The sequence below is a fragment of the Theropithecus gelada genome, chromosome 1 (assembly GCF_003255815.1).
Source record: "Theropithecus gelada isolate Dixy chromosome 1, Tgel_1.0, whole genome shotgun sequence".
NCBI classification, from domain to species: Eukaryota; Metazoa; Chordata; class Mammalia; order Primates; family Cercopithecidae; genus Theropithecus; species Theropithecus gelada.
In genome coordinates this window covers 109,144,072-109,432,429 of record NC_037668.1, presented here as the reverse complement: position 1 = coordinate 109,432,429, position 288,358 = coordinate 109,144,072, and the positions used below count along the sequence as shown (strand labels likewise).

Below are 288,358 nucleotides of genomic sequence, written 5' to 3'. Positions count from 1 at the left end.
AGCACTTTGGGAGGCCAAAGCAGGTGAATCACGAGGTCAGGAGATGGAGAGAATCCTGGCTAACTCGATGAAACCCCATCTCTACTAAAAATACAAAAAAAAAAAAAATAGCCAGGCATGGTGGTGGGCGCCTGTAGTCCCAGCTACTCGGGAGGCTGAGGCAGAAGAATGAATGGTGTGAACCCGGGAGGTGGAGCTTGCAGTGAGCCAAGAGCCCGCCACTGCACTCCAGCCTGGGCGACAGAGAGACTCCATCTCAAAAAAAATAAAATAAATAAAATAAAATAAAAACATGGTTTGTATTCATGGTTGTCACAGAAAACTTCTTTTCCATAAGAAATCAACTTGTATTTCAAAATTCTGACAAATGCTGGGGTACATCTTATTTTTCTTCTTTGATTAGGCTTGTTTAATTCTGAATTATCTGCCTTTGCTTTGAGGCCAAACAAGATTAAAGTTTCAAGTATAGTATGCTACATTTATAATGTGAATTTAAAACAAAATTACTTATAAGAAACCAATATCAGCACCTAGGGACAAGGCTGAGCTATTAGCATAATTTATACCAGTGAAGATACTACCCTAATTATTTGTGGCCAATTATCAATTACTGGTCAATGCTAGAATCATTCTCCATAATTATTTCCCTGCGGTATCTTCCCTAGATATAATGGAGAACTTCATCATATTTTATTTTCCCTAGAAAAACAATACTTATTTGTTTCTATAGGATTTTCAATCTTCGAGAAAACCAAATCTAAACTTTTACTACTAAGAATTTCCCTAAAATTTTAAATCTTCAAATCTTAAATAGCTAAGTCAAAGAACTGAATATATCCATTGTCTACAAAGTATTTAGAAAAAAACATTTAACATTTTGCTGTTCCTATCCATATTATTTTTGACTAATTTCAATTCTGATTTTTTTGAGTTTGAAAAGATTAATTTATACTTCATAAGTTAACATTTTTAACGTTAATTCCTTTTCTTACATATATTGTTCCTTTCTATTAAAATCAATCTCAAAGCCTGCAAACACCAACCTTACATTTGAATTCCTAATGACTCTTCCTATTGTCTCATTTCTGTTTGAACCTGTCAATCAAGGGTGAAAAGTGCTAATCACTCCCAGAAACCCCAATCTTGCTCACAAAAGTACCAGTCACTGAAAAAATAATACCGATTGGTCATGGATGGGCAGGAAATCTCACTAGGGATCTAACTGCACAATGGAGTTTATTAAGTCCATTTTGCTCAAGTCCAGCTCTCCCTGCATGCAAGGGTTTGAGACTTTAATTTCAAAGTCAGCTAAAACCGGCTAAGGTAACTTATATTCATTAGCTAGGCTCTGACTGAAGCTCTTGGTTAGTGCGTTTGGCTTTCGATAATAGCAGTAGCATTTATTTTTACTCTTTATTTTCCTCCCCGTCTTTTTAAAGAGGGGGACGAGATTTAGTTGGATGCTAGTTGTTTTAAATTCTTAATTGGTCCATGTTCTTTTTTAGCTGCTTATTATTTTTGTACCTCATTCCTGTAAATGACTAAACATCCACAAGAAAGATATTTCTCATTAATTCTCCCTATGCAGCAGTGCCCCTTCTCAAAGCCATGGCTGCATTTATTACTGAAAAGCAGTTAGGATGTGTATATACAGCATGGGCCATAAAGTATTGTAGCCTCAGGTCACAGAAGGGGATGAAGTTCAGCAGCCTTATTGCCCACATTACGCAGGACACTAACTTTCTTCCAGTCGTGTTTCTTTCTTTTTTTTTTTTTTTTAACTGTAGCTTATTTGCTTTCTTAGAGGTGGCAGCTGCAAAGGGCTGGTGTGAAGGAAGAAAGGAAGACGGCACTATCATTAAAGAATAAACAGTAATTACCTTGTAGAAATCTCTAGAGTGATTGATTACCTCTTCAGTTTATAAGAACAGGCCTGGGAATATACAATAATTGATTTCTATTACTTATGTGTATTTTCCTTTTAACTTTCCAAAGAAACAATGTGGTTTAATTGACTTTAATTTCAGATTACACATTTTTATGACTTCTGGAGTTGGCTAGGAATTAAAATGAACAGACTTGCTAGCCCCATGAGCCATATTATCAATTGAAAACAAAAAGACATAGTGTGTATGTGTGTTTGTGTGTGTGTGTGAGATGTTATGTGTCATTACATGGCTTGTACTTATCACTGTATTGCTTTTGTCTTTTAATGTAGGTAGTTGCTAGGTTTAGATTGAGTCAGGGAAACTCCAGGTTTAATCAAAATGTGAGACCGAGAAGTAGTTATAACAAGGTCTGGCATAGGCACAATAAAGATGAAACCTCTTCAATGCAAACCTGACGGATATGTGCAGGGCAGTCACTTGAACAGGGTCAAGCTGAGCATAACGAGACCTCAAATTGTGCTGTCCCTGCAGTAATGCCATAGTCTAGTCAAAGTCCTGTAAAACTGCATGAAACCAAATTTATTTAACCTGTACCTTCAGCCTATACTTTGATATCATGAAAATCAGACATGTTTTTGAATAACTGTATACCTTTTGCTGGCTGGGAAATTGAGGCATGAATTGCCACATAATGCATCTGGGAGAAAAGGAATCGGAATCAAATTAAAACCAGACCCTTATACCTGACAACACTGACAGTGGACTTATGCCATGTAATATTTAGCCATCAGACAAAGCAGACACAATGGTCTTCTCTGAAGCATTCTATCTTCTGGCTTCTTGCAGATTACTTTACAATACTTCTCTGACACATTACACATGTACACATGTGGTACACTATATCTTTCTCATTTATAGTACCTTTCATATTATATTGTAAATATTGGTTAATTGATCTTTCCTCACTTTTTGAAATAATTACTCTGTTTTAAATTTTCATTTTCCTTGCTTAGCCCAGTGTCTGGCACATTTCAGGTGACCAAAGATGTGTGTACAACAAACTATAATGATGGATCTTTGCAGGATTGATGATTATCTTTCAGGCAGATGCTGAGATTTTCATTTTTCTTTGTTTGGACAAGTGATTAGTATATCTTTTATTCTTTGGTACTATAAACAAAGCAATGGTGCAAAATAACAAAAGATAGCAGAGCTAAACAGTGAGACAACATTTCTCTAAGTTCAGTGATACAAAGGCACTATAAATACCATTATAAGGATGTAAAACTCACTAGGAGTTAGTGTACCAACATTCGCGGGATCTAGAACATTTTTCATTTTTAATATACTACTTTGTACTATGATTTCAATAATGAAAAATCTACTAGATTAGCAAGAATGATATTCTTAACACTTACAGCTTAGAAACAAAATTTTTCTGAATGGAGAACATTTTTCCCCTTCTAAACATGGAACGAAATTAAATATTTAATGTAGCAAACAGATCCAAAATCCAAGTTTCTTTTACTTATTTATGTATTATAGTGACAAAATCATGTGTCACATATTCAAAATAGTAATTAATTTCTGATATCTAATTTATACAACTCCCTAAAAATAATACAAGCATTCTCAAAATCCAAATGTAAAAAGATCAGAACTCAGCAAATTGTCAATGACTTGACACCGCTGAATAGCTTTCTATTGAAAGAATTACTGCTTTTATGTTGTGTAAAATATTTGCAACTATAGGAAATCAAATTGTGATATTTGAAGTTGTCATCTTAATAGTGAATGATTTCACAAACAATACAGTAGATCCAAACAATGTAGCTGAAATATGTGACCACCGACAACACAGTATCACTTGGACAATGTCACCAACAGCTTGAGTGACACTTGATGGTGGAACAGTGGGTGACTGGTTCTTAGTGGTCTTGCGCTTTGTCAAGTATTCCTTTTTCTTTTCTTTTTTTTTTTTTCCTCCCTGGTGGCTATTTGTCATTCTCTGAAGACTACAGCCTTCTCCTCCCCTGGACCTTTTTGAACTCCGCTGTCTTTGAATATCATGGATATTGCAAAAGAAACTATTTACTAGGCAGTAATTATATGCCCACCCCTCATGTAAAGGTAAATGATAATGAGGTATGCGCAAAGAATAGGCAGTGCTGTCAAAAGGAAAAAGAGCGGCTTTTAAAACTTAGAGCCATACAAAATGCCTTATAGACTTGTTCTGGAGTAACTGTATCAATTAACCACGCTAAAAGCCCTAACTCGGATGGGCAGTGCACACAACATGTCTACCAGTGTTTTATTATCAAGTCCATTATGATGAGTTCTTGTCCTAGACAAAGGAAGAACAGAGAAAGAATTCAGGCTGACAAATTAGACTTGAAATCAGTTTCATTTACATAACGACTGGAAGTTCATTAATAACAGAGTTTTAATTATTCATGCTCTTGTTTCACTAGATACAGCAGTTTTCCCCCTGCTGTGTGGGATGTCTGGATTAGCTAAAATGAACCTAAGCAAACTGATAGGCTGCCCAGATACTCAGATGCTTTTCTATTTTCACACTACTAGAGACGGGTGGGGGTTGGAGAGACGGAGTGTGTGTACAAATTGGGGCTGGGTAATGAGGAGAGATAGGGAGAGGAAAAGGCAGGCAGTAAAGAGAGAGAAAGGAAGCTGGCCAGCATGATTTCTTTGGGGCTGTATTACATGTTTACAGAAAAGAAAGAGAAGGAAAAAATGCAACTGTTGTACATTTGTATTTGACGGGAGCTTCCACTTGAGACGGTAACACTTTAAATATCAATCATTTCAAGATTTCCTGCTGGGGCAGACTACTAATATGATGATGTATATGTATGCAATTCATTTCCTTTGGATATAGGAGCACTAGTGGGGTTTGTTTTTGTTTGCTTGTGTTTTTCAAAAAAAGGGAAAAGGAGAGGAAGTGGGAAAGAAACTTTTTTCCTTCCATATTATCTAGATAAACCTGAGAAACAAGTTTAAAGTAGGCTTTAAAACAATTTTCTTTTAATGAGAGTGGTGGTGATATTTTCATTCTTACTGGCAATAAATAATGACACCAAGGACACTTTTCTGCAAAGAATTTAAACTGTCTTTATACACATCAATCTCCTGACCCAGCCTTGAACACGACCTTGCGAAGTGAGTAGTTGACAGCCAATTGCTCAGGGGGTTATTGCGAGTCTGGTTCATTTGCTGTCTATATGTTTTACTAATTTAGGTAACTATCTCACAAAAAGAGAATCCACGACACATAAAACAAGGCCAAATTGTTCCCAACATCCTTAAAGTCCACTGAGGAGTGAAAGAGGCCAGAGGAAAACCTCTTCTCACTCTGAAATCCGACAATAGTTGCAGCCTTGGTGTTTTCAAAAGATGTCTCTGGAACAGTTTTGGAACAAAAGTTCTCAATTTGGGGAACAGTCATCTAAAACAAATACCAGAAGTACTTCGAAGAAAATAATTTTAGTAAGGAGAATTTATATTTACCAAGAGCTGACCGAGTACCGCTCAGTCTAGAAGAGGGTCTACACTCTTCTGCTTGCTTTAAATGTCACAAAAATTATGTCTATTTCACTGAGGAAGAATCTGAGCCTCAGAGAGACCAGAGGAGCATCTAGTAAAGGAGGAAGGAATCCAACCCACATCTGCCTGACACTAGCTCTCCCCACTACATACACATACACATTTGAAGACAATGACCATTTGCATTTCCTACAAAGTTTACACAAGTTTTTGTTTTGTTTTGTTTTGTTTTGATTTTTGGAGACAGGGTCTCACTCTATTGCCCAGGCCAGAATATAGTGGTGCAATCACAACTCACAGAAACCTCAACCTCCTAGGCTCAAGCTATCCTCCTGCCTCAGCCTCCTGGGTACCTGAGATTACAGGTGTGCACCACCCTTCAGAGCTAATTTTTGTATTTTTTGTAGAAATTGGGTTTTGCCAAGTTGCCCAGGGTGGTCTCAAACCCCTGGGCTCAAGCAATCCACTCACCTTGGCCTCCCAAAGGGCTGGGATTACAGGCATGAGCCACTGCCTAGCCAACTTATTTTTCAGTCCTAATTTTTTTACCCTTTTCCTGATAAATGATTTTCTACAAAATAAATATAATGACCCACTTTAAAGAATACGGATAGCTTTCTTAGGTCTTGAATGATCAAAAAGTGTTAAAAAGTCATATATCAAACAGTTAATAAAATACTTGGAAAATCTCAGGAGCAAGATGTTAATGAGAACAAGGGCCAAGTAACAATAACTGAGTAAAAATTAGACTACACTACCTGGTAACTTTACATCACTTGTATTGTTTGTAGGTCATGTAGGAAAAAAAAATTAATCACCAGAATCTGCCATTTCTTATCAAGTGTGCTTGTCTCCCTCCCTCCCTCCCTGATGTGTACAGAATTTGTTCCTCCTGGTGGGTTCTTGGTCTCACTGACTTCAAGAAGGAAGCCACAGACCCTCAGGGTGAGTGCTAGAGCTTTTTTTTTTTTTTTTTGAGATGGAGTCTTGCTCTGTCGCCCAGGCTGGAGTGCAGTGGTGTGATCTCGGCTCACTACAAGCTCCGCCCCTGGGTTCAGGCCATTCTCCTGCCTCAGCCTCCCGAGTAGCTGGGACTACAGGTCCTGGCCATCGCACCCGGCTAATTTTTTGTATTTTTTTTTAGTAGAGACGGGGTTTCACCATATTAGCCAGGATGGTCTCCATCTCCTGACCTCGTGATCCACCCGCCTCCACCTCCCAAAGTGCTGGGATACAGACGTGAGCCGCGGGCGCCCGGCCTACAGCTCTCACAGGTGGCACAGACCCAAAATGTGAGCAGTAGCAAGATTTATTAGGAAGAACAAAGAACAAACCTTGCACAACATGGAAGGGCACCCCAGTGGATTGTCGCTGTTGGCTCGGGTGGCTAGCTCTTATTCCCTTATTTGCCCCAGCTCATGTCCTGCCGAGTGATCCATTTTACAGAGTGCTGATTGGTCCATTTTACAGAGTGGTAATTGGTCCATTTTTACAGAATGCTGATTGGTGCATTTATAATCCTCCAGCGAGACACAGAGTGCTGACTGGTGCATTTACAATCCTCTAGCTAGACACAAAAGTTTTTCAAGTCCCCACCCTGACCAGAAGCCCAGCTGGCTACACCTCTTACTCTCTCCCTCTTTCCTTTCCTTCCTCTCTCTTTTTCCACCCCCCTTTCTTGTTTTCTTCCATCTTTGTAAGACTATCAGCTATTCTTTTCTGTTTAGAAGAATTCTTGCATACTGGCAGGTTTTAAATTTGTTTCATTCATGTCTTCATTCCTGGACAGTTTTCCCTGCCTTCCCACACCCCACTCTGCTTTTTGGTCTGTTTTACAAAGCTATCTTTATGTAGGAGATTTTGAATGATGAATTACTGCTTCAGAGTGATCAGAAAGTATCAACATATTTACAACATTGTATCCTCTTTATATCTCTCTGAAGTATATATAGATATTAAAGTACAAAGGGCTTGCATGACATGCCTAAGGGGGGAAAAGTGTTTTGAAAAGATAAAACAAGATCCTTTGCTAGTGAACTACCTACCCCAAGCAACAAGCTCAATTTGAGATTAAAATGCAATAAAGGGACCGTTAACACTATGTAAACGAATCAGTGCAGGCAACTGGGCATTACTGACACTCTGTGATATCTGAGATAGCACTTGCTCAAAAATTGCCCTAGTCAATAGGAAAATTAAGCTAAAAAAGACATTCTTCTAAATCTTTGACCAAGGATTACTACAAACATCTGATATGTTCTTGAAAAAAGATAATGAAAATAAAACCTCTTAAAAGGCTAAAACCAAAAAAAAAAAAAAAAAAAGGAAAAAAAAAAAAGCTTTTACTGCTCAGTGGGTAATATGTTTGTTCTGCTTTGAAAACATATTTAGTTATATTTTCTGGGCTTCATTTCTCCTTTAAAAACTTAGAAATATCGCCAAAGGACAGAGAAAACAATGGAAGGTTGCATGGGGAAGGAAGAGATGGAAAAGACATCTGGATTACGTGTGATCTGGCAGCTCTTTCCCTTACCCTGTTCATTGGATGCTGCCCTGGGCAAGCAGAGGGTTCTGCCTGTACTAATATTTGATTTCCAGGTGCAAGTATTCACTCATCTAAATCCTGACCATATGCTGTCATACATCTGCATAAGTACTGCTCTTTCCTTTAAACTAATATAAAATGTACACTTAACAGAGACGTGCAAGATAGATGATACTGAAAGAGGGAAAACTCCAGCAATTTTGCAAGGAAGACAGTCCACTGCAATATTTCTTATAGTCTGTGCCCTTGCATGCCTTTTGCCTAGTTAGAAACAGTATTCAGAGGGAATTTGGTAGGACCCAGGAGATCAAAAGTTTCTAGTCTTGTTTCTGACCATTTTACTCTTTGTTAATAAAGTAAAAGGGGTGGCCCTTCAAACTCCTAGGAGCATATCCAGTCAATGGGGAAACAGTAAATATACACAAATTCTGCAAGGCATGCTGCCCAAGATTCTGATACTTTATGTCTGAACTCAGGCCTAGGGAATCAGAAATTTTAAAGAAAGTTTTAAGAGATTGTAATATAACCTGTCAAAGACAGGTTTTAGGGATAACCATCCCTTTAAGGTAAAATTATGCATTTTTTTTTAACTTTGAAAAATTCATCAATTTGTAAGATTTTCTTAAGTTGGCTGAGGTCAAGCAGTTGTTGCAAATTTTGACTTTATAAAAGATAAAATGAAACAAATATCTACTTTAGTTATGTGGTATGTTGGATAATGGACACAAAATAATATTCTGGAGATACCAACACAATCACATCAAATACTATATATATAGTGTTATATAATTAATATAAATAATTAATATAACAAATTTATGTGACAAAAATAAAAATAGACAAGTGGGAGGACATCAAACTAAAAAGCATCTGTGTAGAAAAGAAAGTAATTAACAGAGTGAAAAAGCGACCTAAGAAATACAAATTGGCAACAGGTATATGAAGATATTCAGCATCACTAATCAGCAGGGAAATGCAAATTAAAACCACAGTGAGATATCACCTCACACCTCTTAGGCTTCTTATTACAAAAATAACAAAAGACAAAGTGTTGGTGAGACTCTGGAGAAATTGAAACCCTTGCAAACTGCTGGTAGGAGTGCAAAATGGTGCAGTCGCTATGAAAAACAGTATGGAGGGTCTTTAAAACCCTCCAAATTAAAAATAGAGCTACCACATGATGCAGCAATCTTGCTACTTAGTGTGTGTGTGTGTGTGTATATATATGTGTGTGTGTATATATATATGGGCATACATATATATATACACATATATATACACATGTATGTATGTAAAGGAAATAAAATCAGAATCTTAAAGTGATTATTACAACTCTCATGTTTGTTGCCACATTATTCACAATAACCAAGATGTGGAAACAAACTGAATGCTCATAGACAGATAAATGGGTAAAGAAAATGTGGTATGCACATACAATGAAATATTATTGCACGTTAAATAAAGAAGGAAATTCTGCAATATGTGACATAGATGAACCTTGAGAACATTATGTTATGTGAAATAAGCCAATTACAGAAGGACAAATACTTCATGATTCTACTTGAGGTATAATAAAACTCACAGATGCAGAGTACAACGGTGGTTGGCAGGGTGTGGAGGAAGGAGGAGTTGGAGAGTTGTAACAGCAACAGGAGACAGATTCCTAGGCAGACAGGGATGGGTCCCTGGTGAAACCTGACCTTCAAGCCAACGACAGTTCAAAGCCTGAAAACTGAGCTGCCAGTTCTGGGTGGAGTCCACAACCAGAGTGAGAACTTCCTTGTTGCCTTTTAACCAATTGAGTGGTGCTTTTTCCAAGACCACCCATAGACCAATCAGCACGCAGCACCCTATTCTGAGCCCATAAAAACCCTGGACTCAGTCACGCAGATGGCTATCCACTTTTGGGTCCCCTCTCACACAGAGGGTTACCCACTCTCAGGTCCCTTCTCCACTGAGAGCTTTCCTTCTGTCACTCAATAAAATTATTCTCTGCCTCATTCACTCTCCAGTGTCACCCCTCCTGGTGACAGGGCAAGAATCTGGAACTTGCTGAGCTGTGGGCAGTGGGAACGAATGAACTGTAACACGTTGCTGTTCACTGAGCTGCAGTCAGCAGGAATGAGAGAGAGCTATAGCATTTCCTGGGGGCTGAGACCTCAGGACTCCCTGAGCAAAAGCTGTAACACTCCTTGGGACTCCCTGGTTTCTGGCATCTCCCAGTTTTCAGGCGCCACCACATCCCCCTCGTCTAAACACAGGCGTCCAACACGGAAGCCACTTTGTGGCAAGCCCTGTTCAGCCACGGGCTGAGTATGCAGCCATGGCAGGCACAGGATCTGGGCCAGTAGTGCAAGCTGAGTGTAGCCTGCTGGACTGAAGCGGATGGCATGAGCCCAGAGGGCCTGAGTGAGGCCCTGGGCAGAGGTCTTGTGGCTGCAGAGATTTCCCACTGGGAAAGTGGCACCCTAGGGATCCTGTAACACTAACCCTCCCTCTGGCTGCAACAGAAGAGAAAAACGTGCCTGGCACCATTCCCTCCCACTCACCAAACTACAAAAGCCGCAACAGTTGCTAATCAACATATAGAGTTTCAGTGATGCAAGATGAATAAATTCTAAAGCTATGCCACACAACATTGTGCCTATAGGTAATAACATGTTATTGTACACTTAAAAATCTGTTAAGAAGGTGGATCTCATGGTAAGCTTACCACAATAAACAAAACATCACAAACAATATTTACCAACCATTGGTAAATTGCTATTTTTCAGGTCTATTTGGCAAACAGAACAGTCTATGTGGTATAACTACTGAGTTTGTGAATTTGGGCAACATTGCTTAATTTCCCTGATTCTCAATTTTATCATCTGTAAAGCAAAAATGATAATATTTTTCATATTGAGCCTTTGTAATAATTCAATACAAGTGAAAGCATCATAGTAGCTGAAAACATGGCAGCTAATATCTGATTGGAAGTTAGCATGCCAGTTTTGTCCACTGCTCATTCAATTCAAAATCCGAGGTTATGTAAATTCCACAGTGGCAAATTGAAGCACACATGTAATTTGCTCTCCAGAATGACATCAATAATGATTCTAAAGCTCCTACTATGGCTTCTACTATGAAATAATGTGGGGCCTCCATTTGAAGAGTGTTAACAGGTATGGAGATGACCAGAAGGAGCAATCCTGAAAATATCAAAACTTTCATATTTCACTTCTGGATCATTTTATATACAAACCCAAAATTTAAAAAAAATTCATTTGGCTGGAAATCTTGTCAGTTCCCCCTTTTGTAGTTTTAACAACTATTAAAGAGGAATTTAACAAAAAGGAAGAAAAAAAGTTTTTTTGCTAGTGACATTTTACTATATTTCAGTTCTTTGATTATTAGTCAATAATCAAATACTGTTTAATAGCATTGTTTTAATAATCAAAAGCTTAATTCTCTGAGAATGGTAAAGAATAGATAATACTACTAAAAAAGAAAAGAAAAATTGTCAGAAACAATAAGCTGATTAGTATGGAGTGTCTAAATTTTCCCAGCATACAAAAAAGAAAATTAATACATAAATTAATTTATTTATTAATTTCTTTTTTTAAGTATTTTGAAGTTTTTAAAAATAGGAAACAGAAAACTAATGTTCATGTTCCATATTAACTTCCTACTGAGCAAAGGTCTCTGTGGTCAAGACACCTTTTTATTATATTGTAGGGGAAAGAAAGGCAAAGGTTTAGGAAGAAAAGAAATTTTTCAGCACTTGGAAAATTATCTTCACTGTACTTTGTATTAGGCATTAGGCAGAATTTTTGTTTCCTTTCATATTTTACACCTTTCTTGTGAAAGATAGAAAATGAATTTAGCACTATATTGGGGGATGCGTTTGGGTATTATGTAAATATCCAAAGGATAAATAAAATTCGAGTTAAACTTACAACTCTGTGCATTGGGCTTCAGTTCAGGTAATAACATGACAAGGGAGAGAAGAAGAGAGCAAGGGAGAAGAGTCATGGAAATAAAGCAGAAACTTAGGAAGGAATGAAGTTACAAAAGAAAAAGAGAGGAAGAGAGCAAAGAGGAAGAAAACAAGACAAAAGGAAGAGCAGACAGGTGGGATAACAAGTTCTTTTATAAACTGCAGCAAAATCAAGAACGATTTTGTGGGAGGGCAGCTCAAAAGGTAGTTACACAATGATGGTCAAACCACCCATAATAAAACTGCCTGAAAAGGTTTTGCTCTCCTGGGTTGAAAACTGTAGCCTGTTTAGGAAAGGAGGATGTGATGAAAGTATAAATGAAAATTTCATAAGCAGATGGGGATTTATGGGGCCAAATACATGACTAAGTTTTATGATGCACATAATTATGCAACAGAAATAATGACTTGAGTAAAAAAAATAATTTGTTGGACCAGGAGTAATGGCTCATGCCTATAACCTTAGCACTTTGGGAGGCCAAGGCAGGAGGACAGCTTGAAGCCAGGACTTTGGTACTAGCCTGGGCAACAAAGCGAGATCCTGTCTCTACAAAATAATAATAATAATAATTTAAAAAATTAGCTGGATATGGTGGCACACACTTGTAGTCCCAGCTACTCAGAAGGCTGAGATGGATGCATCATTTGAGCCCAGGAGGTCGAGGCTACAATGAGGTATGATGGTGTCACTGCACTCCAGCCTAAGCAACAGAGACCCCATCTCTTAAAAAAGAGAAAGGAGAAAAGAAAAAGCATCGTACAATACAAGCATTTGCCATTTCCTTAAATACCATATTCTAGGTAAACTGAGGCCCACACTTGTGTTGTTATGTAACACTTTGAAGACAATTTCAGTAACAAATTCTAAGAGTTCATTGATACTTAAAATTAATTCCTAAGACCCTTCCACATTTATTAGGCTTTTGTTTATGAGGTTATTAAATCTCCTTTTTAAAATCAGAAAGTTTGAAACTTACAACTATAATTTCTGGTGATTTAAGAATTCATCCAATTTCTGGTGATCAAGGATTCACTCAAGATTCAAGAATCTAAATATCAAAAATTCACCACATCCTTTACAATATCTCACTATGACCTCATCCTTGATTCATCCTTTCCTATTTCCAGTCTTTCTAAAATCATCACTCTAACTCCAATGTCTTTCACATTTCAAATTCCTCTGAGTGTTTGATGCTGTATCTACAATAATGCTGAACAGCATATATGTTTAGTTCTTTGTTTCAAATCCTGCTAAGAAACAGAACATATACAAATTTTCTTGTATTACTTCCCCTTTTCCACCTTTCAAAAATGACTTCTTCAACTCCTAGAGAGAGAAAATAAAAAACAAATAAACAGAACACAGGGCTTCTTTCTTTATGGTCTTCTAATACGTAGCATACTTCTGTGTTGAAAACACTAGGTGTTTTTCAGTGAAACACAGACAACAAGCTCAGTACCGGGATTTCTGTGCATTGGCGCATTTTATTCTTATGAGAAGGAAAGTTTTCACGGTTGCCATTTTTTAGGGAGGCAGTGATCTGCCAAGTGCCACACAGCACAATGTTGGAGGTGGAATAGAATTCAGGTCTGGCCAGTTCCAAAGCCTACATCCTTGTGCATCCTGCCTTCTCCTTATCTTTCTAAGACGTCCTAGTTTCCTTTCCACATTCTGCCCACAGGCTTCTGAGAATAAGGTCCTCTAGGGAAGGTACCAGGTTATACTAATCTGTGCTTTGATACACTGACTGTCAGAGTAAGTTCACAAAATAACCTGGGAAAGAATAAAACGAGTCGAAGTTTCAAGTTCATGATCAAGTTCCTCTTGAGCATTACAGAAAGTACTTGTTTCTCTCCTGGTTAGGTTTCTAATTGCCTAAACCAGGTCTGTATGCTCTGAGAACTGGGCGCAAGAGGGAAGCAAGTTAGAGGATGAGAAACCTGGTCATCTAACGGGTCTTTGGGCTTGCTGGCCTTACACCTGTGGTCTTGAATTTGTTGTTTCGTCATTTCCACAAACAGGATGTTCACCCTGACTTTCTGCAAAGGAATCTCACCTATTGATCAAACCACAGAATGGCACAGACTTTAAAATTATGGGAACTTATCTTTGACAGTTTCTGTTCTAAAATGTATAAGCAAATCTGGCTTGGTGGAGCCAGAGGCCATAGAAAAGAAAAGGAAGGAGCATTCCAGATATGGAGGACCCGATGAGGAAAGGATCGCTCTTGATACCTAAATGTTTTGTGACATTTTCAAGTTTGTAGTCCATTGATTGTAATGTTCTTGCATTGCTCCCACCAGGTGTTTTTCAACGAAGTGCTAAATTTTTCCTGGCTGATTCCAAGAGGAAACCTTCAGGTAGGTTTAATACAGAAGATTAAGACTGCATTAAGACTAAGTCTGAAATGTTCTGCTACCAATTAGCCCTCTAGTATTTCTGTAAGCCTTGAATTTTTGATGCGATCAATGACACCAGTGGAGCCATCTTCTGTGGAGTGGTTATTAAAGATACAAAAATCAATACAAAGATGATACTTGGAAATCTATATCACAAGATAATGAATCACCATGAGAGCAGACTAAGAAGAATGTCAGCAAACCAAACAGAAGGTTTGTACATAACAATTTCATGCCAATAGAATTTAAGGTAAATTTTGCATGAGACAGAAATCTTCATGCTACACTTATGATACATTTGCATGACAAAGTTTTAATAAGGTTAAGTCACAAGCCTAATCAGACAAATACTTCTAGTGTATTCAAAAAGGAAGAAGAAAAAGAAAAAAAAAAAAAGAGTGAGGATTGAGATGTTCAAGACTGAGCCAATAATGCCATGGTTTAACTTTAACTAATGACAAAATAGCATCAAAACTTTCTCTGTCAGTAATCCTCATTCAGTTTCTTTTAAACGAAACATTATTTGCCAGCACCTTAAGTCCGTAAGTACTGATTGTTATTGGAGCTGTGTATTGGAGCTTCAGAGAATAGTCCAAATTTAATTTGAACTGAGGATTGATTTCGTTTCCTTCAAAGGAAGATTTTTTTTTTTTCCTTCCAAAATTGAGCTGGTGCATGACTTTGCAAGCTCATTTTGGTTTTCTCCTTGACACAATTGTAAGTGACATAACATTTATGTGTTTTGTCCTTAAGGGACATCACAACATTGCTAATGATGCCACAAATGACTGGGAGCTGCTTTTTGGCTTTAGAGATATGGATTCCCTAAGACGTTTTATCATTTGCTGCCAGGAAAAGCAAAAATCAGCAAGCCTGCTGTAGTCATAGTCACCAGTCCACTAAACCATTGTATATTTAATACAGACAGAGTTTTATGCTTGAGATTTCCCAGTTTACAACTATGTAAATAAAGTTTTATAGACAGAGATTAAGAGAGGGTGTGTTTTTGTGTATGTTGGGTGTGCAAAAGCCATAAATGTTTCTCTTTTCTTCTGTCTCTAGGCGCATATGTGAGTCTCCCCACCACTGGAACGCTTAAGTGGCTGCTGTTATGGAAGGTCAGGCTCATAATCACTGCATATTAAGTCCTTAACAGCAATGTCTGGTTCTCCATTAATCTGTAAACTTACTGATTTACCGAGAGATGTCTTTGTTTTTCTCCACGGTTTTTCATCTACTTCTCACCCTGGTGCCAATGCAATTTCCAGAAAATGAAACAATGATTAGTTTATGCTATTGCATATTAAGTTTGGTTTTCTCTGTATTTACATTGCATGTTTCAAAGGTTAACTTAATCAGCTGTGAGTTGTTATGCAGTTAGTCAGAGTGGAATTCCCACAGATTTTTTTCCGCAATGTATCACATAACAATAAGAGAGCTAGAGACACCTTGTGTAGTTTTAACAGGTCTTTGCAGTTTTACTTAATTTGTTTCCCTTCCCTTTTACCCCTGAGGCTCCCAAAGCAAATGAACCATTCAGGAGCATAAAACAAGGGGAATTAGTTTAGACTTCAATAAAACACAGACCTCTTGCTGGCAATATCTGCCTTGATGTAGAATGTCTGCATTTTAAAATATTGCTGTGTCTTGATTGTCCTGACACCTCATGATTGTCCTCTTGAATTTCCATTGCCTGGGGAACTTCAATACTCTCACCCTGTTCAGGTCTCATGCTCCTTCTCAATGGTGCTCATACTTCAGCTTCCATATCTTCATCTGCAAAATCTACTCAACTAATGCATGAATATACTTAGCAGTTTTCCAATAGTTCCAGAATTGGGATTTAACTTGGATAGTCTCTGATATCTCTTTTAGGTAGGGTGAAAAATATATAAAGTGCAGGAAATGCTATTCTCACAGGCAGGCGATTCAAAAGTGGTATTTAAAGAAATGTATTTTTGTAGAATGAAAGATTTTTACCTCTTATTGAAGCTATGAAAGTTTTTAGCCCTTACAAGTCAGTAGTCCTGCTTGTTTGGGGATGGATTTTCATATGTTGAATCATATTATTTATTCATTTACCAACAACTAATGATGACAAGCCATGTGCTGGATGCTGACGATACACTTTGTATCAGGGCAGTTGAGAGAAAGGTGTTCAGTAAAATCATGTAAAGCTGTTTCTCCCTTGAGAGTCACATTTTAATTGCTTTTGTGGGGAAAAATTGGTGTCTTTAAAAGTTTGGTTAGTAAACAAATCCAGACCAGATAAATGTCTAAACCTGGGTGGAATAATCAAACATTATTTTTAATAGGTGGAAGAAATGAGATGCATAGTAATTATTTAAGAGTAAAGTCTTTCCTAATGAGCTAAATGATAAAAACTTGAATCCCGTAATTGGACAGATAAGTCGTAAGGAGAAAGTTAGGTTTTCGCACAATGTATGTTCACTGGATAAAAACTGACAAAGTCTTGTTGAAATAAGCTGGGGTGGAGGTGGGGAGGGATGGGCTAGATCCCTTTAAAGGGAAAGCTGAACAAGAAAACAATCTTCCATACACTAACATGAACCAATGGAGAGAAGAGAGAACCCAGAGAAGGTGTATACTACATTACATGAATACAAAATAGTTTTTTAGATTTATAATTTAATTTACAAATCTGAAAGACAGATGTATTATTTTATAATGCCCTGTCTTTATAATGTAATATTCATATATTTTTCTAACTTCTATGAGATAAAATAGAGTGGTTTTAATTAACAAAAAATTAACACATGATGGAAGCAAAGAGAAGAATTATTCAAGAGTTGCACGTAAGACTGTATAGGATTTATATTTGTAAACAAGCCCAGAAATATAAATACTTCTAGGCTTCTATGAGTCAATGCTTGACCAGTCCTCTTAATGGCAAAATCTCCTACTGGTTACTTGGCTCTCATGAATCTAAGGAACTGGGTGAAACCAAATATTAGATGGTCCAATTTTAGAGAAAAGAAAGCAGAATAAAAATGTATTAAGGCAGAGAGAGTTTAAGTTTAAACATAACCACATGTGGTGAAAACAGAAAAGGGCTAGAAAGAAATACAAAAAAAAAAAAAAATGTTAGCAATGCTCTTCTCTGGCATAAACAATGGCTTTCATTTTCTTCTTCGTAAATTTTGATATTTACAAATTTTCTACGATAGTATTTCTATTATAACCAGACAAAAAGAAATCAATGAAAAGTGCAATCTAACTGTTGAAATTACTGCTATATACAAAATGAATACATTTCACTGTTGGTAATGCCTTTGACTCTAGAAGAAAGATGATTTCCATAGAAGGACTGTAGTATTTTATATCTAATTAATTGGGAAGGCTTTGAGCAAAGTCAGAACTTCAGATCCTAGAAGCTGAGTATAATAAAGATTTGAGGAACAAGAAAAAAGGTATGATCAATGGAAGATCTTCCAGACAGTGAGGGCTATCTGTTAGTGAGTGTGTAAGAACATGAAGTATGTGAAAACAAGGTGAGTCTTATATGAAAGTGAATAATAAATGAGAAGAGATTAAGAAGTAAACTGGCCTTAAATTTGAAAGTAAAGAGCCATGAACAGGATTCTGTATTGTGAATGTCAAAATTAAGAAGCTCCATTGAGAAATAAGTTTACAGAATGAACAAAATCAACCTAACTTACAGTCAGATTGATTTTTACTTTGGGGGGACTCTAAGTCATAAGCATTGGGTCTGTTTTATTAACACTATAGCTTTCCCTTTACTTCCCGGAAAAAACACATATAATGCTTTTACTTTTCATAATTCACTTGCTTGCTCAAATATTCATTGATTTTTCTGAATCTGTAGCCCATCTGCTTGCAAAACATTCACTGACTTCATGGGACTAAATAATAAGTATTGGTTGATGTTAATGTACATACATGCAATAAAACTGTCAACTCAGTCATCTTCCTGGTATCTGAGCATATAACAAAAGCATCACTAGACAGTGAGACAGCACTGTGAGAAAGGTAGTGTACATAATGGAAAGAGCACAGCCTTTGGCCTCAGAGAGATGTGGGTTCAAATCCTGGCTCTGCCGCTTGCTACTTGTTAATTTCATCAAAGTAAATTTCTCTGCCTATTTCTTTATCTTTAGACTGGGGTCAATACTTCCATCTAATATGAATTTTGTGAGAATTAAATGACATATAATAAATTGAAGCATATAATAGAATGGCAGGTACACAATAAACTCTCAGTACCTAATGGTAGTATGATTATTGTTATTGGCATACTCATGGGTTTTCAACACAATGCAAATTAACGTTTCAAAACCAATCTCAAATTTTGGTTTTCCTTCTGTGAGTCAAATTTTGGATTATTAATAAGAGAATGATCTCATTTCTTTCTCAGATGGCAAATGGTTTATTCTTAGACCTAGGTATGGACTCATCTATACTCTCCAGTCTCTCTCTGTTAAAGTCACTGATACCAGCTTTCTCAACTGGTTCACTTTGAGCCTGGTTAGAAACCAAAGGAAAGCAACTTGATGGATTAATAGGGAGAACTAGGGAAACTGAGCCATTGGAGGTGGAGTGCTTATTCTTGATAAGCCTCAGAGACTCTGGTTTTCTATTCAGAGAAATTGTATTACTCATATAGCTTTGCACACAAGACCAACATTTGGGTCTTAAAAGCCATAACTGAGCCAAGCACAGGGTCTCATGCCTGTAATCACAACACTTTGGGAGGCTGAAATGGGAGGATGGCTTCAGCCCAGGAGTTTGAGACCAGCCTGGGCAACATGGTGAAGCCTTGTCTCTACAAAAATACAAAAATGGTAGTACATGCCTGTAGTCCCAGCTACTCGGGAGGCTAAGGTGGCAGGATCACTTGACCCTGGAAGGTCAAGGCTGCAGTGACCTGTGATTGCATCACCTCCCTCCAGCCTGGGTGACAGAGTGAGACCCTGTCTCAATAATATACAAAAAAAGTAAAACAAATAAAGGCCATAATTCAACTGTTGTAATTGTAGTTCTCTCTGAAGTGAATGAATTTTTTCCACTCATCCTGGAATTCTCACTGTTGCTATATAAGAAGAAAGCTTCAGACTCTGGCCACACTGGGGATTTTGGTGGGATGCCTATTGGCACTTTCACTGAATGTGCAAGAGTGAAAGACTTCCTAGGATGCACCTGCCTTCATAGTGAATTACCCAGCCCTTTACGTTATCCCTTTGTCTTACTTTTAGCGATCAAACAGCATATTACACAGACCCTGGATAACATAAATCCATAGTATCACTGTTTATTTAGCCCCCAAAAGCACTATGTATCCAAAGCATTCATTATTAAAACCACATCTTTGATGCCACTTATTCCATCAGAATTCCTATAAAATTCATAATTTATTATACTGAAATGAACATATATGTATAGTTTTTCTGGTGCTAATATTTAGTTTTGTATATGTTAATTTTACTTCTATAAATAAACTGCAAAGTATAAGGGTCACACTTAATCTTCTTTTCATATTTCTTTGTTGTGGGAAAGTTTTGGGTGTAATACAGACCCTCCCCCAGTGAAATTAGTTAAATGACAAGAAAAAAAGTCTCCAAATATCTAGTGGGTAAGAATAAAAGTTAAACTTAGCTTAGACTTTTTTTGTGACTTAAAAACTTTTGTGGAATATGAGGAGGGTCCAATTTAAACTAACCCTTTCATTGTTTTTGTTTGTTTGTCTTTGTTTTTTTAATAGAGACAGAGTTTTGCCATGTTGCCCAGACATGTCTCTAACTCCTGGGGTCAAGTGATCCTCCTGCTTTGATATCCCAAAGTGCTAGATTATAGGAATGAGCCACCACACCTGGTCACGATTCCTAAAATGATGAGATCAGGGGGTGTAGAGGCTGTATTATTTCATTCTCACATTGCTATAAAGAAATATCTGAGACAGGGTAATTTATAAAGAAAAGATGTTTGGCCGGGTGTGGTGGCTCACGCCTGCAATCCCAGCACTTTGGGAGGCTGAAGTAGATGGATCACCTGAGGTCAGGAGTTCGAGATCAGCCTGTTCAAAATGGTGAAACCCTGTCTCTACTAAAAATACAAAAATTAGCTGGATGTGGTGGTGAATACCTGTAATCCCAGCTACACTGGAGGCTGAGACAGGAGAATCACTTGAACCCTGGAGGCAGAGGTTGCAGTATGTAGAGATTAAGCCACTGTACTCCAGCCTGGGCCACAGAGCAACACTCTGTCTCAAAAAAAAAAAAAAAAAAAAGGTTTAATTGGCTCATGGTTCCGCAGGCTGTATAGGAATCATGGCAGGATCTTCTTCTGGGGAGGCCTCAGGAAACTTACAATCATGGTGGAAGGTGACGGGAAAGCACGCCACCTTACATGGCCGGAGCAGGAGGAAGAGAGAGACAGGAGAGGTGCCACAGACTTTTAAACAACCAGATCTCTTGCGAATGGTATCAGGGGAACAGCACCAAAGAGAGGGTGCTACCCCCATGGTCAGATCACCTCCCACCAGGCCCCACCTCCAACATTGGGGATTACAATTGAACATGAGATTTGGATGGGGACACAGATACAAACCATATGAGAGGCATAGGCATACATGTAAGGAAAGACAAATAGCAGAATGTTAATTTGTGCATGTTAAAAACTGCTAACCATTTTTGTTGCTTGGAAGTTTTTTTCTAAAAATCAGCCTTTTTCTTTGAGGTCCCTTCATCCATTTCTTCAAGTTGTATATCAAAAATTTCAGTCAGAGAGATGCTAATTACTCAAGATGACTCAGGAAGTTCACATGCAGATTTGGGACTAGAGCCCAAAAATGCAATCCCCGCCATGGATTTTAAACAGTGACAGTTTCCTGAAATGCTAGTTACAGGTAGTAGACATTACCCATTTATGCTTCTTGCACTATCATAGCAAATAAAGTTTATTTATATCACAAAGATGCCAGAGAAATTATGCTGAAATATTTTAACATAAAACAATTCTGAATTTCTGAAGTATTACCCTGAAGCACTCTCTTAATATCTAATATTATCCCTTCCACAGTAACTGTTACTTGCCTTGCTCTCAATATATTATACACTTTTAAGATCTACTATGTTTACTGAATTATATTTTTAAAACAGGGAAAAGAAAAAAAATTCACATAGGAATCATCATAGGGAATGGTATCTATTATAACAACTTTTTTCTTTCAATAAATAACCAATTATTAATATATGCTCTTCACCATATCACTTCTACTTTGCCAACATTTTTCCCTTTAAATGATTTTAACAGTAAAATTTACTGTTGACTAATATAAAAATTATGATAGTATGGTTAATTGTAAAAAGATCTAACTTCAGTTTAGGTCTTATATCTCATTCTCATTAATAGTTTTTTAAGTAGCTCACCAGATAACTCATTTAAACTTTAACATGCCATTTTCCACATTTTAGTTATTAAAAGAAAATATAGCTATAATAAATTATAGCATTTTTAATAAATACCTAAATTACATATAATAAATGATATCTCTACTTATGTCAAAATATCAATTTCACATATTTTCATCTTTAATATTACCTTTGGAAATAGAAGAGTGATATATCACTATGTAAATGTAAATAGGATAGTGACTACGTTTTGAAGATGAGAAAACTAGGTCAGAGAATAGTTAATGACCAATTTTGGATTGAACCCAGGTGTTCCAGGGCTGTATAAGCCATCCCTGGGTGTTATTTTCGTTTCTCTAATTTGTTACCTTACTTCTGAAAGAAAACTAGGGGATGGTAGAATTGAGAAATATGTTTTTACTAGTGGAGGAGAGGGAAATCCCATGATTTAACAGCGTGGTAATGTTTCTTAGAAGAGAAGGATGAACATGAGTGGCAACATGGATTATTGGCAAAGCTACTGGGCAGATGAAGTCATTAGCCCTATATAGGCTCATTAAGTGCTAATGGTGATCATAATCATCCGTTTGTGATTTGGAAGAACTGTGCCTGCATCCCCCTGAAAGGCTTTTTGTTTTGTAGGTTCCTTTTTATTCTGCTTCCTGAAACTCTATGCCAATTGATGTTTGCATGTTTCTGAAATGGTGACAAGCCTTGTAATTGATTCTCCAACTACGCTGCGCTGTGCGCCGAGCTGGCAGGCACCCCACTTTCAGGTCACTTTACACGTCACACCACCTAGAGCGAGCCAGGAACCCATTCAAAGGGCAATGGGATGCCAATTATTTTCTTTCCTGGCATTTATGTGAAAATATAGGAGAGAGCCTGCTAAAATGGAATTGAGAGTTTGGTTCCCTTAATAATTCCTATAGCCTCCAAGTTGGTGGACTATGGAAGAATTCAGAACCTGAAGCAAGTAAGGTAAGGAGGTTGAAAATAGAGATTTAGCCAAACAATCCGTAAAGTGAGGAGATCAAAAAATAGAGCTTTGTGAAGTCAGCAAGTTTAGTGCTTACTAGGTGCCAGGCAATATTTTCAGCATTTTACATCTACTAATTTGTTTTTGCTATACCACAACTCTTGAAAGTAGGTATGACAATTTATCCCATTTTGCAAATAAGAAATGTGGAGCCAACAGCCACATAGCTGGTAAATGACAGAATCACACTTTGAATTTAGGTTGGCTCTGAAAGCTAGGCTTTTAATCATTTTGCTATAGGTGGAATTAAAGATTCTGTATGAGTCCAGTTTAATATAGAATTCATAGCTTCTAGGAATGTATAATTACTTAGTAATAACCAGGAAAGCAAATGATGACCATGATTCAGAGAAATAGAAATGTGAGGACATCCTCTCTAAATCCCTTCATCCCACACTTCCTCATCTAACACCGCCACAGGATATTCTGTACCTTATCCTACTTCTACAAAGGAATGCATCCTAATAATTTCTGGCTTCATTTATGAAAATAGCAACTTTAATTGATCTCTACTTGCCTATGTAATTTGTGATGTCCAAGAATACTCCAAGGCAGAAAAATGCCTAAGACCACTAGCATAATTTTGTAAGAAATCTAGATAGGTAGACAGCCAGTCTTAAGCAACATACAACGAATAACCCGACCCATGGAGAGAGGTAACCCATTCGTGTAGTTTCTTCTTCTCTCATCTCCACCCAGGATCATGATTTTATCTTCCACGTTTAGTAAAAGATCATCCAATATCAGAACTTAGAAAACCGCCAATAGATAAAGCAAATACATTTAGGCAGTGCTTGAATTCATAACATAATTGAAGCTATTATGTCTTATTTCGAAATTAATCATTTACCTTATGAGTCTACGTAGGCTCCATACTCTTCAGAACCATTTGTGAAGTTTAGAGTAAGTGGTCTGTAACCTAGAAGGGAGACAAACAAATCCACAGTTCAAATTCAGCATGAAAAGATTATCAATGAAATTGAAAATGCATTAGCGTGTGCATTTTTTTTTTATTAGATTCAAATGATGAAGGCATTTACCAATTTGCAGATACAGAGAGAACAGAATTTAGGTGAGATGGATATTAGCGCTTGTGTCCCTGTGTTTTAAGTATCAGCTCAGACAAAAAAGCGAAAAGATCTAAAATGATTCCTGGAACTGAACAATGTGACTGAACCCAGAGAGGGGAGCAGGCTGCCACCCACCTGGGGAGATGGGTTAATAAAAAGATCAATTGCACTCTTATCTTGTTAGTCATTAGACAGCCCATTGATGCCACCTGCTTACTTTAAATGTAAACGTGCAGGCCAACCATTGGAAAGCTGCCACCATTCTTTGGAACCCTGTTTCTTTCTGGTTTAGTGATGGGAGTGAAAAGGCCAAACTGACCATTAGGAACTGAGCATCTGTTCCTCCAGCAAACGCAGATGTGAGGGCAAATCAGAACGCAAATCTTTACAGGCAGAATAAATGAATAGACCAAAATATGAATAGTTTATAGAGTTAATATCAACACAAACTGAAAAAAACATTTTACATGTAAAAACATAAAATGACTCAGGGGATTTACTCTCCTGTTAGGTAATTACATCCCTTAGATCTGCAGTGGCCATATATTAAATATACATTTTGTTTGTTTGCTTTACTGGTCTTTGTGAACCACTGACTCTTTTTCAGTAGTCAATTGTTCTTTCCCAAAGTATAAGGAAAGATTTACCTGTCTCGCATTAGTATCAGTTGCCAGTGATTAAAAGGTTCAAAGGTTAATGTTACATATTTCCTAAGGCAAAGTAAATACCTGCTCACCATTGGTAAAAAGGGATTATTATACATTGGCAACCACTATTGTCTACTTCTCTCGGCTTCTGCAAACTCCAGCTACAAGTGGGTCTCCGGGCCTTTCCTTGTTCTCTGACACTGCCTACCTGGGCATCAGATAGATGCCTGATAAGAACACTCCAGATCATCCCACCTTTGTAGCAGATAAATACCTATGTTTTCTTTTAACAAAATGAGTATATTAATTTATCTCATTTATTTTTATAGTATACATATTTATTATTTATTGATTATTACTATCAAGCAATATTTGGCTAACAAGGAGTATCTTTCTACCTGCTTTGAGCATTCCTATTCTAGTAAAAAATATTTTGCAAGCAATAAAATACTAATTTAGGGTAGGAATGGTGAGATGCAGCAATCAGTTACAATTTCTCAAAGCAGTGAGATGGTGAAGCTAACTTGTGGCATGTTGACTCTTTACTACTCTCCTGCTCATTTTACATTCCAAAAGTCAAAATATTATATGTAGGTTCTGAATGCTTAGAATGTATTCCTAACTAAGCAGTGTGTAGGTGGCTGGATTTCTATTAGTGGGTTTCAAACCAGCAATAGAAAATTAGGCACTGTCTCTGACCTAAAATAGGAATAAGGTTAATCAAGATATGACTACCTATTGAAAATATCATTCAGTAACTTTTTTTGGTTGTTTGTTTTGAGGTGGAGTTTCACTCTTGTTGCCCAGGCTGGATTGTAATGGCATGATCTTGGCTCACTGCAACTTCCGCCTCCTGGGTTCAAGCGATTCTCCTGCCTCAGCCTCCTGAGTAGCTGGGATTACAGGTGCCTGTCACCATGACTTGCTAATTTTTTGTATTTTTAGTAGAAATGGGGTTTCACCATGTTGACCAGGCTACTCTCGAACTCTTGACCACAGGTGATCCACCCACCTTGTCCTCCCAAAGTGCTGGGATTACAGAAGTAAGCCACCATGCCCGACCACCATTCAGTAAACTTTTAAACAGCAGAATTCCCAGATAGGCTAACTATTTATACATTTATACATTTGAGAGTATAGATTAGTTATTAGTTATTTCTTGAATTCAAAGAGTTTGTAAAGAATATGCATTTCTTACACTTGGTTACATGTTTAAATTACTACTGAAAGAGCAAGAGAGTAGGTTTTTGGAGACCAGTAATTTTTAGTTTGTCAGCATACTGTAAGTTTGACATGAATTGAAACAGGGTAAAAAACTACCTTGTGAATGCAAGGAATAGCTTTTGCTATCTATCAGATTTGTGAGTGAGGCTGTGAAACCTGATCTTAAAATGGTAGATGGGAAATTGACGTATTTTCTTCTACAATGTGACCTTCCTGTCCTACTCTTCTGAGGGCTCATGGATAGGTCCTTGTTCTTGGCAAATCAGCATCAAAATGACAGTCATTGGATGCAGTCCAAAGCAAATCTGACTAATACTGAATTGTGCTCCTAAGTACCATGTTTTATTGTGAGGGTCCAACATAACTATAAAGGTTCTATGACAGGTAACAAACGAAAATTTCCTAGATAGACTCTTTTAGGTTTCACACCGCTCTTGGTTAATTAAGTACATTTATAGCTGGGGATAAAACCTTAGGCTATGGTTGAAAATGCTCAAAAAATAAAGTAGCCTTTCAGTTGTTTTCTTGCCAATTTCTTTATTTCATGATTAGGTAATAGATGTAATATTAACATTTCAAATAAATGGTGAACATTTTATTGTGTAATTTTGTGAAAGAGGGATATTTTCATTTGTAATAAAAAAGCTCATCTTTGTAGGAGGAATTAACACTGGCTATCTAACTATGTCCGTTTTAAGGAGACAAAGGTAATTGAGTAATAGTTGATTTTTGAAGTGGTGGTTATAGCTTTTGAACTGATAGCCAGACTTCTTTTAAAAAGGGCTTTATGTTTGAAAATGAAGCATTCGAAGAATTTTTAATATTTTCTAAAGAGCTTAGATACATTCGTAAGGTTCAATGAATAGCGTAATGAATAATTCCAGCATTTTTGGAAGTTGAGGAGGGAGGATTGCTTGAGCCCAGGAGTCAGAGAGTAGCCTGGGGAACATAGTGAGACTCCGTCTCTATAACAAATGTAAAAAATTAACCAGGCATGGTAGTGTGCATCTATAGTCTCAGCTACTCGAGGCCGAGGTGAGAAGATCACTTGAGCCCAGGAGGTCCTGCAGTGAGCTATGATCGCACTACCGCACGCCAGCCTGGGCAACACAGTGAGACCCTGTCTCAAAAAAAAAAATGGAATATTCTAGTCTGGGAGTGGTGGCTCATGCCTGTAATCCCAGCACTTTGGGAGGCCAAGGCAGGCGGATCACGAGGTCAGGAGTTTGAGACCAGCCTGGCCAACATAGTGAAACCCTGTCTCTACTAAAAATACAAAAAATTACCTGGGCATGGTGGCACATGCCTGTAATCCCAGCTACTCAGGAGGCTGAGGACTGAGGCAGGAGAATCACTTGAACCTGGGAGGTGGAGGTTGCAGTGAGCCAAGATTGCGACATTATACTCCATCCCGGGTGACAATGCGAGACTCTGTCTCAAAAAACAAACAAACAAAAAAGCCCCCAAACAAACAAACAAAAATTGAATATTCAGTGTGGGCTAGAACTTTCATAGAAGTAAGTTTGTACTCTTAATTGAGGCCTTGTATTCTGGGATGGGGATATTAGACATTAGGTAATCGATTAGGAACACTGATGATGTTTGAGCAGGGAGTAAATTAACCAGAAATCCAATTTAGGTAGATGAAGTATATGCACTATAGATCAAAACAAGGGCTGAAAATGGATTTATTCAATAATTAACCTAGCAAATAATTTTATCAATATTTAAAATTTAATAGTACTATTTTCAGTAGCAATAAGCCATATTAATAATATGCCATGTTCATACTATAATAATATTTAATAATAGTACTAAATTTACTAGTACCTAGTACTAAGTAGTACTATTAGGTGCTGAGGCTACAGAGGTGAACTAGTTGGTAAAAGTCTCTGATGTCATGGAGGGAAGACACAAAACATCACACAAACAGGGATTGAGAGAGGGGGGAGAAAAAAACATGTGTTATGAATGTCTAACTCTAGAAGAATGCTTCTTGTTATGTTTAAGCTTAGTCTAAAACTGTGAGGAAGATAGTAGGCTGTTGTTACAGTCCAGACAAGAAAAAGATTAATGAGAACCTAGGCTAGGCAGTAGCAGTGGGAATTAGAAGGAAGAAAAAGATGCAAGAGGTATTTCAGAGGCAATCAATAGGAATTGGCAATTGCTGAGACGTGCAGTAAGGGAGAAGGAAGAGACATAGATAAATTAGAAACTTGGAGCCTCACAAAAGAAATTGGGTTGCTATTAACAGAAATATGGATGTCAAAAGAAAGAACTAGTCTGACGGGTAATGAATTTGGGTGTGGTGCATTGTGTTTGATGTGTCAAGAAGTGTCTTGGAGATGGCAGTAAGTAGCTGGAACTGTAGGATTATAAATTAGGGGAGAAACTAGAGCTAGAAATTTTGGCATCCTTCCAATGGATAGGGTAGTTAAAATCTGTGGGATTGTCTAAATTCACCAAACATAAGGAAGCCTGAGAGTCTCCATAAAGGTGGGAATTCTGGGAAATGGCATAATTAGGAGAAAGCTCAACCAGAGTTAAGGCGAGTAGGAATAATGTCCAACAGTTAAGTACTGATTCCTACGCAATCATCCTGCACAGAGCACTTCACAGAAGCTAATTTACTTGATTTTCACAACGTCTAGGAAGTAGTGATAACTACAGGAGGCAGCCAAATGCTTAGGGGTGGGTACCCAGTGAAACCTCGTCTTCAAGCCGAAGACAGTTTAAAGCCTGAAAGCCAAGCTACAAGTTAAATCATCAGACTGTGTTAAGAACTTGTCTTCCTGTTTGGCGTGCTTTCTCCTGGTTGATCCTCACCCTTCACCTATTTTACATATACCTACCCTTTCCTAATTGGTTTTCTACACTGTCATGCCCACCTTTGAGTGGTATCTTCGCTTTAGGCTTTTTTGCATATTGACAAACCAGTCAGCATGCACTCCCCATCCTGTGCCTTTAAAGACCACAGACTCAGTTGGTAGAGGAGGAGACGGCCTGACTTTGGGAAAGAGACAGCCTTTTAGAACCATTTTCATTGCTCAACAAAATTCTCTGCCTTCCCCATCCCCATGTGACCTCATTCTTCTTGGACACCGGACAATAGCTCAGGACCCAATGAGTGCGGGTACCACGAAAGGCTGTCACACCATCAGCGGCAGAGGGCAGCCACCTCACATGATGAGGCAAGGGGCCAACTGAGTTGCTAACACACTGCTGTCTGTGAATGGCACAACTAAAGGAGCACCGTAAAACCTCCTCTGGGGCTTCGGAGTTGTGGGCAACCTCACATGGGTACTGCTGCATTCCCCTCAAGGCGACACACCTGACCTGGCCATGGGCCCTGCACAGAGTTTGCTCCTGTGTCGGCACCCGGAGCAGCCAGATTCTGCACTCACTTGTTCATGTACTCCCTCCTGCAAGGGGTTGACCTTGGCCTGCCTAATAGAGGGAGTATCCCTGCCGCGAGTGCAGTGAAGGGGCTGAGAAAATCCTGCATCAGTAGGTTTTGTTATTAACTCTACTTCCTAAATTAGGAATAAGAGGGACAGAAAGATTGCTAAGGTCACACAGCCCAGAAGTGGTGGAGTCAGGATTCAAACGTATAGCGCTCTGCCTCAGAGTTCCCATATTTACCAACCACGCTGTAATGCCTCTTGGGTAGAATGAGTGACTTTGAAAAATAGGAGTTTGTTGTTAATAAGACAGAAACCCTACAAATTAAAGTTAGTGGTTAGGCTTGCAAAGCGGTTTTCCATGGGCACAGAGTTAAACTTGGCAGTGATAACAACACATGAGAAAACATGAATGAAAAATGGGGTTTTGATATTAAGCAAACGACTATGTGCAATATAATTTTGTTACACTTGGACAAGTACAAAAGGTTCTCTGGGAGTTTTATGGGAGGTAAAGGGAGTTTCTATCAGCAAAGTCTACTTTGAGAAAGTGACATTTAAACAGAGACCTAAATAATGGGTAGGAGTTAGCAGGGCAAAGAGGGAAAAGAAGAACACTCCAGATTTGAGGGCCCTTAGGCAGATGGAACTTGGGGATTCAAGGAGTTTAAAGAAATCTGGGGCAATGATAAGGGAAAAAACACCCTAAGGATTTTGGACTTTATCCTAAAAGTAATAGAAATATATTGAAGTGTATTAAGCAGGAAAATGACAAATTATGCCTCAGAGAGTTTAAACTGCCCAAGTTCATATAGCTACTAATTGAGCCGAAAGGAAACCCAGGTCATTCTTGCTACAAAGTCCTTTCTCCACCAAACCATGTTACTGTCCAGGGCTGAGCTGCAAAATGTTTACTGATCAGCTCTCTGGGGAAAAAAAGCACTGATTTGTAGCATTTTCTGATATGGTGGTTTAAATACTATACCTAGTATTATTTACTGATATTCATCATATTAGGTGCTAATGTGAAGTCACAGAATGCAGAATCGGGAAGAGAAAGTCTGTATTGTACCGTTATGTGGTATTTCAAACGTGTTGATATAATGGATAAAAACACCCTCAGCAACACAGAAAATAATACAATGTGCTAGAATAATTAGGAAGTGATGAATGTGTGTATTTATTACCTTTGTTTTAAATGTAATTATTTAATTCTAAATTTATGTAATTATTAATAGTGGTTCTCTGGGGGAACAAACAGCTTGCCAAATTCCTGAAAATTTAATAATGGGATCTCCTGAGCAGGTATAAGTTGGAGCCAGAACTCCGTTGTTACCATCTCAAAGAGCGATTTTTGGGGTGTACGTTTTTATCATACTGCTTTGTTTTGGGAGATGGTTCCAGGAATCTTAGATAAAAGCTTGCTCGTGTCTTTCTACACATTTCATTGTGTTGATCATGGGGCATATTCAGTGAGAAGGAATGGATACAGCTTTTTTTTTTTTCTTTTTTTCCCCCCCAAACAGGCTGAGAATAAAGAGAGAGGGGAACTCCCGGGAGGCAACGCTATACAATGGCCCCCGTGGGGACATGGGTGACTAATAGCAGGCATTTGTGGCCGACTCCTCATCTTTGCACACAGTCGGGAGTGCAAGTTTCTGATTTCAAATACAAGTTTATAACTTGAATCAAAGCTAAATTTATATTCTCTGTACACATTAACTTTCAGTTCTATTATTGTCATGCAACCTCCTCTTTAGGAAAACCACTGGACCCTAAAATAAAATGTTCAGAAACATGCAAATGAAAACAGCTTAAGCTCTCAGACTTTGGCAGTGTTACTTGAGTTTTACTGTGGCCTCAGAAGGGACAGTCATAATATTTTTCTGGCTGTCTTGTCTTGAGTTATAATTTGAATCTCCATAAATGATAATAGAGAGGGCAATTATCAAAGAAATGGAAAGGGCAATTATCATTGAATTGAAAACACATCACACATCCAACAGGATGAATGACTGAGCTAAAAACAGATTTTGTGGATCTTGCAACTGCTCCAAAAGAACTTAATGGAAGCAACTTCATCTCCCCACCTCCTCCAATTAACCAGATGACTTTGGATCTATTTTTCTTTTTTTTTCCTGGGATGATAACACAAAGCCTGTTAATCTAATCTGCCTGAAGACTGACACTACTTAGGACATGTAAATTTATGAGACTAAACCAGTTGCTGTTTGCCTAGTGTGAAAAAAAGCTTTCCTTTTTTTTGTAAAAACAGTAGAGAAAAATTAGTTCTCTCGTTTGTACATTTGTGATTCCAGGAGACTGCAGACACCCGTCTCATCTGTTCTTAACCTTCATGATGAATCTTTTTAAGTGAGGCAGAAACAGCAATTTTGTTCATGAGGTTAAATAATAGACTGGATAGTGAAATTCCCCTAAAAGACTTTTGTCTTGGTTGGATAAATTGAACAAATTACAATCCAAACTGTAGGCATTAGTTATCATTACCACAAATATGAAAGAAAAAAGGTAAATGTTTATGAACACATTTTGTTGAGAATTCTTGCCGTCCGGATTTACTATTGTAAGGAGTGGAATTATAGACATTCTCTGGAAGGGGTAAGGTGTGGAAAGAAAAAAGGAAAACCCCAAATCACTTTTGTCAGCACCTCTGTATAGGAAAAATAGCTGTGGCATGAATGCCAATACCGTATCTGCTAAAGAGATGAAGCCCTATATAATTGGATCCAATCAGGTCCTGACAGGGGACAACAAGAGTTTCTCCTTTTCACATAAGTGAGGTTCACTGAGCAGACCAGTCCCTGGCATACTGATCTTCTTAAAATGGATCATGGATCATAAAGGAACTAGAAGTGGAAGGATGGAAAGGCTCAGATACATTTATTGTATATTGATTTCATCTGGGCCTCTGCTTTCCCCATATTGGTTCTTCATGCAGGCTATCACCTTCCATTGAGTAATACATAACCAGACTAGGCTTGTTTACTTGGGAACAAAGAGCCATCAAGTAATCCCAGCACTTATGGCTATATGCTTAGTCACAGAGCCCAGACATTATGGTAATGGACAAAAAAGCGAGGAAAAAAATAGTTCAAATGAAAGAAGGAAAAAAAACTAATATTTACTAACTACCTTTTGTCAAGTATGTTAAATAGATGTAATTTGAGTGTTGCTACCTATCTGGTATCAAACCTGTTAGTGAGTCTTATATTTGTAAGTTCCCTGTAGAACAAATTTTGCCATGCTGTACTGTGATGTCTTCGGCAAGTACATTCTCCTTCACGTTGGAGGACTGAGCTGTGCCTGTCCTGTGCTTCTTTGGTGTTTTGCTGATTGGAGAATTGAATATATGCTGTACTGTCTACCTGCCAGTAATATGCAACTTTAGTGCTGAATATTTTCCTTTTGAAGACATATGATTCTTTTATATTTTTTTGAGATGGAGTTTCACTCTTACTGCCCAGGTTGGAGTGCAATGGCGTGATCTCAGTTCACTGCAACCTTCGCCTCTGGGATTCAAGGGATTCTCCTGCCTCAGCCTCCTGAGTAGCTGAGATTACAGGCATCTACCACCATGCCCGGCTAATTTTGTATTTTTTAGTAGAGATGGGGTTTCTCCATGTTGGTCAGGCTGGTCTCGAACTCCCAACCTCAGGTGATCCGCCTGCCTCAGACTCCCAAAGTGCTGGGATTACAGGCATGAGCCACCGCGCCCTGTCTCAAGATGTATGATTTTTTATTCATCATCCTTTTTTCTAGCTTCCATATTTCCCAGGTTCCAGAGAAATGTTTCAGTGTAAGAAATATTATTCAACAGTTTTTGCAAAGCAAGGAAACAGACAAAATTTCTGTTCAATGTATCCACTATTAATTTATATAAATATGTGTGTCTACCTATAAATTAACCAACTTGAATTAAATGTATGTATTCCCAATGTTTTGAAAAAATGGATTGTTATATTTATTAGTTCATCTTCGCTTATAAGTTTATTTTAAAATACTAAACACTCCAAAAAACAAATAGTGGTTTCCCTTTTAAAATTTCTCAAACTTCCAGGTGTTTTGAATTCATTGAACTCTCGACAATCACCATCTGGTTGATTAAGTAATTTACATTTGGACATCCTCACAAAGAGATTGGGGGTGGGGGAATTCCCCTTGAATTCTGGGAAGTTGTTCTTTGGACATGATGTTTATTTCCTCTGATGTCACAATTTCTCTTGATAAACGTAAACATTTATTTTTAACATGGTTGTTAAAACTTAGTCAATATTCAGTTCCAATTCTTTTGCCAGTTACTGGTGAAGCGGAAAGGTCAGTTTATGGGTCATTATACTCACAGATTGAATGTTGAGTTAGTAAAAAGTAAATGTAATATTATTTTAATACTTTTTAATGTGTTTGGAAATGTAAGTGGAGTTTTCGAAAAATAAAAACTGGAAAGCTGTCTAACTTAATACAGAGTATAAGTAAAATAAAATTCATGTCAATAAAGTTTACCTATCATTAATATTTTTGGGGACTGGTACATTTTTATTAATTGTGTCCAGTACTTTTGTTGAAACCGTTTGTCACCTGTATTTAATTCTCGCAGGAGTCCTTTGCAGTGTGCCTTGTCTGATTTCACAGATTTTACAACTCAGAGAAGTTAAAACATTTTTCATGTCACACAGCAAGCAAACAGCAGAGCAGGGCCTTGAGCCCAGCCCTATCAGATTCGAAGGCCAGTGAATGACCACCTGCAGCTTCCCAATTTTGGTTGCAAGGTAGGGCTGGTCGTATATTTTGTGCTTTCCCAGACAGCTGCAGTTAAAACTGCTTCATATGAGAGATGATACTTATCCTAATTTTTTATATATTTAAATAAATCATAATATCAACATCTCTGCTTGTAATCCTCCCTCACTCCCAATTTCTATAACCAAACATCCAAGATGTTTGTTTCCTTCAGTTTTGTATTCACTGGGCTCATTCACTTAGTCACTAGTTCACTCATTAATTCAACACATATTTATGGTGCCCTCATCAAGTACCAGACACTCTTGTAGGCCTTAGAAAAGCAGTTCCTATGGTAAAGGAGTTTACATTTGGGTAGAAGAGAGAGACAATGAACACATACCAATAGACATATATAAAAACAAGCAAAGTTGGATGGTGATAAATGCAGTGAAGGAAAATAAAATAGAATAAGTACCCAGAAAATAATAACTAACTTTCACTGAAAATACATTACATGTGTGACACATTGGTCTAAGTACGTTACAAAGATTAATTTACTTAATTCTCACAAAACTCTATGTGGTTAATACTGTATTTGTGGTAGATCAGGAATGGCATCAAATTATTTACTACTCCTCTAATAGACATTGAAATGTGGAGTCTAATTCCTCTCCCTTTGAATCTGAGCTGACCTTATTGACTCGCTTGATGCATAGAGTGGGGTGGAAGAGATAGCATACTAGGTCCTAGCTTAGCCTTTAAATGGACTGGCAACATTGCCTTGTTCTCTGAGAACCCTGAGCTTCCATTAAAAAGTCAGACCGAGGCTTCCATGCTGTGGGAAAGCTCAGGCAACATGGAGAGACCAGGTGTCAACAGAGTCCCAACATAGCTTCTAGCCTACAACCAGCATGTGAATGAGTCATATTGTGGGGCCAGCCCCCTGAAGCCTTTATATGACTTCAGTTCCTGCTGCTATCTGACTGCTCCAGAATGATGAACCCTGAGTGAGAACAACCCAGGAGAGTCCAGTCAATCCACGGAAAAGTGAGAGATAATAATACATACTTCTTTCAAGCCATTAAATTTCAGGGTGTTTTGTTATACAGCAAAGAATAATTGGAACCATTATAATTTTCCTTTTACAAATGAGAAAACCAAGGGAAAGAAGGGTTAAATAATTTCCTTGCCAAAGGGTAGAATCTGAATTCCAACCCAGACAGGCTGTCCTGCAAGCATCATTTTAAACTCTCCCCCAAACAGCCTAACCCCTAGAGTGAGATCAGCTTTCACAGGGCACTCCTGACTAAACTTGGCAGTTGCTGACTAGTTCACATTTTATGTTCTTCATTGAATCACAGTGGTTAAAACTCAAGGCACACTTCTATTGGAATATAATCGCTTTCTCAAAGGGACCTTGTGGTGTCCTTGGTCCGGAAGTATTATGTTGTCTATGACCTTTTGTGGATTGGAATCTTAAGAAAAATAAGGAGGACATGGAGGAGATTGACCTGCACTAATCTATAATCCTTTCATTGTGTTGTAAAATTATGAGAATTATTCAAGTGAAATAGGAAATTGCATGGCATTTTGATTAAATAAAAGAAAAAGAGTACAAAGTAATTCTCTTAAATTAAGAGCAAATAATTGTCACAAAATCAAATTTCTTGGCATACAAATATGTTACATCCCTTGTCTAAGGCAGATAATTTATATTGGGATGGGAAAGGAGTGACCGGATGTCTGTAGCCTGATAGCATTAAGCAGTAAGTTGTTCAGCCAGATGTTCCTTCCTTAGCAAGGAAGGACACATAACTACAGGGTACCAGGCAAGCCCAAAGTACATATTTCCACAGACATTTTTTCCTCAGGGTATTTACAGTTCAGTTTAGCTCTTTCCACATTGAAACTCTGTATACAAAACCATAGAATGGCCCATGATAGCTCAAAGGAAAGACGTTTATAGATGCTGCACATTCCCCACACGGCCCCAAGTCTTCCAAGGGAAGCTCCTGGTACTCTTGAAACTTTCCTGTCAGACGATTATACAATCCAGTGCCTTTTCCAAGCAGGAAATATGATGTTCCAACGACAACTTGACCTCCTGTCTGAAAATGGGTCGGGGAGGGGAGCGGCGCCGAGGCGGGGGCAGGAAGATGAAACAGGCATGGTCTCAGTATACTTAATTCATAGACCCAATCACAAACACAAACAAGTTAATTTTGTTAAGAACACATGATAACATTTCACTTATGACAAAATCCCAATCATTTATTCTCCTCTGGAGTACTTCTTATGCATCCTTGAGTTTTTAAAAGTTCAAGTGTTGCATAAAAAAATCAACATAATTACAGAAAACAGTCCTTAAACAAGAATATCCTGTTTTGTTTCCTGCATACGCACTGGGGTGGCTCATCTGAATCCTTGACAACATCCAAGTCGAAGAAGAAGAAAACATCAAGACGGCTTGCTGATCAAGGATTTTACATCCAGCTCTTCAGCGGTCGGGTTGTTGGCCCCATGTGTAAGCCGACAATCGCCCTATTGTTTACTTTCCAGTCAGAAAAGCGATGCTGCCTTTCTTCACTGCGTATGGTCTCCATAATCCTAACAGTCATGTTCACTCAGCAGTAAGCCCAAATATATGTTTCCCAGAGGAGTTTCAAATACATGAGATAGATTAGCATCTCTGTGGCTTGATGCAATCTGTGACAGATTCAACAGCAATAAACATTTTAAAGTGTGGTCAGTACTAAATTATTTGTTGAAGAACAATTTTGTTCCCGAGGTAGACAAAAATTAGCGATAACTTTTGGGTAGTAAATACAGGGGCTGAGGGATAATACAACACCCCCGAACCTCTTGCCCTCCCGGCATTTCATTCTGTTTAAAGAGAGGAAAAAAGCCCAATTGTGTGCTGATGAATTAGAAAACTTCATGAACATTCAAGAAATACACATGCCACTACAAATTAACCATTAGCAGGGCAAGGTATTCATCCTTTCTGTCAGATTCTGTGGGAAGTATGCCTTATTAGCATTGAAGCCCAAAGAAGTAATCTATCAGTCCGCATTCACTTATGCTACAAAAAATAACAGCCTATTTCAGTTCTGGAAAAATAAATAGCATAGTTCTTCCCATCCTCATTTCAATCCTAAAATTGAAAATCACCAAATAAAATTCTATTTCCTCTCTGCTTCCAGTTTGTTTCTGTGTTTACAGCGGAATGTGGTTTTGCATTTTAAATCAGTTCCATCATAACCCTGAAAGTGATCACAGGGCTGCTAATTCTCTGTCTTCAGTTTCCACCCCTCCTCCACGCTACCACTTTGAATTTGAATGGGACCAGAAGATTCTCTAGGGGCCACGTTTGTGGCCCTTCAGCGACAGCCTCTCTACTTCTTTCAGCTTGTTTCCTGGTATGGTTCATGGGGATTTGTGGTGAGTGGCAGCTCTGGAATCACTTTTCATTCTGTCAGGTTGTGGTTAGGCTTAGTGGGGTTTCTTTGTTATACTGGCCACTAGTAGTCAATTCCCTTGAAAATATCTGGTTTTCTCCTTTTCTCTTAAAGAAAAAAAAAAAAAAAAAAAAAAAGCAGCTCCCAACTCCCCACCCTACCTCCAAAACACAAACAAAGCGAACACGGATATCCCTTGGAAATCTTAGGAGGAGACAGAGAACAGAGAGAGCCCTAGATGTTCTCAACGTCCCGGTTTAATTCTGATGTCAGACTATAAAAGAACTTTGGAGGGCTCCATTTCCCGTACCTGTTCTGCTGACATGCTGTTTTATTAAAGAATCAAGGATAAATTTTACTACTCCTTTTTCATGTTAAAATAAAATAAGCCAAATATATACAATGTGAATTTGGGGAGCACAGTGCTTCTTTTTCTTTCAAGACAAACTTGGAAAATATGTACGTGACAAAATTAGTAAAACAAATCAAATAAACACTTGGGAGTGCATTAAGATGGAGTTTTCCATGGACACAGAGGGAGGATTGGCACTTTCTGCACGTCTTAAGCCAGTGCTTAACAGAGTTTTGTATTTCAGGAATCAGTTTGGGAAAAAAGGTGAGAACAACATACTGCTGCCAACATTTTATATTGCCAAGTTAGGCTATTAAAAAACAACAACAACTAACTTGAAATCTTACATCATTTCTTAAAAGAAAGGACATATTAACATCAGTGGGGAGCTGGGGGAGAGAGGAAAGACATAATCTTGGAATACAAGACAGCCTTTTCAAAAATGAAGAGCTGGCAACTTTTACACCAACGTGCCACAAAAGCCTTCAGAAATAGCGGGTTCCTGAAACACACCAAGCCCCTTTTCACCTTATTGCCTTAGCACGGGGCCAATCCCATCCTCTAATTGGAAACAGATCCCCTGGGGCATTGACAGAGCTCTCCACTCACATCTAACCAGAAGAGGCAGGGCTTCTCTAGCCCTGTTGAAGCCCCCTCTTTACAGACCCCATGTGGACAAGCCTTCCCCTTCTGCACCTCCATTTGTCTCCATTCTTTAACCTTGCTTCATGTTTCATCAAGCACTTGCTACTACATTGCTATCTATCATTTATTTGCTTTTGTCTATTTCCCCCATTACAATATAAAGCTCATGACTGGGCGAGGTGGCTCACACCTGTAAACCCAGGACTTTGGGAGGCCCAAAGTTGGGTTAGGCTGGGAGACCAGCCCGACCAACACGGAGAACCCTCGTCTTTACCTAAAATACAAAATTAGCCAGGTATGGTGGTGCATGCCTGTAATCCCAGCTACTCGGGAGGCTGAGGCAGGAGAATCACTTGAACCCAGGAGGCAGAGGTTGCAGTGAGCCGAGATCGTGCCATTGCACTCCAGCCTGCGTGACAACAGTGAAACTCCATCTCAAAACAACAACAATAACAACAAAAAACAAAAACAAAAACAAAAAAACAACAATATAAAGCTCATGAGGTCATGGGTTTCCCATCTTTTGTTCACCTCTTTTCTTCCATGACCCAAAACGTTGCCTGGCATATGGGAGGCTCTCACTACAGACTTGTTCCATTTATATATGTGTATCATTTCAGACTGTTTATTTTTCTTCTTTTATTGTGGACAAGAGGAAATGTCCACAGAGACTGCACTGTTTGGTGTATGGAAACCATTGTTTTAAGAAAGAGATTGAAGAACCCCTAGCAGCATTCCTTCAGGGCAGAACTGAAGGAAGCAGGCATTTGCTTTGAGCATTCTTTACGGCAACCAGTTTCAAATATCAGGAGACTCATGTTTCTTAGGACAGGCAACCAATGGCTAGTGGGCTGAATCGTGCCTGCCTGATTTAGGAGTAAGAAATATTATTAAAACACAGGCAGGCTGTTTAGGAATATAGACCCTCCTCCCCGCTCAAATTACCTAATTAGAGATTAGGCATTGTTTCTTAGCCTGTGGCTCTTTTACACTGCAGGAATCATGTGTGAGAATGTTCACCTACCCTTGAGTACAAGTATCTGTTGGACATTTAAGTTTAAAAAAAAGGTAACAGTAGCCTCTAGATAACTGCACAAAGAACTGTTATCTCTCATAATTATTAACCAGGAAGTGGTAAAACTAGGAAGTCAAGTTCACGAACAAACCTTACTACTAACAAGAGTGGGTCATTGTGAAAAAAAAGCTGCTTCTGAAATGCCTCATGGATAGTTCACAAATATAGATAGTAGGTTTCAAAAGTGAGAATTTCAAATTTCTTATGCCATATGGGAATGTGAATAGGTGGTTCAGACTTCTTCCTGAAAAAGTACTACTTCTAGGCGTCAGGGCTCAGAACATCGTGGTGGCTCAGAAAACAGCACCTTAAAATATGGTGCTTTCACATGCTGAGTACCTTGAAATAAAGCAGCAGCCTCGGAAACAAGGTCTCTCCCTCTGACCTCCTACTCTCCCTGTCTCTCCCCTTTCCCTATCCTGAAGCACGGAGAGGTGCTTTATGTGAAGTTCCCTCATTTGACCAAGTGAAGTTCCACTAGAAGAAACACAGTTGTCTTGAGCCCCCTCCTTATAATCTCACCAAACAGAGCAGAATAACTTGCAGAAAAGACTAACATTGACACCACTCTCCCAGAGTCCAGATAAACTTTGCCTCAGGCTATGGTCTGTTCCTCAGGTCCATTCATCTCCCCTAAAAATCCTTTACTCATCCTCTAAAATTGCCTGCATCCCCCACTCCCCTCTCTCTTATGAATGGGGGCCTTTAAGCTTTAATCATCTGGCCCTTGTTTGAGCTTCATACTTGGTATGACTCCCATGTGTCTGCATGTTAATAGATGTGTACACCTTTTCTCCTGTTAATCTGTCTATTGTCAGTCTGTCTTATAGGCTGAAATTCTTGAACCTTCAGGGAGTGGAAGGAAAGTGCCTTTTGCACCTACAACATGATATCCTAAAATATAGCATCTTGGCATATTGAGGTATTCTTTTTTAATTTTGAGATTTTTTTTATTTGAAGGTAATCTTAATGCTATTAAATTCACAAATGCTAATTTAAATACCCAATCCTATTTATCTAAAACACACATTGCAAACACATAAGTATCTATTCTGTCCACATGTCAGCACCCATTCATGTTATAGTTTGGAAATGGGGATAATAGATTCCCCTTAAACTGCAAGTCAGTTGGTGTTTCTTTACAGTTAACTTTAGCAAAATTCATGCAAAACAGTAATTAACAATGATCTTCTTGTTAACGCACAAGGAATCACCTTCAAAACTGCATTTGTTAAAGTCTCTGTACTAAAATGTAGAAAAACTGAACTACACAAATATTGAAAAGCTAAAAATTCCTTAACTTTTTATTCCTGATACCACTACCACAATTTACAGGGCAATGTACCTGATGAAATGAAAAGAAAAATAAGAAGAAAAAGCTACCACAGATAAAGACCTCAGGAATGTACATCTAATTGACACTACATTGCATGAATCAATAGCTGAACTTTTTTTTTTCTTTCTTTCTTTTTTTTTTTTTTTGAGACAGAGTCTCACTCTGTCACCCAGACTGGAGTGCAGTGGCATGATCTTGGCTCACTGCAACCTCCGCCTCCCAGGTTCAGAGCACTCTCCTGACTCAGCCTCCTGAGTAGCTGGGACTACAGGCGCCCACCACCACACCAGGCTAATTTTTTATATTTTTAGTAGAGACGGGGTTTCACTGTGTTAGCCAGGATGGTCTCGATCTCTTGACCTCATGATCTGCCCACTTCGGCCTCCCAAAGTGCTGGGATTGCAGGCGTGAGCCACTATGCCCAGCCAATAGCTGAACATTTTGCAAACTGTGGCTATGACAGTCCTGAACGAGAAGGTTTCCTGTTTAAGCTGCGGTAACTTTTCTGACTGTGGATCATTGTTTCCACTGTGACAGATTTTTAAAGTTCCTTTAATGCATTCGGGATGACTGTCTCGAAGTAACCTCCAGCTTTCCTGACAACTCCTCCCTCTCTCTCCTGCTAAGAACTGCAGACCTTTTCTGCTGTTTTTAGAAACTTCTCCCATATCCACCATGTCCATCACCAGATCCATAACCACCAACATAGGGATGACTGAGCTTCTTCCACAAAAACTACCCCCTTACATAGGTGCATAATTTGATTACTGTTATCCACTATGATTTCCAAAATCATTATAGTTCCCACCACCACCATAGTTACCACCGCCAAATTTCCTCCTTCATTGTAACCATCATATCCTCCACCACCACCACCGTATCCACCACCTTGGGCCATATCCTGGTCCATCAACACCATAGCCCCCCTACTACTATAACCAGGACCACTGCCAGAGTTGTCACTATCACCTTCATATCCATTATATCCAACATCACCTCCTCCATAACTACCTCTGCTGCCACCACCTCCACCACCATAGCCTCCTCTTCCACCAAAGTTGCCACCACGGCCAAAATTACCTCCACCACCTCCAAAGTTTCCTCCGTAACCCACAAAATTGCTAGATCCACCTCCACAACCTCTCTGTGATCCAGCAGACTGCATCTCTTGTTCAGAAAGGGCCTTTTCACTTCACAATTATGCCCATTAATAGTGTGGTATTCCTGAACAACAATGTTATCAACTGTATCACGATCATCAAAAGTTGCAAAAGCAAATCCTCTCTTTATTCCACTCTGCCTGTCTTCCATAACTTCTATGGCTTCAATCTTGCCATACTTTTCAAAGTAGTCTCTCAAATTATATTCTTCTGTATCTTCTTTAATACCACCAACAAAATTTTTCTTCACTCTCAGATGAGCATCAGGCTTTATAGAATCCTCTCTAGAAACAGTTTTCTTTAGTTCCAATAGATGCCCACCAACCTGTGTGGTTGAGTACATGTTGCTGCATCCACCTCTTCAACACAAGAGTGAGTCATAAAACCAAACCCCTGGAACTTTTTGTTTGGGGGTATCTCATTACCACACAATCTGTGAGTGGGCCCCATTTTTCCAAATGTTCTCTTAAGCTATCATCTGTCGTTTCAAAGCTCAGACCACCAATAAACAGTTTCTCAACTACTCTGTTTCCTTTGGATCATGACCCCCTTCCCCCGGCGGTGATAGCCACAGCCAGAATTGGGCTTGGGGCCACCAGGCAGCAGTTTTACCTCCATTTTGAGACCGGACTCACCTCTTCCAACTTGAATTCACTATCTGCTGAATATTTTAACCTGAAGGAAATTGAGAAAACCATAGAAGAAAGAAGGGCCTCTCTAACTTTCTCTGTCCTTTCTCCCCGAAACATGGTTATAGGGAAGTTGTGTGACCTACCTCCCCTGTAAGTAGGTCATAAGACCCTCACATGATAGGTGTCCTGCCCTATACCTGGAGGCCAAGAAGAATCTAAGCAAACTCCCTTTGCTAAGCTCTGCCCAGTTTATCATTAGGTCAAACCTCCCTTTTGTCCAACCATACTTCCACATGACTGTCTATTCTTCATCAAACCTGTCCCTAGAAATACACAGTTTTCCTTGGGTCTTTGAGTCTTCATTTCTGAAGCCTTTCTGCCACATGAAACTTTGGTCAAATAAATTTGTTGTCTGGGTGTGGTGGTGCATGCCTGTAGTCCCAGCTACTTGGGAGGCTGAGGTGGGAGAATGACCTGAGCCCAGGAGTTCAAAGCTGCAGTGAGCTATGATTTGCACCTGTGCAGTTCAGCCTGGGCAATAGGGCAAGACTCTGTCTTAAATAAATAAATAAATAAATGCATAAATAAGTTTGTGTTTTCTTTTGTTAAGCTGTCTTTTGTTATATGGTTATCAGCCAAGAATCTTGCAATGGATGAGGTAAATGTATTATTTTTTTTCCCCTATAGTTTTTGGTACCCAACATGGGGTGACTCAGATCCCTGCCCCCCCCCCCCCCCCTTCCCTAAAACCCCCCGTTGAGATCTTGAAGCAATTGACAAAAGCCGGCAAAAAAGTAAGAATTTATTTTTTTTAACGAAGATCAGTTCTCCCGGATCTCTGCCTATAATGCCTGGTGGAGAATGGATGGTAAATTTTTTCCTTGTCCCTTGCTTTCTGAATTCAGATTAGTAGGACAAAAACATTTGTGTCTTTTGTTATAGGAGTTTCAGCTGTGAAGCTCGCCATGGGCCAGGCATAGGCATGTGGGGTTCGTTTTGGTACATAGTTTTTTCCCCTGAAAAGTAAGTATGAGCCCAAATGTACCTAATGCATGTTTAGCACAGATATTTTTAAAATTGGTTCTAATATCTGTTCTTGCTGCCACACTTCAGAGTAGTAGTAACTGTTAGCTACAAGACGGTACACAAATAAGTGCAAACTGGTAGTAAATGAAGAAAATGAGAGTTTAGAGTACGTAAGTGCCTGTGTGTGTACACATGCATGGGTATGTGATTGTGTTGTGTGTATATATGTGATAGGGTCAACATATATTATTATAATGATAATGATTAAAATAAATGAAAAGGAGGAAAATATAGATCTTTTGAAATTTCTTTCTTTTATTCTCTCTCTGTCTCCCTGTCATTCTTTTATGCTCCAGAATGGAATGGAGCTAGGGGATTTAGAAGACTCTGCTGATGAATCCATCATATTCTGACAACTGAATTCCCAGAAACAGAGTATTAGACTTTCACACAAGGTGACATTTTGACTGGAATCTTTTAAGTTGAAGCTTATAAAGTACCGAGAAGAGGACTGCTCCATAGCGGGTCTTCAAATAATGGTAGCTACTAGTGTTATTAGTTGCTCCTGTGAAGAAACCAAGGATTTCAATGTCTGACCAGCCAATTCCACCATCTCAATACCCTTGCAACTGCTATGTCAGAGAATGTTTTGAAAGAGGTAAAGTCGTATAGGAGCTGGGCAGACTTTTACACTGAAGGGTAAGAATAAAAACATTAAGTGGTTTTAAAAAAGTTAGGAGAGTGAGACTTTGGACCATCACCCACCCGATGAAGTGGTCTTATTTTAGGATTGTCTATCATGAAGATTAAAAATAAAGCGAAGAATTAACCTCATTGATATTTGAAATAAAAATGTTCATTTTCTTTTAAAAACTGCCCAGGCACAATGATAGAGGCAGTTATTTTTGGTAAAAGTGGATTGTGGACAGAGTAGCTGGCGAAATGCTCTTAAGTATTCACGTAAGACAAAAACCTTCCTGGCACTAAGAAGTCTCAATTGGCTTTTCAGCTGCACTGTGGTTTATTGTGTGCTTTAAATCAGCTCTAAGACTACACTACATACCATTGTGTCTGTTAGAAAATCATTATGGTGCAATTAAAAGCAATGTTGTTTCACAGACGAACATGGAATTTTCCTCTGTGTCTGATGGCTGTGCACTTCCTTCGTGCCTCCTGTGATTATCTGCACTGGTGATGGTCAAGAGATACAGCTGTCGGGAAAACACTCAACAGATGGCAGTTGCAGAGTCATGCATCATCCTTTTTGGGATGCTCTCTGACACCGGAGCTCGGGATTTCCTTAAACGTTGGTGTGTCACTGACTCCTTTCAAGCAACTCGTGCCTGGAATGTTCAGTGACAAAATTAATTTTCCTCCAGAAATGAAGAGAAATTGAAGTGTCCTTATGAAATGAAGTGTGCCATATAATGCTAAAATGTCATTTGTAGCTTCTTAACTATTATAGATAAGAACAACCAACTATATAGAAAGCTTGATATGTTGGTAGATTGACCACTTTTTCTTCAGGATGAGAGTGAGCAAGATCGGTCAGTTCTTTCATTTTTGTAAAGCTCTTTAAAGACTGGCTTTATGTTTTTTAAAAAGAGCAATTTAACCTTTGCTTCAGTAATGACATGGCTTGTTGAATGATGTTGTCTGTGATGGAATTTGTCTTAGTGGTGCACGGATTAATTACATGGTTCTTTTTTACATCTCAGTTAGCATTTTAACATGAAACACTGAAGCTTCTATCTTCATTATTTATACAGTACATATATGTGTATAATATTATTATGGAAATAAGAAAATAAGAGTAAACTGACAATGATGTCGAACAATGCGCTGAACAACATTGTATAATAGTTATGCTAGATTTTTATTCACTATTCAAAATCAGAGTTATAGAGTCCCTATGACTGACTCATTTTTATTCCTCTCAGTTACACAGATCCTTTCAAATTTTAGGGCCTCATTTAACCAGTGAACATTCTGGGCTGTCTCGATGTGTGTATTTTAATACAATGACAAGACAACATTGAATAGTAGGTATAGGTCCTGCATCTGTGTTCTAGAAAGTGTCCTGGGCATTCCTGCCTGCCAGCTCCATTCACCCTCTAATGCCACTAAATGACATTTGGCTATCTGTAGTTTGACCTGAATATGAGTACAGTCCTATATAATGTTAAAAGCAGGTAACGTGGGGATAACCATATCCCATAGGGTTAAGTTTAATTTTGTCAAAATTGTGGTCTTTCCTTTTCCATGTTAGCAAAATTGTGTCCTGCAGTACATGAAGATTTATATTTCTTCTAAACATGACACTCTGACATTTTCTGTTTGTCTATTCATGTCCCCAAAGAGGTAACCACATGCTATACATGTTTTCTGTTAATATATTTGCAGGTTGGTCTCAATGGTTGGTCTCTGAATTATTTCCAGTGGATAAAACACATGGAATGAGAAGTTGCAAAAGGAGCCTTTTCAGTAAGTGCATAAAGGGGCAGGGAACAGTGTGGAGGCTGTAGGAAACATGAAACACGACACAGCATAGGTTTGAAATACATTGTATATGTTTTGGGACAAAACTAAAAATTTTGCTTATTCTAAAAGCTTTAATATATTCCAGGCATTATGATAAGTACTTTGTATGTATTATTTGATTTGATTCTCACACGTACGTAAGGTAGGTATTATTATTTTCAGTATATTGATGAGAAAATGGTGGCACAGCTGATAATTTGCCCAAAGTCAAACAATAAGATGGTCTTCCAGACTCTTATACTTTCTTAAAAGAGTGTAATTGTTTCTTCCCTAAACAATAGTATGACTTTGTGCATATAAGGTTTTCTGTGATGTTATACTGGATATAGGTGCTAATTAATAAAGCAATGAAAAAATACATTTGGCCGGGCGTGGTGGCTCATGCCTGTAATCCCAGCACTTTGGGAAGCCGAAGTGGGCGGATCACGAGGTCAGGAGATCGAGACCATCCTGGCTAACACAGTGAAACCCCACCTCTACTAAAAAAACAAAAAATTAGCCGCGCGTGGTGGCAGGCGCCTGTAGTCCCAGCTACCCGGGAGGCTGAGGCAGGAGAATGGTGTGAACCCGGGATGCGGAGCTTGCAGTGAGTGGAGATCTCGCCACTGCACTCCAGCCTGGGCGACAGAGTGGGACTCCGTCTCAAAAAATAAATAAATAAATAAAAAATAAGCATGCCATAAAAATGATTGGTAGAACATAATACATGCAGTTAAACTCTGTGTTTTCTTCCCAAATTTTGAATGTAGTCTGTTGTATGCCAAAAGGAGGCAACTAATTGGAAACCTAAAAGTGAATTCCAGATTTCCATTTGCTTTTTATTGCAGGGCTATATATTCTGGGGAGGCAAAACCAATATGTCATTGAGATGTTGTGTGGTTACCTTCAGTATCTTGCCATGATAATGGCATCTAAAATGACACTGTCATGCGGCTCAAATACTTGCGTGGGCAAGACAAATCCACAGTGGAGGAAAGCACCATGAAAGCACATGCAGTATAAGGGTAAAGAAAGACCATTGTCTCATAGTAACTGCTTGCAGTTATGAGTATTCTACTATAAATCTAAGCCATGTAGGGTGTGGGATTTTATAGCTGTCATTGCCACTTGAGATTATTCTGCTGCCTAACGTAAGTCGATGAAAGGGTCTAATTTTTGTAACAGTCTTGAAACACTACCTTAGGCATCCATTATTGCACCATTTCAGTTTTGAATCAGTATGAGCTTTATCTCTGGTTATGATGTTCACATCCTCCATAAGTAAGAGGAGGATCAATAGTAAAAGAAACCCAGCAAACTGTAGGCTTTGCAATAAATCTGAGGTATTAGGTGGACGTAATTTAAACAGTTGTTTTTCTTTTCCCGAAGAATAAACACATAATAGGAGAAAAAAATGAGGCTCTAAAGGGATTGTGCATTCCTAAATATTTTATGGCTGTGTTAAATGCAATGTTGAGCTTTAGTTTCACTGTGGAATATTTGCTGATGATCATTTACTCGCCAACTGAAAACCCAAAAGATGCTATTTGAGGTTTTTTGTGTGGTTTCAGTCTTGGCCCTTCTGTCAGGGTTTCACTGCATGATTGTCAAGAGCAACTCTTTGCATGTGAGAAGACAGATGCTGGTGATTTAAGCAGGAAAATACACCACAGTGCTTTTACTCAGCTGATATTTAATGATTTACCATTTAATGTAGTTCATCTTTCATAACCCTGAGTTCAAACAGAAGCAGCTGCTATTAGGGAGGCAATAATATTGAACTTCCCACTGACGACCTAGGAGGGCTTCTTTTGTAGCTTTAGCTACTGGACCCATCTGGCCTTTAGACCCTAAGCACGACAACTGAAGGAAAGAAACAGTTTACTTCCCATCAATAGAGTACTGGGCGGAATGTATAATTATGCCAGATAAAGATTTTCAAAACAAAACTCCTTGTGTTAACATCACTCTGCAACTTTGAAGGACAAAACAATGCTCTTTACTCATTATCAAAAGAACCCTGAGAAAACTCAGAAAACATATGAAAAATCATGCTGAGCTGAAATCAATTCAAAGGGAAGAAGTGTTCCTGGTTTCAAACCTGAAAGATAAACTTATTTTCTTACATTTTCTATTTGCTTTCATTAGTGTGGGAGCTTTCTAGTAAGATATTTGTAAAGGCTTTTTCCCTCTAGTTTCAGAAGATATTTAGATAGATATAGATATTTAGATAGATGGATGAATAAATTACTTAAAACGAAAACAAGCCCTTCAGAAAACTAAAGTGTAAAAGACAGACATCAAACGAGATTGAAGTCTTTTGGAAGGAGGGTGGTATCCAATATGCTGATGAGAATTGGAATATTAATGTTATCAAATAGAATGCTGTAAAGGCAATTTTTCCTATCAAAATCCTTTCGTGGTTTAATAATCTATTTTCACTTTGGCATGATTGGTGAGGGATTGAAAAGCAGATTACAGCTTAGGTTGCCTCTATTTTTTTTCTGGTTTTCTTTTCCTTTTTTTTTTTTTTTTTGATTAAACTTCTAACATCTGTAAATTAGGATTTGCAAGGAAAAGAAAGGATTATCAACGTACAATTACAGGCCTGCTGGACAACAACTGCTGCCTAGTTATAATTATATCTAATCCCTTGACTGCTTACAGTAGGCCAAACATGTTTTTCTTTTCTAATAATATATTCCTAAAAGACAAAGAAGCCAGTAAGATCAGATGTTTCCACTGTGAGAAACATACTTAGAGGTGTTCAATCTGATGGGATTAGATGGACTAAAACCACTATGTGGGTCTCCCATCCTGCACTGTAGCATTTGTGGTTCTCAAAGCCAGGGCCAGAGTTTTCCCCAAGGAATTTTCGGATTTAAAGATCCATTTTTTGAAGCACTGCCCGTAGTACAAAAGCATGCGTATTTACTTCAATGCATCATTTGAAAATACTGTCCTAGAGATATTTATGCATTTTCCAAAGTTTGATGATGCTTGGTATTTTGGATTTGTCATTTGGCAAATAAGTAGATATTTGCATAATATTTACAATTAGGCAACTACGACATTTAAAAAGATAAAGAATGGCCAGGTGCAATGGCTCCTGCCTGTAATCCCAGTAGTTTGGGAAGCCAAGGCAGGGAGATTACTTGAGGTCAGGAGTTCGAGACCAGCCTGGGCAACATGGTAAAACCCTGTTTCCACTAAAAGAAAGCACAAAAAATGGCCAGGTGTGGTGGTGGACGCCTGTAATCACACCTACTAGGGAGGCTGAGGCAGGAAAATTGCTTGAACCCAGGAGGTGGTGGTTGTAGTGAGCTGAGATCATGCCATTGCACTCCAGACTGGGTGACAGAGCTAGACTGTCTCTAAATAAATAACTAATAATAATAAAAAAGATAAAGAAGATTTTCTGTATAAGGATGCTGAATAAAGAAACAGTTCAGAAGTATAAATATGCTCCACTTTATACTTCATTTTTGCAGTTATTGATAGAAAGTTCCTTCACCTACTTTTGAGCTTTAGTTCTGCTGCTTGGTCTGCTACCAGTCTAGTGCATCGCATTCCTGGATTCTTAGCCTCCTCATCATTTGTGGAAAAACCCTTTAAACTTTTATTTATTTGTAGCATCTATCAGAACTCCAGTGAGGAAATGGATACCTCAGTATAGAGAATCGTGTCAAAATTATCATGATTTCATTTAAAAAGGAATGATCAAAGTATAGATTCTGTTTTAACATGAATTTGTTTAGTTAAATCGCTACATATTTGAAATCAGATACTAATGTATCAACCTCAGCAACTTAGAAAGTTTGATTTGGAATCTTATTTATTTGTTTGCTTGTCTGTTTTTGTTTTTGGAGTTTCACTCTGTCACCCAGGCCGGAGTGCAGTGGCCCAATCTCGGCTCACTGCAAGCTCCGCCTCCTGGGTTCACGCCATTCTCCTGCCTCAGCCTCCCAAGTAGCTGGGACTACAGGCACCCACCACCACACCTGGCTAATTTTTTTTTTTCTGTATTTTTTGGGAGAGACAGGGTTTCACCGTGTTAGCCAGGATGGTTTTGATCTCCTGACCTCGTGATCTGCCCTCCTCAGCCTCCCAAAGTGCTGGGATTACAGACTTGAGGCACCACACCGGGCCTGGAATCTTATTTCAATTCATTGTTTAGGTCTGAATACAGACAGGTGAGATTTCTATTTTCCTGTTTGTTCAATTTCAAGATTTATAGGAGTTCTAATTTGAAACATGGCAGAAATGCCACCACAAAAACAGTGGAGGGTTTTTGCCACAAAATTTTATTATAATGATTTCCCGGCTCAAGGGCATATTATTATGTGGAAGTGTATATATTTTAAAATAGTGTTGCGATTTTTTTAGCCTTTTAAAACTTTAAAAATGAATAGCTATCCCTTTTTGTTTGTTTGTTTTGAGTGTGTAGATACTCTGGTTCATTCCATTTTGATGAGCCCTAGAATATATTTGTAGTTACCATTGGACACTATGTATTCAAAGTAGCTAGAATAGATTTCAGCCTTTGGAGAGCTGGATTATTCAGGTGAATGTGGTTAGAGCACTCAATGAAACTAAACATTTCACAATTGCCTATTATTATGAGTTATTTTCAAGTGAGCCCCTTAAAATACATTTTTTTTTAAAAAAGAAGAAATATAATAAAAGTGGGTGTGATATTGTCATGCAAAGGTGCCACATTTGACTGGAGGTGGCGATTGGGGTTAATTTAATATCAGCTGAAATCTCCTAATGCAGCTTGGGCACTACTGATATATTTTTAAAAAATCAGCAGATCACACTATGATAATATTCAAATTAGAAAAGATTAGAAATATATCAAATCTTGTTAAAGAAATGACCTACTAACCTTAGAAGCAAGAAAACCGAGTCTGGAACTCAAATTATGAAATAACAAGCCAATGTTTCTGTGAAAGAAAGGTGGACCCTAATACAACAAGTAGAGCCTAGTAATATATTTTCTCTGTACCCTGACCTTAAATAATGTCACTGTGTTCACCACCTATGACATGGTGCCATATTACTGAAAAGAACTTGTACAGAAAAATAATCCATTCCAAAAAGGTAGAAGTAAAGTATTACTAATACAAGAAGGAAAACATCACTTATATTACTATTCTCTAAAATCATATGAAAAACTCATTGTGAACTAATAAAATATTTTGAAGGAAAAATTATAAAGTATTAAAGAAAAAGCACCTTGCAGGAACTTTTGAATAATATTTTGTAAAGTTAATGAACCAAAATATAAATTATCATTGTAATGATTTACCAATTTAGAGTCACGTAATGGCAATCAAAGTATTTTTCTTATGATTAAAATGTGAGTTTTTTTTAAAAAAAATCATTTTTAGCATTCTTCATGTATTTCGACTCCATTTAGAGGGGCAAAGAATTGTATAGTAATCTGCATGGGTCACAACAGATTTTGTTGTAATTATAAAATGTAATTCAGGAAAGTTTAAATAGTATTTTACAGAAAAATAATAAAGGAAGATGCTTTTTGTATGTAGAATATAGCATGGCATGAAAAGAAAATTTTCTTTAAATTTTAAGGCAGTAATTCTTAAGCACGTTCTGAGAACTATGTGCCTGAGAGTTACCTGGGAAACTTGTTAGAAATGCTGCAAATTCTTGGGATCTATGCCAGGTCTACTGAGCCCAATTCTAAGATAATTAATTTCAGAACCTGTTTTACTACATACATAATCACAGATGCTTCTTAAGAATGGACAGCTTTTGGCCGGGCGCGGTGGCTCAAGCCTGTAATCCCAGCACTTTGGGAGGCCGAGGCGGGTGGATCACGAGGTCAGGAGATCGAGACCATCCTGGCTAACATGGTAAAACCCCGTCTCTACTACAAATACAAAAAACTAGCCGGGCGTGGTGGCGGGCGCCTGTAGTCCCAGCTACTCGGAGGCTGAGGCAGGAGAATGGCGTGAACCTGGGAGGCGGAGCTTGCAGTGAGCCAAGATTGCACCACTGCACTCCAGCCTGGGTGACACAGCGCGAGACTCCGTCTCAAAAAAAAAAAAAAAGAATGGACAGCTTTCAGTACCACCCTCCTAAAGGAAATATTTCACCTATCTGACTACTTGGCACCACTGACCAAATTAAAGTAAACCTGTAGTATTAGGGAACTCTGAATTTGGGGAATAAAGAGAAGTTGATTATTTTCTGGTGAATTTCTACATTTAGTAGGTTATCTTCCACATGATAGGCATTCAACCAATATATATATTAAATGAATGAATAAATGGAATTTTATCAATTATATGAAGACAAATACCATTTGGATGCAAAATGTGAATGTTAAACTAGGAAATCACAACTAAGAATATTCAAAGGAAACTGATTATTTAATCTACTACATGTACTCAATAATATTTGCAATCTGAGAAGATAAACAGATAATTTAAAGTCAAGTTACAGAGGAGGTAGCATACAGAGAACAAGTTGAAGTATAACCATAAAAACTCTTAGGCAAGTCTGTTAATGTAAGAGGCAGAGATGAATGTGTTTTGTGTTTTTTTTTTCTTTTCTTTTCTTTTTTTTTTTTTTGCAGGAAGGTTGTTCAGGGTACATAAAGTACAGTTTCTATATTTTAAAAAAGAAGAAATATGGGGGAGAAATATATTACACTTTAAAGATCAAGAATGTAACTGTTTTTACCCTTACATATTTGTCAAAAGTACCATTATATGGTACTTTAGAAAAAGGAGATACTGTTCTTCACATGTTTAGTCATGTATTTATCTGTTCAGCAGGTATTTATTGATTTCATACTATGTGCAGGAATGCTGCCTCTATTAGTATTCCAGGACTAGCACAGAAGGAACGACTCTCCTTTTTATCACAGATGGTCACCCATTGAAGTCAAATGCTCTGAGTTGGGTCATACTCACAGGGAGGATTTGTAAGTCAAAGACATTAGCATTTACAACTAATTCTTACTTTGTTGAACCAAGTTGTTACAGACTTAAAAACATGTACTCAACTGTTTACCAACCATCATTATGAACTGCAGTGATATTTCCCTTTCCTCTTATCATATCTTTTGTTAGGGACCCCTCTCTTCCCCACTATTGTTAAGCTGGGTGTGTCTACATCCTGCTTCTTTTGTAATAATCTTTTGAATCTCTCTAATAAATTAATGGACTAGTCTGTAACTACTTAGGCCACTACTGAGTAATTTTAACAAAGAGATTATAAAAACACACAGACACTGGTGTCTCTTAATTAAGAATGTGATGAGTAGATGAGGGTATTTGGCAATAGTTGAAATCAGCAAGTCATTAAAAATTCTTCGGTGATACTACTAATTTGTTTCTAATAGCCTTATAATTGCAAAATATAAACAAAGACAAATGTGGGTTGGATTCTATGTAAAAAGTATCAATCTTGTCTTTTCTGCTTAAAAGAGTTATAATTTCCACTTCTGGTGCAGTTGAAATAAGGAATAAAAGCTATATCCTGTGTGTTTGGTTGACAAGCTTTTAATGTTCAGGTTCCTTTTCTGAAAGGTGGCCTTTTTTTATACGTCTGTTGTCAGTTGGTAGCATTGTGTAGTCTAGGAGAAATCACAGAGATGCAGGTGTCTTATGAATAACCAGATGGGAAATGGAAGATGATCAAACTTCTTCCTAGACCCTATGAGTCAAACAGGAATGACAAAAGATTTTCCTTTGCAACTGGGAGGACAGCGAAATTGAATTATAAAAAGTCTTGTATACAAATGACAATAATGCCTAACATAAGCCTCCTCCTTAAAGACAGGAAATCTGTTTTCTAAAGCTTTTCCCATCACCAAAATACAGCCAGAGTCTGCTATGAGACTCAGCAGCTGTTAAACAGTGCCAGAAACACTGATGAACGTCCAAGACATTTCCTTCAAGCAAAATAATATCCTCCAAAGAGCACGTTTGGAGATCTTTCACACAGACTCAGAGGGGAGAGCGCCACCTATCGTATCACGGCTGCAGTGTCCAGGGCACCTGGCCATCCTTCCAACCTCCCTTCTACCACCCGCCAGCACATCCAGTTCTGCCCCAGAGAGCGGCGGATAGTAATGTTCTGAGGTGGTCTGAAGTTCACCTAAATGTGCTCATATCACGCTCTATAATGTGAAGAAAACACACGAATTTAAATCAGTTTTTAAAACAACCAGGCCTCTCTTCTCATTTACTAGAATGGAAAAAATTCACTTTTATTACCTCGAAGATGCCAAACAGTGCCATTTTATTACTGTGGGAAGCTGGAAGTCATTTCCGAACCCTTTTGGCAAGGGTGCTATGTAGAGCATCCAGTTCAGTCCTTTAAGTGTCTTCTGAGAACCACCACACAGACTGTGATTTACTGTCTTCAGGAGTTAAAGGGAGCCTTTCTACCCCGAAACTGAAGAAAGAAAGGTGAAGTGTGTTTACCAAGCATCCCAATGAGACTTGCAAGAATATGAGACAGCACAGAGTGGGGAGCCAGAGGTAAAGAATACTTTGGTAACCCACATTTTTCAGTATCTACTTTTACATTTGCTTTAAAAGATTATGTTGGCAGCCTTTAGCAGTTGTGACGATTTTTGTATATTGATCAATTGGTCTTTAGGAGACTTTCTCAGACATCTAGACATAGTGGCAATAGGACTGCTTTTCCCCTTCCTCTTTAATGTTTGCATCTTAAATAGGTTTTGGTACACTTGCACAGTGAATGCAGTGCCATATGGTAAATATGTAAGTGTAAATGTATGTGTGTATATATAGAGATGGATAATATACCACCGTGAAAAATAATTACATAGTCTATCACATAAAAAATGACAAGCTGTCTGATATTGCAAAAGGAAATCTAGTAAACTCCTTTTCTTGACAAAAATCAGTGAACTACTGACCTCAAGTAGAAAGACCAATCTTTATTTGCCTGTATATTTTTAAACCCTGATAAGTAATCATCCAAAACAACTCTCAGAGGAGGACATGACATTTTTTTTTTCTTGTAAACAACCCGACATCTTTCATGGAGCAATGTCTCTAGCAATTACATTCTTAATATAATATTGTATTTATAAGCTATATCATAAGGCATCCATAATGGTAGCCTACAGTTTCCATGCCTTTTTTTTTTAAGTGAAATTAACGTTTTCTTACAATACTTTGGTTATTGGTGACAAAAACATTTTTTTTCCCCTGCTCTGTCTAGTAAGTAAATATAACAAATACTCAAAGTGGATGAATTTATGACAATATTGGAAATATTATGTGGTCTGTTTCTTTTTAGGGCCAGGATGATATATCTGTTCTGAAGTAGAGGATTCACACTTGACAGTAGGTTTAGGATTTTATGCTGCTTTCATTGCTCAATCTAGTAGGGATACTAGAGGCCAAAACTTCAAGTAGCGCCTGCTAGGCAAATGGCTGAGGGGAGTGGAGGGCTACATCCAGGGAGTCAGGAATGCAGTGCATTCGATGCAGGATCTCGAAGGTAATTAGAGGAATAAAAGTCTCCTTTACTTAAGAGGAGTGAAATCAAGCCAAAAACTTTGATATATACATAACAAAAAAGTAGGGAAAACGTCCAAGAACAAATTTATCACCAGCTTGCTGGGTCATTATTAATGGCCATTAAAAGAAAACAATAGAAAAAAGAACAGTAATTAAAGATAAGGCAGAAAAGCGACTGAATTTTTTTTTTTTTAAAGTTCTTCTTTTTAGAAATGCACCCAGGAAGCTCTCTCTATTTAAAACTGGCACACACATTGGACGGACTCATATGTTTCCTATGTGTATGTCATTTATTCTTTTATATTTCCATCCATCCGTGTATTCATCCATCAATAAATCTAGCTATCCTTCACCCAATTATCCATCTATTGCAATCAAGTATTTTTCAATTATTTTCTTTCTTCCACTTGTAAATCCAACCTGTTTTAGGTGGCTGCTACATAGCAAGTAATATTACTAGTGATAGAATGACATGGAAGATGGAGTCTCTTCCCCCCGCGAGCTTAGCATCCAAGTGGAGAGAAAGTTAAGGATATCATTACTACACTATGTGATAGATGATATGCTAGCACTACACCATGAAGATAGAAAGGCTTCTAAGTTAGAGAGGTGGATCTGGGAAGGCTGACATTAAAGTTGAACTGTAGGAGAAGATGGTGAAGAGGAAAGATAATTCTAGACAAAAAGCACGGTATATGCAAAATGTGTCCTTAATTATTGGTATTCATTTATATTCACAAAATCATTTAACGAATCCTGGCTCTTACTCTGTCTACCTGATAACCTAAGGGAAATTACTCAACTTTTGTCTGCCTCGGTTTCCCTTTCTTCAACTGGGGATGGTAACCGTATATCTTATAGTGAGTATTATGTGAATCTATGCATGAAAAATTTAAGTATATTTGGTAGAAGTAATTTCTCAATACATGTTAGGTAGGATAATATTTTTCCCTTGGTTAAAATGATCTTACTGATGATCCTTTTTGAAGAGATGTGTGAGAGCTATCAGAATTTGAGACTTACTACATTCAGAAACCAAAGAGGCTTCACCTTTCTTAAAACTTTAAAACTGTTTCCAGTAGTAAGAAAAACCTCTAGAAATTCCCTCAGATTCCTGAGTTCAAATTCTGTCTTTGCTACCTTCTAAATTTGAGGTCTTTAGCAAGTTGCTTAATGCCTGCGCCTCAGTTTCTCATCACAAATGCAGACACCAATATCTCCCTCATGGGGCTGCTGCAAGGATTAAATGGGATGATGTGTAAATGTGACTGGCATCACCCAAAGGTTTGTTTCATCATCCAAAACAAACAAACAAAAACAAACAAACAAACAAAAACCTCCTTTAAATTGCTATAATGGCTAATCTAAGACTTGTGAAAAATATCTTTCCCAAAATACTTTCTATAGTTTGAGAGATGACATATAAATATTCTCATCTGCATTCGCCAACTCTGGAAAATACTCTTGAATGCTATTGCTGACTTCAATACGCTGCCTTTGCATCTTTGCCAGAACTTGCTCTGGGTTGCAGCTATTCATAGAATGCCCTTGGATAATGTGATAGGTTGAATTTGAATTGCTCCTCCAATCATTTTGGAGCCAGTAATAATGGCAACTAAAATGATCATCTGGAGAATGAACATTTTCCAGTATAATCTCTTTCTATTTTTTGTCCTTAAAATAACTCAAAAGAAGATAATATGCTGTTTGAGTAAGTAAGCATTAAACATGCTAACATAAAATTAATTTTCTGTGTACACTTAATATATGCTTTAAAAGACCACTAATCTCAGATGGAATACAAATACAAAGTGACTTTTAAAAACTCATAAATTATAGCAAACAGATATTGCACTAGATCTTTTCTCTTTTCCTGGAATTATTTTTAATTGCAATTGTTTTAAGGCTGAGCACCAAGCCCATCAGAGCACTATGTACAGACTGGCTTCAAATAAATTCAACATATCATCACGTTGCTAATACTATACAAATCTTTGGTCTCTCAAACATCTCTGCTTTTCTCCCACGTATCAATTACCTAAGACCAGGGCTTGTTAGTCTGCCTGAAGGAGTACAGAAGCTCCAGGCTGGCATAGCTTCTATTTTATTAAAATTTTTTTCTTGCCTGCAACCTGATTTCTTCTGGTCTGACCTAATTCCTTTGATGCCTGAGGCTTGGAGGCCAGTGCTAATCTGCATCACGGATGTGTGGAGGAAAGGTAAGACAACTGGAAGAAAAGTAAAAGACGGAAAGAATGGCACCTGGGTGAGAATGCTCTTCAAATCCAAAATAAGCATTTTGAAAGGAGGACATTTTTGTTTCACTGCATCCTTTAAAGAGGAACCTAAATTCAATGCAGGACCTAATACCAATTTCCCTTCTCTCTTAACTCTTTACTTTTTAAAGGTAGATAGTAAACCATTGTATGACTATGACAAAAAAGAATGGCAGAATGCTAATTGTAGCTTCGTAGGATAAATTCCAACGTAAGAAAAATATCTGTTTATGAAAAATAAGTCATGCTTTAGATGTCATAATGATAGAAAAGGTTTGCGCTGACTTGCAAGTAAAGATCACATGACATTCTAAGCTTTGTTACTAAGCTTTGGAACGTGCTGATATTCAGAGTTTCTTAGACCTGTCCACTAAGTTATTGTTTCTCTGGGTCTGTTCCCAGTTTCTTTTTCCCTTTGGGAAGCAGGTTCTTCTTACTGCTCAAATATGCATCCAACATCTTGTAGTCATTAATATACCAAAGGCAGGGGCTAAAGGGGCAGATTTTCAAAGTGTCTGTGCTCTCTTGATTTTGGATTACTATGAATCCTGGAGAAGTGGGAAGGTGAAATTTATCCTTTCTTGCTAACAAATTGCACACTTCTTCTTTTGAGATGTTAAAAAGTGTAATTTTGTTTGCATGGATTTACAAGAATAGGGGAGGGTGTCCATTTGTGATTTGATTAATGGAGATTCACAAAGTCACCCTTACACCTGCTCCCATGAGAAGAGTTGTACTTTATTTTAAGCAAGAAAATGATCAGTAACAGTAATTGTTTTCAACACAGTAGCACGCCTTGGTACAGGGATATTTTCACTTCACAGATGTTTGAAGTCACTTGGAGCTCAGCCTCCAAGCTTGTTATTCATTTGGCATCCAAATTCATGTTTCATAGCCATGTGACTATCTTCTGTGCCAAAAATAGAAGGGATCCTCTGAATTTTAGAGCTATATCGTAGCTGCCTAACCTACACAGCTTCTGTGTTTCAGGAAATATTTGCAGATTCAAAATATGTATTTCAGTCAATTGTTTAAAACTATTTATTCAACAGATATTTAGGGCTGCTAACTGGTACAAATGTGTGTGCTTTTTGTATTCCTCCCAGAGGTAGGAAGTGTCTCCTTTATATTCTCCTTTTATTTTCACTTGTATTTTAGTAGCGGATACACCAGTGAGCAGGAAAATGATCACTACACAGATACTGAGAAGGAAAGAAAAAGAACAGGGGTTTGTAGTCCAGATAATTCACAACACGCAAAGCTAATAGAGTCATATCCAACAATAGATAGGACATTAGATTCTTAGGTGTGTGTGTGCTGTATTTTAACACAAGCCCCACAGTCAGCATTTTTCACACTGAAGAAAAATGTTGGCAGTTTAGCCTGAACATTGCTTCTAACAGAACTGGAAAGGCCATTTGAAAACAGTTTAAGTCCACACATCACTTCCTATTTGATCTAAAGAAATAAAAAGTCATGCATTGGTACAAATTGTTGCTACTTTATTTCATTGGCCCCTCCCACGTAAGCAAATGAACACTTAAGAGCAGAAAATCCAGCTATAATTTAGGATCCCAAACTATGCATTATGGTTTTCTTTAGCAGAGATATCAAAAATTATCTCATGTTTAGTTTATATTGTTCAGTTCTGAAATCCATTATAGCTTGTGCGTTGGGCAGGTAAAGATTAATTTGCGTTTGTAAACGTGCACACCCTTGGGGGCAGTTGTATTTTATGCACGAGTGAACAAGGGTCTTTTAGCAGCAAATCTATGGAGCTGACATTTTTGTGCCTTCTATTTTTTTTTTAAGTACAAGTCTAAGCACACAAACAGCAGATTCCCAATTTTAAACTGCTTGTTGAACTCATCTTTTAGTTTAATGTTATAATTAATGTGGTTTGTACGCTAACATTAGGTGTAAACTTTATATGCATATATATACAAATATTTTCCTCAGACAACAAAAGTTTTTAGCAAGTACAGTAAGGAATGGTTTATATTTAATTAATACAGTAACCCATTTAATAAAGGATGCTACCTACTATGTGAAGAAATAAGAATAAAAATTTTTTAAATGAGCATTCCATCTTACAGTACATCTAGGAGAGACTGCTTATGTTTTTGCTGTAATTTTACAAAATGAAAAATTACAACAAATATCTATTAGATTAGCTTGTATAAAGTTGACTCCATCAAAATTCCTTTGCATCCTATTTTATTTAAACAGAATTCTGATGAGGAATGTGTGGTCCTGAATTCCTCAAGCAAGCTAGACCTAATGCTTATGATAATGATCACAGCAATTAGAAACACAATAGATGTACGTCGTCCCAAATGAGATCTGAACTCCTGATTAAAGAAAGACAGGGCCTCGTCCTTTTTCCTGTGTGTGTCTTGTGTAACAACCTCATTGTCTATAACTAATAGATAAAAATGCAATGAGGTGAGCCTGTAATACAACAGATAGTGAAACAAACAAAAAAATTGCTTACATTTCTGCTTGCTGTGCTAACCCCTTTCTCAGATGATCTTGGCAGCTTTACCTTTTTCTAATTTTGCTAACATCTCACAAACATGAAACAGCTCCCCTTCAACCCTCTGGCTCCTCCCTCTCCCTTCTTTTCTCCTTCCCGCTATTTCATTACATTTTCTTATGTGCATACCATCAAGTCCTCTTGGACACATAATCAGATTTGTGCCAGACTATGTTTCTTGGCTTTAATGATTAGTTAGCTTTCCAGAATACACATGCTGCTTTATACATGCTTTTATTACTGACATCATGAGAATGCATCTCTCCTGTGTTTACAATTGGGTGTTCACCCTTAAATAAAAGCCATGAGATCAGGTTTAAGAGAATCGTTGTTTAAGAGAATCTTTGAAAAGCAGAATAAAAACAGCTGTTATCTGCTTGAACCATTTCATTTTCTTTCATGATCTGAATGATAATGATGTGCAACAGTGGGCAGTCTCCAGCTTTCATTATACACCATACATCAGAGTCTCTTTCAGGATGGAATTGGGTCTCTGTCTCGGAGTTCCAACAGGATCTTTTTAACCTCACTTCTAACAGGTGTTGGTGTTTGAGGGAGGGGGTGAAGGCAGAATAAAACACCTTTGCTTGTTCCCCCACTGAACTCTGGATCCAGGAGGCTGGTTTTCATTGGCAATGTGGGTTTGAAAGTCAAACCAGGTCCTTGCTGAAATCTCTCTCGCCAGAAACAGATTACAAATATTTCCACATGTCAAACAAATGAACAATAGGGTGGTCCTTATTAATCAAAGCTCTTCTAAACCAAGTACAGATGGTAGCAATGAACTTCTCTTCCGTGAAGATTTCTGGAGACGGGAGGAAATATATCTCACAGAAATACACATTTCTTCCAGAGACACCAGACGAGGAATAAGGAGCTCAACCCAAATGTAACTCAAAATGAAATGAAACAGAACAATAACAAATAAATAAAAAATTTAAAACACCAGTATTCTCAATGATCCAAACCAGAAGGCTGATTGAGCTTATTTCCATTCAACACTCCCTCGTCACAAGCTGTTCCTGAGGATTCTGCAGTATTTGCCTAGAGACTGACAAGCTCAAGTTGGTTTTAACCTCCAGAGTCCCCTTTTCATATGGCAGATGTTGCTGATTTGGGGGCAGAGTTGTGCTTTCCCCAAAGTCTGTGACTTCCAGGCTCTGGTGACATCTACTACTGAGAGCATAACTCCTCTCAGACAACAATGTCATTTGTTATTTTTAATTAACAGAAAAATATCAATAGCAATGGTTGAAACTGCATTGTATTCAAAACTTGAGAGTGAAGAAAGTTCGGGAAGCAATTGTATTTAAAGAACAACCCAGAGGCTGGACGGATGGCTGCATTTCTCTGACCCTAGCTGTATTACCTAAGCCTCTTGGGTGGCAAAAAACTGAGTTGAGAAATCTCCTGGGAACAAAGACTCCTTGGGACGTTCTGTACCACCAGATGTTACTATTTAGGAAGAGTGTATTTCAGATGTTTTAGCAAAATTGGTTTCACTTCTTCACTCAAGATTGGTGCTATTATGGTCCCGTGTAGTCTGTCCTTCAAGGTGAAGGATCAAACGAAGCTAAGATGTCACTCAGTTCACGCCTTGTCTCAAAGCAGTGTTAAACCTAAATTGTATTTGAAAGGTGAAAATTCTATTGTGAAGCCCTTAACACAGAGGATCTGTGATTTGCACTGATAAAAAAAAAATTCCATGATGTAAAAACTTTACCAGAGGCCATTTTTCTCTTTAGCCTGAATCTTTCATATTGCAGCTAAGAGTGTACTTCCTCTTGGTCTGATCTCAGTAAAGAGAGCAATATTCAAAATACTTTAATGTATGGTTTAAGATTTTTCAAAGCCTCTTCTCAAAGTTTTTCAAGATAATTACAGTAAAGATGGGAAATTTTTCTACTAATAGATTAAGTATGTGCCTGAAACCTCAGATTAATTATAATCTTTTTCAAGAAGACTAAAATTATATAATTTTTTATGAGGAGATAACACTTTATTGGATTTTAAAAGGAAATGAAATATTCCTTTTAAAGAATATATAGGCATTATATATAAAAACAATTCCTTTACATGTCATAATTATGATTTCATAATGACTTTTTTGGGGGAGGTGTGGAGACTGTTCAACTGATTTTAAACTTGTTGGAAAATAAAAGGCCTTATGAAAATAATCCCTATTATTATTTTGAAAATGTGAGGTATGTTTTGTTCAATATATGAAATAGTATTTTTCTTTTTATTCCTTTTTTTTTTTTTGTCATGCAGGCTGGAGTGTGGTGGTACAATCACAGCTCACTGCAGCCTCCACCTCCCGGGCTCAGGTGATCCTCCCATCCTGAGTAGCTGAGACTGCAGGTGGGCAACACCTCCATGGCTAATTTTTTAATTATTCATAGAGACTGGATCTGGTCTTGAACTCCTGGGCTCATGTAACCCTCCCACCTTTGTCTCCCAAAGTATTGGGATTACAGGCATGAGCCACCACACCTGGCCTGAAATAGTACTTTCCAATATCACATTTGGGGTATTCAGTTCTCTGAATACGTGGCAGTACATCCAATTCTAAATTAATACAGAATCATTGCCAATGACAAAAAAGACTTCATTCTTCCCATTTTTTGTGTGTGATGTTGGATAAGGGATAGTATCTCAGTGAAATTGACTTTCCCCGAGAAAGTGAAAGCAAGCACGCTGCTCCTCAGAGTGGGCATTCCTCATGCTACACTTGCATATATTACAGCACCACCATAAAATTCAGGGTAGTATATGTACTCTGTTCCATAAGCCAACATAGTAACTTCCAAGTGGAGAAGACAATGAAAGACGAATTTATGTATTAGAACCTCAACACTCTTGAGGAATACCTGAAAAATTATTCTAGAATGTCAACATAGCTTTTAGAATTTTTGCTAAAAGCCATATTTATATTCAATTCAGATATTATACAAATCTATAAATATTAAGTCATCTTGATTTGTCTACTCTTTTATTGTAATTAAATTAAAGATAAGGAGATGCCACATATCTTTTAGGTGGAATTAATAAGAATGCACATGAGAGAAAACAATGATAAGTTTGATGGAAGAGGAAGAGGAAGAAATTAAGGAAAAGGAAGAGGAGATCTAAATCTCCACCTGGAGAAATGTATTAGTCTGAGGAAATTTGAAACGACTATTCACCAGAATATGGATTAAAAAGTTAGCTATATTGAAAGTAATTCACATTTTAAAATGCTTACAACCTATTAAACACTTTTTTCATTGCTTTATACTTATTCAAAGTTTCTGAGTGAAGTGACTGAGAGCTTAAGTTCTGGGTTTGAATCTGAGCTTTGCCTCTTACTAATTGTTTGCCTTAGCCCAGTAGCTTCCTTATGCCTCCATGTCCTCATATATAAAATGTGATTCAAAACTCATTAAAAAACCTTCTTCGTAGGTTTATTATGAAGATAAATTGATTAAATATTGGGAAGTTCTTGGAACAGTATCTGGGACGTAGTAAACACTACAAGGGTTTATTATGAAATATTCTTATTTAATTTTCACAGGAACTTTCCAAGATACAAACATTATTTTCCTTTTAAAGTAAAGATAACTGGGGCTTCAAGGTTGATTACCTTGCCTAAGATCAACAGCTAGTAGATGGTGGCAAGGGGGTTGGTATTTTGTATATCTGATTCTGGTGTCACAGCTTCACCATGCTGTAGAGTGAACTTATATTTAACTACAAGTAAGAAACTGTAATCAGATCTTCTGATAAAAATCAAAGACGCCCGGGTGAGGTGGCTCAAGCCTGTAATCCCAGCACTTTGAGAGGCAGAGGTGGGTGGATCATGAGGTCAAGAGTTCGAGACAAACCTGGCCAACATGGTGAAACCCTGTCTCTACTAAAAATACAAAAATTAACTGGGTGTGGTGGTACGCGCCTGCAGTCCCACCTACTCAGGAGGCTGAGGCAGAAGAATCACTTGAACCTGGGAGGTAGAGTCTGCAGTGAGCCAAGATCATGCCACTGCACTCCAGCCTGGACAACAGAGTGAGACTCTGTCTCAAAAAAAAAAAAAAAAAAAAAAAAGAAAATCAAAGACATTGGCTTTACTGACTACTATCGCTCTCTGTCATCCTAGAAAGAGTGGTAGATAACTGTACAAATATAGAAACATATACACTGCAGAATGTATGTAAATGTGCATTTTGGCATCTCTAAATTTTAAACTCATTTTCCTAAGAGTACCCACTTATTGAGTTATTTGATAATAACACTACTTTTGATATGCCAACCTAGAGGTATCATCATTAAAGAAAAAGTGTTATGGCCAGGCACAGTGACTCATGCTTGTAATCCCAGCACTTTGGGAAGTCGAAGTGGGCGGATCACCTGAGGTCAGGAGTTCGAGACCAACCTGGCCAACATTGTGAAACCCCATCTCTACTAAAAATACAAAAATTGTCTGGGAGTGGTGGTGCACGCCTGTAATCCCAGCTACTCTGGAGGTTGAGGTATGAGAATCACTTGAACCCGATAGGTGGAAGTTGCAGCGAGCTGAGATCATGCCACTGCATTCCAGTCTGGGCAACAGAGGGAGACTCTGTATCAAAAACAACAACAACAACAACAACAAAACAAACAAACACACAAAAAAACAAGGAAAAGTGTTATGTACATTCCAATAGCTCCCCTCCTTTTTTTTTAATTGTTACTATACTGGGATTAATTGTTGTTACCAAGGTTCTCATCAAGGACATCTTCCAAGATCTGTCTGAGTAAATAAAGACCTGTTGGTTAGGCTTTCTCTCAACTGAGTGAACCTTTCCATTCTATGCTTGTCACAGTTTTTATTACATATTTTAATAAAAAGTGGTTTGCAAAATGCGTGTCTTCTCCACTATACCGAAAGCTACGTGAATGTAATAATTATTTGTGGTTTGCTTATTCTTTTATCTCTGGCACCTAGAATGGTGTGCAGCATAAAATGAGACAGCTGCACAGTCAATGTTTGCCTTATTAATCAACAAAACTCTCTGGCCTCTGACGGGCTGTTTGGGGGTGATGGTGGGAGTTTGGATAAAGACTGGTACACATGCATGGCATGTTGGAGGCTGTGAGAACAAGAATGCTCCGTGGACAGTGCTGTTTCAGGGTTGTTTCAGATAGAAAATATAGACACAAGATAATACTAAGAAAATGGAAGACAATAGGAAAAACAAGGTCGACTTAAGAGAAACCTGAGTTATTTTGTTTCAGAGGAGGGTAGGAAGTTCAGGGCGAATTTTTGTTTTGTTTTGTTTTGTTTTTCACAGTAGTTGTAGCAGTTTTGAGTTGATTCTCTTTCTGAAATCTTATTAAAACCAGCTGGCTATGGTTAGAACCTATAGGCTAGAATAATGTATACCGAGAGGGTTGATGGCAGCAGTAATATCACCTTTATATGGTGGATTCTCTTGGTATATATCAAAGAATCATCACCCAGTGACCCCTGGGTGCAGGAGCTTGTATGTGATTAATCACGGAAGTACTTTCTCTGTTGAACTCTGGAGGGAAGTTTCTGTACCCAGCAGGTGAAATAACATACTAGGGAGCCTGGCAGGCAGAGTGGCATATTCCCTCCTGACCTCAATTTCCCAGCCATGGTGCTGTCTGTTTGTGCGTAAGAGCACTAGGCTAAGAAAAACAGCAAGGATCCTATCAGGACCCCACAGTATAGGGAGATAGTGATCTTCTCATTGAGTCAAGAGGCTAGATTTCAGTGGTATTTGAGAAAGCAGGAAGAGAGACTAATTTGGCTACCCATTTTAAAAGAAAGTATGCCAGCTGCTGAATCTTTCCTTACCAATTTATGTCCATTTAGTTTACATCTCTTGGAATTGCCAAACAAACGAACAAGCAAACAATTACTAATTTTTATCCTTTAGAGAGAAATATTCTCATTCTTTTCTTCTCTATGACTGAACAAGTTAGTAACTTAAAGGAGAGGAAGTTTTTAGGTATATAAACAGAATATATATATTTGGGCTTATTTTATTTTGAAGTTAAAAGTTAAAAATCGGACACACTTATGTGGGTTTTATACCTCTTAACAGGTAACCCCCTAATGCTCAGTGAATTTGAACAGGCATCTGGAAATGATGCTGCTTAGTGACTTCAGGGACAACTAAGGCATGTCCTGAGGTTGACTGGCTGAAAAAAATTTCCTGGAAATCAGGCACTCTCATAAACATGCAAAATGAGGAGGACAGAGCAAGATGGTCAACTAGAAGCTTCTAGCACTCATTTCCCCAACAAAGACAGCCAAAACAACAAGTAACTATATTTTAATACAATAACTAAAGCACAGTACCGACATACATTAAAGGAGCTACAGAGACCCTGGAGAGCACAGAAACTCAGCATGGCCACATAGAGAACAGAAGGAAGTACCTGGCCTCCCTCACATCTTCCCACAGCTAGAATCAATTGGAAACCCGGAGGAACTTCTCCCTACAGGGAACAGGTAAGCAAGAGGATCCCGGTTGCCCAAAGCAGCACCTTGGACCACTACAGTCTTCACCACTGGGGTCCCCTGCCTGTGTGAACTCCAGGCAGCTGAGGGAGCTGCCTGGGTATGAAGCAGCACCATGCATCCCAAAACAGTCTCATCCCTCTGTGCCTGAGCTGAAGTGGTACTGCCTCCTGGAGAAACAATACTCTGGCCACCCAGAGCACATACGTTGGCCACCACCTTCCTGGTGCCAAAGCTGAAGCAGTGCCCTGACACGAGGAAGCTACGCCTTGGCTGCCCAGAGTGGCCACAAATCCTAGCACCTAAGCTGAAGTAGCACCCTGCCTCCTAAAGAAATGGGACCTGAGCTATTTAGAACAGCCACACTCCTGGGCCTGAGTTGAAGAAGGCATATTGTTCCCTGAGAAAGTGTTGCCTTCCATGGCTGAACTGAACAGCTATGCACACTAGGGCTGAGCTGACACAGTACCTCGCATCCCTGGGAAACAGAGCGCTGGCTTAGCTAAGACATCTCACCCTAAAGGCAAAATAACTCTAGGACTCTACTTCCTTGGAGCTGGACCCGCTTCCTAGAGTCTGAACTGCTGAGATACCCTTCTTTCTAGGGAGTGGAATCATTGCTGTTCTGCTCCCTATCTCCCAGGACCCAAAAGACAGCTGTGTCCAGCCATTCTGGGGTACTTGCTGCTGCTGTACCTGGACTAACAGAGTCTAGGATACAGCTGAGCTTCACTATTTCAGGGTCTAGAGTCACCACTATGTAGCACCTCATCCCCTGTGACCCACATTGCCACTGAGACTTATTGGCTCAGGTTCCTCAACTACAGCCATACCCTGCTCCCCAGGCCCAAACCTCCAGAGCATACTTTCTTCCCTAGAGTTAGGCCAGTACTTTTCCCAGTCTCCCAGGGGTAAAATCACAGTTACAATCCAGCTCCTAGGGCGTGAGCTTCTAGGCAGTGCCTTAGAGTCAGAGATCCTGGCTCTATGGGCAACCTACATTCATCTCTGCCACAGAGAGCAAACTTGAATCCCAAAGTCCAGGTGCTACCGTAGGTTCACAGACTCTGAGTCTTGACATGGTCCCCAGAGATGTTCCTGGTGCCTGCATCTGGAACCCAGTGCTGCTGCAGCTGCTTCTAGGTCATGTCAGACTAGACAAGTGGCATACCCTAAGATAAGACTTTCCACTGGGAGGAAATGGGAACAGAAGGAACCCCCAAAGCCCTTACCACTGAGGAACTTAATCACCTATGCTACCAGCACCACTGCCACAGACTTCTATAGCCTAGACCATTGAGGCACACACAGTTATTGTTAATGTTGAATATAGCTTAAGAACACCATTCTGTCTACCTGGAAAAACACGACACCTTTCCCAACCAGCAACCTAAAACCTAACTGCAAGTGAATGTCATTTTCTACAAAAGTTGCTGTAGAAAGTTTGGAAGAAGTTATTACTCCACCAGATGCACAGACATCAACATCAAAACAGGGATACAGGAAACATGAAAAAGCAAGGAAATATAATACCACTAAAACCACACGACACTGTCTAGTTATAGATCCAATGAAAAGGAAACTATGAATTGCTGGAAAGGGAATTAAAGATAATAATCTTAAGGCAACTCAACAATATATAAGAAAATACAGATAGACAATTTATCAAAATCAAGAGAACACTTCATAATATGAACAAGAAATGTAGCAAAGAGATAGATATCAAAAGAACCAAACAGAAATTGTGCAGTTGAAGAATTTAATAAATGAGATAAAAAATATAGTAGAGATCTTCAGCAGCAAACTTAATTAAGAAGAAGAATGAATCTTTGAACTTGAAGATGGGTCATGTGAAATTACTCAATCAGAAAAAAAAAGTAGAAAGAAAAGTAGTGAAGAAAGCCCACAAGACGTATGCGATACCACTAAGTGAACAACTGTTTATTAGTATTAGGGAGTTCTAGAAGGAAAAGAGATGGAAAAAGGCATAGAAAACCTATTTAATAAAATTATAGCTGAAAAATCCCCAAATCTCAAGAGAGATATTGATATGGTTTGGATTTGTGTCCCCACCTAAATCTCATGTTGAATTGGAGGAGGAGTCTTGTAGGAGGTGATTGGATCATGGGGGTGGATTTCCCCCTTGTTGTCCTCATGATCGTGAGAGAGTAAATTTTCATGAGACCTGATAGTTTAAAAGTGTGTGTCACTTCCTCCATCACTCTCTCTCTTTTGCTATGCCATGGTAAGATGTGCTTGCTTCCCCTTCACCTTCCATCATGATCGTAAGCTTCCTGAGGCCTCCCAGTCATGCTTCCTGCTAAGCTTCAGGAACTGTGAGTCAACTAAACCTCTTTTTGTCCATAAATCAGTCAGTCTCAGACAGTTCTTGATAGTAGTTGAAAACAGACTAATACAGATATGGACATCCAGATTCAGGAAGCTCAAAGTTCCTCAAGTAGATTCAATCCCAAAGATTCTGTATAAGGCATATTTAGTCAAATTGTCAAAAGTAAAAGACAAAGAGAGAATTTTTTAAAACAGTGAGAAAAAAGTGTCAAGTCATGTGTAAGAAAATCTCCATTAGACTATCAGCAGATTTCTCAGAAGTCTTATAGACCAGGAGAGAATTGGGTGATATATTCAAGGTGCTGAAAGAAGAAGAAAAAGAAGGAAAAACCAACTGCTAACCAGGAAGTATACTCAGGTAAAACTACCCTTCAGAAATGAGAGAGAAATAAAGTCTTTCCCAGACAAGCAAAAACTGAGGGAATTCATCACCACCAGACCAGCCTTGCAAGTAATGCTTAAGGCAGTCCTACATATGGAAGGACAAAGATGATAATCACACCACAAAAACATGCAAAAGTATAAAATTGACTGGTAGAGCAGATCGGTAGAAGAAAAAAAGAAAAGAATCACACACTTTCACTACAGGAAACCACCAAACTGCAATGATAGAAATGGGAGAAAAAAAAAGAAATGAAAGATATAAAAACAACCAGGAAACAAAAAAATGACAGGAGTAAGTCCTCACCTATCAACAATAGTCTTAAATGTAAACAAATTAAATTCCTTACTTAAAAGTTATAAAGTGACTGAATGTATAAAAAAGTCATGACTCAGCTATACGCAAAAAAACTTATGTCACCCTGTAAAGACACAAATAGATTGAAAATGAAGGGATGGAAAAAGGTATTCCATGTAAACGGAAACCAAAAGTAAGCAGAAGTAGCTATACTTATATCAAGTGAAACAGATTTTAAGTAAAAAACTGTAAAAAGAGACAAGGTCATTATATAAAGGGATCCATTCAGCAAGAGGATATAACAATTACAAAAATATATGCACCCCCAAGCCAAGCACCCAGATATATAAAGCAAATGTTATTAGCCTAAAGGGAGAGACAGATTCCAGTACAATAATAGTTGGGGACTTCAACATCCAACTGTCATCAATGGACAGATTATCTAAACAAAATATCAACCAATAAACCTTGGATTTAAACTGCATTTTAGGCCAAATGTACCTACCAGATATTTACAGAACTTTTTATCCAACATCTGCAGAATACACATTCTTTTTATCAGCACATAAAACATTCTTCAGCATAGACCACATGTTAGGCTGTGAATGTCTCAATAAATTTAAAAGAATTGAAATAATAATAATTATCTAAAAAAGAAAAGACCCAAATAAATAAAATCAGAAACAAAAAAGGAGACATTATAACTAATATCACAGAAATACAAAGAATCATTGGAAACCATTATGAATATCTCTGTGCCAACATGTTGGGAAACCTAGTGGAAATGGGTAAATTCCTGGACACATACAACCTACCAAGACTGAACCAAGAAGAAATAGAAAACATGACCAAATTAATCACAAATAACAGGATTGAATCAGTAATAAAAACAAGAACCCATCAAAGAAAAGTGCAGGAACTGATGGCTTCACTGCTGAATTATACCAAAGATTTAAAGGAGAATGAATACCAATTGTTCTCAAACCTTTTCAGAAAACTGAAGAGGAAAGAATTCTTCCAAAATCAATCTATGAGGCTAACATTACCGTGATATCAAAATCAGACAAGAACACAACAATTGAAGAACACTAGAGGCCAATATCCCTGATAGACATAGATGCAAAAATTCTCAACAAAATATTGCAACTCAAATTCAGCAGCACATGAAAAAACTATGCAACATGATCATGTGGGATTTATCCCAGGGATGCAAGGATGGTTCAACATACACAAATCAATACATGTGATAAGTCACATAAACAGGATCAAGGATAAAAACTGTATGATGTCCTCAATAGATGCAGAGAAAGCATTTGATTAAATTCAGTATCCCTTCATTATAAAACCCCTCAACAGACTAGTTATAGAAGGAATGTACCTTAACACAATAAAGACCGTATATGATAAACCCACAGTTAACATCTGAACTGAGAAAAGCTGAAAGCTTTTTCTCTAAGAATTTGAACGTGACAAGGATGCCCACTCTCACCACTCTTGCTCAATATAGTACTGAAAGTCCTAGCCACAGGAACCTGGCAAAAGAAAGGAAACAAGTGCAACCAAAGAGGAAAAGACTAAGTAAAACTTTCCCTGTTTGTGGGAAGATGGTCATATACACAGAAAACCCTAAAAGCTCTAACAAAAACAGCCAATAACCAAATTTAGTAAAGTTGCAAGATACAAAAGTAACATGAAAAAATCAATAGCATTTGTATACACCAACAATGAACTAGTAAAAAAGAAATCAAGAAAGCAATCTCATATCCAATATCTACAAAATAATTACCTGGGAATACACTTAACCAAAGAGGTAAAAGATCTCTACAAGGAGAACTAAAACTATTGGTGAAAGAAATTGTAGAGGACACAAAAATGGAAAGACGTCCCATGCTCATGGATTAGAATTAACATTTTAAAAATGACCATACAGACAAAGGTGATCTATAGATTCAGTGGAACGCAATGACTTTGCATAGAAACAAAACCCTAAAATTAATATGGAACCACAAGAACTGTGAATAACCAAAGCAATCCTGAGCAGAAAGGATTGCCAGTCATCACACTATCTGACTTCAAAATATACTGCAAAGCTAAATAACATGGTACTAGCATAAAAACAGACAACAGAAGAATAGAACAGGCTAGAGAACCTAGAAATAAATTCACATATTTACAGCTAACTGATTTTTGACAAAGTTGCTAAGAACATTTATTAGACAAAAGTCAGTCTCTTCAATAAATAGTTCTGGGAAAGTGGATATTTGTATGCAGAAGAATGACACTAGACTCCCATCTTCCACTGTATACAAAAGCTAACTCAAAATGGATTAAATATTTAAATGTAAACACTGAACCTATAAAACTACTAGAGGAAAACATAAGGGAAACCACTTCAGGACATTGGCCTGGATAAAGATTTTATGGAGAAGACCTCAAAAACACAGCAAGAATAGACAAACGGGGTTATATCAAATTGAAATGCTACTGCACAGCAAAGAAAACAATCCACTGAGTGAAGAGACAACCAGCAGAATGGGAGAAAATATTTACAAAGTATTCATCTGACAAAGGATTACTAACCAGAATATGCAAGGATCTCGAACAACTCAATAGCAAAATTCTGACAGATCCCCAAATAATCTCATTTGATAATAGCAAATGAGTTGAATAACCATCTCTCTCAAAATAAGTAAGTAAATAAAGACTTACAAATGGCCAACCAGTATATGAAAAAAATGCTCAACATCACTAATCCTAAAGGAGATGCAAATCGAAATCACAATGAGATATCATCTCACCCCAGATAGAATGGCCATTATCAAAGAGAAAAAAAATAACTGACCGGGGCAGTGGCTCACACCTGTAATCCCAGCACTTTGGGAGGCCGAAGCGGGTGGATCACTTGAGGCCAGGAGTTCAAAACCAGCCTGGCCAACATGGTGAATACCCATCTCTACAAAAACATAAAATTAGCTGGGCATGGTGGCACACACCTGCAGTGCCAGCTACTCAGGAAGCTGAAGCATGAGAATTGCTTGAACCTGGGAGGTGGATGTTGCAGTGAGCTGAGATCATGCCACTGCACTCTAGCCTGGGTGACAGAGCAAGACTCATCTCAAAAAAAAAAAAAAAAAAAGAGAGAAAGAGACAAAAAGTACAAATGCTAGCAAGAATGCTAAGAACATAGAGAAAGGAGTACTCTTACATGCTGGTTGGTGGGAATGTAAGTTAGTGTAGCCATTATGGAAAATAGCATGAAGGTTCCTGAAAAAAAATTCAACTAGAAATACCATATGATCTGGCAATCCAACTACTGAGTATATATCCAAACAAAGGAAATCAGTATATTGATGAGATATCTGCACTCCAATGTTTGTGGCAGCACTATACACAATAGCCAAGATATGGAATCAACCTAACTGCCCAATGGCAGACAAATGGATAAAGAAAATGTGGTATATATACATGACAGAATAATATTCAACCATACAACACAGAATAAAACCCTGTAATTTGTGTCAACATATATAAGCTTGGAGGACATCACATTAAATAAAATAAGCCAGTCACAGAAAGACAGATACCATATGTTCTCACCCAGATGTAGAAGCCAAAAGAGTTGATCTCACAGAAGTAAAGATAGAATAGTGGTTATTAGAGGTTCGGAAGGATACAGGAGGAGGGGGATAGAGAAAGTTTGTTTAACGGATGCAAAATTACAGCTAAATAAGAAGAATGAGTTCTAGTGTTCTATAGCATCACTATTTATAGTGACTATAAATAACAACTGACTGTATATTTTCAAATAGAAGAGTGGATAAGAGGTTTGTCAATTAGTCAGAATCTATAATAAATAATAATACATATATATAAATGATAAATCATTAACAAAAAATCTATGGCATCCTTTATATTCAATAGGAGAAAGTATAGAGCCACTTAAACTTGCATTTTCTAAAAAACAGGCAACTACATATTGTAATTCCATTTTTAAAATAGAAAACAGACATCTATATATTGATGTATGCAGTAAAAGTCTAGAAAGAAATGAAAATGTTTTATAGTTTTCCATGAAAGGTGTTAGGATCATGGATGGTATCTTTTTTCTTGCTACCTTCAAATATCAGTAAATTCTACAATGAGCATGTTAATACTTTCATATTCAGAAAAACAATGAGTTACTTTCATTCTGGGAGAAAAAGGAAAAAAAAAAAAAAGCCAGACAATGATATTAGCATAGCAGATGTTCAACTATTATTTGGTTGTTTAAGGTTTATTTAATAAATGGTATAGATTCCTTGTTTATTATCTTTTCATGCATTTATTTGGCACAACCCTTCTTAGTATTAAACTTTGGCTTGGTGATTATATAAGGGTCTTATATGGTAGCATCCGCCTACCTCTTGATTCACATATGCCTTTCGTTGGCATTTCTTCCCTGCTGCTAAATTAAAACAAGACAACAATGCTTAAGTAATTAAACAGGGAACGGAAGATTGTAGAATCTTCTTTTCTTACCGAAAAGTTAAGCTGGCATAGGATTTATTTAGAGAACAATAAGAATAGGAACTGTTAGCTGTAGAGGGCCTCATATATGAGGTAATTGGTGTTTTACTTTATAAATGTTCTTGAATGCCTCTCATGAAATTCTACATATGTACAATGCTTTTTTTTCCTCACTGGGACATGGAGTTTTGTGTGTTATCTGAATCTTCTACATAACCAGGTTCTATTCACCAATCTCATCCCTACCCCAAAGAGATAGAGGCAACTGGGGATGTTTAAATATCTCTTGCTGAGAATTTCTGATTTCTAAAAAATATAATTGCTAACAGAATTTTTACCATCCAATTTATCTGCTCTCTAATGAGAGAGTAGGGATCTAGTTATATTTTCTTTTTTCCTCTTTTCCTTTGTAATGTTAGATCTCCATTGGAGAGAAAAGAACAAACAGCTGGAACTTATAACCATTAGGAAACATCAACAATGTTGAAATTTACACTCCCATGTTCAGATGTTATCAAACAATCAAAAAAGTGTGTACAAACAAGGAAAGGGGAAAGGAATTTTATGGAAGTATGGTTTGGTTGGATGGGGCACAAAAAGTTACAGTCATTATTTTTCAGAAAAACATTGTGAATCAGTAAGATGAGATGGATTATATTAGAGCAAGATTTTGCAGGAAATTTTGTAACGTAGTGATAGATACAGTCTATACTAGATGACTGACTTTATGAAATATGTATAGTTTTACCCACACTGCATTATATAAAAAAGAGAGGCTGAACTAATATAAAGAAACTTTGCCAGCTGGCACTCTATTTCCCATTGGATTTCAAGATCATAGTCAAACACATATCTCCCTAATACTATTGGGCATGGTCTCTTAATAATATGCTTCCAGCAGAGAGGTTAGGCCAAGTCTTCCATTGCTAATTTATTTCCTGCTTATCTAATGGAGATTGGTTAATCCAAGTATGGCATTTTGGGATGTGGGATTAGACTAATACTACTCTAATACAGATAATTTTTTTTCTTCCTTGGGGCTCTATCTGTCAAGCTGGCTCCTTTGTTAGCATTAGCATGCTCCTCCAGCATAATTTAGCAGAAATTGGTAAAAATAGATGAGACTTAGTATCCATAAAGATCCTAAGGCAGCAAAGTTACATGGAAGGCAGGTACAAAACTGAAATATTTCAAATATATTCAAAATCTTCCTCCTGAAATAAACTTTATTTTTATTCATGGCATCCAGGCAGGAGGTTTCTTTTCAAGCTCAAAAAATGTTGCTTCTTTTTTTTTTTTTTTTTTTTTTGTGGGGGTGGGGTAGGAGGAAGGGTGAGAGGCATATATTTGGTGCTTTTTTACACATGGTGTATGGATAGCAATACTATCCATATTTCAAAACACCCTTTACCTGTGGAGGCAGTACAGTATAATGGTTGACAGTGTGGACAATAGACAGATCTGGACTTAAATCGAGCTTATTAGTTGTAAGTTGTATGATTTTGTGACTTACCTTCTCCCATGCTTCATGCCTCTCATAAGTAAACTGGAGATAATGCTTGTTACAAAAACTAAATATGACAATACACATAAAGAACATAGTAGGTAAAGTACTTACAATGGTAAGGATTTAATAAATGGTAGTACTTAATATTTTTATTACATTCCATGTATGCATTTCAAAGCTTCATTGACCAGAGTGAAATACTTGTGCCTAGATAGTCTCCATTTCTTCTTTCCAGAAAAGAAAGCCAGATAGGCATGTCTTGATCAGAGAAAAGACACTAAGTAGCATTTAGTGAGGCACAGGTTTGGAGAGTGAAGTGTCAGTGGCTAAATTGTCAGATATTAGTCTGAAATTACCATAGACAGACATTTGCAAGGATAAACCTCTGCTATGTTCAAAGGGCACATAAAGATAAATAAAGGTGCACAGGACTTGCTAGAGAGGTAAGAATAGAAAGATAAATCCTTACTTTATTTTAGAGAAAAAAATATGTGAGCCGCAGATAGAAAATGATTGGAAAATATATAAAAACTGAAGTTTATTTGCCAAATTCTCTTTTTTTCCTTACAGAAAACAATTCTTGAAAATGCCTAGAGAAAGACTACATACATTGACAGAGAGAGCAGCAGCTCTAGTTCATATTTTCAGTGTTTACGTCACAATAGTAAAATCACAGGGAAGCTCTTCTATGCCAGCACCTGCTACAGTGGTGTTGCAATTGATGTTAGCATGGCAGTCTCTAGGCCTCCTGTAACACAAGTGCCACAAGCACAAACCACACGTCACTCCTATATTAACAGTCCGGAGCACAGAATAAGTGCTCAAAAAATGAGTTTGCTGCATCAATGAATCAATTTTGGTGAGTTTCAGATAAGGGCATTTATTTATCACATTTGTTAACAAACTTGATTGCCAGTTACACTTCAAACAGCATATGCTAAACTAAAGCTTAAAATGAATTTCTAACTCAGTAGTTACCAAACGGTTTTAATATGAGGATCTCCTTTAAGTGTCAAAAGTTTCTATGAGTGTTTGTATTTGAATTATCTTTTGATTGAGAAAATACATGACACAGCAGCTGCCAAAGCAGTTCCCACATATACTCAAAGCTGGTAATGTAACGGGTGTGTGTGGCAGCATCTTTGTAATAGAAAAACAATTGAAAACAGGTTATGAAAACATAATAAATGTCCATCCACAGTGGATTGGTGAAAGAAACTTTGTTGCATTCATATAATGAAATACTTTGCAGTACCAGAAAAGAAGATGGTAGATCAATATGTACTGATACAGAAACATGTCCAAGGTATATTAAGAGAGAAGATCAAATTGCCGTACAGAATGTACAGTATAATTCCCTTTCTGTATGAAAAACTACATAAATCTGTTAGGATAGGTATGGAAAAATTCTGGAAGAATATACAATAAATTGAAACAAATGATAGGAGGGAGGGCATTTACTGTTCACATTATTATCTATTATACTATTTGAGCTTTCCTGTCATAAGTATGAATCATTTGTATTTTAAAAATTAAAATTGCATATCTATGCATGTATTACGTCTCTCTCTCTATCCATATCTTCACTTTAATACCAGTATGTTGTACCAATGGCTAACATTTGGTTCATGCCTTTTTGGGCAGACCATTTGCAATTATTCTGCAGCTCTCCCGTTTCTTCAGTTAGTAGAATGAACATCAGTCTTACACAGTTGTCATAACTCTTTTACGTTTTTCAACAAAACCAACTAACCAATCAGTGGGTTTCAGATGTTTTTTAGATGCACCATTCTTTGCTCATGCTCATAAAATATTAATATTATAAGAAAGCTCAATATTAGAATGGATAAAAGTAGAACTCTTCTGGTTGGTTTAAGAATGAAGTTTCAGAATTTCTCTTCTTCCTTGTTTTGCTCACTGCCAGCCTACAGTGAGGTGTGTGGTAGAAAGGTAAGGAAGAGGAATCCATAGAATGTTAAGACCACTGCCTCAACCTGTATTATCAGATCGTTTGGTTAGGAGATTTATTCAAGCTCAAACAAGCTACAGAGTTGGGATTAAAAGTCAGATTAGCAGACATGGAATTTTGTATATATAGCTTCTTTCTCTCTTTCTTTCTTTTTTGTTTTTCAAATTAAATCTATGTTTCTATGATGTAGTTTCTTTTTAGCCTTATAGTATGTCCACATTGCAAGAAATGCAGGAACCATGTTTTAGGCTCATCTCTCTGACCACTCCCACCCAATGCCTAACAGAGTATTTCGTATTTTAGATAAACAACAAATGCGCAGTTAATTAGTGGTATTTGTGGTTGAATTATATTGAATAGGTTACATGACTTTTCCAAGATCATTCAGCAGGTGAATGATACATGGGACCCATTCTTGAAACTCCGTTCCCAATCCAGGCCTCTTTCAATAATACCCGAAATCATTTGTTGCCTATGTCATTTCCACCTGTCATTTAATTTAACTTTAATTTCTATATAACCTTAAATTTCTTCCTATGCTATTGTTAACTTTTTAAACTTCTTTGAAATTTAGGAAAAATACTAAGCTATTTTTCAATATTTCCCTTCTATGCATTCCTTCATTAATATCTCTTTCAGCTCATTTTCTAGAATTTTTTCATAGTTCTTATTATAACTCAAAATCATTTTGTGTTTTGATTTACTTTTTTTGGATATGACTCTGACTGGAATGTAATCTCTATTAGGAAAGAGACCTTGGGCCGGGCGCGGTGGCTCAAGCCTGTAATCCCAGCACTTTGGGAGGCCGAGACGGGTGGATCACGAGGTCAGGAGATCGAGATCATTCTGGCTAACACGGTGAAACCCCATCTCTATTAAAAAAAAAAATACAAAAAACTAGCCGGGCGAGGTGGCGGGCGCCTGTAGTCCCAGCTACTCGGGAGGCTGAGGCAGGAGAATGGCATGAACCCAGGAGGCAGAGCTTGCAGTGAGCCGAGATCTGGCCACTGCACTCGACAGAGCAAGACTCCGTCTCAAAAAAAAAAAAAAAAAAAAGGAAAGAGACCTTGTCTCCATTGTTTACATGACCTCTCTTTTTAATAATGGTTACATTGTTGAATGTTGAGTAGTTCAGTAAAGGTTATATTATTCAGAGAGATTTTCATGCTGAAAACAACTAAAAATAGTGTATTAAAAACGTTTTCTTAAGCACATCTAAGGGATGGTAAAATAGTACAGTCAACAGGACAAAATCAACGAAAAGGTGGGGATCCAGAGAAGCAAGTTGAGAACGTGGTGCTGAAGTTGCCTTTGCCACAAAGGTATTTTTGAATTCTGTCAGATTCAAGCTACGGTTTTGGCCGACTCTTTGGGGGTCTTCAAACAAGGGACTGTAAAAGACAATCTACCTACATTGAACTGGGGGCCCAAAAAGCCCCAATCCTCAAAAGATGAGGGAATCAGTAATAAGCATATCTCTACTCTTCTATCCTCTGCTTACAGAGGATTGCACTGAGTATTGCTTGGTTCGTTTGGGATGCTTTGAAAAATATCACAAAGTAGTGCCTTATAAACAATAGAAAATTGTTTGTCACAGTGATAGGTCTAGGAAGTCCAAGATCAAGGTGCCCGCAGATCTGATGTGAGGGCCCACTTCCTCATAGACGTTTCCCCTATCTGTGCCCTCTCATGTTGAAGGGGCAAATGCGCTCCTTTGGGCCTCTTTTACAAGGACACTCACTCTTCACCTCCCAAGGCTCCACTACCAAATTCATCACCTTGAAGTTAGAATTTCAACACATTTATTTCGAGGTGGGATGAGGGGTGAGAAGATAAACATTCAGACCATAGTCATTTGGCACATTGAAGAGCAAGAGAAAATCGAAGTTGTGGCTGGTATTTTTACTGATTTGCAGCCTTCACTATGCATTGTTTTGGTGGCCCAGGGATCTGTAATCTATGAACTTGATTTGAAAAGATTCCAGACTATTAGTGCTTCTAGGCATCTGGCAGAAATCAACATATATTCTCTCTGGAGGAAGGCACTTCCATGCTAGGCCTCAAGGAATCCTCCTGACTAAATACACACAAAGCACTCTGTGTGAAAACCAGGAGAATCATCGGTCAGAAGGGACAGGGCTACAGAGTTTGGATACTGGAATTACCAGTCAGGGAACTGAAACTATTACTGCTATAATTAAAGAATTAAAAGACAAGTTTGAAAATAGCTGCAAGAAACAGAAGCTATAAAAAGTGACAGAAGGCCGGGCGCGGTGGCTCAAGCCTGTAATCCCAGCACTTTGGGAGGCCGAGGCGGGTGGATCACGAGGTCAGGAGATCGAGACCATCCTGGCTAACATGGTGAAACCCCGTCTCTACTAAAAATACAAAAAACTAGCCGGGCGTGGTGGCGGGCGCCTGTAGTCCCAGCTACTCGGAGGCTGAGGCAGGAGAATGGCGTGAACCTGGGAGGCGGAGCTTGCAGTGAGCCGAGATCGCGCCACTGCACTCCAGCCTGGGCGGCAGAGCAAGACTCCGTCTCAAAAAAAAAAAAAAAAGTGACAGAACATTTGAAAAAAATACCACCTTACACATTTTTAGAAAACTTCAGAAAACCAAACTACAACCCAATGAACAGATTTAACAAGATATAAAATACTGATGATTGTAGTCAGAGAAATCATTCAGAAAAAGCATTGAGAACTAAAAAGATGGAAAGAAGGAAGGAAAAGGTAAAAATACAGAGCATAGAAGGAAGAATTCTAGTATGTGTTAGAGTCCCATAGGAGAGTTGAGAGAGGGTTAGACAGAGGTATTATTGGAAGAGAAAAGGACTGATAATTTTTTCAGTTGAAGAAAGTAATCCATAAACTCCAGAGGCCACCCCTATTCCCAGGCAGAATTAATCGAGAGAAAGCCATACTACCTACATCATTATGAAACTCCAGACAACCAAAACCACAGTGCCTATCATCTAACAATTGGTTGGTGAATAACTTCAGATATATGGTAATTAAAATTGAGAGCTCTGAGGGTAAACTCCCTTGTTTAATTACATGACATAGGCCAAGTGACTTTAAGTCTCTAACCTTTAGTTTCTTCTTCTATAAAAGAGGACAATAACAGTACTTACCTCATACAATTATGGAAAGAAATAAGTATTTAAAGCATGCGAACAGTGCCTTCTATGGAAAACAAATCATAAATACAATTTACCTTTTTGGTTATTATATAGAAAATAAGATGATTATTTGGGCAATTTGGAATTTATATATGAAACTTAAGATTTTCCTAATTTTCTAAAAGTTTATGACAGAAGTACTTTGCTGGCATAATCTGCTTCTCTGTGATCTGGAATTATTTTAGAAAAATTTTGGTAAATGAAATATCCTGCAAGGTTTGGTGCACAGTCCAAAAGGCAATAATGATAACAATTAATATTGGTATTTTGTTTTACAAGTCCAAGTGTTTTCACGTAACATTCCTTGACTGGCTTTGCCAATACTACCGTCTTCTGAAGAGTAGGCAACTTTCTGCAGGATCTCAAATAGAAAGCAATACTAGCTAATGTTAATTCCAAAATGAATACCAACTCCAATTAAAGTTAGAACTATACTAACATTTTCTTTTAAAAAGCCATGATTGTCTAGTATTTGTGACATATTGCCTAACCATTCCTCAAAGTAATGGCAAAACCTTGGTCTCAGTTGTCCTCATACAATGTAAAGATGATACTGATAGACAAAGGGTGGAAGAGGACAGCATTGAAAACAGGTAGAGATGAGGAGAGAGAAATACTTTTGAACTGAGGCGTCTCCTGTGTGATGGGTACAGCATATGTTAATGCATTTCTGCTGGCAGAAAAAGAAAGAATAGTAGAGATGATGTAAGATTTAATAGGGTGCAATTTGAAAGTATGTTCTATTCATGAGAATGGCAGCAAGAGCTATATTTTATAATGACCATTAATTCAATGAACATGTATTTAGCACCAATTGTTTGTATCAGATTAGTAAAGGATGTTTTAAAGTTAGTAATACAGTACATATCACACTATTTATTTTAATGTTTTCTAGCTTGGTAATAAATTCTTTTGTAAGGCCTGGCCACCAAAAATACAAGGTCCCAGGACAAAGGCAATGCATGCTTCTAGACTGCTGCAGAGAAAATCACTGTGAGTAACAGTATACTCATCTGGTATTGGACACACATCTGTTACCATGTGACTAACAAACGGGAGGAAAAAGAAGCCTGAGGATGTATTGGTGCACAATACAAAAACACTGCAAGAGAAAGCATTATGGAGGCTAGCAAACAAAACCAATTCAATTGTTACCTTACCACACACCAAGGAATGCTGGTCACCTTTAAAACCAAGGCCAAATCAACTACTCTAAATGGTTTCCTGCTTACTAGGTTTATTCTATTAGGTCCTTTATAAAAGAGACTGTGTCTGTTTTATTTCATTTAGATAGAGGAACAGTCAGACATGTCATTAGATTACCTTTGAATTTGACCTTGTACTTGTCATTTTTTATGGTAAAGAATAGAACTTTTTTCAGGAAAAAGAAATAAAATTCTTTCAAGTTAGAGACATTGAAACCTAATAGATTGCGCTATTTAAACAGAAAACAAATGAGAATTGCTCTGAAGCCATTTTTTTTTTAATTAGCCACAAGTTCCTAAAGGACATTAGACAATTATAGAGACATATCGAGCTATGTGGTCTCAGACTTCAAGTTAACACTTATTTTCCTGGTTTCTAAAGATCTTTCATTTTCTTTAGGAATTATTTCAGGGATCTTCTTGGGTAAATCTTTATGTTTACTTAGCAGCAACTCTAGATTTGAAAACTAGAATTGTTTCCTTAGTTTTTCTTCCAAGGATTCTTCTTGGTTTGAATATTGCAGAGTGTCTTTAGTTTTTATGTTAGTTCTTAATGAAATATATAGCACATAGTTAGTTATCAAAGAATGTTTTTAAAATCTGTTCTCCGAAGTGATCACGATAGCTTTCTCTTATTCCAGGGCAGGGATTACAGTTTCATTAAGTATTATCTAGGACTTTTTTTTTTTTTTTTGCCACTCTCCCCAAAACAATGTTTACTAGCCCTGTGTATTAGGAAATGTTTCTATGTGCTTTACCTAAGTTACCCTCAGGTCTATTCTTTCCCGTTAATATATCACATGATCTGCCTTTCTCCTTTGATTTCATTTACTTGACAGTAAACAGAAATTGTGATAGATCAAATTTTCACAAATTTTCATGTTTCACAAATGTAGTAATATGAACATCTTTCTATCCCTCATTTCATGCAGCCTTTTGAATATATTACAACTTTGGAAAATACAGCCAGCTGAAAAAATGTATTTTCATGCTAGGCTTATATTCACATGGCTTTATGATTTTTCAGTACTCACCAAGCCCCCAAAACTGTATCTTACTAAAGAAAAATACTGGGTTTTGAATAAATTTATAAGATCATCACTTTTATGTGACCATATAATCAAAGACTATGTGGAAATAGTATTGATAAAATTTAAGTATTCTTTCCAGGTGTGCAGAAGAACAAAGGAATGGAATACTATGTCCCCTTTTTATATATTTATCAAAGACTACCTGACTACAGGCAACATATGTAGAACTGACTACAACTTGATGTCTGGTTGGACAACTGTGAAGGTTATGGTGGCAATTAGGCAATGGTGTTCAAAGTGAATAGGAGGAAGATAAAGTCATTGTTTCATAAGCATTAACAATCGATACAGAAGGTAATTTGTCTGAAAATTATTTTTAAAACCTTCTGTACTTAAAATGAGTGGGTAAAATTGATAACCTGGCTGTTCCTTGTACCCTAATCTATTACCAGGTACATAATGAAATGGCCTGTCTCAGTCATACTTTCAAGCATATATTAGTAATTGCGGATACGTTATTACTTAGAGTGTTCTAAATGATCAGAAGGCATTCAAATGTTTCAGGTCATATACCAGTAAAACTTCCTTAAAACACATAATGTCTAAAATTATTGTGAGAGTGGCTGAAATAGTACATTCTGATTTCATGTCTATTATAAACCTGCTATTTTACACAATTCAAAGAAAAATGATTCATTTTTTAAAGATAAATTTAAAATGGTGAAAAGTCAAATGATAGGTAAAAGCACAAAGGGAAAAGTAAAAATATTTTTTCCTGCCTTCACACATCCACTCCTTTCTATCACCCTCCCCAACCAGGTAATGAGTTTTAAGATTTTTTTCCTCCATATCTTTCTGGCAATTTTCTAGTCACACACATGCGTGCACACACACCCACAAATGTACACCTTTTTTCTATGTAAATGAGATTGTACTATACTTCAGCAACCTACTTTTTAATTACCTAAAAACATACTTCCTCATGTACAGGACAGATAGATCGCTCTCATTTTTAAGGGCTGCATAACATGCCATTATATGAGTATACTCTAGTTTCTCTAACAAGTTCCTAATGGACAGGTATTCAGATTGTTTCCAATTGTTTTCTATGATAAAGCCACAATGTACAGTTTGACGTATATCTTTGCACATCTACAGAAAAGAATTCCTAAAAAGGAAAATGGAGTGGAGTTTGTGCATTTTTTAGTTTTGATAGACCTTGTTAAGTTTGTCTCCAAACATGTACCAAATTTCTTCCGCTTTTCTTTTCTTTTTTTTTTTGAGACAGAGTCTCGCTCTGTCGCCCAGGCTGGAGTGCAGTTGCATGATCTTGGCTCACTGCAGCCTCCACCTCCTAGGTTCGAGTGATTCTCCTGCCTCAGCCTCCTGAGTAGCTGGGATTACAGGCGCCTGCCACCAGGCCCTGCTCTTTTTTATTTTTTAATTTTTAATTTTTAGTAGAGACGGGGTTTCACCGTGTTAGCCAGGATGGTCTCAATCTCCTGACCTTGTGATCCGCCCACCACCTCGGCTGGGATTACAGGTGTGAGCCACCGCACCCAGCCTTCTTTTTTTTTTTTTTTTTTTTTTTTTTTTTAAAAAAAAACTAGTAGTTTAGGAGAGAGCTTGTTTTCCTAAGACTTGGTCAAGAGTGAGTAATATAAAGGCCTTTACAATTTTGCAGAGTGTATCCATTTTTTAAAATTATCCGAGAAGTTGAGTGTTTTTGACAAACTCTTTTCTAGAGAAGTTTTTGTTGTTAAGTAAAGAGGAATATATAATCACCCATGGTGGCTCAAATAATGACTCTCTCTCTCTCCATCTATTCCTCATTCCATTCCTGCCTCCCATTTTATGGAATAGTTACAACCTGAAAGCCTTTTTTACCTGTTCAATCTATCAATGTGAGTGCTAATTTAAAGCAAATCTTGTATATTTTAAGTGAGATGTTTCAGTGGAACCAGCTCAGGTCAATCACTTTGATACACAGGAAAAATCAGTTTAAAAGAAATATGAAGAGAGTTGAGTTTTCCATTTAAAATAGCGTTAAAGGGAAAAGTTATTTTCCTTTATCTAGGCTTTCCTGTAATGTGGCTCAACAAAGACCATTGGAGTAGTAAATGGAAAGAGCACATGATGTATATATGAGAACAATAGTGCAAACTTGTGAACTTGTCTACCCTGGGGTATCCCCAAAGACTAAGGCAGTGCCTGACTTGTATGTGCATAACACATACAGGCTGAATGAACGCATGGACAATTGTAAATGCTAGGCATACAAGTAAAACAATTAGGGAGATCTTGCAGGAAGCATCTTGGAAGTTTTCTTTGATAAATAGAAACATTCCCGAATGTTAGTTGAAATCCTCATGGAAACACTCAACTTTTGTAACTGTCAGACCTGCAAGATGGAGTGTCTCCCTACACACTTAATAAAAATCTTCCATATTTTCTATTACTCCTAGTAATTCTGAGATCTGAAGATAAGAACAATTGTATCAATCAAAGTTTCTCTTCATCTGTCACTATTTATTTTTGGCTGACTTTCAGCTCAGGCAGTGGAACCAGGGTCTTTAAATGCAGTTTTGTCTCTGATCAAACTCATTTCTTAGTTTACGTTCTTTATTTGCCTCTGCTTCCCCTACCCCTCCATGCTTCATAACTTTCTCTTAGTCATAAATTAAATGTTAAAGTTGCTTTTAATAAAGCAAAGAACCTACACATTGGCACGCAATTGAAAATAGTTCATTTTTATCTCTGGCATGTGTGGGTCACCAGGCACACAGTATGCCTAACAAGTAGTTGGCTCACAGCAGCTACCCCTATTGTGTGTTAGTTCTTACTTAATGGACATTCAGATTGCTATTATTTTAAACTCAAATAGCAATAGTAGTCTCAAGAATAATACTGAAAAATCCCATATGTTCGATCTGGGTGATTTTTAAATTTTAATCAGGCAGAGGAGAACAAAACCTACATTATAGCTATGAATGTTGATGTGAGTTGCTGTGAGGGCTGACGTATTGCTAACTGTTAGTGAACAACAGACTAACTCCCCTGGAAAAATACTATATAATTATGATTATATGCCATGCTATGCTTAAAATCATTTAGAACCTTGAAGCACAGAAGGGTTCAGTTAGTCCAACAATTGGAAAGAATATCTACAAGATTCTTGCATGTTGATAATTAGTGAAACATTGGAACAAATATTCAGGGAGAAAACTAAACTACTGTTGAACAAAGGAATCGCAAACAAGGAAGGGCGTGACCTCCTTCAGCAAAAATCAGGCCAGGCAAGCTTAAGAAAGGTGAGTGGGGTTATGGAACAGGACTTTAGGGAAATGTTTGATACAACAATTATTATGTTTAAATTCTTGGATTATAAGTCCATCCTCAGAGTCTTATGAAAAATAATTTACCATAATCACATAAGGTTTAATTTAAGGAGAGAAAACATGATGCAATATTATAAAATCTATTCATCAAAAATGGCAAATCAATATATTAGAAGAACATAAATAACATATTTGTGTCAAAAGTTACTAAATAGACAAAATTTCTGCAGACATTCTTCATGAAAATATTAAAAGGAATAGAAGGCTATTTTGCTACTTTTTTCCTTTGAGGCAAAATCTTGCTGTGTCCCCCAGGCTGGAGTGCAGTGGATCACAGATGACTGCATCCTCAAACTCCTGGGCTCCAGTGATCCTTGCCGCCTCTGTCCCTTGAGTAACTGGGACTACAGGTGTGCCACCATGCCTTGCTAATTGAAGAGGCTATTTCTTAAACAAGGGGAAGAGTTTCTAGTTTGAACCAACAGCCATTATTTAATGACGAAAATGAGGAATAAGATTAAGATCCCTACTATCATCACTAATTTTTACTATTATTTAGGGATTTCTGATCAACCAATGTAACATGAAACCAAATATAGGGTATAAATTTTGGGAAAAGTTATCCCTGAAGAGTTTTATAAAGTAAAAGATCATGAATTTGACTGACAATATAATCATATCTAATATAAAGTTAGCAATATAATTAAAAGAAGAGATTTCAGTCAAAGTACCAACAAAAGGTAAGCAAGGAATAATCTGAAAAGGAAATTCTAAATCATATATAAAGAAAAATCACAAATACAGTTCCAATCTATACAAGTAACATACATAAAGAAAATTTAAAATTTTATTGAAATCTATAACATAAGATGTTTGAGGACAAAACATAATTGTAAAGGAGATGATTGAACTTCACTTATTTATATATTTCATGTAGTTTCCACATGTATTTATGTGTTTCATGTAATTGAAATAAAATAAGAATTTGGGGGAAATTTCAATTTTTTTCCCCTACTATTCATTTAAAAAGAATAAACAGTTAAGATTATCAAAGTAAATTTGAAAGCACTAACACCACCACCACCAAACACATTATAAGCTTATAATACATAAATCTGCGGTTTTGGAATAAAAATAGACAGCTGAATGAAAAATAATAAATAACCTAGAAATGCATGTTATTATTTGTAAAAATTCCATGTATGTTAAAGTCATTGTAAGTCAGGAAAATAGAGAGGAGAAGGCTTAGTCAAAAATGGTATTGGATAAATGGTTAGCAATTTGGAAAAAATCCATGTATTACCTGACCTCATATTATATTCCAAAATAAGTTCCAGATGGATTAATGTTAAAATAAAATAAAATAAAAATCAAACCACTGTTAAACAACAACAAAAAACAAGTAAATAGCTAGATCTTTGGTTAGAAGACAAATATAAATTTGCAAAAGATTAAAAAGTAATCATAAAAATGCCAGTAAATTTGGCTTTATAAATATAAAATATCCTTATTTCAAAAAGACTATCCCCTTCTACGTTTAATAAGTTGTTAAGAACTCTGTGATTTTAAAAAGCCCATACACACTCAAAAGTGATAGGCACAGGACACGAACTGAAAATTCACAAAAGAGGAAATACAACTAGTAAACAAACATATGGGAAAACGTTCACGTCATTAGCAGTCAAAGAAATGCAAATAAAATTTAGATTGGAGAAAAAAAGTTAGAGTTTGTAGCTCAGGCTTCTGAAAGAAGGAGGGGAATAGAAAGAGTTTGAGTCCTAGAATTTTTTGCGTGTGAGGGAAAGTGAGAGATGAATTCACCAGAGAAGGACAGGTTTTTACTGATAAGAGAGTGCTGGGAAGGGAAAGGCGAGGTCCGTTTAAATGATACGGAAGGGCGGAAGGGCAGAAGGGAAGTGTTGGGTAGAGGAGGGCGTGGTCCTTGGCTAGGGCTCCACCCCCACGGACCTAGGTGAGGACAGGCACTTCTGCCTTTGCGCCTAAATGTGGTATTTTCCAAGACCACCCTGGTCCACCATGTCCTCATCCTGGGCCTATAAAAACCCGAGATCCTAGCAAGGCACAGACAGAAGCTGCTGGACAGCAAAGGGAGCACATTAACCAAAGAAGACAAGCAGCTGGAAGTGTAGAGAACATTGAGAGGATGTCGAGGGGAGCACGCTGACAAGAGCACACCGACAGACGCCAGCATGCAGGCAGGCCATCGCCCGGGAGGAGGTGGAGTTTGGCCAGGGCAGTCGGAGCAGAGCCCTGGCCTCCAAGCAGTCTGACTCCAGGTGAAAACCGTTTCCCTTCTGGCTCCCCCATCTGCTGAAAGCTACTTCTACTCAAAAAAACCTTGCACTCATTCCCTAAGCCCATGTGTGACCCCTTTCTTCCGGTAACCAAGGCAAGAAACCCCGGGATACAGAAATCTCTCTCTCCTTATGGAAAGAAAGGGGGTCTCATTGAGCTAACACAGCTGCATACAGACGGCTAAATTAAAAGAGCACCCTGTAACATACGCCCACTGGGGCCTCAGGAGCTGTAAACATTCACCCCTAGACACTGCCATGGGGTCGGAGCCCCACAGCCTGCCCGTCTGTATGCTCCCCTAGGGGTTTGAGCCGCTGGGCACTGAAGAAGTGAGCCACACTCCTATCACCAGCCCTTCAAGGAGAACAAGGGAACCTTTCCCGTTTCAATATGGACCTGCTGTGTTCTGTAGTTCTCTCGCGTGAAGTTGCCCTGTGCACAGGTGGCTTGGTGGTGGGGAAGGAGGTAGAGAATGAGGAGCTTAGATAAAGAAGAAATCTGGCAAAAGTGATAGATTTCCTCTAGTTAAGTTCAAGTAAGAATGCTAATAAACAGCTAAGAGAAGTATTAACAAATATGGCAATCAAGCATAATCGTTCAATGATCACTTCAGCAAAAATTTTTTAAAAATAGTAATAACATCTCTTGATAGGGTGTTATGAAACTGAAAGTTTGCTATCTATAGCATCATTTATAATATTGTGTTATTGGATGTTAACTATGGTTAAAGAGGGTTAAAAGATTAGGGACTACTCTCAACCATTAAAATGTTATAATATTTATTGAGTACTATGTCCTGAGCATTTCAGAAAGCACTTTACATGGATTCTTAAATTAGTTTTCTTAATGAGATACATGTTGTTGTTGTTGTCCTTATTTTTACGTAAAGGGAGATTAAGTCTTGGGGAGGTTACGTTGCTAGTAGACAACAGAGCTACAGTTTGAACCTGGGCATTTTTGTTTGTTTGTGTGTTTTGTTCTTTTTGAGATACAAGATCTCATTCTGTTGTTCAGGCTGGAGTGCAGTGCAGTGGTATAATCACAGCTCACTGCAGTCTGGAACTGCTGGGTTCAGGTGATCCTCCCATCTCAGCCTCCAAGTAGCTGGGACTACAGGCACACACAGCCACACCCAGCTAATTATTTTTTATATTTTAATTTTTTTGTAGAGACAGGGTCTAGTTATGTTGCCTAGGCCAGTCTTGAACTCTTGAGCTCAAGCCATCCTCCTGCCTCAGCCCCCAAGTATCTGGGATTACAGTCATGAGCTACCATACCTGGTGAACTTGGACATCTTGATTACAAAACCTGCTCTTTATCACTGCAATGCGTGTAGGTATTGTGAACCATTGTGGCATTCCTTTTTTTTTGACAGAGTCTCTCTCTGTTGCCAGGCTGGAGTGCAGTGGCATGATCTCGGCTTGCTGCAACCTCCACCTCCTGGGTTCAAGCGATTCTTCTGCCTCAGCCTCCTGAGTAGCTGGGACTACAGGTGTGTACCACCATGCCCAGCTAATTTTTGTATTTTTAGTAGAGACAGGGTTTCACCATGTTGGCCAGGATGGTCTCCATCTCTTGACCTTGTGATCCGCCTGCCTCAGCCTCCCAGTGTGTGGATTACAGGTGTGAGCCACTGTGCCTGGTATCACCATGGTATTCTATATGCACATTATTTTTGTGATTTTTAAAAGAGCATAAAATTCAAAATTAGGTACAAAATGGTGAGAGATGTGGTGTTAAGGTGGTAGGATAGGTAATATACTGTTTTACTTTTTTTGAGGTGTTTAAAAGTTAGAGCATAACATTTTAAAAAAATTTTTAAGTGAAGAATAATTCTCTAGCAATTAAATACATTCTCACTAATTATCCAATCATAACATGTCACACAAAGAGGAAACCTAACAATCAACCTGGATGTAGACTGGTGATGTGTAACATGACCCCTGCAGGAATCTCAGAGGTAGTATAAGCCTCGATGAATCTGAGGGTTTTTAACCGTACACTGCTGCTGGGATAATACCTTTCCTGCCTTCTTAGTTTGAGTATGTACCAAAGAGCAACCAGCCACTAACTGGATATGATTTTTACCAACACAGGTCTGAAGTTAAGATTTTGCTAATTTTGTTACAGACAATAACTAAAGAATGAGGAGGGTAATAATGATCATGATAGGACCGTTTACGGAGAATTGATTAAATGCCAGACAGTATACTGAATACTTCACTTGCATTTTTTGGAATATTCAACTTTAGAGTAATCTCACAATATTACGGTTATCTTTATTTCATATACTTGCTGATGATTGATGTTTTTTGCTAGAAATACTATTTGGTTCTTTGCTTTAGTTTGGTGGTTTTATTTTACTTTCTTCAGACAGAGTCTTTCTTTGTCACATAGGCTGGAGTGCAGTGGCCTCAAACTCCTGGGCCCAAGTGATCCTTCCACCTCAGTCTCCTGAGTAGTTTAGGACTATACAGGTGCTTGCCACCATGCCCAGCTAATTAAAAAAAAATTTTTTTTGGAGAGATGGCATGTCACTTTTTTTGCTCAGTGTGGTCTCAAAACTCCTGGACTCAAGTGATCCTCCCTCCTCGGTTTCTCAAAGTGCTGGGATTATAGGTGTGAGCAACTGCATCAAGCCTGGTTGTTTTTGATAAATATAAAAAGTCATGAATTTATCTTCTTGACCCATGCACTCTGCTATTAGTGTTGACAACCCCTGCCTGAACACACTAGCTTCCAACAGTCTTGGCCCGTATTCACTCTGGTTGTGTCTCAATGAAGACGCTGATCAACCCCTGGGGTGTGTGTCTTCTTCCGTCATGCATGAGTTAAGTGGACCTCATGCCAAATCACAAAATATTGATGGGTAGATAATTGACAAGAGATATGGGAGGGAGAGAGTGAGGAAAGAAGAGAAAGGGAGAGAGGGATGGGAGGAAAGAAGCAAGGAAAGAAGGAAGGAAGGAGGGAAGGGAGGGAGGAAGGAAGGGAGGGAGGGAGAAAGGAAGGAAGGAAGGAAAGAAGGAAAGAAGGAAGGAGGGAAAAAAGGACATGGTGAGACTCATTCTGTTAACCAGGTTATATCACCATTGTGTGGAATTACTTTGGGTTTAGTCAACCCAGTTAGGCATTTTAGAAACATTATGGCGTTTGGGCCGCCTCCACAAAGCAGGCTGGAAAAGTGCCCAAAATACCAGGCCACTTGGCAATGTTTATTTGGTTGGCAGCACTCTGCTGTTCCCTTCTCAGCTCTGGAAAAGTGTGAAAAGTAAAAGTTACCCCACAGGCAGCTGGGAAAGTGTCTAATGGTTCTCTGGAACAGGTTAGCAATAACTAGTATGTCCAGCTTTGGATTTTACAGTTTTGAATTGAACAAATAAGCTTTTTCTCAAAGTTTGACAATTGACATGTGATGAAAGGCTACGTATATCTGTATTATTCAGCCCAGTAAGGGGAAGAGCCAACAGGGCCCATGCCAGGAGTGGCAGGGGCCAGCTCACCTGAGGGTAGATGCTGGTATATATTGCTATCTTGGTAATGATGCTGGAGTTGTATTTTAAAAATTGAATTAATTTATTTTATTGAAGTTAGTAAGTATAAGAACCAATATGGGTGCTTTGTTCTAATTAACAAAATGTCAAAGGATGTATTCTTGCTTTTAAAAATAGCATCAAGCATTTTGAAAGAAAAGAATCATTAAATGTAAGCGATGATCCAGAGCTGAATTTATCCCTGAGGCCGCCGCTACGTTATAGCTTGAATCTAGTGCAAGGTCCTATGGAGGGGGAGTCCAAAAATTCCATTTACTAAGGGGATACCTTTGAACATAGTCAAGGAATCGTCCAAAATAAGATACTGGTAAATAACGTAAGATGATTCCAAGTACTGATATCCTTGCAGTATTCCACTTCAAAATTCCCTAATCCTAGAGCCAATAGTAGAATGCTAGAAACACCTAATGTTTGTGTCCAGTGGTAATTGGAACATTGGTAATGTTTCCAATGTTTGTAAGCAGTAATATGGTACTCACATTTGTATAAATGTGTTGAAAACACGAATGTTCACTTGATATTTCTTGCTACAATTAATTCATTCATAGCTTCTTAATTGATAAAATCCCTCTTCTTATTTATAACTATTTATTATTGTAAATGATCCATCTTGCTGCTGTTTGCTATCTTAAATACCTTTCCATGAACTTCATGGCCCTTCATAATTTGGTCCTGCTTTACCACTCCACTTCCTCTTCTGGCTTTTGAATGGCAAACTTTTCCAGCAAACAACTACTTATCCTTTAATTTTGGGCTATACTAATACTTCCTCTATGAAGTTTCCTTGACTCCTTGAGCTGGACTTAAGTGGTCTATGTTGCTGCCATTGCTCTTTGTATACACTTATTAAGACAGATATTAAGCTAAGCTTGCTCACAGGTGCTCACATCTTTTTATTTGACTGAGGACAGGCATGATGTGTTGCTATTTCTGTGGGCCAGAAAACTAGCATGTTGTCTGGAACAACACTCCATGATAACTGCCTCCCATGGAAGCCCTAAAGCAGACCAGCAAGATTGGTGCTGGGCACGGTATCCTACCCACTTGTGGTCTCAAATGAGAGCCATCTGGACAAAGGAGGGACATCCTGGACTCAGGAAGTCAGGAGGCAAAGATTGAATCTCTGTGTCTTCAGTACTGTCTTGCATCATCTTCCTGGATAGGGCCAATGAAATGAGTGCCAACTAATTAGAAGATGCTTGAAATAGCTGTCACTGTGCTGGAATTTTCAGTAAATCCCAGGAACCTAAATTGTTCTGATGGATATGTGAGCCACAGTGGACAACTGCTACCACAGCCAGGAAGTACACACAGTTTAATTGTCCAGGAGCCCCAGAATTGTCAGTGGATTAGCTAGGCAGACTTGACCTACTCATTTCACTAGTCTCCTAGCAAGGCAACTTGTTTTTTGTTTTGTTTTGTTTTGTTTTTCTTTTTTGAGATGGAGTCTCACTCTGTTGCCCAGGCTGGAGTGCAGTGGCACGATCTCAGCTCACTGCAACCTCCGCCTCCCATGTTCAAGTGATTCTCCTGCCTCAGCCTCCTGAGTAGCTGGGATTACAGGTGCCTGCCACCATGTCCAGCTAATTTTTGTAGTTTTAGTAGAGATGGAGTTTTGCCATGTTGGCCAGGCTGGTCTCGAACTCCTGACCTCAGGTGATCCACCCGCCTTGACCTCCCAAAGTGCTGGAATTACAGGCATGAGTCACCGCGACTGGCTGGCAGCTTGTATTTTATGGGATTAAATATTTTTGCCCCACTTATTGTGTCATGTTGGGGCTATGTTGTGTGCTTTAATGGTTTTGAGTCAATAACTGGATAAATGGATGGAATACATACGTACCACATGTCTGCACATATATCTATAGCTAAGCTTACATGTTCGTATATTCTTATATATATTAATATGTGTGTTTGTGTATGTTTGTGTGTGTGCACGTGTGTATTTAAAGGTGGCCACAACATATTGTTGACTTCTGTTAAATCTATTGCTGCTTATCCGCTTTTCTTATCCACGGTATCCTTGAATCTAAGATTTATGTGATATGATTAATTTTTGGACCTACTACATTTTTACATGATCACATTTATTAAATGTAATTTTTGCTTCAGTTCATTGCTTCATGTTGTCCAGATACTGCCAGATTCAGATTATGTCTCCTAAATCACTTGCTTTTTTCCCAGTTTTGAATCATCTGCAATTTCGGTAGCCCATCCTCCATGTCATCATTCAAACTCTTGGTGAAAACACACATTTAAGGTTAAGCAATGAAGTGTCACACTTAGGCCGCACCACTAGAGATGTCTTTCAGGCTGACTTCTGTATATTCATTCATTCATCTTTATTAATCTATGTACTTTTCTAGACATTGAACTTATTTTTTTTTTTACATATTTTACAAGAGAAGTGAGGCTGTTTTGTGGTCCCAGATACTTTATGTTAGTTATATTTCCCTGATGAACCCTAAGTAACATCACTAAGGGAAAAATGCTGCCAGTCAGGCTCTGTTTGTTCTTGATGAACTCACAGGAGTTTTGTAATTACTCCTTCTCGTTCTCAGTTTTCATAACCCATCTTGTTATTAAGCTTATTTGAATCTTCCGAAGAATATATGTGGAACTCATTGGGAAAATTGAAGATGGAAATGTTTGACATTTCCCGTCCAGGTTTTCAGCTGTAAGTATGGTTTTGCCCCAGGCTCATCCTGCTTAGGGTTTTTCATAGGCTAACATTTTGAGAAGTGGGATCAGGAGTTATTAATTATCTCCATCTTAGAGGACTAAATCAGGAACAATCATTCACTCATTTATTCAATGTTATCAACATTTATCGAACACTTTCTAAAAGGTTCTGTACAGAAGTAAGACTGAATTGCCACCAACTAGATATTTACCAGATATTGGATAAGACAGAGGTCCTCCGCATGCGACCCCCAAATTAGCAGCATTAGCATGACTATGGCATTTGTTGAAAGGGAAAGTTTGGGGGCTGCACCCAGACATACTGAATCAGACTATTGGAAGCTCTGTTTTAACAAGCTCTCTCCCTTTGAATAAATGTGATGATGTACATTAAAATTTGAGAACCATTGGAATAGACATTTATGTAAAGAAATAATTACAGTGCTATACCAAGTTGTTGCCAACACACTTCTGGAGAATAGAGGAATGATTAAGCAAAATAATATGGGAGTACATCATCAATCTGTGTGCCTGGGTCAGACATATAAGTAGACAGGTATAGTTTCATTTCAAGGGCTTCCCTACAGAAAGAAAAAGTCTCTCTAACTGCTTATTTATGTACATTGTTGTAACAGAGGGCAAAGTTAATTACTAAACCAGTAGAAAATTCGTACTTCAACATGTTTTTGGAATGAGATGGAGTAACAGAGAAAATAAACTAATCAACTAATTAATTAATCAAGAGTCATAAGCAAAGGAAACCAACATCTGATGAGGTAACACTGTGAAACTTATACTGAATTATAATCAATCGATCCAGCAACAGATAAGCTTTCCAGGTTGTACAGGTGCTAGCAAATGGAGGCATGAGGGTACAAACGAGAACAGCAATCTTGGCTGCACTGATATTTTCCCCTCGTGTTTGCCATCTCTGTCCTCCTTACATAATGTGCGATTATTTGGCATTGCTTAACATTTTTATATCTTAGAAGTAGCATGGGTACCTGGGCTCTAAGATGCACCAATATTCTTTGAATGATTTATGAAGACTTTTGTTCACTTTTTTTTTCAGCAAGATTTGACTTTATCTTTATTTTCAGATGATTCATTAAAGTACTACTGTAATAGTTTCCCATTTAAAAAAAGTTGATTGATGCAGAATTTGTAAGGTTCTACTGACATTGCAGATTTGAGAATGACCTCCTATTTCACCTGAACAATGGACAGGTTGTTTGTTTCACATTGACATGTGATATCTAAGATCTTTCTGCGACAGCTTACTAGTCTCGGGACAGAGATCTCAGTGTTCTAAGCCTCCTACACTGACCCTTCTCACATGACTGCCTGTCAGCTGTACCTAAAACAGACCTCCATTTTAGCACTTATTCCTTTTTTCTTTGTTTGTTACTACATCTGTTACTTTCATTGTAATTTAAGCATGCTAGATTTTCTGTTTAGTTCAATATTCCCAGCAGTTATCACAATACTCAAGACATGATTTGTTCAATAGGAGTTTATTGAATGATGAATGAGTGGTTAGATGGATGGATGGGTGAATCAAATAACCCATGATGAAGTGCATAATTTTTCTTGTTCAAAAACATGGCATACTTTCTGAAAAATGGCCTGTCTTTCCCAGGAAACAATTAAGATAAAAACAATCACAGGGATTTAAGGCTATACCTTTACACTATATTTCAGGTTACTTCTTGTAGGTAATGCAAAGTTTCACTTATAAGGAAGAAAAATGATTAATTATGGAACATTTGTCCTATGATGCGCCAACCGCTTTACATTTCTTATTTTATATTCACAGCAAGCAAGTATTTACAATTGTCAATATTAATAGAAATGTGTAAGATTTTTAATGGGAAACATTAGTTTTGGAAACCCAGATGTCATTCCACAAACTCATCTTTTTTGTTGATACTTTTCTTTCCTTATCATCCTACTCCCCATCTTTTAGTTGTCTTTTTCCAGTTCCCATTTGTTTCTCTGCCTTATGCTATTTCAACCTTACTTGGTATATAAAAATAGAGTTGGCGGAAATATGTACCCTAATTTGCACAGAACACTGAGGTTTTATTCCTATGGCTGTAGTTCAAAGTTCAAACAGGCATTAAGAGGGTGAGGTGGTTGGTTCTAGTTGCCTTGGCTCATGTAATGGTTCTGTGGATGGTGGAGACCCTAAAGATGCTGCTGCCTTTTCCACTAAAAGCTGCTATTAATGAACTACAGAAAATGAGAACTTATTCCCCTTTTCAGTAATGTCTGCCTCACTCGGGTACACATGGCCTAAATAGATAGATTTTTAAAAGCATTTTATTAGCACACTGAAAATTCCCATTAAACGCTAGACTAGAGAACTCACTAAGTCACACACGATATTGAAAACTGTCCTTCATGAGACTTCAAAAGATAAGCCTAATATGTTTGTCTCATCTCTAATATCAATGATTCTGTTATACTTAGTGTAACTTAATTCTTTTGGTATCTCCAAAATGAAAATTTATTACATACAAGTGAAGATTTTTTAAAGCACATGGGGCAAAAATCATATTTAATGAGGGATGAGATGATTTTAAGTGCTGCAGTGTGTTCCTAAAAGGATTCGAGTCATTCAAAATTTCTGAAGTAGTCTGTCCTAGGCATTTTGATGGCAAGATAAGTTTTAACTGTCTTCAGGTCTTAATACCTGAAAACTTTTTTTGTAGGGTAGGGGGTCTTCTGAGAATGAAATGCACAAGGATTTTTAGGATGCCTATATTTAACTATAAAAAGTATATTATGGGCATAATTTTCATGTAGGAACAATAGCACTTATTTCAGTTCCTTTGGTATATAATATGGTTTTAATGTATCACCTTATTTAGAATTTTGTCTGAGATAAAACAGACAAAAGCATTCCCCTAGATAAAATTAGGATGATTTTCTGTTAGCAATAAGCACTGTACTATTTCGTGAAAGCCAACAAGGAAAAAATCTCTCCAACAATGATTTAATCGTTTTGAATTTTATAAAGTTTTATATCTTTTCTTTACATTTCTGGGTCAATGCCAAAGTTCAATTTCTACTATACCAGTTGTATTCCATAAAAAAAGGTAAAAAAATCAATTAAAGTTATATATTCTAGAAGAGCACCTAAATGTATGGAAACATTATTAAGTTAGAGACTTTTTTTTTTTGTTTTTTCTGGCAGTTCCCCTCCAAATTGTGTCCAAACCACTTTGTTTCACTGTGGAATAAAGGAAGCTGTGTGTTTTCATTTCTTGGCAGGTGAGGTAGAACTAATACAGAGAGGAACTTCTTTGGTAGGGTATGGGGCACTATGGAAACTTACTAACTGATGACATCACTCTGTAAGGAAGAAACTCTCAAGGCTGTTCCACTGGCTTTGGAAATCAGTACAAGCTGCTCTCCAGTTTGCAGTACCTCAATTCTAAAAAACTTAGTGATAATAAAAAATAAATAAGTAAAAATACCTAATTCCAATGCCAAATGTCGTCTAGTGCTTCCTGTAAGATTACAAGTGCTTCATGCAAATTAATGCTCAAATTCAATGATGCCTTGTTTTATGTAACATGTTTTTCTGCCATGGCTTTTCTGAGCCAAAGGGATTTTTTTTTCATGTTCATGAGGAAATATAAATTGATTTAGTCTAGCTTTCTTTTGCACATGGAAAAAAGCATACATGGCCTTTCAAATGAGCCAATCGCTTTAGAATAAGGTCATCCATTCGGCTGAAGCAAGATTGCTTTCAGAAACAGAACAATAGACCCCGTATAGAGCGGCATGCATTTTGCCAGTAGACTACATCTGAATGTTTTGTACAAACTCCTTTAACCCTAACTCAAACAAAAACAACTCTGGAAATACTGCATGGTAGGAGGTTGCTACTAGTATCAAGTAAGAAGTATATGTATTTACATATAGACTATAGACTTGAAAAGAAGTCACAAAATTTCATTAGGGAGTTTAAAAAATGATGTATGTATAGATTGTATTTTTTCAAGTATATAAGTTTTGAAAAACTCCCAACTGCTGGATTCTATGCTGTGAATCACTAAATATATGCTTGTGCATTTTCTCTTTCTGTCCTCATTTATCTTGTCTTCTCTATGTATCACTATCTCTCTCTCTGCCTGTGTGTGTCTCTGTCTCTGCCTCAATGTATCTTTCACTCTCCCAAGCCTCCCACACCCACATGCATCCCTACAAACATTTATTTTCTTTTATTATTCCTTTTCACTTTTTTCAAAAGTGAATATTCAGAAGGTCAACCACTTGTCACTTTGGATTCTTGAATAATACATATATTAGATGCAATAATGGAAATATATAGAAGATTCTGATTTTTTAGAGAAGGAGGAGGAAATTGTCTTGCAGGATATTTTATGGTGATAGAGGGGATTTTTTAAGGGAATTATGTAAAAAAAAAAGATGAGAAATAAGAGCTAGCTCAAGTGTATGAGTATGTGGAGATGTGAGTGAACACATTTATGCATCAGGAAAGTATGCGTCAGGAAATGGGATGGAGGGATGCAAAACAATGGTGTGATGGGGAAGTGTGGGCACAGAGGTATTGGGACAGTCAGCCAGCATAGAGGTAGTGGGACAGTCAGTGAGCAGTTAAGAACTGTAGCAATGTAAAATGTGAAGAACAGACATTAAAGGTAGATGTTGAAATCATTAAAGATTGGAAGGTACTGGGCTTTGTATGCCATTTGTGGAGTTTTGGCTTTATCTCATACATGGCACAGAATAATTTAAAGATTCTCAACAATAGATTGACATGTCCATATGTGCATTTAAATCAATTATTCCATCAGATATGTGGCAAGTGTGAATGAGCCCAGGAGAAATATGGAGGCCTTAACTAAGGAAGTGGCCAGTGGAGGTGGAGATGGCTAACATTTTTGAAAGACATTAAAGGGACAAGTTGACAAGACTTAGAAAGTGATTAAAGAAAAAGGAAAGCCAGTTAAGAGTTACTGCCTGGTACATGAACAGACACTTCTCAAAAGAAGACATTTATGCAGCCGACAAATATATGATAAAAAGCTCAACATCACTGATCATTAGCAAATCAAAACCACAGTGAGATACCATCTCACGCCAGTCAGAATGGTGATTATTAAAAAGTCAAGAAACATCAGATGCTGGTGAGGTTGTGGAGGAAAAGGAACAGTTCTATATGTTGGTGGGAATGCAAATTATTCCAACCATTGTGGAAGACAGTGTGGCAATTCCTCAAAGATCTGGAAGCAGAAATACCATTTTATCCAGCAATCCTGTTAGTGGGTATACACTCAAGGGAATAGAAATCATTCTATTATAAAGATACATGCATGTGTATGTTCACTGTGGCACTGTTCACAATAGCAAAGTCATGGAACCAATCCAAATGCCCATCAATGATAGACTGGATAAAGAAAATGTGGTACAGGTACACCATGGAATACTATGCAGCCATAAAAAGGAATGAGATCAGGCCAGTCATGGTGGCTCACACTTGTAATCTCAGCACTTTGGGAGGCCAAGGCGGGCAGATCACCTGAGGTCAGGAGTTTGAGACCAGCATGACCAACATGGTGAAACCCCATCTCTACTAAAAATAAAAATTAGCTGGGTGTGGTGGCACATGCCTGTAATCCCAGCTACTTGGGATGCTGAGGCAGGAGAATTGCTTGAACCCAGGAGGCAGAAGTTGCAGTGAGCCAAGATCACACCATTGCCCTCCAGCCTGGGCAACAAAAGTGAAACTCCCTCTCAAAAAAAAAAAAAAAAAAGAAAAAAAGAAAAGAAAACAAAGGAACAAGGTGATGTCCTTTGCAGGGACACAGATGGAGCTGGAAATGGTTATCCTCAGCAAACTAACCCAGGAACAGAAAACCAAACACCACATGTTCTCATTTATAAGTGGGAGCTGAATGATGAGAACACATGGACATATAGTGTGGAACAACAGAAACCTGGGCCCGTTTGGGGGTCAGGGAAAGGGAGAGCATCAGGAGGAACAGCTAATGGGTGCTGGGCTTAATACCTGGGTGATGGGTTGATCCCTGCAGCACAGCACCATTGCACACTTTACCTATGTATGTAACAAACCTGCACATTCTGCATATGTACTCTGGAACTTAAAATAAAAGTTGATAAAACAAAACAAAACAAAACAAAGTTACTGCCTGGAAACAGGCTTGTTCAAGTACATAGAAACTTGTGACACTGACTGAGATATATGTGAGGAAGAACAGGGCTAGCAAGAAAGTTGCTGAATACTTTACATTTGTGTGACTGTGAAATATCCAGGTGGAACTGTTCTGTAACCAGTGGATTATACGGGTCTTGAGCTTGAGAGAAAGTTAATGGTACTAGAATTCATAAATTGTTAAGGATTCAGAGGGTGATTAAGATCATCCCAGGCAAGTATGTAGCATAAAAAGAGAATGTAGAACTCATGATAATCTGCTGGGGATACAGCAATGCTTAAAGAGACAGGAGAAGAGGAGAGGTAGAAATGATCAAAGAAGCAGAAAAATGAAGAGAGTCTCATCACATAGAATCCAGCAATTGGGAGGTTTTCAAAAATCATAGACCTGAAAAGAAGTAACTAAAATTCATTAGAGAATGTAAAAAGGTACATAGACTAAACTTGAAATATGGAGGCATTTCATGCTATTTTATTTCAAAGGAGGATTAGCTAAATTCACAGCCTACATGTGAAATTCTGGTCAAGACAAGTTATTTCTATGTTAAAGCAAGGGCAGGAGAGTTTAAGAGATTAACAGGGAAATATCACTTTGGTGTATATTAAACAGTACGTGATCCTGGGTCAGTAAAAAGCATAAAGATAGCAAGAGTAAAGCTAGAAAACTAGGTAGAAATCTACCATTTGTACCAAATAAGTTCTGCGTTTAATTTTACAATTCTGTTTTACTACTCTCTGGCTACAGTGGTTTTGTAGAGTTTCTGGCATGTTGCTATAAATATTTGTGCACTGAGCCTGCTTCTTTGAATAAAGAAGACTTTTTAAAAGGACATATCTTACCAAATTAGAATTACTTTTTTTTTTTTTCTGGAGCCAAATGTATCATATCTTGGTGAGTTCCTTAGTAAAGAGCTCATGAAGTGTTGGAGGTGCCTAAGATTCCTTCTCCTTGCACAGCTTACTCTTAAACATTACTGTAGTAAACAATTTAGTAGAGAAACAGGAAATTAATGATTGAAAGAGCTACTCTCTAAAGATTTTCAGAGACATTTTCAAGAGGAAGGTATAAAAAGAATGATAGTCTGTGAGAACCAACAGACTATCTCTAATATTGTCTCCCTTATTCAGCAGAAGAGAAGGAAAATCACTGGACTAGCAGAGAATGGAAATAAACCATTATTAAAAACCTGTGAGGAGTCACACCCTCTGCTAATACTGTTCATATATGTTAATGGGCACATCTAGCCTTTAAAACAACACTGAGATACTTTATCCCATTTTTTCATTAAAGAAATTAAGCCTTGGGAAAATTGGGTAATGTGTTGAAAAATCAGATCGCTAGTCAGTAAAAGAGATGTCACTTAAGGTTGAGGGACCCAATGTCAATGGTATTAACATCCAGTAGACTTCAACTAAGGTTGAACGAGTGCTAATGTTGAATCAGGGCAGTAAAATATAGTTTCCATCCCAATCATGCTTGTGGGGATCGTGGTTGTTAAGTGATGATCCTCCATTACACTTCCCAACCAATATTATTAGATAATTCAGTGCGGTGAAGAGAGATGCCCTTTCTGTCACAAAACTGTAGTTTCACTTATTTTGATTTCAGAAGGAAGAAACACACTTTATTTTTTAAAGTCTTGATAGAAATAAGCATAACAGAAGTGGAGATAACCATGACCTAAGGAGGGAGGATGGCATATAAGACCTCTGTTTATATCTGACTTGAAGGACAATGTGGGATGTGTATTATACTGTATATGAATGAAAGTGCAATACAAGATTAGGTTTCCATAAGTTCTACCCAGTACTTTCCCTACACTTTGGCAACTTTTCACCTTATGTCTCCTTTCTATTCTAACAGTGTTCACTTTGGTTTCTACCTTGGTTCAGTATGACTGACTGTCTCAATCACCATTTCATCTTCCAATTCCTGACTTCTAGCCTCCCTTTTGGCTTGACTTTGTTGGACTGACATGACAGAAATTGACTTTTGGTTAAGATTTGGATCCCTCTTTGATGGAACGTCCTGACATGAAGCCTAGTTAGTCTTGGCCCAGTATACTCCCACTTGAGCTTCAGCCTCAGGGGGTCAGCTGTCAGGCAGGTTGGAGAAGCAAATGAAAGCAAATAAATGCAGGGGACGGTTGGTTATCTCAATACAAGACTCAAATAAGTGACAGATTTGAAATATTAAAAACCGGCCAGAGGCAGTGGCTCACACCTATAATCCCAGCACTTTGGGAGGCCAAGGTGGGTGGATCGTTTGAGCTCAGGAGTTCAAGACCAGCCTGGCCAACGTGGTAAAATCCTATCTCTACTAAAAATATAAAAATTCCCTGGGAGGCTGAAGCAGGAGAATCTCTTGAACCCGGGAGGTGTAGATTGTAGTGAGCTGAGATTGCGCCACTGCACTCTAGTCTGGGCAACAGAGCAAGACTCTGTCTCAAAAACAAAAAATAAAAATTAATTAATTAATTACCAATATCCCATTGTTCCTGACTCCTCAAAGATACTACTGGTTGTGAAGAATTCTGGTGGCTGACTACAAATATACTGCTTACAATTTTTCAGTTCTTGCTAATTATTTTACATCCTCCCTCTTTTTCACAGTAATTTTCATAGTAACGTGTGCAGTTTTAAACTTTCAAGTTCTCAAAGAACTGTTTTTACCACATTTCATCTTAGGAATGGTTGGGTTCAGACAACAGAGTTAACCTTCCGTACCTACCCAATTGAATTGTTCTATACCTGGGTCTATCACATTAAAAATAATCAGTGTTTTCACTCTTTCTCTGTCTTTACTTATGAAGTGATTATATAGGTTGAAATCTTAATTGCAGAAAATACCTATGAAGAACTGTATTTTGAACAGGAAATTGGTCATAACACAAATGGTGGGCTTTGACTCAGACTTAAATGAAAGAAACGATCCTAGAGCAAGGCAAAACCATAAAAAAAAGAAAAAAAAAATGAAAACTTTCAAGGCTCAACCTTCCTCTGTCTTGCTCAAAAATTCCTCTCCCAATTTTTTTAGTCTGACTTTCTATTGAATTTTAGAGTGGGGGTAAGGGAGAATGGGGCAAATGCAAGTGTTGGGAAATGACTTAAGTCCTTTACTATTACAGAATGTAAAAATTTATTCTTCCTCACAAAGAAATACAGAAGCATTTCAGCAATATTAAATGCCCATAGAAAAGTCATTTGCAGTGTAGTTCACTTGAAGAATTTCTTCATTTCAAAGTAGAGAAAGGAACACATTAATACAGTAGATATTTACAGAAGGGCCTACAGAAAATACTATGGTATAAGTATGTACAGCCTTCCATTTTTAAATTGTTGTTTTCCAAGTACAATGTATAGAAGCAGAAATTTATCTCCCAATGAGATTATACAGGTTTCAGGTATTTTCTGCAATCTTTTGACTTGGCAACTAAGAAAGTTCCCTCTCTTTATTGGGGGAAAAAAAAAATCAACAAAACACAATCTTTTATGATGATTTTGTTACACAGAGATGCTATTTTAAATGAATTGATTAGTTAGCAGTATAGTGGAGGACACTTGTCATTTATTTGATGGTTAGCAGCATAGTGGAGGACATTTGTCATTTATTTGACAAATTAGTCAATTTTTTAGACCTAGGGCTAATATAACTTTGAATTCTCTGGTGACTACTCCTATGCGATAATTCTACCCAGTGGATAGTCCTGCAGTCCCACAAAGGGAGGATAATTCTGTACTAGAACACATTGGTTTTTTTTTTTTAATTGTCAAACTGTATGGAAAATTCGTTCAATGTATAGACACCTCTAGAGAAGAAATTATTCAGCTGGATTACCATAGGATTGACTCATTAATTGCCTAATTTGAATAATGACTAAGTTACCCTTTCGTACGCTTGATTGTAGCTAGGGAATTGTTGAAATATCACAGAAAGCCTCTTTCTCAAAGATTAAATCAATGTTCCCTACTCTTAATTTTTAAGACTATCAAGAATACTACACATTACTAAATTTTAAGTCTTCTTATTGTCACTTTTTTATGTGAATAATTACATCCAAATACTTAAATAATTTAAGATATTCATTTTGGTTAATAAATATCTACCAGTATTTAAACATAGCTAGTAAGTGCACACATACATATATATGTATATACATACATACATATACATATATACATACACATACATACACATATATACATATATATGTGTACACATACATATATGTATGTAAATTCTGATAAGTAAAATAATCTATTTATGGTGAATACAGTATGATGATATATGTGTGCATCTGTCATAATCCAACAGAAAAAGTGCTAGAAGGTCCCATAGTCTGATAATCCCAAAGCACAAGAGGCTTACAATTATTAAAACGCAGAAAACAACCTGCATATTTAAGATGTTGGGATTGGTTAAGTAAATCATGGGCTAACCACTGAACAAAATAGTACTTGATTATTTTAGAAGAGATTTTAATAACACGGAAAAGGTTTCATGTTTAAACAGAATATAAGGAAATGTAACAAAACATTAACTATATGTGATCGTTTTAGTGGTAAAATGGTGAGCATTTCTTTCAGTTAAAAAACAGTAAGGACCAATACAAGGAATATTAATTCTATGCAGACACATTCTTTTTAGTCTGCACTGATCACTGCTATATTTCCTACAAAAAGTGAAAAAATATACCTTATATTTTTGAAATTAACTTCAGTTGTTAAAAATTTTACACATAAATTTGGAGGGTCTTATTTTCTCATTTCTTGTGGAGGAATTAGCGTAATGATAGAAGGGCAATGTAATCCCATGTAATGACTAAAGTTTCTTTGCATTTCCAACTATGAGCTTTCTGATAGTCAAAGAAAAAAAATCAAAAGGCAGCTGCAAAAGTTATAAGATTAACCTTGAACATAATGAAAAGAGTTCTTTGGGAGAAACAAGGATTTAACCAGCTCTTAGTTTTGAAAAATCTTCTCATGTGACACTTCATAGGGAGAGGGGACGCAGAGGCATATAATGGGAAAAAAAAGTCCTCAAAAAAATTTCCTACATTAAATGTCAAGGTGAGATTCCTATGGTGTTTTACCATAGGAATGCTTAATGAAAGCCTAGAACATCATACCGAAGTGTCTTGGAGGAAGCAATCCCATGGAGGGCCAAAGAAATGGTGTCTAATATTTAGCACCTTGGGATGTCTTAATATAGGCATAGTGTCTATTAAAGTTGAAAAATATACTCTAAATACTTAAAAAAACACAAACCAAGAGTACCAAGGGCTTTCCAGGAATGGAGGGCAGCACTAACCAGGAATTTGTTTCTAAAAAAAAACATAGTGTATACTACTGGAACAGAGGTTTAGTCAATGGGTGAGGAAAAAATTCTATAGATAGCTATGAGGTTTCATGGGGTTCTCTCTGAATAGATTTTTTTTGAGGACAGATTTCAAAAATTGCTCTTGTTCATTCCAATACCCTGTATATAATAGGTACTTAATAAGCATTTCTTGCATAAAAAATTCAGGGAAAAGAAAGTGTTTATCCCTTTTGTACTTTAAGGAAAGTTTCTATTTCACTCTCTTTTGCTTAAAGTGGAAGCATCAGATTGGCAAAGCAGATTGCTTATTTTTCTAAGCAGTTGAGAAAGAAATTAAAAATTAACATATTTTCACTTATTTATTCATTCACTTATTCATCTATTCATTCAACAAATATTTGTTGAGTGTCCTTTGTGATACCGGGATTTATAGCATAGTGTTCCCATCCTTAAGGAGCACTTACTCAAGGACTTCCTCAAGGCTTTGACCACCCTGCTTAGAATAATTGAAGTTCTGGGCAAGAACTCTGATAGAATTTGTTAATTTAAAAGTGCTAAAAATAAAGCATAAGAGCAAGCAGAGCCATCTTTTCTCAGCAACAACGTAGCCCAAACCCCAATCAGGATAAGTTTGACTATTGCTAAGAAACTACTTTTCTAAAAAGCACATTAGAGTATCCCAAATGGCGTTATAATATTTGCACTCAGCAGTCTCCAAAATGGCAGCTTAGAGACTTGGAAATCAGTGGATCTCTACTCAGAGGGAATAATACATATTGTGAGAATGTAGCCCAGTGAATTGTCTAACGAATGATGCCCAACAGAATAAACATGCATTTGAGTTGTAATTGTGGTTTGTTGTCTTCCTTTTTTCTGCTTCTTTTAAAATATAAGACTAAATGGAAAAGAAGATAATGCAACTAACATTGCCCAACAGTGCAAGATTAGGGGCTTTCTTCTTATGGGGGTGGGGAGAGGGGAGTTTCCTCTTATCATTTTCATTTCTCTGTTATCTACAGATTTACTATTCAAATTTTCCACATAGATACAAGGTCGGAAGAAAGTCTTCTTTCCAGGATGCATTAAAGCGTATTTGAAATGCTTCATACAAAATATTTTTTCTTACACTATTTCAAGTTTAAGAAAGAATATAAAAAGATAAAGAATGCCAACTTGTTTTTGTTGGACAAACCGCTGTGTATTTTCTTTTTCTTCATTCCTCTCTTCCTTTTTTCCCTCCTTCCTTCTTTCCTTCCCTTCCCTTTTTCCTTTAATAAATATTTATAGATCACATCCCTAGGTCCTGGAAATACAGACATGACAAAAAGATGATTATGATGCCTGTTCTCATTAGATTTATATTTTACTTGGCATAGACAGAAAGTAAGCACATTTTTAAAAAGATAGTAAAAACAATGCATAAATGAAACTGAATAAAACTGTAGAGAATGATTTGGATGAGTAAGATATTCATAATGTGAGTTCCAGTAGCATACAATCTCTGTTCCAGGAGCATACACATTATTTTTTCAGAAACACATTCCCTGTTGGTGCTGCCCTTCATTCCTGGAAAGCCTTTGGTCCTCTTGGCTTGTGTTTTCTTAAGTATATAGAGTATATTCTTTATTTTTATGGCTGGAAAAAGTCTCTTTGATGGAATAATATTAGAATTGAGAACTGGATGACAGAAGAAAACAGTCAACGAAAGATCTGGGGACAAAGAATTCTAAGCAGAGGAAACAGCAGCAAGTTCAAAGGCTGTGCTTGATTTGTTTAAGGAATATTAAAATAGGCAGAGTGAAGCTTTTAACACAAAATGGAAACTTTTCCAATACCATGAAATGAAGTGAGAGAACTGGGTAAAGAGTAGATCATGTACAGTCTTGAAGGCCTGGTTGGATATCCAGTTTCCATTCAAATGGGAAGTAATTGGAGCATTTTAAGTTAAGGACTGACATAACTCGGTTGTTATAGAATGATCACCCTGGCTACTGTGTAAGAATAGATTATTGTCTATTATAGCAGGTGAGAAAGGCTGTGAAGATAAATATCGGAGATATTTTGAAGGTAGGCCTAAAAGGACTTGCTGATGGATTGGATGTGGGAAGGATGAGGGAAAGAGAAGAATCAAGGTTAGCTCATAAGTATTTCTGGCTTCAGAAAGTGAATGGTGGTTTCTTTCACTGAATGTGGACTAAGAGAAACAGGTTGAGGGTAAGTGCATTTATGTAGGTAGATGTAAAGTTCTGCTTTGAGGTATGTTAAATTTGAGATGTCTATTAGCTATTTAGGTAGAGATGGTAAGTATGTAGTTACTATATAATACTGGAGCTCACGGGCAAGATCAAGGTAAAAATAAAAACTTAATTGTATTGTAATCATGTTAGCAATGCCTATTATGTGAGTAAGATTTACTCATGTTGACTAAGAAAATGAGTTAAATATTAATGCTATATACTGAATACCAAGTAAGTACCAAGTTGGCATTACTTACATGTAGTTGTTAAGGCACAGATTTCAAATAAAGCTAGTTTTGCCTCCTGTTCCCATATACCTCTAGGGATAGTGATGCATATTGAAGACTATAGGTACCCAAAGATGGACTAGAAGTATAGGCTGTAAGCTCTACATGGACAGTGGTCTGTATTATTCACCACTCTGTCTCCAATTGACCATGTAGCATAATGCTTCACAAAGGCAGATGTTCAATAAACATATCAGAATGAAGTAATCAAATATACCTATTAGGCTAACACTGTCTTTTTTTTTTTTTTTTTTTGAGACGGAGTCTTGCTCTGTCGCCCAGGCTGGAGTGCAGTGGCGCGATCTCAGCCCACTGCAAGCTCCGCCTTCCTGGTTCACGCCCATTCTCCTGCCTCAGCCAGCCGTCACAACCAGCTAATTTTTTGTATTTTTAGTAGAGACAGGGTTTCACTCTGTTAGCCAGGATGGTCTCTATCTCCTGACCTCGTGATCCTCCCGCCTTGGCCTCCCAAAGTGCTGGGATTACAGGAACACTGTCGTTTTTAAGGCCTGCTCATTTATTGTTCTTACTCAAGGATATGTCTATGCTCAAGCATGATCTGGCCTCCATTTGCATAGTTCATGCTTCCATACCACCTCCCAACTACACAGATTTTCTTTTCTTTTCTTTTTTTCTTTAAACCTCTTTGGCAGAACCCAAGGCCTTTCCACAGCAGGACTTTTAAATACACTATTTTCCTTTCCCTGGATTTGCTTCTCTCTTCCACCTCCTCTGTCCTCTTTCTCTAATTAACTTCTGGCCATTTTCCAGATTTTAACTCAAACCACTTCTTTAGGGAACTTTCCTCCATTCTACAGAGTAGATCTCTCTCTGCCACCAGGTAATTCTTCTGCATAGAACTGATGAAAATTTCTAATTTTAAATTTGTGTAATTGATTAATTACTATCCTGCTTTCTTATTATAACTCAAACTCATCTGTTTCACTTACTGTTGTATCTAGGTGAGGACAGCAGTAGGTACTTAATATAAATCACAAATTTTCATGATTTCCGAAATGACAAGAATTTTGGAATCTCTAAAATGCAAGATGAAAAAACAAAGATGTCCTATTCAGGTTGATTTTTAACTGTACCAATGGAAGTTAATCAAACTATAAATGAAATGTATACTAGAAAGAAAATTTCATATATGCTGTATCTCTGAAGAAATGGAAGAATACAAAAGTGGGGTTTCTCCTGCACACATATCTATTTTTGAAATGGGATTATTCAGGGGCTCAGACTGAATTTAATATAGCAAAAATCTAGGACACTATTAACTTCTGGAAAATCTGGATTCAAACTTGTACTTTACCCTGAGCACACAGGGCATACAATGGCATCTTCAACTTAGTCGTCAAGGCACATATATTACAAGAGAGCCGAGGTCACATCTTTTCTTCACTACACCTTATTCAGATGATGTGGGAAAAATATTCTCATATATGCTTATGAAAAACCCATCTTTCCCCACATTGCCTTGGAAATTCACCTTCTGTCACACAGTTTAAAAAGTCTAAAATCTACCTTGTTTCCATAAATTAGCTTTTGTAATTTTTAAAACAAATTATGTTGACAAGGGAATTAGAGGTCTAATTTTCACGCTAGGGGCTTGATTCTTGTAATAAAAAAGGCTACTATTAATAAGTGTCTTTTAGTTTAATGTGTATAATGACTTATAGGAAAATGATTGTTATTCAGCATTTGCTAATTTACTTTATTATTACCCCATATTCTCATAACATTTGAATGTTTATCAAGCACTTTCACTTATTTGATTTCCATAAGAGCATTCTGAGCTATGCAGAGATTAATATCCTCATTTTGTAAATGAATAAATTTAAGCTTAAGGAGTTTAAGTAACTTCAGAGGCACAATAGTTTAGTGAAAATGGCATGCACATTAGAGCCAGGAGACCTGGGTTTATATACAGATTTTATTAGTTATTGGCTGTGAGACCTTAGGCAACGTATTCACCTTCCTACCTTCTTCCCCAACCCTGCCTGCTCCGGCCAAGCTTTCTTTATTCTACCTGTAAAATGGTGGTGTTAATATTATTTATATCATATCATTATAGTAAAGATTAAATAATAAGGAATTTCTGAAATTTGAAAAATTATCCAAAATGGTGCTAGGATTTTAACTGTTTAATTAATTTTTCCCATGATATCACACTACAAAAAAGTAAAGAGGTAAAAAAATTGAGTTATATCCTAATAAATATGCTGAACACTTTGAAAGAAATGGCTGGTAAAAGAGTGAAGATGAATGACTTTAGTGGATATAGAGGGCTTGGTAAAGCTATCAACTGACTGTAAAGGAGCCTAGAATGAAAACTTATGGGTTTGGGAGGCAGGTGTTATATACCCAGGTGTAGGATATTTACCCTGTAAACACTGAAGAGAGAGGGAATCTGGGAGCCTAATCACAAAATATTAGTTTTTCATAGCCTATGAACATAAATCATGGGGCAAAGAGTAAGCAAGGCCTGAGAAAGTCCAAAGACTCACAGTGTTCTTCCTTCAACATTTGCTCCTTCAAAGAAGCAGGAGGAAGAGGAGGAGAGGCCCAGGATGATGTGTCTTGCTGTGTTTATGCTCTGTCTCATAAGGCCTTTGGATGTTAGCAGCCATTATCTAGCTATCCCTTGGACAGATAAGCTTTAAGTACCTAGTATCTTAGATGAAGGGAAATGTGTGATTCTTAATGAGTTTTAAAAGGAAACTTCTTAATGTTCTCCTGAAGATAGACAGAAACATCCCACTGAGAAGATGTTTAGAAGGTTTCTGTCAGAAGTCTTGAGTACATACCGCTTCATAATGCAGAGAAAATAATCAGAGATTCCTTCACAAAGAAGAGGATGAGAGCTTCTCACTTCTTTTTTCTTAATCTTTCTTGCTTTCTAATTTTCTGAGTTCTCCCTCTCTTACAAAAAATAAAAAAATAATAGTTTCAGACTTAGTAATGTGACCAGCATCATATAGTAATCAGAAGAGACAGAAGTTGATTCCATGTCTGGTGAAAAGCTCATATTGTTTCCGTTGATCCACACCTTTTTGATGTGAATTGAGAATCTTGGCTTCCCTGAAAGGAATTAGCATTTTGCAAGGTATAACCTAAGCCTCAGTGAAATTTTATGTGGGATTTAGCATCTTTAATTTTTTAACATTCCTGTTAGAGATAAAACCATGTCTCTTAGCTCATTTTAAATCTAATTGAGGAGAGAAATTGTATAAATATTAGAGGTGGGAGTCAGAGAAACATTTGAGAATTGTCCTCCGGGCCATCTCAGGTTTTTCTTATTTCTACCCACTGGCAAATCATTACCCGATAGGGTAATTTCATGTCAATTGGTAAGCATTTGGTTGGGGTTTCTGAAGCTAACATTTTTCATACCCTGAGATAAAAAGAATAATACCAGGAGGAAAAAAATATGTAACAATGGGAGTAAGAACACATTTTTTCTTAATTTGGCACAGGATGAGGGTCTTAGGCAGATGTCAGTGTTATCTGTATAAATGCAGAGCAATGGTCTAATCCAGGGGTTACAAAGACAGAGATAAGGTCAGGTCTGGCTGGAAGGGAGTAGGTCACCATTCTCCTGGCAGTGGCACATAAAAAGAGGCTTTTGTTGCCTACAGAACACCTGTGGGATTTCAGAAGCTGCAGGCCCAGGGTGAACCTGCTTCCAATAGTCTCTTGTCTTCCCATGCAGGGTTCTGCATGTTGGCCTCTGTAGTACACTTCTTGTGCTGTAATGCTTTCTTTTCCAAATGGCAGCAGACAATGTGCTTCTTTTATGGATGACTATACACCTTCACTTTTATCCAGCTAAGCACCTCAGATACTTGGTCACTGACTTTTTGTGCCATTAATCCAAAGAAGTCTATAGATTAAGAAACTTTTTTTGGATTGACACAAGTAAATATATAGAATGTGTATACACACATATATGTGTATATGTATCTGTATGGAAATATTTGAAACTCTAAAAATTGTATGCCAACTAACTTTCTTTTCTTTCTTTCTTTCTTTCTTTCTTTCTTTCTTTCTTTCTTTCTTTCTTTCTTTCTTTCTTTCTTTCTTTCTTTCTTTTCTTTCTTTCTTCTTTCTTTCTTTCTTTCTTTCTTTCTTTCTTTCTTTCTTTCTTTCTCTCTCTCTCTCTCTCTCTCCTTCCTTCCTTCCTTCCTTCCTTCCTTCCTTCCTTCCTTCCTTCCTTCCTTCCTTCCTTTTCTTTCCTTTCTTTCTTTCTTTCTTTTTGAGACTGAGTCTTACTCTTTCACCCAGACTGGAGTGCAGTGGTGCAATCTCGGCTCACTGCAGTCTCCATCTCCTAAGTTCAAGTGATTCTCATGCCTCAGCCAAGTAGCTAGGACTACAGGCATGTGCCACCAAACCCAGCCAATTTTTTTAATTTTTTTTTTTTTTTTTTTTTTTTTTTTTTTTTTTAGTAGAGTCGGGGTTTCACCATGTTGGCCAGGCTAGAGTATGCCAAGTTTCAACCAAATATAACTTGAAATTCATAAGACATAAAAGCTATGAAAATTGGGATTTATTAAAACATGGAAAAAGCCTGTCTATTGTAATGGTAAGTAGCAAAGAGCTTTACAGAGAGAGTAACTGAATGCCTGGCATGTATTTTTTTTTCCTATACAGTTGCTTTTCTTAAAGTCTATTTTTTACATCCTTTGAAATATGTCTGGAAAAGATGAAGGGCAGAACGTTGTATTTGCGATGCAGCCATGGGTTAAATGTCATTTTATATTCCCTGATTTTAATTAGTTAAATCAATCAGCAAACAATTACTAAGACCTATCTGGTAAAATGCATGGGACTAGTTGACAGCGAGGAATACAGGCATATATTTCTGTCCTTGCAAGATTGCTGCCTTCTTGTGAAGCAAAATATAAGAATCCCAAAAGGGAAGTAGTGATACAAGACAAGATAGAAAACATTCTATGAAAGCGGCACTCATGAATGCATGGGTACAGGAAAACGAGGCCTGTCTTTGGATGGGGTTTTCAGGGTAGGCTTTATGATATGGATGAGAGATGAGTGATGTGCTGGTTTCAAATAAGTTTAGAGGGAAGGCATTTTGGGAGGGGATAACATGATGAGAAGAAACATGCACAGTTATCCTTCAACTCTTGTTCTTTCTTTCATTCAATAAACGCTTATTGAAAAACTAATCTGGTTCTGGTTGTGTGCTAGGTACAAGAAAATACAATGTTCAACAAGATACACATGTTTTTGCATTTGAAGTATGAATTTACTGAGGAAGTTTAGAACCTGATTAGGAATTTTGGCTGTAGGGAAAGAAACAGAATATTAGTTTCATCATTAACTAGTTAAGTGTCCTTGAGCAAGTTCCTAAACTTCTCTAAGATTTATTTGCCCTATTAGCGAGAGGAGACTGGTAATTGTAGTTTTCTTGTAGGGTTATTTGTGAGGATTAAATAAAATGATGCGTATATAATACTCTTGAATGCCTAGCTTATAGGAACTACCCATTAAATTAGATTCCAAGTCTGCTGGACTCCAAAGTCTATGCTGTTTATTGCCACTCTTTCTTACTTCCAAATTCTCATATCAGAGTTCCTTGGTGCTGTTACTTTCCCTTTTCAGCCCTCCAGTTTCTGTGACACTCTGCAGATTTGTCATTTGATAGTCACCTATTAAATGCTACACTTCTCAAAGATTCATGCCTGAGTCTTTCTCTTACACTACTCGTTTTACCTGGGACACTCTCGCCCTTTCACATGATTTCACTTACCTTTAGCTCGCTGGTGACTGCCAACAGCTAGGCTGTCAAGGCTTCTCTTGTGAGATCCAGAGCCATAGCATCCTTGACACATTCACACTGTCATCCCAGGGCCACTTGAAATGTGGCATACTCACCCTTTTCTCCCCCTTCAATTTTCTAAGTCTGTGAAGACATTGCTCTTCACTGAGCTTCCACGTGCCAACCTTGGAATCAATCTTGATTTTTTTTCTCTTCTTCACCTTTCTACAATCAATCAATCATCATATCCTGTAAAATCTTTACAAATTTGTCTTCGAATCTATTTTCCTTTTTCTAACTTCCTTGTTTTGGTCTTTAAAGCTCTCATCATCCTTGAAATTCTCATTTGCAGGTGTAGTGGAGCCCCCGAATCTGCATCTTTTCTAGGTTCCAGTGTGCTCTGAGGTCCAGCCATCAGAACTCTCTCCTACACTCTTGTTCCTCTCCTCCAAGGCTTGTCTCTCATCATTCTGTCCTTGATTCAGGTAACAAGCAAATCTGTTGTGGCCTTTACCTGCTCAAACATCTTCAGAGGCTCCCTAATATTTATAGAATAAAAGGACCCAATCTGAACTGTTTGTCTGTCAAGCGAGGATCCTATTCTCTTACCTTTCCTGGCAATGCAGTCTCGTTTATAACACTCAGGCAGTATAGGAGGTGCCTACATGTATGGGTCTGGAAGAGAGACTGCCTGGATGCAAATCTTGAGATGTAAGGTGAGGTTAATCATAACACCCATTTATCAGGTTCTTGTGATGATTAACTTACATACATATGCAGAATATTGCCCAATATGTAGTAAGCAAGCATTCATTATACATTAGCTATTGTTACCTCCAACCTTTTTTCACCCCCAACACTCAATTTATATTCCAACACTACCATCTCTTTGAATATTCAAAAAATTTGTTTTGTTTTTCTATCCCATTCCTGAATCCCTGCTTGACCTGACCTAATTAACCCCTTCAATAGAGTTAATTGACTCGCTGAGTTAATTGACTCTACTAGTCAGACTTAAACACTCTTTTCCCTTTGATTCCATTGCTACTGCTTTAACTTTACCTGATTGCTTATGTATATGTTTCCCTTCTACACCAAAAGTGTTTACACGACTAAAAAGAATGGCTGTGAACTAAACAGGTGCATAAAATTTACCAAGGGAGCTTTGAAAGCCACTTTCCTCTCTCACATGAACTATCTTAAGTTGACAGAAAGGCCAAATAACACTAATCCTTATTTAATCGCCATTGTCTTAAAGAATTGAAGCTAGAATTTTGAGGTATAACAGAATTTTTCATTTTCCACGATTATCTTGCTTATCTAATCTAGTATCCTCCAGAACCCCCAGAACTAGCATACTGCCTGACCTAAGACTTAAACTAAACTTTATGCAATTTCAGGCTGTTTAAATTCAAGATTTCACAGCTAGAGTTTAAGCTGGTTGTGTAAGTTTATATTTCCAATACATCAGGTGGGTGTATTTTGCTGGGTTTTGTGTCATTCTCATTGATGCATCAGAGGTAAATAAACAGCAAGATTTCAGAAACTAAAACTTAGGTGTGGCCCATCAGAACGTCCACTGCTATGTTGAGGCTTTGTCCATCAGATATATGGCATGATACAAATTCTGTTCCGTCACCCTCAACTCTTTAACTTGGGCATCCGGGCTCAAGAGTTAAGTGACAGAATCACAAGCATTGTGGGTGAGTCGGGGCATGCTAGAACCCAGCACACGTGTGTGCACCTAGTGCAGATCTTTGCTGTGACTCTTTTGTCTGTGCAACCTATTGAGGCTGTGCCTTTGAGGTTAGAAGCAGTACAAACCTTTGGAAAACATCTGTGTATGCCGGTATGACATCTTTGCTGCCATTCTCTGGCTTTTGTGTTTTGGCTACCTGCCACTGAAATGAATGGCTTTCAAATTGCTTGAAAAGTGAAATGGCACTTTTGTATAATTTTAGAACAAGGGAGCCACTCTTAATCTTTTTAAACTGACTTAGACACTTGTCAGCTCTTTGAAGGGGTTTATAACTTTGTCACCTATGTAGTCATTCAGGTTCTTAAAAAGCAAGCACAGTCGCTAACAGGAATGCTTTTTTGACAGAAAATGTAAGCATTAAAAACATTATTTAATTTGAACTTGATTCTGAGTATTCAGTACCTTCCCTCTAGGATTCAAACCTCCTTCCCCATACTTGCTGGTTTGACGTGCTGGGTAAAATACATCAAGGACTTTTTTTTTTTTCTTTTAAAACAATTAATCTGGAATCATTTTTTTCTTTGTACATTTGCCAAATAACTTGTCCATTTAATAGGGTTTCTTCAATTTGGTTTAGTATCTTCAGATTTCTATTTCTTGTTGACTTTACAATTTATTTTATTTATCATCCTTGTCATAATACATGTAAGAGATTCTAGAATCAAATTGGATTGACTTATTTTCATCACGGGGTGGGAAGTAAGTGTAATTCCCTACACCTTATATTTCAAAATCAAAGTATTTATGGCTCTGGTGCAGAACAAAAGCTTAAAGCTTTTAATTTTTGTGTGCTTTAGAAGTTACCAGCAGTTTTAAAAACACTTTCAGTGAAACAAAAAAGAGACGGTTAAAAAAAAAAGAAGAAGAAAAGAAACAATCTCACACAAATAAATAAAAAACATCTGGACTGACAACTTGTATAAGTTCCAGGCTCCTGGAACTTTAAACTGCCAAGCGTTAAACCTCTGAAAGTCAAGATTTGTAATGGAAATGCTAAGTGACCCTTAAAAGGCTTATGGAGACATTGTCAAATAATTTAGGGTCGAATTTTGATCAAGTTTTAAATCTTCATAATCTGGTGGGGTGGGAAATATGTTTCAGATTTTAAATATTTTTTTATTTCTGTAACTTTGCATTTATTCATGAAAATCAATAGAAACATAATGAGCATTGCCTATTTAGAACCATCTCTTTGAGTCATAAGTCAATAAAAATGAGCAAAATTCTTCTTTTCATGATCAAAGATATGCTCATCTAAAACCAATGCTATTGCAATAATGTTAACATGTAAGTCACACTGTCTAATGCCTCATCACAGTCAAGTTCTCCAAATGCATGCATAAACAAATGCCTACATGTAAAAAAACTGAAAAATATTAAATTGCCGAATGTGAGGCATAAAACCTGTCAAGTATCACAACCCTGCTTTATTGTCATTAAATTTTGCTACTGAAAGACATTACGTTGGTAGACTGTTTCTACGTGCTTTCTTTGTATTTCTGTGAAATCTGGCCCCAAGTTCTGAAGGAATTCTATCTTTAAATCTTTTCATCTGATTTCTCTTCAATATCAGTTGTCATTACATTGGCTTGTTCACCAATTATTCTTTAGATTCAAATCTTAGCAATTATTTTCAAATTGCCTCCAAAATGATTTTGGAAAATTTTTACTAAAATCCTTGAAGATCTAATTTAATCTTAGCTTATAGAACACAACTCTTTTACAAATGTTCATTGGGTCAATCATAAACCTCACTCTACAGTGTTATGAGCAGATTTCTCACAACAGTAAGCGGATAAATTATTGTCTGAACATTCTCAGGTAGAATGAATCACTGTATCATTTAATACAATGCATCCTATGATAAAGTCATATGAGGCAAAGTTATAGCTATGCACTTAGGAAATCAAAGCTAGTTATTTGTCGCAGAGTGTATTTTTTGTTTTATTCCCTAAAAATTCATTCCTAAAATCACAATCAACGTTTAAACACAGGTAAATCTCAAAACAAGAGGAATAAAGAAAAGTGAACAATAAATTGTTAGATTGCCAAATATTTTATGGAACACTCAGATGACATTTGCAGTCATTATGTTAAATTTGATATGACTTGGGAAGGTGCACAGGAGAAAAAAATGATGAAAGAGCATGAGAATTGAAGATTGTAAAGTGCTTTCTTGACTGAGGAATGCGTGTCTAAAGCATGCTTATAGAACGTATTTTGTTGTTGTTTGATTTTTTTCCCTCCCACCTTCCTAATGAAACATTACCTCCTGGTCACTCCTAGAGGCAATGTACAGAAATAGATAAATATGGGGTCTGATCTGATACGGCAAATTTGCTGTTCCTATATTTTTCTTGTATCTGCTTCCAGTAAAGCATGGACGTGCTGGTGAGAGAATGCTTGGTCTTAGCGATTCCAAAGAATGAATGCTGGTGTGTGTGTGTGTGTGTGTGTGTGTGTGTGCAGCTCACAACACAGGTCTTTAACATCTCTACCTTTGACTTTTAAAAGAGATTGGTGCAAGGTAGGTGGGGGTGGGGTAGAAGGAAAAAACTTTTTGAAAGAGCTCGAAATTCAGAGCACCAAGATCATCCCTACATTCCTGCCATTCCTGTGATCACTTAGTCTTCAGTTTCCATTTTCCCTTCTCAGATTTGCCTGTGTGGCAAGGTTTACTGGCTCCCAGGTTAAAACAAAATGAAAGCAAACAAAGTTTACACCACAAGACAACATGAATAGAAGGATCAGCTTGTGACTGAACACCATATAAACAAAGAAATTCCCTGATAACAATGGCCACCTATCACTCAGCATTTGTCCAGCAGCACCTGGTTACAAGCAGACACCTCTTCAGTGCTGTAGAGTGAGACATGCAGACGGCCCTGGTGCCAATATCCCCAACACGGTTTAATGGCTTTGCTTGCATTGATTTAAGCCTAACCTTAGCTCTTGGGAGGCAATTTTGCTTGGGTTCCATGATTCCTTCCAAAACAATCAATAGTTATGAATATACAGTCATAAAACTTTTTCAGTGAAGTAAAAATATATATGGTTTAAGTGTAATCAAAAATCAGTGTGACTGAATCTCCTGGAGTATTACTGCAGATTACTTCCACTGGTGCCGCAAAAGGTCATGCAGTTATATATTGTCTCTTAAAATCAGTGAATGCATAATAGCTTTTGCTACTCTGAACAGGAATCATTAAACAAATTCATAAATCAATGAAGCATGCAGATGCATTACTTTAATTATCATTTCTTCTCAGATGGTTGGTTTATATAATGTAATTGTTTACTGTGTCCCAGTATTACACTGGAAAGGCTTGGTCAGCCATCTCATATTTTATATCATCCTAATTTTAAAACATTTTTATTTTGTAATGACAGCAAGAAAGAGTAGTCCTCGAAAGCTGTTCATTGTTAGACCTTTCTTTGTTGTTGTTGGTGGTGGTGCTATTTATTCTTGGTTTTGTTTTCTTTCTTTTTTTAACATTTCTAAAGTCTGGCTCTCAAACTCAAGTATTTTCATCTCAATTCATGTTTACTTTTAGCCAAGTTCAGAGAAATCATCTGAAGCGTTTAATAAAATTGTTTTCAACAACGCCCTCCCCATGTCACCACTCCTTTTCTGGAACTAAAATACGAATTGTATCTTTTATGGTCAGAGAAGTGGAGCAGATGGGAAGGAGAAGGGCTATTGTCAAGAAATAGATTCTGATTACAAAAGGGTAAGTTTGTCGTTGCCTTGTTTTATAACACCAGGAACATCTGAATTAAACCAGGGATGTGTGTTTGTATATAAGTGTGTGTGTGTATGTGTGTGTCTGTTGGGGAGGTGCATTTTAGAGACTCTTAGCTACAGGAGAACTAAGATCCATTAGATGTTAAGGCTTGGGAGTAATCCTCTTTAATTTGAGGCTTTACTTTCCAGGCCTATGGGGTGTCAACATCACCCCATGGCTCTGCAGTGCAGCTCTGCTTCTTCAGCTCTGTGGGGTGGCCCTACTCACTTGGCCTCTGTGGTGGCTACCTGGTTTGCTGAAACAAAGGAGGAAGTACCCTTGCCCTCTGGGCCTGTGGTGGGAGCGACATGTTGATGATTTTTGTTTCATCTTCAGTTTCATTCTTCCCTTTTCTGAGAAATGCACATTCCCAGCTGAATAGCTTTATGGTCTAAGGCCTGTAGAATCCAAGAAGCCCAATAGGCTTCTTGCATTTGTTCTGCTTTCTCTGCCCTTTTTAGTTAAAACTGTCAATGTCTCTGCTGGTTTAATCTCATCTGTATTCCTGGCTTTTGCAGAGATGCCTGATTAAGTCCGTGAAATGCATCCATGATCTTTTTATCAACTCGCTGTTCAGCCACGCCCTTAGTATTTTCTTTAAAACAAGCTTTCTCATTTTTTGCAATATGAGGAATTTTCTAAACATCCAAGTTCTGATTCCTTTTTGTGTAACAATTCCTTCTTCACATGTTATTATATGCATAAGAAGGACCCATGCGGCATCTTCCATACTTTGCTTAGAAATTTGCTCAGCTAAATATCCAATTGCGTTGCTTGCAAGTTCTACCACAAAATACTAGGAAACAATTCAGTCCAGCTCCTTGGTATTTTATAAGTATTACCTTTTCTCTGGTTTACAATAAACTGTTCCTCATTTCTATCTAAGACCTTGCCAGAAACTTTTTTTTTTTTTTTTTTTTTGAGACAGTCTGGCTCTGTCATCCAGGGTGGAGTGCAGTGGCATGATCTAGGCTCACTGCAACCTCTACTTCCCGGGTTCAAGCGATTCTCTTGCCTCAGCCTCCTGAGTAGCTGGGATTACAGGCACACACCACCACACCCGGCTATTTTTTGTGTTTTTTTTTTAGTAGAGACGGGGTTTTGCCATGTGGGACAGGCTGGTCTCAAACTCCTGACTTCAGGTGATCTGTCTGCCTCAGCCTCCCAAAGTGCTGCGATTACAGGCATGAGCCACTGCACCCAACCCAGAATGGGTTTTAATGTTCACATTTCTACCAACATTCTATTCGTGACTATATCTTCACTTAAGAAGATGAACACTTTCTCTTCAGCTCTCCTTTTTCCTTCTGAACCCTCAGCAGGATTGTGTTAAGGTCTGTATATCTACCAATAGTCGCATCAGGGAAATCTAGGCTTTTCTTGCATGCACCTCAAAACTCTTTTAGCCTCCACCCATCACCAAGTTCCAAAGCCACTTTCACATTTTTAGGTATTTGTTACAGCAGCACCCCACTTCTTGGTATCAAAATCTTAGTCACTTAAGACTGCCATAGCAAAATGCATGAACTGCTTGGCTCAAACAATAGAAATTTATTTCTCATAGTTCTAGAGGCAGGAAAGTCCAAGATCAAGGTACCAGCTGCTTCAGTTTCTGATCTTTGTCTGAGTATAAGCTCTCATCTTGTCTTTATAGATGGCTATCTTCTCATTGTGCCATCATGTGGTGGGGTAGGAAGTGGGGAGAGAAAGTGAGAGATCTCTTTCTCTACTTATAAAGCCACAGTCTTATTGAAATAGGACTCCACTTTTATCACCTTAATTAATGTTAATTACTCACTAAAGTCCCTATCTCCAGGTACAGGCACATAGGGGGTTAGGGCTCCAATATATAAATTTTGAGGAGACACAAGTTAATAGTAGCCTCTGATGCTGACATGATCAAATTTGGGATGTGGACTATACTGAGCTTGAAGATCCTATTCTTGTGATAAAGATGGTTTAACAAATTATTCCTTCTGATTATGAGATTTTAATGTCATAGATGTGGAGTGGGTATTCACAGCAGCCAAAAGGATTATAGCAATTGCAAAAATGTGACTCTGACCTATTTTTACATAAGCATAATGGATAATTTTCATTTTGCAAACACGTTGCAAGCCTTTATAGAAAGTATTTTATTCTCATGTGAATGTCTCCACCTCTTTCCCCTTTTACCTCATCCTCCGCTCCCCAAATACCTGTCAACATTTCTCAGTGTGCAACTTAGCTTTGGGTTAACAGACAGTACTTTTACAAACTCGCTGTGGAAACTGTTATGGAAAAGCAAAGTACTGCTATTGCTGTCTTATATCTTGTCGTAGAAAATCAAATGTGATACAATAGAGGCTAGAAATATTAAATAATAATTTTTTGATAAAATTCAGAATCCAGAATAGATCCAACAAAAGCTCAAATCTTTTGAAATGGTACTTAGTTAAGTGAATATAATACATCATGAATATTTCAAACTTCATAATAGTTGAATATCTATATTTTTACTAATGAATTTTAAAGTATGAATGAAAAATATTTTAAGTATTTTTACATTTTTACATATAGTTTCTTCCTTTCCACTTTCTTTCTTGCCTTTCTCTTTCTCTTTTTCTCTCATTCTTTCACAAAATAATTCTGAATCTAGGACAGTTATGATTAGTTGACTAAAAGCAGTTGGCCTGAGTTTTCTAGGTGCTGTACAGATTATGTTGCATTAATATTTACAAAGTGAAAATTATTTTCTATATCTCTATTTTTTAGTTTTGTATTAATGGATAATTTATCACTTGTCTTTCTTATATTTTAACAAAAATGTGGTTAATCTTCCAGTTACTTTGAGGAAGGGATGGATTTTGTGGTGATAAGAATAGATGAGACAATGTAGCAGAATGCATGGCTATCAAAAGTTATTTGGCCAGAGAGGTTCTTTAAAATGCATATGTGTCAATGGCACACTGGCAGCTGTTCTTGAGATGCAATGACAATGTATCATCTCAGATAAGTGCAGCGTGGGGAGGGGGAGAGAGAGAGAGACAGAGAGAGAGAGCGAGAGAGAGGATACAGCCTATTCTTGGAGGTGGCCCAGGCTTAGTGACTTGCATCTATTGATAACCAACCATTCTTTGAGAGCTACCCTATATTTGGGTTTGTTTCATGAAGAAAGACGCTATGTGAGTTCTAAGGCTGGGTCATAAAAAGCATGTCGTTTCCTCTGGTTCTTCCTCTCTTGGATCACTTAGAAACCAGATGCCGTGTAGCATTAACTTTATTGATAATAAAAAATATAATATTATTGATTATAAATTTTATATACCTATACTTCAATATGGCTATTTCTTTCAAAAATTCATTGCCAGTTTTTATAATTTTTCAACAGTGTCACGAAATCAGATTTTGAGTAAAGTTTATTTACTAGTCAATTTGGCAAAGAAGTCTGATGAATGAATGAATTTATTATTGATGAATGAATACAGTTCTGATGAAAATGCTGGTTAATATTTTTGTTTACCTTAATGAATAACACAAAGTTGAATAAACAAAGATGTATGCTGGAACTTCACTTGATCAATAGCATTCGCTGTTTCTTTGCCAAATTAGAAAATAGTTTTTAAATATGAGAAAAATATTTCCTTGATTATTTATGTTACTGATGTTGTAACAACTCTGGACAAAACACACTTTTAAATATAATCTGCTTTTTTTTTTTTTTTTGAGACAGAGTTTCACTCTTGTCACTCAGACTGGAGTGCAATGACATGATCTCAGCTCACTACAACCTCCGCCTCCCGGGTTCAAGCGATTCTCCTGCCTCAGCCTCCTGAGTAGTTGGGATTACAGGCATGCCTAGCTAATTTTGTATTTTTAGTAAAGATGAGGTTTCTCCATGTTGGTCAGGCTGGTCTCGAACTCCCGACCTCAGATCATCTGCAAGCCTCGGCCTCCCAAAGCGCTGGGATTACAGGCATGAGCCACTGTGCCCGGTCTACAATCTGCTGTATTAACATTTTCTGTGTCACTTTCTTAAGTCCAGACAATTAACAGAACAATAAATTAAACCTGATTTATAACATTTGCCATTTCTGTGTATAAATACTTACATCATGGCCAATCTCAGGCTACCAATGTGCTATCATAGAACATCGAATTAGGGCGTGGTGACATGTGCCTGTAATCCAAGCTATTTGGGAGGCTCAGGCATGAGAATTGCTTAAACCTGGGAGGTGGGGGTTGCAGTGAGCTGAGACTGGGCCACTGCATTCTGGCCGGGAAACAGAGGGAGACACTGTCTCAAAAAAAAAAAAAAAAAAAAAAAATTTTTTTTTTTGGTAATATAATGACCACATGTCAATCTATCACAAAATCCATAAACCAGATTATTGACAATAACTTACAGTTTTTTGTGTTTTACTCCCTTAAACTACCACATAATTATTTGCCACCTTAGCTGTTATGGATTGAATGTTTGTATCTCCTCAAAACTTATATGTTGAAGTCCCACTCCCAAATGTATTAGGTGTATGGTATTAGGAGGTGGGGCCTTTGAGAGGTAATTAGGTTCAGATGAGGTCCTAAAGGTGGACCCCCAGCAATTGGATTTAGTTTCCTTAGAAGAAGAGGAAGCACCAGTGCACACTCTCTCTCTCTCTCTCTCTCTCTCTGTGTGTGTGTCACACTCTTTCTTTCTCTCTCTCTCCGTCTTGTGAGGATACAGTGAAAAGGCAGCCATGTGCCTTGGAAGGGAACCTCACCAAAACTGAGTATGCTGGCACCCTGATCTTGGAATTCCCAGGCTACCCCACTATCAGAAATAAGTGTCAGTTGTTTAAACCACTTAGCATGTGGTATTTTGTTATAGTAGCCTAAGCTCAGACACAAGGAAATGATAGTTCTGAATTTTGTGCTAATCTTTCATTGGTCCTCAAAACATGTTTTTATTATACACACAATTATAAATATAACAATTTATTGTTAAAGAAAGATTGTTGGCCAGACCTGGTGGCTCATGCCTGTAATCCCAGTACTTTGGATGGCCGAGGTAGGGGGATTGCTTGAATTCAGTAGTTCAAGACCAGCCTGGCCAATATGGTAAAACTCCATCTCTACTAAAAATACAAAAATTATCTGGGCATGGTGGCACATGCCTGTAATCCCAGCAACTGAGATTCTGTCTCAAAAAAAAAAAAAAAAAAGAAAAAAAGATTGTTGTATAATAATAGTAAGCATGTATTTATTATCTTATTTACGTATACATTAAAAATATTTATTTTAGAAAAAAAGTTACTTGCATACTTTTTTCTCAGAGTATCTATTGACAGACATTTCTAGAAAAACACAGAGTGCAATTTGGAAAAACTGGTGTTGGGATAAACAGCTGAACTTTGCAAACAGAAAGAATTGATCCCAAATCTAAATCCCACAACCTATTAGCAGTGTGTCAGAGGAAAAGTTGGCTAAATTTATGAGTCTTGATTTTTTCACCTATCAGGTGAGGAAATATTTACCTCACCATGCTGTTGAAAGATAAAAGAACATATTAAGTGTAAGATACGTAATATGTGTATCAAGAACTACATTAAGAAAAATAAATTACTCAATGGAAAATTGAAATTTATCAGATTACTTTGATTTTTTTAAAACTATTAGAATGACCAAAGTAAATTTGAATTCCACTGATACTTGGTTAAAATTATCACTAAATTGCCAGATGGAATATTTTTCCAGCTATCGTTTGCTATAAAATAGTAGACTGACCCAGGAATCATAGTGATGGCACAGATTCATATCATTTAGTGGCACAGCAAAATTCAGACAAGATCAATTGATTTCTTTCAAGATCATAAAAAATGCACAGAAAATTGTCAAAGGTACACGATACAATTGGAATGGAGATTTAATTTGATTTGATTAATTCCACCGTAACTCTAATTCCTCAGTATTTGTTGTAATTTCTATGGACTCAACATAGGATCTAAAACATATGGACATTTAAGTAATATTTTAGTAGATTAATTTGGGCATTTATTACAATAATCTTACCAAGGGGAAATATTCAGGCGGGAAATTTTGGTTGTTCTTAAAATGGTTATCTGTTGTTAAATACCTATGCTTGGTACATTATAATTCTAGCCCTATAGCAGGATCCAAAAAAATCTTTGTTTCACGGGTTCAGTGTTCTGGAAATCTGACTGTCACTAACTCTAAGTCTAGTTCCACTCATAGACACAGTCAGTTTCACAGTCTGCGTTGAATACATTTGCCTGAAAAACAGTAACAACTACCCATCTTCTATTAGTTTCTCAGGAAATAAATAGTTTTCATTAGAATTCACACTTCCTAAAGGAAAATATAAAAACCTAGAATTTGAATTTGTATTTGTTTAGTTCAAATGTTGATCTACAATAAGTGCAGTTACTAGCATTTACTAGAGTGATTGATACTAATTCTTCATTAGTGTTGATGAGCTTTAGCAGGCAGGTACATCATAGATATACAAATATATGTAACTCCCAGTGAGCTCTACAAACATGTTTTTATAGAACTGTAGAACCATCTAGTAGTATGGTCACATGAGAGTGGTGTAAGTATCCTTCCATTAAAATGCTTAAGAATCAGAATGAAATAAATAGTAAACTGTTACTTCAAATTTGAAAAGAGCTTGCTTTTATAAGGCTAATATAAATGCTTACTAGGTTGAGAAAACTGATGTTTGAAGAAAAACATTCTTAAGTGCTTAAGTGCCAGGCAATAAAATAAAAGTATAAAAATAGGCCTACATAAAAAACAAATCACAGTTTTCTAAAAGGTAAATGGCCCTGCTGATAAATCATTTTTGTTTTGTCTGCCCTTTGTGAAGAGGCCACGGAGATGACATGTCTTTAAATAAATCTAGAGGCCTTTCTCTTTTAAACTATCTTTGTGGCTATATTTATTCCAGAAACTAAAATAGTTCCATGGCCTTTCAAAAAATATATTTTTACTTCTAATAATCAATATTGAGTTTCCTTTTAAATCTAACATTTTAATTTTATTTCCTGTACAGACAAAGGATTCAGCACAGTTTTAAAGCCAGGCTGCCTAATTTTTAAATGTCTTAAAGGATACATTTTGACCTCAACTCCATGTTATTTCAGGGATATGTTATCAAGAAATTATGTTTTCCACCATTCCTTGTAACCACCAATTACCTTAGACATGTGATAGGTTTCAGACATATGATTGGGACTATGGCAAAAAAAAAAAAAAAATGAGAACAGTGCGTGTCCATTGACGATGTGGAAAATGGTCCTGTTTTAGAGAAGTTTTCTCCTTTAAGATCTTTAAAGCTCCATTAAAAAAAAAAAAAAAAAAAAAAAAAAAGCCCTTTGCTTCCTAACAACTTTCCATGAGAGAATGTCTGGGTGACTTGAATTTATTGGCCATCAACCTAAATAAGGTTTGTTCTAGAAGTAAGTTCTGTATAGACTAACTCACACTGGAGCATACATTTCCTCTCCTGTCTCACTGGGTATGCCTCTCAATTCTAAAACACCACTGAGAAAACCACTTTCTTATCTGGTGTGCCACAGACCAGCACCATCGATTTAATTTGGTCCTCACATTTTTATTTTCACAGAAGTGCTGCCAAACTGCCTCTTCTTTCTTACTTTTAATTTTAATCATAAATGAGTGTCAGAGATGGTTTTGGCCATAGATAATGTGTGAATGCTTCTTAGAATGAGTAATTTCCTTTGACACTGCAATTTAATTCCCTTCCTATTCAGCCAGGACCATGGAAAGTCCAATCAGATGACCCTGCTACCCTAGTAAAGAGAAAAAATTGCTTCTGTACCAGAAGCATTGATGTGGACTCGTGACCTGGGGCAAGCACAAGTTGGGCAAAGGATTTTGACTCTTCAAAAAGCAGAAGCTTGGATATTAGTGATAAGGTTAATGTGTCCTCCTATTGTTAATTACACATTGAAAAGGCATAAAAAGACAGAATAAAATATTAATCTCCTTACATTAAATCTATATTTGAAGTAGAGATAACACACTGTTTGTTTATGCTATCTTTAAATTACTTTCATTATAAAATGACGGAATGTTAACACATAGCTTCCCAATAAAAAGCACCCTCTTGCAAATGTAGTATCACCAAAAATGTATTCTTCAGATTTCTTATTCATTCATTTATTAAAGAATTTTCTGAGCACATTTTCTGTGATACACTCTTCCAGGAACCAGGACATCAAAATGAATATAGCATAGCTGTTTTTGATAATCTCCTAAGGTCGAGAGATACAGGTAAACATAATTGTAATATGATGCAATTCACAAGATATGCTACCTAAGATACGTAGATAAGAACTAAAAAGGAAGGAACATATGAACTTAACAGAACTCATGGCTGAGCTGAATCCAGAAGAAAAGTTGGGAGTTTTTATGTCAGAGAAAGGAAGAAAGAAATTCCAGGTAGAAGGTTCAGAATGCACAAAGGTATGGAGAAGGATAAATTCCAAGAGAGTACAGGTATTTGAATTTGGAAAGCATGTGTATAACAGGTGGGAGCTAATGCCATAGTAATCAATCTTGAGAGACTGAAAAGGCTAAGGTTTCAAGTCCTGGGAAACAACATAAAACAAATATCAGGTGAAGGACTAAAGGCAAAACAAACAAACAAACAAACAAAAAACCCAAGGGACCAATAAGGTACAATAAGAAAGATTAACAGAAGTTAAGATTTTATGCTGTATTATTTGCTAGGCACTGTGGTAGGAACTGGGAATACAAAATAAAATAAGCCATGGCTGACTCTCAACGTGCTTTCAGTAAAGGTGAGACGCTCAATGAAGCAAGTACTGTGATTGTAATTTTGTGTGTGTGTGCACATGTATGCAACACACATATGGGTATGATGCTTAAGAGCAAGGCATTGGGAATCAGATTGTCTGAGTTGGAATCCTGACATTGTCAGTTACCATTAATTAATTAATTCTAACCTTAAGCCATTTCCTTAATTATGATGATGTCCTAATACTCTTTCAGTGAAATGGAGTGACTTCCCTATAGGGTTGTTGGAAAGATGGAACAAAATAATCCATAGGAAGCCCTTATATCTTAATATATATCAATGCTCAACAAATATTAGTTGTACACATACATATTCACAAGATACTATGGGAATCTAGAGGTTCTCTAAATCAGACTAAAGATTCAAGAGAGAGAGTAAACCATGAAGTGAGTTTTGTATGCTGAGTAAGAGTGAGTGTCACAAGGCAGATGAAAGAAGAGCATTCCAGGCAATTATAATAGTGTAACGAGATAGGAGAATAAGAAAGGTGTAAAACTTTCAAAACAGGCGGAAGAAGAGGGCAGTCGAAGACCCAGTGGTCAAGAGCAGAGTTTAGTGAGAGGCTGTACCATGAACTTGTTAGGATGTTGGACATTGAAGCCAAACTGCCTGGGTTCAGTTTCTGCGTTGTCTGGAATTACTCCAGTGGCATTATCTCTCTGTGTCTCAATTTCCTCATTTGCAAAAGAGGAATAGCAATGTTTTCTAGGGATAAAGAATCACTTAGAACATATCTGGTACATTGTGAATGTTACGCAATTATTAACAATTGTTATTAAATTTCCAAGTTTATGATAAAGTTAGCACAAAGTAACTTCTACAGTTGTAAAGGACCTTCTTGGATCCTGTATTTTCTTGATTGTTTTTGCGTTAACTCACTTAATTTACATTACTGTGATCTCAAAGTTAGACACCATGTAATCATTGATCCTTGTGGTATCGGTTAATATCCTAGTGCCTGAGCCAGACTAGATACCAAGAAAATGTTAACTGCGTGTATATTAAGAGTACTTTTTTTTTTTTTTTTGAGACAGTCTTGCTTTGTCACCCAGGCTGGAGTGCAGTGGTGGTGCCATCTTGGTTCACTGCAACCTCTGCCTCCCAGGTTTAAGAGATTCTCGGGCCTCAGCTTCCCAGGTAGCTGGAATTACAAGCTTGTGCCACCAAGTCCAGCTAATTTTTGTATTTTTAGTAAAGACGGGATTTTGCCATGTTGGCCAGGCTGGTCGCGAACTCCTAACCTCAGGTGATCCGCCACCCTAGGCCTCCCAAAGTGCTGGGATTATAGGTGTGAGCCACTGCACCTGGCCAAGAGTAGCCTGAATTGTAATAAGTCAATACCACTTTTAGCTTAGACAATTTCTAAAATAATTGTATAAAATAAACGTGTATATCATTGTTCTACTTAGCGAAAGTTATTGGAAAAAATGGGAATTGAAACTTGAGAGTAATATTTTTCAGACCTAAAGAATCTGACCCTATTTGTACCCCTGTCTTCAAATTATTTGACTGAAGGCTTCAGCAAATTCACAGAATTCAAAGTGCATTTAACAGAACCTCAAAGGGCTGGAACTGGTTATTTGATACAATCCAATGCTTAAGAATCACTTTTGAAAAAAAGAGTCTGCCAGTGTATAAGATAAATGGCAACTCTCTTTAGCAATTTTTTGGTTGGCTACAAATCCTGTAGACTAATGGATGTCTTCAAAAATGTTGATCTGGACAGTGAGATGAACTTGGTGATGAACTTGAAAGAAGACCATATACTAGCAACCATGAAAACACAGGGAAGACTGGTCTCCTTTGCTATAAAGCAAATGATGATTTCTGTGAGACCTCTCATAATGCTAGAACTGAAACAGGCAATTTTTGTCTGATGCTTTCATGGTATTCATAAAGGGGGTGGCTTGTTTACTCAGCCCATGGCTCTCCATCCCTCAAGGGACAGGGAGCATGCAGGTGAGCGAGTGCAGGGGCTGGGATGAGCGCTTCGGGGCACCAGCAGGAGCAGAACTCTGTGCCACACCATGGCAGCATCTAGGGGGACACCTACAATCTCTGGAGCCCCAGAGGGTGTGTGTTCCAGTGCGCTCTTTTAGCTTCATCATCCGTGGATGGCTTACGTGTTTAACAGCCCAGTGTGACAGCCCTCTGTATCCCAAGCTCTTGTTCGGCATCTAGGAAGAATCAGGTTGCACAAGCAAATTGAAGATGATAAATGCCAGGGATTTTATTGCTGTTGGAAGCGGCTCTCGGTGGGAAGGGTTGGAGAGCTGGAAAGTGGATGGAGTGGGAAGCTAGTCTTCCCCTGGACATCGACTATCCCCACCTGAACTCTTCTTTGAGGTCCTGCTGTCAAGCTGTTCCTGTGAAGTCAAGGCTGCTTTTCGCTGTTGTCAAGCTCCTTCTTCTCTTTTTCCTTCTCTCCTGCTCCTCTGCCAGTGAAGCCTGGGGTTTTCATGGGTACAAGATGGGAGACAGGGCAGGCCAGGGTGGTTTTTGAAAAGGTAACGTTCGAGTGGGAAAATGGGGAGGTAAAGTTCTCACTTTGGGCCACTTGTCCAGACTTGAGGATGGGGCCCTCACCGGGACTGCCCTCTTCTACCCAGTATTTCCCTGCCTCCTGTCCATATCAGAATGACACATGAAAAAGTTTATGAACTCTTTCCAGAGGAGGATTAGGCCATCCAGACACCCTAGCTGAGTTAGAGTGCTCTCTCTGCTCCTTTGGATTATGGTATCAACTAGAAACTTTGTGCACTGACAACCATACATATATAGGTCTAGTGCACTTCACATCAGCAATCCTCAGGGACCTGGGCAATCAGCACAAGAATATTACAAACGCAGTTAAGAAACAGTCCAAACTCAGATGGAAGATCAAGGAAATGGACACAGTTAACTGGCTCCGCCAAGACTTACAGTCTCACTTGGTTCTACACCTGGCTAATATTTGAAATTAGAAAACTATTCCTCATCAACATGAGTGAAATAGAGGGTTAAAATGGGCTACTGTGGAACCACTCCCTTTTCTAATCCTTGATTAGTGTCATAATCAGTCGCATTCATATTTTTATCAGTATATTTAGAAGAAGAAGCATTATTATAGCTTGCACAAAAGGTTTCCAGAAATCCTATTCTGAGTGGTGCAGGCAAAGAAGGGAGGTGAAACATATCTGGAAGTGGCAGGCTGGCATAGTAGAGGAGAATCTCCAACAAGGCCACTGAACGTTAATCAGGAATGAAAAGAATGGTAACGTGAAGGTCATCACAATGGGAGTATGATCATAATCTCCCTTGTCTTACAAACAGCTACACTTAAAGCAGCCTTGCACTTAAAACAGGGAATTGCTGAAGAGAAGAAAGTGTTAGGAAATTTTTGGAATCTAGGTTCCAACTAATGTTGCTATCGATTGAAGTAGAAGTTTTCCACTAAGCACTGCAAGTGTTGGTAAACTCCATGAAGGAAAGAGCGTGCTTTTATTTATTTATTTATTCATTCATTCATTCATTCATTCATTTATTTTACACTATAGCCCTATTGCATGTTACACAGGAGCCTGGCTACTAGTAGGATTTAATACGTGTAGAATAACTAAAGGAAGGGATGAATCCCTAAAACTGTGAAAACTGAGAGATGGTGAAAGAAATGCATACATTATGTTCCTCCTTCCAAAACTGTTTTAGATATTAGGGAAAATGGAGTTGTGGGGAATGTTTGAGGGGCAGTTGGAATCATACATACAAATTATGTTTAATCCTGTATTCGTTCGTCTGTACTCTGAAAGGGGTTAGTTCTTTTGTGAATGCATATTTTATTTCTCACACTAAGTTATGTGTTTTTGTGAACAAGAATCACAGTTTTGGTTTGGGGGTGAGGGTTTGGCTTGTGTAGACTTCATTTCGATACCTTGTATGTGTAATCAACTAATGAATGAAAATAGTGTGGGACACTGGAAAGACACTGGACCGAATCAGAATTTATGGATTTAAGATACAGCTCTGGCAATATGATTTTAAATTGATTGCACACCCCCAGATTTCCAATTTCATCTGTAAAATGGGATAATGATATTCAACAGGAATTTTTGTGTGTGTATGTGTGGGGATTAGGTGAAATCCTTCACAAAAAATATTTTTAACTGCAGAAACATATGCAAATATTTAAAAACACATATTTATCTTATTATTATAAGATCATTCATAAGGCCTTGGAAGAATTGCAAGATTCAAACCCATTTGATTTTATATTTTGGCTCTTTCATAGATGCAACCTTGGGCAAGTTACTTAACCTCATTTTTAAAAGGAGGAATTTGTGATGGTTAGTTTCAAGTAAGGAAGGCTCATTTTTGGTAATAGAAAATATACTGCAACAAAGGAACATGTGAAGCCCTTGACATAGCCCACTGTATTTAATCAACACCAAAGACACCTTTACACCTTTATTTCTTTTTTCCTGAAAACACTTTTCCCTGCTTTTCAGCTTCTGCTGTCCTTCAAATATCTATCCTGTGAGGATTCTTAGTGTCCCTGACTGGCAACTAATTCCTCTAAGGTACTGACTGATAATCAATGTGCGATAATGACTTCAGGCAGAGGTGAGCAACTATTTTTTACAAGTGCCAATTCTGAGAAAATAAAAGTGTTAATAGGTCATACACAAAGAAAGAATATAGGAAAAGTTACCAGAAATCTCGCCACTCATAGGTGGCCCTATGTAAATGTTAACAAACCTTTTTCATTGCTTTTTGTTTACTGTTTTATTAAGACCTTTGAAGAAATATATATTTATGTAACATCAATTTTAATGGCTGGAAAATCATAACAGTAAAATTGGCATTTTTAAAGCCACTAAAATGGTAATATCCTGATATATTTGGGAAAGTTGCGACACAGAAATCATTTTCTAACCTTTCATCCTGAAATTGGAAAAATGTTTAAAAGAAATGAAACGAATATGACAGAAAGACTGGATCATAGGTTATAATGGTAGTTAATAATAGCTAACCCTTTTGAGAATGTATTTATCTGAAAAAAATGTAGTATACGCATTATTGAATTGATGTTCGCATGATGGCTAAGATGTAAGTATCATTTTTATAGAAGAGGAAACCAAGATACGGGGAGGATGAGCAGCCTATGTAGGCTCACAGATGGCAAGTGGTAGAACCAGATGAAACCCAGGCTAGCTGGTTTCAGAGCTTGTGCTATTAACCATTATGCTATGCTGAAACTATCAGGAGAAATCTTGTGTTGGTCTATTTGAACTGCTGTAACAAAATGCCATAAACTGGATTATTTGTTTTATTTCTTAAAGTTATGGAGACTAGGAAGTCTAAGATCAAGGGACCAGCAGATTTGGTGTCTGGTGAGGGCTTTTTCTTTAGTTCAAAGATGACACCTTCTAGCTGTGTCTTCACATAGTAGAAGGGGTAAACAGGCTCCCTCAGGCATCTTTTATAGGAGGTACTAATCTCATTCATGAAGGTGGAGTTCCCATGACCTAAGCTAAGTCCCGATCATCTCCCAAAGGCCCACCTCTTGGGGGTTAGGTTTCAACACTCAGATTGTAGTAGGTCCTCTACCTGCTGCTCCCTTCAAGTCTGTCAAAAAAGCTGCAACTGGAGGCTGAGATTGAAAGCAAACTCTCATCTAAGTAAATTGAATGAAGTTACCAATAATGCATTTTGTATTTTCCTAGTGACCAGACTCTTGTAAATGTCATCATCACCACAACCATGCCACCATCACTGCATCATAGCAATCTCATCACAGTAATAATTGTGGACTACCACAGAACAATATCCTATCTATAGCTTTCCAGTAAATTTGTAAGTAAGGATTTTTTTTTTTTTTTTTTTTTTGGCTTAGGGAACCCCCAGCACTGAAAGGCTAAAAAGAAAGTCAAGGAGGCCAGGTGCTGTGGCTCATGCCTGTAATCCCAGCACTTTGGGAGGCCAAGGCGGGTGGATCAAGGTCAGGAGTTCAAGATCAGCCTGGCCAACATGGTGAAACCCCCGTCTCTACTAAAAATACAAAAAGTTAGCTGGGCGTGGTGGCAGGTGTCTGTAATCCCAGCTACTCGGGAGGCTGCGGCAGGAGAATCGCTTGAACTTGGAGGGCGGAGGTTGCAGTAAGCCGAGATGGAGCCACTGCACTCCAGCCTGGGCAACAGAGTGAGATTCCGTCTCAAAAAAAAAAAAAAAACAAAAAAAACAAAAAAAAAACCACACACACAAAAAAAGTGAAGGATGTGTCCAGGGTAAATGCAGCTAAAGGGCTGTGTCCTCTGGTTGGATGCTTAGGCTCTAAGAAGGGACCATAAAAGGTGTCTCTGGTAATTCTACGTTGTTTTCAGTCCACTTTTTAAAGTAGAAGAGCAGATTTAGGATAGAAGCCCAGGTTGTCAATAAAAAGTCCAGGTCCGGGTATTTCCCTTTGGGTCCCTCTGTGTAGTGGTTACACTCTGGTAGATGCTAAGGAAAGCCTTAACATAAACACCTTTTAAATGATTTATTCCAATAGCCTCACTTTACAGCATTGTGAACAACATCTACAAGGTCTAGAGAGGTTTCATGATTTGCCCAAAGTTACACGACCAGATGGTGGTACAGCTTATTTCAGAAACGAGTTTCCTAATTCCCAGGTCGCTGAACTTCCTAGTGTATAAACTGTAAACTCAATTCGGTGTAAAAGATCACAATCTTATGATGATACATCTTTGTCCAAGGGGAAAAAAATAAAACAAAGGTAGAGAAAAACATACTTTTAAAACACAAAACGACAACACAAAAACTGAACTAATGCTTTCAAATTTCATATGAAATTCTACATCCCTCTCTCTTTTTAAAACTTTCTTGCTTTGATGTATTACTAGAGAAAATAAGGCGAAAGGCACATATGTTATGGGTGTTTGGTTCAATTTCAAATAAAAGTATTATCGTTATACATTGCTATACATGTTTTCTCAGAGGAGTCCAACATTTTGGGTACATTTCAAGCTTGTGTAACTTTCAAAGGCCATGTAATCATTCAGGTAATGGCAAACAAGAACATCTACCTGGGGTTAAATTGCATTTCAGGTTTGAATTTAATGTTTCCAAAGCTCTTGGAACATAGATACTGCTAAATTTGATTAATATAAATCAGTTTGTCCCCATGAGGTATTTACACAACTTGATTGGCATATAAAATATTTTATGAAAGTTCTATAAAGATTCTTAAGCTTTTTTGATTTCTAAGCTCTGCTAAAATATTTTATTTACTGATCAAATATACTACTAATAAAATAGGAGACTCCAGAATTAAGGGCGGAAATTGTGTTGTCTATCAGGAAAAAAAAAAAAATGAAGTTGTGAGTACATATTCTAGAACCTTGAGTACATGTACTTATTTTGATTACTCCTGTGATATTTCTGAATATAAAACTTATGCTGTGATTTTACACTTCAATGAAAGGCATGGAGTTGGACAAAAAATGTTTTTTGTTTTTCTCCTCATTTCATCTGGAAACCTTCTACCATGACATCTATAGCACAAGCATCCATGTGAGTTGCAGAATCCATTTGTCACATCCAAACATCAAAATACAACTTGGGCTCATGGAAAGAGTTTGTGTTGATGTGTGTAAGTGGGTGTGATATTGATTTAACTTGTCCCCTAGGTCAACAGATACAACTTAACCGACATAAGTGACTTAATTTTTTGTGCTTTCTAAAATTAAACACCTTTGTTTAAGCTATATTCCAATCTGATGTCCAAAGAATTGGTTAATTTACCCTGGTTAAAATGCTCTCATATAATCTTCAAGGGTGTGATACTACATTTTACACCATAATGCATACTAACTACTCACAGTTTTAACTTTTAAAAATATTATTAAATGTCAATAAATCTATGGCATGTAAAATGGCACTGCTAACATGGTAGTTATTTGATTTCTATACTTTGTCAAATATCTGTACCTCTTAATTCAATAATCCTTAAAGGCAATGCACATTGTGGTTTCCCACTCATAATACCTGACCTTTCCTTAATGTCAAACACCGTTTTCCAGTAGCGAGGGAATAAAGTATATTATTTGTATATAGCTAATAATTATTTGAGGAAAGCAAATATAATACCAAAACAGTATGGCAGTAATTATGCAAAAGATGAGCACTTATTTATTGCTGTATCATGCCTGTGACTTGATGTATCATTGTCTATATTTCTACTGCCTGGATGCCATGGTCCCAAAATAGAAAGAAAACGTAACATACCCCCAAGGAGTCAAACTTACCTAATCATTATTTCAGAGCCTAAGTAATAACATAAAATATTTCCAAAACTTTCCTCTTTACTTGCAAATGTGGTACCTCTCTCTCTATCGTCTTTTGCATTCTTGCATATTTCTTTTTAGTTAGAAAGTTTCACACTGTCTGATTTTTAAAAAGCAATTACATAGGGTATGAGTATAAGGGAGTAAAGGAATCTAAAAGTGAAAAATTCCCTTTCCGTCAGTTTGATGTTTTGGTTTGATGTAGATGTAAAATAGAATTCTCATTATCATCAAATATTTATTGAGAGCATTCAATTTACCAGGCACTGTGCCAGGCACTGTGGGGCATGCAAATATGTTTAAGACATGGTTCCAGCACTTGCGGAATTCATGATTCAGTCACATATGTACTTATCACCCAAATTAATCTGTTGTTAAACTTTAAAACGTTAATAGTGATAGTTATTAATATGTGTTCTGTGTTCTTCAAAACATCCTTTGAGCAACGTTCATGTTTTCTCAAATGCACCTATCAGGTACCAATTAATGTGGACCTTAAACACTTTTTTGCACTTCTGCCTGGTGCAGATGTCAACCTCCAAAGGCGTGAAACACTTCTTTCCAGGACATGATTAGAATAGATTTGTTGACTGATGCATCTGTTGGCAGCTTGTGGTAATGGTGATTAAGTATGCCATGTGTTAACAGCTTTTGTGTACTTAGATGATAATGCCATGGTATAATAGGAAAGATCCATTCGTTTGGCTGAATTATAAAGATATTCCAGTTTAAAAGAATAATTCCTGACCCAAGGACATACAAATTCTCCAGATAACTGACCCCTGAAGCACACTTTGACTCTGAGTAAGATACATTAGATATTTTTGGATTGTAGTTAGAGAAATTAAAGTTTTGTTCTCTGTAGTTTCCCCAGCAGTAGAACATTCCCCAAGGAAGTGTGCATGCAAGTTGATATAGAAATGTGTGACCTTGCTTTTCTTTAATCAGATATGACCTGCAGATGTCATGGGCCATGCACTGTATCACATGTGTTTCATTCAGTGACATGTGAGAGTTTTAGAAATCTGTTTGAATTAATCCTCATTGGGTCAGTATTTGAGATTATCTTCTGACCCCATTTTTCTGTACAATATCCACATATTTCAGATATTTTTGGTCATCCTCATCACGATGATGAGATGCTAACCATGGTGAGGAAAACTCATATTTTAATAGACATTAATCTTGTGATGTTCTAGTTTATTAGCATATGACAAATACCAGCTAGAAATGAAAAAGCCTCTCGGATGACCAAAAATATTGTGATTTACTTAAGAGCAATTTAATCAAAATAACAGTTTTCTTTCTATTTCACCTTTACTGAAATTAAAATCTGATCATCAGAAATGTGCAAAGCAAAAGAAGTAAATCTACACGAGCAGAGCTGTCAGAAAATTAATCTATAAAGATTGCAATTCTAGAGCAATATATTAATGTACTGGTAACTATAATGTTTCAGTTGAGGCAGAATAGGGACATTTTATAGTGTGAAACCAGCAGTTTTCCTCTCTGATTCTTTTAAGCTTTGGAAATAACAGTTGCTGAAACGTTAGACGCCTATCATCTCAAAGTTTCACAAGTGAAAAATAAATTGGCATCTAAAAAACAGTTGGTGGTTTGGGCAGTTTTGATGTAATCAAATTATTTTAAAATTGTACTTTATATTTAGAGCTTTCTCTTCTAAAGTATGATGCTGCTCAGGCAGACATATGAAGCTAAAAGGTCTTAGCTAACAGAATCCCCGTTTAGCTGTTGGAGAAATATTTTCATTAGATTTTGGGTCACAAGTCTGCAAAATAAGACACCTCAGAAGCATATTAAGGAGTAAATATAAAGACTGTGGGACAGAGACTATTAATTGTTCACCTAATAATTATTCTTCTCCTCTTCCTATGTAGCAGCTTTCCTATATTGTCAGAAACAGCAATATGTCTGTCTGCATTAAACTGTCTCTCAGCCTCCTTTCAAAATAGGGGTGGATAATGAGACAGAACGATGAGTCTTTGGATTGGTCGGTGGGGTTGGGGGTGGGGTGTTCTGGGAATAATGCAGTAGGATGACTCCACAGGCCTTTACTCCCTTGCCCTTCCTATTGTTTGGGAAAGTGAACATAATGACTAGAGCTTTAGTGTTATCTTGCAAGCACTCACAAAAAATGGAGGCTATGCATGCAGAGTGGCAGAGCAGACAGACAGCGGGAATGTAGATGGCTCGTAATTGTGAAACCTCTGGACTTCTTTTGCGTCAGAGAAGAATTCACTAATTGAATTAAGTTACTACTGTTAATTGGATTTTGCACTAAAAGCAGCTAAACTCTATCCTAAATAAATTGATAGTTTTTTTTTTTTTTTTTTTTTTTTTTTTTTGCAGATCATGTAAAATATCCTTTACCAGCTAATAACAAAGGAAATGAAAATCTCTCTTAAACAGTCCAGTTAAAGGGCAGACTATAAAATGATGATTAAGCACTTCTGTGCCCTTTGATGTTTTGATTCAATTGTGTGTCAAATAGCACTTTTCTGTGTGTAGGAGGAAGAGTGGGGTGGCTAGAGCTAGCTTATTTGCTGTATTAGGTGAATAAAGATATTGGAATTGAGGTGATCCTTACCACAGGGCACTTTAACATAGGTAACTATGTTAAAGTATCTGAACGTTCTCTCCAATCTTCTTTATCTGAGTGGAAAGACGCACTGTTTATCTCAGCTAATTAAATTATCTTTTTAAGGTATGACTCCCAGTAAAGTTCTGTTTCAATATTATGAATTCACTTTATAATAAGTTTTCCAAGATACTATCACTGGAGTAGGGGTAAAGACAGAAAAAAGGAGACCTAATGAATAAACTTCTAACCTAGTACTGAGGCTTATATTTTAGGGATGGGGGTTGACTTGACCTTTACTTTTACAAATGTCTGACATTAAAACAGGTTTTATTTTTAGTGGGTAACACAATTCGATGTTGCCTCTATGCTTTACGGATGGAACTCTTCTGGTGTCAAGGAAGATCTTAAACTATGGTTTCCTCAAAATTCTTTTTCCAATGAAAATTATAAATTTACTGCTCTCTGGATTAAGATTATAGCCACCTACCAACAAACCGCTGAGTATGTAGTTGGTAGGAATTCTTCCCTTTTGAAGATTACTGTAAAGAAATGTTGACACTCAGTCTCTTCTGAAAGGAAAAAGGTTTCAAATTTGTGGTATCCTATCAATGCTCCTTATGTCACTTTGAATGAAATGCAGCGTAGTCATGTTCTTCTCTGGGACACTACTTTCTAAAAGCCTTTTTGTTTTTTGTTCCCTGAGCCTGTAGGTTATTTCAAAGAAGTGATTTTAGCCACCATGGTGCGGGGTTGGCTGGGGGCTGTCGAATGACTTCTGCGGGTTATTCAAATCTAACACTGAGCAAGATAATAGCTCAAGAAGCAACTAATGGGCCTTGTCCACGGTACTGAGATCATGTATCAGGATGACCTATACATTTTAAATGGTATTTAGTATTGATTCACAACTCTTTCGAAGTTTAAAAGTGGGCTAAGTTGTATACAAGAGCAAAGTCATAGAACAATGATCATTTAACATACAGAGGGCAGGACATTTGATTATATCTAAGCTTCTTCAAATGCCAAGAAGAATCTGAAGAAAGATATTTGATATTGACTTTTTAAAGGCCCACATAGATAAAATTAATAAATCTTATTAAAGTTTATTTTAGGGATATTGATTTTAAAGTAGAAATGCACCCACAAAGAAAGTCCCGTGATAAAGGCTAATGTGTAAATTCTTTTAAAACCCGTAGTTACTGTAATTATATGGAGCATTTTACAAGCAACCAGGGACTGCTTTGGATAGATGACTGAAATTTAATCAGTTTCTGGCACAGACTGCCTTTCTTTCCACCTCGAATTTCCAAAGCACTATTTCTAGGGCAGGCCTGTTCAGATAGTGAACCTTTATTATCACATTTGATCTGTCTTTGAGCACTTTCCAAAGGAAAGGCTTCCGCAGATCTCCTAGAAGATAAAGGAATGGGATGATTTTTCTCAATAGCACATGTCCTTCCTCCCGTCCCATTCCATTCTCAGCAAACTTAATTCCGCTCTGCAGTCTGCATTTTATAATCACATGGAGCATTATGTATGAAATGCATAAAACATCGATGTGCTAATGTTGCCACCGGAGACTATCAGATAAAGAAGTAGGCATATCCTTTTGTACTCTTAGGACATAAGTGTATGTCCTGAACCTCTTTAAAAAACAACTCATTTCATTTCTAAGCATTTTGGGCTTTATTTGTATTAAGTGGCTTAGGCCTGCCAGTCCGCTGCAGGGAAATGTGAGTTTGATGTAGTTTTTAAAGCAAAGAGGAACTGGAAAAATAATCACAAATGATGAATGTGAAAATTAAGCTACCTCTAGAGTTTATGTTTTACAAGGATGAAATCGATCAGTTTATCTCCTGGCTGATTTAAAACATATCTGATTATTTCTGATGGTTCAAGATGTAATGGTCTGAAAGTCTAAACAGAATTCTTAGACTTATCTTTATTAAAACCTGAGGAACTGAAGATATAACTGTCTGGATTGATTACAGTATTTCTGCTGTGGAGAAAAATAACAGCCCTGAGTCACTTCTTGTTGTTCACATCTTCATTAATGTGCTTTATATACTTCTGTCCCTAGAGCAAATTAATGTGTTTTTTCTTCTTTTGTATTGTAGTTCACTTAAACTTAGATTCTTTGAACATAGCTGGATTGCAGTGTGACATTTGAGTCCTAGAGATCAATTGATGGTTGTTAAAGATCATGAAGAATGGCCCATTAAAACAGTTAGTATATGACAAATAACAACGTTTATGTTTAGTGTGGAAATTTATCAACTAGACAGAGCACTTATTACTGAGACCTGAATGAAAGTCTACTTGAACCAACTTATTAATCAGTCAGTGCCCTAGTCTTAACAGACTGTCTTATTAAAGAACTCTAGATATATTAAAATTGAACTCTAATGTGATAGGTACTATTCCTGAGCTACAATCACAAAGTACACAATTATTACTGAAGACTAAGGTCTATGGAAAAGAAAATAAAAGCCTTTTTTATTTCTGGAGGACTGGGATACTTTGCCTCAAATCTCTGGGTCTGATTAAACACAGTATCTAACATGGGAAGGTTAGTTATGTGGTTAATTCTTTCTCCCACTCTCCATATGTAATCACACATCGAGATATGACAAACTTAAACTTTCCACCTGCGTGTATTTATATAGTCCACACTAAAGAATCTTCTTAAATTTCTGAAGAATTTTTTTTTTTTTTTTTTTGAAAAATTGAAGCACTACCGATGGGAAAAAAAAAAAAAAAATCATTGCTCTGGCTGGCAAGTGGTATGAATGCTTAGTGAGATCCTCTGGGCCTCTGGGCCTAGAAGAAATCATCACCATTTCTCATCCTCCACGGAGTTATTGGGGGTAGAGCCCTTCGGTACTGTGAGCCTTGGGGATGAGCAGGGATGACAACAGAGTTGAATGTCATCTCAAATGACTATACGTCTGTGGGTATTGATTGTCTGGGAGTGCTGGGTTGAGAGGGATGCTTGAAGCTAAGTTTAAGCACAACATGAAAGCAAACCATTATAAATTAAAGACTTTTGCATGAGGCAAGTTTAGAGTTATATTGGAAGAGAATTCTTGGCTTCTAACCTCTGTGACTCATTTGGGTGTGGGGCTGGCTGACCTTCATTTACCTGGGAGAGAAAGTGTGCATGTTTTGGTAAATAGCCAATAGCTGCTGGATGCAATCAATCGCCCTTCTGGTAGAAAGGTGTAAGGGATGTGCCCAGTAGCAATCAACAATTAAATGACTTACCAAACACCTGCAGTGACCTAAGAGAGAATCTTCTTTGTTTTCTCCATGTCTTAAAACTTGATAGCTGAAATTCAACACAATAGCGTTGAAAAAGACTGCAGACATCTTTTAAATACAGGTGGGGTAGACTTCTGACTCTGCCGGAAGAGGTACTGTGAGGGGAAACTTACCCTCTTCTAAAGCAGGTTTCTGGACAGTCTAGTTTTTTTAAAAATAGTTCTTTCGTGAACTGGTTGAAGTGGACCTCTGTGTAAACTTGACATTTGTGGCTGTGGATCTGCTCTTCTACAGAACACAAAGCAATTCTGGTCTCTTCTACTGGACAATTTACTAAATATTCACTCAAATAAAAAAAACCCAACTGATCCAGTTTCTTAAACTTACTATAGCCAAAACAGGGCATTTAAACTTCTAGCTTAAAGTTTCCGGCTGGGCGTGGTGGCTCACTCCTGTAATCCCAGCACTTTGGGAGGTCGGGGTGGGTGGATCACCTGAGGCCAGGAGTTCGAGACCAGCCTAGCCAACACTGTGAAACCCTGTCTCTACTAAAACTACAAAATTAGCTGAGCGTGCTGGTGGGTGCCTGTAATCCCAGCTACCTGGGAGACTGAGGCAGGGCAATTGCTTGAACCCAGGAGGCAGAGGTTGCAGTGAGCGGAGACTGAGACACTGCATTCTAACTTGAGTGACAGAACAAGACTCTGCCTCAAAAAAAAAAAAAAAAAGAAGTTTCCTCACCACCCCCTTAGCTCAGGGAGGTTACTCAGACCAGAAAAAGTGGGTCTTGGTTGGCATCTTATTTTCTTTTCCTGATGCATCATCACATTCTCTTGATACTACTTCTAAATTGTATGTGTGTGTATATAATTTTTAACATATATAACTTAAATATATATAACGTTTTAATATATATAATTTAAAAAATTTTATATATATATATATGGTTTTTTTTTTTTTTTTTTGGAGACAGGATCTCATTCTGTCACCCAGGCTGAAGTTGAGTAGTGCAATCATGGCTCAATTCAGCCTTGACTTCCTGGGCTCAAGCCATCCTCCTGCCTCAGCTTTCCAAATAGCTGGGACTACAGGCACATGCCACCACACCCAGCGATTTTTGTTTTTGTTTTTTGTATAGACAGGGTTTTGCCATATTGCCTGGACTGGTCTTGAACTCCTGGGCTCACGTGATTTCCCTGCCTTGGCTTCCCAAATGCTGGGATTACAGGCATGACCTACTGTGTCCAGCCCTAAAAAAATATTTTTAATCTGTCTTTCTTATTCAGTCTCCATCTCCTCCACTTGAAGCCTAATGACCTTCATCTCTGTCTTTCCTACTACAGTAGCCTCTTAAAGGGCTCCCTCACTACCTCTTCCCTCCTTCCAATACATTAGCCAGCCAAAACCAGAGGTATCTTTGCAAAAGCGAGTCTCCCTGCCTCACTCTGCTTAAATTCTTCAGTAGTTTCTCCTGGCACTTTCAACAGTAGTCTGAACATAGCTTCAAAGAGCTACAACAATCTGGCCTCATTTTCTTCTCACAATGTTCTCTCTTGATTCTTTGTGATGTTCCTCTTTTCTGTTCTCTTTGTCCTCAATTTTACCAAGCTCTTTTCTACTTTAAGGGCTTCTTAATTATGAGGATTGCATATGCTATTCTCATTGCTTGGAATGACCACTCTCCCTATATCCATCTTTATTAATTTGATTTAAATGTCACTTCTTCAGAGAAACCTTCCTTGACTATATGCTCCATTCCAATTAAGTCCAATCAGCTTATTTATTTCTTCATTGCAGCTCTTCCTCCTTATCACTATTTGTTATCAAATGTTTCTTTGTGTGATTATTTAAAGCCTATCTTCTCCTCTTGAGTATAAAGTCCATTTACAAAAGGATAAAAGACCAATTTCTTGACTGGATATGGTGGCTCATGCTTGTAATCCCAGAATTTTGGGAGTCTGAGGTGGGAGGACTGTTTGAGTCCAGGAGTTCAAGACCAGCCTGGGTAACATAGTGAGACCCTATTCTCAACAACAACAACAAAAAAGATTAAATTAACCTAGTGCAGTGGCTCCCACCTGTGGTCTCAGCTACTCTGGGGTCTAAGGTAGGAGGGTTGTGTGAGCCCAGGAGGTTTAGGCTGATGAACCTTGATTACACCACCACATTCCAGCCTGAGTGACAGTGCAAGACCCTGATTCAAAACAAAAACACAAAAACAAAAAAAACCAGAAGAATTTTCTTTTCTATTTTCTGTGTTTATGTCATACATAAGCACAGTGCTTGCCAAAATGTCAATTAATATTTGTTGAAAGATATGCATAGGCCAGGCACGGTGGCTCACACCTGTAATCCCAGCCCTTTGGGAAGCCAAGGTGGGTAGATCATTTGAGATCAGGAGTTTCAGACCAGCCTGGGCAAGACAGCAAAACTCCGTCTCTACTAAAAATACAAAAATTAACTGGGTGTGGTGGCATGCGCCTGTAGTCCCAGCTGTTCAGGGGGCTGAGGCAGGAGAATTTCTTGAACCCAAGGATGGGAGGTTGCAGTGAGCTGAGTTCACCCCACTGCACTCCAGCCTGGGCAATAGAGTGAGACCCTGTCTCAACAAACAAACAAACAAAAAACAGCAAAAGAAAGATATCCATAGTGATCCATATCCATTGTTTATGATATCTCCCATTAGTCTTCTTTTTTCTAGGTCAACCACTTGGTTATTTTACTATTCCCCATATGACATGCTTTTTAAAACTTTCTTCAACTTGGCCCCTTATTTTTGATATACTGTGTTTTTCAATGTTCTCCCTTAAATGTATAGAACTAATTATAATATGCCAGACATGATCTAATAATTGTAGAATATAATGAGATCATTCTTTCTACTGTCCTTTTTACAATGTCTATTAATTTAGCCTAAGGTGGTGGTATTCTTTTTTAGCAGTCCTATCACCATTGGTGCATATTAAACTTATGATTAATTGAAGACCATAAATCTTTTTCTCCCTAACTAAAGTTCCTTGCTAGAAAACCTCCTTTAAAATTGTATATTTCATGTTTTTAACTGATGTACATCATTATGCACTTACCACATCCTGTTACCTTTATTCCTAAATATCATATATGGTATCTTTTTGAGGTTTGTTTCACGTGTAATTTGGCTAAGCATATTTACTTTGTTCACATTCAATGTACAAAATGCAAGGGCCAAAGGTAGAAATTTGTGTTTCACCCCCAGGTAGGGTCAAAAATTCACACATTTTTGTTTATACCGTGTGTGTGTGTATATATATGTGAATTAGTCCTGTACATTCAAGGAAGAACATTGAAAAAATAATATGTCAAAAATATCTAAAGAATATGTATTTAAGTAAACTTGTTTTTTAAATTTCAGTGTTTACTTGTAAAAATGTTAGTAAGAGTGGTGGTCTAAAAAACGTAGGCATGCCTCATTTTATTGCACTTTGCAGCTACTGTGTTTTTTTACAAACTGAAGGTTTGTGGTAAACTTTGGTCCAGCAAGTCTATCGGAATCATTTTTTCTTTTTTTTTCAACAGCATGTAATCACTTCATGTCTTTGTGTCACATTTTGGTAATTCTCACAGTATTTCATGCTTTTTCATTGTTATGAAATCTGTGACAGTGATCTGTGATCAGTGATCTTTGATATCACTATTATAATCATTGAGGAATGCCATGAACCACACCCGTGTAAGACCGTGAATTTAATGGATAAATATGTGTGTTCCGACTGCTCTACTGACCGGGTATTCTCCGGCTGCTCATCCACTGGTCTCCCTCCCTCTCCCCTCGACCCAGGTCTCCCTATTTTCTGAGTCACAACAATATTGAAATTAGGCCAATTAATAATCGTACAATGGCCTCTAAGTGAAAGGAAGGGTTGCCTCTCTCTAACTTTAAATCAAAAGCTAGAAATGATGAAGCTTAGTGAGGAAGGCATGATAAAAGCTCAGACACGTTGAAAGATAGGCCTCTTGCACCAGTTAGACAACTTGGGAATGCAAAGGAAAAGTTTTTGAAGGAAATTAAAACTACTACTCTTGTGAGCACATGAATGGTAAGAAAGCAAAATAGCTTTATTGCTGATACAGTTTTAGTGGTCAGGATAGAAGACCAAAACAGCCCCAAAATTGCCCTAAGTAAGCTAAAACCTAATCCAGAGCAAGACCTTAACTCTCTTCAATTTTATAAAGCTTCAGAAGAAAAGTTTGAAACTATCAGAGGTTGGCTTATGAGGTTTATAGAAAGAAGCCATCTCCATAACATAAAACTGCAAAGTGAAGCAAGTGCTGATCTAAAAGCTACAGCACGTTATCCAGAAGATCTAGCTAAGATAATTGATGAAGGTGGCTATACTAAGAAGATATTCAACATATTGAAAACAGCCTTATATTGGAAAAAGATGTCATCTAGGACTTAACTAGCTAGAGAGGAGAAGTCGATGCCTGGCTTCAAAGCTTCAGAGGACAGGATGACTTTGTTTGAGGCTAAAGCACCTAATGACTTTAAGTTGAAGCCAATGCTCATTTACCACTCTGGAAACATTAGGACCCTTAAGAATTATGCTAAATGTACTCTAGAATTATGCTAAATCTACTCTGTGCTCTATAAATGGAATGACAAAGCCTGGATGACAGCATGTCTGTTTACAACATGGTTTACTGAATATTTTAAGCCCGTTATGAAGACCCACTGCTCAGGAAAAAAAGCTTTCTTTCAAAATATTGCTATCATTACAATGTACCTGGTCAGTTGAGAGCTCTGATGAAGATGCACAAAGAGAAGAATGCTGTTTTTCTGTTGCGAACACAACATCCATTCTTCAGCCTGTAAATCAAGGAGGAATTTTGACCTTCAAGTCTTATTATCTAAGAAGTACATTTAATGAGGCTGTGGCTGCCATAGATAGAGTTTCTTCTGAGGGAATTTGAGGAAAGTAATTTGAAAACCTTTTGGCAAGGATTCAACATTCTAGATGTTGTTAAGGCATTCATGATTGATAGGAGGAGTCAAAGTGGCAACATTAACAGGACTTTGGAAGAAGTTGACTTCTACTGTCATAGATGACTTTGAGAGATTTAAGACTTCAGTGGAGAAAGTAACTGTAGATGTGGTGGAACTATCAAATTGAACTAACTGGAGCCTGAAGATGTCACTGAATTGCTACAGGCTCATGACAAAATTTGAATGGATGAGAAGTTACTTCTTATGGATGAGCAAATAAATTGGTTTCTTGAGATGGAAACTACTCTTGGTGAAGATGCTGTGAACATTGTTGAAATGACAACAAAGGATTTGGAATATTATGTAAGCTTACTTGATAAAGCAGCAGCAGGGTTTGAGAGGATTGACTCCAATTCTGAAAGAAGTTCTGCAGATAAAATGCTATCAAACAACTCTGTATAATAGAGGGAAATCTTACATGAAAGGAAAAGTCAATCAATGCAGCAAACTTCTTTGCTGCCTTATTTTAAGAAATTGCTACAGCCACCACAGCCTTCAGCAACCACCATCCTGATAAGTCAGCAGTCACCAATGTTGAGGCAAGACCCTCTACCAGCAAAAAGAATATGACTGCTGAAAGCTCGGATGATTGACCTAGAAGGCTTAGAAGACGAAATGATTCATAGGTCTTATTTTCCTCTACAATTATTGCCTTGTTCTAAGAAGTGAAATTAATGAATGCAACAGAAACTCACGATAATTTGACTTAAGATTATTTTAGCCTTTATAGAACCATTCACTAGAAACATTCATAATTCCAGTTCCACTGAAAAAAACATTTGTTGAGGCCCGCCTCTATGATCAGCTTTGTAGAAATGCTATTCTCAAAGACAAGTTTGACCCATTAGCCTATTGGGATCACCGGGAGAGAAAGTTAGGGAATTCTCTTAGTTTTGTGAGAAATTTGCATATTTCACAGCCTTTCTTGTCTATGATACACCCTGTTGAAAAGAATCTGGGTTTGTATGTAAGATTATGTTGCTCTGTTGAGCCAGAGCAGGACATAGAAGAGTAGGAAAAATGCTGTTGGATATATTAAAGAAGTATAACTCTGGAATTTGCTCTAAAATTCTTTCAAACAGACAAGTATCACCATAGAATTGATGGAGGATAAAATGACTGTTACATGCAATGAAAAAATGAAAGTAGAAAAAAGAAGACAGAGATGATTAAAGTAGTTGAAGAAAGGATTCATTAAGAGAGGTGAGTTTGCTCATAAGAATCAGAAATGCTGAATTTTATGACTCCAGTAGGGAAAAAAAAATACAAGAAGATCTTTTTTTTATAAAACATTTTCCAAAATAAATTTAATTTTAAGTTACAGAAATATTATTAGGTATATTTTCCAGATTACTAAAGAATCCCTGGATTCATGCTGTCTTATCACTGCTATTATTACTATCATGTTTACTTTTGCAGCTAGTACTATACTAGTAATAGTCACCGTTATTCAACTAATTTTTGTGCCTGTAGGCTGAATTCTTTTAAAATATCATTTCATTTGTCTATGAAACAACCATGTAAGGTTGCTATTAGTAGATATCAGTATTGCCCCCATTTTACAGATAAACATGAGGCTTAAGGAATTAAATAACTTGTTTATGGTCTCACAGCTTCTAAATGGCACAGCCTGACTTTAGACTTCACTTCCTCTTTATGGAATAACAAAGGGGAATAATATTGTCAAAATGCAGTTATAAATACTACTCTTAAAAGTGTAACAATTGATGTAGAATGTAATCTTGGCCTCATTGACTAGTATCAATAAACTAAATTATTTACTTATTCGATTGTACAGATGTATTTTTATAATTTGATACTGTTATTGATCACATTCATAACATAAAATACAGAAATCAGGAAAGCATAAAACAGAAATGACAGTGATTTTATTAAAGGTATAGTGTCTATGTTCTTTAAAGTTGGAGAGTGCATTTTTCTATTTTATTGCAAATATAATATTTGGTATATTAAATATAAACAGTGAAAAATTTCATGATGTAAATATAAAAATGCTTCCTTTGGTTATGTGTATGCATTTATGATACAATCATGGAATGTCATCATTAAAATGTATACCTATTGAAATTATGTGCATATGTACACACACACATCTACACATACATCTACACACACAATCATGCCATGTTTCATAAACATATAATTACATTTTGAAACATATTCAGCTATATAGATATACATAAATATGCAGACAGACCTCCTACTTACAAATGATTGTTTCAAAAATTTCAAGAATAGTTGTATTTTCATTCCACCAACTATGATTTACTTATTTAATCCTCAATTCCTGAGATAGCATTTTAAGTATAATTTAAGCTAAACCCTAACACTCTGTACTATACTGTTTCTAGAGACAAACTTGGCTTTATTCAACAACAAATCTTAATAGAGGAGTTACTATGTTCCACAAACTATGCAGATGTTAGCGATACAACATACAATTCTCAAAATATGTATAGTCTAGAATGGGATATAGAAAAGTCAGTCAACAGAACTCAGAGGGATACAGTGGGATGGTAACACTACGGAATGGCATCACAATCAGATGGGTCAGTGGCACTTTCTTGAATGAAGTGATGAGTGCCTGGAGAGTTCTGAGGGATGAAAAGCATTGAGGCAGATGCAGTATGGAATTATGTGGGGTTGAGGGTTGGAGAGAGAGACACAACAGAGTCGAGACATAGAGTGAAGAAATATCTCCTGGCCCGGCGCGGTGGCTCAAGCCTGTAATCCTAGCACTTTGGGAGGCCGAGACGGGCGGATCACGAGGTCAGGAGATCGAGACCATCCTGGCTAACACGGTGAAACCCCGTCTCTACTAAAAATACAAAAAAAAAAAAAAAAAAAACTAGCTGGGCGAGGTGGCAGGCGCCTGTAGTCCCAGCTACTCGGGAGGCTGAGGCAGGAGAATGGCGTAAAAACCCAGGAGGTGGAGCTTGCAGTGAGCTGAGATCCGGCCACTGCACTCCAGCCCGGGCGACACAGCGAGACTCCATCTCAAAAAATAAATAAACCAATAAATAAATAAATAAATAAATAAATATCTCCTTCTGTGCTACAGGAGAGGGTTTTTATCCTTGGCATCACTGACATTTTGGGAAGAATTAGTCATTGTTGTGGGGGTTATGTATTCTAGAATGTTTAGCAGCATATGTAGCCTCTACCCCACTAGATACTCATAGTACCAGTACCTAACACCCCCAACCTGAACCAAAAATGCCTCTCAACATTACCAAATGTTCACCAGGGAAGCAAAATCATCCCTAGTTGAGAACCACTGTTGTAAGGAAAAAGACAGACAGGATAGCATTGGACACTAGGATAACTTGCTAACTTTACATTGACAAAGAAAGGTCAAATTCCATTTGCACTTTCCCAACACTGCTCTCTAGACGCCCTAAATTGGGGTGGATGAGAGATAGTTATGTATGCTTTTTAATGTATCCTTCAACTACCTGGGATCTGGATGTTTACAATTCAGAGATTTCTTTCTAGGCATGAATATAGGTACATACACACACATATATATATACACTGCAAAGACTAAATCAGAACATCTCTGTTTGGCCACAATGTTTACTGATCATCTATCTTTCATTTCTATATATTGCCAGCAAAAATTTTTATAAACTTTCCAGAATATAATACATGCCTTCTGGCAGAAATAAGGGTTGAATCAACCTTGCAAATCCCATGTTAGTGTATAAATTCCAAGAGTCTCCTTAAAGGGGGAACATCTGTTTAGTGAAGTTTCATTATTTTCCTCTTTAAAGAAAGAAAAAGCTATGAAAATGATAAAATATGATTGACCTAAAACACAATATATCCAACTTTAATCATTTTCTAAATCCAAAGATATTTTTAGATGAAAGCAAAGGAGGTCATTTTCAAATCATTTTGTGAAACTTAAGCCTACCCAGAGGAAAGGTAATTTTGTTTGATCCTGAACATCAAGTGAATTTGTTCACCAAACCATTTATTCCAAAAGGTAATTAAAATAATGTAAAATTGATCCAATATATGTTTAACAAAATTAACTAATTATAATCTGCTTAAACCATTTAACCTTTATAGTTCCTTTAAAAGTGTTTGATTTTCTTTGGAAAAATAAACAATGTACTTTAAAAAGGTGGTGCCTCCTTGTCTACCTTTCTTCTTCTTTTTTTGTTTTTTTTTGTTTTTGTAGATGATCCTATGCTAAGATGCCAATATAACAAATAGAATAGACAAACAGCTAAGAGAAGAAAGGAAGATTTCTCCTTAAGTCAAGGACACACATGAGAAGGAAAATATTATAAGATAAGGACATAAATATGAGTTCTTTTACAGTAAGTATTGATGTTAATGTCTCAGAACTTATGCCAAATTTCCAAGTGAAATGTGTATCAATTATCTTCCTTCAGGTATTCAAGTTGACTTACAGACAAAATATATACTGCAACTTAGCGTTTGTTTATTTTCATTTGCTTTCCATTTATTCAAGTCACTGTCAAACAGACATATTTTGAAAAGTTCAACAAATCAAAAAAAAGCCTAACTGCCAATCACTAGCTACATTTATTTTGAACTTACCTATTCTAATACTGAGTAGATGTCAAAATTCCAGAGGGTTTGCATGGGCTCTTAGTGTCCGGGAGAGGTAGAAAATAGTGACGTAAGAGAAGAAATGTGCTGTGACAGCTCCATCCTTTAAAAAGAGTGGAAGAACTAGGAACTACCTCAGGGAAAAAATGGTAGAAGTAACCATGAGCCCTGAGGGACTTTCTAATCCATATCTATTATTAATTCATTATAATTTACTATTTTATTTTGGAGATAAAATTGTCATCATGTCATTTCTAAAACCAAATGACATTATAAAAGACACCCAATGGTAAGAGTATTAACTGAAGTAACTGTCACTGCTCCATAGAGTAAAACAAGTTATACATTGGGAAAGAAGCACTCTGAATGTGATTTTTTGATGGCACAGAATCAGGTCACCCCTCATACTGAGGTTAATTTGTTGACTCATATTTCCACTTTCCAATGATATTGTATCACATGAACAAATCTCTACCTCTAATCAATTTTTTTTATTGAATTGTGACCTTTAATCCACCTTCTTTTTTTGATTATGAATGACAGTGACCTTTGCGTAATTTAAAGCAGACACTCTGATGCAAAATTATGCAAACTACACATGTAAATTCTGAATCAAACTAAAGATGTGCATAATCTACTGGTGAGAAATTATTTCAGAAGACATTTGTATTAAGGCTGAATGAGGTATCTGAGGGTAAGTGAATTAGTCAGCATACAAATGGTCGGTTGGAAGAGTTGCAAAGACCAAATGCTGTTTATATTTTCTCAGCTTCTATTTAGGAAACTGAAATGTCAATATACATATCAATTTTTATTATTTTACTCAGCATTTTATGGCATTCAGGAAATGATCACAATGTAATAAAGTCAGACAAGATTATTTTTTCAGAGGAGTTGGCAAACTGTGCCTGAATATTCAATTCATTGTCATTTCTATTCATTTTCTGCTGCACAAAAGCCTGGTGAAATTCTGCCACAGCATGTGTAACATGTTGACTTCCTGACACTGTTTTATCTCGTTACAGAAGAACTTTATGTCCAATAGCATCTGGCAGTCAGTAGTGTTTCTAGGATATATTTAGAAACTACTATCTCAAGGAAAAAAGTTAAAGAATAAAGGAAGCATGTTTGTGTTGAGAATCAGATGAATATCCTGTTCCAGACCTACCTCCTGATTCTCCTTTTTTCTACTGGCTCTTTCTTTTTTTCTGTGGATTAATACAAATGGTTCTGAGCTGATATTACTGAGGGCAAACCCAGCTTTGGGTACAAACTAAAATGCAGCCTAATCCTATAATCCACTCTCACTCAAGCCATTCTATTTTACACAGTGCCGTTAATGCAAACTGCACATTGTTGCTTCTCAAATTATACTTTGTTTTCCATACATACAAAAAAATATGTAAGTGCATCACACATGCTTAAAACACATAATCCACAATCTGCACTTTATGACATAGATACACATGTATATGGGTTTATATATGATGAAGATTATGTCACAGCAGTAAGCCATTGAGTGCATTTCGCTGTCAGAACCGCACCAAACAGTACCTGGCACAAGCATGTACTTTCATGATTAGCACCAGGGGGTTGTCAGATTGCTATATCTGAAATAAACAGATTTACCCTGACAGATAATCAGCATTTTGCACTGCCTAATACATGTTTATCTTTCACTATCGACATAATTACACTAAAAGTGCACTTAATATAATCTTTCATAGGAAATTAAATGGGTTTGAATGATATACTTATAATGGATTGGGGACAAAGTATGAAGGAGAGAAATATCAATACTAGATGTTTTGGGAGAACACATACATGAAGCAATGACGAGGGAATCAATGAACACCAGAAAAAGATCAATGGCAGTCTGTGTTTAAGGAATTCATTTACATAGTTTCCAAAGAAATCAGAAAAATCCTACAAAGCTGTGAAATACCCTCTTGATTTTTTCATGTCCTGATGCTTCTTTTCTTCTGACATGTGCTATGTGCTCTCCTCTCACACACAAAAAGCTAAGAAGGAGAGTCCTCTTAGGGGAGTTTTATATTTGTCTGATTCATAGTCAACTCTTTCAAAAGTTTGCAATCTGGCTTTTGAACTTTGGGACTGGAAACTCATAGTGGCCTGCACAGATACCACTTTCAGAAGGAAATTCAGCAAGCTCTGAATTAGCACCTATCACCCGAGAGGCTAAGAGCACAGACAGGCATGCCATTTTAAGAGCCGTAGAAATTAACACGTGCTGATCCATCGGCATCAGGCCTTAAGGATATTAAATTAGGACCTGAGAAGCAGAATTAGGTGAAAATATTAATTTAAATCAACATTATAAATGTGACCCCCAGCATAGGAAGCATCTTTCTTTAAGGATATGCTAATTTACAACTGTGGTCTGCTCACTGCCTATGAGAAGACCTAAGAATTTTAAGCCTCACTTTGTTAGTAACAGCACTTTGATGTCCCATAAATCTCTTTTCTTTTCTTAGCTACAAAATAAAATGAAGTCATGAAACATTTAAATACCCATGTCTGTGAGTGGGATCCAGGGTGCTATAAATTTGATTTTGAACAGAAAACAAAATGAGGACAAAGAGGTACTTCAAATGTCTTCAGTGAACTTAGCATTGTTTTGGGCATGTAGCAGACATTATTTTATTTCTTTACTATAAAGCTGAGAAATGGGTACTTTTTCCATCTAAGGAAGCTGAAGCTCAGAGAGATTCAATAATACTCCCCATGTATTGTGTTCCAACCAAGGTCTGTCTGTCTGAAACTAGTACTCTTTCTGCTTCATTATGTTTTCTCTGTAAATTCAGTTTACATGATTTTTAAATGTCTTTGGCTTTTGTTTTCCAATGAGGAATGTAGAATTTTAAATCAAGGTCCTACATCTCTCTCATCAATTAGAAATACATATCCACAGTCACCTGTAGGCTGCTCCATCCCTCTCTGAAACTGATAACACCCCGGAAGCCAGTATACAATGGCTTTTCACTTGCTAGTCAAAAGGATTTCACAAATACTCTAACATCTCAATGGCTAAAGGCTGAAAAATGGAATGACTAAGAGCTGAGAAACAAAATGCGTCTAGCATGTGGTTAGAGTACCTCAATGGGTAGAAAATCCATATGTTTAGTTCCTTTACCTACTCCGAATCTTTGGAGGAACTGGAACCTTTCCCCTGGACCTTGGCACCCAGAAAGGGAAAGGAAGTTCTGCTTTCTATCCACATTGGTGGACCCCAAACTGCTTTTTCTGTTTTGCTCCTGCCAGCACTGCCTCCTGAGGTCCACGTCTCATTGTTCCAGGAGCATGCTGGCTGGCGATCATTGTACCTTGGAAGCTGCCCTGAAACCCACTTCTCTGACAGGCTCTGTCTCCACATTGGTTGGGTGATGGTGTCTGCCTGGGTAAAACTGGATTTGCAAAATTCCTTTTAGAACCTGATTTATGGTTGTAAACTCTTTCTGTAGATTTCTTATTGGATTGACTATTCCATAGTTTGCCTTAAAAGCCACCTTACATTCTCTTTGCTTTCATCGTTGCTTAGGAGCCTAACTCCTCTTAACATATTCATTCCTGGAAAGTCAAAGCTTTAAGATGAAGAATAATTTCTCTTTAAGATTAATTATTATTTCTATTTCATTTATAGTATCTGAAGATTTAGTGACAGAGGTTTAAAGAGCTGAAAACTGAAGTTAATAAAAAAAATGCCAAAGTCCGAATTCTTTAAAATCTCCTAAACCCTCCTCTCCTCATCTTTCTTCCCCATTCCCCCACTATATTCTATATTTCTCTATTTTTCTCTTTGTCTTTCGGTCTCCTTCTTTTCTTAACTTTTCACCTTGGTTCTTTTGCCAGTTGCCTCTCCTTTTAACTTCCAAAAAGAGAAATCATAGTATATATTTTTTATCCATTGGAATAATTTCCTTTCTTGTCACAATTTTTAAAATTAAGCATGTGTAAATTTTAATACGCTGTCAGAGAGCATAGGCTCAGTATTTGGAATATAGCTAAGTCTCAAGAAATGTGTTGGATGGATAGATGTTCCTCTCATTGCTCCGGAAACAAGTTTTAAAAATATATAACCTAAGCTAACTCAATTTTTACAAAATTCAATCAACCATTCAAATATTAATCAAGAGTAGGCTCTAGTCTCAGTGCTGAGGCTAGGACTGTGAAGGACACAGATTAAGTATGATTTTCACTCTCAAGTAGTTTACAAACTACTGGGAGTACAAGAATATGACCCATGAAACAACCTGGGAAATATGAAAAAAGAACACACTTAGAGGCTGACTTGCGTGATATAAACTGCAGGCATTGTGAATGCACAGAAAAGAGGTCTCAATGCAAAAAGGGCGCTTGATTAATTTTTCTGGGAGAAAATAGAAGGAACTATATATAACAACAACCATAAAACAACAACAGTAACAAATGGACCTTCTAATCCTGGTACATCTTATCTAATGAAGTTTTGCTTACCAAAATGTACGTCTTATCTAATGAAGTTTTAGTTTTCAGCTTGAATATGTTAACTGTCCAGTCTGAACTGACTGCTGGTACATTTCAGAGTTAAGTTGTTTAAGTATTTTTGCACACCTTCCTCAGCAAGAAAAGTCCCTTGGTTTTATATTTAATTGCAGGAAGTTGACATCTTTTTAGATAGGGAGTTCAGTATTGCAGCCAAAGAATTTAGTAATGAGGGACACGTTCTTCAAATGGTTGTAGGGCAGTTTTAACTCCATTAAATGTTTCTATCAGCACAGACTCAAAGTCACCATCCTCTGTTCTCTTCTCACCACTCTTCTCTTCACTCTCCTTTCTTTTTTTTTTTTTTCTTCCTTCCAAGGAGAGAGTATCAACCAAGTAATGGAGAAATCAAATCTGAAAAGAATGTCTCACAGGCTAAGGGACTCACTCAGCAAGAGATGATGACGAGGTTAGCTCAAATTTAAATTAATTCCCAACCTTTCCCATACCAATGGTCGACATCTAACTTGGCTAATCCGAGCAAAACTGATATATTAAAATAACTTTAAAGGTAGGTTCTTGGGCTTTTTGCCTGCCAGCAAATAGAGGTTGTGAATATACAGGGCAGTCCGTCTGCCTGATACTTCAGAGAAGATCTAAAAAGAATGCTGGTATCACAGAAGACCATCAAAATTGTTTTCCATTTGTTACTTGAGAAATGTGTAGCTTGCTTAATTGCTACTGACCCATGTTCTGCAAACTACTGCCACTTGATTATGTGTTGATGCTGTTTGGGTTTTGGTTTGTATTAGATATCTGATATCCACAGGTCAAATAAACACCGTCTTTGAATCACATCCCTATGAGTTACATACATAATAGTTCATCTTTTCACAGTGGGAGGAAAGAAAGTGGGAGACAATTCAAAGGCTATCCCAAATAAACAGACAGAAGTAAGGCCACAAATGCTACCCTGTGCAGACCTGTTCTTACTCAGTTCTCCTTAAGGAGATAACAACTACTGACACAAGAAGAGATAAATTATGTTCAGTGTTTCACCGTCAGACCGTTTCAACATGCATTGTTACTTCGTTTTCTTTATCTCCTTTTCTAATGTGCTGGTGTATTTTGGCTGGGGAAATTTTCATTCAGATGCATCCAGTGCAGTGAAAAGTGAGGAAAAGAGCCACTACTACCCAGAATATTTTGAAGAAAGGTATGACAAGACAGAAAAAAAATATTTCTTTTTCTGATGTGAACAGTTGTTTGCATCAAAATTTTAATTGTTATCAGATCTTCAATGGAGTTGCTAGGAAAGGTAGTCAGATAAAGCCTCAGGTTAATTTCCATCATTACTGAGCACTTTACACCACTGACAAATTTTAAACATATAAAGAGATGTCAATCTTGCTCTGTAGACAGAAAAACAAGGTGGGGAGTGGTGGCTCTTCAAAGGCTGTCAGTAGACAAGTCAGTCAATTACAGATCTGATTTAGTTCTTAACTCCTTGAGGTAAAAGACAAATGTTCTGCAAGAGTAACCATTCCTGACATGCATTAAATGAAACAACTTTTAAAAACTGTGTGATCATGATAATGCAGATTGAGGTGAAGAGCTTTGAAAAGAGTTGAAAAATCAGGGTCAGATATATGAATCCAGATGACAAATGGGTAAATTGAAGCACTTTTGCTATTTGTGGAGAGTGGAATGTCCCTACTATTAGTCATCAGAGATTTAGGAAAGCATTATTGTGTGATTTTTCAAAGCCAGGAACAGACTAAATGAGTTCACATCCCAGTTCTACCCCGACTGTGTGGCCTTGGCTAAGTTACTTAACCTCTCTGTACCTCTCTTTATCTTTGAAATGGGGATGATGGTTTCACTGACCCCTTAGTGATGGTGTTCAAATTTAAGTTATTACCTATAAAGCAAAATCTGTAGGGTTTTCGCTCAATATCATAATTAATCCATATGCAGCAATAACTTCCATGATTTAGGAAATATATGTGGCATTATAGAATCCTTCCTGAAATTTAAAATATTTACAGATGATATTGGCAGTGAATGTCTGCTGATGACGCACATCATTTCCCTTTAAGCAGGGTTGCAAGTTTCTATGGCCCCAGTGAACACTCCTGAAGTTAGATAGAACTTATTAACACCTTCCATAGCATCCTTTTAAGATGATAATTTATCTTTTTAACTGTATTCAGTAAACGCAGCAGAAAAGAGCCAGGTGGGAATAACAACCTGGTATTATATATAGCCATAAAGTTTACCAGTTCTATAGATTCTGCTGCAAGGCACACTAAAATGGAGTAAAATGTAACTTATCTTGAACAGTTGCTTGAATGAGTTACTAGAGGAATGGCAAGTTTACAGATGAAGCAAAAGAAACCCAAGGGAGTTGAAGGTTGTGACCATTTTATTTAGGATGCATAGTTGTAAAACCTAACTTAAGGCATACAAGTTAGGTCTTTGGAGAGTTTTCTCGGAGGTTTGCAAACAAATGTGAAAGTCTATAAAATATGTGCTTTTGAAATAACTCTCTATGAAACGATGGTTTGAGGGTCCATGGGGAGTGCCTTTATACCTGTCAAACCCTACTAATTTGGTTGAAAAGAGAATGCCTGGTTGTTTGCATTTTCCCTGTCCCCAAAAGATCTCCTTGGCCACTTTTTGTATCTATCCTCAGCTTGACTGCTGACAGAGTATTCCATGGCATTCCTTTGTTCTGAAAGGGCATCCTTTAGTTTCACACTAGTCTCAAGTTCACATAACCAGGCAATCTCATACACCTTTCCATCTGTTAAGGTTTTCCTGTGTAGGGTGCTGTTCTCAAACTCGTTTTAAATATGAAATTATCATCCTTTACTGTTAGTAAAGGATCCTTTTCTTTCCCTGTAATGCTGAAGGTGTGAATGGAATTCTCCAGGGACAGTGTCTGTGAAGAAGATATTCATGGACAACTACATGGCTCAAATAGATAAATTCAATTAGCCCTTCCTGGAAAGCCTCAGTTTACTTTACAACTCAGTATTTTAAAGAATTTTAAAGAAATTCTAATTACTGCGTAAGAAATAAGTCAAATTCCTCTTCTCTCACTGTGAAGGGCTTTTATTACCCACTGCTATAAAACATATATCTTTTTTTTTTTTCTGTTGCTATCCTAGCTGAGTAGCTTGCATACCAATAGGATCACTAAAATGCCACGAAGCAGAACATATTTATCTGTTAAATTCTACGTACAGTAACCTAACAAATGCCAGAGACAGAAAGATTGCCCTCTGCACAGTAATACTTGTGTAGATGTCTTCTTTATGCTAACAATGACAGGGCTTCATGCCCTGTACTGTACTCAAAAATCAGGGTGCATTTTTTTTTTCAATAGAAGACTCCATATCAAAAAGAAAAAGAACTGCACATTTTTGGCATTGAGATATTTTATGTGGATAATAAATTTTTTTCCCTCGAACTCCACTAACAAGTATCTACCTAGAAGATGAAATGTAAGATTTATGTCATCAGAACTATTCAGTATACCAGAGGATAATTTTTTCTTCTTTTCAGGACTGTCAACTTTGTTTACTGTTTATGTTCAATTGTATCCTATATAAGAGATTAAATTGCCTTGTCATAGCCACATGTCAAAGCCTTCTTAGAAAAATAAGGTAATAAATGCAAAATTATATTAATAAGGAGTACTTTCAAAGACATATTACATTTATTGAAATCTAAACTATAACTGGAATGTTCTAATTATATTTGTACTAGTCAAAAAGAGATTTTTTAAGTATATAATGTTATGACACCTTAGTATGTTTTAAAATTGATGTGACTAAAGAATGATTAAAATATTATAAGTAACTTCAAGGAGACACATATGAAGTAATGTAAGCCCAGGAATTGCTTACATAAATCACCATGTATGTTGTCAAATCTGCTAGCCTCTTACATGCATTTTTAGTCCAAACTTAATCATTTGGCTATTGAAATCATTCTTAAAAATTGATCTCAAACAGTGTTATACAAACATCAGGGTTTTTAAAAGCCTTGCTACATTTAAACTTTTTCATAATACAATTTCAATCTCAAAACAATAAATAATCACATGGATAATGACAGTAACTGAATCCTAACTAATTGTAATACTTCTGCATAGCCTAGTAACAATTTAAAAATGGTGAAGAATAAATCTATTTGACAGGCCTGTTAGCAATAAGGCCTTCAGGTTTTTGCTTTGCAGCAAAATGAAGTAAAATCTATTCTTTTATTGCTGTTGTTAGAAACGTTTCAACAGTTAGTTATTTTTCACAGAAAATGCTGCAGGAGGACTCTCCAGGTTGGGAAAAAAAAAAAAAAAATCTTAACACGGTTGAATTTTACACTTGGCTATTATTGGCCAGCATACATAATAAGTTAAAACATACTGAGAAATTAATATTTTTCTAGGAGGGAAAACTTGATAGAGGATTATATTTCTACATTACAGAGTGGATACTCTAATCTTTCTGGCATTGTAAAACTGAAGCTGGCTGCAGGGAAAATAAACATTATAATAACCGGCACTTAAACAATTGTACCTATATGGTTAAGTAACAAAAGCGTGAGGCACCTGGAATCACAGTATTTGTGCCTAATGCCAGCAACAATATAAAGCATTCAAGTGACATTTGATAATGAGCAGACAGTGGAGGCATTACACACGTCTTTAGAAGAATCAGACTTCCTACCTTGAAAAGACAGATGGAGGTAAGTTCCTTTATAAAAAAAAAGTTGTAAGTAAAGCCAGGCAGCAGTTGCAGTAAATTGAGTCCTTTCAGTCACTGTATACATACAGCAGTTCTGCAATAAGGGGAAAAATATAATGGGAGGAGCGGCTGTGAACGAGTGACCTCCTCAAGCTGAGTCCTCTCTGTGAACCAGGCATTGAGAGCCACGGCTCCTGATTTGCATGGATTATCTCCACTTGAACAGATACAGAGCAGATACATTTAAATTGAGCTGGCACAATGGCAAAAAGATGGAAGAGTGCATGAATGAGGGACAGCGCAAGAGAGGGAGAGAGAAAGAGAAACAGACACGAGATCGGAGAGCGTGGATAAGCTGGTTCTTGCAGAACTGTGTCTCAGAAGAGCTACAGCTCCCTCTTCATGTCACAGTTGTAAGATAAGAAATGTTGTCATTAAGAACTGGTTAATCATAGAGCAAAATATACTCAAATTAGCTGATGTTCGGTCCGATCCGATTTTTACGAACATGTTATGATTCTCCCTATTTTGTCATTAGGATTTTAGACAGCATACCCAAAATCTTTTTTTAGTGGCCAGGTAAACACGTTTGGATGAAATTCTGAGTTTTGAATGAGATCAGTGTTTTGGCTTGAATGGCGTAGACAGCAGTGAAAGAACACAGACAATTAGTTAAGTGGAATATTTATTTTGAAAGAAAATTAATCCCTGTTAACTTTCAAAGAGCCAGTGATACGTACTGCAATGTAAATAGAAAATAGTACTTAAATATTTCTTAATGATTATCTGAAAAGAACCCAACTGTACTACTGAATGGGAGCTTTTCAAAAATCTCTTTAAGTTGCTATTTTTGTTTTTCATATTGCTTCTTATTGGCATTTCAGGGTAAAAGAAATCCCTCTCTTTGAACAATACAGATGTATCTTTAAATAAACAATGATTATTAACTTATTCATTTAGCATCTTTAGAGTTTTCTGGGTTGTTTTATATTCATATTCTTGTTTTAAAAATGGGAAAGAGGAGAGGGCAAATACGATGATAACTCTTGCCAACAACCACTCAGTATAGGTCCATAGCAGATCTCAGAAGAAAATAATAACCCTCTTTTAGCAAGCTAATGTGAAGCCTGCCTTCTCTTTGTGTAAAGGTGTCTGCAGATACTTAAACAGCCTGGCAATTAGGTGAATTCAAAGGAAAAATCAGTCAAACCAACTAGTTGGCTGCATTGCTCATAGTCTCGTAGGAGCTGGCATTAATGTGGTGTGAACCAAGTGGTATAGGTTAAATATATTTCAACAAATGGCATTAAAACTCTCAACATAAACATATGAGCATATTTGCAGAGAGTAGTAGGAGTTCAGTTAGATTTTTGCTGCTATTGGGACTCTACAGACTGTCAGGAAAGATAAAAAAAATTTAAATACACTACACTTGTAAGAACTCTGACTTGATGGACAGAAGTGATACTTTAAAAGAAATCTCAAGGAAAATGCCAACACACACTTCCATGAGATTTACTGAAGATCTGGAGTTTATGAAGTAAGCAAACTTAGTGACTTTAACAGTGTTTAGGAAACAATTGCCTGAAAGTAAGAGGGTGGAGACAATAGTTATTTTATGTCTCTGATATCCAATAGTCTGATTGCTCTCTAAGTGGATGGGTGACTTCTCAGGCTTTTTTCTATCTATTTGGATACAGCTTGTACGCAGGTTGGACTTGTAATATTACTGAGGTCTTAATATTACTTTTCAGGTTGTAAACACTTTTGAATCAGGGACCATATGATTTCCTCTAAAATATCTCCCTAAATATTTTGAAATTGTCCTTTACCTATTGTAGATATTTCATAAATTTTTGCTGAAAAAATATTGAAAATAACAGCAAAGTGTTTATATTTCCTATACCTGTCATTTAAGGTAAAAATTGGATTCAGAAATTATGATGTCTTCTGTACTCTCATGAATAGAAAAGGAAAGGTAAATATAAATATCTTGTCATATAAAGCAAGTGATAATAGTACCTGTAGTGCTAGATTGTATATCGACATGTAACCATAATTTAGGCGCCCCTTCTTTAAACCAGGGGATGCCTTCCAGATGGCATATTTAGTGGTATGAGTCACAACTTTCTGGGCACCAGTTTTGTGACTCAGACATTTATCTGTTCGACCCTGGGCAAGTTAAGTAACTTCCTTATAAAATGTGGATAATAAAATAACCTTACTTATATGGTTGGTGTAAGAAATAAAGGAAAAGGCTTAGCATAGCACCTGGGTAAACACTTAATCAATGTAAGGTATAATTATAATTATTACAAATCTGTTTCCATTGAACTTCATTGTCTATCTCTAAACTGGGAAGTGTTATTATGGTGTCTACTGAATGTAGAAAAAAGATGACTGCTTTTTATTGGCTTTTTCTGGTCACTACATGAGAGGGGGCTCCTTCCTGTTCACTGACAACCAGAAAGACAGGTGTTTTTACCTTTTCAGAAAAGACAAAAATAGAAATACTGTTCCCAGGAGAACCAGAGAGTGTCGTAGCAGCAGATCCAACCTTCTGTACAGGAATGGAAATGGCTTGTGTGGTACATGTGAAGGGCACCCAGAAGCACTCTGGTCCAGAAATATCTTCCCATCTGTCTTCTCCTATTTCCTGAAATGCCACCATTAGGGGTTCATTTCTATGTTTTACTGGCTTCCCAGTCTCTTTTTCAATTCACTCACTACTGGCAAAATTAACACATGAACGAATTTACACTTAGAGTGACACATGAATTCACAGTAGTTCTAATAATTCTATCAGAGATACTTTTTTGTAGTAACAAGGTTGAAGATCAGCATGCCAAGGAAAGGTCAGATTTCAGTTAAGGTAGAGAGAAAGCTCCTTTGGCGTATGTGGCACTGTGTAGGGGTAATGAGGATGGTGCCCCACCTGTGCTGCTAGTGTGGGAGGGACCCTGCAGCAGGAACTCAGAGGGTGACTGTGAAGGAGGTGGCCTCCTGGTTCACTAGAATGAAGAGGAGGGATTCATTCATTCATTCATTCAATAAAAATGCGGTGTTTTGTCAGCAAGTACCTAGGGTATATATATGAAAATGTATGATACTTGCCTTCAGTTTTTGGCAAAAGTGATGGAAACAGGTATGTAAACAGATTGATACTAATATTGAACAACTGTACAAAGACAAAACAAACAGAGAAAAGAAAGCAAAGAAGGCAAAACACGGTTGGGGGTAATTAAGGAGTTCTCTATAAGCTAGATGATGCGTTATGTGACTCTTGATGACAGAGTAGAAGCTGTTTGGGCAAGTAAGGGATGCAGGAGGAGAAGGCCAGGGTGAATGAACACGAGGACAGAGACAGGGCAGCAGGAGAGAGTGCCACGAGCTGGGGCAATCAGTGGCATATGCTCAGAGCATAGAGTAGAGGATCAGTGGGAAATGGAGACAGACCAACTGGAATGTTAGGGCACGACTGGGGAGCAGGTCACAGAAAGGAGAAACACTGGGCATAAGCATGATGGATCATTTGTACCTCCTGGGCCTCAGCCTTCGGCTTGCACATGTGTTCTTCCAGGCTCCCAGACCTGGGAACACACACATAGAGAAATGTTTAAATGACAAGGAGTGCTGTCTACCGTGACAAAAAGGGGGATATGGTGCCAATTAGATTAGAGATCTAAGTATTTAGGGAGTGGAAATGTGCCAAAATTGTTTGTGAGTATCTGCCACTCCATTTCCTAACCCAAAATGGGTATATTCTTATATGAATTAAAATTAATTGTATTTGGAGACTTTGGGTGCAGCAAATCAAGGTGGGAATTGCTGCTGGAGTCCTGGAACTCATTTAGCTTAGAAAAAATATCGCACTTTGAAATCCTTAGTGAGACAGATTACCAGCATTAATGCCATTAATACTAATGATGGGTAATAATTGGAAAATTATATTTATAAAACAATGATAACAGAGTCAAACCAAATAGCAAACCTCCCAAGTCTAATATAAGACACTATATTATAAGCTTCCCATTCTCTTCTATTGCTTGAATTTTAGTTATTTTGACATATTTATCCAGAAAATATTGAAGTTTCTATACTTAACCCAGGAATGACAAATTGCTTCTTGTAAATATTACGCTTACAGTAAAATTCACTCTAAGATAAATGATTACATAGATATTGGACCCAGTAGTGGGAAATACATTTGAATTCTAATAAGGACTGGTTCAAGCTTAAAAACAATTAATAACTGTCAATTTCCCATAAACACAATGACAAGTAAAACCTCCTTTTTTTTAGGCACCCAAACCACAAATGATTAAAAAAGTATGCTGATTAACAGAATGACTGAATATATTAGGATTATTTTAAATTATCTTTCGATTGTAGCCCTCCCTCCTCACCCCCACTGGCTACAATGAAGGTTGAAAGAGAGGTTTCATTCAACATTCCATTCTTTCCCAAATATTTTAAAACTATTTAAAGTTCCATAGCAGCCAGGGAGGTGTGCTATTTGAGTTTCCCTTCAATAAAAAACCTTGTGGTTCTCCGGCAAGGAATGAAGTTAGCTAACAGACTCCACCTTCAGAATTCACCTTATCAGGTAGTTCTTAGATAGTGACTAAGATTAATGGGGTTCTTTCGGCCTGTCTGTTTCCGCCCAGTGCAGGATTCCTCTCATGGGCAGCTTTTATTCCTAGTTCCCTTTGGGTTGGTCAAGACTCTCAGAGTTAGCATTGTGGTCTGAGGCTTACCTGCTCAACCCCTGACTGTTTTCCTGTTTTGATTTTCAGAGGTCTGGGTCCCTGATCCAACTCTTAAGACTCTTACATCCCTGTTCCCTTTCAGTGTTTGCTTCCCCGCAGACACAAGTTCCTAACGATTAACAATTTTTTATGTGATGCAGAACCAACCCTTTTTTCTCATTCCTTCACTTCAATGTTCACAGAACTGGGTTCTTGCTCTCGTGTATCCGTAGGACTCCTAGACAGCTCCACAGCCATGTCTACTTCCCAGATATTCTTAATTCTGAAACAATATTCTTTGCAGAGGTAAAAGTTCTTCAGGACTTGCTCCCACTGAATGGGTTCTCAGATTACTTCTTTGTTTCCACACCTCTGATGTACTGAGTACAAAACATAGTCACTCTACCAAACGCAGAATTGAATACCCCAACAGACTTATTAGACTAACTGCAACAGACAGACAGGCAGCACAAACAACAGGTTGATATACTTAGATCAATAAGGCTCTGGAAGACATTCAGGTTCAGTGCTGAAAGAAGTTCACATTAAGGAGGGTTTGAAAGATGTAAGAGAATCTAAAAGGATCTTGCTGGTAGGTAGTGTGAATTCTTTGTGATATAAAGAGTGACAGAGAAAATGGATGAAGCTTTAGGAATGAAGTTGTTAGTGAAAATGATTGGGCACTGGGATTTTAAATTCAATTCCTAGCTCTACTACCAAGCTACTTACGTGTTTCCATCGCAAAAAGGATAATAACTTGCCGTTGTATTCTGTTTGTAAAGCACTACCTGTTTCCCAGACAATGACACTGCTTAACAATAAAGGCATATCACTATTACAGAATCCCTTGCATTTTAGATTCTAAGATGAACGTCAATAAGGAGGAAAATAATCCTTTTGAAAAACTTTGGCGTCTGCAAGCCATTCCTAAAGAAAGCTAGAAAGCCAAGTGACTTATGCGAAGAAGGTATCTACCTGAACTCTGAACCCTAAAAAATGGGTCTCCATAACACCTGCTATCACTCAAGAAGTAAGCATATTATTAACTTGTATATACAGATATAGCTATCCCAAGTAAAATTGCAATAATTTGTTGTTCCAGGTTAAGTAAATAAGAATCCAACACCCTTAAAAAGTTACCCCAAATATTTATAATGTTCAAAAAATTTTAAAAATAATGCTCATTTTGACAATGTCTTGCATATGCCCATCCTAATTCTAATCTTTGATTTGAAGCCATAGTTTGCTCCACCTGCAAATGCAGGTTACAGACACTAAGTGTGTAAGGATTCTGATTCATTTGTTAAGAGAATGGAGGAAGACCAAGAGATCACGGCATTTTCTGACTGAGCTGTATTTTAGTTTCTCTTCCAATCAATTCTTTCATTCATTTATTTCTTTAGTAAATATGTATTCAATATCTACTGTCTGGGGATACAGTGGTGAACAAAGAGAGACTTGTTTCCTTTCCTTGTGGGGTTTATTAGCTAGCAAGGAATAAGTAACTATATTAAATAATATGCTAGATTGCAAAACCTGCAACAATAATTGATAACTTCCATAGAGGAGTGGAGTCTATTTTCTCATCCCTTGATTCTGGACTGGTTTTGTGACTTATTTTGACCAAAAGAATTTGACAGAAGTTAAATTGTACCTGTCTTCCCAGGGTCTTGCAACGTCTGCTCACTCCCTTGGAACAATTTGGCTGCTACGTAAACAATCTCAAGCCAGCCTGTGAAGGATGAGAGACAACATGGTGAAAGACCCCAGTCATCTCAGAAATCTCAGATTGGGGCATCATAAATTATTCAGTTCCTGCTGACCCCCCCTAGCAAATTGCAGATGCATGAGCTTGCCCAACCTAGTGGCCAGTCAAAGCCAGTCATCAATCTGCAAAATCATGAACTAAATACATGTTTTTGTTTGTTTGTTTGTTTGTTTTAAGTTTGGTTTGGTGTTAAGTCACTAACTTTTGGGGGCATCTACAAAAGCAAACTACCACAAATGACAAAAAGAGCTATGATAGGAATAAACTTAGGGCACAGAGCACAGAGATATGTTAATCCAATCTATTGATGTCAGGGAAGTCTGCCAGAAGGAAATGACATTCAACCTGAGATGGATGGAGCCAGAGTGTCAGCTAGCTAATGACCTTGACCTCAGTGATGTAAAAGCTTTATAGGAAAGAAGGCATTCCTACCACATACATCAGGAATAACTGCAGATACTCAAGCCAAAAACCTTGAAATTGCCCTTGACTCTACTTTTACTTCTCACATAAAATCCTCTGTAAATTCTGTCATTTTTATCTACAAATATATCTAAGATCCAGCCATTTTTCACTATCCCCACTACTACTTTTCAGATACAGAACACATACTCACCTGAATCAGCTCCTTATGTCCTGTGGTCTCTGAGATAAGAAAGACTTCCTGCTTCCCTGTAGTCTACTTCCACCACAGAAACTAGAAAAAGCCAGCTAAACAACAAGTTAGATGTCATTCTTCTGCTGAAAACCCTCTGTAGTGAGTTGAATTGTCCCGACCACCCCAGAAGATATCCAGATCCCCTGGAATCTGTGAATGTGACCTTATTTGGAAAAAAAAAAAATCTTTGAAGATGTAATTAAGGATCTTAAGATGAGATCATCTTGTATTACCCAGATGGGCTCTAAATCCAGTGACAAGTGTCCTTATAAGGTACAGAAGGAGAGGATGCAGTGACACTGAGGAGAAGGCCACCAGAACACAGAGGCAGAGATTGGAGTGACATAGTCCCAAGCCAAGAAATGCCTGGAGCCATGGGAAGCCAATTGAGGTAAGGAGGAATTCTCCCTTAGAGCCCTTGGAGGGAGCACAGGTCTACTAACGTCTTGAGTTTGGACTTCTGCCCTCCAGAAGAACTATGGGAGAATACATTTCAGTGGTTTTGAGCCATTTACTTTGTAAGAATCTGTTATGGCAGCTCCAGGAAACGAATACATCTTCCAAAAGTTTCTTATCTCTTTCAGAGTAAAACACAACCACTGAAGTCCTAACGTTGGCTCACAAGGCCATGCCTGGACTCCCTGCCCCTACATCTGACCTCTCTGACACCATATGGAGCCCTCTCCCTACTCTCAGCGTGTGAGCCTCTCTGATCTTCTTACTGTTCCTCCATCACATAAGGTACACTGCCTTCTCAGGGCCTTTGTGTTTATTGTTCCTTCTGCCTAGCATGGTCTTCCCCTGGATATTCTACCTGTCTGACTCTTTCAGAATTTTCCCCAAAAATGTCTTTCATGTAGTGAAGACCTCCCTGAACACCCCATTAAAATTCCACCCATTGCCCACTAATTTCCATCCTTTGCCCAGCCCTCTCCATCTTCTCTGCCTTACTTCTCTTTACAAACCTCATCACCTTTGACCCAATACATGTTCTATTTATTCATTTATTTGTTTAGTGTCTTCCCAACTAAAATCTGAGCTCCATGAGAGAGATATCTTTGACTTTTCCTCACTGCTTTATATGCAGCATTTAGGATAGATGCCCAGTGAATAACTGTTCAATTTAATAAGTAATATGTTTACAATGTAAGGAAATTATTTATATGGAGAATCTGGAAACTCTTGACTTTCTCTACTTCTTCTGGGAAACATTTCCAAATCTCTCTAGAATTCCCATTAATGACTGAATCGAACTCATGCTGCTAATTCTCTGGAGTAAAAGAGCACAGATGCTCTAATTTTACAGGACAATGTCACTATTCTGTTATGGCAAGAGGATCATATACAATTTGTACTTTGAAGCCCCTTGGTTTTAACTTGTCACTTTACATTTGACTTCATGCTAGGTTCCAGAACTCTGAGTGAAATAGTAATGAGGGAATAGCAGCAGCACTAGCAACAGGTAATGCAAGTTGAAATTTAGGAGCTTTTTAGAAGGTTCGAAGGGAACAGGATGAAAAGGTGGATACACATGTAAAGTGGACTTGGGATGAGGGACAGAGAACCTGTGTCCTTTGCTGATTTTCTTTGATGGGATTTCAAAGAATTTAGGGCATATTCTTAGAGATTGATAGCTTCTAAGCCTCCATTACATATATGCGTGGAGTATAAACACACAGAGTTTGCACTAACCTTTACAGTTCATGCTTTCTATATAGGGGACTATGAACCAAAAGCCCAACATCAAATGTATTTGGCAATTAAAATAGCTATATAGATATAGATATAGAGTATGCATATATATATATGTACCTATTTCTCCAAAATAGACGAGACAATATAAATAAAGCATTATAAGGCATCTTTTGCCCCATCCTCAGTCATCAGAAGAGGAAAATGGATAAAACAGAAAGCTTCAGAAGCTCCTGTCACCATATCCAGGCTATTTGGCTTTAGTATGCAACTTCAGAGATGTCTGCGTAGCAACAAAAACTGGGACAATACTTCTGTCCTTTGAAAAGCAAGAGGAGAGCTGAAATGAAATTATAAGCAATGAGCAGGAACATAAATGAGAGGCTGTATTCCAGAAGTGGAATTAGTTCAACTAAACTGAAGTCTAACATAGTAAAGGAGTTTACAATGTTGTGGTATTTTAATTAGGGCTGGAGTTTGGGTTAGATTCAGATAAAAATCCTCAACTGCTTATCCCTGGCATATCAGCACTGCCCAAACATCTTGGTTTGCAAAATTAGGCTGGGAATAGCGCCCAAACAGGATTTCTGAAAAGATTCTTGTGACTTTCTTTTTTGACTAAGGCTTGAAATTCTGCAAAGATTGCAAGAAACCCCCCACTTTTTTTTTTAATGTTTTGGCTAGAAGCTGGGAGTGAAATAACATAAAATGTTTATGCGTACTTGCAATAAAAGTTACCTACACTAGTTTATGTATTAAAACAAGGTTTGAGTGAATTTTTTTATTTTCTCAAGACATATACTACAGAAAAGCAGACTTATCTATATGCTTCAGTTTGATGACAAAAGGTAATAAATAAATAAGCATTTAAATAAAAATTCCAGTAAATCTGGAAATTGGTCATACATGAGAATATGAAGAATCCAATGAGAATTAAAAAACACATTGTAGCATTAAAAAATTTCCTGCAGTATTGTTCTCTTAGTGCTTTGCAGTGAAAAAAAAGGGGGTTGAAATGCCTCTTCCACGCTTTTCTCACCTAGTAGAAAGTGGTCTGGGCAGGGGGATTTTAGACTTTTAAGTAAAATAACTTGGAAATATACGCAAATTTGTTACATAATTTCAAGGAAATGTTGCGACAAAAAGAGAAAAGTATACGGCATTCATTAAAAATGTGTTGAGCACTTTGATTTTGAAAATACAATGGACAAAACAAATCCCAGAGAGATTGCAGTGAAATGGTCTAATAGGGGATGCAGACATTAAAACGGAAAACAGTCATCAGTCTGCATATCTATCTATGTATCTATGTATCTATGTATCTATCTATCTATCTATCATCTATCTATCATTACCATCTATCTAATTATAGTCTGCAATATGTTTTATGATGAATTCAACTTGGGTACTCTGATATAAATGAGTTGGGGGCTGGAGCATATCACAGAGAGTGGCCAAGGAAGATTTAAGATTGAAGCAGGAAACAGAAGAGTAAGAAAAAGTCACCGTATGTGGTATGAGGAAAATAACATTGCAGGAAGGGGAAACATCATGTGTGATACCTTGGTTTGGGAAAATATTTGGCACACTTAGGAACAAAAAGAGGGCTGGGGCTGGAACTTAGAGAGGGAGGAAGGAAGTGGAGGGAGGTGTAGTTGGAGAGGCAAGACTGTGGGAGCACTCAAGCATCCAGAGGCACAATAAAGATTCTGAAGAGAATATAAAGACTTTAGAGGGGTTTGCACATTGCTCCAGGATGGGGCAGGGATAAGGTGCTGCAACTTTGTCTCATTTCCATTTTTAGATTCCTCTCAGCTGCTGCAGAGGATGGCCTGGACTGAGGCACTAGTGAGAGTGGGGAAACCAATGAGGAGGTCACCACCATCAGAAAGATGGAGTACAAAGCGGGGTAGTAAGGGAAACAAACAGGAGTGGTAGAAGGTAGAAAAATAAAAGGACATGGTGATGGGCCATGAGGAAAAAGAAAGACTCAAAAATGACTTCTAAGTTTCTGGCTTTAGCAATGGGTAAATGATGTAACTTTCAGAGATAGGAAAGGATAGGCAAAGAACTGGATTGGAAGGAAATGAGAAATTTTGTACACATTATGCTTGCGAGACTCATGGTTACCTCCAAGGGGAGATGTAAGGAACATAAGTCGTTGGATACAGGAATCAGGTACTTAGAGTAGCCTGGCCTAGCAATATAAATGAAGAAATGTGATTATAATGAAGTACCCTCTCTGCTTAAACACCCTCAGTGGATTCCCACTGCTACAGCATGCAGTTCAAGGTCTTAAAATTGTTGTTGAAGCCCTTCTATGATCTTACCTTTACAAACTTATATGATTTGTTACACATACAATTATTTTCTGGATTCTAGTACAAGTTAAAATATAAAGTGACAAATAAAATGCAAGATGCTCAGTTCTGTATGTGATCCTCTCTCTTCTACATGATAGTGTCCCCTGTGCATTCACACTTTGTTTTTACCTCAGTAATAACACTTAATAGATGGCAACACCATTTGTCTGTTTATAGTTCTGTCTACTCTACTGGAAAGTGCATTCGTCAAGGACAGAATAGTTCTTATTAATCTCATTATACTCAAGGCCTAATAGTCAGGGCCCAAAGTGCTTGACACATAGTACATGCTTAATAAATCTAACTGGTAATGCATATTAAACAGAGCAAATAATAATTAAATGTGCTTGGGGAGTGTTATGGACATTGTGAGCTCAATTCTGGAGTACTGTTGAGTAGGGACTGGGAATTCCATAAGAGAGTAAAGTATCTGCCCAGATATGACGTACTTGATCTTCTGTGCAGTGTTAAATGGGGGTATGTAGTAGATTCTGTGTTTGGTAGTGATAGTTTTAAACTCTCCTGCCATGCTTGGTACTCAAGGGGGCAACTGAAGGGAGGAGATGTTATAAGGAAAAGAAACCCAACGTCCTTTTCTCCCCCTCGTAACTTAACCCTCACAATGCTGCCATTAATAGAACAAATAGATGCTGTTTTCTTTCCACTTCTAAACATATTTAGGCTGCTCCTCAGAGATTTCTTGCCCTCTTCAAGTCTGCCTTGGAAGTGAATTTTCAACTGATTTTATTTCTATAGCAATACACTTTGGAGCCAAAGAGTACATTTTATGACATGTCGTGGCTGGACTCCTCATTCTGTAGGGATGACCTGGCCTAGCTGTGAGTACTCTTCCAGTACAGCCTGGTTCTTCTTCAGGAGAAATTAAAAAGATCTCCAGAACCAATGTGGTCTTTCGTTGGCAACAAGCTCAAGAACTTTGCAGGGTCTGGTTTGTTAGGTCTAAACTTTTGAATGGCATAGTAAGCCCCAGAAAACTCGGAGGTTTTAGAACTGCTTTATAATTCAGAATGTGAACAAGGCAATGTCTGGGAAGACCTGTGCATCAAAAGAAAAAAGGAAATGTGAAGGATGGCAGCTTGAGCTTATACTTTAAGAGGGTTTTCCTATTGTGTGGCAAAAGACAGAAACTGTAAGAGCCTGGAATAAAGGTTACAAATTCAAGTGCCATCAGAAGCCAAGAAAGCAAAGTGCAAGAGTGAAGTAGGCCTGGTATTAGACAGTGGAGCCAGCATAGTGAGCCATGGCCAACTGAAGAGTGCATGCCTGCCCTGCTCAAACCAAAAATAGACACAGTAATTAACAAAACAAAACAAAACAAAAAACATGAGAGAGTGAGCCTTTAGACATATACGTCAGATCATGCTACTCTTCTGCGTACAACCCTTCAATGCCCTCCCGTATCTCCCGGACTAGAATGTAAGGCTCTTCCATTGCCTTGGAGGCCCTCCTTGGACTGGTACTTCTCTGATCATACCCTTACTACCCTTTTCTGCTTCTAGCCACTCCAGCCCTTTGCCCTCCTCACTGCTCCTTGAATACAATCAGCATGTCCTGGTCTCAGGTTTCTCTACTTCTTGCATCCTCTGCCTGGAATAATCTTCCTCCAAACTGAACATACATTCCATCGGTTTTGGCAAGTGTCTACTAAAATGGTGCCTTGTTATAGACACTTTCTCTGATAGCAATCTGCCTTCATCACTCTCAAGCTCCCTTACTCTGTGTTATTTTTATTATATTTATCACAATCAGACATTTTATATTTCTGAAAACATCTGAAGCGAATATACAGTATTATTTCCATGACCACATTTTCTTAAATATGAGTTTGTGTTTGTGTGTGTGTATTTTACCAGTGCACCTTGGTTTATTCCTGATTAGATATTTCAATGTATGTTACATTGAAAAAGCTGGACATTGTGGGGTTTTAAGTTGCAATTTTATTATTTTCCTCAATTTTGTTTTAAACAGCCTCTTCTGAATTGCTTCTCCTTCCCACTGTATGAACTCTTGGACATATCTCCTTATATTCCAGCCCACTGTCTTTAAATAACACAATTATTTCCAGATTTTAAAGTCTAACTTAGTTTACTCTCAAAGTTTCATTTGCTGCTCTATCTTAAACCTTCTTCTGAACCACCAGTTTGGGGCCGATTCGGCTGAGTCAATGGCAATGTGGAGAGGGTTATGGCTGGCTTCTTCATGCTTTCTCTGTCTTATCATTCTACGTCTTCTTTTCCTCCCCAGCAGCATTCTGTGCTGGCTCTTTAGGTGCCACTGTAAACTGAAAAAGGAGCCCTCTGGGTGTGGCTGATGCCCACGTATTAACTATTTCAAAGAGAACTTCTGTAGATTCTTCAGAAATGCTCCATCTGAGGGTTTCCTACTAGGCTATTCCTTAGCTCTGAATGAATGCCTAAAATGCCTCATTAGCTTCTGCATGCAGTGGTACTTTCTCTCTGGATTTCCCTTTAGGTCCTTAAATTGACTCAAGACCAGCTTTCCTTTGCAGGTCTACTTGGCCCAGAAGAACATGTCTTTATTCTTGCCCTACACCCACCCTTTCCCTCGACTCCTTCGGTGGAAGAGCAGCCATCTCTCTCCAAAGGCACTACTACTCTTCCTGCTCTGCTAAGCCAACCTCTTTCCTTTAGACGTTTCCTCAAGCCTGTTCTCAATGTCCAGAAGAAACATGCCAGGTGTTTTGGACAGCTATTGAGAGCTTCCTTCATTTGGCCCATCTGCAACTGTCTTCAAAGAAATAGTTTCCCTATAAATTTCTTGACTTATATCTGCCCTCAAGGTGTAGTCACTAAACCATTTTAAAATATCCTGCATAGATGTTCTAGCATCTGCTAATCTTAGCCTTTGGAGCAGTGAACAAAACTCTAGAAAAAAAGAGAATGTCATACTTAATATTCCACTGCACATACATTAAATGCATAATTTATATATTATATTTGCATCACATTAAAGAGGTAGGCCTTTTTTATGGCATGGCAAAAGCCCCACAAGTCAAAGAAATGCAAAATGGATCATTAATCCTTAAAAATATCCCATAGAAATGAGTAGAATCCTGTGAAATATAAATGTGTATATATTTTAATGGTGTTCATATATTTTGTTTATACAAATGCAACACATAGATTTAATAGTTATTTAACATGAAGAAAGATCAATGGCAATATCTGCTAATATATTTGAAATTCCATTAGAGTTAGGGCATTATTCTAAGGGAAAAATACAGTGGAATGAGTTTAAGGCAATTCAGACAAGATTATCTGCAAATCTTTTCAACAATTTGTCTGTAATGACACAGAATTTGTGAACAATATCAAAGAGAATAAAGGAGCCTTTATATTTTTGCAATAAATAACCTTTTATTCCCACCTCCCTTTAAAAACAAAGAGAAACAATTTTAGGGAGAATGTTGGTGAAGCATTACGAAAGTAATGGAAAATGCGAAGGAGCTATTTCTGTGCCTTATTATACATCTTAAATTGCTGTTCCAGTATCCTAGATTTGCTTAAACAGTTAACTACTGCCAAACATAGCAGTAGTTGACTCTCTGAAAAAGAAAAAGCTGATTGTACTGTCTGCTTGTGCAATGTGGAACAAACCAAGGTTGATGGATTCCCAAACAACATGGAGGCCCTGTCCAGACTGAGCCACATGCTTAGGGATGGGGCCACTGGAGAAACGGGGCTGTGGACAAGTTGAAGTTTGAATTTGCCAAACTTGGCAATGGAGTTAAACTGCCACCTTTATACAAAGCCTAGGACAAAGAAAATCAGGGCACCAAAATGCACAAATGTAAGCTGTAAGATAATATACAATTTTTATTATCCTTTGAATGTCACTTCTACATAAGAAAGTAGCATTGTTCAGAAATGTGGGCCTATCTGAATCATCCAGGCCTTCTTCATCTTTTCCAGTTTTATTTGGGTTTTTAGAAGAGAATGTTGGGTATTGACATGGTTTGGCTGTGTCCCCACCCAAACCTCATCTTGAATGTAACTCTCACAATTCCCACGTGTCATGGGAGGAACCTGGTGGGAGGTAATTGAATCATAGGGACGGGTCTTTCTTGTGCTGTTCTTGTGATAGTGAAGAAGTCTCATGAGATCTGATCTACCCGCACAAACTCTCTTGTTTGCTGCCATGTGAGACGTGCCTTTTACCTTCTACCATGATTGTGAGTCCTCCCCAGCCACATGGAACTGTAAGTCTATTAAGCCTCTTTCTTTTGTAAATTGCTCAGTCTCTGGTATCTCTGTCAGCAGTGCAAAGATGGACTAATACTGGTATAAATCCCACAACACCTCATTTTTTGAATAATTGTTTACCTAGCTGCTGGAAGAGTGGGGCAGAGGGCCAGCTTTGCCATCCAGGGTTTTGTTTATGAGATTGAGGCATTATAATGGGCTGAAGCCATTAGCGACTTAATTATTTGAAACAGATTTAAATCTCAGAATATGAAGTGATTCTACAGGGAAGAAGCACATGCATATTCAAATATCATGGCAATTAATACTAAATAAATAAATAAATATTTTCTGTTTTTTTTCTTGGATGGTCCTTATAAATTTAAAATTAGCAAATTGGCTGAAAAAATGAATTTCATGTTGACTCATAGTCACTAGATGTTTATATATCCCATACCCTGAAAAATGCAATACTAACATCAAATCTCTGAAATCAAAGTGAATTATCCAACAATTAAAGAAATGTATGAAGAAATGAAGATAAATATTACCTTGGCTTTAGTTATCTCGATAGCTCTAACCACAGACAGTATTGTGTACTCTACACCAACCTGGAGACATAGCGGGAGCTCATGAGACCTCGAGGACAGAGATTATTGAATATTTAGACCTATGGGAACTGTAGCTCAGAAGCTTTAAGGAGAGAAGGCTATGTGCTTAGGGTTGCATACATAATGAGGTGAGGTCATCTCTATTTCTATCTGCTTCTCTGTCTTTTTCTCTCTCCTCCAATTCCCACAATAGATCCCCAGTTTTATAGCTAAATAGTCAAGAGGAGTCCAGCAGAACTGAGCTTCAGTTCTCTCTTCATTTCACATCTATATGATGGGGGGAATTTAATTCATCTTTCCAAATTTCAGATTTTTTTTCATCAATTTTGTCTGGATAATAGCAGTATCTACCAACAGTGTTAATGGTATGAGGTTTAAAATACATAGTGGATACTGTTTGACATAGAGTCAATATTCAACATATGTTAGCCATTGTTACTTTTACTTTTATGACACTCATGTTGGTCTATAAAGTAAACCATCTGCAATAAACCAGCCGTGGAGATTATAGAACTTTTAGGCTTAGCTTTCCATAACTAACTAACTCAGTATTTTAGTTGCTCAATTCCAAATTCCCAAAGAAGGATATTTTGGGGGGTTACGCCACAAGTCCTAAGCCACTGCCATGTCCATGGAGTGACTGCCTTTTCATCAGGTATCCATCCCTGGCAGAGAGAGTTACACCTGGGGGAACATAAGAAGAAATTTGGAATCAAGTGGTCCACTTTTCACACAGCAGGAGTTGTGGAAAGGCAGTTTCCTTTAGGATGTATGTGTAGGTAGAGGAGGCAATGATAAATGTTCCTAGTAAACTGATTCCCTGCTTTACTGATATAATATAGATGCAGTCTCAGTCAGTATTGACGGATCATGTAAGTGATTTAGATCTCCAAATCTAGTTTAAGGATTTTCTGAATTTTCAGAGTTTTCTACTATTGTCTAAATATATTGAATAATTTTCAACTCTCCCCTTCCTTCCTTCTGATGACATGAAGTAGAGTCTGTATCTAAACATGAGAAATAGCTGGTTGTCAACATGACTGAATTGGTCAGTATTGTTTGTCACGGCAGGTCCTCACAATCAATCCAGAAGTGCCACGATCCTTCTGCAATCAGGATTGATTATTATGAAAGCCAGCTGTGGCTCATCTGTTTTATTGCAGATGGCCACAGCCTTTGATTCTATTGAGAAAAGTAATTTGTCACCAAAAACTCAAATGCTGCCTTCACAGTATTTTACTTTCAAAGACATAGGGAGGATAAATGACCATATGGAACTAAATGTGGATTTGTCAAACCTGTTACTGAGAGTCTTTTCTGTGTTGCAAGTGGAGAAATGGGGGCTCTTGGTTTCCAGTTCTAAAGCTTCTTTGCATAAACAAATGTCTGTGGATTTAACTGGACATAATTTTTGCTCCTTTGCCTTGCACACACATGACTTATGTCTGGGTTTGCAGCTTAAGAAGTTCATGTAACTCCCTATGAAAAGACAAATGTATCACTCCAGCCATAATAATATAATATAATAATATATGAAGCTTCTAACAAATGATTTTATTGTTGCACTTATTACTTTCCAATTTTGATAAGCATTTACGTTTCCATGCAAAATTACTTTATTCATTTCAGTAATAAAGAAAGAAATAGATGAAATAGAAGTTTGATTTGAAAGTCTCTGTTTTGCTCAAGATAAGCTGGTAAAAGGACATTTGTTGAAGTTACTAAGGACCATGTTTTTAAAAGCTCCCTGTTAATTTGAACCCTATCAAAGGAATACACATATGTGCACCCACTTTTCCACATAAATCAGGAAAGATGAATAATTAAAGTGCTTTTGTGTTTTAAATTTTCATTAAATGTAACTCTAAGGCTCATCCTAGGCCCCAGTCTTGTATCGAGTTTACTTTCGCAAAATGAATTAAAGATATAATGAACTAAATAAAGCTTCCCACCAGGAAACCTATACAAACTGAGTAAAAAAAAAAAAAAAAAAAGTTTAAGAAAAGTAATGGATTTCTTAGACTCCTCTAAATGTATTCTTTTATAATTTTTATGGGTATATTATTTTGGTCATCCCAAGAGCTGATCTTCATGACCTAAATGAAATCATATTGATATTTGGTGTAACGGACTCCCAAAAGAATGAAAAGACCCATTTCTTGGGAAGAATTCAGGAACTCTTGCCTAACAAATTGCTGCTGCCAAAACTTGAAAAAGAAAACAGAAAAGAAAATAAATGGCAGTAGATTTTTGTGAAACAAACCAAGTACTGAATTTTTAGTATGTTATTTGATAATTTACAAAGCATATGTAAGTCACAAGTCACAATAGTGGGTAAATTATATATATGGTGTTATTGTATTCATTCTACATTTTAATTTAAAAGGAAACATATCAGTTTGGATTTTATGGGTAGGCTAGAATGTTAGCCTCCAGGGAAGCTTGAGGAATTTATGTGGTTAGACAACCTTGGATTCTGAATCTTTCTACAACCATGTCCAGTCATCAAATAACTAGAAATTTCCTAAAAGCAATAAGCTTTGTCCTTCACTTATAAAAAAAAGGGAAGCGATGATGTTTATCAGAAACTTCTGTAGCAGATGAAAGAGCAGCAAAGTTCAATAGGTTAATATTTATAAACCACAATTGAGATGATAAAAAAGTCTGTGAATGCATAAAATATACATTATACTAATGATAAACTCTTGACCATAAAAAATTACTTTGCTCCAGGATAATACCTTTCATTTGTTCTGCAGGTTGCATACATGTTAGTCTCAGCTAGATACTAAGTAATAGTAATAATGACCATTTAATAACCCCAAGACTGATGTGGAGAGCAGAGGTCTCAGTACACTTTCTAAAGAAATTTGTTTATTATTGTTAAAGTTTTGCACCTGAGACATGAAAAGATGAAAACTTTTATAATGCTGTCCTAAAGCTAAGCATTCGCTGAGACAGCATAATGTACTCTCCTGTTCTAGCTTTGCACTTAGAAATTTTTAAATAAAAATTTGAAAATAATTTACATTTTGTTGAGCATTTTTAACTTTTTCAAAGGATTTTCTATATTTATTTATCATTTGCTACTTATGACAACCGAATGAAATATGTGAATATACAGATGCTTCTTAACCTACAACAGGATTATGTCCCAACAAACTCATTGTAAAGTCATAGTGGATTGATCCCAAATTGAGGATAGGAAGTTCAGAGAAGAATTCCTGAACATCTGTATAGGAAGTTCAGAGAATAATTACTATTCCTCATTTTAATTGATGATATTAACATTCTTCTAGTCATCTAGATTCATAACCTCAGTTTAATCTACTTTTACCTCCTAACTCACTGCCTTGAAATCAATTTTCAGTCTCATATATTTCTAGATCAAAATATCTCTTGCACTTGTCCTTCTATTTGCCTACTACCTGACTTAGGTCTCACTTTTAAGAAATCTATATCATTGTCCTAATCCTCCAATTGGCCTTCACACCACTGTCTCTGTCCTTCTTAATCCATTCTTCATTTTATTTTATTTTATTTTATTTTATTTATTTATTTATTTATGTATTTATTTTTGAGACAGGGTCTCACTCTGTTGCCCAGGATGGAGTGCAGTGGTGCTGTCATGGCTCACTGCACCCTCGACCTCCCAGGCTCAGGCAATCCTCCTGCCTCAGCCTCCCAAGTAGCTGGGACTACACACACATGCCACCATGCCTGGCTATTTTTTAAAATTTAATTTTAATTTTTTTGTAGAGATGGGATTTCACTTTGTTGCCCAGGATGGTCTCGAACTTCTAGGTTCGAGACCCAGAAGTTTTATATATATATATATATATACTTATTTTTTTGAGGCAGTCTCACTTTGTCACCCAGGCTGGAATGCAGTGGTATGATCTTGGCTCACTGCAACCTCCACCTCCTAGGTTCAAGCTATTCTCTTGCCTCAACCTCAGTGAGTAGCTGGGATTACATGTGTGTGCCACCATACCCAGCTAATTTTTGTGTTTTTAGTAGAGGTGAGGTTTCACCACGTTGACCAGGCTGGTCTCTAACTCCTGACCTCAAGAGATCCTCCCACGTTGGCCTCCGAAACTGTTGGGATTACAGGCATGAGCCACTGCACCCAGCCTGATACATATATTTTTAAAATAGCAAGAGTATATACATAATTTTGCATTATATTATCACAATATTTTTAATTATTAGCCACATACCATAACCTAGAGCTGATCTGGGTTACCAACCCAATCATGTTCCAAGATCCTCAGACTCTGGCTCATATTAATGTTCTCTTTGCAGGCATGTTTCTAGTATTTCTCTTTGTCAGAGTTCTATTCAGTCTCAAGATCCATCTCAAACATTACCACTTTTAGGAAATTTTTTCCAATCCTTCTGTCTGGGATGCATTCTTTCTCATGTGTGATAGCTTGGGGGAAATGACTATGTAGAAATATAGGATTCGGAATTGGATGGGCTTATGTTTGAATCTAGTCTTCTCCAAATTATTAGGTTACTCTGAGTCTGAGTTCTTTTTTTTTTTTTTTTTTTTTTTTTTTTTGAGACGGAGTCTCGCTCTGCCGCCCAGGCTGGAGTGCAATGGCCGGATCTCAGCTCACTGCAAGCTCCGCCTCCCGGGTTCACGCCATTCTCCTGCCTCAGCCTCCCAAGTAGCTGGGACTACAGGCGCCCGCCACCACGCCCGGCTAGTTTTTTGTATTTTTTTAGTAGAGACGGGGTTTCACCGTGTTAGCCAGGATGGTCTCGATCTCCTGACCTCGTGATCCACCCGTCTCGGCCTCCCAAAGTGCTGGGATTACAGGCTTGAGCCACCGCGCCCGGCCGAGTCTGAGTTCTTTATATGCAAAATATTTTGTTACCTTATGAGGTTGCCTTCTGGGATACATTAGAAGATAAATAAACACTATACAGAATAAATTCTTTACAATTTTGTGATGACATTTACCCAATCCTTCCTTTGATAATAAGTGTTAATATTTTCATATACTTAAAATTTCATCTAGCACCTATTACGTGTAAGTGCTTTCTCAAATGCTAAGGGTAAGAATAGGAGGTCCAAAGAAGAAAAAGGTTATGATGGAGTCCCTGCATTCCAAGGAGCTTTTACTTGGGTGAGAGACGAGGCATGTACACATATATTACAAAAGAGTAAATGCAAGAAGGAGAAACCTGCAGAACATGGGTTGAGAGTGGAAAGGAGCATCCCCAAGTTTCCAAATGGAACACTGATATAGGTATTTACATCTGTGCTACCATCAAAAGCCATCTGGAATTACTGTCTCTCCCCTGCATAATTCCTTAATTGTAGTGAGGGCTCAATAAATGTTAATTGAAATTCCTAACTTTATAAATGAGGACACAGGCACAGATTGTTATGATGTGGCACGTCCAGACTCGTAACGCCACCTGGAAAAGCTGGGCTAGGAAGTAGCTTTGCTGAGGCCTGGCCTGTGCGTTCCACTCAATTCTTCTGTCAGAAAGTCAAAGGGCTCCCTATGGTGGCAAAGTTACTCAGAAGATTCCCTTAGCAGGAACTTAATCAGACCTGTGGGCTGTAAGAACTTCTTCATAAATAAATGACATAAAAATATAGATAATATGACTATGAGAAAACTCCAACTGGGCCAGGTGCAGTGGCTTATGCCTGTGATTCCTGTGCCTTAGGGGGATCACTCGAGGCCAGGAGTTCAAGACCAGCCTGGAAAACATAGCAAGACCCTGTCTCTAAACAAAACAAAACAAAACAAAAAATTTAAGAAATTAAAAAAAAAAAAAACAAACCTAAAACTACGTCTGAATATATAGTTTGACTGGGAAAATAACTAGCCAGTTATTTTCCTAAATCTTGATACACAGTGTAAAAATTAGGCAAGGTAAGTAACATCTGATAATGACCCAGCTTTATAACAACCGAAAATTTCTCCTAAATTTTTGCCTGATCTTCATGAACATCAACCGGTTAGCAGTCAAATATTGAGTGCCTTTGCTAGCACATGCTAATATAAGGTGCTTCCTTCTGAAGCACATTTGTTGAACAAAATAATCATGTAAGTTATTATGATATTTTTACCTGCCTCAAATAAACTGTCAACAGAAGGAAGCTCACCACCATGGCATAAATGCCTGACAAAGTCCTGTATTGAGAATGGCCTGTCACTGTCATAGCTAATCATGGAGGTGGGGATTTACCACATACAAAGAGCTTTTGTATTGACTTCTTAATTTGTTCTTTACAATAACACTGAGGCAGCTTTTTCTGTTATTTTTTTTGTTTTAAAGATGGGGAAACTTAGGCTGGGCGCGGTGGCTCAACCCTGTAATCCCAGCACTTTGGGAGGCCAAAACGGGCGGATCACGAGGTCAGGAGATCGAGACCATCCTGGCTAACACGGTGAAACCCCGTCTCTACTAAAAAATACGAAAAAAAACTAGCGGGCGCCTGTAGTCCCAGCTACGCGGGAAGCTGAGGCAGGAGAATGGCGTAAACCCGGGAGGCGGAGCTTGCAGTGAGTTGAGATCCGGTCACTGCACCCCAGCCTGGGTGACAGAGCGAGACATCGTCTCGAAAAAAAAAAAAAAAAAGGGGAAACTGAGGCCAATTGATTTTTTGAAGATAGCTGATTGGACAGGATTTGAACTTATATAACCTAATGCCAAAGAACTTTTATTCTAGCAGTGGAAGCCTATTAAATAACTACTTTTGTGACAAATTAAATGTAATTGTAATTAATGTAATGATAGACAAGTACAAGGTGTTATGAGCATGTATAATCTTCCTGAGTCTAGGGGTTTAGAAAAGGTTTCTGGAAGAAATGATTTGTAAGCTGAGATCTGAAGATGAATAGAAATTTGTAAGATAAAACAATTATTGATTACACAATGAGAAAGAACAGAAACAGACTTAGTAAGGAACTTGAAGATAAATTACAAAGTCTGCACCCAAGGAATTTTAAATATAAAAGGAAAGATTAGATTTATCTATAAATGTAGTTGAAGACAGCATTATGAGAAAAGTATAACAAAGTTTTATGGGAGTTCAGAGGGAAAATGAGGTTATTTTCAGCTTGGAAGTACAAAGGTGGAATTTGATGTAGGCTTTAAGTGATAGTGTAGTGGATACCGTGTTGTACCACACAAATCTCCTTTTGAGTATGATTGAGATATTCATTCTCTGAGATCCTGTGAGCATAAGATGCTAAGGGCTCCATAAAGGCTTTTTTTTTTTTTTTTGACATAAAGGAACATGCCACCTCCAAGTTTGTGCCTCCTCCCAGAGGTAGCCCTCATCCAGTGAGTAGTTAATGTGGCAATACAAAGATCTGGTCCTTTGTCTTTATTTAGGTTACCTCTGAAGGATCATCTCAGCTTCAGAGCTTCCAATGGGATGAGCTAAGGCTACACTTACAATTATATCACATTTTAATTTCCTCCAATCCTTCTCCCCTTGCTTTTTTCAGAGTTGTTCCCAAGAGCACTACCCAATAAACCTCTGCACACAAATCTCAATCTCAGTATCTGTTTATTGGGAGAGCCCAACTTGAACTAGATGGTACTGGGAGTGGTGCTAGGAAGAAGACCATAAAATAGAATTTTGGGGCTGGACCAATCAGCTGACTATGACCATCACTGGTAGTGGTTGGAATGTGGCTAGCTCTTGACACGCCATAGCAAGGCAATGATAAAACTTCTACCAGTGGGGAATTGGACTTAGAATAGGATGCTGATGGAAGGAATGTACTGCTGGGAACAGTGTCTCAGATGTTTGAAATGTTTGAGGAAAATTGTAATTATGAGTCATAGTGTGCCAGGTGTGGTGGCTCATGCCTGTAATCCCAGCACTTGGGGAGGACAAGGTGGGAGGATCACTTGAGGTCAGGAGTTCGAGACCAGCCTGGGCAACACGTTGAAACCCCCTCTCTACCAAAAAATACAAAAATTAGCTGGACGTGGTGGTGCCCACCTGTAATCCTAACTACCCAGGAGGCTGAGGTGGGAGAATCTCTTGAACTTAGGAGGTGGAGGTTGCAGTGAACCGAGATTGCACCACCACATTCCAGCCTAGGTGACAGAGTGAGACCCTGTCTCAAAACAAAACAAAACAAAAAAGTCATGTCATTGGATGGCTATTGCCAAAGGGGAACCTATATACACTGGAGAAAGTCAATGGAAGGCTGAGATTAATCACCAATAACAAGCAAAGTGTGAAAGCCAGAGGGCCTACTGGATAACATAAAAAGGATTTTTGTCTTTTGTGGTTGGAAAGCAGACATCAACCCAGCGCTTAGTCATACGAGTAATAAATTTCCAGAGGAAGTTGCATTTTCCAACTTAGCAAACCTACCACGTCCAGGTGAGAAATGGGTTAAGGACATCTAAGTTTATGTGTTAAAATTCTCAAATCTTTAGATACTCCGAACTTACTGGGATTGCAGAAGTGGCCTACCCTTCCTGGTTAAAGGCTACTGCTTAAAGATGATGCAGAGGTCTCTGTTCTGCAAGAGACCATACAGAATATCTGTATTGTCTATTAAATACAGAACATCTGTATTTAATCCTACATTCCCCCTCATCACCAGATGACAAAATAGGTTAAATCACAACAAGAAATCAGGCAGATAAGTGCCAAACCTGCTAAGAGGGGACAATAACTGTGCCCTACCAACAGTTGGCATAGTAGGATCCCAATGTAGTAGGCACTTTAGAAGCAAGGTAAGATGTGATGGAGGAGAGTTTGGAGTGGCAATCAGGATGCGGGGAAATGTTGATTTGCTGAGAACAATGGAGATAATTAATAGAATATCTTATTTCTAGGTAAATGAGGAACCATCAAGTGTATTGCTTATCTATATAATTTTTAAAAAACAGGAGGCCAAGAGTGACTACCACAAATAAATAATATTTGCATTTCTGTAACTGAGACTATGTTCATATCTGAATTCATTATTGACTAAAGAAGAAGTTCCAGGACTTAAGACCTTGCAACATTACAGCAAGAAAATACACCAACTGTTACCCTAGTTCTTCCCACTAAGGTACTTCTGGGCCATTCTAAATTGGGAAAAGGGATTGCTCAGACCTTTTTGAGGGCTGTTGGATACAGGATTTCAGTTGGTCTTGGTATCAAGGATAGTGTATTAGAGTGGACATGTATACAGTCCAAGAAGAGACATATTTGGTATCTGGTAAAATCCTTACGTTGGTTTCTTCACCCAGTGAGAAAGAACTATCAGGAAAAGCCTAGCAGAAGCCTTTGAAACTGCTCCCCTCAAAATTCAGCCAAGATAGTTAATCAAGAACAATACTGCATCCTGAAAAAAAAAGATAAATATTAGTACCATTATTAAATACTGGAAGGATGCAGGAAAGATGGTCCCCATAATATCTTCTGCTTAATTCTCCAGCCTATAGAAACACAGATGGTGCCTAGATGATTACAGCAGACTTCTGCTGACTCAACCAAGGGGTAGTACCAGTTGAAGCTGTAATGCCGAACACGCTGTCTTCACTTAAAAGATTAATGAGGCTTCACGCATATGGCATGTTACCACTGAGTTGAAGCATGCACTCTTTTCCATCTTCATCAAGAAGGAAGAATCTTAAAAAGTGAGTTATTATAAGGTAGAAAAGAGTGTACATTTATTGTCTTGATCCATATCTTGTGCTATCAAAAGATAATCGGAAGGTATCTGGACCTTATATACATGCCACATATATCTCATTGGACCACTATATTGATGAAGTTTTTAATCAGACCAGCTGAGCAAAAAGTAGCATGTACACTGAAGGCCTTAGTACGTATGTGTACTCCAAAGAGGTGAAGATAAAAATCTTCGAAGATTCAAGGACCTGCCTAATCAGTGACATTTTTAGGAGTCTAGTGCATGCCAGAACATCACTTTCAAAGTAAAGGACAAGTCATTGCAACTCATACTTCTACAACTAAGAAGTAAATATAGTGTTCGGTAGGCTTCTTCAGGTTCTGGAGGCATCATATTCCACATTAAGAATTACTGTCCTGGCTGGGCGTGGTGGCTCATGCTTGTAATCCAAGCACTTTGGAAGGCCGAGGCAGGCAGATCACCTGCGAACAGCCTGACCAATATGGAGAAACCCCGTCTCTACTAACAATACAAAATTAGCTGGGTGAGGTGGCCCATGCCTGTAATCCTAGCTACTTGGGAGGCTGAGGCAGGAGAATTGCTTGAACCTGGGAGGCAGAGATTGCGGTGAGCCAAGATCATGACATTGCGCTCCACCCTGGGCAACAAGGGTGAGACTCCGTCTCAAAAACAACAACAAAAAAAAAAAAAAAAAACAAAGGATTATTGCTCCAACCCATTCCCTGACTGGCACAGAACAGAAGGCTGTCACCTTTAAGAAATATGTTCTTGTATAATCCAGGGTACAATTCCAGGCATCTTGCCACTTGGGTTATATAATACTTTATGGTATTACTGGTATCTATGGTGGGTAAAACCCTAAAAAGAGTATTTGCAACATAGATATGGGATCAGTCATGCCCTTGGCAGCACAGAGGTATACAATATTGAAATAAACAGCTTCTTTATTATATTCTTTATCTCAGTATGTTACTGAGTTCTGGTAGAGGTGGAGAATCTGATTGTGAAACATCAAATGTCGTGGGGTCTGAGACGCCCACTGTGACTTGTGTTCTGGCAGACCCACTGAATCATAAGACTGGGCCGGCCCAGCCACAGACCATCATGAGATAGAAATGGTTCATCTGAGATGGAGTGTGAGGTGAACCACAGAGTATGAGGAAGAGGCTTGAGCAGGTTTCTCAGGACACCATGCTCTGGCATATCAGTGTTGCACTGGAATCTTTCCCTTAGCTCACACCTATGGCCACAGAAAGGAGTGTCCCTTATGATTAGGTGATGGAAGAGTAAAAATGTTGAATGTGTTTTACAGGTGGGTTAGCTTGGAACGTGGGTATAGATGCACTAGAGCTCAGGAATTGTCTCAACAAAGTGTAATACCGATAAATTCCTCCATTAAGCATAGTTTTGTTTAGTACACCTAGTAAGCCCTTTGTGTGGAAAGAGAAGTGGCCCAAACTAAGAACATATATGGGCTCCTGGACACTGTCAAGTGGTTACACTTGTTGGTTAGGTGAATAAAAATGACAAAGAACAAAATATGCAGATAAGGATGCCTAGAGAAGAGGCACGTGAATAGACCTATGGGAGTGTGCACAGAGTGGGGCAAACTTTGCTTTGCATGTTAATTTCCACCAGAGAGCACTCATTGTGGGAAAGTTACTAAACACTCAAGTAGACAGATCACTTATAGAGTTGACATCAGTCAGCCTTTGTTTTCAACCACTTGAATTCTGGCAAAACGGGCTTGTGAACGGAGTAGTTATGATGGAGTGTAGGAGCTCCAATGTATGACTATTTCCTTACCAAGACCGATCTTGCTAGTGTTGTTACCTAATGTTCATCATGTCAGCATACAAACCAATGATGAGCCCCTGATATGTCATCAGCTCTTGAGGAGACCAGCCACCAACTTGGTGGCAAGCTGTTTTCACTGGATTCCTCCTACTCTGGAAAGGGCAGTGATTGATTTTAATGGAAATCATCATATATTCCTGGTACGAGTTTCCACTTCTGGCTTATAGAGCCTCAGCTAGAACCGCTGCCTGACAGTGTTTGATCCACCAGCATAGAATCTTCTCTAGCATTTTCTTGGATTAAAGAAGCCACTTTACAACCATGGAGATATGACGGCAGGTGCGTGATAATGGGATACACTGGTTCTGTCACATACTGCACCCCCCAGTGGTTGTTGGTTGAAGAGTCTCTTGAAGGTACAACTGAGGTGCTAATTTGTGAGGATAGGTGCCAGCCCATGGAATGCAATACTCAAATAAATGACTATAGTAGGATGCTATATCCCTAGTGGGTAGATTTCATGAGTCTAGAAATACGGGGTAGAAACAGAGGAGGCCTCACTCACCTTCATTTGCAGTGACCCACTTGGGGAATTTGTGCTTCCTACATTTGTAACTCTAGGTTTTGTATGTCTAGAAATGTTCTTAGATGAGGAATGGTGACCCCAAGGGATATATCCTGAGTTCCATTAAACTATGTTATGGATCCCATCCAGTTATATCAGATTCTTTTGACAAGAGACCAATAGGCAAGGAGAGCAATAGTGACCCTGGTAGGCTAATTGAACCTTATAAGCAGGAAAAGATAGGGTTGCTGTTACACACTGGGGGCACAGAAGAACACAGTGGGCACCCAGGTGAGACACTGGAGTATTTCTTGGCACTGTCTTGTACAATTTGATAGTAAAAGGAAACAGAGCAGTCATGATCTGAGAAATTGATGGTGACCCGGGGATCAGAATCCTCAGAAATTAGGATCTAATTTGCTGTACATTATAAACTACTTACAACGGCAGAGGTGTTAGACTAGGGTTAGGGGAATCAAAAATGGATAGCAGAGGAAAGACAATGAGTATCAGCTGTAGTCTTCAGCTGTACTTTGTCCCACAACTTTCCTTTTCTGAGAGACCCCAGGGAAAGAGACCAACCAGAATTCTGGAATTTCTCCAATGTGGGTGAACCTACTTTATGAAACAAGTGGTTTGAGTGGCACAAGGGATTGGCTGAAGCGGATGTGTTGTACTGTGCAGGTCTGCTTTCAGAACCTGCCTGATTTGAACTACTTGTGACTGTTCATAGCTTTCTTCATCTGTCTCCTACCTCCAGTTGAAGAAAGATGTCTTGTCAAAAGTTATATCCCATTTCCAGGGCAGCCAGCCTCCAATGACTGGTCAATACAGAGGTACACAGACCTGTCTGACTGCTTTACCTGGATTGGAGGCATCTCTGAGAAGTTTTCTCAGCTTCAGAGCTCTCAACATAATCAGTAGAGTCCACTGTTGCAATTTTATCTGAGTTCAACTTTAATGCCTTCCCAAACAATCCCGTTTTGTTCAGTCTTTGGGGCTCACTGTCTCTTATGGTATGAAAGTTTGTGTCCCCTCCAAATTCGTGTGTTGAGATCCTAACCCCCAAGGTAAGGGTATTACAAGGTAGGGTCTTTTAGGGGTGATTACATCATGAAAGCAGATCTGCTCTGCCCTTCCTACCAAGTGAGAATACGGCTAGAAGGCTTCATCTACAAACCGGGAAAAGGGCCCTCACCAGACACTGTGCCTGCTGGCACCTCGATCTTAACCTTTTCAGCTTCCAGGACCGTGAGGAATAAATTTCTGTTGTTTATAAAAGCTATCCAGATTTTAACATTTTGTTATAGCAGCCTGAGAAGACTAATACACTCTCTCAGTACCACTCTAGAGAGCACTACCCAATTAAACCCTGTGTACATGCTTCAGAGTCTAGGAGTCTTAGGAAACCTGTCATATGACACCTGAGTAGGAGGCACATATATTTTCTGTTAAGAGAACAGCTTGTGTAAAGTCACAGAGGCAGAAAGTGATAGGTACGAACATCTAGTAACATTGTTGAAGTTTAGAAAGTGTTGGGGAGCATGCTCTGAAGAATGATTGAAGCCAGATAAGAAAACATCATTAAGGTCAGGATGATTGCCTTGAATGCCTAATTTAATAGACAATGTTGAACCTTCATGGCTTTTAGAGCAGGCAACAAAAAACGATCCAAACTTTCCTGTAGGAATATTGAACAAGGTGTAAAATGCATTGAAATGGAAAGAGTTCACATTGAAGAACCACTGAAAGAATTACCTCAAGTTCCCTAAGGGAGGAATCATATCATTGTTTCTGGCAACAGTGGCAAAAATCCAATAAGGACAGTTCTGAGTCAAGAAGAGTATGGAAGTTAAAAAAAAAAAAAAAAAAAAGCACACAAAACAAATAAAAATTAGCAAAATTTCTGGAAGTTTGAGGGAGATATTTTGTGGCCATTACAGAATTCTTTAGAAGAACCAGAAAGTTCCAGTTGCCTGGGTTTCCCAGCAAGTATTATTCTAGAACTCTTCAAAAGGCAGGAGGAAGCTTTTTGGTAAGCAGTTTCCTATTATAATCTTTTCAGCTGACTGCAGAAATGTCTCCTAATCTCTTTCCCGATCACTGTGTACCTGTTTTCTCCTCAGATTCATCCTGTCCCATTCATTTATGATTTTGTTCTCTTGGGGATTAACCAGGCCAAAGAGGTGCTTCTCAATGCCACAAACTAGAGCACTCATTATATAGGCTCCGTTTAAGAGCAAAGTTTCTTAATGACCCTAAGCTTTGACTTAATTATTCTTATTATAGTATTACTTAAACACGTTTAAACATAATAGGTATAAACTGTGTGCTTATTGGCTTTATATAATTATGTATAAGAAAAACCATTTTACAAGTTCAAGTCAATAAAAACTACAAAACTAATAAAATTTAAATTAGGATCATTAATTTAATGGACAGATGAAGTTGTTTTGTCTAAATCAAATTGCTGTTCACCACATAAATGGCAATCAGGCTCTTTTCAGTTTGTAATGCCAAAGCTATCTTGTCACTTGCTATGACAATTCTCTCAGAATTTTCTACCGTCAAACTATAGAGAAATCTTCATCAGGATTTCAAATGATATTGGTTAGCCTTTACTTATCAGGTACACTCATTTATCTAAGAAATATACTTCTCATTAGCCTTAGACAATAAAGGGGTACAGCTTGATCCAGTGATAACCTGAACATAGATGTGTATTGTGAGCCAGAAGTGAGTTATAGATAGTATTTGGTTCGTGAGTTGTTATTCAGATAATCTGCAATGTGATTATTGACAAACTTTTAGGCTACCATACCAAACATACATCTAATTTTTTAAGAGCTCAGTACTGAAGCACACGTTTGAAAAATTGTCCCTTGGCCCAGCGATGGGCTGTGAACGCCACAGTGGTGCTAAATTCTTTCTTTGGTTCTTTAGGAGCAATGACATGTAATTCCACAGGATATTATCTTCGTATACAATTAAAGTCTGGTTGCTAGCAAAATGCTATGTAATTTATTCACAGTTACAATGATTTAATGTTTATAAGGCAAATTTTGTTAATCCTAGGTTTGTAGGATTTTCTTTCTTCCTTTCTTTGCACTTGCTCCCACAGGGTGCTTGGTGATGCTGAGAAGCTTGCAGACGTGAGTGGCACTTCCACCATCCTCAGGAAGGCTGCTTGAATATTCTGAAGCTGATTTTCAATTGTTACTATCCTTGGCTTTTATTTATAATTTTCTTCTCATTTAGTCTCATCATAATCCATTTTGTCTTGTGTTGTTTAACTCTATAGTAGGTAGCAATGCTTAATTTTACCACTAATTTTTTTTTTTTTTTTTTTTTTTTTTTTTTTTTTTTTTTTTTTTTTTTAGAGACAGGGTCTCCCTCTGTTACTCAAGCTAGATGCAGTGGCACACTCATAGATCACTGCACAATCAACTTACTGGGCTCAAGTGATGCTTTCACCTCAGCCTCCCAGGTAGCTGGGATTACAGGTGTGTGCCAGCACATTCAGCTAATTCAAAACAAATTTTTCGTGTGTGTGTGTATGGAGATGGAGGTCTTGCTATGTTGCCTAGGCTGGTCTCAAACACTTGGGTTCAAGTGACCCTTTGCTTCAGCCTCACTAGTGGTGGGATTACAGATCTATACCACTGGGTCTGGCCCACCCTCTAATTTTATCATTGATGTCTCAGATGTGTATCGTGAATCAAATGTGAATCATCTATATCATCTATCTCTAGCCTCCTCTCCCAAATTTATTCATACAATGAGTGATGTTTCATTGCTATTATGAAATAATACTTCCAATGGAAATTGAGACTATTCCTAGTGATTTTTAGGGTTATTTGCCATGTTTACATGGATATTAGTTAAAATAGTTTGAGAGCTACCATTCTAATTAGCAGGGGATCCCAAATCTGGCTATTTGTCTTTGTCTCTGGCTCACTCTTAAGAAAGTCACACCTGAAAATGTGTACTTTAACTGAATTATCCTTATGTAAACTTAGTTTTCATAGTTTGTTGCTTAAAATCCTAGGATGACAGTTCACAATTTTAATAAGAAAGGACTTAGAATGGAACCTTAATGTAATTCTAGCCATAATAGGTCAGATTTGGTATAAAACTAGTGTATGTTGGATCAAATCCAGATGGGTTCATTACCAAATGACCCAGAAGGATCTAATTATAGCACTTTCACATAGAACATGGTCCCATAGAATGGATTTCAAGGATAGCATGGTGAGAATGTAGTACAAATGAAAAACGAGATGGATAGTTCTTTTGATAGATGAGAAATGCAGGCAGAGTAAGGGCTAGAAGAAATATCCTGGGGAACACAGATGAGGAAAATATAGAGAACCTGAATCTGGAGTTATTTTAAGTATTGTCCTTGGGGTATGAAAGGCAAAAGAAACAAGAAGCCAAGTCTATCAAATTTAGTTGAATGTCAGAGAAGTCCCTGGCTAAAATCATTTGAAACTGTTATTCTAAAAAGTCAGTTCAATATGTTCAATATTATTATTATTTTTTAAACTAAGTTATTTATTTTAATACTATTGAATATTATAGTAAACCACACCTCTCGGAATTTTTTCTAGTGTTTTCAGGAATAGTCCCATGTATTTTCTGCTCTCTGGGTTATTTAAGGCCTTCAGTTGTCTACTCTACTAATTCCTCTAGGTGTATAAGTACAAAAATATGATTTTAAGAAAATAAGGGAAAAGCTTAAGTTTTTTGTTTTTTTTGTTTTTTTGTTTTTTTTTTTTGAGAAAGCCACTGAGGATAATGGGCAGCCTAATAGAACTTTGTTATATTTTATTTTATTCATATTTCCAATGTGTTTCTTTATTATTTGCGTACAATTAAAGGCCTTGCCCATGAGATATATAATAGACTTTGGTAAGTACAAATCAGTGGCAATACTTTTGAAGAAAAAGCTTAATGGTTAGTTGTGGCAGGATTTGCAGCAACGCTGGCTTTTAAAAGATTTCTTCAGAGTGAAACAGACAATGTGGACAGTAACATATATAATGGCAACACTCTTCCTTGAAAAAACAGGAATTGCCAGGATGGTCTGTGTATTCAAATCTATTTCTGAATCTAATTTCTTAAATTCTCTTAAAGACACAACTAAAGAGTTGCTTTTTCCCTAGTTATTTTTCTGTGGAAATATACGTGTGTGTAAAAATTACAGGGTGAATAACTGAGGTTGTATTACAACAGTTTTTTGACCCTGTAGTATCTTATTCAAAACCTTACCTTTTCATTTTAGCCTCCACCTAAAATGTGCATCTGAAGTGATGTTTTCTTAAACTCTTAATGGCAGTTGTTTAGGAAAAAACTTTTGATTAACTCAGTGAATGTTAACTCACACTGCATTAGCTCGCTGCACTTTTTTAAAGCAGCATGGTAACAGCTATGTCTGGAGTATTGAAATTCCAGGGCATCAGGACAGGTGAATGTGTGGATTTTAGATTCAGGAACTAGAAGTGGTCAGTTTCAGCACAATTTTGTCTTCTCCAAGTTTGTATACTCCCCATATGCCCCTTCATCCATGACTAGCTGTTCCCATACAATTTTTGCCTCTGGGATCTTTTCTGTTTATGCCCCGTCAACCATCTCCTCTCTCGCTTGCCAACTATGTCCTCCCATTGCCCTATTTTTCCACTAGGAGACATTTTCTGGTCTCTCTCAGTGACTATGCATATTGAAAAAAAGGAGATCATTTTTGAACAAAAATATGTTTACACATTTATCTCCTGAAAATCAGAAAACGTTTCATCTCTCCTAGACTTAACATTCTTCACATGTAATAACAAGGTGATATACAACTGCATTGTCTTTGTGCATATAAAAAACTTCCGAGAATTTATCCAGGCGTTGTAAAAGTACAGTAATTCATTGGTTCTGTCTACATAATGCACAAACATCCTGCTAGAGAATTTAGTCAGTCATTCAGTTATTTGGTTGTTATGACACAAAACATTTAGATATGTTTAATTGGAAGGTAACAAACAACTGTTTCTTAATATCTGTATAAACGGGCATTGTTTGGGTAATAATACAGATATCTTTTTTTTTTCCATTTAGCAATTTGGGTGTCAGCAGATGTAGCTTTGTGAGTGCAATTAACACCCAGAGAATAATTTATGTACTCTAAGCTCATTACTGATATTTTTTATATAATCAGATTATAGAAAATAAAAATATTAGTTGCAGTTTAGCACACAAGTTCATTTTTGTACTGTTTCCAGAATTAACAAACCTTTAATTATGTGTACATATACACACACATACTGTGTATATAGAGTTATACAGATAATTCACGATTCAGTTTTTACAAACTAAAAAAAATTTATTTTATTATGCAGTAATAGACCAAGATAGTAATTAAAAAATTCATGTTTTATTCTCTCAAAAAATGTGCAAAGTAATGGATTTAGATAAGAAAGGGGAGGGGCAAAAGAAATATTTACCTAACTTATACTTGAAAAGTTGCTATTTATTATGTTGTTAGTATCAACACACCTTTTTTTTTTTTTTTTTTTTTTTTGAGACAGGGTCACCCAGGCTGGAGTGCAGTGGTGCCATCTTGGCTCACTGTAACTTCTGCCTCCTGGGTTCAAGAGATCCTTCCACCTCAGCTTCGCAAGTAGCTGGGACCACAGGCATGGGCCACCATGCCTGGCTAATTTTTGTATTTTTAGTAGAGATGGAGTTTCACCATGTTTCCCAGACTGGTCTCAGACTCCTGAGCTCAAACGATCCACCTGTCTCAGCCTCCCAAAGTGCTTCGATTACAGATGTGAGCCACCAAGCTCAGCCAACACACTATTTTTGATAAATGAATACTTATTTATTTGTTTAATCAATTTTTAAATTCCTTCCTTCCTTCACTCCTTCCTTCCTTCTTTCCACCTAGGAAGGCTTCATTCTGAAGGCTCCCCTGTACAAGATGTATATGCTTTAAATAAATTTGAATGCTTGGGCCCACACGTACATCCAAGTCCTTAACTTAACTAGGCATTTTGCACTAAATTAACCTGGAAATTAATTTTCACTAAATTAACCTGGAAATATATCCATATTTTGTTGTAGATTTTATTTTAGATTTCAATGTATTTTTGATACTAAGTTTTCTAAGATTTTCCATTGTAACTCCATTATGTTTGAATTAAAAAATAACGATGGAATCAAACAATTCATTTGGTTAATTGACCAGTTTATCCTGTCATAGTTACAGAATTTCTTGGTCACTACAAGTTGAGTCACTTATTGACTCTTTTTCTCCTTAATTTAATTTAATAAGCATTCATTCAGTACCTGTTTTATACTTGAAAAGATAAGTGCTTATAATAGTTGGTTGACTGAACTAGGTTCAGTGTAGTCAAAACAGATCTATTAATTTAAAAAATACAGAAATAACATGTATTCTTTTGGTTTTTGTGATCTTGTACTTTGCCACCTATCATTACCCCTATGCTTTCTAAAATGTACTTTTAACGCAAAATGTCTTATTTGTAAAAAGTAATTTAAAAATACTTATTGGTTAGTAGCTATTATCTGAATAGCATACAGCTTAAAATTGTGATATAGGTAAAATAATTAGGATTTAAAATAAGTTGATATGCTAAAAGCCAGAAAATTTTATACATTAAAATCTCCACTGTACAAATTAAAGAAAATTATTTTAATTCAGTATAACATAACCAAATAGTTTGGAAGTTGATATTCTTTTTGAAAATTCTCTTTAGTTTCTATTCATTGCCCATGTTATGTGCATATTGGAATATTTGATAATTACTTCATTAAAGTCTATACTAAATTGTTATAATGACTTCAATGTTTATTTACTTTAAATTGTTTCTTCCTTCACAGAGATAGCAACATTTATAAAGTACCAGAAATACAGTTGCTTCAACTGTGTGTAATTTGTGCAGTATTATTGACTCCAATTGTGACAAGTCTTTGAAGATAGAGGAAATTGTATATAGAATCTAGAAGAACAATAATTAATTCACAATACATTTATTTAAGAGGTAGATTTATCTTTGTCTCTGAAACTAGGTGTCAAAATATTTGTAGATACTATTTACACATACATACGTATACACACATATACATACATGAGCACTTACATTTATGTGATTACAATTGGTTAAACAACAACAAAATGGAAAAATACTTCCCCAAATTATATGAGTATAATTTCCTGAATATTTCCAACATAACACCAATAACAAGAACAACAGATTACTGTGCTTAATCAACACTGTTAAGTTTCCTCTTTTTTTAGCAAAAATAATAAGATGCTCATTTGTTCATGAAAGGAGAAAGAGACAAATAGTGTGAAATGCTTAACCAAAGCAAGTGGCTTAAATGAGCACATATTCATTAATGAAAATAAAATGAAGATTTTACCAAAATAAAAATTCACCCTTGCTGAGAAGGAACATTCCATGTCCTTCCATCTTTAGGACTTCAGTCAGAAGGAGCTTGAGCTTGGCTTCCCACTGTCAGTGCTAAAGAGATTAGTGATGTAATTGTCATTGAATCTGATGTCCTTCTGGAAAAAGAGCTGAATTTGAAATGCAAATCAGAATTTATTGAATCTTTTATGACACAGTGAAAGAATTAAAGGACTCTGGTTTATGATGAGAAGAAATGAATGATAACTAGATAAGAGCTATGATTTTAGCAAAGTAACAAAATGAAATAAGCAATGAAATCAGATTCTTTGAGGCTTCATTTTAATATGCAAACAGATTGTTTTTACTAATATGAGGCAATTAAAAAATTTAAAGATCATTTTCTAGACATGTAATAATTCAGACAACTATTTCTCTTTTTCCAAGCCACTTACTTAGTGAGCTCAAATGAAATCCATACGCAAATATTAAATATTTGAAATTCCCATTGTTAACAATAAGAATTGCATGTATATAAATGCCATGCCTAATAATTGTAACTCTTAATTGTGCCAATAATAGTAGACATATTTGTTTTGGCTTCAGGGAATTGAAAGAGCCTGACAGACATTTTCAAGAATCTGTGTGTATATTCTGCAATGCGACATTAAGATATAAAACCTGTTTTGGAAAGGCTGCAGTATAGAGGAAAACACTATATAATCCTGGAGTTTGTTGGACTCAATCCAAAGAATTTTAGTGAGTAAAAATGTGTTTTGTAATCCAAAGGCAGAATTATATAAAGTCACCTTTAAAGGAACATCAATTGTTGTGTTTAAGCAAAAATAACACAAAAACAAACAAACAAAAATTCAAAGAAACAAAGTAGGTTTCTGTTGAAACAATGTAGTTCTCTAACTTGACCAGGAAAAATAAAGGATGTCATAAGCTCTGGCTCGTTAACTCTTTGGATTCTGTGAGTTAATTGTGACGTGGTTGCAGCGTGCATCACATGCCAAATCTAGACTCAAGAAATGTAGCAAGCTGTCCTCCTCTTCAAGCAACTTGTACTTTTTTTGTGTGTGGAAGTAAGAAATCTTTGGAGAATATACACATGTCTCAAACTATGATTTGGGAAAAAAGGTCAATATGAGTTGAGAGAAAAGAGAGATCACCTTGGGCTGGTGTTCAGCTGAACTATGAAGAAAGTATTGAATTTACAAAGGCAACACAGAAAGAGAAGGTTATTTCAGGCAAGTGGCATAACATGTTAAAAGTGAAAAATCTGAATATCAATATTAGGTTGAATGACAATAATAATAATAGCAAACATTTATTGATTACTTGAGAAAGATTCTGTTCTAAGCACTTTATATCTACTACCTCATTTCATCATCAGTCTTTGTCTTACAGATGAGGAAATGGAGTTACAAAGAAGTATGTGACTTGCCTATGGAGGCGCTGAGATCCAGGCCAAGGTCACCTTGCAGCCAGGCTACTTTCTGCGGTGCAATGATAGAATGTAAAACTTGTTGATTGTGGGAAAGAATCAACTTACTGCTGATCCAGTATAGACATCTTAGTCGGTTTTATTAACTAATGTCAGGCATGACAATACTTTATTTTCAAATAGGATTCTGAGACTTCTCTGGCTTCAGCCACTGGAAACTCCTATTCTAATATTTGTGAAAATAAAATTCTGGTCATATGGCCAAAAGTGAACAGTAAATAGACAAAGTGAAACATTATTTTGTAGTCACTTTTAGTTTGTCTATTATACTGTGTTTCTTTATTGCCCCTGAGCAAATTAAATTGGTCAATTCAGTGGAGAAAAATAATCAACACGAAGCTTTGAAATGACCAGTTGTTTAACTAGAAAAATGGAAAAGTCTCAATTTGTAGACACAGTCTAAATGTGGAAAAATCATTAAACACTAAAACTCGAGGCAAACTTTACAAGTTCTCTTTCTAAATTAAAATCACAATTAATATTATGAGTCATTACACTATAGAGCTAGATATAAATGTAATTAATTGATGTTAGAAATATCATACAATTTAATAGAATTATTTTACTAATAGACTTGCAATTGAGACTCCTTACTATAAAATAAGTCATTTTGATGGACTTTTTAGGGGGGGAATCGTAATAGACAGAGTTAATATGTATTATTTATTCCCAGCAATGTTTTTTATTATGCACATGGGCCCAAAGGCTGAAGCAATGGACAAGAATTTTTAAAAATAAATTGAAAGAATAAATAAATGAAATAAAATTAAAGCCACATGTCACTTTTTTTTGTTGTTCTTTTTTTTTTTTTTTTTTATTGCGTAGGGGGTTGCATTTTGACTGTTTGCTACTCCAAGCTCGTTGGGTCTGGTTTCTGGTAATCTTGCAATTAAAGGCCTATTCCTCAAATAGTCTAGGGAAGTCCCTAGTGGCATGCAGAGAAAGCAAAAAATGAAGACTCAACTTCAGCAGATCCCCAAGAATCTTAAACACAGTCCACACAGCCCCTGATAGCTGTGAGGCATCCTGGCAGTTTAAAGGGATACTTTCCCCTGAATAGGTAATTTTGAAGAGGTTCAGTACAATATTAGACACTTTGTATCATCAGACATAGATTTATGTAAAGTTCTTGACAATCACAAAACATGAAAAAAAATGCGGACCAATAGAATTCTCATTTGTTAAGAAATTGTCCAGAACAGAAATCAGGAGACAATTCTATCTACCTTTCTCTTGATCATTCAATCTAAGGGAAGAAGGAAGAAAGAAGATGTCTGGAATGCAATGTGAAATTTGTTTTTAAAAAATGCTCTTATGAATTTACTTCTAATCATTCCTTGCCTGTATGATTATGTATTATAATGATGTCATCACATCAGTTTTTTGATGGAATGTCAGAAACATTTCACAAGTCTATGACTCCCTGAAAACTCAAGTGCTTTTATAACTCCTTAAGCTGACTATAATAGGCGTTATTCTTTCTTTTAAATGATTGTCAGAGGGACCTACTATTATCTTGATGCTTATATTTGAGAAACTTTTGCTCGAGCTCTTGTACACCTTCATGGCAACACTCAATTTCCAGTCTCTTTTGTGGCTTCCTCTTTCTGCTTCTCATTATGTTGAACCAGTTGAATGTTTTGTCTGTTTTGATCAGCAAGGTTAGAAGTGAGCTGAATTCTGAACATTTTTCATACTGTTTTTTAGTTCTGCTTAAGAAATATTTACTGAAGCTCTGGACCCATAAAAATGAAGTGGATTTTGAGGTTTTTATTGATGTACTCGAAGAGGAAGTGTTGTCCATTGTTACTATATCCAAAACATTTCAGAAGTACAAGTAGAGAAATATGTCTCTATCATCAGAATTTAATATGAAATCATGTTCTTCTTTTGTCATACAGAAAATTTGCCATAGATTTTATCTGCAATGAAAGCTATGTCAGTGGTGCCACATAATACATTTGTAAAGGTTAGAGATATTTTAACCCTCATCTGTGACCAGAATTATAATGGTAAGCAACCCACTGAAGCACCAATGGCAGATTAAGTGTAAAATTTTTCTGCACACATTAATGCAAAACAGCACAGGAATCCAAACATTGTAATGCAGTGTGGTCATTTTGAATAATGTCCTTGAAATTACTAATTTATTACATAAGTAAAAATATATGATTACGAATTCCATCAATCTTATGTCCTTGTCACGGATTTGTGTTTTTAGAGTCCAGGGAGATTATTCTGTTGTACTGGTTAAACTCTCAAAAAGGCCTGTGAAAACATAACAGCCACATTATTTTAATGACTTCCTTTTTGAAATGTGTATTGTTATAAATCATGCCTAAGAAACAGCGAATTCTCAGAAATACAGGTTTTACTTATATGGATTTTAATTTCCAAAGTTTATGTAATTCTCTATTTTTGAGTTCTGTTTCTAAACAGAATTTACTTTCTCCTTTAATTGCACATTATATTTCATATTATATTATATTAAGAGCTAAATTTCAGATCTAAAACTTTTCCATCAGGCAGTTCAGCAATTACTGAGCAGCCACAGAGCATACATTTTAGTCACTATATCAAAATCAGTTCACAAGAGAACTACAATTCAGAACTGGTAGAATAATGAAATATATATTTAGATATTTTTTCCCACTGGGTGTGCACAAGAATCAAATACAAGTTTTGTTTAGGAAAATCCAAATAAACACTCTTTTGTTTGAATAGCTCAGACAGTGGAATTGCCTCACCCTGGCTTCTGGTCATTTTATTCTAAAGTGCCGAATGTATTTTGAATACACAATGGTTTAATTTAGTTGGTTTAATCCACAGTTTCAACTTTTGCCTTTTCTTTGAAAACAAGTTTCATAAAAGTATCTGCAGAAGCCTTGTTTTGATTACCCCTTATCCTTCAGCCTTAGATCAGTATCAGTTTTTTTCCCCTTGCTCATAATCCATTATAGAAAATACTGTAGATTTCTACGGCACAACCAAAACTCCACATTATGCTTGCAATGTTCCGTAATATTTGTATAGTATGAAGTAAAAATGTTTGCTTTAAGAGACATCTGCTATAAATAAAACGACAGTGTAAATTTTCAAGAGAGCTGCACAATTGCCATAAAGGCTCAAAACATGAACCTTTTAGAGTCGGTTCCAGCACTTAGTGATTTTCCAGTGGGTCAACCATGTTCACCTCGATGCTCTTGAACCCCCACCCAACTCCTGGTTCTCCTCACCTCCCTCTCAGACCCCGACATTGCAATGAAATTAGCCTGTAATGCTTTCAACGCCCTTGCAGATCAGCTTTCGTTATCAGGGAAACATGTGAATGGCATTAAAATATGCTTCCCATTCTCACAAAATATTTCCTCAAAATACTTTAGAAACTCAAACCAGTTCCTTCAGATTCTGATATTATCTTTATTGAAAAGCATTGGCCAGCTTGAAATGGTTGACCATCCAGGTCAGTGATATATATGTATATTGTTTAAGAAGTTTCCGGAACTACTCACTGAAGCTCTGCCTCAAGTGAGATTTATTAGGGAGAACAGAGACAGACTTGCATTTCTTTATCCAAATTTTCTTGTCAGTCTTCTTTAAAAACAAGTAACTAGAGTTCCCATAATATGCTCTTTTTGCATGACAAAATGTTTTCAGTTTCCTGAAATGAAGAGTTTCGTAGTGGTTGTTGTCGGAGACTGAATTGAGACATCAATGATTAAGAATGACAATGCCAGGCCAAAGATGTATTGAAGTTCAGAGGAAATCAGGGACAGTTTATTTAAAATGGTCACTGAAGAATATGAGGAAATTCATTTAAAAAGTCTTCATTGGTTTCATTTATATATTTTTTAATATAGAAAGTGAAATCAGAGCACTAAATAGTACTTTAAACTTCAAAATATAAAATTCTGTAGAATAACAAATATATTCAAGCTTTGACCTTAATAAGGGCTTAAGGGGTTGATGGAGAAATATGTAAATTAAGGCTCATTATTTTTTTGATAACAAGAAAGGAAGTGCAACTCATGTGAATATTTCTTCATTTATTTACTGCATATCTAGCATGAAAGTACTTTTCAGTAGTTATAGAAATATATTTTAAATTGTTTTTTCATTATAATACCCCAAAGGCAAAATTATTTTATTGGAAAATTGATTTGCTATCAAATAAAATAAAAATGAGAGTTTAAAAGATCTAAACTAAACAAATGATAGAAATTTATTTGGCTCACAAATATTACCAGATGTCTTACTATGTGTATAGTTTATGACACGCACACACACACACACACACACATGCACACACAAATATATATATTTTAAACCTTCTCATATTTATTGTTCTCAAAAATGACTTTTTGTAATAATGGAGAAAAATGTTAGCTTGCCACTTTTTCAGACAGCAAGTCCCCAACGCACATAGAAATTACATAAATTGTTATGACTATCAAAACCAATTGCCAAATTTTCTTTTACAAAATACTTCCCCCTCTATAAATAGTTTAATTTCCCCTATCTCTTTGGGTCTTTTCTTTTTTTAAATCTTTTCCAGTGTCCTACCCTGCAATATGTGTGAAGTTTTATCAAAAGCTTTCTGATATTACCATAAATTACTGTGTAAGCAGAGTTATTGCTTTTCTGTCAAGGGGGCTTTTTTTCCTTTCTTTAGCAATTTTCTCTATTTCGGGATGTGTGAAAGGTTTTCCCTGACTTTTTTTTATGTGTGTGTGTGAGGACTGTACCTTAAAAGTTTTGACCTTTAGTGAGGGTCTACAATAGAAACCTGTTTATAGAATAACCTCATGACACAACAGAGTCCAAAGAAAAACGTTTCTTTTTTTAAAACAAGTGTTTAAAGAAACTAATTTCTGTATAGTAGGCCATATCCCTATGTTGAATAAGCAAATTTATTGTGTTAATGTATTTTTCTACCATTTTAAAGTTCATTTTGGTTCCATATTTTACATGCAATGAATGTTTATTATTTTTCCAACTATTTATTTTTAAATCTCTTACAATTATGTTCCATTAGTAGTACATGGTAAATGTTAATCTTTTTATAAGAATTATCTTATGAGGCTCTCCCGTATCTTGTTAGTCATAATTTTTGACAACCATGCAATTATCTTTTTTATTGTGTGCATTCTTAAAACATATCCAAGTTTAATTGGATGAATATTCTGCTTTGGAAAGAAGTTATGATGATATTCTATTATGGACTGTGTAATCTGGGAAGAGACTGAATATTGGGTTTGCTTTATTCCTGCCACAGGCAGGCAGGGATGAACTGAAATTTCTATTTTGGGCAGTGCAGGTAACTTTGAGGATCCAGACTTGGAAAAACTGTCATGATAACGGAATATCTAGAAACTACTTTAAAGAAGAAAATTATAAAGCCCTCTGTGTTGTGCCTGGGGGGCTCATCAGTTGACTGGAATTTTCTGTTTCACACTCAATGGCTTGTCCTGCCATATCTCTAACTTTACATAAATGGCACTTCAGATATATTTTAAAATCCTTTACAGAAATTAGACAATCAATTCTTCCCTCTACAGCAAACATATAGCCTTACAAATAGACTAAAAAGCAAAATAAAAAAGACATGCTTTTGTACCTATCCTTATTGAAATCTGCGCAGCAGTTTTAAAAGTTCATGTTTGTCACCAAAAGACCACGTAGGTCAACAGCGATTAAATTGTCCTCAAAGGCAACAACAAAAATAGTAAACAATGACAGCAAACAAAACCCTGAGACTCACTTCATTCTTGAATGGTAATTTTCTTTTTAGCACAACTACTCATATAGATGCATTCACTCTCTCACCATATATCATAAAAAGAAGCTCTCTTCTTTTTTTTTTTTTTTTTGTTTTAAGACAGAGCCTTGCTCTGTCCAGACTGGCATGCAGTGGCCTGATTTCGGCTCACTGCAACCTCCGTCCCCCAGGTTTAAGCAATTCTCCTGCCTCAGCCTCCCAGGTAGCTGGGATTACAGGCATGCGCCACCATACCTGGCTAATTTTTGTATGTTTAGTAGAGACGTGGTTTCACCATGTTGTCCAGGCAGGTCTTGAACTCCTGACCTCAGGTGATCTGCCTGCCTTGGCCTCCCAAAGTGCTAGGATTACAGGCATGAGCCACCGTGCCCCACCAGAAGCTCTTCTTTTATCAACCTATATCCCTTGTACATTTAATGTCTTTGGAGTGTGTAACATGGCATAATAATTGGGAGTGCTGCTTCTGGAGATGATCCATTCTGGGTTCCACACCTGCAGCTCTCAAGTAGTAGCTGTGTGAGCTTAGAAAAGTCACCCAACATGGATGGGTCAGTTTCCCCATCTTCAAAATGAAGATAATGATAGAAATTACATCAAAGTGCTTTTATGGGATTCAAAGGCTAATATTTTACCTGTACCAAATTAGTAGCTAAACATATTTACTTATTTAAATGAATAGATTACTTTTTTGAGCAGTTGTAAGTTACAGAAAATTTACTTCAGAAGTAGAGTTTTTTGTTACACCCACAGGCCCCAAACAGACACATAATTTCTCTCATTATTAACGTCTAGTATGGCACATTTATTAAAGCTGACAAACCAATATTGATACATTATTGTTGACTAAAGTCCATAATTTACATTAAGGTTCATCTTTTGTGTTGTAGAGTTCTATGGGTTTTGACAAATGGACAATGTCATGTACTCCCTAGTATATTATCACACAGAATAGTTTCACTGCCTAAAAATCTTCTGTGTTCCATCTATTCATCCCTTTCTCTTCCCCTGCAAACTCCTGGCAACCACTGATCTTTTTACTCTCTCCATAATTTTGTCTTTTTCAGCGTGTCACATAGTTGGAATCATAGAGTTTTTAGCCTTTTCAGACTGGCATTTTTTTTTTCACTTAGCAATGTGTGTGTGTGTGTGTGTGTGTGTGTGTATTTAAGTTTCCTCTATGCGTTTTCATGCCTTTTCATGGCTTGTTAGCTCATTTCTTTTTATCACTGAATAGTATTCCATTGCATAGATATACCACAGTTTGTTAGTCCATTCACCTATTGAAGGACATCTTGGTTGCATGCAGTTTTTAGCAATTATGAATAAAGCTGCTATAAACATTTATGAGCAGGGTTTTGTGTGGACATAAGTTTTCAACTCATTTGGGGAAATTTCTCAGAATGTAATTGCTGGATCATATGGTAGGATTATGTGTAGCTTTGTAAGAAAGTGCCAAAGTCTCTTCCAAAGTGGCTGTGCTGTGTGCATTCCCATAGCTGTGAATGAGAGTTCCTGTTGCTCCACATTCTCACCAGTACTGGGTGTTGACAGTGTTTTTGATTTTAGTCACTGATGGATATGTAATGTTATCTCACTGTTTGACTGGTATCTTGTTTAATAAACAAATATTTATCAGCTTTTATGTACCAGGCAATGTTCTCAGGACTGGGATTGCAACAGTGAACGAAACAGTCAAAAATGCCTTCCATGAAGCTTGTATTCTAATGAGGTGGAATCTGGAAATAAACAAATTAGTGAGTAAATATATATAATATATCAGATGGTGATATGTTATTATGGAAGAAAATGGAGGAAAGAAGACGGTTGGGGTGGGGCTAGAATTTTAAATTTTGTAGTCAGAGAAGCTTCATTGAGAAGACAACATCTGAGGAAAGGTTGAAGGAGGAAAGAAAGAAGTCATGGAAACATCTGATGGAAGTGTTGCAGGTAGAGGAAATATCAGGTGCAGGCCAGACACAGTGGCTCACACATGTAATCCCAGCACTTTGGGAGGACAAGGCAGGTGGATCACCTGAGGTCAGGAGTTCAAGACCTGCCTGGCTAACATGGCAAAACTCCATCTCTACTAAAAATACAAAAATTAGCCTGACGTGGTGGTAGGCACCTGTAATCCCAGCTACTGGGGAGGAGGCTGAGGCAGGGGAATCTCTTGAACCTGGGAGGCGGAGGTTGCAGTGAGCCATTACACTACAGCCTGGGCGACAGAGTGAGACTCTGTCTAAAAAAAAACCAAAAAATCAGGCCCAAAGGCCCAGCAGAAGGACTGTCCCTGCCTGGAATGTATAAAGAACAGCAGGGAAACCAGTGTGAGCAAGTCGGAGGTATTATGAGAGAGGTCATTGGAGCTTCTTTATGGAGGGCCTGGCAGGACATGGTTAGATCTTTGCAGTTTACTCTAAGACAGAGGGAAAGCTATCCAAAGGTGTTGATCAAGAAAGTGATAGGGCATATCCTATCTTTTTAACCACAATTGAGCAGTTGTACTGAAAATAGGTTGTAAGAGGTGAAGGGCAGAAACAGATAGACCAGGTAGGAAGTACTGTAATAATCCAGGCAAGATTTTATGTTGCTTGGATTAGGGTTGAAGGCAGCAATTTCTACATATAAAGTGCTTGAAACATTGCCTGTCACATAGTATTATAATTATTATTTTTATCACTAATACAAAAAATACAAGATATCCTTATTTTCTACATCATGTTTCCAACAATTATGACATCATAGTCTGATGTTAATTATTCACTATGTTCAGTAATATTATAGCTGAGTTATGGCTTCTAAAAATATTCAACTTCTTCTATTTTGAAAAGTTAAAAAAGTTCTTATTGCGACTAGATTTTCACAATGTTGCCAGGATATATCTTTTAAATAATTTTCCCCTTATTGGAATGTATTTAGTTCATTTAAAATATAATTAGGTTCCAACTTGCAATCCTTCTAACTAGGAAGTCTGACGTACGAAATAAAGGGAGAGGCTTGTTAAAGTTTTGGGCTCTTAAACATTTTTTCCCTTCCCTGGGAGTGCAAAATTAGGAGGCAGAGTGTGGTTGCAATAGTTGTAGAATTATGAATAGCAGGCACTTTGGTTGAAGGTTTAGATCTCTCTGAAAGTGGGACTAGGGTGGGAAGATTGTGAGAAGATAACTCTTTTTTAGAAACAAGAGATTAAATATGGAATGTTAAATGTTCAGCCAGCTGTGAGTGGGAGAAATTGAAATCAATCCTGTCATTCTTCTGCTTTTGCCTAAATCAGAATACTGTCACTGGGTCTTAGGATGCCTACGAAAGCATTAGGAGTACTTCGAATGAGTAAGACGAATTCTAGAGAAGCTCTCCAGTAGTTGACCACCTGGTTGTGGCATTAGGCAGTCCTCTCAACGGGTCCCAAAGATGACCTAAGTGTAGATGCAAATGTAGACATTCATTCACTTTAGAAATATTTGTGAGCATGATCTATATACTAGGAGTTCTGATAGGGACTGGGGGATTCCAAAATAAATAAAAGTTTCTATCTCATAGAACTTACATTGCAGTGGTGAAGATAGCCAATAAACATTTAAGCAACTGAAAATGTAATATAGTGCTACACAGCGATAACTGTGAGGCAGAAAAACACAAAGGGTAAAAGAATGCAGAGTGACAGAATGTGCATTTTGGAAACGCTGTTTAGGGATGAGATCTCTGATGAATTGGCACGAGAACAAGACAAAAATGCAGCAAAGATGTAAGCCGCCATGTATGTATTCCTGAGGAAAGCGTTCCAGGGGAAGAAAATTCCAAGTGTAAAGTCCATGAGGTGGGAACATTTCTGATGTGTTCTCAAAAGAGCAAAGAAGGCCAGGTGACTACCCCGAGGGCGGGAGGAGAGAACCAGAGGGAGAGGAGACTGAGAGGCAGTTAGTGGACAGGCTGGGAAGAATGTTGGGTTTCTGTGTCATGGGAAGCCAGTGATAGCTGAGACGATCAAAGTGTTATGATCTGATTTGCATTCTGGAAAGATTATGTTGCAGAGTAGTGAGGGGAGGGAAGCACAAGAGGAAATAGAAAGCCCAATCAGGTAGCCATTGCAGAAACCCAGGGGAGACCAGGACATGGACTAACTTCCCAGTGACCGACTTTGAGATGTATTTTTGTAGGTAGAGGTGACAGTGTTTGTTCATGAATTGGATGTGAGATGTGGGATTAAAAGAGAGAGAGAGAGAGGACTGGTGCAAAACTAGCTGTGTGAATGGTGATGCCATTTTACCAAATGAGGAATGCAGAATTGAAAGAAAGAAGTTGGAGTGCAGGGAAGATTTTCTCAGAGTGAGAAAGAGATGTGATCTTCTCAAGTTCCCCATAAAGTCTGCAAGTTCTGAGAAATTAAAAATAATTTCTATTGTAAACAGCATACTTGAGATAAAATAGATTTTATTCCCTTTGAGATGAGCATGATATTTTCTATAGCAGTGATTCTCAAAAATTGTCCTGTGACTTGTTAATGGGTTTTAAGCAATCCCCTGAAGAATCTCAAATTGATTCAAATATACAGATGTTCCCCTTTATTCTTAAGGAAAAGTTGGGTTTTATTCCACTGACTTGTCTTATTCTTATCTTTATCTATAACTAAGATTTTTTTTTTTTTTTTTTTTGTCAGAGACCGGGTCTTGCATGTTGCCCAGGCTGGAGCGTGGTAGCTATTCACAGGCACCCATCATAGGGCACCACAGCTTTGAACTTCTGGCTTACAAGCAATCCTCCCCTGCCTCAGTCTTCCTAGAAAATGGCACTACAGGTGCACTCCACCACATCCAACTAACTACTAAGAGAGTTTTGTTTTGTTTTACTAGTAACCTAGGACATTAACATTTGTTATATATATACCCAAATTAACAAGCTTCTAGAGCATACTGAAGACTAATTCAGTTTTGCACCCAGAAATATTTCACAAAGCTTGACAATATTCCTTCAGTTTTAGGGGAGGACAATTTGTTATTAGTGAATCAGAAACGTCTGTGTTGGTGAGGAATTTTAATTGCTGTTATTCTTGCTTGTTAATTATAAATTACTTTTAGGTTAGCTTAATTATTACCATTTTATTTTCTTATGGGATGTATCACTAAGCTTACAGTGTGTAGCCATGTATATTTGGTCCAATATTATTTCTGGATTGTAATATCCCCAAAGCATTGAATCCCAGTGTACTAAATTTGAATATGAATTATCCATCCCCCCTATTGCTAAAACAGATGTCAACATAATTTCCTTTCTTCATTCCTCAACTTGCTTAAGCAGTGCCACTTTATCATATTACTGAATTCCTTTTCCACTGGAAGAAGTGATCAAGTAGAATAGGTAGATTATGAAGTCTTTGCTATAATATGATCAAATAATTGAAAAGCTATTGGTATATATTCAAATATTCATTTCTTCTAATTTTTCCTCATTGTCAGGAGGCACATTACTGACAAGTTTTACTTTTTCTTCTTCTGCAATTAACCAGATGTACAGGCAGCATAATAGAAAGACATTCAAAATTTGGGGAATCGTCCATATCCTTCATTTAGAGTTAACTAGGTTTGCAATTAAGTTTTGACTGCCCCAATCACTAGCTGTTTAATCATTGACAAGTTACCTAACTTCATAGCCTCAATTTTTTCATCTGTAAATTGGGATCTTAATATTTTCTAATTTATTAGTCTACTGTGATGCCTGAATCAGATGATAATAATAGTGATGGAATAAATGAACTTTATGACAAGTCAGGGACTATTTAAAGTACCTTACAAATATATCAATGAGAAGATGATAATAACAATGTTAGCCAGTATTTATGGTGCAAAGATTGGAATTATAGATGATTTAAAAATCATTCTTGTTGGGCCAGACACAGTGACTCATGCCTGTAATACCAGCACTTTGGGAGACAGAGGCGGGTAGATTGCTTGAGACCACGAGTACAAGAACAGACTGGGCAACATGGTAAAACCTCGTCTCCACAGAAAATACAAAAATGAGCCAGGCGTGGTGGCATGTACCTGCAGTCCCAGCTCCTTGGAAAGCTGAGGTGGGAGGATGGCTTGGGCTCAGGAGAGGGTTGCAGTGAGCTGGGATGGTGCCACTACACTCCAGCCTTGGCGACAGAGCCAGAGATATCCCCCCCCCAAAAAAATCGTTCTTGTCAATGCTAATAGAATAATTTTAGTGAGACTGACAGTTTGAACCTTGTTATCAAAAGCATCACTTTTGGTTGTAAAGAATGAAGAATTGATCTGGTGTAGAAAAACATGAATTGTAGACTGTCTTTCCATTATATGTGATAAGACTAATTACAGAGACTTCTTTGATATGAGAGACCGTACTAATGACCAAAGATGAAACTTTGCATTAAGAATTTATCTTTTTAAGTGGAGTAAAAGCCATTTACTTCTGGAGATATAAATGGTTAAGGCTAAATGAATCTATAAGTATATCCTAGTTAGACACTGACTTGAAAGGTTATTTTCTCCCTGTTTAAGCAAAAGAAACTATAATTAATTTTGACAGATGTGGCAATTATCTGATAACTGCCAGCTTATTTTCATACAAATTACCTGATGTGGTTTGTCTGTGTCCCCACCCAAATCTCATCTTGAAGTGTAGCTCCCATAATCCCCACATGTTGTGAGTGGGACCAGGTGTGAGGTAATTGAATCATGGGAGTGGGTTTTCCTGTGCTGTTCTTGAGATAGTGAATAAATTTCACAAGATCTGACAGTTTGATAAAGGGCAGTTCCCCTGCACACCCTCCCTTGCCTGCCACCATGTAAGACATGACTTTGCTCCTCTTTCACTTTCCACCGTGATTGTGAGACTTCACCAGCCATGTGAAACTGTGAGTCCATTAAACCTTTTCTCTTTATAAATTACCCAGTCTCAGGCATGTCTTTATTAGCAGGATGAGAATGGACTAATACATTACCCAAGAGCAAGATTGTTTTTCATGATCAGAAGTCTTGTCTGAAAAGAAAAAAACATACATCAAGTACTAAGGGGAATGTGATGCTAATCTGGGAACCATATTTGCCCTAAGAATGGAAGGACTGTGAACAACTGTCTGTGAAGAAATGCAGCACCAAGGTGAAAAAAATGCCAGGCAAGGTAAGGAGAGTCTGGGAAAGTGCATAGAAGGGAAAGAAAACGAAGAAATGGGAACATGGATTGTTTGTCCCTGAGTCCTGGTACGTAAAGACATTATTATTAACATTTCCACAATACTTTCACTTTTTATTAGGCACTTACAATGTGACAATGAATTTCAAGATGGGACCAGGAGGGCAGAGATGAGTGGAAAGGTCCAAGTTGGCAAAGAGGGTTCCAGATTGCCTTGACTCTTCTTATTGCCAAGTCCAGTTTTTCCTCTAACTCCCACAACTCTCCTAAGTCCTCTTGGAAAGGAAACAAGACCATGATTTTTGCCTAACGTTGTTTCTTCTTATTCTCTGCTCCCCTGGATTGTCAAATACAGTGCTTGTCCTCAGCTTGGTCACTAATGTCAGTATAAGGGTAGAAAGGGATGCTGATAGGAAATCCCAATGTTTATCCCTAAGCAGCGGGTTCACTAACTAGAAAGCCTCCAAAATGTGGACAAGGTTTTAAACAGGGCACACAATATTAACTCAGCTTGGTGCATGAGTCAATAGTTGTAAAGTGATGTAGAATTCAATATGTCACTTGGTGTTATTCTAATGTGGGGCTCACATATTTGTCAGTGAAACTTCGCTCTTTGTGGTAAAAATCAGGTAGTCATTTTCTAATATTAGTGTCTTACCTTAATAAGTCTAAAAAATGCTCAACGTATTATAGAACTTCAATGACAAAGATAAATTTTGAGGTTTTTAGAAGTGATTATGTTAGGAACCAGTGCTAGGAGATGTGAGACTAGTTGTAAAATGCATTTCTGAAACTATAAATTGAAAGTAATAGGTGAAACCCAGCCCAAAGACGAAAGGATTGGGCTCTGTTGGTTTTAGGACACCTGGTCATTCATATTAAAAAGGCCATTTTCACCGGGCGCGGTGGCTCACGCTTGTAATCCCAGAACTTGGGATGCCGAGGCGGGCGGATCACGAGGTCAGGAGATCAAGACCATCCTAGCTAACACGGTGAAACCCCGTCTCTACTAAAAATACAAAAAATTAGCCGGGCGAGGTGGCGGGCACCTGTAGTCCCAGCTACTCGGGAGGCTGAGGCAGGGGAACGGCGTGAACCCGGGAGGCGGAGCTTGCAGTGAGCTGAGATTGTGCCATTGCACTTCAGCCTGGGCGACAGCGAGACTCCGTCTCAAAAAAAAAAAACAAAAAACAAAAACAGAGGCCATTTTCTTTCTTTTGGCCCCTTACTTCAGCTAAGACTTGCAAGAAACTTAGGATGTTCTCTTCACACAGCTGTGAGTAAATGTAGCCACACTTACGTAAAATGAAGTGCAACAGTACCAGAATTGGTTGGTTTTGTGATGCCCCATGGGCCCAGGTATTATCGGCTTGAGGGTTAGGCAATAGTCCATGTCCTAACTGTGTTGGTCATGTGGTTGGAACAGGCATTGCTGGAGCCCTGCTGGTATATTTCTGAATTGCTACCTGATTCCTGAGTCTCCTGATTTGTAGCCTCGGAATGCTGCTGTCTTGAAGGACTCTGGGAGGATATTTAGGAAGGAGTCAAGTCTGTGTAGTTCACTGTCTTTGATCCATCAGAGATCATTCCTATGAATTTTTCATAGAAAGTATTTACATTACTATTTATAGTAATGGTTTCATATACCGCCTTTCCCTCCCACAATGTCTCTTTTGAAAAGACAACGTAAAAGGTATCATAAACGTATATACTTTACCTAGGGGGCAGCTACACACAAATAAAACCTTTTGTAATAAAGGCTAAAATTTTTTCTGCAAAGTCATGTGATCACGAAGTTCTGAAAATGGGAAGGGTCTCAGGACAATGAAGTCCCTATGTCAGAGAGGGGGGCAGTGCCACCACCGTTAGTGCCACTAGAAATCCCAGTGTACTACAGGTACTGCAGAAAGGGAAGCAAAGCAAAAAGATTCCTGTGACATCTAATTTGTTTTACTATTTACAAATTAAAGCTTTGAGAATCAGAATTATCAGAATCATTTAATTAGATCAGTCAGGTCAGCTTTGAGCCATTTAAGCTGCAGAACTTGCATCTAAGATGAAGCCTCATGAAGCAGACTCCAGAGCTAGAATGTCTGCATTTGAATCTCCACTGCTCTCTACTAGCTGTGTGACCTTTGGCAACTTATTTTATCACTCTGTGTCTCAGTTTCCTCATCAGTAAAATGAAGACGATAATGGAATCAACCAAATGAGGTAGATTATAAGAGTTAATATATGGAAAGTACTTAGAAAAGTGCCCAGTGCCTCAGCATGGTAAATACTATGTGAGGGTTAGCTATTATTATAATTGACCAGTTCTTTAAGACTAAATCTTAAGTTCTACCACGTCTATCGCCCCCAAATTGCTGACTTGCCTACTAGTCTAAGGCAAGCCTTCTATAAAATAAGAGGAAAATAGAGCTTCAATTTTAAGTTTAGTGTCACAGTTACATATAAAATATATGTATCAAACCCAAATAAGTACTTGTTACTATTTTCATCATTATGATTTTGTTACAATCTCAAATTATGCGACATAGTGTTTTTTTTTTCCTTTTGGCATATGAAAGTAGGACTATTTTCATTCTTTAGTATCATTTAAAGAATTCACACATTTGCTTACTCTGGAAAACCTGCAATTGTGTTTACTAAAACATATGGATGTTTACTATAAATGCTTCATTCCTAGGATTTGCTTCCACATGTGCTATCAGGCATAATGGTGATATTTTAACTCCAGTAAAGTAATGCATGCTATAGAAATGTGTATAATGTGCTTCACAAGATAATTTTCATCCTCATGTTAATTATTTGAATAAAATGCAAATATTTAATTAAATGTAAAAATTGATCCTATACATATTTATTTGCTCTATTTTCAGGGTAAATTCAATATGATTACTACGAGCATAATTTCAAGTGACTTCTATGAAGAAGATTTCACAGTCACCTGAAGCAACAGCCTGCAGCTGTCATTATGGAAAGTCCCCAAAGGGAGCTTGGAAAATCTTGGGAGGATTTCTTAAATCTTATGAAAAAAGGGAAAAAAATAAAGTAAAAAGAAATTTCTTCTCAAAAAGAAATCTGAAAATGTAGCATTAGAAACCAAGGAGGGCTTAATCTATTGACATTTTAAAGTCTTACCACCCAGATTTCTCATTCATTGTTCATTTTACATTCTTATGAGCTTCGTTTCAACAGTGCTTAAAAATTGCTGCATATTCTTAAGCCACTAAAACAGATGCAAATTGAGATGTGGGATTTCTGGGCTTTAGAAGTAGTTGCAAACTGTGTTTTTAGAAATGGGTCCCATACTAACAAGGGATAAACATCAATGCATCAAGAGAAAATGGTGTAGCTCACAATTAGAAAATATGAGTTTACTTCATTTTGTTTCCATCAGAATGAATCCTGAAAACTTCACTGATTGTATGTCTCTCTTCTGTTCAATGTATCACTTAAAGGACAGACACAATGATGGAAAATAAATGGACCAAGACGGGCTTTGTGAATCCCAGATCTTACTGTTGGTATGTTTATGAACACTAGTATGTGAAGGTTACAGTCTAGCATTTATTTTTGCCCTCTTTAGGATACTGTGAGTCAAAATATTTTACATAAAATGTACTTTCTTGCTCCGGTTTTCTATATTGTTACCTTTACATTATACTGTACTTTTGGTATTATAGCAACTCAGTGTTTGCACCATTAAATCTGACTATAAAGTGCCTCTGATACCATACTTTGTTATATTTATGTTTTTAAAATATAAAAACAATATACTCTTGAGGATAAATAGAAACTCAGAATTGCACAATTTCAACTCATTGGCAATGTGACTTTTCAACATTTCATATAGTGCACTTACATCACTCATAAAACAGAATGTTTACAATTCTTATACTACTTAAAGAATCTCAAAAATGCTTAACATTTGCATTTCATGACATCTTAACAAAATATGGAGTCTTAATGACCACCCCAGCTAGCCTAGGATTTTCATGTAATTTTTAAAATTTTAGACAAAGACAAGAGAAATAAAATGAATGAACCTGGAGTCCTTTATGTTATAGACTTTTATTTATTTATTTATCTATCTATTTATTTTGAGCTGTTTGCAGGTTCTTGCAGGGGAGCACAGCTACTCTTGACAAGAATAATGGTCTTCCTCTATCTGGGAATGTCATCCTCTTTGACCAAACATGCAGCTTCAGGAGGGATGCATGGGACATGGTAGGGAGGAAAGGGATGCCCGCCTAGCCAGCCACATCAATCCAAATCAAAGTTGGTGATCAATGGGGTGACAGATGTCACAGCCAGATCGCCTTCATATCTGGTTTTTGATTTCCTGAAGAGTGCTCAATGAATACTTACCTAGCCTCGATTTTCACACACAAAAAATCAATTTTTAAATCATTATCCTTGTATCCTCTTCTGGACCTCCTTGAATGGGTTGCAGTTACTCTTGCATTCAATATCAAATGACTCATATACCCTCACACACATACATACACACACACACACAAACAGCACTAACTGAGAAACACGGGAAAATTAATATGAGTTGCTGCATTTTCTGAAAATACCTGAAAGATAAAGAAAACCAGAGAAATATTTCATCCAGCTGTGGAAAATCTCTATATTTTCCATGAGTTCTGCTATCCATCAATATTCAGCGAAAGTTGGAAATAATCATCCCAAAATATCTTCTCAAAGAAAAGCAATCATTTAATACAATCTCCTTATCCCAGGTATGTCATTTGTCTCATTTTAATCTCAACAGTACTTTCTGTCTCCCTTTTGCACTCAGAAGGTGAGTTCAGCTTATGGTCATATCTAACTACCTGTATAATTTTAGACAAGCCACTTAACCTCTCTGAACTATTGTTCATTAATTTCTAAAATTTGTATAAAAATATCTGGCTTTATCTATCTTACTGGGCTCTAGTGAGGATCAACATGAAAATCTTGAAAGTGAAAGTGTCAAGCACTATTAACATAAACTATAAACATTTATGTTTAGTATATACAAACAATCTTTTTTTAATTATTATACTTTAAGTTCTGGGATACATGTGCAGAACGTGCAGGTTTGCTACATAGGTATACACGTGCCACAGTTGTTGCTGCATCCATCAACCTGTCATCTACATTATGTATTTCTCCTAATGCTATCCCTCCCCTAGCCTCCCACCCCGCAACAGGCCCTGGTGTGTGATGTTCCCCTCCCTGTGTCCACGTGTTTTCATTGTTCAGCTGCCACTCATGAGTGAGAACATGCAGTGTTTGGTTTTCTGTTCCTGTGTTTGCTGAGAATGATGGTTTTCAGCTTCACCCATGTCCCTGCAAAGGACATGAACTCATCCTTTTTTATGGCTGCTTAGTATTCCATGCTGTATATGTGCCACATTTTCTTTATCCCTCTATCATTGATGAACATTTGGGTTGGTTCCAAGTCTTTGCTATTGTGAACGTGATGCAGTAAATATACGTGTGCAAGTGTCTTCATAGTAGAATGATTTATAATCCTTTGGGTATATATCCAGTAATGGGATGGCTGGGTCAAATGTTATTTCTGGTTCTAGATCCTTGAGGAATCACCACACTGTCTTCCACAAAGTTTGAACTAATTTACACTCTCACCAATAGTGTAACAGTGTTCCTATTTCTCCACATCCTCTCCAGCATCTGTTGTTTCCTGACTTTTTAATGATCACCATTCTAACTAGCATGAGATGGTATCTCATTGTGGTTTGCATTTCTCTAATGACCACTGGTGATTTGCATTTCTCTAATGACCAGTGATGATGAGCTGTTTTTCATATGTTTGTTGGCCACATAAATGGGATCTAATTAAACTAAAGAGCTTCTGCACAGCAAAAGAAACTATCATCAGAGTGAACAGGCAACCTACAGAATGGGATAAATTTTTTTCAATTTATCCATCTGACAAAGGGCTAATATCCAGAATCTACAAGGAACTTAAACAAATTTACAAGAAAAAAAAAAAGCAAAAAAAACATCAAAAAGTGGGCAAAGGATATGAACAGACACTATACAAGCAATCTTTAGCTAGACAGAAAGAATTAAATCTGAATATTCTTCCATTCTGAGAGTTATGTGTGTCTCTTTAGCTTTTATAGAGATCTTTTCCTATTTTATTTATTTGTTCAGTAAACCTTTTTGAATATTACCATTCTGAGTGATGAGTTCACAGTCAAGGTGTGTGCAGGGAAACAGGTGTAGCGTCTGAAAAAAAGAGGAATATGGGTCTCACTTTCTATACCTGCCCTTGCTGTTGAGCTTCCTGAGATCTAGGCAGGAGTGGCATGAAATGGCTCTGCATGGGGGTGCTGGTACAGTGCTCCTGGTGGCTGGAGGGATGACATCCAGCCTCCACTCTGCTTCTTGGCCCATGTACCCTGGTCAGAGAGGTGCTGTGTCTACTTGGAACTAATCACTCTTTCTCAATCTTCAAAAGTCAAAGTGTGGGTTAACCCTGTGTCTCTCTTCCTTTGGGATCCCTACTTATCTCTTCAGGCTGAAGAGGATCATTCTTAACCTTCTAGGAAATGCCAGCTTCTTCAGGTCATACGTTACACAGTTTTTCTCTATGTTCTAGCCATTTCTCAGACTATTATACAGGAAATTTGCCTGATTATATTTTTCTAACACCCCCACAAATTCCACCATATAAGAACTACTATAGAGATAAAGCTACATCAACACGATAGAGTGTATTACCTGTAGATAATATGACATGTCATTTATGCCTTTGACGTCCCTGTCCCTAAGCTCTTGGGGTCAAAAGATAACACACATTTCCTAGACTTTCCTACCCTCATTTTTGCAGTTTTACTGCATAATATTTGGGTTGATATTCTCTGTCATTTCTTCATACTTCAATATAATTAGTGTTCTGAAAGTATGCTATTGATATAATTTGGAAAGTTTTAAATCTTGAATGGTACACAGAGAAAAGTTAAAATTTTAAGTAGGAATGTCCAATTAATCTACAAAGTGAACTTTAAATATTCCCATATATTTTGTCCTCAAAAATCCTTATTTTTCATTCATGCATAATCATTACACAATCCAAGAATATAGAATTATTAAAGCATACAAATTCTAAAACTTGTGGCTTGTTCCTGGAAATAATTACATTGATTGAGGCACTGCATATTTGAAGTAGAATGTTTTTGTGAGTTGCTGCAGGAGAAAACTCTTAGGCTTCATAAATCTAAATTGAGTGACTGAGAAAAAAAGAAAAGGTCTATAAAACTATGAATACCTATTCTAGTAAAGGATGCAAAAATTTCAATAAAGAAATAATTGGTAATCTTGAATTCAGTGACAGAAAATTATAAATCTGTCTCTTTTATGAAGTCTCTTGTGTGAAATATGGATGAGTTGAGGTTATAAAAAAGCATGTTTACCAGCAGGAGCCTAAATCAACATCTTTGCACATGATAGTTCAGAAAGTAGCAGGGAGCCGCTGTTCCTGACATAGGCAACTCTGACATTTATTTATTTAATTTTTAACTTTCCCACTGCAGCCATCCCTTCTCCTGCCCTGTCCCTTCCTACTTTTGCTCTTGATTAAAATAAACCATTATAGCATTAAATCTGTCTACCACAGTTAATTACTTTAGTCATGTGCCAAAGCATTTAGTTCCAGCACCTTCTCTCTATGGGTTTTGAAGACACAGCTTAATATTAGGTTGTTTGGTGGTTGCTGCACATCTTCAAACCATAAAGACCACGTCAAGTGCTCCAAGGAATAATGAAATATTAATTTCCAGACAAAAAATTAAGTGGCTTAAAGAAGAAGCTGTTGTCTATCCCAGGAGTGGCTTTTAAGACATTGATATCTGTGCTTTGAACACATCTATTCTTAGCCATTCAAACCACACGTAATGTTCCCTAAGTAACTGTCTGCCTTTAATCGAGTAGCACACAGATTGAAACCACCAATCCCTTCTGTTAGGGTATCACTACGAAAAAAGGCTCCCTTTTTCTTTTCCACAGTATTTTATTGTTTGATAACATTACGCCAAGATAAAAAACCTGTTACTGTTTTGTAAACACTGGAAGAAAAAAAAATTCAACGCTTAAAGGAATAGCAACACCCAAATATGTTGTGCATATGGATTTGGTCATGCTGCTCCCTCCTCATTTCATTAAATACTTTATTTGTGAAGAGAAAACCACAAATGCCAAAAGGAAACCTTTTCCTCATTCACCCACACACCAAATATTTATAAAGTAATTTTTGTGTGTCAGGATTGAAATGTGAACATTCCTATCCAAAATTTAAAAAAAGATTAAGACAAAAATGGATAGAAATAAATTGTTGTAAAATTGACTTCAATAACACTAGTGCTCAATAAATATTGAACAATGATGAAGTAGTTTCAAGAAGTACAAAAAGTAACAACTTATTCTCAGCTCTATATTGTTGGCCTTGAAATGGAAAACTCCATTCAGAAGTGTGTTATAATATTTGATGATGGCCTCAGCTTTTCTACTTTACTGCCGATTTTCCTGCAAAGCAAGAGCATGATGAATGCTTAACTGACTCTTAAACAACCATTATTTGTAAACAGTTTGTGGGGGTAGGCTGCCGAGGGCTATACTGGCAAAAGCGACGAGGCAATCACAATAAGAACTGGCTTTGGAAAGTATTCTTGAAGCAGAGAAGATGCTTGCAGAGAAAGGCAGAGTAGATACACCACCAGCAACCACTTAGAGAAGCCTCAGAGCAGCAAGATAAGAGAATGGCGGAGAAACATCATTTAATGAGCAAAGGCTTAAAGGGATCCCTTTTCTCATCAATAATTGTATAAAATATACATGGTCCACATGGATTATACATAAACATTACACTGAGGGACATGATGTCATAAGAAATCTCTTTTCTGTTAATGTTCCCAGAACTCTTTGATAGAATCATTACTCATAGTCCTGATTCGTTAAAAGAAATACATCTGTCTCTAATACAATGAAGGCTTGCGGAACCCAGGTTTTGAAGGCTTTTGTATTTACTATTCAAGAGCTGGATGGCCAAATAGGATAGAAATCTTACTGATTCATGAGCTTAGCAAGTGTCTGCAACACACTGCATTTAATACTGAGAATTGGTATTCATACTGGAATTGTTACTAGAAAGATCCACCATTTGACTTTACAGAATCAGCATGTCTATAATCTTATGATAGCCCAAAAAAGCCTAGGCTATTCAAGCATTTATTGTTCCTAATTAGCATCTCTTTTAGATAATTTAGTCTGCCCTTAAGTCTCTTTTTATTTTATTACACTAGAATATTAGGATTTGTTTGGCTTAAAAATCAGTTTAATTCATTATAAGACTTTCGAAATGACAAGTTCTATTTTAATTTCTCTGTAGTGCTTCAATTTCAATAGTTTCACTAGGAAGCAGATTGAGGAAGCAGGGCTTGAAAGTTGAAATGATTACATCTGGAATTTTGTCTACCTATAAGTAGGAACTACTGCCAAGAGTAGACGGAGGAGAAGTCTCAATGATGGCTGTACTGCATATCCAGTATTTACCCCCGGTGAGGTATTTGCCAGTTTACATCTACAAATCAACTAGTGCTTCTGTTGACACCTTTTCCGAGTTGTTACTTTTAGCATCCCTTCTGTGTTATATACTGAACACAGCATGTTTTCAGTAACTAATTTAGTACTATGTATTTAGCAGCACTGAAAGATGACTTGTCTCTTGAAATAATGCATTCTAGCAAGACTTGAGACTTGAGCTAAAAATGGGATTTTTGACCCAGGGTGTTAAAGGATTCAACACTTGGGAGTCATCTCTTTTCACTAACAAATACAAAGGTATGCTGTAACAAAGGTGCCACTTTGGTGCAGGCTGTTGATGTTTGTGGACAGTGAGGCATATGGAAACTTTCTGCACTTTCTGCTCAGTTTTGCTGTAAACGTAAAATTGCTTTAAAAAACTAAAGTCTATTTAAAAAGGGATTGAGTAAATACTCATTTTGTACAAATAGGGACAACATATTTATATTATTTTTAGATGTTTGGTTTCATGCTTCAGGTTGATTTCATATTTGTCATGACTTGCCTGTTGATGATTGTGCATTTATAACTTAGTGAACTTAAAAATCTTAAGCCAACTTTTTCTGTCGGTTGTCTGCTGAGTGCAGCTTTCCCTAAAGTTGCAATCACCATGCAGACAAATTTAAGAATATTATACATTATTTTTCAGCCTAAGCAGCTGAATCAGTGACTGGAATTGACAAGATTTTGAATTATAAAGATGGCAGTATAGCTATACAGAATTCTTGTCATTGATATTTTTGCATGTGAGCTGGAATATGGAAAGAAAATGAGCAGAAGACTAAAGTGTTTGAGAAAGGAGGATGATAGAATAAGTGAGAGATCCACCTTATTGGAAAACAACCTTAGCATTGAAGACATAAAATTGAAAGATAAAATGCATTATTTTTCTCTCTTACACATTCATTTATCTATTCTTGTCTTTTGTTCAGTTTGTTTTGGTAATGAATACATAATTTTTTGGTGATCTAGAATATACCAAATCTAAAGCAGAATGAGATGCAGTGTTATAGTTTTCGAGAATGTATATGTTGAAAGTGTATTTGATAAAATGTAAATCAAACAATTTAACTCACTCATCAGAAAAAAAAATGAGCATGGATATACTTGAGTCACACTCACTGAAAAAAGCACACGCCTTGCAAAGAGTAAGAACTTATGCAGACGGAAGCTTTCTAATCTCCATCCATATGTATATTGCATGCAACCACTCAGGATTTAGAAACCAGAAAAACAGAATTTACAATGTGAGACTTGGTGTTCAGAATGTTGAACAAAGAATTTGACACTGTTCATTGCTTCACAAACAGAATTTTCAGAATCTCAGACAGCCAAAGTCACGCTCTCTGCATGGAATGATAGGCTTGGATCTGAGAGAAAAAAATCTAAAAGCGTAGTCTGTTTTGATGTGATAGCATCCTACATGGCAAATTAACTTCCCCAACCCCAAAAGTTCAGTTTGTTTTCCCAAACTATAGACTTCTTTTACACCCACTTAAAATATGTAGATTTGTTTTTCATCAGTTTTGTTTTGTAGGATAAATGATTCAATCGCTCAGACCGTCAGCAAAAGCAGTTTGAGAGATTCCTTACTGTAGATTCCTTACTGTTAGAAGTGCTAACTTGCCTCTTGTGTAGTCGAGATTCACAGAGAAAATTAGATGCTTCCACACTAGGGCAGAGGTGTTAGTTTTAAACAACTGAAGTGCAGGGCAGTCCCTCTTTCTCTCCTTTCTGACTCTTTTCCAAATAGGTTAATAGTAAAAGTTGGATTCAGTGAAGAAAGAACTAAATGACAGGGAGTTGACTTTACTGAGATATTTAGTAAATTGTAGGGGCAGCTTGATAGCCTGTGTATTCACAATAAAGGAAAAATGTAGCAATAACTGAAATATTCTTAAAAATGCAGCATTCTGTGGCTTTGAAGCTGGCTGCCCATCATTGAAAAGGAGAACAAAGCATGGGCATGTTTATATACACACAAACTGAAATAGAAGACCTCAGTCAAAGACAGAAAACTAAACCACAGAGAAACAGAGGAAGGGATAAAGGGAGAATCAGTATGTAACAGTGCAAAAGAAAAGTTTGGATCTAAATCTAAGCTGCTAAACAGCAGACCAGCAGGCTCATTGTTCCCTTGAAAAAGATTGCTACTTAAGCATTTAAAGTGAAAATATTCTTAAGAAAGCCCTTTCAAGCTTTGCTCATTTCCACACTATCCCATTAAAAGGTACCACTGCATACTAATGAAAGTAAATATGAAGGAAGGGGAGATGGGGGAGATGAAGGCAGGAGTAGGGGAGAAAGAGAGAGAGAGGAGAGAGAGATCAATCCTGTTAGTACATTTTTTCTTTTTTCAAAGAGAGTTTAGAATTTAGAATTTCTGCAAAGCAGAGTTCTCAAACCACAAAAAGATTCTGCGTTTGCTGGGGTTTTTTGTTGTTGTTGTTGTTGTTGTTTGGTTTTTAAATTTTAATATCAGTAGTAGCAGTCCCAGAAGAAATCTCCCAGTGACATTTTAAATAAGAATTAAGATAGGCTGTTAGAGGAAAAATGAAAGAAAAACAACAACAAATGTAAAACAAAACCAAACTAAATATGCTAGCTTCGTCAATCAAGGTGAGTTTGTGTCTGTCTGATTAATTCCACGTTCTCTATAACAGCCGAGTTCTCACTGCAGCTGCTATTCTCCACCGCTTGTAGCATTAACTTTTAAAATTTTAATTTTCCAGTCAGATGCCAAGCATACCTGAGATCATTTATGATGGGCATGATTGGCCATGCTTGTTAGGCATAGTAACCATGGGGTCTTTTCTGCAATGAGAAATTAAACTTTAAAAAGTCATTCTGATTTACAACTATACAAATTCTCACAACGTGGTAATAAAGAGGATACATGATGAAACCTGACAGGATGTTAAGCTTCTTGCACAAGTGTGGACAGCTGAAGAGGCAAGAAATAATACAGTTGTCACTGGGCTGTTTCAGCTCAACACTGAGCAAACAAAAAGAGCGTTGTTAATCAGTTCAACTCCTCGGCTGGATAATCCTAAACCGGTAATTGATAAATGGGAAAACCATACGGCCTCAACTCTGTGATTCATAAAACACATGAATATTCATACCATCTCCTTTGGTCAAGAAGCATTCTACATGCTTCTAAGGCAGGGTTTGAAAGAGGAATACAGATAGTTTCTTGCTCAGCAGTAAAATACTGCTTCCCGTTTAAGGCCAATTTTCTCCTATTAAAAGTGAAGTTTAGCAATACACAGAGGACAGTAAACACAGTAAATGTGGGTAAGTGACAAATGCTTCCTCAGGAAGTGCTGCACTTCAGCTTTTTCATACAGCTACATTTGGAAAAATATTAAATCTTCAAAGGAAACAGAATACTTATACTACCAGAGAAAGCGTGGCAGCAATCCATTTTCACCCTGGAAATACTCTCTGTATTTATAAGAATAATTTATTTTTCAGTAAAACCTTAACATCAGAATTTCTGATATGCTGGATACAAATAGTCTGGTCTGTGGATGCCATTGTGGAAACTCTTAAAATAATTTTTAAACATAATGTTAATATAGAATATTCTGCAGCACATTAATAAAATCCACTTAAAATACTCAAATGTTTACAGTATCTGTGATAGTTAATTTTACCTTTAGAAAATGTATCTAATTTAAGGTGAAATAAATTCAATGTACTTATCAATCCAAATTTATCCACTAAAATGTACACAACAAATTGTTAAAAATGGAATTATATCTTAAGCACATCTGTAGTTAGAGACATTGTGGGAAATCAGTTATATAGAATGAAGAATTTGTTCAGTTTAATCTCTTGTAGAAATTGATTTTCATATGTGATTTTTCCTTAAATCAGAACACCTGTTGTTGTCCTCATCTGTGATCTAAAAATCATCCATTATTCCAGACCTCAAAGATAAAAGCAAAGGAAGAACCCACAATTAAAGACGAGTGATTTATTCGACTATATAAAAATATCAAAATATTCAATATAAGAATTATTCATCAACATTATTTGAATGCTAGTTAAATGCTGACCAAACATGACTGTCCACAAGAAAGGATTGAAAAAATAGAATAATATATGCCCATATGATAGAATTCCTGGCAGCAATGAAAAGTCATAGCTTGAAAAATACTAATAAGTTATCATGTAATATAATATTTATAAAATGGACTCAAAATCACTTACACAATATGATCTTGATCTTAATTAACATGGGTTATGACTAAGTGTTGAAATGTTTTTGAGGATTTCTTAATTCTCAGGCCATTAAAGTTTTCTTTAAATATATTAATTCTGTCTGATCACTCTACTCAAGTCCTCTTCTCTCAATTTTTATTTAGTGAGGGTTTGGTTTTAAATTGTCTCTTCTTTCATTATGTTAGTTTTGTCTCTCTGACTGAGTCACCTGTAAATTGAAGATAGTGAAAAGTTACGTGAATACACACACACACACACACGCACACACACATATTCTTCCTATGTTTCCAACAGTGTACTGCACGTAATAGAGTTTCAATACCCTATCTGTGATTGTTCTTTACATTTTCTATTTTTTGGATCCTAATGCAATTTAAAAAGTTGTTGCTCTAGGACAACCCAGGGAGAGAAAGAACCTCACCAACATGATGGGCATAATTTTCCTTTTTGTTCTTCGTCGAGGAGATCCAGAATTTCAAAGCAGTTCAGCGATCCATTTTCTGTTTTACTGGTAAAGTTTTCTACAAATACTCTTTCATATAGAAAATGGAAATAATTTTTCCTGTCAGATAACACAAGCTTTTGCATAAAATAGAAATAAATCTGAGGAAGTAAAGTTTCCTTTTAATTCCTACCCTTGGCAGCAACAAATAGTAGTTGGTGTGTGATTACTAGACTGTACTTAATCGTATTTAAAGCCCCCCCCTCAGCATTTTGTTATAAAAATGTTCTTTCTTTCTTCCTTCCTTCCTTCTTTCCTTCCTTTCTTTCTTTCTTTCTTTCTTTCTTTCTTTCTTTCTTTCTTTCTTTCTTTCTTTCTTTCTTTCTTTCTTTCTTCCTTCCTTCCTTCCTTCCTTCCTTCCTTCCTTCCTTCCTTCCTTCCTTCCTTCCTTCCTTCCTTTCTTTTTTTTTTTTTTTTCCTGAGACAGTGTCTCGCTCTGTCACCCAGGGGCTAGAGTACAGTGGTGTGATCATGGCTTACCATAGCCTGAACCTCCGGGGCTCAAGAGATCCTCTTACCCCAGCCTCCGAGTAGCTGGGACCATAGGTACACGCCACCATGCCTGACTAATTTTTGTTTTTTAAACGTTTTTTAGAGACAGGTTCTTGCTATGTTGCCTAGGTTAGTCTCAAACTCCTGGGCTCAAGCAATCTGCCCACCTTGGCCTCCCAAAGTGCTGAGATTGTAGGTATGAACCGCTGCATTTGGCAAAAATGTTCAAATATACAGAAAAGTTGAAAGTATTTTACAATAAACACTCATATGCCCACTACTGATATTCTAACATTAAATTTTACCATTTTGTATCTTAAGCTTTCTAAATGTAAAAAAAAAAAAAAAAAAAAAAAGCATGCTTGTTATTTTGTAATCTTAAAAGTACTTTAATTTCACAAACATGCAGACTATGTGATGAAAAGAAATCCTTCCACAGGAAGAAAACTATCATTTATATTTTTTCCTGATTCTCTGGGGACTTCAGACATGGAGTGAAATAAAAGCTTGGAGTGAGAGAGCATGAAGCCTTGACAGAAAGTGAAATCCCTGTCCTGTCTGTTTACAGCAACCCAAACCAAAATCAAGCAAACGGCAGTGCTTTGTATGTGTTCTTAAATAAAATAGACATTTGTTGATTAATTTACTGTCTAGTTTTGTTTCCATAAATGTCGCCAAAACCTTCTGTTATCTTCTAGGTGCAGCCCTGAAAGGGTGGCTTGTAAGTGCTGCAAACATTACATCCAGTTCTATCACAATCAGTTACAGATAGCAGTTACAATGTTCTACAATTGCTTATTTATGACTTTGCTGCCACAGATTTGTCTTGTCTACAAGTTGCATAACAAATCTCCAAATTAAATCCAGGACACACACTCTAGAATTCTAGAGTGAAGACTTAATAGCTTTGAATTTAACCAATGAGAGATAGTTAAATAGAGTAGGCAGAGATATGACAAATAATAAAAGGGTCTTTGATTGTGAATTTAGCACAGCATAGCACTTTAAAACCAAAATGGTCACTAAACTTCAGATTTCTTATCTGCAAAATGGGGATAACAAAATTTCCATCAAAAGCATATTTTCACCTTGAAATAAAATAAAACATTTAAAGCCTCCATTATAGTGTCTGGCATATAATAAATAATCAATAAATATTAGTACTGCCTTCCTAGTGCCATTCTCTTTATTTTTCAGAAAGGTTAAAATGACAATTTGCTGTATTTATATTGCATTTCTTTTTTTTTTTTTTCTTTTTTTTTTTTTTTTTTTTTTTGAGACGGAGTCTCGCTCTGTCACCCAGGCTGGAGTGCAGTGGCCGGATCTCTGCTCACTGCAAGCTCCGCCTCCCGGGTTTACGCCATTCTCCTGGCTCAGCCTCCCGAGTAGCTGGGACTACAGGCGCTCGCCACCTCGCCCGGCTAGTTTTTTGTACTTTTTAGTAGAGACGGGGTTTCACCGTGTTAGCCAGGATGGTCTCGATCTCCTGACCTTGTGATCCTCCCGTCTCGGCCTCCCAAAGTGCTAGGATTACAGGCTTGAGCCACCGCGCCCGGCTTTATATTGCATTTCTACAAAATAAGTAACTACATGGATTGTATATACATATATAAATATGTGTTTACCTTATTTCACCTAAATTTATAGGTATATTTTCTGATTATAAATATTATAAAAGCTCTAAACTATGTTGAGAATCAGTGTACATATGAGGATGCAATGTCACAAATCCTTGTTACACTTTGAAGAGAGAGAGAGGGAGGGAAATTCACATGCAAACATATTATCCTTTCATTCAGCAAGGAAAGTGATTCAAATTCTATCTATCAAGGCACTGGATATGACAGGTTTATGAACAAGGTAAGATGTCAAAGATGCAAGAATTTACTATGTACCATGTAGGTTGTATTCTACCTTTTGGAGTTATTAGGACCTGCTGAATTTAGGAGATGATGTGTGTGTGTGTGTGTGTGTGTGTGTGTTTGTGTGTGTGTGTGTGTGTGTGTGTGTGTATTACAAAGTCCTACTTGTGAATATAAGTTTTAGTCCTAGTTTACAATATGATCCAAATACAGTCTTTCAGTGAATGACATTTTTTAAAAAAATAATTGACCCTTCAACAATCACTCTAAATGATTGTTTTAAAGTAATGGCAATACGATATTTAAGAGGCACTTTTAAACATTTCCTGGTTTTAATCCTTTATTTTTATTTTAATTTTTTTAGCTTGAACTTGTCTTATTCTTTCTGGTTTAATGGATGGAGAGTGAACATGACCCCATGAAGTTTCAGAAAATTACAAGTACTCTTCCAGCAAAGCTTATGAACCCATTGAGAATATGCTTAACTTTTCGTGATGAGGATTTAAATAGGTTTGGTAAAAGATTTAGGTACATAACTGGGAGAAAGCTTTAATATTGAACTTTCAGACATTTATTTACTAAAATTATAACAGACATTATTAACTGACATTTAATGTGAATAGCTCTGGGTGGATCCCATGCCAGCCCTGTTTTTGTCTGTCAACACCTTGCTGACAAATTTAATGGACACCTTTGTAAATTATTTTAACTGGTATTAACAATACCAATTCTTAAGCCCCTTCAAACATTATCCTACAGATTGACTTCTAATGGATTAACTGAATTCAGGAGATGAGAGCTGCCAAAGCTTTACCATTTCTTTACATTTCAGTATTGGCTTAATGCAAAGATATCAATGTTTACTTTAAAACTAAATCCAATCTCTGAAAAAGGTTTACACTTCATGTGCCAATAACTTTGTCTAGCACTCTAGCACATGTAATTATAACTAATGGAAATCGGCAGTAATCAACTTGCTCGATAATGTATCTCAGTGACAATAACAGTACATGGAACACACGCTTTTTCAATTCATTATTAAAAACATCTGATACATCTGTGAGACCTGGAGAGTTTCCTTCCCCCCTCACTAGTGTTCTAAGTACTGGGAACAGTTACAACTACAACATTTTAAGAGGCTGATTTTTTTTTTTTCTTCACACACACACACAAAACCATGAAAGAAGCTTTTACAGGAAGTAACAAAAACTCTTAAATGACATTTCATTAAAAATGTGTTCCCTTGGAAAGCGGGCAGAACTAAAAGCCATGCTTTTACTTGGCGGAAAAAGTGGTACAGCAGGCAATGTGTGAAGCTAAGAAGCATCAAAATCTACTTTGCCATGGATGTGAGCAGCATTCTGACCTAGAAAATAAAAAGGCAAAGGAATTTTCATGTGCTTTGATTTCTTCTAAACTAAAATTTCAGTGGAATTTCCATTTTGAAGCAAAGACCAAACAGAAAATCCAGACAACTGTATATAAACTATGGTTAGAACAAAACTGCCAGATACATTCTTGCTTTCATTTTTCTGAAATCCCACATTATAACAATAAAACATGTTATTTTTGCTGTTTTTTAAAAAAAAGTAATGGGGATATATATTTACACTGAATATGTCAACAGGCTCTGGATAGATTAATGGTATTATGCCAGCTTTTTATTTGTATGTTCTTTTCTTTTTTTTTTTTTTTGTCAAATGAGGTATTGTTAAAGATCCAGAATATATGAACTGTTTCTGATTAATAGAAAAATAATTTAAAAACTGTATAAGTTGTAAACCCAGTAGCTAAAGTAATATTCTAGGTCATTCTTGCTTAGGACATCTGCTTTTAGCTATTCTTACCCCAAGGGCAGATGATTAATCTCAGTTGTTTCCTCCTATTCCAGATAGAAGCATGCCCAAGCCATCTTTCCCCTTGTCCCCATCTAAGTCCTAAAAGAGGAGGTTAAAATTGTCATTGAAAATCTTCTGTCTGTGATAAGCTTTAACACAATCAGCACAACAGTTTGCAAAGCAGAGGTAAACTCTTCTGGGAATGGCATTGCCAACTTGTTTTTCAAGGTTACTTTCTGTTCATTAAAAAACTCTGTAAAATAATAATGAAGAAGAAACTGCTTCCCATTAAGGAAAGAAGAAGATCACTTGTTGGTTTTACAGTTTCCCTACTCTGACTTTCTTTTGGTTTGAGGGTAATTCCAGCTCATATTCTGTAAGAATTCTTTGCTTCACATTCACTGTAAACAGAAAAGAGCCATAATTACACCACATTTGATCCATATCAAAGCAACTGATCCATGTATCGATTTACATAAAGTAAGGCACATAAAACATTTTTGCTCTTCACCTCTACTTCACCGGTTTCTAAGGAAAGTTTCCTTTTGCATACTTCATTTGAATACAAAACCCTTCCGTTGAAATTTGTGATGTTAAACAAACCATACCAGTCATTCAACTTTTTAATTAAGGATTCGGTGTTCCATCCCTTTTCAGACATTAAAATTCAGGTGCAGTCATTAATCTTTCTAAACGAATTCACCTGTGGCTAATACTGATGTATTTTCTATGAGGCTTGTCATGGGCTGCATGCTGCATGCATAACCACTCTACAGTTAATTACACAGGGGATTATCGTTAGTGTCATAAAGATAAAGCCTGGCTAGCAGCATTGTAGGGAAGTATCCTTTTCTTTCTCCTCCCTCCCCTCTGTTTTGAGCAATGTCCTGTTTCATTTTTGTTACCATCCACATAAATATTTAAGAATAAATCATCGTGTTTACCTCAATGGCACGCTGAAGTCGTAAGTCAGGGAATAGTTAGCAGGTAAGCATGAAGAGATGTCTATTTTACAGTTTTACTATGAAAAACTAATTTGCAATCTATGGCTCAAACCCGAAAGAGCTGAGAATAATATAAATGACATGTACTTTTTCAGTGTCAGGCACCTTGAATAAACATATGAAATAGATATTTTTCTAAATTTGTGAATTGAATTGTGGACATACATCTGCATTCAGAAAACCAAAAGGAAAAGCTTTGCCGGTTTTAACAAAGAGACCCGTTGAGATAAGTACTGAGTCAAATTTACAGAAAACTTATAAAAATAAACAGCATACAGTGTCTTTATAGGCTAACAACAACAAACAATAAAAAACAAAAAATATAGATGAGCAGATTAGATGAATATATATATTTTAGACAGAGATTAGCTCCGTCGCCAGGCTGGAGTTCAGTGGTGCGATCTCTGCTCACTGCAACCTCTGCCTCCCAGTCTCAAGAGATTCTCCTGCCTCAGCCTCCCAAGTAGCTGGGATTACAGGCGTGCGACACCACGCCCAGTCAATTTTTGTATTTTTAGTAGAGACGGGGTTTTACCTTGTTGGCCAGGATGGTCTCCATCTCCTGACCTTGTGATCCGCCCACCTCGGCCTCCCAAAGGGCTGGGATTACATGCGTGAGCCACCGTGCCTGGCCTAGATGAATGTATTTTACTTCAACAATTTAGACTAACTATATACAACGATTGTAATACATTTATACATTGGTAGCAGTAAAATCAGAATGATTCTTCCTTTTTTTATAATCACATATTAAACGTTAAGTATACACACTCTAAATCACAATTAACAGATAATTTTCCCTGAACTTGTTATCTACAGTATGGTTATATATTCACAATGAAAAAATTATAAATATAAAATGTAGATGAGATTGAATGAAAATACAGGAAGCATACAAGCTTAAATTTAAGACAGTTCAAAATAATCTTAATCAACAAGAAGTCTTAGCTAAGGAGTCTGAAATCCCATCCAATACATTCTATTCTTTCAAAAATAAACTTTTTAAAAGGAAGCTGCCATCAAAAAGATAGAAATTGTAATGTTTGTTTTCAATTTGTTTATTGTAGTTTAAATAGATTTTAAATTGTTAAGAAAATATGGAAAAATTCAATCCTTAGCACGTTTTTTTAATAACGACATTTTATTCAGAAATAAGAACTAATTATTCTTGCGAGAAATTTAGGCATTCCCAATATATAGGCAACTGTCTATAGATTTTTTTCTATTTTTACCTATGTTCAGCAGCAAGTAGACGTAGTCATATTATTTCTCTGGTTTGGATAATAAAATGAAACAATTATTTTTTTAATTACATAGAAGATGATCAGCTTAACTGGTTACTTCAGTGAATAATCAGTTTCTTTGGTTTCAAGTAGACACAGACTGATTGCCAAAATTATTAAGATCCTTAAGAACTTTAAAGTATATTGAATTAATATACTTTCCCACAAAATTTCTAGTTTCTTCACTCAAAATTTAAAGTGCAAACATTTAACTTCATGGTTTTTCAAAGTTAATACCTACCCACTTCAAAATTATGATTATATTTTTTTTGGTGTTTTTTAAAGCTCTTAGAAGACATGTTTCTAAAAACAATAGTAGATCATTAAATTTATGCATGTAATTTCATTTAAATGGATTATAACAGTAAAGCAGTGATGCTGTGGTAGACGCTGAGCCTGTCCATGAACAAATCTTTTACTAGCATCACTGCCTTTGTCATGCATAATATGAAATGGAACTAAATTTGACATAGGCCAGATTTGTCTCATCTAAACATTCGGTCACTAAAGTACATCACTGCCACTCTCTCCCCCATGCAGATGTAATTGTGATCAACCAGGCTCCATGATGTGATTGTGGCTCCTTGTTGTTTTGATTAGGTGCATGGTGATAACTTAAATGGATTCTTTTCTATGACTTCCTTATGTTTCCTAATGTTTTACGTTAATGTGCTCTGAAGAATGGCTGATGGTTTCATCCTTTGTGCCTGAAATGCTAACAAAATTAACTTAATAATGCAAGCATCTGTGAATATACAAAACTGTTGTTTAAGGACAAACTTTTTTTTATCCACTCAACTTTTTAAAAAGCTTTCAAATAAATATGATGGGAAATATTAAAAAAAACAGATTTATATCCAGGTTATGGAAACATATTCCCAAAGCCCTGGTATGAATTTTTAAACCATTCCTAATGTGGTGGGCATTTATTACCCTTTGAAATATTAATTTATACCAGTAACTTCTATCCATTTTCTTTTAGAAATAAAGTGTTTTCCTGAAACAATCTTTACAAAAAGGAAGGTGTTGCTTTTCACCCTTAACCTTTAATATAAAACGTCTTACTCTCTCGATAGAACTTAAATTTAAATTAACCTGATAAGGGAAATAAGTTGCTATAAGAAGATAAGTGTATTTGGATGGGGAAATTTTCACCTTTTTGGTATTTATTGTTTTCTTACCCCTATTAGATTTAATACTGATTGTAGCTATACCTTTAAAAGATTAGGTTTCTTTCTGTGTTAACATAGGTGATTTAAATTTATACAAACTTTTTAATACCATGTTTTATTAAAAAATTCTTTTGGATTTTTAACTCTTCTACCTCATCCTCACCCATCTTTAGAATACTTTTTTTGTGAGTTTTCATGTGTACATTTTTCCTCTTCATCAAACCTGTTAAGAATGTAACACATTGCAGAGAAATAAGCAAATTAGAATGATAGCTGACAATTCTTTCATTCTTACTGCACTATTCTGTATAAAATACATTGCAGCTCAACTAGTGTGAATGTTATCCCAGGATGCATATGTAGGTTTCTGAAATTTATAGGTAAAGTGGAGTCAATGATGGAATTAAATTTTAGGTTTAAATATTGACCTTCTTTAGGTGTGTTACAATAATTGGAGCTTCAAAGGATGCTAATTTTATGTGGTAAATGCAATAGTAGATATATTTTGGCAGTTTTCAAACTACATTTGTGGCCCATGAGGTGAAAAGACGATTGAAAGGATCTAAAACCACAAATAGTTAACATAATATTCTCTGTTTAAGCATCTAGATCAGTATGTTTCACATTGATCTATAATATTGCAAGCATTTTAAAACTTTGAATAGTGTCTTATGAATAAAGATGGTCAAACTGACTCTATGAATTGTTTGGAAACACTGACAAATATCTGCTATAATGCCAAAGCTAATTGTTTTTGGAAATATTTGGTTGCAATACTTATCCAATTTTGGTTCACGTTTACTGTCACAATTTTATCTTAAAGACTAATGACATTACATACATATGTATATTTATACATGTACATATATGCATATGCATATGCCAGAGTGTATTACGAATGTGTATTACGAATTCAGAACAGAGAAAAAAATATAATGAGGTAAAATCAGTATAAATAATATCTGAGGATACTCCTGTAAATTCTGATTTTAAAATTTTGGAAAGTAAAATGCTGATAAGACATTTTCTTTTTTAGTGGAAAAATCTTATTTCTCAGTGTTTTTGATCAAATGAGTAATAGATGATTTAAAAAACACTGTGCTAGAGGAGAAATTTTGTATACACACAATTTTCCATATAAACCTCACCCTAATACCCTAATTAAGGAAATAGAGTAGGCTCTTATTTTAAAAATGTGTTCAATCCCTTGGATTGGAATCAATAATTACAATACCAACTATAAATTCCAGGAAGTTATTTTCAGGAAATATTTTAAAATCATTTTCAGGTCATGACCTTTCCTTTTCTTTTAAAATTCCAGATACTGGGTAAATCTGTAATTTGAATTGGCTTCCAGTTATTGAATTCAAAAGCATTTAATATGAACTCAAACTCATATATTGGAAACAAAGTTTGGCATTGTGAGTTAATGAGATTACCATTGATCTCACAATATTTTCCTTAATCATAATGCTCTTTTCCAGTTTTTGCTTATTGTGCATATTCCTAATCCTCTAATGCAAGATCTTGAATTCCCTTGTTTATCAATATCTCTACTCAAACTGAAAACATATTTCTTAGCCTAACTTGTATCTACCAAAGTAAAAGAACATTCCATCTACCCTTCATGCTGATTACACATAGTAGACATATGCTACACCCCTAATAGTCCCATACCATGACTTCAGTTTTATGGCAGACAGCTTGCAAACCTACTGACAGGATACAGTATAAACACACCAGGCTTTATGCACTTGCAAGGTTAATGTAGCATCTGTGATGCAAATCTGTGACCATTCTAATAGCTCTATTGGTAGACCTATGCCATTTCTCAGATCTGCTCCTGAGCTCCACTAAGCAGTTTCCTAGTCACCATTAACTTCAAGTATCATTTACACAGAAAATACATGAATCTATGGAAACAAATACCAGAAGTGTAACCCATTTACACACCACAGGATACTGTTGAATCACAGAAGCACCAACCTCATTTAGAATATCCTGGACTGACAGCACATTCTGAAACCTCACTTTGCATTTCTGGACACATGTTCAGTTTCCGCTCATGAGTAAGCTGGTCATTGGGCTGACGCATTTGCTATGAAAGGCTTCATTTTTCTCATTTAGAGGTTCAGTAACGTGTCTTGCTGAGGATATTTATAAGATGTCATATATTCTAACAAGCATGGGATAGACTCTGGAGTCAGGAGCAAATTTCACACAGGACAAGCTTTCTTTTTTATCTGTGAGCACTAGGGCTGAGAGCCCAGCAGGATTCATCTAGTCCACAAAAGCTCTTCCATCCTGCACACAGTGTGTGCTTAAGCCAGAACACCCACACATCATGCTTTCTCTCACCAAATGACATTTTCTGGCTGCTCACTTCATATTTGTCACTTGTATACAAAGTGTAATGTGTAAAGAAAGCATGATCAGCTTGTGCATCACTAATCTCATTACTGTAATGGCTCTGAAAACATGCAACAAATAAGTAACTGGTAAGCCCCTCCACATACGCGTGCCATGCTCAGCATGCACCTCATTGAAATGTGCAATTCACCGGCTGCTAAGAAAGGCAGCAGTCAGCAGTTCCAATCTGACTCCTCACTCCCTGCTGCAAATGAAGAATAACTCCTCAGGCCTAAATGAAAGAAGTGCTGACAGGCCTATCTACCTTAACGAGCTATCAAGTACAAGGATGCCGCATAACACGCACCAACCTTTTAAATCCAATTGAATATTTCTCTTTTTGGAGACAGAGGCAAGGGCGCTCTGTCTATTTAAAGTTTTCTTATTGTCATTTATTCTCCTATTCATCTAGAATATGACTCCTTAGACTTCGGTTTGAAGCCTATCAAGACCTAGATTACATCATTACCGTTATGTGGTATGTTACACACTAATCATAACCATTACCACTTACAAGTCTACAGCTTCGTTCAATTAGCTGCCTGACATGGATTTTTCAGTTAATTCGTGGTGAAGGTCGGCAGTGGTCAGAGTGGCAGGTGCATTCTGCTACCTTTTTGAATGCCAATTATCAGTCTTGGGTAATTAGCGTGACTTGTATAGACAAGTTAATCAGAGAGATCAAAAGCTAAGATATGTGGCTTATGGAACTGCCCAATACTATTAAAAATCATGCGGAATGTCCATGTATTTCAACAAATATATGTCTATTAATTTACTTAAAACTAAAACCTCTATCATTATGCTTGCTTTCTTTATTCTTATTATAAAACAGAAAATGTTCATATCATGTATATATAGGTATACCCCATATATATTGTCGACTTTGATAGGCAGTAATAAATCATAATACATGTTTTTGAAAATATCATTACTGATACTTTCAGATACCTCTGTATCAAGTTTGTGAGCTAAATCACATTTATAGTTTAGGACTCTTTCCCTCAATCAAATAAATTGTCTTTCTTGAAAAACTGGAATCTTTCTTCCTGATAATTAGAATTATATATCATGTGGAACTCCTTTGTGCTGTGCTTATCAAGAAGCTCAGAGCTAATCTTGGTGTTCATTCAAAATATCTATATTAGTTACATCCTTAGCATATTGCTTTCTTTCTTGATTCATGAACTTCAATTATTTTAGATATGTATTAAGTGATCTCAAAAAAATAAAAATAAAAAACCTACTTTCGAGACACCTCCAGTCTCAAATACAAATTATATCAATATATTTTGGAGACTGTTCCTACTGAAAATGTAAAGCTCTGAATTCATAAAATATTGAAAGAATTCGCCTTGTGCCAGGCACTGTGTTGGCTAGGCAATAGGTGTAAATAGTGAATTAGACTGACTTGATCCCATACAACATTGAAGTTAGAGTCCAGGGGTAATACAGGCAATATATAGTAAATTCAAATGTATTGTAATGAAACTGAGATGAAGAATGGCAGAATGATAACTGTATATCTAGTCGGCAGTTACTTGGGAGCATTGTATTGTTCTATTTTGATATATTTGGTGGGAACTAAACCCATGCTTTTTTAAGGTCAATGAACTCTTTGTGAAGAAGTACCTTATCAGCTCAGGCTAAGTTGGAGTTTGCCAAGTGAAAGCATGTGTGAGGATATGAGTGGGGTGGGAGGGGTGTTACTGTCTCAAGCAGAGACAATAGCGTTCTCGGTCACTGGAAGTTAGGAGGCAAATGACAACTTCCAAGCAATGAACAGAATATAATTCCAGATGAAGTCATGAAAAATGAGCCTAAAGCAACATCTAAATCACCAAGGGTTTCAAATCATGTTATTAAGCTTTGACTTTATTCTGAAAATACCTTGTCTTGTCTAACACCGAAGTTAGTAACATCATATGTTAAAAAATATATGTACTTTTAGAGTAACAACAGCATTTTCAAGGAGTTAAATCAATAATTTGGGAGTGATGTTTCTGAAAACAAAAACAAAACAAAACTTTAGAGACTTTGGAAAACGTGATACGAAAAGTTGAAGACACTTTGTGAGAAAGCTAGAGAAATAGTTTAATCTGGTCTTCCTAAATATATACCTGGTTTATTTTTTTTTTTGAGATATCAAAAAAACAGGAGTGCAGTGGCACAGTCTCAGCTCACTGCAACCTCCACCTCCCAGTCTCAAGCAATCCTCGCACCTCAGCCTCCTGAGTACCTGGGACTACAGGTGCATGCCACCGTGCCTGTCTAATTTTTTGTATTTGTGGTAGAGATGGAGTTTCACCATGTTGCCCAGGATGGTCTCGAATTCCTAAGCTCAAGCAATCCACCCACCTAAGCCTCCAAAAGTGCTGGGATTATAGACGTGAGCCACCATGCCTGGCCTTAAATATATACTTTTTTTTTTTTTTTTTTTTTGAAATGGAGTCTCGCTCTGTCACCCAAGCTAGAGTGCAGTGGTGCGATCTCCACTCACTGCAAGCTCCGCCTCCCGAGTTCATGCCATTCTCCTGCCTCAGCCTCTGGAGTAGCTGGGACTCCAGGTGCCTGCCACCATCCAGCTAATGTTTTTTTTTTTTTTTTTGGTATATTTAGTAGAGACAGGGTTTCACCATGTTAGCCAGGATGGTCTCGATCTCCCGACTTCAGGTAATCCACCCGCCTCGGCCTCCCAAAGTGCTGGGATTACAGGTGTGAGCCACTGTGCCCGGCCAATATATACTTTTAAAGCCAACATTTGACACTTAATTTAGTAGAGATTACAGGACATTATAAAGTCACATCTCATGAAGATTTATCAGAGTGTAAAGGTGCCATGAATACTAATTGAAACAGCCAGTTTGCCAGATATGTGAAAGGCCACACAAACCAAGTGGAAGGGTCTATTCTGGAGTAGTCTCCTTTAGAGACAACCACAACCAGAGACAACCAACTATTCAATGGTCTTCATAGCTTGAGTTAATACTAGTCATTAAGCAAAGAAATCATGAAAGAACAAGATAAAGGAAATGTTTACTTAGGAAGGTGATCAACATTCAAAATGTAGAGTCTTTCAACTTTTCAGAATTTTATTTGTGGTTGTTTCTACCAGTCAATTCTGTATCTTATTGATTATTTTATTTCCTCTAAGTTGTATTAACATTCCAAAACCCCAAATCTACAAAAATGGTTAGTCCACACAATGGCAATGAAAATCCTTCTGAGCATCCTTTAAAAGCACCAGCTTTATGATTATACTTTATAGTTTAACTCCCAAAAGTTGTGAAAAAATATTCAGACACTGAGATAAGTAAATTTGCATAAACTATTTTGTCTCTAAGATATTTACTTTCTGTCAGTACAAAATGCTTCAGAAAATGACCTTAACAATTTCTAAAAGGTAACAAAGTATTTGAGAAAGTATTGTTTTCTAAATTTATTAAGCAGTTAAGAAAAGAGAAGAAATCTAATTTCTGAATTAAAGACAACTTAAAAACTTAGTAATTTTTTATAAGTTTAATGTCTTTTGCAATTAGAAATCCTATTCAGTAATGGAATATGAATAACATCCTGTTCAAAAATGAGACCGACACAAGTATAGACGTTTCAGTTCATAAATACCTGATGATTGCAGAAATGTGGCTCTAAAAGGATCACTTTGATTTACTTTTTCTTCTGAAAAGTAATGGTCTATCTTTACATTGAGTGGATATCTCCTTCATTTGAAAACATAAACCACTCATCAAATGTCAATAATAATGCGATTTTAAATAAATTGTTAGAGAACTTCTGTCATTTCACTTCTCTTGAAAGAAGTAGCATACAGTTTAATAATCATAACACTGTTCAAATTATTATTATGTCTACTTTGACAATGTAAGGTGTAGCCACATAGAAAGTGCTAAATGAGTTATTTTAACACATTTTTAAAAGTTCAATGAAGTATTAAACATTGGAACTTCTAAAACATTGTAAAATAGTGCCTGAATACAAGATAATATTTTCTAAGAGACTCTAAGAAATAACATAAAATATTATTGTAACAGGATCCTTAGGGTATCGCTTCTCCAGCCAGAATCCTTGTGTCCAGTGGCACCTTTGCCTGAGTTTTGTTTGGGCTGCTGGGCTCATTCCACCCACTCAGTCCATCAGGCTGTGCTTGGCTCATGCTACTGGCCCAGATCCCACATCTGTGAAAGACAAGCCAGGTATGGAGTGGCAAGGGGTGTGTGAGTGAGTGCAGGGTCTGACCACTGTGCATAGCCAGGTGTGCTGGCTATGGTGGCACCAGCATAGGTGTTGACTGCCTGTGAGGCTGCAGCTGGACCAGGCATACTGTGAGCAGCTTCCACTGTGAGCACTGGAAACCTGGTGGTGTCCAGAAGCTTGGAGATGCCAGGAACCACAGAGCCCCAAAGAGGGTGTCATAGACCTGGCTTGGGGAGCTCCTAGGTCTGGGCTCTCTGAAGGGCAACAGTTCTTTGCTCCTTCTCTCTTCTCTCCTTTGCATTGCTGGCAGTGGGGCAAGTGGGGTCATGTTTCAGAGCTGTTTGTGTTACAGTTGTTTCAGTCTTGCCATTAGGTGGGTCCTGAGGTCTTGTCCCACATCCAGGAAGAATCAGGTATGCAGATTCCTGGCGGGTGAGCAAGGTGGAGAGGAGCTTCATTAAGCAACAGAACATCCCTGAGGAGACCCATGGTGGATAACTCCTTTCTGCAGGCAGGTGGTCCCAGTGAGTTCAGGAGACCTGAAGTGGGTAGCTCCTTCCTTCCTGGAAGCTGGTAGTCCTGACATCTGTGTGAGTCTGGCTGAGTCTGGCTTTTTTATGGGCTCAGAAGGGAGGAAGCGCATGCGGATTAGTCCATGGGCAGCCATGGGCAGGCCTGGAAAAAGCACCATAAGTTCTCATTCTGGGGAGTGGACTCCATCTGTAACTGGCAGCCTTGCCCTCAGGCTCCCTAGCTTGAAGGTGGGGTTTTACCAGGGATCCGCCCCTTTCTGCTCAGGCACCTATCTGCCTTCAACTATCAACATGCTGTCCATGGAGCCCAGGCTGTTCGTGCTGAGGGGCGCCTGCAGGCCCTCATCAAGCCACCTTCAGCCACCCCTGGCCTCCCTCCCACACTTGTCAGCACCCAAAGTCCGGAGGGAGTGCCCCAAGGAGTCAGGGGGCTGTCTTGTCAGTGCCACCCCAAGCATGCACACACCCAGCCGAGTCACAACAGTGCCCAGGCTCAGCCATAACTTTGCTCTGCACTGGAGTGGGTGCCGGGAGTCAGGAGAGGCAAGACAGCAGGAGCAAGCACTTTGGAGCCTGCAAGGGCAGGAGCTTCCCATGTCCCTGAGAGTGCAGAGACGCCTGTGTCCGGAGCCATGACTGGGTGGCTCCTGCCTGTTCCTGGCTCCCATGGGCCCCATGGATTGTGTAACCCTTGCCGCATCTCTCCTGCTGCAGCCAGTGTCCTCGCAGTGGCCACTCCAGAGGGGCCACTGCTGCCATCATTATCATTGAGAAATAACATAGGAAAAGGAGACTTAAAGCAAACCCAGCCATTTTTATGAAGGAAGGACTATTAACTTATACATTAATTGGGATTCTATTTTTGTGATAGTAATTTGTGGGCTTGTTATTAGAAATTTATAGGTATAATTTGGACCCCAACTGCAAAATGTGAGATGGGCAACATTTAAATATACAGTTTTGGTTTATGCAAAATATTGTAATTTATTCTAATATGTATGAAGAGAATAAGTGCTAGAGGTGATGGATACTCCATTTACGCTAATGTGATTATTGTACATTGCATGCCTGTATCAAAGTCTCTCATGTAACACATAATATATATACCTACTATGTACCCATAAAAATTAAAAATTAAAAAAGAGATTAATACGTTTTCCCAAAGCAAACAAGAAAAATAAAAAGAGGGAAATAGAGTTTGTAATACGAAGAATTATGTGTAAGCGTATTAATTTTCCCCTACTCAAAACACCAGTCCCTTTTTGATTTTTACCAATAGTACATAATGTGTGGATTAAGCTAAAGGCTTAACATGAAACCTAGATAATTGCTTCTGGCTTTCATGTCTTTTGAAATAGAAAAAAAAATAGTGTCTTATTTAGCAATGGGACATGTGTAAGTATACACATTCAGGTTACAAGTGTTTGATGGTTGCAGAAATTTGACTGTAAGGATTATATTGACTCAAAATGTGTATTTAATTTTATTATGGAATAAAAGGAGAGGTTATATAGATGCAGAATTGACATTTGGCATTTCCTGACAAAATATTATATACAACAAAGTAACAGTAAATAGCAATTTGTAGTTAAGAAAGGAAAATTCCTGTGTTAATGGACTATATTACTCAATTATGATTTTATTTTTCATGGATAGTGATTAGCTTGGGAATGATTCCTTAATGTCTTTCATAGGAAGTAATTTGGTTTAAACTTAGCTGCAAAGGATCTGAACTTCTTGAAAAATTTAACATTATTCATAATTGCTTTATTAGTTATTTTAGAAGTTTGTAAAGGAGAAGCTTATTAAAAAATGTAATTTGATTTACTTATAAAATTTTGCCTTTTCTTTTTCAAATCATATTTAGATTTACATTAGGAGTAAAAATGGCATTCTATCTATAGACTTTTCTGTGTATCTGGGTTCCAATAAAATTAATATCCACATAAAATAAATTATTCAATACATATTTATTATGTATTTACTACAAGCAGGTTCTGTACTAGGTACTAGTATGAAAAAGTAAAGGTTTATACTTGATAAAGACTTTTAAAATACTACTGGTGATAACCAAATGAAAAGCTGTTCACTTAATTTTTTAAAAAATTCATTTATTTTCTAATATGGCACAAATATGTATTGTGCTTAGTAGAATTCAAAATAAAAAACTTCGCTTATGCTATAACTCAATCTTTGGAATTCTTCAGTAAAAGTCACTAAATTAAGAAGTTATATGGAAATTGGAAAGAGCTGGAACATTTTATAATGGCTGGGAATTAGCTGAACAAACTCAAGCTAATTCTGCACACTAACACAGTGAAAAAAGGGTTACCAAAAGTCTTTCTACAAGGATTACATTTGCAATGTTATAAATGAAATATTTCTCTTTTTCTACTAGATTGAAGAAAATCCCAAATGCATTGTGATTGGCTTTTAGAATATTTAAAAATCTTTCTCAGATACTTAGAAATAACAAATATTCCTAGTAAAAATGCTGAAATCGGACAATTATTTATTGTAATTTAAAAAATGATCAGTTACAAAAATGTATTTAATTAAAATTATTATATATAACATTGAATTATGATGTATATGTATCACATTTAAATTGAAAAACAAAGCAACTCATAATTAAATAAAATATGCAGTTTTATAGTATATGCATTTATCATATATTTAAAATATATTCTATAAATTTAACTATATAGTGATAATATAATAATAAAGATAATATATTTATACAAAGTATTGTGTGCTTGCACTTTATATAAATAATATGTATTATATAGGATTAAATACTGGGTGTATGTGTGTGTGTGTGTGTGTGAAAGCAACCACACATTTTCCAGAAATATAACTTAAATGCTTTCATAAATTGCTTCATACTGATGTGTATGTTGCATAACTAATTTATCCTAGTTTTCTAGAAGCATGAATATATTTTATAAGAATCTTCCAATGTGCTTTCTGAATATTCTTCAATATTCTTAAATGTAACACAAAATGTAGTTGATATGAGGATGTTAATATGTTAAATTTTAATATTTTTTAGCTACATAAAGCATAGTATCTTCTACCACAATTCATCTGTGACTGTTTCTCCTCTAAGTTACTATTTTCAACTTTGTATTGTACAGTGTGCTCTCAATTAAATCTATAAATATATATAAATCGGAGGTCATGTGACAAAAAAAAGAATGCCATGCATTATAGAGAAACCCTTCAATTTACTTCATAATTTTAATAGTTTTGCTTATTATTATTTCTGATTTTTAAATAATTTAAGCAGAAAACAAAGAACACTGATAGAAAATGCAATTGTTACTGGTTTAAATCACAAAGAATTACATTCCACAGACGAAGGCAACGTCAAGTCATGTGGCCTCCTATAAGCCTTGTACCTATGACAATTACTAGTTTTGTTATCTTGGCTGGATGACTTCTCTTTGCCTCTCTTCTCAGTTGTAAAATGAGAGGGTAAACAGAGAAGAGAAATTAAATAATCCACAGCAAATTCTGGAAAGTCAGAAGCAATTGTTATTAATCATTACTAATTATTACTAATACACACTAGCATTATTAGTGGGTGTTACTCTTTACCAGTGTACCTAACATGTTTTGAATGAGCACTCTTTCCCTCCACTCTAGTAATATTATTGACAAAGACAAGGAGAAAAAGTAGATGTTCTTTAAGCCACAATTTCTCGAAAATGATTATCCTACTTTTGGGTATAAGTTGCCAAATTTAACTGGTACTGAAGATTTTTTAAAAATTATAAAATACAATGAACATGCACATTATCCTAGAGAGAACAAAGAATATCAGAAGTACAATGCATGATTTGCTTTTCTCTTTCAGTTGTGCCCTACGAAGTAAAAGGTGTAACAAAGTAACTTTTTATCTCTAAAAAGAATGATTTATCTTTAGAGGCTTTTTATCTCTAAAAAGAATTATTTTATTCAATTTTATATCATTAACAGCTGACACAAACTACTTAATTCACATTAAATTAAATAACCAAACATTTTATTTACATTTGGGGAATAGAAGCAGAAAATGCCATTATAATTAAAAAACATATATTAGGCAACTCTACATTCTTGGTATATTAGTAGGGGTTTTTCATTGCAAAATTAAACTGTTGGTCCTTATGCTTTAAAAGCATAGAAACCCAAAGTAATATTGTTAATAACAAATATTCTAACAACTTAAAAACAACTGGAAAAATAAGGAACTAATACCAATGAAATAAAATTCTTACTTGAAGTGCACACCAATGGGATTAAACATTTACTCTGCGAACTGTGATTGTATTGCCTGCAGAATTGGGTGGGTGGGTAATATTGTATGCTCTGTATGCCAGTAGGGTTCAAAAGTTCACCACCTTCTTTTTACCTGGGGTTATGTCTGCCTGTTTGGATCTTCCTCCAACCTCCCTCTCCTGCAACCCTGCATGTTTCTGAGTGTGCACACACACACACACACCCACACACATTTTGTAACTTGTTCTTATCTCCTTAGATCTGCACTTGAATCTTTCCCATGGAACATATATTAGCTGTGATTGTCATATAGTTATTTATGCTTCACGAGCCTCAGTTACCTGGAATTCATTCATTCATTATAATTTAATTAACTCATACAATTTTTTGTCTATGATTTGATCAGTAAGTAGGTAAAATATTTGTTAAGTTAATTTATGAGGGTTACAACTTTGCTTTAAATACCTTTATTAATCCAATAAACCTATATCCTCTTACGGAAAATGCTCAGGTAGAAAGGATCTTTATGAAATTCCCCAAATGTGAGACTTCCAAAATAAATATTTTACAAACACATAGTATAAAATGCCTCTACCAATGCAAAACGTTACTTTGAAAGACATTTTTGAATGCAGTGAAGATTCGATTAGAAGCAACTTCTTTGGAAACTACCTGGTTTGTAGAGGTGACATCAATTTTCTTTCTATACTCAGAAATTTGACAACACTACTTAAGTATCCTATTTTGTTACTTACTATTTCTCAGAACTTTTGCAGCTCATGTGTTTTCTTTGTTCTGTTATCTCACTAGACTACAAAGGCCCTCATGCCTGAGAATTTTTTCCCTTTCGATCTGCTAAATCAAGGCCTTCTGCTAGTTTGCTCTTTGCGCCTGCTTCTCTGAAGTTTGCAATATGCACTAGATAGAATATCAGTGCAGCAACAATAGGCACCCTGGATATAGACTGATAAATAATAGATGGACAGACAGAGAGATGGTAAAAGCCATCGACTAGTTCTTCCCAAAGTTAAAAGGGACTGAAAAATTAGCAGGAAAGATGAATGGGGAATGGAACAAAAACTAGTCAAACGTTTAACTCTTGAACCTTTTCTTATATTCATTAATACCCATATAATAAATAATCATCAACACATATTTCTTTTTATATGTAGAATTAATACATTTAATAAGGCAAACATAAATTAATGGGTCATGTTTCAACTAAGAAGCAGAAATAATAGGAATTTACAAAAACAAACTTAATTTAGATGTTAGTATTTCCCTTTTATAAAACAAATGCTTCCAGATAAAAGAGTTAATACTGAGTGTATACCCAAAGGATTATAAATCATGCTGCTATAAAGACACATGCATGCACACATATGTTTATTGCGGCACTATTCACAATAGCAAAGACTTGGAACCAACCCAAATGTCCATCAATAATAGACTGGATTAAGAAAATGCACATATACACCGTGGAATACTATGCAGCCATAAAAAAGGACGAGTTCATGTCCTTTGTAGGGACATGGATGCAGCTGGAAACCATCATTCTGAGCAAACTATCATACACCAGGGCCTGTTACGGGGTGCGGGGAGAGGGGAGGGATAGCATTAGGAGATATACCTCATGTAAATAACAAGTTAGTGGGCGCAGCACACCAACATGACACATGTATACATATGTAACAAGCCTGCACATTGTGCACATATATCTTAGAACTTAAAGTATAATATTTAAAAAAAAGAGTTAATATTTATATAGCATTTACTATGTCCTTGGCAAACTAATAACTGAACATATTAGTTTGAGTCTGAGTTTCCTCAGTTTAGAAGCAGGAGATTCCATAGACACTGATCATTTGATGCCTCCGAAGACAATGCTCTATGCCTTTATGTCAGAAAACTTGACCAACAAACAAAACTGGCCTGAAAAGCAAAATATATTTTACAAAATTACAAAACAAATTCTGATGTGAATGGCATTGCTTTATGTTAGAACACGATTAGCCAAATGTAATTTTCTGTTATTTCTGAATCAAATTTCTTACTATCCAAAAGAAGTTTTAAGACAAGATGTTTCTTTGCTGGCATGCAGCCAATTTAAGTAATCTGTTAATAGACATTCCAGTACAACATTTTATTTCATGTATGTCTTATAACATTTTTTTCACCTCTGGAAAAATTTAAAAAAGATGTGAATAAAAAATATATTTTTAATTATCCTTGATACAATTGTATTTGCCTATTCACATGAGAAGTGATCTTTTTCTTTACATGTATCTAACTAGGGCAAAAGTAAGTGATGTTTTTATTAGCTAAATCACTTATTTAGGAAGCCATCTTTTGATTGAGCACAGTCTTATTTTTTTATCACCAAAATATCAAATTGTGTTTTGCAAACTTTGAAAAGGTATATTATTTTCCTTTCCTATACACATAGGAAAAGACATTCTTCACAAATTAAGATTGGTATAGCATATATACATACTTATATATATTACATGTAAATTTTAATAATATTATTTCTAGACTAAGACAAATGTTAATAGTTTCTATTAAAACTGAGCACCTCTGGGTTCAAATTTATAAATTATCCAGTGGGAAGCAAATTAGGAAACTCAAAATAGGATATACCAAAAAACATTTTTTTTGGAAATTCATCCTGAGGAGAAAGAAACTCTCATTTACGTGACATATACTCAGAATTTATTGGTAACATTGTGAGGATTTAAGAATATTTCAATTAACTTTAAAAATCTGCTTTGGGAAAAAAGAGAAAGGTCTTACTGCTTTCTATTTTCTAAGCGTTCAATTTATAAGTCAATCTCCTTCTCTCCAACACACACACACACACACACACACACACACATACTTTAAAATATATATCAACTTAAAATTTAGAAACAATTATGTATATCAAATAACTTACAATTTAGCAAATACCACAAGCAACTAAGATTCTCTGACAGATGTTACCTGGCATGCCTGCTATGTAAGAAATGCCACGCTTGTCAAATTCCATTGCAAAAACATGCAGGTTCCCAATCTCTAAAAGTCTCTTTTGGAGACCTTAACCAAAACTGCATTTCAGATATGAAGAATATTAGTCTCCAAAGGATATGCCCTGCTGCCTTCTTTCCCTGTTAACAGTATTAAATCATCTTTGAACAGAAACCCTTTATAGTTTATCACAGCCTGACAGCCCAAAGGTACAGGTAACTTTTGTTTCTGGTCATTCAGGTAGGGCACTCCAAGTCATTGATATATATGTATTTCTCTATTGTAGTTTAGAAAGAAAAGAGTATCTGTCTTCATTTTTGTTCATAATGTAAATATATACCCTCCCTTGCTTTCCGCCAACCACTCTCTCCCCATCCCCAGGGGAAATTCTTAGACCCTGCAGAAAAACAAAAACAACAGGTAGCAGTCAAAATCCAACTATTCTTAAAAAGGAAATGCAAACTAAGGAGAGATTTTGAACGTTTTAATTTACTTCCCCTGTTGCACAACCTCTATCACCAATTTGGATTGTGACGTAAGGATCGACTAGTGTTAGGTGGATGGTTAATGTAAAGTGCTGTCGCCTCAGTGACTTCTTACATGAGCACAAGAACACAGCTGAGTGTTTCTATGTCATAGTCCATCAAGGCAGACTTTATATGGTTTTAATCAAATATCTCTACTGTATATATGATTAGGCCAGTTGTTTATTTCCAAGTTAGGTCAAGCTTCAAACTAAAGTAAACCAGTTGCATTTGTTTGTTTAAAAAAGGAAAAAAAAACATGAGTTTTTTTTTTTCAGAAAATTGCCAGATAAAATGAAAATTTGCCAAACTTGATGATTAATCAATTATCAAATTGATACAAAACAATTGGAAGTAATAGAAAAATATAAATACTACATTTTTATTGAGAAAATGCTTTAAATTAACTTAAATGTAGCTACAATTCAATAAAAATAATTTATAAAGTATGGAAGAATTGTTCAATAAATTTAAAAAGTTCTACTGGCAAAATGATGCTTTACTACCTTTGTTAAACAACAAATTAGTTTTTTTTTTCTTTTATTCATCAAGTACAGATAAACTAGGCAGCCAAAATGGTTCTTTTGGGTACAAACAAAGGGTGCAGAAAAGAAGAAATATTTTTTCCAATGTCATGAAAAAAGAATATATCTGATATAAATTTAATAAAACTAACAAATTCTGAACAAAAAGTGTAGATTGCTTTGCTCATTATTGTCCTGATTTTATTTACATTTCAAAATCAATAACAATGAAATAATCTAGAGTGTCCTTCTTAAAAGAATTGAAAGAATTGTTTTAGTGGGGCCAGAATTTCCATATTTAAAGTGAGTATGGCTAAAATAAAATTGTTCATTTTAGTTGAAATCATTACAAAAGAAATTCATTGCCCCATTATGCAGTCATTTGTACTGTGTCCTGAAAAAAAGTTTCTGTAACTTTTCAGTTTCTGTAACATCAGTTTCAGATGAAGATTTTTGCTGCTGTGCATATTACTTCCTCATATATATGTTTTTAAAATTTTTACTTTAGCCCTGAGAACAACAAAAAGATAGATTTTAAAGGAAAAATAGAAATTGTCTTAAGAATTTTTGTGTGTGAATGCTGGCAAATTAGTCAAGTTCTGTGAATCTCAGCTTCTTCTTAAAAATGGAGAAAGTGTCCATCTCACATGGCACCTGTAATGATTAAATGAGATTCTCTTTGTGAAAAAGGCCTAAACTGGCAGAGACAGCTATAAATAGTAGCAGTGGTATATATAAAAAGTAAAGAACACTCAAAATTGCACATATCATTCAGATAGATAACTTACAGCTGCAAGGGGAAAGAAAAGCAGCAATATGTAATGCAGTACAGTTTAGGGTTGGTCTGGGTGGTCTGGGCCTGTGTCTTCATCTTTGTCTCCTTCACAGTCTCTGACTCTGTCTCTGTCTTCACCTCCATCTTCTCTTCCTTCTCTTCCTGTTCCCCCTTTCAGATGCTGAATCCCATCAATCTCAGTGCTAGGTGCATTCATTCTATCTCACTTGAACCTCATGGCAACTCTATGGAAGTGGCTATCATTGTATCAATGGTTGTGCTATAAAAATCACACTAAAAAAGGAATATGCATGGTCAAACCCTCATTTTTAGTTGATTTGCACATTTTTCTTTCAAAATTTCTCAATTCACATAAATTAACCTAATTCTAGGTGAAAACAAATGTATTTTCTGTGGATTGTTCCTTTTTAAATAGTTTTACAAAGGAAGGGGAACATCACACACTGGGGCCTGTCGTGTGGTGAGGGGAAGGAGGAGGGATAGCAGTAGGAGATACACCTAATGTAAATGACATGTTAAATGGGTGCAGCACACCAATATGGCACACGTATACATATGTAACAAACCTGCACGTTGTGTACATGTACCCTAGAACTTAAAGTATAATAAAAAACTTTTTTAAAAAGTTTAAAATTATTTATATGAATCACGTTTATTGCTTTTTCTGATGATAAGGAAATACATAATTATTGCAAAAAATCAGAAAATATAGGAATGCAAAATGGAATACAATTATGACAACACCCAAATATATCTAATGTACATTAGTTCTCTTTGTTGGTATAGATGAGGAATAAGAAGAAAATTATCAGTTTATCTTTAAAAAAAAAAAAAGCAATGCTGTCTACTTACTATGAATGCAGTTAGTCGCTATGGTAGGATGGGCTACTATCATGTTCCCCTAGAAGCTAAAAATTTTTTTGAAAAAGCAAACACCAGAAAGAGATTGTAACTTATCACAAATAATAATCAAACATGAAAGATCAAAATAAGGGACCAATAACTCCATATTTGCAAGCCTTTGCCAAGACAGGCATTATTTCTGAGAATTTTTAATTTAAATTTCTCTTTAATTTTTTATTATACATGTATTTGTGCTTGTGGGCAATTGGAGTGATCTGAATGCTTTCCCCAAAATTCATATGCTGCAACTTAATTGCCCATGTGATAGTATTTAGAGGTGGGGGTCTTTAACCCATTTATGCCTGAGGTTGCAATTTTTTGAATTTTTGTAATCAGACCTTAGTGATGACGTTGAGCAGTAGGATATAAATAACTCCCACATGCTTAGTATTCCAATAATGGAACACTAGGCATAAAAAGGTTTTACGAAGTGATTAAGAGGAGAGAAGAGTCCTCATGGATGGGATTATGGCTCTTATAAACGATCTTAAGGAAGTGAGTTTGTTCTCTTCTGCCATGTCATGACACCTAGACTGTGCCATCTATGAGGAACAGGTCTTCTCCAGACACCAACCTGCTGGTGCCTTGATCTTGGACTTCCCAGTTTCTAAAACTGAGAAATAAATTTCTATTACTTATAAATTACCTAGCTTGTGGTGTTTTATCACAGCAGCACAAGCAAGCAAACTAAACAGAAATGAATCTCAAATTCTTTAAAAATTTTTTTGGCGCAGGTAGGGTAGAAATGGCGTATGTTTAAAACGACACAAGGTCATTGGATTAATTTTTTCCATGTATCACACAGATGTCTTTAATTTGTTACTGGCATACATGGAGCACTCTATAATTTTCTTCCTTATATTAATGTATTTGGTGTCTTAACATTTGATTAAAAATTAAGAAATAAACTGTATTAATATGATAATTTTTACATAGATCGAGTCTGTAAAACAATTTTAAAGTAGTATGAGTTTTAATTTGGGTTAGCATAAAGTCTCTCACTTACAGACTCCATCTGCAAAACCTTAAAAGAGGGAATACACTTAACATACATAGAGCTCATAAATAATCACTAAAGCACATATTATGGTTCTGAATTATATATTTGTCTGTTCTCATAGAATAAAAAATTCTGCCAACTCTTGCCTTCATTTTCTGTTTTATAGTCACAAAGATTTCATCTGAAGGCCTCAAGCTCCAGTCATTAGGAACAAAACTGAAATCATAAGTAAAAACATAAGCACAGAATTATGTTTCCTTTTCTACCTTGTGCCTGGTAACATCAAAAGTTAAGTAATCTGAGGCTTTTATCATGTGTGCAATGGTGTATCCAAAGAGCATGTTACAGTCCACTTTCTCCATTTCTAATCTTACTATTGTTAATGCTAACAGGACATACAGGGTCTTTGAACATTCTGAACAATACACCTTGAAGTCTCACTAAGTCAGCAAGGTCTCAAAGGTTGTACCATGTAAAAGTCAAGTAATTAAACACTGATTACTTACTGCTTAAAAAAAAAAAAAAAAAAGGCTGCTGGGAAAAGTTGGATTCAGAAGGTCTAATTTCACACGGAACATTTCAGTGAAAATTAAGCCTTTAACTATATTCTGCTTGACTTGATTTGAAAGAAAAGGATAAGAAAAAAAGATTATAAAAGCTATTCAGTAATGTCTTCCTGCAACAGAGCTTTGGGAGGTGACAAACAGCCGCTGGTCATTCATTTAGTCATCTTTTCCCCAAACAGCATTTGGATTCCCCTTCAAAATTTGGCTGCAACTCTTTAGTTTCATTATTCTTTCGAAATACAAAGGTTCCTGCCTTCTCTCCTGGCACTGGTTGAAATGTTTCAGCTCCCTAGAAACAGCTAATTTCTAATAAAGTTTGCAAACATAGTAAACCCCATTTTACCTGATGCTGTTTCATTTCCCATACATGGAAAAAAAGGGAACTCTTCCCCAGAGTTTTAATTTTGACCTACTTCAACTTTGTAATCTTTTAAATCAGAATAATTAAAATTTAGAAATATTTAAGTTGTTCTTCCTTCTATCACACCCTACTCTCCAATTTACCTCAGTGGCTAGTATGTTGAAAAATGCCAGAGATGACACAGGTGCTAAAATTATTTTGCTGAAAGGCATCACAATTTTTTTTGGTAGCAGTAGAATTTATTCAAATGTGCCTTAATATAGGTGCTGAGGCTTGCCCATGGTGCTCTCGATATATAAGGCCCGGACATTCTGCCAGTTTTTCTTGAGCAATGACACGAAGAAGTTGACAGCCAGGTGAATATTCTACACAAGCTCATCGTCTGTCATTTTCACGTGGCCAACAGCCAGAGCCAGACATAACACCTTCTTCATTTGGAACTTGATGGTGGACTTCACCTCATCCACTTTGGCCGCCATGTTTTCATCGTGTGTGAGCAGGGAAGGGAACTTTCCTGCCTTATTTAGGCCTGGACCCAGGATTTGTGGGATCCGCTTTATCAGAGACTCTAAGGCCAAAAATGCATTACACTTCTTGGCTAGCTTCTTGACCAGTTTCTTATTTTTGTTGAGTTTGTTCAGCGCCTCGATGTCCATGTGGGGAATATCCACGGCCTTGGCCTCGTCACAGTGTTACTGGTCTCCCAGGACACACACGGATAACTTGGGGCGGGGAGTGGACTTAAGCCTGACGGTGACCGAGAGGCGCTTGTCTTTCTGGGGGTCACAGTTCCTCAAACTAATCTGCAACTCCGCTGTCTCCAGACTTGGGGTCCTTGCGCTGGTTTCCTTGCAGGACTTCCTGCATCACCTTGTACACAGTGTGGCAAGAGACTTTGCTGCTCATGGCTTCTCGCACTGAGCTAACCAGAAAAGAGACACATCTCAATTTTTTATACCTCTTACTCTCTCACTCTTCCTGTTATTGGAAGGTATTTCTTTCCTTTCCATTTCGTAGATGAGATTAAGGATTATCTAACAGAAATAATTATACTGCTTGTTAAAATTTACTTAATTCATATCTTGCAACTATCACTATCTGTTCGCAAGAACATACAAGATTATTTTCTTGTTCGTCTGGAATTACCTGTGCCAAATTGATCAAATATTTCCTTAACCAATTGTTTCTAAGAAAGAATTTCTACCTTACAGAGAGAATGAATCAGTTTAGTTTATTAATCCCTACTGAAACACAAACATACATATGTTAGCTTATTTATGCCTACTAAGGCATAACTATTTCACTAGGTTAGATAGTACAGGGAAAATTTTCTGCAGCAAGGACTAAGAAGAAAAGGACAGTTTCAAATAATATATGAGCTACTTAACAAACATCTTTGAAGATACTGCTGTTGAAATTTGTTGTAGTTGTAAGGAAAATTTTTATTCCTAAATAGGTAATATTAAAATATGCGGCCTTTTCCTCTCACTTTCTTTAATGTTGCTGCTTTAAAAAAATTGACAAATAAAAATTGCATATATTTATCATGTACAATATGATGCTTTGAAATATGTGTGCATTGTGGAATAGTTCAATCCAGCTAATTAACACATACATTACTTACATACTTATCATCTTTTGTGGTGAGAATATTTAAAATCTACTCTCTTAGTGATTTTCAAAATAGAATACATTGTTATTTACTGTAGTCACTATATTGTACAGTAGATAACTTGACCTTATTTCTCCTAAATGAGATTTTTTACCTTTTAACTAACAACTCCCCAATTTCCCACCTTCCAGATTTTGGTAACCACCACTGTAATATCTGTTTCTATGAGTTCAGGTTTTTAGATTCCATATGTGAAGAGATCATATGATATTTGTCTTTTGTGCTTGGCTAACTCACCTACAGGATTTCCTTCTTTTTAGTGCTGAATAGTATTCCATTGTGTGTGTATACCACATTTTCTTTATCCATTCATCTGTTGATGGACACTTAGGTTGTTTGTATATCTTCTATATCTCGGCTATTGTGAATAATGCTGCAATAAACATGAGAGCATCCTAACATACCGATTCGTTTATTTTGAATATATACTCAGAAATGGAATTACTGGATCATATGGCAGATATAGTATTAATTTTTTGGGGAATGTCCATACTGTTCTCCTTAATAACTGTACCAAATTACATTCCTGTCAATAGTGTGAAAGGGTTCCCTTTACTTCCCATCCAACACTTTTCATCTTTTAGACAATTGCCATTCTAACAGGTATAAGGAGGTATCTCACTGTGCTTTTAATTTGTACTTCCCTGCTGATCAGTGATGTTATGCATTTTTCATATACCTGTTGGCCATTTTTATGTTTTATTTTGAGAAATGTCCATTTAGGTCCTTTGCCCATGTTTAATTGGGTTGTTTTCTTGCTATTGAGTTGTTTGAGTTACTTATATATTTTGGATGTCAGCTTCTTACCAAATATGTGGTTTGCAAATTTGTTTTTCCCCATTCTGTAAGTTGTCTGTTCACTCTGTTGATGGTTTCCTTTGCTGTGCAGAAGCTTTTTAGTTTGATGTAATCCCATTTGTTTTTGTTGCCTGTGCAGTGCTACTTTTTTGGTTAGTTTTATTTTCACTTATTTTCTCAACATATGAGAAATGTTGAGAGTTGTAGTTGAGTCCAAGATGATTTTAACGGATCTTAGTTGCTAAACTTGTTTATTTTAATAAAAGTAAGATTATAAATATATAATTATAAAGTAATATTTTTAAAAGGTGATATTTTAAATGAAGCTATTTTAAATACTACATAGTGTTAACTGTGAGCATAAATTCAAAACCCAGCCAATAGTTCCCTTTTCTTCTCCTTTGTGTTAAGTTTATTACACCCTGGCTAAGAAACCACTTTTCAATGGTAAACTCCCCCCACTGAGAGGCAAGTGAAAAGAAAAATGGGTTCTTTTGTGAAGAAAAAAGATAGCATCAGAGGAGTATTAATATAGTTTTCAAAATTATTAGTGGAAATACGTCCTGCGCCAACAGACCTTTTAATTTAGATTCTTTATTTTGAAGCATTTGGATCTAACTTCTGTACATTTCCAGAGATTGTGGATTTCAGTGTTCCCGTGGGTGTCACATGCAAAAGGAGAGGAAGATATTGCTTCTGTGAAGCGCAACAGTGGAAAAGCAACCCTTTTCTAATGAAGAAACACAATCCTTGGTTTCACCAAGAAAAACAATGTGATCATAGATAGATTTATATTAGAGAGAATTCCACTGGAAATCCTTTGCCTGAATGACCTTCAGAAAAACAGTAAGGCAGCAATGTGGGTGGTATCTTTGCTGCTTTTCTGGCAGAAAGAATGGAACAGGAACTAGGAGTCAGAAATACTTCATTTGGTGTAGAATCCTAATCTTATCTTCATTCTGACAGCATCTCCTTTTACTTGTTAAAATAAAAATAGCAATCCTAAATTTTAATATAGTTCAAAGGGACTGTATAAAGATGAGGACATTTCCTTGGCTTATGTTCTTTCTGCTTTTGATCCGTCTATGAATGCACAAAATACCTTAATTATTTTATTCTTGAAGGTAGCATTAGCTAACTTGGTAACATGGGCCGGTAATACATAAAAGGCACACATAATCAGGAGGAATATTTTCTATGAAAATGCCAGTTACAACAGCTATGCAGTCACTTAAATTTCTTTTGAAAAGCAGGCTTGCTGATGATTTCAGACTTGGAACCTTATTAAACGTTAATCAAAAACAAGAAAAACTCAAATGCAGGTGCTTTCTTTGTAAATTAAAATTGTATTTTGCCAAGACTATTTCTCTGAATATGTAAAACAAAGTGGTATAATAGGGGAAACATAATCATTGATGGGATTCATTTATTTGTTCAGCATCAAAATCTTCATATTAATTCACATCTAATTACAACACAAATCTTTTCAGTTGAAGAAAAAAAAAGAAAAACTTTCCTTTAAGTTTGTGTAGTAAAAATAGCAAATAACATACCTATAATATATTAAAAAACAAAAGTTTTCAAGTTACTCTGCAATCCAACAATTTGAGGAATGAGATTAAATTTGTAAAACCATTTCTCATAGTGACTTAAAGATACCAGACTCACAATAATATTGTCCTTATTGGATAAAAAGAAAATATTCTGGCTATAATACCCAGATTGTTTGGGCAGTAGTGGTTGAAACAAATAGAGATTTATTTTACTTTTATTACAGAAGTCTCAAAATTGCTGGTGTTGGCTGAGTAGCTAAATTATATCAAGAGCAGCATTAGACTTTCAATCATGGTTCTTAGATAAAAGTTGCAGTTTAGGAATGAAGTTTCCATTCAAGGCTGGAAAAATAGATGGGTGAACAGAAGATAAAGACTACCAACAGTTATCAGTCTTTCTTTTCTGAAGGAAAGTGTGTTTTCTCAGATATATCCCAGCAGATGTCTGCATATGTCTCATTTTCCAGAGCTCTTTCCATGGTCATACTTCCTGCTTTCGAGGTTGGGAGAGAAAAGCTCTAAATTGTGTTGAGCTCCCTCAGTCTCCAAGATGAAGGCAAACAAGAGAGAAAAAGTTGAAAATGGGTGTAGGTTTAGCTTCATGTATGACTTGATGCATGTATTTTATTTTTCTTCCCTTAAAAAATTATAAAATAATAAGAAACTGCCAAAAATTGGTAAATGGAATAAAAAACTCACATTTCAATACCATAACATAGTAATCAATGGGTGTATTTCATTCTAAGCCTCTATAGTCACATGTTTTTAGATCTGGTTATAATCACACTATGTTACAAGATTACAATTTCATTGTCTCTTTCTTTTATTTTACAATGTACAAAAGACTTTTCAGCATTTGTAAATAGTCTTTTAAACCAACATTTTTAATAACTATTCAGTAGGTAGACTTATCCTTGTGTTCTTCGTAATCTCAAATTGTCAGTGCATGTTATTTTTACATTTCTTCATATTCAGGTTGCTATTGTTAACAAAATTTTAATTTAAAACATATTAGAGACTTCCTGAGTTTTGAGTTCTTTCCATGACTAAGGAGTATCTTATAGATGTTAGTGAGCAAATATGGCAAAGAGCCGTAGGAGGGGTAGTTAAAATGCAGCCAGATACAAAGTGGTTAAATACGGGGAAGGCTATCTGAAAAATAAGAGCTGCGAAACATTGAAGTATAGTATCGTGGAGGGCAGAGGAGTCATCTTTACAGAATATTCTCTAGAAAACTGCTATACTGGGTGATTTAATTTCTGTTAAGACTGTTAAGACTGGAGTTGGGAGACTAAACTGGATGGCTTATCAAAGTTCCTTTAAAGCCTGTGGATCTAGGGTCATGTTTCATTTATTTATAACTCTTGTTCATATATTATGAGTACCTGTTGGAGAAAATGAGTTTCTTATATCTAAGGGTTCTTAGAAGTTGCCAATATTATGATCTACTACAGATTTTATGTTAAAATAATTATTTTTTTGTAAGTCCTTAGGAGCATTTATTTATAAAAGAAAATAAACTATCATCTATATCTAAGCTTATATAGCATTCATAAAAAGAAAAGCGGTTAAAAATGATTAAAAATACAAATTGAAATTAAACACAGTTCTTCCAAAATTACACACCAAAGGATTTCACCAACTTGAGAGTTACAAAAGAAAGTCTTGAATAGAATGTAACAATTTGATATTATTTAAAATAATTCCTACTTTAAATAATAGGCTAGATGAAACCCGTCAATGGCATTGTATGCAACCCTGTGGGAAGATTTTCTATAATTCAGCTCTAAGATTAGATATATATGGAACTATTACCATGGTAACTATTTTTGAAGCTAACAAAAGTGTAACAAATATGGACTAAAAAATACCTATAAAACCTCCACCAAGACAGTAAATTTTCCCATCTTAAAAAAAAAAAAGTTTTTGAAAAAACTAAAAGCCTTCAGACATACAGACTACTTTGTTGTTGCAGAGAACACTTGTTTTCAGCTAGTTTCTTTTTTTGTGACATATAAAGCTTCCCTTCAGGGTAAAAGTGAGATTTATCCTGATTCATAAAGGGAGGAAGTGTTTAGTGAAAGTGAAATTTGTGGAATGCACACACTGTTAAAATATAGTTTCTTTCCTAACCTAAGCATAAATCATAAACAATTTCTATTGTTCCCTCCTTTCTTTTAGAGCAGACCAAACTATAATGCAGTACTGGTAATTTATAACTGCTGGGAATTAAAAAAAACTTGTGTAATATTTTTCTGAAAGATTCCTTGAAATTTATTTTATATCTTATTCTTCTTTTGGAGGTAAAATATGTTCTTTTTATGATACCATTTAAGAAATTAGTGTTAATTTTCAAACAGAGCTGTAAAAGGAATAGAGATAGGGATATGCAATGGAAGACAAATTTTACAAGTAGTTTACAAGAAAAATTGAAACCTTCTCAGTCCACTGGATTAATGTCTCATATCACTTCAGAAATACTAGCAATCAGATATTATCTCACAAAATGGAATGTAGTATCTTGATTAAGCAAAGGGAATGAAGGCTAAATATAAAATAATTTATTTCTATTATGTAAATAGAACATTTACAAAAAGTTAAGTGTATAGTCCACTGAGAAGCAGTAGTTTCCATCCTTTAGTGCTGCTGGTCTATTGGTGGAGTCATAGACAAAAGCATTCAGTCTTCTGTTATTTTTATCAGCATCACAGTGTCTTTCTTCTTCATTGTAAAAGCTTCTCAGCATGAAACAGGTGGTGCTTGACCAGGCTTCCTCTTTAACCAATACACACTACAATTCAGATTAAAACAGATACACTGGGCTGGCTATTGTGCAGTAAGAATAATTGCTGAGTTATTCAAGCACAAAGGGCAGAAGGCATACAAGAATTTTGCACAGCACCCCTTGAAGCCCTGTGGCATTGGTACAAATGGCCTGTAAAGGATATGTTAGGTCATCCTGACATAAAATAAACAAAGATAGGAGATCACCCATTTTCAGCACAAAATAATGAAGTGGAGGGTGTGCATCATGGCAGATGCTACCCATAACAGAATTATAGAAAGTAAAAAGATTTCAGGCTGTGTGTCTTGTTTTTCTTTTTTCTTTTTTTTTTTTTTCTGGTTTTGTTTTACTTATTTCTCTTTTTTTAACTTCTTTTTTTGTTTTATTTATTTATTTATTTTTATTATTATACTTTAAGTTCTAGGGTACTTATGCATAACGTGCAGGTTTGTTACATATGTATACTTGTGCCATGTTGGTGTGCTGCACCCATCAACTCGTCAGCACCCATCAACTCGTCATTTACATCAGGTATAACTCCCAATGCAATCCCTCCCCCCTCCCCCCTCCCCATGATAGGCCCCGGTGTGTGATGTTCCCCTTCCCGAGTCCAAGTGATCTCATTGTTCAGTTCCCACCTATGAGTGAGAACATGCGGTGTTTGGTTTCCTGTTCTTGTGATAGTTTGCTGAGAATGATGGTTTCCAGCTGCATCCATGTCCCTACAAAGGACACAAACTCATCCCTTTTTATGGCTGCATAGTATTCCATGGTGTATATGTGCCACATTTTCTTAATCCAGTCTGTCCCTGATGGACATTTGAGCTGATTACAAGTCTTTGCTATTGTGAATAGTGCCACAATGAACATATGTGTGCATGTCTTTATAGCAGCATGATTTATAATCCTTTGGGTATATACCCAGTAATGGGATGGCTGGGTCATATGTTACATCTAGTTCTAGATCCTTGAGGAATTGCCATACTGTTTTCCATAATGGTTGAACTAGTTTACAATCCCACCAACAGTGTAAAAGTGTTCCTATTTCTCCACATCCTGTCCAGCACCTATTGTTTCCTGACTTTTTAATGATCGCCATTCTAACTGGTGTGAGATGGTATCTCATTGTGGTTTTGATTTGCATTTCTCTGATGGCCAGTGATGATGAGCATTTTTGCATGTGTCTGTTGGCTGTATGAATGTCTTCTTTTGAGAAATGTCTGTTCATATCCTTTGCCCACTTTTTGATGGGGTTGTTTGTTTTCTTCTTGTAAATTTGTTTGAGTTCTTTGTAGGTTCTAGATATTAGGCCTTTGTCAAATGAGTACATTGCAAAAATTTTCTCCCATTCTGTAGGTTACCTGTTCACTCTGATGGTAGTTTCTTTTGCTGTGCAGAAGCTCTTTAGTTTAATTAGATCCCATTTGTCAATTTTGGCTTTTGTTGCCATTGCTTTTGGTGTTTTAGACATGAAGTCCTTGCCCATGCCTATGTCCTGAATGGTATTACCTAGGTTTTCTTCTAGGGTTTTTATGGTATTAGGTCTAACATTTAAGTCTCTAATCCATTTTGAATTAATTTTCTTTTAAGGAGTAAGGAAAGGATCCAGTTTCAGCTTTCTACTTATGGCTAGCCAATTTTCCCAGCACCATTTATTAAATAGCACCATTTCTTGTTTTACTCAGGTTTGTCAAAGATCAGATGGCTGTAGATGTGTGGTATTATTTCTGAGGACTCTGTTCTGTTCCATTGGTCTATATCTCTGTTTTGGTACCAGTACCATGCTGTTTTGGTTACTGTAGCCTTTTAGTATAGTTTGAAGTCAGGTAGTGTGATGCCTCCAGCTTTGTTCTTTTGACTTGGGATTGTCTTGGCAATGCGGGCTCTTTTTTGGTTCCATATGAACTTTAAAGCAGTTTTTTTCCAATTCTGTGAAGAAAGTCATTGTTAGCTTGATGGGGATGGCATTGAATCTATAAATTACCTTGGGCAGTATGGCCATTTTTATGATATTGATTCTTCCTATCCATGAGCATGGTATGTTCTTCCATTTGTTTGTGTCCTCTTTTATTTCACTGAGTAGTGGTTTATAGTTCTCCTTGAAGAGGTCCTTTACATCCCTTGTAAGTTGGATTCCTAGGTATTTTATTCTCTTTGAAGCAATTGTGAATGGAAGTTCATTCCTGATTTGGCTCTCTGTTTGTCTGTTACTGGTGTATAAGAATGTTTGTGATTTTTGCACATTAATTTTGTATCCTGAGACTTTGCTGAAGTTGCTTATCAGCTTAAGGAGATTTTGGGCTGAGATGATGGGGTTTTCTAAATATACAATCATGTCATCTGCAAACAGGGACAATTTGACTTCTTCTTTTCCTAACTGAATACCCTTGATTTCTTTCTCTTGCCTGATTGCCCTAGCCAGAACTTCCAACACTATGTTGAATAGGAGTGGTGAGAGAGGGCATCCCTGTCTTGTGCCAGTTTTCAAAGGGAATGCTTCCAGTTTTTGCCCATTCAGTATGATATTGGCTGTGGGTTTGTCATAAATAGCTCTTATTATTTTGAGATACATTCCATCAATACCAAATTTATTGAGAGTTTTTAGCATGAAGGGCTGTTGAATTTTGTCAAAGGCCTTTTCTGCATCTATTGCAATAATCATGTGGTTTTTGTCTTTGGTTCTGTTTATATGCTGGATTATGTTTATTGATTTGCGTATGTTGAACCAGCCTTGCATCCCAGGGATGAAGCCCACTTGATCATGCTGGATAAGCTTTTTGATGTGCTGCTGGATTCAGTTTGCCAGTATTTTACTGAGAATTTTTGCATCGATGTTCATCAGGGATATTGGTCTAAAATTCTCTTTTTTGTTGTTGTGTCTCTGCCAGGCTTTGGTATCAGGATGATGTTGGCCTCATAAAATGAGTTAGGGAGGATTCGCTCTTTTTCTATTGATTGGAATAGTTTCAGAAGGAATGGTACCAGCTCCTCCTTGTACCTCTGGTAGAATTCAGCTGTGAATCCATCTGGTCCTGGACTTTTTTTGGTTGGTAGGCTATTAATTATTGCCACAATTTCAGAGCCTGCTATTGGTCTATTCAGGGATTCAACTTCTTCCTGGTTTAGTCTTGGGAGAGTGTAAGTGTCCAGGAAATTATCCATTTCTTCTAGATTTTCTAGTTTATCTGCATAGAGGTGTTTATAGTATTCTCTGATGGTAGTTTGTATTTCTGTGGGGTCAATGGTGATACCCCTTTATCATTTTTTATTGCATCTATTTGATTCTTCTCTCTTTTCTTCTTTATTAGTCTTGCTAGCGGTCTATCAATTTTGTTGATCTTTTCAAAAAACCAACTCCTGGATTCATTGATTTTTTGGAGGGTTTTTTGTGTCTCTATCTCCTTCAGTTCTGCTCTGATCTTAGTTATTTCTTGCCTTCTGCTAGCTTTTGAATGTGTTTGCTCTTGCTTCTCTAGTTCTTTTAATTGTGATGTTAGAGTGTCAATTTTAGATCTTTCCAGCTTTCTCTTGTGGGCATTTAGTGCTATAAATTTCCCTCTACACACTGCTTTATATGTGTCCCAGAGATTCTGGTATGTTGTATCTTTGTTCTCATTGGTTTCAAAGAACATCTTTATTTCTGCCTTCATTTCGTTATGTACCCAGTAGTCATTCAGGAGCAGGTTGTTCAGTTTCCATGTAGTTGAGCGGTTTTGATTGAGTTTCTTAGTCCTGAGTTCTAGTTTGATTGCCCTGTGGCCTGAGAGACAGTTTGTTATAATTTCTGTTCTTGTACATTTGCTGAAGAGTGTTTTACTTCCAATTATGTGGTCAGTTTTGGAATAAGTGCAATGTGGTGCTGAGAAGAATGTAGATTCTGTTGATTTGGGGTGGAGAGTTCTGTAGATGTCTGTTAGGTCTGCTTGGTGCAGAGATGAGTTCAATTCCTGGATATCCTTGTTAACTTTCTGTCCCGTTGATCTGTCTAATGTTGACAGTGGGGTGTTGAAGTCTCCCATTATTATTGTATGGTAGTCTAAGTGTCTTTGTAAGTCTCTAAGGACTTGCTTTATGAATCTGGGTGCTCCCGTATTGGGTGAATATATATTTAGGATAGTTAGCTCTTCCTGTTGAATTGATCGCTTTACCATGATGTAATGGCCTTCTTTGTCTCTTTTGATCTTTGATGGTTTAAAGTCTGTTTTATCAGAGACTAGGATTGCAACCCCTCCTTTTTTTTGTTCTCCATTTGCTTGGTAGATCTTCCTCCATCCCTTTATTTTGAGCCTGTGGGTGTCTCTGCATGTGAGATGGGTCTCCTGAATACAGCAAATTGATGGGTCTTGACTCTTTATCCAGTTTGCCAGACTGTGTCTTTTATTTGGACCATTTAGTCCATTTACATTTAAGGTTAATATGGTTATGTGTGAACTTGATCCTGTCATTAAGATATTAACTGGTTATTTTGCTCGTTAGTTGATGCAGTTTCTTCCTAGCCTCGATGGTCTTTACATTTTGGCATGTTTTTGCAATGGCTGGTACCAGTTGTTCCTTTCCATGTTTAGTGCTTCCTTTAGGGTCTCTTGTAAAGCAGGCCTGGTGGTGACAAAATCTCTAAGCATTTGCTTATCTGTAAAGGATTTTATTTCGCCTTGACTTATGAAACTTAGTTTGGCTGGATATGAAATTCTGGGTTGAAAATTCTTTTCTTTAAGAATGTTGAATATTGGCCCCCACTCTCTTCTGGCTTGGAGAGTTTCTGCCAAGAGATCTGCTGTTGGTCTGATGGGCTTCCCCTTGTGGGAAACCTGACCCTTCTCTCTGGCTGCCCTTAACAGTTTTTCCTTCATTTCAACTTTGGTGAATCTGACAATTATGTGACTTGGAGTTGCTCTTCTCAAGGAGTATCTTTGTGGTGTTCTCTGTATTTCCTGAATTTGAATATTGGCCTGCCTTACTAGGTTGGGGAAGTTCTCCTGGATGATATCCTGAAGAGTGTTTTCCAACTTGGTTCCATTTTCCCCCTCACTTTCAGGCACCCCAATCAGATGTAGATTTGGTCTTTTCACATAATCCCATACTTCTTGCAGGCTTTGTTCATTTCTTTTTCCTCTTTTTTCTTTAGATTTCTCTTCTCACTTCATTTCATTCATTTGATCCTCAATCGCTGATACTCTTTCTTCCACTTGATCGAGTGGGTTACTGAAGCTTGTGCATTTGTCACGTATTTCTCGTGTCATGGTTTTTATCTGTCAGTTCGTTTATGGCCTTCTCTGCATTGATTATTCTAGTTATCCATTCTTTCATTCTTTTTTCATGATTTTTAGTTTCTTTGCGCTGGGTACGTAATTCCTCCTGTAGCTCTAAGAAGTCTGATGGACTGAAGACTTCTCTCAACTCGTCAAAGTCATTCTCTCTCCAGCTTTCATCTGTTGCTTGCGATGAGCTGCATTCCTTTGGAGGGGGAGATGTGCTCTTATTTTTTGAATTTCCAGCTTTTCTGCCCTGATTTTTCCCCATCTTTGTGGTTTTATCCGCGTTTGGTCTTTGATGATGGTGACGTACTGATGGGGTTTTGGTGTGGGTGTCCTTCCTGTTTGTTAGTTTTCCTTCTAACAGTCAGGACCCTCAGCTGTAGGTCTGTTGGAGATTGCTTGAGGTCCACTCCAGACCCTGTTTGCCTGGGTATCAGCAGCAGAGGCTGCAGAAGATAGAATATTGCTGAATAGCGAGTGTACCTGTCTGATTCTTGCTTCGGAAGCTTCGTCTCAGGGGTGTACCCCACCATGTGAGGTGTGGGGTGTCGGTCTGCCCCTAGTGGGGGATGTCTACCAGTTAGGCTACTCAGGGGTCAGGGACCCACTTGAGCAGGCAGTCTGTCCGTTCTCAGATCTCAACCTCCATGTTGGGAGATCTACCACTCTCTTCAAAGCTGTCAGACAGGGTCCTTTGCATCTGCAGAGATTTCTGCTGCCTTTTTTTTGTTTAGCTGTGCCCTATCCCCAGAGGTGGAGTCCACAAAGACAGGCAGGCCTCCTTGAGCTGCTGTGGGCTCCACCCAGTTTGAGCTTCCCAGCGGGTTTGTTTACCTACTTAAGCCTCAGCAATGGCGGTTGCCCCTCCCTGAGCCTCGCTGCCGCCCTGCAGCTAGATCGCAAACTGCTGTGCTAGCAATGAGGGAGGCTCCATGGGCGTGGGACCCTCGTGGCCAGGTGTGGGATATAATCTCCTGGTGTGCCGTTTGCTAAGACCCTTGGTAATGCACAGTATTGGGGTGGGAGTTACCTGATTTTCCAGGTGTTGTGTGTCTCAGTTGCCCTGGCTAGGAAAAGGGATTCCCTTCCCCCTTGCGCTTCCCAGGTGAGGCGATGCCTTGCCCTGCTTCAGCTCTCGCTGGTCAGGCTGCAGCAGCTGACCAGCACTGATTGTCCGGTACTCCCTAGTGAGATGAACCTGGTACCTCAGTTGAAAATCCAGAAATTACCTGTCTTCTGTGTCGCTTGCGCTGGGAGCTGGAGACTGGAGCTCTTCCTATTCGGCCATCTTGCTCCACCCCTTGTGTGTCTTGTTTTAATACTATTTGAAAAAAAATTCAGACTGTCATTGACGACTGTATTAGTCCATTTTCACACTGCTATACAGATACCACCCAAGACTGGGGGTAATTTATAAAGAAAGAAGTTTAATTGACTCATGGTTCCACATGGCTAAGGAGGACTCAGGAAACTTACAATCATGGCAGAAGGGGAAGAAAACACCTTCTTGACAAGGCATCAGGAAAAAGAAGAGTGAGGAGCAAAGGGGGAAGAGCCCCTTATAAAACCATCAGATCTTGTGCGAACTCACTCACTATCAGGAGAACAGCATAGGGGGAACTGCCCTCATGATCCAATTACCTACCACTGGGTTCCTCCCTTGATACATGGGGATTATGGTGATTACAATTTGAGATTAGATTTGGATGGGGACACAGAGCCAAACCGTATCAGTGGCATTATGCCTTCATTCACAGATATTTATTTACGCCTAGGATTCCAGGTACTGTGCAGTGGGATGTACATTGGGAATTCAGTGGTTAGTAATACAAGGTCTCTGCCCTCACAGAGTATATAATCATGTGAAAGGAGATATAGGTTAAACAAAAATTCATTATGTTAGGATTCTAATAAAGAAATTATTATTTGCTATTTCACTAAATCACAACACAGTTACAAGATGGTATCAACATTCCCATTTTACAAATGGATAAAATGAATCTCAGAGTGAATTTGTCACAAATCTGTGTAAAATAGAACCAGAATTTGAATGAATTTTATACAGCTCTACAGACTATACTGTTTGTCTGTCTGTCTGTCTGCCTATCTAACTATCTTTTTTGTCAATATTTTTCAAGAATATTTCTTTTTCTCTAATGGGAAAACACAGGTAAACAGAAAAATCACCATGAAATTAATAATTACTACATTAATAACTTAAAGTATAAATAACTCAGAGAAGATGAATTTAGGGGTTCAGGAAGGGGCTACTAAGTGCGCTGGAAAAGTCAGAAAGCTTTCATAGAAGAATGATTGGGCAACTATTATTACTGTCACATCTTAGCATTTCTTTGTAACTTACACTACAATAATTTTGGAATGAAAGTACATGATAGACTCAATATTTTCATTGTTGTGTAGATATTCAAACAAATAAAATAAAAACCACTGATTCCAATTTTACATTTGAATTTTTTGTCAGGTTAAGGAAATAATAGCTATGATTTCCGTGTACTAACTATGGCTAGCCCAACTACTTTATATTCAGTTCTTCTAACAACCAGATGAGGCCAATATTATTGTTAACCCTATTTCTTACAGGAGGAAACTAAAGCTTAAATCAGTAAGGTAGCTTGTTTAAGGTCACACACATAGTAAGTGCAGTAGTTGGGGTCCAACCTGGATCTGTTTACCCATGCTTTAGTTATCCCACGATCAAAATAATTTAATCAATTACATTTTGACATGAATGAGAGCTAAACATATTTTTTGACAGAATTAGGGATTTATTGGCTTGGGGGTTAATGTAGACTTGATTTCATTTCCCTATTAATTTTTTACCTCCTGAGGCATCGAAAAGTCCCCTTTCTCTGGGCGCGCAAACTACACTTTTCCTTCATGAAGTGGAGACAATCGTTAATCTAATTTCTCACCTGCCAAATCCATACTGTCGTCTGCTATGGGAAAAAATTACAAATTTTAAGTAACTCACATAGGCCAGAATAATAATTACATTTTCCAATGGCCTTTGAATTAGACATGGGCTTGCATTTCAGTTTTGCCATAGGATCATGGAATGTGTAATGTATGCCACTTCTGGGTCTTGACCTTGAAGAGAAAGAGCATGCACATATACACCCTTCTACCCATTTTTTCATTTCCCACTTGCTATAATGTGGTTAGGAGCCATTCTGTACAAAGTAGATCAGAACAAGCTTAATGGTGGTTAAAAAGAAACCAGTGCGAGCCAGTGATCTTGACCTTGTGGTCCCAACATCGCAGATCTGATCTGTTCCGTCTGGACTGTTACATTAAAGAGAAATACACTTCTATAATATCTTCATAAAGTAACTGCTAATTGGGGTCTTCTATCTAAAGCCATCTTTTTATTCTACCTATTCAAGTGCATACCTGTGGTAATCCTATTCACTCTTCTGTATCATCAGGTTTTTGCTCTCAGTCAGAATTTCTCCATCATACAAACATGCTGTTATTCCTACTCTCTTAAAAAAATCTTCTCACAAACCCAGTTCCTCCTCCAACTACCATTTCTGTGGTGTTCTTTATGGATAAGCTCCTTGTTATTTCTGCTTCATGTCTCCATTCCAGTCAGGGCACTCCTATCTATACCCCTAAGTTGCTCTTGTGAAGGTTGCTAATGAATGCCATATCGCTAAATCCAAGAGTCACTTTATAGTTCTACCTTAGGACATTTGCCTTCAATTTCTTTCTGCTTTGAACAGTTCTTCCCCCAGATATAATTACACTCCTTTCAGTCTTTTCTCTAATGTCACCTTCCCTGTGATGCTTTCCTTAACCACCACATGTAAAGTCCTTAACCCTGCCACAATTTCTAACCCTCTTCACTGTCTCATTTTTCTCCTTCACATTTTTCATCATCTACAGCATAGTTTATTCTATTTATTTACTACTTAGCCTAATACTCAATAAGAAAGTAAATGCCATGGGACAAGCATTTTATCTGTGATGTTCACTGTTGTATCCCCAGGACATAGAATATTTCAGGTTATACAGTGTGTGTTGAATGACTGACTGAATGAACAGATACTTGTTGAGAATCTATTAGGTGTTATTCACCTTGATAGGTGCTATGGATACAAAGTGACCAAGATAGATAGAGTCTTCTTTTTCAAAATATTTGGGATCTAGATCAGAAGAAAGACATTAATTCTCTCAATTTCTATACAACTTTAAAAATGCTGTTAGAAATAGTGTGTAACAGGAACATTCAGAAGAAACAGTGAACCTAAACTTGAGGGATCAAGGAGGACAGTGATATCAAACCAAGAAAGAGAGTGATAGTAATCTTGGAATTTTGAGTGGAAGTTAACCTTGAGAGGTGAATGGGATAGGGAGAGGGGCATTTGTCTAGGCAAAAGCAGTGGGTCAAGTAATGGTATGCTGGAAGACCTTTAAAAATTCAGTATACAGTGTGATGTGAGGTATAAAATAAAAGTAGTGAGAGAAGAGATGGAGTTATATATAAGTTAAGGTTAGGGACTCAAATGACAGACTGCTTGAATTCGAAGCCTCACTATGCCACTCGCTCATCACTGTACTGGGGTGTGCTATTTAATCTCTCTGTGCTTCAGTTTACTTCTCTGTGAAATCTGTGAAATCCTCACTTGGTGTTTTGAATATTCAATAAGGTATGAATTAAAGAAAATTGGTATAGGGTCTGATAAACAATAAGTCCTTAATAAACACTAGTTGCTGTTGTTGTTTGACTTGTGAAATAAACAGGGAAAAGATCGTTATGATTCTTGCAGCCATGTCAGGGAACTAGATACCCCATCCACTCCTGACAGTCTTTGAGACATTATTATTGCTAGTTTAATTATTTTTCTATCATTATTATTACAAATGAATACTTTTTTTTGTTTCCCAGCATCATATTCATGATATTGAATAGAAAATTGATATGCTGGCCTCATGTCAGTTTAAGGAAGAGTTGAGAGTCAAGGAGGAAGAGGAGAATTGTGCACCGTTACAATTAAAGCACTTTTTGAAAACACAAGAGACATATTTTAGGTGTGTATTTGTGATAAGATATACAACAAAATTTAAAAATGACAAGCAATGAAAATAAGACAAATAACACATATAATCATAAGTAAACATTTTTAATTATATTTGAACATACATTTTATTGGAATATATATGTTTTTAATGGTCACCTGATGTTTGTTAAGATGAGGTCCTGGGACAGTATTACAATGTGTCTCCCTTATCTCCTACCCATAGCTTTCACCTGTTCTAGGAAAGAGACAATCTAAGTAATCCAATGCTTTTGGGAGTTTCAATCATTGGAATAATTACCTTAATTCTCCATTAAAGGAAAGCTATCTTAAAAAGGACCTTCTTTGACTGACATGTGTCTGCAATTTTTTAAAGGATAGACAAAAGAGGTATTCAGTGTTATTAATGACTTTCATTGCATTATACAATATGGAGTGATAAAGGCCAAAATCCAAGGGATGTGGGAAACCTTAGTGCAGTGTTTTCTGGTCACTTAGTAGGCAATCCTTATTTGCCACTAATTAAATGTCAACTGTGCAAGTAATCAGCAGTGAAATTGAGCATCTATTTGTAAAAAGGGTTATTTTTTAGCTTCATTAAGTTCTTTGTGCTTTCTGTTGTTCATTTGTCGCATTGTCTGCTTTTGGCACGAAAGTGTCAACAGGTGTAACAAAATTTATGTGGATGTGGGATGCCAATTGCTTCTCTAACTCTGGCATGAGAAAGGACCTCCTGTAAGAAGAGCTGCCTCCTGAAGTATTTTGTTAGCTGTCATTGGTTGGAACTCATGTCATAGTACAAGAGAGCAGCCAACATATAAGTAGGCAATCTGCCATCTAAACAGATGGGTATGGGTTTGGCAGCCAAGGGGCCAAGTACATACAGCAAATATAGGTATCAGAGCTTCATTTCCAACTGAGATTATTGAAAAGTCTGTTTGTCCTGTTATCATGCAAGTTGCCATGACAGTTGTGATCTGTTTTTAAAGGCATAAATGATAAATATTTATTGTAATAAACATTTCAGTACTTTTATTTGATTAGTTATTGAGGACTTAATAAGAAAAGTGGAAAATAAAACTGGGAAAAAAAGTATTAAAAAAAAACCTAAACCTAAAAAAGTTGGATTTTACATGGATATGCTATATGTTCATGTGATGAAGGCAAAACTTTTATAATACCTTTGTATTGCCCCCTTAGACATTACTATTCGGAGAGCAAGAACTTTGAGGGTACATTTGTGACAAAGCAGACACTAAAACTCAATAAATTACAGGCAATTAAAATAATGCACATAATGCATTTACTCTGTAAATATAAGTTCTATGAGAGAAGAGGGCTTGTAAGTCTTACTATTGCCGCTTCTCTCAGTGCTAAATAAGTGTTAAGTAAATGCTTGTGGAAGGAACGTATAGTTAAGGGTAATTATCTGGGTACAATATAACATTTGCTAATCATGTTAAATAAGCTCAATGCAGTATAAAATTTAAGATGTTCTAAATAATGAACTCGATTGAATATCTTAGTGAATCAAAGGATGCATATCAAAATATCATGTTGTTCTCTTTAAATATATATAATAAACAACTAAAAGTTAAACAAAAAATCCTTCAAGTCTAAGTGTACAAATATTAGAATGAAATCTGTGCTGACTTAAAATTTGCATGTGGAAATGTTGTCAGAGTCAGAGATATCACACTGATTTCATGTATATTTTAAATATATACAGGCAGATAAATACAGAAATAACTTCAGACACAGGTCAATATTCACACATATATTTTCTAGGTCTGTCCACTGAGATGTACTCAAAGCAGTGACACTCCAGTAGCAATAAGCACACCTGGCACCCTAATCTTGGTTTCTAAACACCATTTTCTAATAAAAAGAGATAAAATTTCTTAAAGAAATAGTTGATTCTAGGGACAGAGCAGGGAATATACAAGGTGAGCCTGGTGCAGTAAGGAAGTACATAAGAAGAAAAAAAGAATAGGGTACTGTTGAAAGGACATTCGAGCCAAACGAAAAGAGACACCAATGGCCAAAGCTGCAATATTGTGGGCAATAAACAAATAATGATAGTATTGGATTATATGCTAGGGATTGAATGGATTCCCTTCACAATTCAGGTGTTGAAACTTAATGACCAATATGATAGTATTAAGAGATGGGACCTTTTAGAGGTGTTTAGGCCATGAGGGCTCCTCCCTCATAAATGAGATTAAGACTTTTATAAAAGAGTCTTCATGCATTATTCAGCCCTGTTGTCCTTTCATCTTTCTCCATATGAAGACACAGCATTTCTCCTCTCTGGAAGATGCAGCAACAAAGCACTATTTTGGAAGCAAAGAGTACCCTTCACCGGACAACTGAACTTTCTAGTCCTTGATCTTGGACTTCCCAGCCCCCAGAACTATGAGAAAATAAATTTCACTTTTTTTATGAACTACCTAGTCTACAGTATTTTGTTATAGCAGCACAAAAGAGACTAAAATAGATTATGATGCAGGAACTCACAAATTCATACTGATATAAATGAGCAATAAACACATATGTGGTAGAGAAGGACACATCTTCTGCACAGAAGAATTCCAAGTACTAAATATACAATAAATTAGGAAAATAGAATATCACAATTACAATACCATAGAGTAGGCAATACCTTAAAGTAGGCAAATTTACTGATGAATGCCAAAGTTAGTGGGTAGAACTTTAAAGAAAAACAGGATATCTGCATAGCCTCAAAATGTCTACCTTCAAATATTTAATAATTATTGCAAGTTATTTGATACTCCTTCCTCCAGGTGGGGGAGCTTACTTCCTCATTCCTTGAGTAGGGGCTGAATTTAGTGACTTGCTTCCAAAGAATAGCAAATAGAAAGGGAAAAATCGTGGAGAGACCTGGTAGACACTACCTTAACCAAGTAATAAAAGTTAATATTTACCAGAAAGAAGTCATTTTGCTATCATGTACATGATATTATGGTGCATTGTTCTCCAAATTCATAAGCTCAGTTTAATCATGAGAAAACATCAGACAACAGAGTAACATCCTACAAAATATTTGACCTGTACTCTTCAAAAGTGTCAAGGTAATGAAAAATGACAAAAGACCAAGAAACCATCACTGTTTTGAGGTACTTAAAGAGACATGATAACTAAATACAATACAGCATAGTGGACTGGATCTATGAGCAGAAAAGGACATTAGTGGAAAACCTGGTGAAGTGTCTAACTCAGTTAATAGTATTGTACCACTGTTAATTCTTAGTTTCAGAAACTGTTACATTGTTATGTAAGATATTACATACATACATTGTTATGTAGGATATTAACATTAGGAAAACTGCGTGAAAGGTATATAGGGACTTCATTTTGCTATCTTTGCTGCTTTTCCATGAATCTAAACTTATTTCAAAATTAAAATTTAAGAAAGTTGTATTAGAAATATCAATTTACTCACTTATAGTTTGATTTAGATTTAGAAACAGAATATAGAACGTAAATACAGTTTTATTTTTATCATTTGCTTTTTTGAAATAATAATTCTCTGTTTTTAGTATTATGAAATAAATTTAAAGTACCTTGCTAAAAACTGTTCTTCAATTCAAATACGTGTGAGAAAACATCCCAATTAGGATTATCATATTCAGATCGAGTTGTAATACTAGAAATATGGTAACTTACTATTTTTTCATTCTTCAAAAATAATCAACTTTGTAGACTTCAGTTTTACCCACAAACTGTTACAGATGGTCATGTAAAAGTCACTGTTTTCTTTCCTGAATATAATTCACATGAAAATCTAAGATGGTTTTCAAAAACTAATTTAGTCTTGAAAAGTTTTCCCTGCAAAATAACTGCAAATATATCTACTTACAATGGAATATCTTTTTACAGCTAGTTAAAACTGATTGTTTTAATAAAATAATTAAAAATTGCATGGTAAAATCCCAAACTGTTCTTCAGGTTCCACCTGTGAACCTACCTGGAGTAGACGGTGGGAAGAAAAACACAGTGTTACAGATCACTGAAAAATGCACAAATCTCTGAACAGATCACTTCAGAAAACTTGACTTTCTTAGAGGTTTTTAGGAATGAAAATTTATACTGGGTTTCTTGAATAGCGGGGGTTTGACAATGATCCCATAGAAAAGGCTGAGTGTGTTCCTAGTATAAGTTCTTCTATTTTTAAGCACATTGAAAATTACAGGAAGAGCTTACCAAAATTCCAGAATTTAAACTGCATTTTTCGAGAGCAAAAATGTATTACTAAAAGGAATTGATGAAATGTTTAAAAGCAGATGGTCTCTATTTTACCATATTTCACCAAATTGGAAGTTTGGGACAAGTGGGAGTTCAGTGTGCTTGGATAAATTCTGGGAAATGGGTTGATTGAGGAAAAAAGGTATCCAAGAAGAACATTTCAGTATTCTGGATTCACACTTCTTTATTTAATACTCAAGATCTTCCTAGTCTGATCCAAGTTTTTTTTTAAGTCATTCAGGTTAGAAAGTACTTTGTTGTAAGGCAAATAGGACTGATCAAACTAGCTCAACAAACAAATAAGATTTGTTTGGAGGGGAGAATTAATTTTTAAGACCGCAAGGACTCCATGTAAGCAATATAGGCAAAAATGGAAAGTGATGGTTTAATGATAATAACATGCAACATTGCTTACCAGGAACCTGGCCTAGTTCTGTATACTTTCTACACATTATATCATTTAGTTCTCACAACAATGCAAAGGTAATTACTGTTTGCATTTTATCTTCTGTTGTACATGGAGGTTTAGTAACTTTCCCAATATTACCTTTCTTGTTAAAGGAAGAGCTGGGATTGATTCCTGGTGGCTTAGTCTCAGAGACTACCCGTTTAGACATTCTCATGTATTTCTCTGTATGTTTGGCTCCATTTCCCGCTTCATTTAGATTTCCTCTGCAGGACACTTCCTTCTGCTTTCCCATAATAACTACAGTTTACACGTGCCTTTAGTTTGCCACAGCACTGACTTTGGTTCCATGTTCTTGCTGTTTTACTTCCCAGAGATAAATGGCTCAGTCTTATAATGTTCCTGTTCCAAGTTTCTGGAGCAGATAATCTGATTCATTCACGTCTTTTCAGGTATCCACTCCTGATCCAATCAGGTGAGGGAGGTGGAGAAAGGCAGAAGGGCAGGTTTGGGTAACCCTATGCAAACAAGGTCGGTGAGAGCCATCCCTTTAAAAAGACATAGGTAGAATAGATTGAGAAGGTGCAATATGCTAGATGCAATAGCTACCATCTTCCTTCACCTACTTTTCTATCCTTTTTTTATACCTATTATACAAATCCTTTGCAGTTTTCAGACAGATATATTCATTAGTCTCTGAATATGTTGAATGCATTTCTACATCAGTGTTTTTACTCCCTCTATTTTTCTGGCCTGGAATTTATCTGTCCTTATGACTCAACTGTTCTGATTATTATCAGTGTTGCAAGGCCCAAACTGTGTAGTGCCTCCCAAATCTGCCTCCACCTCTGACCTCCTACAGAGCTTGTCTTATCATATGCCTGTACTTTATCAGATTATCTTTTGCATTTTTATATTTATTTTTTATTAGTACTTCATGTCTTTTCTCCTCAACTAGGTCAATTAATCAAGACATAGGCTTCTTGAGATCACAATCTATGTATTTAGATTTGTGTTCCAGCCACAACTGTGGCAATTTTGTACATTGATTAATGAATCTGTTGATTGAAAGAAAGAAAAAAGATCCAAAAAGCACAACTGGAACAGAAAGTGGAGGCTGCTGGGCTGAGGGGAAAGTAGAGATATTTTAAAGTTAGGTTTTCATTTTGTTTTGCATCACTTTTTAATTTCTTTACAGGAATTAGTACAGAATTTCAATGCCTGATGAATAAAGGCTTTTCCTTTCACTTCCCTAGCCCCATCTATTTCCAGGTAAATGTTGGCTTTTGATTAATATTTCAGTGTCTGACTAAGAAACATACCTTAAGTATTTAGGTTATTCTTGTAAATTGAGTTAATTTATGAACAAGTAAAGTATTAGGTTTTCTGAAATGTTCTAATGCTGATTATAAACAGCATTATAATGTAAAACACAAAAATGTATCAATTATAAGTGTAACACTGGAATCATGATCTAATCTGGTATGCTAGGCCAAATCCTCTTAAAAATTATAAACAATTTTTCATTATGTGCTTATTTCACACTGCATGCCTGTATCAAAACATCTCATATATTCCATAAATATATATACTTACTCTGTATCTAATACAAATATAAACAACTAAAATTTCTTTTTGCTTCATTGTTTTCATTTCTTTTTATATATGTTAATTTGCTAGATTAACATATATTTTTTAATTAATTTTTTAAAAGCCATTTCAGGTCAGGCATGGTGGCTCACGCCTGTAATCCCAGCACTTTGGGAGGCCGAGGCGGGCAGATCACAAAGTCAGGAGATCGAGACCATCCTGGCTAACACCGTGAAACCCCATCTCAACTAAAAATACAAAAAAGTAACCAGGTGTGGTGGCGGGCGCCTGTAGTCCTAGCTCCTCGGGAGGCTGAGGCAGAAGAGTGGTGTGAACCCAGGAGGCAGAGCTTGCAGTGAGCCGAGATCGCGCCACTGAACTCCAGCCTGGGCGACAGAGTGAGACTCCGTCTCAAAAAAAAAAAAAGACTATTTCAAGTAATTTGGTCTTATTTCCCCAACTCAATTTCTGGAAATTATTTTTTTTATTGGCCAATGTTGTTAGTTCTACCTGAGAACTGGTAAAGACTAAAAATGTAGAGATGTAGAGCTCTAGGGAAAATTGCCTCACAATCCAAGTGATTAGGTTAAATTTATTCTAATGTTTACTTAGGTTTAGTTCTGAGTTTGATTTGAAGTAACACTAGAGATTGTGGGCAAAATACAACCTTCCAGGGTTTTAGCCATTCATTTGTTCAAGAAAGATTTGTTGAGCAACTACTTTGTGTCATCATTCCAGGCTTGGTCCAGAGCAAAATTATCATGTAGACCAAGCTTGTCCAACCTGAGTCTTACATTCTGAAGGTGGCCCAAGGCTGCTTTGAATGTGGCTCAACACAAATTTGTAAACTTTCTGGAACGTTATGAGATTTTTTTTTTCCTTTTTTTTGCTCATCACCTATTGTTAGTGTTAGTCTACTTTATGTGTGGCCCAAGTAAATTCTTCTTCCTCCAATGTGTCCCAGGGAACCCAAAAGGTTGGACGCCCTTGAGCAGTACTTTGCCAAGAGATTGAGAATCTTTATCAATCTTTTCACCCCTCTTATTGTGACAAAATCACTTCAGAGGCCTCCAGTGCTGTGTCCTGATAGACCTGCCTCCGTGATACATCTCCACACCTTGACATTCTCTCACTAGGAAGTGCTCTGTAATTATTATTCTTGGTTCAAGGTGAGGCAACATATTTTTTTTTCCACAAGAAAATTTCAAAGATATGATACTTTATTCTAATAAGGTTTTGAAAGTATAAGTATCTCTGCTCAGATTAAAAATATATTTTACATTGTGAGGTAATAAATGCATGTGTTTTTCCAAAATTAGGGTTTCATGAAAGAATACTTACCCTTCAAAATGCAACAAAGAGGCCGGGGGCGGTGGCTCACACCTGTAATCCCAACACTTTGGGAGGCTGAGGCGGGTGGATCACCTGAGGTCAGGAGTTTGAGGCCAGCCTAGCCAACATGAGGAAACCCTGTCTCTACCAAAAATACAAAAATTAGCCAGGCGTGGTGGCAGGTGCCTGTAATCCCAGCTACTCGGGAGGCTGAGGCAGGAGTATCGCTTGAACCCGGGAGGCAGAGGTTGCAGTGAGCTGAAATCGCGCCATTGCACTTCAGCCTGGGGGACAAAAGTGAGACTTCGTCTCAAAAAAAAAAAAAAAAAAGCAACAAAGAATAACCCAGTTAATATCAAATATGACGCTATCAATAATGCAGTACAACATTATATTTGATCTCATTTTCTTAAAACACCAATCAGAAACTACTATATTTACCTCCAGACCTATTAAAAGGTTATGCACAAGAACTTTTAACATTGTCTTTTAGTATTTTTTTATTGCAGGGTGATTCTGGCATGGAAATGCCTTTTATGCATACCTCAAATTATGCAAAGGAGAGGCTTGCTGCTCCATACTCATCCACATTTCCCAGCATTTCTACTTAGTGGTAAGAGGGTCTTCTGAATATAACAGAGTTTCGGCTAAAGCGAAGGACCAGATAAGGGAAGCTTACAGCCTTAAGATATCTTTTAATTCTCTTTTCATCATTTATACTCCACAGGAATCTTGGGGGAAGGCTTCACTGAACAATTAAACACTGAGAAATTCATCTATATATCCAAATTTGGAAAAGTGATGAATATGCAATTTTGCCTCCAGATACAGCTCCAGACTCCTCCTTCCACCAGTCAAATAAGTGGATGCTTATTGAGTGTCTCCCACAGTGTTAAGTTCAAGTAGGCGTCATGACACAAAAAGTTATTTTCTCCATGCTCAAGAGGGTTGTATAACATCTAATGTGATCAGACTCCTTACTGAGCAATGAATATGGAAATTAGATGATTGGACTACAGTGGATGGTTAAAATGAACTCCAAGAATTTAGATAAATAAGGCTGAAGAATGTGGGTAAGTTTGTGTGTCTAAGGATGAGAGTGGGTGGTAGTGGTCATTGCTGGGGAAATATTTTAAAAAACCTAATAATTCTGAAAACAATTGTTTTGGGCTCTTATAATTAAATACCACCATGAACAGCTTTTACCATAATAACTTGAGAAGTACTCTGAACTTGATGAAAACTATTTCTGCATTTTACCTAGAAATCTTAAACAGCTATATTTCTAATTTGGGAAAATGATTTGGGAAAAATGTCTTCTAACACCCTTAGTATAAAATAGAGACCTGCCAACGCATTACATGCTCTATGACTAATTTCTTCCGATTTCAACTGCATTGATCCAATAAGCCACGTTTAACAAAGCAGACGGCAAACAGCATTGTTTTTTTTTTTTTTTTTTTCTTTTTTGAGATAGAGTTTCACTCTTTCACCCAGGCTGGAGTGCAGTCTCGGCACAATCTCAGCTCACTGCAACCTACACCTTCTGGTTTCAAGTGATTCTCCTGCCTCAGCCTCCCAAGTAGCTGGGATTACAGGCGCCTGCCATCATGCCTGGCTAATTTGTGTATTTTTAGTAGAGACAGGACTTCACCATGTTGGCCAGGCTGGTCTCGAACTCCTGACCTTGTGATCCCCCTGCCTAGGCCTCCCAAAGTGCTGGGATTACAGGTGTGAGCCACGGCGCCCGGCCATGAACAACATTTATCGCCCTGCTGTGGGCACTTTCTCTTGTCTTTTTTTAAAATCCTTTCAATTTCTACTTTTCTTGATTTCTTACTATGTTGATTTTGTGTGTATGGTTTCTGGTTATTGTTATATTAGCGGGAGACATTTAGTTGAATATATATTGTATTTTTTTCATTAGATAATTACTTTCTTATGGAAAGGAATTAAATTCTTTATTTTATTCACAATTAGCTATAGCCCTTAGTGTTCTGTTCATAAATATGCTCGATAAATGCTGTTGATATGCTGACCAACTGTTCATAAGTGTAATATTTTACAGAATCTTCCCAGAATAAGGGTTCAAGAGGGTCAAAACTTAATTAACCTCCCTATAAAATCTTCCTAATAAAGCTAAATTTGAATTTCAATTCAAGTCAGATACTCAGGGGTGGAAGGAAGGCTCTTTGAAGTCATTATGCAAAACAGCCTACCGAACTTAAGTATCTTATATTTGAGTTCAGTATCTATATCAGTTGATAAGTATATGTATGGAACACTTAGATCAGATATATTGCATTTAGGAACAGCTTCAGAGTTAGTTTCAAATTGGCAGAATGTAGAGCATAAAAATGACTCTGCTCTAATTAGTCTAAGTGCATGTGTCAGGATTCACAGTTACACACACACATACTCACACTCACCAGGTTAATAGAAGAGTGAGAAAAACTGTAAGTTAAGCCTAGGGGCATATTTTAATAACCATAGTCTACCTCATAGGACCCAAGCTCATTTTTTCATTTCTGAAAGAGCAAAAAAAAAAAAGAAAAAAGAAAAACTAAACTATTTTATATATATATAATATATATGTATGCGTGTATGCACGCATATAATGTTAGTGTCTCTAATATATTCTTCTCTTGAAGAATCTAAAACTTGTTAAACAAAAAACAGATTTTTTTGGCATTCTCTTAATAACTACACTAAAAATATCTTCTTTTTTTTCTTCTCTTTCTTTCTTCTTTTAGTAATTGGGTAGCTCTAAGACAGCCTTGTTGAGTTACATACACACACAAAAAGAAAGATAGGATGGAAAAGAAAGAAAGAATGCTATTTACTTTACTTGAAAATGCAAGTATTATATCAGAAATGTCCACAGGATCCTGAAACCTGAGGAAACTCATAAAATGCATAACATTGAAACTGCAGAGAACTGTTTTTCTTAATATTTTACATGTATATTTTTATGTGCAAAAATACTGAGGAGGATTTTATGCAGATTAATGTACATTGTTGTATTTATTCAACTTATTTATTGCCTCAACTGTATTCATACACTATGTACTGTATCATGCATATTATCTTTCACACCAAAGCTTTAAAGTATTTCCGCACATGTTATTACTCAATATGTCTCAATATTCACTCAGTATTACTCAATTACTCAATATTACTCAATATATCTACCTTCAAAGGTAGACCCCAGCTTGAGAGAGAGCACAATAACAATACAGTACCACTAAGGCTCAAGTTCATCAAATTCTCAATCTTTGGGAACGCAACAATGAAGATTGTGTACTAGAGACAGTGTGGTCTACAGGAAAAGTCTTCAAACTGGTGGAAAGTATAAACTTTCTAAGAGATCTGCATGCATAGCTACTTTTAAGGGAGTCAGTTTTCAGAACCTCAACTTCCATACACATCCTTTTTCAGAACCGATTATCCAGAGAAGAAATCTGAATACACAGTAGTTTTTTCACTTTATAAGAGAAACACATATCCCTTATCATAATTTGCTATTATGCCTTACCCTGCAATATAAAGACCTCAGGTGTTTCAAAGATCTAGTGAATATTCAAGGCATTTTAAACTATAAGACTTCCTACTTTTCTCTACCTTAAAAATATTTCTGTTCAGAGTTAAGCTTGATGTTAGCACCGGGATCTCAGGGCCCATTTGGGAATGTTCTGAACTTGCAACAGCCAAAGCCGCAGAGATTAGAGTCAATTATTTTCACTGTAACTGGAATCTTCTGTGGGACTATCAAAATTATCAAGATACATCAACAAAAGTTTATTCATAAATGTTTGTGCCTTTTTTCAGATTCAGTGGCTTTTAAAACTTATTTTATCAAACATGAATTGAGTATTTATCTATCTATCTATCTATCTATCTATCTATCTATCTATCTATCTATCTATCTATCTATCTATCTATCTATTTATTTATTTATTTAGAGACGGAGTTTCGCTCTTGTTGCCCAGGCTTGAGTGCAATGGCGCAATCTCGGTCCACCACAACCTCCACGGTTCAAGCGATTCTTCCGCCTCAGTCTCCAGAGTAGCTGGGATTACAGGCATGCGCCACCACGCCCGGCTGATTTTGAATTTTTAATGGAGACAAGGTTTTGCCATGCTGCTCAGGCTGGTCTCGAAAACTCCCCACCTCAGGTGATCTGCCCGCCTAGGCCTCCCAAAGTGCTGGATTACAGGGGTGAGCCACCACGCCCTGCCTGAGTCATTTTTTATTTTGGCCAAACACTACCTTTTCTTTAATCTCTTATGGATCTTATATTTTCTATTTCTTATTATCAGAAATAAACTTACTTAAATTTATGCTAAAATGTTAATTTGAAGACTGCTTTCTAGGACTTGCTGTCGCAATGAATGGACGGATAGACGTTAAGAACTGCAGTAAGTTTCTGTTTGTTTTTGGAACTGGGTGAATAGGAGTCTGTCAGTATTGTCAAAAGAACCCCTTCAACTCCTGAGGAATCCAATTCCACTCCTCCTAGCTCAGGCTAGTCCCCTATCCCTCTGCACTCCATCCTCCCAGAATATTCTTTTGTGAGCAGGCTCACTCTGCAGGCCTGGGCTTGAAAAATGGGACAAGAATTCTGTTACTAATTCCCCAGGAAGACAAAGAGGAAAAGTCTTCCGAGATAGAAAGCTTGGCTGCTTTCTTTATCTGAGGTCATTGCAGAAGGTGCTTCTCATTCTCTCAGCCAAAAATGAAATCAATAACTTTTCTCATTTTATTTGGCAAAACAGTAAAAAATTTAAACAAGAATAACCGAATTTGAACAATATAATAAAAGCAATGTCAATTTTATTTGTATTCCATCTACCCATAGATTCAAGGCTAAAAATTGGAAATTGGTCTTTTTTACCCACTTCTTCCTCTTTAGCTGTGATACATCACTGAGCTCTGTTTATTTTACCTTCAAAATGAATGTCTAATCCATACCTTTCTCCCCATCTCTACTGCAACTGTACTTCTTAGGCTAAGCCACCATCAAGATTCCCCATATAAAATATAGCCTAAGCACATGTCCTGTCTGGCTTTAATCTTGCTCTCTGTTAATCCACTATTGACATAATAGCCAGCATGGTCTTTTAAGAATCTCTGTCAGGTTGTGCTGCATTCTTGATTTCTCTTGCATTTAGAAATAAGCAATTAAAATGCTCACATGTTTTAATGAGATCTTTCATGATCTGTGTCCTATTCTCCAAATCCATCTCGTTCTACCTTCACTTCTCTCCAGCCACACCCATGATTTTCAATTCCTTGAATTTCACCAGGTTCTTGGTTTTTGCATGAGCTGTTCTAACTGCCTGCATTTCATTCCTTCTTCCCCAGTTGGGTCCTCTGCAAAGAAACCTGCCTAGATTAACCAATCTAAACTAGGTCTTCCTCATTACTCTCTCCCACTGAGTTTTATTCTTTTCTTCTTCTCAGTTATCAGTATTTGCAATTATACATTGTTTGCCTCCTTCATCGAACTGTGTACTCCAAGAGGTCAACAAGCTTCTCCAGCATTGTATCCAGCACCCGGCACAGTGTCTGCGTCTTATTAGGTATTACCTGTCAAATGAATTAACTAATTAGTATCAGATTAATAAAAAAAGTAATTAATTGATTATGTCATATTGATAAATTATAGCATATGGTCCAGATATAAATTTTTAAGTCTCTCTGCTTAAGGAATTGGAATAGGACCTTAAGTACTTTTATGGGGTAGCTGAGATTACTCTTCTAAGTATTATGAAATGTCTTGTGGCCTTATTTATTAGTCCTAAAATTGATTTTTTATCTTTCAAATCTCAGTGCTCTGTCTAGCCTGATGTAGTGATTACCAGTCTCCACTTTATCATAATTTAAGGAATTTTTTTTTCTTTTTTAAGGCAAAGTCTCTCTCTGTCACCCAGGCTGGAGTGCAGTGGCGTGATCTTAGCTCAGTGGAATATCCGCCTCACAGGTCCAAGTGATTCTTGTGCCTCAGCCTCCCGAGTAGCTAGGATTATAGGCATGCGCTACCATGCCCACCTTATTTTTGTATTTTTAGTAGAGACAGAGTTTTACCACGCTGATCAGGCTGGTCTCAAACTCGTGACCTCAGGTGATTCACCCTCCTCGGCCTCCCAAAGTGCTGGGATTATAGGCGTGAGCCATGACGCCCAGCCTAAAAGATATATTTTAAACTCCTTTTAGAAGGAAATCTCTTTCTAAAGGTTATCCAAAGAGGAAATAATCTACCAATTGGTGAGAAATATGGAAAGGCTATTTTCAATATAAAAATGCTGAATGTGTTCCTTCAACCATAACTCTTAAGATAACTTGGTTTAACTATTTCTTTTCTTTTTTCTTTTTTTTTTTTGAGATGGAGTTTTGCTCTTGTTGCCCAGGCTGGAGTTCTGTGGTGCAATCTTGGCTCACGGCAACCTCAGCCTCCTGGGTTCAAGCGATTCTCCTGCCTCAGCCTCTCGAGTAGCTGTGATTACAGGCTTGTGCCACCATGCCCGTGGAATTTTGTATTTTTAGGAGAGATGGGGTTTCTCCGTGTTGGTCAGGCTAGTCTCAAACTCTCAACCTCGGGTGATCCGCCCACCTCGGCCTCCCAAAGTGTTGGGATTACAGGCATAAGCCACCGCGCCCGGCTGGTTTAACTATTTGTTTCTCAATATCCTCTCCAGGATTAGAGCTGGCGAGGGTCTGATGGAAGCAATTGCTTGGGCAGCTTATTTATGTCCTGCCCAAACAGTGATGACTAGTATAAAGGAGGAAATTGCCTTCAGACTGACTGACCGATTCCTGAACCAGAATCTTTCCAATCCGTGCAACCGGAACCACTTAACAGCCAAGTGGCAAATTATGTGCTATCTCTGGTTCTTGGAACAGTCTTCACAGGGAAAGGAAATTTATCTTCCTTAGTCTAATGGCTATGGGAATGAGCCAAAAGACAATTTGGTACTAGTCTGCCTTTGATATAGGATCGACTTTCTAGATCCCATTTTTATTCTTATGATGAAAACCTCCTGAATCCAGATCCATTCCCAGAGACTTGGAAATGGCTTTCTTCCTTGGAATTTTGGTAAACTTTTTCTGTACTGGGGCCCTTTTCTTGACACATAGTATTTCAGGGCTCTGGGGTCAGCCAGATTTGGATGTAGATTTTCAATGTCCACTGCTGATTTATTTTTTATTTTTTTTCACAATGCATGTATCCTCTCTAAATCTTAATTTTCTCATCTGTATAAAGAATATGATAACAGCAGTTTCCTCATAACAATGTTGTGAGAATTAATTGTGATTAGGCGTATAATGTGCTTAGTACTCCTTTAAAGGTAGCGAATTTTTTTTTCTCCTAAAATTGATCCAGCATAGCTAGAGGTTTATGCCTACATCATCTTCAAATTGGAAAGGGCAACCCCATTTCAAGAGGCAGAACTCTTGATTTTCCCATCTTTCTAAACCTCTCTCCTCCACTGTTTTCTACTTCAGTTAATGGGTCTATCATCTACAAAATTGCTTGTATACAAATCTCAGGAGCTATACTTGATTCCTCTATTTCCCTCTCTTCTAACACACAATACATCAGCATGTTCTTTGGCCTCTGTCTCAAAGCATTTCCTGAACAAACTACTCATGATTTTCATTCTTAACCAAAGTTAAAGTTACTGTCATCTCTTTTTTGGACTATTTCTGTAGTTTTTTGATCTTTCTTTTAGTTTCATTTCCCTAAGGTCCCACTTCAACATATCAACAAATGGATATTTTAAATATACAAACCCTACCATGGCATTTTTTTTTTCTTTTTTTGGCTTAAAACCATACAAAGACTTTTGGATTGAATAAAATCTCATCTTCTAATTTAGGTTTTCAAGCCCTTCTAATCTGGCTTCCAATTAACTCTTTGGCTTCATTTTCTCCATGTCTTGCAGTTTGTCAATTTTCTCCCCATCTTTCTTTTCTTCACATATGATAAGCTTGTTATTACCTCTGAGCCTTTGCATTTGATTCCCTAGGTCTGGACAACTCTTTTGCTAGAACTTTGCCTGACTAATTCATTCTCATTATTCAGATGACAGCCTCAATGTTACATCTTCAGTTACCTTCCCTTTTTAAAGTAGGATTCCTCTCCTACCCAATCAAGCTGCATCCTAGTATTATTATTACTTAACTAATTAATTATTAATTTTTTTGAGAAAGGGTCTTACTCTGACACCCAGGCTGGAGTGTAGTGGTCTGATCATGGCTCACTGCATGGCTCGACCTCCCAGACTCACATGATTCTCCCTCCCCAGCCTCCTGAGTAACTGGGACTACAGGTGTATGTCACCCACACCCAGCTAAATTTTGTATTTTTTGTAGAGACAGGGTTTCGCCACGATGCTCAGGCTGCTCTCAAACTCCTGGGCTCAACCATTCAGCCCTGCTCAGCCTCTCAAAGTACTGAGATTACAGGCATGAGCCACCACGCCTAACAATATCTGATTTTTATTATCAATTTTCTTCGTAGCAATGGTCACTACAGGCATAAGTCACTTTATTGCACTTTACTTTATTGTGCTTTGCAAATATATATATATTTTTTAATGAACTGAAGGTTTGTGGCAACCCTGAGTCGAGCAAGTCTATTGGCGTCATTTTTCCAATAGCATGTACTCACATCGTGTCTCTGTGTCACGTTTTGGTAATTCTCACACTATTTTAAATTTTATTATTATTATTATATCTGCTATGGTGATTCCAGCATTTGTCTTCCTCTCCTCAGGCCTCCCTATTCCTGGAGACACACAATATTGAAATTAGGCCAGTTAATAACCTTGTGTCTCTCACTTTAAATCAACCACTAGAAATGGTTAAGCTTACTGATGATGGCATGTTGAAAGCTGAGACAGGCCAACGGTTAGGTTTCAGGTGCCAAACAGCCAAGGTGTGAATGCAAAGAAAACGTTCTTGGAGAAAATTAAAAGTGCTACTCCAGTGAATGCGTGAATGAAAACAAAACAATTTTATCGCTGATATGGAGAAAGTTTTAGTGTTGTGGATAGATTAAACTAGTCAAAAAATTCCCTGAAGTCAAAGTCTAATTTAGAGCAAGGCCTTAACACTTTTCAATTCTATGAATGCTGACAGAGGTAAA

General features: G+C 36.9%; 1 long non-coding RNA gene and 2 pseudogenes across 1 annotated transcript; all 3 read right to left on the bottom strand.

Moving 5' to 3' along the window:
* Nucleotides 1–41,400: 41,400 nt before the first annotated feature.
* On the bottom strand, nucleotides 41,401–42,527 carry LOC112633450 (annotated as a pseudogene).
* Nucleotides 42,528–54,306: 11,779 nt separating this feature from the next.
* Nucleotides 54,307–162,798, bottom strand: LOC112633466. The gene is made up of 2 exons (XR_003121532.1): nucleotides 162,484–162,798; nucleotides 54,307–54,520 (listed from the first exon to the last, which is right to left on the bottom strand). It is a non-coding gene; the product is annotated as an uncharacterized LOC112633466 (long non-coding RNA).
* A 91,967-nt stretch (nucleotides 162,799–254,765) lies between these two features.
* LOC112606666 lies at nucleotides 254,766–255,417 on the bottom strand (annotated as a pseudogene).
* Nucleotides 255,418–288,358: the final 32,941 nt, after the last annotated feature.